This window comes from Apteryx rowi, unplaced genomic scaffold (genome assembly GCF_003343035.1).
Source record: "Apteryx rowi isolate R43461 unplaced genomic scaffold, aptRow1 scaffold_310, whole genome shotgun sequence".
NCBI classification, from domain to species: Eukaryota; Metazoa; Chordata; class Aves; order Apterygiformes; family Apterygidae; genus Apteryx; species Apteryx rowi.
This window is the reverse complement of record NW_020449531.1, coordinates 1-288,358: the sequence shown is the minus strand read 5'-3', so window position 1 is coordinate 288,358 and position 288,358 is coordinate 1. Positions and strand designations below refer to the sequence as shown.

Below are 288,358 nucleotides of genomic sequence, written 5' to 3'. Positions count from 1 at the left end.
ATAATGTGTATAACTGAGACTTTGTGAAATTATCATGAATTAGCTTTCAGTAGGAGGTGTAAATAAAAATTATGAGACTTAAATGAAATTATTCTTTGACTAAAAATGTACGGCAAGCACATGAAATATGAGATACTGGGGGTGATTCAGGTGCCTAAGCCTGGCTCTCCGATCCTGTTTTAGATACCTCTGAGACATTTGCTTGAGGCTGTCAAACATGTCAATGGACCTATGGGAGACCTACTCTCTTGGAACATAGCTGGAGGCCAGGTGGGGTTTTTGTGGCTATGTGTATACTTTAGAATATCTTTAAAATGGTGTTAGATGCCAACATTTAAGCATCTGAATCTACCCATTGTGTCACAGAAATGCAAAGGTTGGAAACACAAAAATGAAACCAACCTATTGCAGTCCAGGTAATGAGAAGTTGCCAGAACGTGTTGAGATGAGTGCTTAAAGCTCATAGCGTCTGTTGGTACAGGTCTTCTTGCTGATTATTCACCTGGAATCTTTCAGCCCAACTGCCTGTGCTTGGTTTTGGCTTACCAAAATGTAGCTCTGAATGTGATATACCAGAGGGGAGAATATGCAAAGGAAGAAAAAGTGTAAGTTCCATAGCAAAATGCTAAGAAGGAGATTTGAGGGAAAAAAAGGAGTGTGTGTATGTGTGTGTGTTTATATATGTATGTGTATATACATGTTATATATATGTTTTTTCCAATTAATTTCATAATACAGAATTATGAGAATCTATTAGTGTTCATTCATTAATAAATACAAACATTCATATTATACATTTTGTAATATGAAATAATGATCGCTATAATAATTACAAGACATTGTATATGCGTATTTTCTAATATGAAATAATGAACTATAATTTGTAACAGTTACTAAGATGTAATATTATGCATATTTCATATATATATATATATATGCATATTCAACTGAGAAAAAAAATGTGTGGGTAGGAGACAAAGAGAATTAGAAAAATCCTGTGAGAACCAATACTGTGGTTTTATCTTACACTGAAAGGGTTTTTTTTGGAGATGTACTTATAAATACGGTCACATACATACATACATATATATTTATATAAATGTATATAAATATGAGAAGTTCCACAGAGGCAGACCAAGAAGCGAATGGTAGGAAAAAGAAAGGTGGGGGAACCATTAATTAGTTGCGTGTACATAACAGTGATTCTGAACAGATCTTGCCTGGCACACAAGTCAGCATGGTAGGCATGTGATGAAGTCCAGAACTCGGAAAAGCTACTACTTACTACCTAAAAGGCAAGCATCCAGTACATATCTACAATAAAAAAAATATTGAGGTCAGAGGAGACTATAGTTAGTTTGTGGGCGTGTGTGTGTATGTAGTAATGAGTTCTATGAAGTGTTTGGTGTAGGAGTGGGAAGCTGGGTGTCTATGTCTGTTTTGGAATATTCACAGCTTGCCAGTCTATAGGGCTTTCAGCAGTGTCTTGCATGGCAAGSAAAAACTTTCAGCTAACTCTTCATGTGTCCCAGTACCATACCTGGCTACGAGCAATTATTCTGTAAGGCACTCCCATGGTAAAAGACTGTTCAGTTTACAACTTCTGCAGACTCTGTTTTAGGCTTCTGCCTTTTTTTGCAAGGGAATCTAATTTTTCCTTCTGATGTAGCATTGCATGGAAATTGTGATCTTGATCATTCACCTTTTCAGTGATGGGCTCAAAAGTGAATTTGTTTTATTGTTTCATCTCCAGGCCTTCCTGAGTCTTGACCTTTCCCAATAAATTATTTCAAAGAAATTCTGCAGAAAGTATTTCAGTTGTTCCTTGTAAGTTATGTTTTCTAAACCTTTAATTGTTCCTTTTCCTCTCCTCACCTCACTTTCCAGTTGAGTCACTTCTTGAAGGTCTGTGCCAAAAAATGGACACAAAAGTCCAGCTGAAGCTGTACCCATAGAGGAACAGAATTATTTCATTTGTTTTTCAGGCTGTAAGTCTTTTTCAGGTGTCCTAGGATAGCGTTAACCCTGTTTGTAACAACATGTTAAATTTGTGAGCCACCATCCATTCCCAAAGTCTTTTCTCTCTAACCAGTTACTCCCTATATATATTTGTTCAACTGATTATTCCCACCTGAGGAAAGTATAGCTCTTGGCCCTATATTTTATTTCAATATATCAAGTTCATTTTGAACATAATCCTTTTCAGCAGCAAGTACTTGCAGATTATTGTCTGCAAATTTAATATGCAAATTTAATATGCATACTTTATTCCTTTATCAAGTTTTTAAAATATTGGCAATCAGATTAATAAAGTATTGACGCATACTTATAAAATCTTGCCTGAGGCATTCTTCCAGTTACACAGGAGGAACTGATAACTACCTTCTGAGATCAGTGTCTCAGTTTTCAAGCAGTCCATAGTATTTTCTTTTCGAGTTTGCTTATAAGAATGTTGTATGAAGCAGTGTCAAAAGTCATAATTAAGTCATGATATCGCTATGCTTTTTCTAAGAATAACAAGCTTGGTAGAATCAGCATGAAAGATAATTTATTTAATTTGACTTAGTTTCTTCTAGACAAATCTATGTTGCCTGTTCATTAATATTTTTCTTGCCTCCACATGTTAAAAATAGTGTGGCTATTTGTTCCGGTTTATTTCCAGAAACTATAGTTAAGCTGATCAGCCTGTCTTTCCCTAGCTCATCCTCTTTACTTTCTAGAGTTACATTTGCTCTTTTCAGCTCTTTTGGTGCTTCACCCACAAACTGTGAGTTTTCTGAGAGCTGAAGATTCTGCAAGTTCCTCAGCTGATTTCCTAAATCGCCTAGAAAGATCATCAGACCCAGCCTACCTGAAACGATCAAATTACCTATATACCTTCCTACCTCTTTTCTTCTTACTGGAAGGTAATGTCTTGCCTTGCCGTCATATATGTTAATTATGATAGCCATCTGATCAGCGAGTACATTTTTACTGAAGATTGTTACAGAAAAAGCATTAAATTCACACTATTTAATGTGTCCATACAGTGAATTCATATCCATAGCTGAATCATGAGAAAGAAGATCATTTCAGGGTGCAGCACCAGAACACAGTAGAAAGGAACCTGCCCTTTGAAAATCACCTATTGGAACAATCCTATTAAAAACAAATTCCATTATCTTTATTGATTTCCTGGGTCCTGATTAGATGCAGATGTAATTAATGCTTTTCTATAAGCCTGTCAGGATGCTGATTGGTCCTCTGTTTAGCTATTTAAGCCACATATAAGTGAGACTAGTTTAATGTTAACAACAAATCCATTTTGTACGGGAGCACAAATAGTGTAGCACAAAAAACCTGTTTGTATGAAAAAAACTTAGTCCCTTGGTAGGACTTTCTTCTTTAAAGAAGGTTGTAAGAGGAACTTAAAAGACATTCGCATCTTAGGTTAATATTAATTGGTACTTTGATCAACACACCACAGAGTAAAGAGGAAAATCAAAAGCAAAAAGTTTAAGCTAAAGATTTAGGTGCTCATTGCCAGGCCAGCTGTTGGGAAGACAATCTTGACAGTATACACATAAAAACCATGACACAGGAGGATAAGCCAAAGCATATAGGGTTTCAGGTTTTGGTGATAAAGTCTAAGGAGTTTTTACCTGCAGATGAATAAAATGGTGGCCTCTATGACAGAACATCACACACGTTTGTTTGCCACATTCGGACGCAAGATGAAATGGGAGGATAGCAGAAGCTAGAGGTGTGGGACAGTACTCTGCTGAAATCTCTTATACATGGGTCTTATGAAACAGAGATTTTCCACCTCGGTGCATTGCAGGAGGGGATGAATTTGCATGGTTCTGAAACTCCTGCAAGGGGAATGGAGAAAGAACGCTGTAAAAAGAATACTGTATCTCACCAAGAGTAAATGACATAATTCATACACTGAATGGTACCATTGTATTTCTGAAGCTTGATTTCATCAAAGGGTGTCACCAGCTGCAACAAGCTTCTGTGTTCTATCTGCCAAGTGTTTCAACACTCATTGGTCTAAGATGGTATGAAAGGCAAATATCTGGAGTGTGTTCAGCTACAGAAGTTTTTCAAGATATGCTTTGAAGTATTATTGCAGTACACTTCCAGCATCTTCCATGGTATTGATGACATCATGGAACATGATATAATCCATAAAGTTATTTTTCACTGTCTTATTGTACATAAATTCCCCTCGGAGATGCTTCTGAATTAATGTCATCCTTTTTAATTTTTGTTCATATTTCGTCAACCAAGTTAATGCTGTTTAACCTGGAGAAGGCAACAGCAATGGACACAACAATAGCTACGATAGATGCTAGGGAAGATCAGTTTTTTCTTGTGGATAATCCACAGACGCTCAAGATTTTTCAACATTAAGGGCTTTTGTGGGGAACTTGCTATTCATGCATCTCTCTGTTATTTGCCCCCTTCAATTTTTTTGAACATGCCTAGCTCATAAACAAGGTTGTGATAACAAGAAGTACACTGAAAGAGGGACACTTGAAAAAAAAATTTAAATTTTTTATGATAGTATTTCTTCTTAAGGATTTGCCTGCATTTCACTTGGAGGCATATCTAAGTGAGTTTTAATTAATTTGCTTACCCTTTGCAGTGCAGCAGTGTAGCTATATAAGCACAGAGTAATAGCTAGAGCATTTATCCTGTGTCTCAAGTCCATTTTGCTACTTGTGCTAAGTAAGAACTGTGTTAATATGCTAAGAACAAAGACTATATAGTTATGCTGTTAGCTAACATAAAGCTGAAAATAAGGCAGTGCAAACTTTGTCTATTGTGTTGAGTCTGGACAGATAACAGTGCTTTTTGATCCAGATTTGTCTATGAAACTAGCCATTGTCAATGTCACAAAGAAGTTTCACTCAGCAGGAGCAAGGAACTGATACTCGAAGTTTGGTGGTATATGCAGGCCATGCGCAATATACGTAGAATAAAAAGATTTTTTAAAACTGGGACTGTTTACAAAAGAGAGAGCAGCAAGAAAAAGGCGTAATCATGAGAATAATTTGAGGTCTATAAAACAAATCTTACAATGAGAAATTTAAGGAGCTTCATCCATTTATCTCATCAAAGAGAAATTTAAAAGGCAATTTGCCTGTGTCCTATAATTAAGGTCTTTAAGCCCTTTTGTAAGCATTCAAGTGCATAACAATATCCCATAGTCAAGAGAAGAAGATAAAATTTTAAAATGAAAAGAATATGTAGACTTTAAGCCGAGACAGGTTTTTTTTGTGATGACTGATTTTCACCATTAGAATCGCTTATCATGGTTTTTTGGAAGATTCTGTCACTTGGAATGTTAAGCTTAGAGCGGATATTTTCCAAAAGATATTTGTTTAGTCTAACCACGTCACGTACTTTGTGCCTTAATCTAGGGGTTAGGCTTCAGTCACAAAAGCTTTGTGCATGTGCCTGTGTATATTGTTGATTGCATGAGAGAGAAAGAATGCTAGTGAAGTATTCAACTGCTGAACAGTTTTTGCTCTGAAAACTTAAAAATATGTAGGATGGCATTGTGACTTTGAAAGCTGGGACAAATACTTGAGCATCCACCCCTATCTGCAGTAATGCATGAGCTAAATAGAAGATATGCAGAAATCTTGTGTTTTGAAGGCTACAGCTGACATACAGACACATAGGATTGCCAGGGGCTATTATCAAGAGTACTTATCTTGTCACTTAATGTTCTTTTGATCATTTATTGTACTGAAGCTACAAACATCTGTGGTTCTTGCACAAGCATCAAAAGGTATCCAAGGACCAAGAGCAGTCTGTTACCAAAGGTTTAGAATTATTAGAATCAGTTGCCTATTGAAGACCGAAATTCTGTGAGGCTATTTAATTAAGAGGAGGATTTTCTGGCAATTGTACTGTTTTGCTTGTATTATCATACAGGGCTGCAGTAAGAACATTCTCTTAGACTTATGTGCATTGTCTATATTAATGTGGCTGTCTGTTCTTCATGTGTTTCATCTTTTAAGCTCCAAAGTGCTGATTTATGGTACTGCCAACTTTCTGCAATACACTCTCTTCTTCAAATTCTTGCCAAACTAGGAATTCCATGAAGACATCATTGTYAGAGCTACCTGAAACAACTGTGATGTTCCAGATCATACGTGTTTGCCAGGCTATGTTAGGATAGGGTCTGACTCAATACCTTCTGACAGTATAAGATGGATAAAGTAAAAATTCAAAAATACTACTTTCTTTTTTTGATCCGCATTGAGAGTAAACATTCTTTTTTTCAACAAATGCCTGCCTGCTTCTTCTCTTCCTGCGCTTGGTGTTTGGGGCTTTTGAGGGGGCATTCCAGAACCACAGGAAACATGGACGGAAGGAATCCAGGCAGCTCCTCTAGGGTTGTTCTCTGGTACTGATTTAATAAGGACTCCAGCAAATAGGATTGGTGAAGTAACCTTGAGAAGGAGGGCTGTAAAGACAGCAAATATCTGTTCTGAACACTCACAGCAGGCTTTTAGCCTATTCCCAGAGTAATCCAAGCTGAGAAGTCGTTCCATTCACTGAGCTGCTCTTTGTGCTGACCTTGTAAACAGGCTCTTTTCTTTTCCGTTGCACTTGTGGTTTTTGTGGTCTTCTTTTTATTTGAAAGTGTTAGAACACATTAAAGTCCAGCTCTGTCTTGACATCTAATTCCCACTGGAAACAGGATCTAGTAAATTATTACTGACCTGTTCTGTAAGGAGGATTGTAAAGACAATGTAATAAACCAAGGAAAGATCATATGGCAAACAGGCAATAGAGAGAGAAATAGACCCACAAGTTACTGAATACAAGTAGAGAATGAGGTTATTCTGTATGATCTGGTTTGTGACATTGCTCATTTCTTCAGATACAGCAGAGACTGCAGAAAGTGACCATATAACCACATTAGTCAATGACCTCTCTTTGTTCTTCAAAGTATGTTGTTCAGGGAATGAACAGGTAATACTTTTGAGCCCAAGAACCAAAAATTAAAATCTGAGACTTTTTTCTAAATATTCACCAAGGCCCTTTTCTTTTGGTATGCTTCTCTGTTTCCCATAAATGGGCAGGAGACAAACTTGAATATTCTTAATGTTGTATTTTTCCAGTGGTATCCTTCCTATTAACAATGATTCTTAAGTAATGGTTGGCTGTCTGGTAGGCATTTGCCATAATGTTTTATTATTTTATTTTTACATTTTCAGTTTAATCATCTCACAGTGACCCTCAGAGTTTAGGTTGACTTTTCACTACCTATCCACACATCAGAAAGCACTTCCTTGCCTAATTCCTGTGAGAGGAGTTCTCAGGCAAGCTAACACAGCTTTGATAGGGATATTTTCTTTTGTTCTTCTGAATCTCTGGAGAATATGTTCCCTGTGTCCAGCTGACTTGCCAGACATGCTTTTTGAACAGACTCTTTGACAGGGAAGCTGTTTTTCATGTACTTTCATCTCAGGTTGCATTCATTAGCAAGAATTTTTCAAATGCAATTTGGTGTAAGTAGCTTAAGCATGCTTCTTCCTCTGTTTCTTGCTTGTGTTTTTATGGACTTTCATAAGGACATTGTTTRTTTTATATGCTGTAAATAATTATAAACATATTTATACTGTGTGACATACAATGCATATATTACTGTATTTTTTGTATTATCTTGGCTTAAATTAATGATTACTTCAAGGCAACTGGTTAACAAGAAGTTAACCTCACCCAAAGATGCTGTAGATCATGAAATGGGGATACTGGGATATCTTAACAGTTATCCTGGGTCCCCAGCATATTCTCCAGAGTATCCAAAGACCAACAGACTATAGTCTGGGATCAGAAGTACTTCTCCATGAGGCATGGCTGCATGGAGAACACCTGAATGCTGAGGGTCTCAAGAGGTCTGTCACATCAGGAAAAAAGATCTCCCCTGGTATGAAGGTTTTTACTTGGTGTTTCAATTTTGTGTCCTGAGCTTGGATGCGTTCCATGTCTGTGGCTGTAATGCCTTTTCTTTCTTCGAGTGGGGATGAGTGAAAAATAGTGGACTGTTTTGTTCAGGAAGTTCTAGACATTCTTATAGGACTGGGGTCATTTTGGCTCTTTGGATCAAGCTTGTTACCTGTTCAGTTCCTTTGATTAAGGCTTTGAGGATCTAATCACTCTTCCTGTCCTGAATGGTGTGAAAAGTCAACTCCTGGCACTAGAAAAATATTACAAGTGACATTCTTCATTTTCAGTCATCTTTTGTGTGTTTGCTCTTACTGCTGCCTCCAAACCTCCTTAGCACTTACCTTCTTCTTTGATTTGTTTGTGACCCTGGAACTCATTTGAAGTCTTAGGAATAAATCTGAACACCAAAGTTGTATGAGAGAAAGAGGCAGCAGTTGAAAATACATCCTGTGATCTCTAGCATCCTCTTCTACCTTCTTTTATAATAAAAGGCATATTTTGCTCAGTGAAATGTGTTCTTATTGGCAACTGTGAATCTCAGCAGAGCAGAAAGGAAATGTTCTTGGTTTTGTGTGTGTAACTTTTTGCTCGTCTCAGGATATGCTGGCTATTTATAAAATGAAAAGTCGTACTGACTTAAAAATGTTCATGAATGTACAGTGCCAGGGAAAGAAATATAGTGAAAGAATATGATTTACTTTGAAGTTATACTATAATACAGGTATATGATTTTTAATTTTTCAGTAATAAAACAGTAGTCTAAGCAGGGCAGTCATATACAATTGGAATGACAGTGAGAGAAGATATACTCATTTTTATTAGCCCTATAAAGATAAGTGAAGTTGTTAAGATTTCTGTATAATCAAATGAAATAGATTATTACTCAGTACCTTTGCCCAAGCACACTACAGAAGATTTAAAGGACTCTACAGGTAGCATTTGTGTGTGTGTGCCAATTCTTAAATTAAATGACACTGTCCAAGATAATTCTTTGTGCTGGGGTGAAACACACTGGAGATTTAATTAATAGTCATTCTAATTATATTTTGTACAGTATGAATCCCATGCTAATGTTGCCTCATTGGGGACAGGATTTTAATGAAGGTATTGCCCAGAAACTCCGTATATTCTAATTAGACTATATGTAAATGAGAGATGAGAAAATGGAGATAATAATAGCCCATAAGATTAAGCATTGTTTATTAGGTTTGTGATTTTTGTTTCTATAATTGGATTTTCAGCTGTAGGAACTATCATTGTCATCTGTGCTGACGAGCAGGGCGAGGTGGTGGTGGGTGCCTTGAAGAGCTCTGTGTCAAGCTGACAGTTCTAACTGAATGACTGAATGGCTGAACTGGATGATTGCTTCCTTCTTTTTTCTGGTGCTCATCCTACTGATCTCTGCACAACTGCCACCCCAGCATCTGTGTGGATCTGGTATTCCTCCATTGATCCTGAATCAAACTATTTCAGTTTTTTACCACCTGCAGCTGAGAGTGACTGGTTCACCTTACCAATGGGCTTTCAGGTATGTTTTGCAAGTGGTCCCTCAGCAGAAATTATCCTGCTGACTTAAGTAATTGTCTTACTATTTTGATTGTGCCTAGCTGATCTAAAAGATAATTTCTTCAATTCTGACTAAGCAGAAATCAGACATGTTTCTATGGCGTGGAGCCCACAGAAGGTCACAGATTTGCCTGCTTGGACTAGCTGAGCTAACAGGAAGCTGTGCTGAACTGTAGAAACACTTGTGCTAATTTCTAGTCTGCAAAGGAGCAAAGACATATTTATAACCATGCCCTCCTTCCCTTTCTTCCCAGTTTCCTCATGCTGACAGAAATTCACCTAGTGTTGAATTCAAAGTTACTCTGGTTGGGCATTTTTGAGGGGCTTCAACTTAGAGGAGCATATGACTTTTTATAGCTCCTGGGTGGAAGTTTATCCATTAATATACATCTTAGATGTGTGCTCTAGCAGACCAATTTGTTAAGGTGATCTTGCATCTGCTAAGAGGCCAGCTGCAAGAAAGTAGTTATGCTACCTCCAGTAGACCTCTTGCTGTTACACATCTGCATAGTATTACTTAGGTCACACCAGGGAGAATCTGAAGGGCTTCATCTCCAGAACCTGTTCTGGAAGTCATACTATGTATCTATTTATATGAATATTTTATTTATTTCTATGCTTATTTATGGATAAAACAGTATTTTATCCCAAATGGCAATGAATGAAGTGGAGCAGAAAAATCTTGTTTTCCTGTGGAGACCCTTTGGTCAAAAATTGCGATTGAGCCCTGAGTAGCAGTACCTTATACTTGCTGTCTGTGGAAGGCTCCTTGATAGTTTGTGTGAAGTGATTGCAGTACATGGCATACGCCATGACAAAGAATCACTAGCAGCCATCTCACTGCCTGCATCAGCACATATGTAAAAACTGAAGGTCCAGGAGGTTGAAATGCCATCAGCCCTGTGATGACCCTTGCTAATGATTTGCACACTGCTGATGGGAAAAAGTACTGCCTTCTGCATCACAGCTATCAGTTCAAAATTAGAAAACTTTCTCTTTCTGCAGCTCTGAAAAAGCTCAAATCCTTACCCTAGACTGGGTAAGGCATTGGCACCTACAAGCACATCACAGTCTGTGTTTTAACTGTTTGTTATTGTTTCATCTATGATTGAGTTAGATAAAGGCCAAGGATAAGAAGCAATGGTTTAATAGAACATGTGGAGGCAGATGGAACTGATTACAGGTGCATGCTGGATAGGCCAGGACATGAGTCACTGCTGTGTTTACATGAGTGAAACTGGAGTACCAAGAGCAACATTTACAGAAATATCGAATAGATAAATCAGTGACTTTAGATGATACTAAATAGACATTTACAGGCTACACAATTGTTCCATTGTTAAAAACTTGAGTAAAAGGTATTTTAAGACTAAATGACCATATATGGCCATGTTAGATAGGGACTCCTATAGTCCCTGCTGAAGGAATGTGAAACCTAATGTGCATTTTATTTTGAGATTAAAAGGTCAGTTCTGCATCAAACCTGAGTAATTGGTTCGTGCAGAACGGATATTCACCTTTCCATCTAGAACTGCAAAATAGACCCTCCCCATCCGAGGGACACAGCTTCAGTCTTTGAGGTGAAGTAATGGCAGCAGTGGAAATCAAGTGTGAATTTAAGTCACAAAAGGTTAAACAGAATTCTCATTTCAGTCATCACAGACAAGTTTTATGGTCCAAGAARCAGGACCTTAAAGGCCTTTAGCTACATTTTTAAGAGACAGACAACTTTCCAAGTGTGTTTCTTTCACCAAATCCCAAACAGTGTAATGAAAACAGTCCTTATTAAAATAAAGCACTTGAAGTATGTTGTCAAAAACGATATGAATCAAAGTATAAGGCTTCGTGGAAGAACCTGGAATATATATGTTTTTTATATATATATATATATCTTAAATTTCCCTCAGCTGAAGTAGAGTAAGAGTGTATACAAAATAAAATCATGAATGGAGAAATTTGAAATTACATTCCTGGCCAAGTGGAAGTTAACTGAGGGTGATGTCCAATATGGGAAATGATGTATTTTTACAAATAATACCTTGGAGGTTGTTAAATTAATATATTCTTTTGCCAAAGGGTGCTTTGTGTATTGTTACAAGAAACATATTTTTTTGCTTACTATACCTCTCAAAGGGACTATTATTTATCACACATACATAAAGCATCTGCCTACATATATTGAATACACTCATTGGCATAAAATCCTTCAACATGTGGAAGAGTACCTATCTTAAAAGATTTGTGGCAAGATATCAGGCAATATATTTGTCTGAAGAAAAATGAAGAGTGGGTAGCAGGTTTCAATTCTATTATTTATAGTGCTACTTTGGTAAGTAGAAGGCGATTTTTAGGTTGTGCTGGGTCAGACTGAAGATGTATCTTGCCCAGGATCCTGTCTCCAACGGTAGCCAAAAATCTAGATAGAGCACTGTGGGCAAAGTCCACTGGCTCCTTGGATGCCTTTCAGGGAATAGTGAGCTCTGCCAGGGATGTTTTGTTTGATTCCTCTGCTGGTTCCCTGGTTTCTAACCATTTGATCCTCATCCCTAATTTGTTTTCATTTCTTGTTCTCTGTAGCCATGATTAAGCTCTGTTCTCACAGATGGGACTGTGAGGGACTGAGAGGGACTGGTGTCCACAGGGGGAACTGAGGCCAGTAGTAGATGTCCAGGGGAAAAAAAAAGCCCACATAGTGATATCCTTCCCAAGTGCTATCCCAGCCTTTTTGAGGCAGCACGGCCTCTTTTCACAGCCCAGATGTAGCACAGATTTCGCCCCTCTCTGCTACACCCCAGCTGCTGTCCTGGCTCTGTTCTGGCTAGCTCACCTTGTACTGCAGCATTTTGGCCTCCTGCCAGTCTCTCCCACTGCAGAAATGCCATTAGCAATAATCCATTCCCTTTTGCAGCACCTGAGCTTGCCCAGTACTGCCTTCTGCTCTGGCACCCTGCCCAGGGACACCAAGACAAATATCTATTGTTTGCTCCTCCAGCTATTTTATTGTCTTCTTGAAATAATTTCTGCCTTTGCATTCTTCCTAGCTCTTGCAGTGAAAAACATCTGATGGGTGTTTACTCAGGGAAATAGGGCTTCTGCTCATTTTTAAAGCAAATGCAGGAATTAACTCCATCTCAAACTCCATGTGTCACCTGACATCTTCTCAGATTTCTATTAATAGAAAAAGGGCTCCTAAGCCAGTACCCTTTCACATCATTCTTTTAATAATTAGTCATCATAATCCTTCCAATAGGACTTCCTTTTTTACTGGAGCTAGCTGGCTGTTAAGTGTTAGCACAGTGCTAATTGCTCTCTGGCCCCGGTTAATTTTCTTTATTAAGTAGGGTCTGTCATACGTAGATATTTGGAGCCAGTTCAGATGATTTACCTATCCACATTTGAATTACTCCCTGATTTATGCCAGTGTGAAAAAAGAGAAGCCACTGAAAATAGGACAAATGATTAAGCAAGTGGCCAACATGTCTGTCTGTAGAAAGCATGCCACCTTTGTTTAATTGATTTATCCGTGCTATTGAAGTGTCATCGCTACATAGTTGACATTAACTAATGAGGGATAACCAAGAAATGGTGCATCTTTTTGTTCCAAATGCTATGGAAAGCAAAGGACCTGATATATCCATGCACCAATAGCTTACCTTTTCATACCAGTTACTAAATTCCCAGTGTACAGATAACTTCTCTCAGTTAAGTGTAAATGTTCAGCTAGAAGAGACAGAACAATTAAGGGACACAAGATCTGAATAATTATTTGGCATGCTGAAGAAAATAAAAGATTTACAATTTCAAATAAATATGTCCTCAACATTTTGAATTTTGATAAAATAGTGAAACAAAAAAATGAAAGTTTTTATCCTGTGTTTTGACCTGCTCTAGAAATAATGAAATAAAGAAATAAAGAAGATGACTTGAAAGTTCACAGTACAATAAAATTTGGCTGAACTCACCATCTAAGAAAGCCTAAGAAATACTAACTTGTGCTAAGTAATATTAGTGATCAGTAAAGTGCTGCACTGCAGGAAGAACAGAGCTGATAAAAGTTTCATGAGAATTTGACTGGATTCACTTGTAATTCCCACACTCTGATTCAAGCTAGAATGTGGTCTTTGACAACTAAAACAATCCCGGAGAATAAATAGAATCTCTCACTGGAAGAGATGGACTTGACCATGGATATTTTAATGAGGGGTCACGCTTCTATACCAGAGATAATAATCCCCTTTCATGGGTGAGATATCTTTTATTTCATCATGAAAGCTATACTTGAGTATTACATTTGTTCACATTTAGTTATGGGATCTGAGTGTGCAATACTGCTTTGTTGTCCTCTGAGCTGTGCTTGGACTCACAATGTGAATGTCACACTGGGGATGGGTGACTTGACATTGACAAGTGATTTCTTGGCTTTTAGATAAAACCTTCTCAACATGACAGGTCCATCACACTATGAGGCAATTGTGCTCTTTATCTGTATGCCTTACATAGCAAGACACACCACAGATAAAATACTGTGTAGGGCAAGGATTGAAAGAATGATGCTTTCCCTGAAACACTGATAATCTTAATTTCTCCACTGTGAATTTATTTAATTTAATCACTCATCAATTAACAGATTTATGAATCACTTAGGGCAGTTTACCTGTTAAACATCACCATGTATATTGATAATGCCATGAGAATAATAAATGTAATAATTCATAATGTCATGCTGTGCAAGTTTTCTCAAGCAGTTTAAATCCCATTGGAATCAGAAAAATATACTTTGACTTTCATGGACTTTGGATCAGGCCTGGTTTACAGCACTTCAGGTATTCCAGTCCTGGTCTTTGCTTCTTTGGTTATAGGTGCCCTAGATGAAAATCTGCATTGTGAGAAGTAATTTCACCCAAGTGTTTACCCAGATGTGAGCACCATATTCGTAAGTCCACAGTGTGAGTTTATTGGACCACAGGACTCATTAATCTTAATCCAGTCAGAGCATATCAGAATTCCAAGTCCACTATGCAATCAGCTGGTCTATAAACTGGAAAGCATGAACAGAGAGGAACGTATACTGATTCTAATATTTTTAACTGAAACAACGAAGTCAGAGATGAATGCATTCATTTTTCAGCTCTGGTTCTTTTTTCATTTCAAACAAAATGACTGCATACAGTGGTCAGAAAGGCCTGCAGATGTGATCTGGTCCCAAATTGTTCTTACATTTGTTGGCTCTATGGATATCAGGGAATTTATTATTGATTTAACTTGGTGAATCAGGTCTAAATCACACCCTTTGTTTCTGATATCAAACCCACCTGAATACCATGAGCCAAAGGTTTAAAGCAGATTCTCTGGAATTTTTCTAGTTTCATAAATGTGGAAGTGAGAGAACATCTTAATATAGTTTATTAGTATGAATTCAGAACTTAGAGAGTTAGGGATCCAAATATGAGATGGCAGAGATTAGGTGGTAGAGGGATGAGAAGCAAGAAAGAGAAATTCAAATGCAAAAGAAACACTCATTGTAGAATCTGCCTCCTTTTTAATTTGTCTTTACAGTGTCTAATTCTAATAATATCATTATTCCAGGATCACATCACTATAATGATAGGCAAATCTAGTTTAAAATTAGTACTACTTACAGGCCATTCATCCATGCTACAAGTTCTGGAGAGTTTTCTGACTTTTGAAAGTGCTCTTACTTCCGTTTGATTAGGAATGTCGTAATTGAATTTTGGGGACAAAAAGATTTGAATTAGTAACAGCAATGTAATTAGAACACTAGTTAAAAGGCTTATTCTTCACAATATCCCTGCATGTTATATCTAGGACATTTCTTGTAAAATCCATTTCACGAGACTTAAAACTCCTTCCACTGAATACTTAATTAAGTGTTAAATGTACCTCTGTGCAATTATCTTAAAAAGAATTAAAAGAATCAGTGAAATATGGTTATCTCCTATTCATAAAGAGTAGAATGAGTTATTCCTCTTTCTTACATATATTTCGTTGCTGATCAATTCTACTATAAAAATCCTGCTGTTATCTATTGCTGAAATCTATAGAAACATCTCTTTTAAACAGACCTTTTATGCGAAAATACCTGCACTGGAGTAATGATAGGTGTGAACAGCATATTTTGGACAAGATGCTGATCTGCGTGTAACTGATGTATCTCAGGAAAAAATTCATTACTTTATAGTACTCCAATGAAACTGCAAGCATAGTTATTTGAAAGTGAATATTTTAAGGATTTGATGTGCATTGTGCATTGATTAACAACTAAACAACAGAAGTCCTCAGGGTGCTTCGAGTGGGATTCTAACGTTCATGTTCTGGGGCTTTGCTTTTGTCTACAGTACCTAGTAATGGCCATTACTGAAGTCAATCTCCTGGCCCAGAGGGAGGCCTCGTTCTTGGTTCATACATGTGTAAAAGAAGTTACACTGTGCTAATCTTTTCTGAAGCTTGCCTTTTCTTTTATGTTGCTATTCTATTCTGAATCCCAAAGCAATTTGAAATTTTCTCCTAATTTTCTTTACCACAGTCTTCATAATGTTCTGACAACAAAAAAATGGTGTAATGCTCTGGATTGAATGACGGTTGACTGCTAGGCTGTATGCCTAAATTGCTGTTGTTATTTGATCCAGAGTAAACCCTGATCCCTGGGCCAGCCGCTGTAGGGCCTGTGGAACCATCCTATGGTGTTACCTTCAAGTCTTCCTGCAGTGGGAGTGAATTGGATAGATGCAGACTGGACCTCAGAAGTGAACTGATATGTATCTGCTGCGTACAACCAGGGGACCAGGGCTGAAGTGACACAGTTTAGAGACCTCTGTGGCGCACAGGGAGGCTGTTAACATAATGCTTTGGCATCCCAGTCATACCTGTACAGAACATCAGTTTAATAATGTGCAGTGCCAGGGTCCTGCTTGTGTAATCAATATATTTCTAAATGAGAATACACAGTGCAAAGTAGATGAATAGAGCCCCAGATCTATACTGCTTTAATTTCACAGGTTTTGCTTTAGATGAAAACTTACAGATTCTCTGACAGGAATTAAGCACATTCTGAAATAATCTTGCCTAGATGTGTGAAGTTTATTAGCAGTCAAAATACCTCTTACTATGCTTGCAATACTTGCGTACAATATGATCATACACTTGTAAAATGTACCGGCAGCCAAACCATGCATTATCACGGTCGAAAACAAAAATGTCTCTGCTATGTATGACACATTATTGCAGGCAGTGGGAAAATATGGGACAATTCTTTCCTTGTTAGCACAAAATGGCTTCTTTCCAGATAAAAAGGTATTGTAATAGCATGTTTTCTTCATAGTGTTGTCATGGGTGACCTTTGGCACCACCTAAATATGAGAAAGTTTCTCATAATCCTGGAACTGTGTTTAAAATGCATAGGCACATTAACTGTTCATTCTAGATGAGGGTAAAAAAAACGTTAAATAGAAGCTCTGTGCAACATATGGATGATTTTGTGTGAACTACGGCTGCTGCACAGTCATGAGTAAATTGTGCAGTCTGTCTCCTGTGCGCTTGCCAGCACCCAGAGCATTATTATCTGCCCTAAGGTCTGGCCATTGCCGAGTCACTAATCAATTTCTTTTATTAGATTTATTACTAATGTATGAGGGCCTTTCATCTGAAAGCACAGGTTCTTGTTGTTTTCAATTAGGGTTGGAAGTGGTCCCTAGGAAGGCATATTCTGCTTAAAACAATGGTATCGTGTAACAGCATTTCACATGTTGGGAAGTGGGGAGTGAGTATTGCTGCCTAAATCCCAGCTATGCGGTGAGGTCTCAAGGCCAGAAGGGATCAGCAGGTCAGATCATGCGGACTGACCTCACAGGTTTTAAATTGCATCCAGAATCTCCTAAATAGAGTGCACTAACTTGGGCTGGACTAGAGTTTTTTAGCCTGATTACTAACACGAAGTCCTAAACTATTGTGTATTATGGGTGGGGAACAGGAGCCAACTAAGATATCCCCAAATCCCCAAAGCCTTTCCAAAGGAAGGAACTGATGGGTTGAGTGGTCCCTCATACCGCGGGGGGATATAAAAAGCATCAAACGCCCCTGCCACTTGGACTTTGGGGGAAATTCCTTTTGGCCCCCAAATCTAGCAACCCGTGCGACTCCGGGCACGGGTCCCCCTGCAGTAAAGGCGGGTACAGCCTGGGAGCGAGGCAAAGTGGGCTCACGCGTGCGGGGCGGCGGGCGGCCATGCTGCACCCTCCCCGGAGACCCGCCGGGCAGCAGCGGGCTGGGAGCAGCCCCGCCACGGGCACAGAGGGGCAGCCGCGACCCCCCCACGGCCGCGTGCGTTCCCCTTAACGCTGGATTAACACTGCATCGTGGAAAGAGACCTTCTTCAGGTTTTCAGCACGCCTAGCATCCCCCACCTTTCCCAGAAGACTGGTCACCCACCCTGAGGTTTACTAATGCTAATGCCTATCTCTTAGATCTCATCCGGCTGTTTGGGGGGTAAATGAGATTTGCCCCGGGTATCAGGAAGCTTTTCTCCAGGTATCGATCCACACTGAGTAAATACTGCATAGTCTTAATTTCGGTAAACTAAATGGTCTGATATCCTTAAGCTTCACATGGAAAGGTGTGTTTCCCTGCCCGTAGCCCTTTTTTGAAATTTGTTTAATGCTTCCTTTTTGAAATATGAACAAGAAAACTGGGTGCCATATTTTAGCGGAGTTTTCATGAACACTGTATTAGGGATGGGATCTTTACAATTGTCTTCTGATAGAGATAGCAAAAAAAAAATAGAGTTCTTTCAGAAATGGACTCTCAGTCAAATTTTTGGAAAAAGGCCAGAGAAAAATGTATCTTTTTTTTTATTTCTCTGTGACATTATTAAATGAAACTCTGAGTTTGAAAATGGTATTTTCATTCAAAATTGACTGCAAAAGAAAAGCATATTAAATAATTCTGAAAAAGCCCAAAATATTTCATTTCATTAGACTCTTCATTTTGCATTAAAAATGTTCCATTTATTCTGAGATTATTTTTAATTTATGTTTTGGGGCTTGGTTTTGAGGAAACCAAAAAATATTTAGTGCTAGCTCTGTTCTAATTCTTACTCCCTTTATGCTTTGGAAGCTATCATGAAGAGCCCTGGATAGCAGCTAGGTGGCATTACTATTGTTCTTAATGTTTTTACTTGCCATTCCTTTTGTTATCCAAAGATTGCCTTAGCTCTATTTGTATAGATGGATGCTTAGATCTCATTTTGAGGCAGTTATTTATGATGTTTCCTAATTTTTTCTCTGACTCACTGCTTTCTAAGAAAATCTTCTGTTTGCTAGGAACAGCCTTTATTTTTTGTTCTCAGGTGCCCCTTCTGTTTTTATTTGCAGTGTTTACAAACATGATTGTCAGAACTGTTAATGAAAGGTTTCTACTAAGATTTTTCTATCTTTCTTTGTTATTGTCATCTCAACAGTAAAATCCAGACACAAGATATTTTAATCAGCTATTTCTTCTGCAAACCTGAGGATTATTCATAATGCTCAATAATAAATAATCCCTATTTTTATTTGCACATGAACTCAATGCGTTCATACTTTTTAAATTAATTATATTCTCTGCCAAGGGGGAGTGATGATATGCAGTCTAATGGCTTCATGTTTCTATCTTTATTTAAAGATATACACAGCAATCCTGGAACTGAAACGATCAAAATGCATGTACACCCCTTCCTTTCTTTCAGGCACTAATTTCTCCTTGCTAAGAGTTACTTGCCCTAAGAGCTGATTCTAACTGCAGAGACAGTGAGTTCCCTTGCTGCCGACTAGTGCTCCCCCAGAAGAAACAGTACTGAAAACCAACATGGCCCTTTCCCCAGAGGCAAAAGTCTTCCTTCGATACAATAAAAAAGAAATTGTAAAACTGTGTATGAGTGCCACTTGGCAATCTCTGGTGTAAAAGTATCACATCTTTTAGTAAGGGTCCATAGAAGTAGTAAGCCCAGAGAGTGTTCCCTGAAGAAGTCCCTTTGGAAAGATAAGAAGGTTATAAAAAGATGATTCAGTTTTGGGCTAACATGAACTTTTGTCAAACCTGAAAGGGTGGCCTTGTCTCCAAGCAGGAGCAAGGATAGATAGAAAAGATGACTGGGAAACTCCTGTGCCACTCTGCATTGTAACAGACCTATAATAATAATAAATAGTAAAAGGATTGGTGAGGTGGGTGAGCAGGTGGTGTTTTCCAGGTGTTTTATAGGTGTCTTCATGTGCAGTGAATGGGCAAAAGCCTTGCTGAGCTAAAAGTTGTGTGGCTGAGATGGGTGCAAGAGCTACAGTAATTCAGTCTATCCTCAGATGGCGTTGAGTTTACAGAGTGAGTATGGTTAATGTGTGAAATGAGGTTATAGCAAGAAGATCCATCACCCAAAAGCATGAGACAAAGTGAGAAGGAGGAGTTCATGTACCGTGTAGCTCTCAGATCTCTCTTCTGGGTCCCCTCCTAGCTCGCAACAGCCCTGACTTGGCTCATTCGCTGAAGGAGACATGGGGACGATTCTCCCTCTTGGGAGGCTGACACTGAGAGCCAAATGCCCAGCAGAGGTGAATGATGAGAGAGAAATGCTGTGTGTCACCCCTGGTGCGGATGCTGGCAGGAGGAAGCTCAGAGGGGCCAAGGTAAGCTTGTTACAGCAGCGGCTGTGCTGCCGGCCCACCTCCTCCGCACTCCCCCCTGCCTCTCAGGGTGTTAGGCAAGAGCGGGACAGAGGGCAAGCCCTCACTGGGCTGCTTTTGAACCTGTTCTGGGCTTTGATCACTATTATGTATCACTGCAGAATTTTGCTCAAGCCTTCTGAGAAAGGAACACTTAGTCCCTGCTAAATTCCCTTTTCCGCCTCTTTCCCCTTGCTCCCAGCTGTGCCTTTGCCTTGCCCCTCGCTTTGCACTGGAGAGCACTCACCCAGCCCTCACCGGACAACACTACTACACAGATTGCACAGCATGCTTGACACAGTGCTGTTACCAAACCGCATGTTTGTAAATTGTGCTCTTGTGAGAGCTTTTTCAGAAATTACCGGTGGTCAGTTAAATGGAGCCCAGTGCAAACTGCTGCCTCGTGGGTCACTCTCTTTCCCCCCCTGCAGCTTGCACAAACAGTGAGGAATTGTTTCCAGGAAATGGCAGGAAAGTAAAAAGCTATTCTCACAATCAACACAGAATTGTGGGCTGTTCTTATGAAACGCTCATTTGGGTTCTTAGCGGTGTTGTATGCACTTAAGAGCTAATCGTTTCTGTTAGTAAAAATACCTCTCTACCTTCAGCACAAACCTCAAAATATTTTAAAGTAAACATGATTTGCCCCTCAGAGAAATAATTAAAGTCACGTGATGCCTGAATTGCCCCGGTGTCRTGTTATAGGCGTCCCTCTGGGTGTCAGACCAGTGCCTAGGAGAGAACCTCCTCTGGGGCCCAGGGCACTGCCCCGGCAGCACAGCAGAGAAACGCTCGCTAGCTCTCCCCAGGGCTGCTGCCAACATCTTCCAGATCCGTAGGGCATGGGAAAACTTTCCTTTTACTGTGCTCTAGGAAAGTCGTCAAGCTCAGGATTTTGTCTTGTACTAACCATATCTATCAATATTAGTCGATTTGTTAAAAATAACTTGCAATTATCCAGTATAATTTGCAACTAACAATCAATTATGCAGCTTGTGAATAAAGAACCACAGATACTGAAATGTACGTGTGCACTTCTGCCCCTTGCTGGTACAGAAACTGTGCTGGGAATTAATCGTAGGCCAGCCAGCCAGAACGAGTTATGGCAAGCAGCTCTTTCAAACCTGAAGATGGGCTTGGGTGTCCAAAAGCTTCTCTGTCCTTTCCAGCTATATCCTTTGGTCAAGTAAAACCCATACAGTCTTTGCAGCTCTCAGAGCACTCCTGAATCAGGGGGAGGGCTCTCACTGTGGCATGCCATTTGGCATAAGCTAAAGCAGCCATAAAGCTTCTTTAACTTATATCTGAGCAAAATTACCTCCAGAATTCCCCTGCTAGAAAGAAGGTTTGCAGAAGTCACTCATAAATCTGCTTCCTTATCTCTTTTGTCCATAAAATGACAAATGCACCAATTCTACAGACTTGCTTTATGCCTCAGAACAGATTATGGTATTTTAGGGTTGGTTTAATAGTTTGTTCTCATTTACATCAGTGTGAATCAGTAAAATCAATGAATATATTTACTAACTGTATGTCACTGAATGCAGAATTTAGATATACATAGCGGATATAATTTATGTTATTAAAGAAAAAGTATTAATGCTAAAGTGAACATTTATGGCAAGGATGTCATTATTTTACATTATTTTAGAAGAGGAATGAAAGAAACCAAATTTGGGTCCTGCAACACCAGCACCAGCTAGGATTGAGCTCTTCTGCACTGTCAAAGCAAAAAGATAACTGATTGACTGAAAGATATTGACTTTATCTAAGTTGTAACAGGTGAATAAGCTTGTATCAGTTTTGTATGAATTCATGACATCTGGTTGGATTCTGCAAAACAAGCAGCGAACTTGGGGTACATCTAAGTTCCGTGTTGTGCTCTAGTGCCTTCAGCAAAAATGTGGCAGAAGTTTAACTCCCCTGACATCTCTTACCATAGAGTACCAACATTATGAAAGTATGAGGGAGAGAGCTGTTGAAAAAAGTGTCCCCCACTGAACTGGGAAAGTTGATGGACAAACCAGAAGAACCTGAAGGAGATCTTCGATATTGTTAAGGCTAAACATCTTTCTTTTTTAAGGATGGAGAATATTCCTTTATGCCCAAACCAAAAGATACTGGAGAATCCATCAGAGTCTACAATAACAGCAAAAATGATGAAATTTAGATATTAGCTTTATAGAAGGGAACCATGAAAAGCAAACCAGCAAAAAGAAATTGAGCTTATTTGGATGTGCTCCTGGAAGTAACTTTTGAGCCAAAATGGATATAGTGTACTAAGTACACAGCACATACAGTACAAACTTAAGAGCTCACACTTACGTAAAACAGTATATCCCCTCCAAAACCAGCACCATGACAAATCTGATCTAAAACTGACATAAACTGAATATCTTCTACATCTTTTAAAAAATAAAGTCAACAAATATTTGAATTATTTGGATTTGTCTATCCATCTATTTTCTCATTTTTTCCAGAAAAAAAAAGTCTCGTTAACAAATCTGGATATGTTCAGATTCTGGGTAATACTTATCAAAATATACAGACTTTCCTGATAACTGATGTTTTCTACATACCAAAGATACCAGGTATGTCAAAAGAATTCTCACATCCAACATGACTGCAAGGTGAGAAACAAAAATGACAATTCTTGTATCCTCTGAAAAGCATTTTTAAAAATCCCCCTTTTAATACTTTTTATGTCTGTTATAGCTTACAGTTTTACTGTTTTCTTCTACTAGTAGAATTTTTTTGGCACTCACTATGAGACTGTCTTTCAGAAATTTATTGCATACATGTTCTCTGAAAAATAAGTCTTGTGTCGTTTTCAAAGATATTATCCTCATTAAACTAGTTCCAATTTGTCATTTAAGTTCTGTTTAGCAAAACTAGTCTTCTGTAATATAAATAGTACCATTCTTATTGAATGCTTTTCAGTATTTTGATAAAATTATGATTTTGGCTTGCATTTATATTAAAATAAGAAAAATGTCTGTGTTTTTGTTCCCTTTCTTTCAGGCAATATGTACTGAAAATGTTTTATTTTTCAGCCCAAATCTCAAGTCATAAAAATGTCCACAATGTAATTGACAGGCCAAAGTAAGTCATATTATAGACCAACCCTTATAGAACCACAGTCTATAGTTACGACATCTGTGAATTTTTTATGATCTCTCTGTTTCATAGATAAGGTAGGATTATTTAAGGGTATGGCTTTCAGAAACAGCTGAATAATTCAGGAGAGCAAGTCCATTGAAAGAAAGTGGTTCTCAAGTAAAGACTCCGAAAAACCCATAAGAAGGAGTTCATAAAGGTTAAGCTTCTTCTTGGCTGTTACAAGGTTTTGAACTTGAGACTGAAGTACTTTGAAATAAAGACAAATGAGCAATCTGAGGGAATACCTTCTCCTGATGGTGCGCTTGGGAGTGTGTATTCTGATGAAATATAATCTTGACTTGGCTGCTTGCCTGCATTTGATAGCTGCACTGATAACACTGAGTAGTAACACTTGGGAATACTCTGATTTAATGTAATCAAAGTATCTTCCAGGACTACAACTTCAGAGTAGTAGCAAAGGAAAACTGTTCTTAAAGAGGAGGAGAAGGACTAATATGAAGGACAGGAACCATGGAGAAGAGGAGAAATATGAGAAGGTAGAAAATGACAGAGAAAGGACATAGACTGTTAAATGTAGAAAAGAAGGATCACAGCAAGAGTGAAAAAGGGAAGAATATAAAAGGTCTCAGGGAGAAGAAAAAGGAGAAAATAGAGATGATGCAAATACTACATGAGAGCAAGACAAGAAAAGCTTTCCCCCCTTGAACATATTGAGAGTCAGTTGATGAGGCTGGGTGGGATGGCAATGAAGTGAATAAAGACAGGACATGAGTTTAGGTAGCAATAGAGGATGCAGCTGAGAGTTGACCAAGGAGAAATGGTTGTTCACCTAGAAGAACTGAGTGTTAATTTGTCAGGTACTCAAAGATGAAATGTGCTCTGAATGTCAACCTTTCAACTGATACTGGCTTCCCAGCAGTGTAAAAATTAATCTGAATGGCTATGTTCAGGCTGCAGAGGAGGAATCTTTATCAGTGATCTGGTGGAGATGACTTCTCTCTCCTCAGGTTTGAAGGTGATGCCAAGCTGGGGTGACCAGTTTGATACACTCAAGGGCCGGGCTGGCATCCAGAGGGACCTAGACAGGCTGGAGGAATGGGCCAACAGGAACCATGTGAAAGCCAGCAGGGACAAATACAAAGTCCCCTGTGATGGGACAGGCTGGGACTGGGGGCTGGGGAGCAGCTCTGCAGAAAAGACCCTGGGGATCCTGGTGGACAGTGAGCTGAGCATGAGCCTGCAGGGTGCTCTGGCACCAGCAAAGTCTAACAGCATCCTTGGCTGTATCAGCAGGAGCACAGCCAGCAGATTGGGGAAGGGACTGTCTCCCTCAAACTGGCTCTCATTAGACCTCATCTAGATACTGCATCCAGTTTTGGGCCCCCAGTACAGGAAAGACATCGATAAACTGGAGTGAGTTCAGCTGGGCACTTCATAGTGTGTATGGCAGGAGGATGAGAGACATCAGGATCAAGCTGAAACAAGAGATGTTCAGCCTGGAAATAAGGAGGAACTTTTTCCCCATGAAGAGAGCCAAGCGGTGGGGTAGGCTGCTCAGAGAAGCTGTGCCATCTCTATGCTTGGAGGTGTCCAAGACCTGACTGGATAAAGTCTGATCTCAGAGATGGCCCTGCTTTGGGCAGGAGGTTGGGCTAGAGACATCCTGAGGTCCATTGCAACTTGAAAAATTATCCTATGATCTTATGAATACTCCATACCCTGACCTGAAGTCCCAGTCTCCTGATTGCACCATACTGCAGCTCCCACCCTACCTGCATGCCCAGTTTTCCTTCCAAGGCAAGCTACACACCTATTAATCTAAGTTCTGATTTCATTTATGTATGTTTTAGTGAAGATAGCCCAGAACTGCCTGGGCAGCAACAAAGTCTATGTGAAACAATTTGGATCAGGACACTGAATCAAGTCACAACTTAAAATGCATTGTGGGAAATTTTTATCTGAGTAACTGGGATTTTAAGAGTTCAATAACTGAGTGAGAGATCACTATCTCCACACCTTGCAGAATAAAAATTTTCCCATGCCAGTGTCATTTGTTTTAAACACTAAGTTACACAGCTTGAAACTCTCATGAAAGTTACACAAGCACATTGACAGAAGATTAGTCTCTACCCTCTTTACATCAAATATAATTGCTGGCAGTTATAATTTGACTAGAGTGTGCTGTGTCTGTAATTTCATCAGATACTTAAAAATACATTATAGCAATTAGTTCTGTACTTGCCCATGAATTTCCAGGACATTCGGAACAGGATTTTCAGCTGTATGGCTAGCAAACAAAAAGATCTCATCTCCAAAGAGCTGCCACGTACATTTCGCAGTATAGGCTAGGCAGCGGTAAACAACAGCATATGGAAATCCTGCCTTTTATTATTTTCCTGGACATGTCATTAAAAGAAAAAGAAAAAAAGATTTTTATTAGCCACTCTGGTGAGTAAAGCAACACCGTGCACATGATATATGGCAGGAGAGACAGGCAGTCCTTTAGCTGTATGTTGCATAGCCTTTGCTGGGAGCACTACTATTTTCTATTAGTATCAGGATTTCTACCTCTGTGCTGATTCACTTCACTAAAACTAACAGAAGGAGAAGGACGGAGGAGTGACCTGCCTTACTTTTAATGGTGGATTATGCATTTTCACAAAGAGCCTTATGCAAGTCCCTTTGTCTAAAGTGAATTGACAGGCTTTTACCCTCTTTGATGGCAGTTGTATTGGTCCTAGGAAGAATAAAAGTCTTGTGAAAAGCTGCTGCTGCCGCTTTATTTAGAGAAGTAATTAATAGCAAGGTTAGAGGGAGATCAAAGGGTTATGGTGGGTAATTAGAAAAGTTGGGGAAATTGCTTTTTATAGAACAAAACCAATACAAAAAAGAAAAAATAAAGCTGCATGTTGCTGTCCTCCCAAATGAAAAATATGTTTCTTATTTCTGTTGCAAAACAGGCTAAAAAAATAGATTGTAATTTGTTTCTCTCTGCTACTTTAGCCAGTCATGGTAAAATTCAGTTATGCCAATAAGAAGCAATAAGTGCGACCTAGACAGATGACTGACTACTTGCTTTTTCATTAGGAGAGCAATAGTGAGAGCCCATTTCACTGCAGGCAGAGAATTAGAGGATTAGGTTCATTTGCTGCACTTTTACTTTGGCCTCCATGTGGTCCCCATCTGGAGCAGTAGGCAGAGGAGTGCTTGACAACACATGGTCTCCAGCTAGTTTCCACTAGTGCAGTGCTTTGTTTTCACTGACATGGATGTGCTGCTTGGGCCTGAAGTGGCCACAGTAACCGTGCTAGGGCTGCCCCAGGCTCTGCCCAGCCCAGCCCCTCAGTGGGTTGGTGCCTGCAGCCCACCTGGGAGCTCCTCCGCACACAGGTGCCCTTCTCACTGCAGGCATTTTTTCCCTCCTCAGACTTCCTGTTTTTCCTTCACAAGCTTTCTTCTTCATGTTAAAGTTGAAAGGAGAAGTATTCGGCAGCAGCACGGATCCTTTCCTTTGCAAAATCTTCTTTCATTTTGGATTCTGCACAGCAGGTAATTTCCAGGGGGGAGGTCTGCAATGGCAACATGACTGCCAGAGGGGACCACGAGAAGAAGTGGTCACAGCATCCCTTCCCCAGGCGCCCACGGGCTGTGCAGAAGCCCCACGCTACTTGGGTGTGGGGGGCAGGGGTGGGTGCCGCTGTATTCCTACGGCTACCTCCCTGGACAGCGACCCCAGGAACGGAAATTACAGCTGCCCTGCAATGGCAGAAACTCCCCATGGGGATTAACAGTTGAAACACCAGCTGCCATTGAGCGAGGGCCTCACTACGAAAGGAAGGACTATTGTCCTGCAGCAGGAAGGGGGATGAATGCAGTACAGTGTATGAAGATACTGTGAAGCCTAGCTAATAGGCAAGTTCTGGGGATGAGGCGCAGTCAATCACATGGGATTAGGCACATGGGATGTAGGAAAGACAACAGATGGCATGAAAAAAAAGCACTCTTCTTTCTTTCTTTCTTTCCAAAGGAGATCACACTGATGGGAAATATGCCAAAGTTTTCCAGAATCTCAAAGCCCAATGGAGTAAAGAGATATTACATTCCCATGATTCAGAAAGCAAGTATTTTCATGAAATATGGATCAATCTGTTTCAATCACAGTGGATCCCCCAGCTGCAGAGGACCCCCCACACTTGCTTTATAAGGTAACTTTGAAGCACAGAGAGACCTAGCACCTACAGGCAGGAGTGCCATTTCCCTGCTCCTAGAACCAAGACAGTGGAAATGCTGATGCCAGGGTGGTTTCACCCGTCTATTTCCTATTTCCCACTGGTACCAGGTAGCACACCCAGCAGGGCAGGTAAAATCTAGTCAGGCTTCCAATCTCTTACAGCTCGCTGGTTTCAACCACTTGTTTGTTCTCCCTTTAAAAAAAATTTTTGTTTTTCTCTGTTTATGAAATTTCCACTTGCTGCTGCGGTCTCAGCTGGTCTTGCTGTCTGCTTAGGCAGGTTCAGACTTGAGAACCAGCCAAGAAAAACCCAAACTCTGGACAAAAAGGTGTTGCTAATGCTGTAGGTGGCACTCTTTCATCTGACTCAGTCAGAGACCAAGGGCCAGCCTCTGTCAGCGATCACAGTGCAGCTGGAGGTGCCGTCTTTCTGCAGAGACATAAAACAGAGTTTCAGGCAAATTGCCATCATTAAAAATGTCACAGTACTTTCCCTGCAACAGTAGGACTGTCAGATCCCGTGATCAAGACAAATTTTAATTTGAATAATTTACATGCTACTTACCTAGAAATCTCCCTATGGTTTCAACTAGATAAGGCAATTTATGTACCTGGCCACTGCCATGTTCTGCGATGCTGCTCTGTGTTGTTACACAGCTGTTGCATTTCACCTCGAGGTGGCTGTACAGCAGCTGTTGACAAAGTGATTCTACATTCATAACATGTGTAAGTGTGTTGGTAAAGTCTGTAAACCATGTTGAGCTCTTTCTGGATTAAAAGCAAGACATGCGTGCAAATGTACCATAATTACCATTTTGCACATCTCCTTTCAAATATGCATTTGTAGAACAATTAGCCTTAATGGAAGCTGCAAACATGGATCCAGGAAAGACTCTTAATTCTTTAAAGACATAATAGCTGCATCAGTTAAAGATATGTTAATAGCGAATGGTTTTATTCATTTGATCTTATCAAAGAAAAGCTTCAACTACATTCTTCATACAGCAACTTCAAAGACTTCTTCATTCATTCATGTACTACCGACTCACCCTCACTAAAGATGAACTGTGAGTAAACACTAAAAGAGAAAATAAGATAAGGCACATGGGAGTTTTTACAAAGAGAGAACACATTTCCCTCTTCTCAGTGCCCTACATGGGTTTAAGTGTCTGACCGTGAGCTCCCAATTATGTTATTGTTGAAGTTCCTTTGAAGCACTGTGCTAGCTCTTATACTCCAAGGAGTCACAGGAAAGGATGTTGTCATTGTTTTTATGCACTTCACCAGTTCTTAATGGACTTCATATGGTCTCTGCTTTTTCAAAGCAGCCTTCCTTATCACAACTACAGCATGGTGCTCTCATCTTCTGTGCAAATTTTTAATAAAAGATTTATCATTTCTCCCTCTCCAAACCTATACACACATAAATCTCTCTCTCCTGCAAAGGAATGTGAAGCAGCATCCTTAGTTAATTACGAGTTCAAGCAGCAAAAGTATAAGCATAAAAATTAACTTCAGATCAAATGCATTAATGCCTGTCCTGGTGTATCGGGTCAGGACCAAACAGAATCCAAACCTTTTACTAGGGGAAATGGGAGGATCTTCAAGGACGTCATGGAAATATTGGTAGCTGACTGCAGTACGGCCATAATAATGCTTACTGGTGAAGATTATTCATACTGACTCTGGAAGGCAGTAAGAGAAAGTGCCAGTACCAGAGCCTGCGCCTGACTGGTGGAGTACCTGATTTTTGATGATCCCAGAGGAGCACAGAGGCTGAAAGTAGAACAGAGATGTTAAGCAATATAGTCTGATCTCTTGGAAGTATAGTTCGTTCTCTACGGTCATTTTTTTAAGTTCTGTACATGACTTAAGGGATGAATTAACTACTAACTTTGACTTCAGTGTGACTTGAAAAAAAAAGCCATGAATAGTCCTTGATGATTTCAAAGTATTTTATTGTTCATCTAATCCTATTGTGAAAGTGACAAAGCAACAGTCTTTCCTGCAGCTGTGTGTGTGACATGAGCCAATGACTCTCTTGGCTTCTTGCTGCTAGGCTTAAAAAAAAAAGAGAGAAAAATAATGGGCTTATTTTCTTGTTATCAGGCTCTTCCTCTAAAAGTAGCTACTCACTTTGTTTGAGCCAGATCAGTTTCCGCAATTCAAAATCTGAAACCTTCATCTGAACCTGATGCTACAGCTGGGAAGGTTTCACACCTGAGCATGCTGATGGCATTGTGCACAGAAGGTAGTAAAGCTTSTTTGACCAAGCACTGGTTAGACTTGGGAGTGAATATGCTTAGGAAGAAAATGAAAGTGTTATGACCAAGAAACTCATATACAAGGAACAAATGTATTAAAACAAGGATTCTTTTCTTGGGTGTTTTTTGTTGTTGCTGTTTCACAAAGCAGAGTTTCTGGCAATTGGAGGCTGTAGCCAACACAGTGTTGTCATATTAGTTTTACATACCATTTAAATATAAAATAATGCAATTAGTAAATACAAGCACTTAATGTCTCATTAAGGAGAACAATGCAAAAGTTATGAGACAAGTGCAAACTTGGCTTAAGAAGGTGAAAGCCGAGTTAGTCATAGTCGTGTTCACCAAATCTAAATATCACTGGCTGGCTTTGTTTTGCGCTGATCCATTTAGAACTAATTAAGTTGTGCATCATCAAACACTGGGCTTTTACAGTTCCAAACTACCTTCATCCTGACACCTGTCCCAAAAATACTGAGTAAACAGGTTTATCACAAGGACCATATGTTCATGTCAGGATTTTGGGTCAAAGCAGTGGTGTAGTTTTGAAGGAAATGCCCAGTTGCCTCCACTAACCACACACAGCTTTGTTCACCAGGCAGTACTGGTGCATGTGAACCAAGTCACTTTTGAGGGCACCTAAATGAGCAACTCTCTTGCAGGTGTGCTCCCAATGGGCACCAGACCCCATTGGACCAGTGACTGGTCCTTCAGGCAGCTTTCAGCCATGGGCTCAATGGTGACATTCAGCTTGGGAAACGAGGCTAAACTTTGACTGAAGTAAACCCCCCAATGCATAGCATGTAGATATGTGTTTGGCCTAAGGACCAACTGCTTTGATCTACTGATCTGCTCTTATGGAGCCAAATAACTTGTTAAGATAGACAGAGAACCTCTGTAGATACTGAAGAACAGGTCCTGGCTCTGTCTTTCCTGGGAGCRTAAAAGGAGGGCAAAGAAATCCTGAAGGACTTGGAGCAGGTAAGATTTTAAAGCTCTGCTAAGAAGGGTCACAGCTGCCTGAAACCCAGTATGTAATTCTTCAATGCAACCCTGAGAAAATACAAAAGGGGTCTGCCAAGGGGCTAAGATACCCTGAGAAACCTAAACATTTCTCAAGACATTCCCTAGGCAGAACCATTTACTGTTTATCCTTGAAACCCAGGCCATGGTGTACCCCTGCAGGGAGCATCGTGTGCTGACTGCTGAGCCCTGCCAACTTCACTGGCATTCTTCACCCAGGCAGCGTGCTGGGTATCCCAAACACCTGAAAGGTACTTTATTTTTTCAGTCTGTTCAAGCAGATTTAATTTCAGCCTGTGTTCTTCTGCATGTAAAACTTCTATCTCACTGAGCAAGCCTGATATATACATGATATTATAGGTATTTTATCTTCTTTAAGTCTTTTGTTTCACTGTTTGATTTCTCAAAACTTGTTAAAGGGGTGCTGTCTGGAGCTGTCTGTGTAGAGAAACACTGATTTCTTGGTTTGAAGCCAGCTTGGCTGCCTGCCCGTTTCTAAGTAGGGAGACTAAAGTGAATCTTTCAAACTTAAATTTAAATACTATTTTAGTTGTGGGGGAATGAGATCACTTCCTTAGTTAATAACTACCAGGGATGCTGGTTTACATCGCTCAGTAGAAACAAGAATAAAAATTATAGACCTTATTGACTGCACAGATTTCTGAGAATTTTCAATTTTATTCTGATGTGATTTAAAAAAAAGAAAAAAATGTTCCATGGCAAGCATGCTATTTTTTCAGGTGGATGAAATGTATACGGATAACTTACATTCTAAGGAGAAAGAAGTGTAAATGACACTGTGTATACTGTTAGTCACTGACTGTTTTCTTTTCTTTATGTTATTTTATTTGCCGAATGGTGCATCTGTATCTTTCTTCCAGGACTTGCAGATTAAGATTCACTTAAGCAACTGAAACTGGAATATATGAAGATAAATATTATTATGAAGTTGTGGACTTTTTAAGGTGAACTGTTACAGGAGAGCAGCCCACAAACAGAAATTTCTTTTCCCTTACAGCACTAGTTAGTGGCTTGGAGAAACTTTAGTATGTCCACCTTAAAAATAAAGAACTTACTTAAGCATGGTCTCTGACCAATAAGAGTCCTTTAATTGATTTCAGGCTATCGGGCCTTGTAGGTAGGAACCATTTCACTTTCATAATCTAAAAATTAGACGTTTAATCAAGGCAATCGCATGGCTTTTCCTCTAGTCAGCAGAGGGGACCAGCACCTCCTCTGGGCCTGTCCCACATGCCCAGAGCAAGCGCCCCGGAGCAGGGAAGGGGTCGCGCTGAAGGACCTGCTCATTGTGTGGTGCCCAGAGTGGGTGAGCGGCGTGGATGCGGCTGGCAGGGAGAGCCATCCTACGTCCTGCTCGTACGGTGGCACTGCGAGACAGCGAGAGGGCAGGCTGGGCAGATGGGACCTGCTGGCGTACTCCCCCGCTGTGTCATCTGGAGATAGCCCACAAGTGCTAAGGAAAGTTACTCAGGTCCTGGATGTGGTTTTGCTAATTTTGTGTGGCCATCTATTCCAGTTAGCAGTATTGAGGAGCAAGGTACAGTGGTCTAAGCAGAGCATTCGGGCAGATCACAAGGCTTCAGATATCAAAGATAACTTAAAATGAACTGACTTGGATACCTCCATGCAATGTTGTGTTGTACTGCTGAAACATACTGTTTCTTGTACTGTACTTATGCCTACCTGCTATATTGCATCATTTGAAAGCTAGGTCAGAAACATTTGATTTTTCAGCCATCATGTTATTTTAAAAGTTTGTCTGTTGTGTGAAACTAATTTATTTATTTATTTTTTAATAAGGAATGCTCACGGAGTTGCCTGCTAGTTTCATCCACATAAATAATACACAAAGCACATTTGTATGGCAGGGTTTCAATCAATGTTAAATTCTTCTTCCTTATCTTTTCAGTCAGATGTAATACAAAAAAAAGCTTGCTTACACAGAAAGGGAGAGTCAGTACATAGGATGAACAAAACACTTCAGAATTCAAAAAAACAACAAAGTTCTATAATATGAATTTTACCTATTGGTAAAACTGTTCTCTTTGATCATTTATTAAACAACACCCTGACTCTTCTTTTTTTCCTACCCCTATCTCTACAGGATAGTTTATTTTATTTGCAATTTGCAGAAAAGCTGTAATAGCAGCCAAGAAAGGAAGTCCGGTCTCTTACCAGCATTTCACTGTCTCTCACCTTCCTTACAGTATAATTTACTCCTGGCTTGGCAGGCCTGTGAAGCTTAGTTTGCCTTTAGAGGGAACTTTGAAGCTAACGTCCTTGCAAATTGGATAAGCTTTGCATTACAGTGGCTTGCAAGCCTTGATAGAGCCCTTATCTGCTTTGAACTTCAATAACAAGCTCAGAAAAATTCAGATGCTCTTAGTAGGCAAGAATTCGCTTTCTACACACAGGTTCAGATTTCCAAAGCATAAAAAGCCTCTTTTTTTGTTTTTGTTGCTGAAAGCAGGGCTAACGCAACCATAGCAAAATAAGAGCCCCCATCCTTCCAGCCGAGGTTCTCGTGAGGAGGCCTCACTAACACGGATGCTCTACTGATAGAGAAGAGCTCGCTTGTGTGAGTATGGATTGCTCACCGGAGTAGCAGTTGTACAATTAGGCCCTAAAGCATCGTTTCACTTGGGCAGAAACAGCTGAAACCTTTTGAAATTGTTTGGACTGTGCATGCCAGCAAGTTAAATCAAAAAGGTTTTCTTTTACCCAAAGTTGCGGTTTTTTTCCTCCTCCCAGAGTGATAATTACAAATGTAGTTAATCCAGCTCAGACTGTATTGGGAGATAGCTATAACTCATTCTGGCAATGCAGCTCTGCCAGCCATTTATAAACACTGTGAGAAAGAGCTCTGCTCTGCTCGTGTCCTCTGAGAAACATTGTCTAGATTGCTAGCCAGAATAGTATAAATGTATCAATATTATACATGCTGTTTGCAGCTTAAAGGAAACAACTGCTTCCAAAACTTTAGCAAACCAGTCCTTAGCACAGAGATATGCTGGTTGCTTCATTCACTGTAAAATACTATTTTTTATCTTAACTCTGATTTGTTCACAGTTAGTCTTCCACCCAGTGTTATATCCCTGTGGAGTGCTGGATTCTTTGAAGTTTGATGCAAGTGTTTTGAATCAGAGAAAGGGAATCTGGGCAAGACTCTGCCTTAGTTAAACTATATATTTTATGTCAGTAAAACATCCTAAACAATAGTTTGTAATATTGGTTTAGAACTACTTGTAAGGGTTTCGTAAGCACCATATCTGTAAATGGTCCCATAGAAGTAGGTAGGAGTCCCTGGGAAAAAAAAAAAAAAAATTGTGAGGTTCAGTCCTGGGATGAAATCTTGACTCTGATAAAGCCAAGAGAACTCTGCCATTGACTTCCTGGGGGATAAGGCTGTATCTCTGTTGTTTAGCACTGGCTTTATCTGATGTCAGCATGCATCTAGTGAGTCCAAATGGATTTTCGCTGCCTGTGTTTCCAATAATTGCCTATTTAGTTTTGTTTGGAGGATGCAATAGCTGCTCTAGGTTATTGCTTGCACTAACCAACATCATGCAGACCTTTATGAACCCGTTTGCCTCTGCTGTGGTACAGACATTTCATATAGTTACACTATTCAAAAGGTCCTTGAAAGTTCAGAAGTTCTATTTTTATTAGCTGTTAAAGTTCCAGTAAGTGAGAAGTGTATCCGTTCTGAGATAACACAAATATAGCACACTAGTGAGTGGTTAACAGGATTTTTACAATACTTGAAAAATGTCACCGCAAAACTTTTTGCAGTGCTCACTAAATCTCAAATAATTTTTCCCTCAGAGAAATTGGGACTGATCCTGGAAACACTTACCAGTGGCCCAGCAGGACTCTGGACTGTTTGCTTAGTGCAAGCCTAAGGAGACTACTGAATGCAGAAATATCGTTCCCAGGCTTAAAAGTTAACCAGCAGCCTGAGTGCTTTGCTGGAGAAGGGCCAGAGCAACCAGTGTCTTGGAGAATTAAGCTCCCAAGCTCAGTAGTAAGAATTTGAAGGGATAGACCTATAATTTGTAAAACTAAACCCTGAAAGCAGTCTAAACAAGTCTTCTATGGCCATTTTGTGTCCCTTTTAAATAAATTCCTGAATAAATGACTGGACAGCACAGTTTGATAGAGTGAAACTGAGCAACCATTATGTTCACAGATGAACAATTTGTTCACACAAGTACCTTCACTGAAGCTGAAGAGTCTATCTGAGTGAGTACAGATTTATTAGATTGACTTAAGACCTCCTGCATTTTCTCTTTAGTGAAAGAAATCAGGTCTTCAGCATCACCTGTTTTGCCCCGTGGATATACTTACATTGCTCCTCCCTACTTGCTAATCTAAGCACAGCCAAGGAGTCCAGCCCGCTGCTACTGCTGGCAATTAGGGCACGTAAGCCCTTTCATAGGAGTCTATGTGTCACAGCTCTTAAGAAGGGCGTTACACTGCTTGAGATCTCATGGCTTGCCTCATTCTCAGAGATCCTATAGGAATCTGGCATATTTTTATCAAACTTATTTCAGTTCTTTCAGCTCCCCTTAGCCACCTCATCATTAATTTTAAATTAAAATATTTTCATGAAGTATTACTTCAGGGCCTTTGCTGTTTTCTGAAGTTAATCCTATTACCTGAATTTTTTATTATTATATGGCACAAGCATTTCCTTTTGTTAGTATAGGTTCTTGCATGGAGTATAGGTTCTTCCATTACTGTGGAATGCAAGAGTAACTAACTAACCCTGCTACTCTATGCAAAAAAATATTATATTGATTGTTGCCCTCTAATTCCAATGGAAAGGAACACAATGCTTAAAGTAGATCGTTTTGGACTTTGGCACTCATACCTTCTCTATCAATGTTCAGTTGAATCTGCTCTCACCAGCCATGTCTCCATTGTAGTAGGGCTTCGTCTTTCACAGTATCTTTCACCAAAATTCACACTAAAATAGACTCAAATTCATTTGGACTCAGGCCAAAATCAGACTAACTTAGAGACAGCTCAGCCTTTAAATTCTGGTAGTTTCCTTTTTCTAGAAAGAATTACATATTTATATCTATAGCTAAATATTCTTCGGGGTACAAGGAGATAGCACCAGAAAAAGACTATGACGTTGCATAAGATAAATATATTATGGCCTTATGTATATAAGATGGTCAGAGAAAATTCAAACTAGCATATTTTAGCTGCAAAAGTGGATTTGGAACTGGACTTCCTGAACCAGAGGTGCTATTTTACAAACTCTAGGCTTTGAGGGGAAAAGACCAAATTGTGACTGCCGTCTGTAGTGGCACCATCTGGTGGCTCCCATGTGAGGCTACAAGGGGTTGCTGAAGTCCTCTGCACGTCTGGAGGCAGAAACGCTGCTGAGCAACGTGTCCTTCAGCTCACCCTTGAAACCCAATGCCTTTGTGCAGCATGTGTGACTCCCTGTATGCCCCTGTAGCTATGTGCTCAGTCTGTGTCTATTATGGAGAAGGAGGGACAGAATAACAATATGACTGTACAGTCAGATAATTACTGCCCTTGTCCCTAGCGAGGACCTTTGAGGCAAGTGGCAAACGGGTCGCTCTCCCAGGCCTCCGTGTGGAATGGAGCTAAAAAGCATCATCTAAATAGTTAAACAAAAATAAAGGCTATAAGTACAGCTTGTGGCAATTTATAATTGCCATTTCCACATGGCACTAAATGCTAATGCAAAAAATACTGAGGACTCCTTTCTAATACATTTTAAAACAAAATTGGAAACATATTTCTGTGTAACAAGTCACTAGGCATAACTTCTTGGGGAATAATGGTCAGTGTTTTATGGGATTGCTTGTTAAAGTTGTTTCTAAACGGGAAGGACCCCAGGGAAGCTGGCATGAACAGTAAACATTCAAAGGAGTAATTTGTGGTGACAAGCAATTCCTTCAGTATTTATTTAACATTTAAAATTTGTCTGCATGAAAAAGGAGGCCAAAGACTGCCTAGGTCTCTGATTTGTTCCTGACTGTCTGCTTCTGTTCATCACGGGTTTCTCCAGGTTAAGGAAACCCCTGGGATGCTGGCAGGAGATAGCCCAGCTGATTCCTGGAAGCCATAAAAATGATATGATTTGCTTATTGTCCTGTGCTGTTAGCTGTGCTTATGCAGAACTCATAACACACACCACATTTTGGGTTGTTTCCCTTCCCCTAGTGAAATACATAGGAACCAAGTTTGTTTCTTTAAACGCTTCATGAACTACTTTTTCTAAGTGCAACGATACCGTAGAGATGCAGGAAGGCGTGTTGCCCTTGGGAGAGTGTTTCTTCACCAAACGAAGCACAAGGAAAAGAGGCCGTGGTGCAGCCTGCCCCATTCTGCTGCTGAGGCTGCGTCGCTGCCCTGCATGGCTCCAGTGCTGCGGTCTCGGCAGAGGCAGCACCCTTGCAGATCAGCTCAGGACCAGTGTAAGAAGCTTGTAGTGAAACAAGCTGTTAATCAAAGATGAAAACTAGTTTAACCCCAGACTTCTATACTGAACTCATCAATTAATTTTACCATGAGGATTTTCAGCATGTTTATGAATTTCACATTCTCCTTCCCTTTTCAAATCTACACCATTCCCCCCATCTCTCATAAAACAGCTTTGGAGCTCTGATTCTGTAACTGCACAACTGTACAAAGAGGGAAGACTTTAGTACAGTCTTTCAAGTATATGATATTTCTTCTGCTAGTGCCAAACAGGATTTGACAGAAAGAGAAAATATGCATGACAAATATTATTTCTTCCTTGAATATACCCCCGGACTGATTAATGGTGACAGTCCTTACAGAAACTCAGAGCTTTGAATGGGTAAATTTTAATCAAATTAAGATAAATAAAAACCAGACGTAGAATGGAAAGCAAATGCAAAAAAGTTTCTACAAGGCCAAACAAGATCCATTTTGAGTTTATAATTAATAGTTAGAGAAGAGATTTTTCAGTATTCCCCAAGATAAACTCAGGAAAATAAACCCAAATAAATTGCTGTGTTCTAAAGCACTGGCAGATCTAGGAGTTTAACTAGCACATTTTTTTTTTTCTTTTTTCACGTGGCCAGCACTTTCCAAAACTTTTCTGGTTCCAGATACTTTAAATGAGATTTGTTGGGTGTTGACTTTCAAGTTTATTTGGCTATTTCCATCCCTCTTCCTGATTACTTGCCTATTTTCTCACTATTTATCTTCATAAACGCAACCAGTGTTAGCATTTGTAAGGGTTTAGGTTTTTTTGGKTTTTTTGTTTTTTTTTTTAAGAATAAAAGTATCACAGTGCACTTTTTGCAATTAATGCCTTCTCCCACCCGGGGAATAGGAAGGAAATTGGTATTTGCATCTTATTTCTGTTCTAATTGTTACAGCTTCTGAACTAAACCTTTAGGTTACTCATGTTAACTTCTGAGCATCTCATTGCATGTCTTCCTTGGTCAGGAAAAAAAAAAAAGTCAAAATGTAAAGATGTCTTTTCCTGTTGTAACAAAAGACATTTTACCCTCATTCCCATTGCTTGGCAATTCTTCTTGATTTCTGAATGAGCAAAAACCTGAGTCATGGTTGAAAGGTGTGTTCATATAGGCTATGTTTGTCCTCCGAGTAGGGCCCATACGTCTGCCCCATTGCTAAGGCACTTGTGGGAGAAAGTTTGAATCACTTCTTTTTTGAAGTATGCCAACATATGGCTGGTGTTTTGCAGGCAGACTGGTACAAGTTCCTCCCTGAATGTTTTCCAATCTGTGGTGGTATAACATACTCTGAACTCTCAATATGACTACTAGTAATGGGGATATTTCTACTCACAAATCAATATTCTTTCTCCCTTGCTTGAAATGGACTGTATTAATCTCATGTTTAAATTGTGTATTATGAAGTTGGAATTTATTAAAGATCCAGGTAAAAATCTCACTGCACTGATCTCAAAATTCTTCTTGGTTTTCATGAGACAAAATTTCTTTGCCAGGTAGCTTGACTTTGACAATAGAGGAAATACTGTGAAAATGTGATATGAATGTATCTGGATTGCATGGACACTGTGTATATGCAGAGAAACACTGAAGTCCCATTATAATTACAATTAGAGGATATTTATAGTTTTGTTCATAATATCAAAGAAATAGTAAAGATAATCTCAGCTCTTGGCTAGATGAAGAAAATGGACAAAGGAAAAAACATAGAGGGAAATGTTGAGGAGTGCGGCATTATCTATGTTATTGTTATAGTTATTGTGTGGGCACTGTAGGAAGTCTCTAGCAGGGATCTGGATAAGCAGAGGACAGACTGGCAAACTGGAAGGCTGTCCTTGGGCTCTCGAATCTGGCCCTTTTCAGGTCATTGAAGATACTAATCATTCACATCACTGTGCAAACCGTGCAGGTATCCATAATAACCACACACATTGTCATATGTTTTTGCTTCCCCTCAACGCAGAACTCATGGCAGCTCTCCAATATCCTCTTTGTGTGTTATTGTACTGCTGTATTCCCCCATAGCTGAGTGTGAGGTTCTTTCTTCTTTGAAATGATTTCCCATGCCATTCGTAGACCTTGGTCATGTTCCAAGTCTTCCCTAATCAATCTAGCATTGTAAGATGTCAGCTCTCATTTTCTTTCCTATGAGCTTATGTGACTATACATTTTATATTTGTGGCATAACAGTCTTCTTTTTGTTCCTGACTCTTGTTCGTTAGTTCCTTTCTTCCCCGAGAGATTTTCTTTTCTTACTCTTTGGCCTCTTACTGAATCATCACCACCTCCTTCTTCCTCTGTATTGTGTGGCTGTGAGAATATTTTCAAGTAAAGGCAAATCAGCAAAGTGTGTCTTTCCTGCTGTTACAGCACTTATCTCTGAGGTTCTGTGTTCTGTCTTGGGAAAAGGTATGTAACAAAAAGAGCAGTCTACAATTTTCCTTTAGGCCTGTTGGACTGAAGCCAAAACAGACATAAATCTAGAATAATACAGAACTTGTTAGGATTCCTCTGGTGAAAAGGCTGACACTAACTTCAGGGCCAGATCATACCTAGGTAAGTTAGTTCCATGAAAGCTTAAGAAAAGGCCTTGGTTTCGATTTACTTTTTTTTGCTTTCTTCCTTTCTTGTTTCCTTTCCTTTGGAAAGGTGTTTGTCCTTATGCAAGACTGGTTTGGGGTTTTAGCACAGGGAAGGCAACAGCACACCAAGGTCATCTCTTCCGAATCCCTGCCCTAGCACTAGCAGCCAGCTCTGCCAGGACGCTCCTGTGCTCTGAGGAGTGCAAGAGGATCGCCGCCACGAGCTCCTGCGTCCTGCGCTCCTGTCCAGCCAGCGGCTGTTCTCTGACCCACTGCACCGCACTTACTGCAGGGAGCAGCCACCCCGTGCCGCGCTGGCAGGGGGATATACAGTGCTCAGCTAAGCAGGGGTTAAACAAAGAAAAGGAAGATAAAGCAGAACTGAGAAAGACGTATTGTTCTCCCCTCCCAGACTTGTTGTGCAGTGATTGTACACACAGTGTAGTGACTGTGTGCTTCTACGTGTCTCGCTATGCTGTTGAGTGATGGAGTTAATTGGCTTTATATTGGGAGCGTCTCTGTTTCCGAGCTGATGTTGCAGGCTGAGGTGGAGCATTAGGTCAGATGGGTTAATTTTATAAAAGGGAATCATCAGCCAGCAAGAGCTGGGTACAGCATGTTCTTGCTGTGATCCCTTCTTGCTTCTTTCTTGGCTGAGTAAGACTGGCAAAAACAAATTTTTTCATTATTTTGTTTGTGTCCCCCTTCCCCCCCCCTTCGTTAATGTGTGTAAATAGTGGTTCTCAGGATGGCTGTCTCAGATCCAAAACTTGATTTTTGCAAGGGGAAAAAAAGACAAATTTGTTAGGATTCAAACAGCATAATGGAACAATGCTCTGTTTTTCTGGAACAAATTGTATTAGCAAACGTTTTCGGTTATCACAGAAGAGAAATAATTGCACCATCAGCATATATGGAATAATACATTCATCCTAGAGCATATATATATATTTTTTTAACTATTGCATTTCTTTTGATTTTAAGCCAACGTATACTTGCAGGGAATTAAGGGGAGGAAATGAGCACAAAGCAGGATGACTGGTCAATAAACACCATGGCGGTAAGGTTTCATGTTCTTCCTGACCTGGAATACTGCATCACTGAACCCTGTATGATATATTGTACCAAGGAGGACACAGCTCTCATTGTAGTCACAAGAGGACAAGTATTCTAAACAAAGCCGACATTTTGGCAGGAGGAGAGATGAAGGGAGACATACGCCAATACATGATGGTGTTTTGCATTAGACAGGAGTTTCCTGCTGTGATCCAAAAATAATAGTCATGAATTTTGTCCAAGAGAAAGGTAAGTCTCAAGAAGAGCTAAAAGGAAACGATGCAGGGGCTTTTGCACCCAGATTCAGATTGCGTACATCTTTCATGAGCAAATGTTGTAACAGTGAGAGCCATGGCAACAGTGAGAACTGTTTGCTGGCGTTGCTAGTGGGAGCTTGGTGCACTCCCAGAGTGACTCACTCTCTTCTGCGCACAAACTGAGCGAAAGCATCGCTCGGGCATGGCCACATGTACCTGCGTGAGAGGCAGGGGCCCCGTCCAGCAGATGGTTGTATCACCCTGGCGGGTTTCTGTGCCATGTACATCCAGCGTGGGCTCTCTGTTAGCTGGTAAAACGCACCAAAGGCCTGTGCAGCTGCTGAACGTGGCTGGTATGTGATGTGAGGTGGCTGCAGCTTCCCTCTGCCTGCCTGCTCTCCTTTGTTCACGTGGCCCCTATGCTTGGGCCAAGGCCATTACGATGGGCTGCCATGCCAAAAGGAAAATGTCCCTTTGATTATTTTGCTCTTATTTTCTAGCACAGAGAGTCCAAATGATTTTTCTTGTATAAAATAATTTATTTGTTTCTCCCTCTAAACAGTTGCTCTTATTTTTCCCACTTTCAGCTGGCAGCTTACTCCCTTTACTGTCATTCTGGTTTTTAATATCAGTAGCAATGGAGAGAGGAAAACAGCCCCGTGCTTGTGTAAAACACTGTACTAGATCCTGTCATCAAAGGAAGATGTGGATTTTTGCCTTCCTTTTACACCTGTTTCTAGGACAACCAGGTCCCAATGCTTTTTCATAGGAGATCTGAATTTCTTATGATATTTCAGGTAGTGGGAAAGCAATACCACCAGGCTATGCATATCTGTTTGGGGCCCTTGTAGCTGGGGATATAGAACAGTCCAACAAACTTATATGGAAGAATAAAGGGTTTGACAGTTCCTTGAAATCAAAAAAAAAAAAAAACACCTAACTCTTTCAAAGCAGATCCAGTGTTCATGCTATTAGCATTTTTGTTAAAAAATAAACTCATTCTTTATAAATAGTTGAGCATATGCATCACTGTCTGGAAATCTGTTTGAAAGCATTATATGATCTCTTCAAGTGAATCCTTTTTTTTTTTTTTTAGTTGCTGCCCTCCCATCTGCTTCCTTCAGTAAGACTGACAGAAGTATCATTTTTGTTCACAAGTAAAGTCACAATTCCTTGCAGACTCACATGTCTGACAGCAATTTCTGGGAATGTCCCATTTTTATAGACTGTGTCCTTTTTTTCAGTGGAGACAAGTTAGAAGTCTTACTCTAAATAGGATGATAAATCCGAAAATGACATAGGGTGTTGTATAAAAAAGGGAGTTTATAAAGTAAAGGCCCAGTGAAGTAAATGTTTCTATGCATCTGAATGAGATCAGGCCTTCATTTGCATGCGATGGCATATTATTTGTTCTAGAAACTTTGCTCCTAATGATGACCTTTTAAAACCCTTTTTTGGCTGATCTTGATTATGGACTTAGGGATCTTGCTCTCTATCATCAGGAATTCATTCTGTCTGTTGTTTCAGTTTCTTGGCAGGGTGGTTATACCTTTAATGAATTGCAAGATCCTACTGCATCTGTATCACTGTGTCGCAGCTTGTTGCAGAACTGGAGTCTGATTCACTTGAGACAGCACAACGCACTCTGGAGAGGTCCTGCAGCTGCAGTCCATTTATTTTGTCATGACAAATGCACGTCTAATATGTTATTAGATTTCACAAGGTTAAATAGCCCTCCAAAATAATAACTAGTTAAGCAAATCCAAAATATATCAATGTTGCGTAATGGAAAGGATGCAAGTGCAAGCCCCTGTTTCTCACTTTTTTTCTAATCCATATGGAATAATGTATTAATAGGTGTTGTAGTGTGAAGATATCTGGTTCAGCAGATTTTGATCACAAGACCTTAATTTCAGTTAGCGTGTAAAGCCTCAACAAACAGCAGGTCTGAGACATTCAGAATATTAATATCCACCTCCCAAATATTCTCTAGGAAAAGCTCCACATTTATCACAATAAAAATGAGAAATGTATTAAGCAAAAAACAATTTTGCAAGTGAACCCTAGTTTTATCTGTAATTTATTCCTCTTTCATGATGTGACGATTATCCAAGAAATGTGTCTGCAGGCCTGAAGTTATTAATATGAATAGAAGTATTTTAATAAAAACTTTCAATTGACCCCAGTCTTTCCCTTATGGCACACTTATAATCCTGATGGTGGACTTTCAACACTATCTATCTGTTGCATCGTGCACCCTGGAAATAGCACAGACATCGTATATGTAGGAGTGATCTAGTTTTAATAACATTTTTATTTATGTTCAGTATGACCTGAGTGGTAGTTCTCTGTATTCCCAAACTAAATGGAATATAACTCCTGTCTTCCTTTGCTGGGCTTTTCAATACAACTCTGTTGTTTGCAACCAAAATCTCCTAGAAACAAGGGCCTTTGTTCCTGCTCTTACTTGCATTCTTCTTTTCTTGACTAGTAAGTATTAACATGTTTGATGAAGGATGGACGTTCATGACATAATATACCATAAGTATGCATGCTAGTACACTGAAGAGATGTTCACAAAGATAGCTGTAGCTTAAAATATACACAAGCTTTCTTTTCATCTCATTTTCAGACTAGTAACATTTATATTTGTGGGTCCCTTGATTTAAATGTCACAGTAGGGACTCCTGAAATATCACGGAGCTGGAGCTGTGCATTTCAGCAGTGGTTCTTCAGGCGTTAGAGTGAATTAGGAGGGAACGTTGCACTTTTTGTCAGTTCTTGCAGTAATGCCACATTCCTTCTCTTCCAAAGCTTATTATTAAAATCATCCACGGTAGTTGTGGGGAATATTTTATATATATAAAAAGCAAGCAAAACAGGAAAATAGGGAGAAAAAATGAACAATCCTTTATGACATCTTATCAGAGTAGTGTTTTAAAGGAAGGTAAATCTAAGCTTTTATTATACTTACCTTAAGGACTCACTTGAAGGACCACAACTGAGCCTGTTTATCACAGGGGTTTGTTTTGGTTTGAGGAGAAAGGGTGGCTGTTGCTAACCCATATGCCTTACTATAAGCAAACCTCTCTGGGATGAGAAGCAATGAACTATATGTCTTGGATTTAACTGACCAGGTTTGCTGACAGTGGAAATGCACTTTTCTACTGGCTGATATATATGTAGAAGATAAAAGGATTCATGTATAAAGGAAGGCTGTGTTTCTAAAGCCTTAGTAATTACCAAGAATTTCAGCATAGAAAGTGGTTATTAGATCATTACTTCAACAGACCTTAGTACTATACTCTTTGATGTCTGCAGGCTTCTAGTGGTGTGTCTACAAAATAAGCTAAAAAGTGTGTTACCAAGCATAAAGAAAAGAATATTTCATATAAACTTAATTCAAAAGACTCCACACAAATTAGTGGAAGTGGTCAGGAGAAAAGGCACAGTGTAATCCATTTGTCACCTGGGCACACCATTGTTAGGCATCTGGGTGGCTTAGCTCATTACAAGCTGTGTACTGTGGCAGAAATTTTGGATTTTGAAAACTGAAAGTGAGACTGAGATCTGTACAGCTTCTGCCTGTATGTGTAGCCACAGAGTAGTTGTGTACAGACTCCCTGATTTAAAAGTGAGGTATCTCATGCTGCAATAAGCAGCAGAATTTGAGGCATGGTGAAAACTGATGTAACTTATTTTCTGTTTCATTTGAGATTTTGGGCTATTGCTTTCCCAAGATTTTTAAAACAGTAAAGTATGATTTATTATTATTTTTAGTAGTATCTGAGTTACAAAAATTAGGATTTCAGCCAGGACACAGCATGGATTAGACTGAATGACACTAGATTCTTGACCGAAAGGTTGAAAATAATCGGGGCTGAAGGTCATCTCTTAGCAAGACTTTTTCTTTAGGAAACCCCTGTTTCTAACTGGAACTAAGCCAGCTAATTGGGATCCTCTCTTTGAACCATCGGCTGATTCCCAGATAGTCTAATAAACATTAAAAGCATCACAGGCTAGAATAAATTTTTATTAAAATTATGCTGGTTCTTAACCAGAAAAAAAGAACACTTGAAAATATAAGGCAGAAAAATATTAACAATTCAAATCCTAAAAAGTGTTATTATTCAGAATGAGAAACATATTAATTGCCATTTGACTTTAAGTCCAACCAAAGTACTATGGTTTTGCTATCACATCTCCGCAGAGGCTATACCGTATCTCAGCAAATATTTCTCTGATTTTTGTTCTAGAGATTGTACCTTTATACAGAACCCCTCCAGCTCTTCCTAACTCATCCTATAAGACTTTTTTTTTTTAATGCTTAAATATTGCCTCTCAATCTTATTATAATAACAGAGCAGTATTTCAAAGGAAAATGGAATTACCTGCTTAAGTTGCAAATAGAATAAAATATCATTTGTTTTTATGTAGAGCCAGTTCTGGTTGAATTTGGTTTTGGGAGGCTTTGTACTACACAATGCAGCAGAAAAAGGAAATATGAAACAACAGGAGATAAGAAAAGTGCTTGAAGATTCCTAGAAGGAGAGAATGATTCCTGAAAGATATAACTATGTAACAGTCTAACAGTGGTAGTGAAAAGCATGAATACATTGGGGGAATATAAGCTTTTTAAGAACTTCTTGAGAAAAAGTTCAGTGCATTTGTTTGCTGCTCAATTTGGTGAGATGGTTTTGTGGAAAGATGTTCAGTTGCTGTATACACTGATGGTTACATGTGCTAATCCCCTGGAAATAAGCTGTGTTAGAAAACCAGTGCCTATAATAACTGTGAGTCTTTAATATGTTGAAGGTTGTGTATCAGTCATGTATGGAAGCTGGCTTTTTCTCCATGTCTGTCAGAGGACCCCCTATCTCTTCCCACTCCCAACAAAGATCATAAAATCCAAGGCAGTGGCAATGCAGTTACCATCCCATGCTGACTTTAGTGCTGATGCTGAGACTGACTCCAATGCTAGTGTGGATTTTATTTTGGCTTGAGACTACTTTGTCTGTTTCAATAGCTAGCTAGAAAATACATGCCTGTCTGTCAGGAGAAATTCAGTTGGTTTCTTCTGGGGCTGATGTAATTTGTGTTTACAGGTTACAGAGTATTCACTAAATTGAGTGTTTGCTCAAAATATGGGACTCTGCCAGGCAGAAATTGGAATTAGTTCATCCCAGGATGAGTAAGATCTGCCCTAACAGAGCCCGAAGAAAAGGTTTTAGTCTTTTTGCAGCTGGATCAGTCCATGCACTCAAAATAGGAGAATGGATATAATTCCAAAGTTTATCAGAAATGTTTGACACATTTTAACCCGGGTTAGTAAGTAACATGCTCTTTGCCTCCTGACTTGAAGACTGCTGTCAATGGTTGAAAGAAAGAACTGGTTTATGGCAGTGTAAAGAGTATGATGGAATCATGATCCAAGTGGATTTTTATTGTCAAGAAAAATTGACTTGTATGCGCATCAGTTACATTAACACCTATGGTGGGATCAGAGAAAAACTTTGTTACAGTTTAGTGCATAGCTCTTCTCAGACTTGAATTTTGCATTCTTCATTCTCTCTGCTTCACAGATACAGCAGAGGTGGACACTGTCCTTGAATGCGTGGCAGCTCCAGGATGAGGGCTGTTACAGAGAACTCAGCTTCCTTGGTCTCGGGGAACTGTCTCCTGGAAATAGAAAGCTCACCTGTATGGGGATGGGCTGCAGGTCGCTTCAGGAAAGATGCTAGTCATGTCACCTAACACATTTCTGGAGGGATATTTGAATTGATGGGTGACCTTAAACAGAATAAAAGGATAATCTAGTGTCTCTATTCCTTGTTGTGCCTGTCTAAAATCCTAATTTTTGTAACTAAGATACAAAGTTTGACATATTAAAAATTTAGGAAAAGCAAAAGTGCAAAACCTCAAATGACACAGAAAATAAGTTACAGCTATTGTAAAGTTTCCACCGCCCTTCAAATTTTGCTTCCTTGGCTGACAGCAGTATGAACCACCTGACCTGAATCTTCTTTGGAAATATAGAAATACAGTACAGCATGAGGTGGAGTACTAAGCTGTACTCTAGGATGTGCTACGCTTTCTGCTTAAGTATCAGCCCTGATTTCCCAACAGACAATGCAGCATGCCTTTCCTGGGCCACACTCAGACTTCTCAAAGAGTGTCTGAATTAGTCTTCCTGAATAATTTGTTAAAGTTAGATACATTGTTGATAAATGTCATTGATAAAATTCCTCAGAGATGGAAAGTATTAATTGTATAATATTCTAGTTCTACTCAGAGGAAAAAACATGCATCAAAACAGCTACCATAATTCCATAATTTTTTTTTCATGAAAAGTGGGTAAATAGCTGGAGCTATGAACCCTGTGAAGGAATGAAAAATAGTTCCTCAATTTTTGGTCTTCAAATGCTATCACAAAAATAAATTCCAAATCTCCAGCTTGAACAGAAACAGCATGGAGACCAGCTATTGTTCCACAGAAGACTCCATCCACCCTGTTCTGGGATCAGCAAAACTCTACATGTCAAAAGCAAATAATTCTGTGCTAAAAATCTGAGTTCATATGCAGACTTGCTAGCATCCTGAATCTCCCAGAAAAGGGAGATAGCAGGCATATTTTCTTTAGATATTAATTTCTTCAATTTTTTTCCATCCACAAAATTATTGTAATAGACTGTTTACAACAATAGTGTGAAATTCTGTCTGTATTTCTAAGTAGATACTATTAAGTTACAAGCTCCTTGTAAAAAGTCAAAGTTTTTCTGTGCTGGTTACGATGCTGCAATAGCCAGATGGTGTCATGGTTAGGCTACAAGGGGGCCGCAAATATCTAAAGTAGGGATCAAATGCAAAGACTGATTCCTTCATATGCTTGTTGCCCATGCGGGTACCCTTAGCCTGCAGAATACATTACTCCAAGCAGAGAGGAAAGAGCCTTACTCCAGCAAAAGGCAGGCTCTGACCCCACATTTTCAAGCATCTGACTATTCTCTAGGTTTATTACTGTTTTTTCTGTGTTCCAACTCCACACTGTCTTCTCTAATTTATTCCATATGTCTTAAATTGAAATACGTCATGGTATGGAGGGAACCTATAATCCCTCTCAGGTTTCTGTTGAGTACCGCCTCACTCTGCTGTCGGTTGCTTTATGCTACCCCCTGATAAAGGCTGTACTAAAATGGCCTAAAAGACCAGCTGCTTCCTTCTTTTCAACCCTAGCTTTACCTTTTGGTAGTCTACCTTTTAGTATCAAAAAATCATAAATCCACATTCTGGCTTATACTGTAATATTCAAGAGAGACAAGAAATGTCACCAAGTCTTTGTAGTTAAAGATGTATTTAGCATAGTGCTAATATCAGTGTTGCAATTATCTAACTGTGGTATTAGCTGCAAATGTGAAACTGTGCATTGGTTGCTACCCTGCTCTGTGCCACACCAGAACATTGCTCCTGGGATAGCAGTGGCAGAAAGGCCATGAGGCATCACACACTAGGTAGCTTGAGATGAAGTACTGATGTTGCAGTTTGCAAGCCTGCTGTTTGGCTACTGGGAATACAGACATATATACTGTTTCTGGGCTGTATAACTTTATTGTTATCCTGGTAGAAAAATAAACCTTTTCACCCTCTCTCATTTGAAATGGAAAATATCCACAGTTGCTCCCTACTTTCCTGTAAAGCCAAATCCATAGAGCTATCTTTATTTAAGAAATGGTCTTGATAATATATAGATTACTAAGTGTTAATTGGCTGCATAACAATGTACTTTTCCATCCTGGATATAACCTAGAGGGAATGTTAAGGTTGCCATAGCTTTGAATGTCCTGAAATGGTTTGTAAAGGTTTTTTTTTTTTTTTTTTTTTTTTAAGAAGGCCTATGGCTCTTGCATTAAAATGCTTGCAGAGCTGCATCCCTCTATTTGCATTCTCATTTATTCAGGCTGTATGTCCAGACTGACAGCTGGCAAGGGCAAAATGCAAGATACAGCTTTTTCTCAGGGACTAGCCCAAGAATGTGGAATGAATCAGGGACCTTTGTAAATCTCAACGCTTTCTGCTCTAAGTCTTAGAGCCATACCTTTGACTTTCCCTTTTCTAATAGAAACACTCTGCTACACACACTCTTCCCTGGGGACAAAATGAGGAAAAATTAAAACAGGACAGACACCACTCCTGTTGTTTAAAGCATAACTAGGCTTGCTCCCGGTGCTTTAGTAATGATAGTAGTAAGGTAATCTATTTAAAATAGAATTGACCAGAATAGAAACCACAAATGTATCTGTTCAAACTGCCCAGCATTAGAAAAATAACCCTCTTATTTAAACACAATTAAAAGCAGGTGATAACAATTCTCATCATTCAAACATTTTATTGAAACCTATACTAAACTAGGCTTTACTGTAGTAGGTTTCTGAATTTGTCTAAATAGGTATTTAATATAGACTCTCATATTATGTATGAATATTCTATATCTCTTCTTGGAAACAAATTCTTCTGAGTTCTTCTTTTGTCTCTTTTTAGGTATTTATAGATTTTGCTTTTCTTTTTTGTGTTGGTTTCTAGACTATTGATACCTATTATCATCACACATTTTTCACTTTTTCTCCTGAAATCCTTAAGAAACATATGACTAATAAAGATGACAATCAAAGTCACAAGTTGATGGGAAAGGTCTTTTAATCTGCCATTGAATATCAGATGGTCACAACACTTCTCTTAGTGCTCCATATTACATCTATTTTAAATGCAGTGCACATGCAGAAGCAATGAATGAAAGACTGTTCTAAACGGATTCATGAAAAACAAATGACTTTGGGGGAAAGCAAGAAACTCCTCAGTAACTTAGCATACATCATAAGAAATAAATCCAGACAAAATCTTCCAGCTATGGTTATTTTATTTTTCTTTTGTATTTTTTTATTTCAATAAATCATAAATGATGATCAGTTTATAAACATTTAGGAGTAGGTCAAACAATTGAAAAATGTGAGTTACACACTGATGCATACAAGTGAGTTTTGGCATTTTGCTTAAGGGTCCATAACTCATATATCAAACCTGGTTAATTTACACATCCTAAAATTCATCTCTACTTTCTGCAATTTCTTCTCAGTATGTGTGAATTGAACAGAAATCCACATGCAACTACACTCACACCCAAGCTTGATGTTTTATGTTATTGAACTGGATGTGGAGAGTAATTTGTTAGAAAAGGTGAAATTACAATAATTTTCAGCTATTGTTTCGTTCATCAGAAAGGGAAAATTTGGGATTTCGGAGTCTTTTTCATTGCAAGAAAAGAAGAAATCAGGAATGCAATTTTATATAGGAAGATAAAAATGGCTCTACTAGGTCAGATGAAAAGTCCTGCTTTAGGAGTCTTTTTTAGTCTCTGAGTATAGCTAGTAAGTGGAGAGAAGTTTTAAAAAAGCATATGAGACATTTTTAAGTACTCAGCAATCTCATGATGATTCTCACTTTGATTCTCTATTCCTTTTCTATCAATGCCTGCCATTCTATTTGCCTTTTGACTGCTGTTAGACACTGAATTGATGTCTTGAAAGAAGCATCCTCAGTGACTCCACAATCAATTTTCACTCCTGTTGGTAATGTGCATTATTTTGTACTCGTTTCCAAATTCCTCAGCTTTTTTTTTATCACCCTGTTTCTCAGTATCTTCAGAATTTCCTGTAACTCCTTTAAGAGGAGGCTTAGTTTCAACTGTCTTGACTAATTTTGTATCAGCTGACAACTGTTTTATTCAATGCTTACCTCTTTTCCAAATTATTTATAAATATTGATAGTAAAAACACTAAATATTTCCATCTATTTTATTTAAGTTGTATGGATTAACATTAATCATTTTATGCTATAATTCATAAATAATCACTATTTATCAAAAAAGAAATATAAATACAAAAGGTTGAATTCTATATATCAAATACCAGAATTCTTTGAGGATTTCTTCATGAAATATTTGTATAGCGCATAGTATCCTTTTCCTATGCATTGTTAACACTAGGGATAGGATCTTTCTACTTGATTTTATCAAAATGTTATGTACCATTTTAAGGTATGCCAGAGGTGGTGGTTAGAGGATATTTTTATAATTTAGGGTTTTACAGCTGACTGGCTTCATGCGAATTAGTTATTTAAAATTCTTCAATGTATATGATAGCTGACACATCATTCGTCAAAGTGGTTCTCCTCCTCCTTGCAAGAATATACAAAGACTGTGTAGCTCACAGAGAAAATTGCATTTGATATTGTGACAAAGCAAGGAAATAAAGGGGACTTAATATGTCCCTTCATTTGTAGGGCAACATTACCAAATTGCATGTGTGTGAGCTATTGAAAGACTGCTCTAATTCTTTACATTTATAAATTGTTGCCTGAGAGGTTGGCTGTAGATGGCTCTTGAAATGATGGCCCTTGTATGGTTCAGTTGTGAAGGATTAATAAAACCTCTTGTGTGCTGCAAGAGGCTTCCTCTCTGCTGCTTCTAAAATCAGCTTTTGGTATCTAGGAGAGGAGACTCCATTGCTGGTGAGAAAAAGGGAAGGAAGGAAAAGGGATTTATCTCCCCTCTCATCCTGAAGAATTCCAGCTATTTATGAAAGAAGGAATGTGAACATTCCTATTAATTATTACTACTACTACTGCTACTACTGCTGCTGCTGCTACTACTACTACTACTACTACTACAACAACTTAGAGTATGCAGTGGCAGTTTATCTTCTCCATAAAACAAGGAAAGAACAAAGAAAGTACTCACAAACCTGACAACTACAGTTTTTCTCTTGAGTGATGCCTTTTTCCTTTGGTTTGGAATAACCTTATTAGCCACCACCTTGATTTTCAGTGGAACTTCTAGTAAGGTTATGAGCGTCTCACTGTGTGTAGGAATTTCACAGTCTGGCTTTTGCTTTGCCTGATACTCTTGGACAATAGCATAGACTTAACTGTCAAGACATTCTTGAACATTTTTCTGATGTAGTCTAGACATTCTTGTGCATTTTTCTCAGACATTAATAATAAGTATTATTTAGTGTTATAATGTTCAACAGGTGTCTAGCATATGCTAATTCAGTAGCCCCTACTCTAAGAAACTAGTCCAATTCCAAAGCAGGCAAATGTAGGATATGGAAACAGACAGAAATGGGTAAAAGAGAACAGGAGATAAACATTCAGATAAGATTAAGTCAAATAAAATCATCATTGTTCAACAAGTAAATCATAAGGCACACTTTAGGTTTTTCAATGTTTTGAGTTAAACAGGCTAGAAAAACAGAGTTTGTTATAGTCTTTTGTCCACAGACTTGTACATAGGGAACAGCCATGCTGTTAAATGAAACTAATTAGCTTAAAAGCGTTAAGTAGAAAGAGCTTCCCAGTACACCATGGAAAGGCATAACACAGGAGCATTAGCATTGCCAGGACCCAGCACACTGCTGCTCAGTAGTACTGATGAGTTTTATTAGTTTACAGTATCTAGCTGTGTTTTTATGGTTTGTGAAATGAATGAATAGTATTTAAACTGCACTTTAACATAACAAGATACCACTGTTCTTCCAGTTTGCTTTCCAGGAATAATGTCTCAGATGTTCCCTAAAAGAAGTTTTGTTTGTTTTCTGTGGGCTGCATCCCAGTTTCTCGGACAGTGCTTCTTATCACTGCTTTAGAAGAAGCGTAATAAACGGGGTCACTCGCATTATTGTTAGGGATGGACAACGGTCCAAACCTCCAGAGGTTTGGATCAGCTTGGTCAAGCTCTGATAAATCTGGACTTTCTAAACTCAGGGAGGGTCCTTTGACCATCTCTTTAACACTCCACTTTATTGTAAGCTTCTAGCAAGGGGCTCTCAAAGTCTGTTTGTTTTTTTTACTCTTCGCCTCACTGGCCTCAACTTGTTTTCACTGTATGGCAGATATTTGGCTTTCAGTTGTTGGGCACTAGTATAAGGCAGCTCTGTTTCGGATTCATGAATCTCACTATTTAAGCAGTTACATTACCTTTACTCAGCATTAAGGCTCCAATACATGCCGATGGAAAGGCTAACTACACAGCAATGATGAAAACGTAGCTTTGCTCATCTAAAACAGACCAGCATGGGGAAAGCTGACACATTGTCCTCAGAGTACCAAGAAAGTACTGTGCAGTAAATTACACTTTGCACATGCAAAAAATGCTTTAAAAAAATCTTATTTTCAGTTCAGTGGCAAAGTGTTATATGTAGCATGTAGGGAAGCAGAAATATTTCCCGTTGTATTTTTTTTAATGTATTGGTAACTAATCTTAAAACAGTTGTTATTCTGGCTACATTTAACCTCTCTTACGCATGTTTAAGAACTTTTAAGAAGCTAAATCCCTTTTTCCCCAGAGTTGTGCTGGACACTTGCTTCTATTTAAGTCAACTTCGTATGACTTAGAGACAGAACAGAAAACTGTTCTTTCTGATTTAATCTTTCTGACTTAAAAATCATTAAACATATCCTAAAGATTATGTTTTATTTCATGTTTTTTGTTTAATCTCCTCCTGAGATTAAAAAAAAAAATCAAGTCGGAGACAACCTCCTTGACAACCTCCCCTCTTGCCGTATACTTTCATTAACTGTAAAATCCCTGCTTGTCTATGCATTCAGCAGATTTCAGCAGGGAGATCCATCTCCCTGATTTAGCAACAAATTACTTGTGGATGTCAGAAATTTAACTCACATCATTTCTTCATTGGGAAGGCATAACAAACTGTAACTATCACTTGGATTCCTGACTATATATTTAATGCTGGAATGCTGGACCTAGAAATAGCAGCACACTTGCATGCAAACACACTAGACTCCCAATAAAAATATTTTCAGAAGAAAACAGTATCAATGAAATCTGATGTGGCAATTTGTTGAGTTTAGATGAAGTGAATAACTAGAAGCCTTCTACTGAATATTCTACTTTGTGGAATTTCAAATTCATTGGCATTGTTAAAATTTTCCTCCCTTTTTTTTAATGTCACAGTTGAGAATCTAAGATTCTAACACAAAAAAACCCCAGTTATTATTTCATCAAAATTACCTGCCTTTCCTCTACTCCCCTACTTAGCTTCACTTGTTTGCTAAATCCTTTATCAGTAGAAAGTTCTTTGCATTCCAGATACATATTCTAGGCTAAATATCTGGTAAATTTTCCTTTCCTACAAAAAACCTACTATTTAAAATATGTCTGGAAAACAAAACTCATCAAAATATTTCTGGTATCAGCCATGGATTAACATCTGATTAACATCCAAAATGATCTATATTTTCAGGAAAAAGAAAAAAGAAATTGTTTTCAGTGTAGACGTTCCCCTATAATGCATTCTTCCTTTTCTTCTTGCAAATATGTTGACATTTACTGGGGCTAATAAGGCACAGAGTGGATACACAGGTTTATTCAGCATCATCCTTGGAGACACATACTTTCAAATCACTAGTTAAAAGGAAAACAATGAGAATGTAAATTCTCTGTTCCAGTGTAGTGTAATAGCTTTGCAAACCACCTGTATATAATTTTAGGTTTGTACCTAACCTAAGAACCAGGTAGTCTTAAGGAATGTATGGTCTATTAACAATCTACTGCCACCTTTTGGAAAACATTTAAACAAGTGTGTTTAGTGATAAGTCTATCTGTGCATAGCACAGCATCTGTTTGAAAGCAAGTCTTTTGCCATTAAGAACTAATCTGCCCTGCCCACTTATTGCTCAGCTGGGACGTGGCTCCTGCAAATCCTTGCAGTGCTTACTGTGGGAAGCATGAGTCTAGCAGCTCCCTCTGTAAGGGCTATAAATTTGTATCTAAACAAACAGTGTCATAGGCTTCAACTGCCTTGAGCTCAGGCCTCAGGTGAACCTACAGTCACACGTGAAAATGATGAAAAGATAAAATACAGAAGGGACCTTCTGCACAGAGAAGAGAGAAGCACGAGGCACTCTGCATCATCTTCATCACATGAAGCACTTAGTCATTTTGAAAGTGTGAAAGAAAAAGCCAGGGTGCTTAGACTACAAGGTGAGGCTGGAGAAACATGACCTGAGGCTAGTTTGAGCTAGTTGACAGGCAGCTCTGTGCTGAGCCTTTCTTATCCCATGGGGCAGGCAGCTGGCTAGCCACGGGACAGCACTCTCCTGCGTGCCCCGTGCCATGCTCCACACCTGCACTTCCCCATTCTTGACTCTCTCAGCACCTAATCATCGCCCCAGCAACCGACCGCAATGTTACAAACTCTGCATAATGATGAGTCCCTCATGGGGGCTGAGCAGCTGGAAGAGATGAAATCTTAACACAGTCATCTCAAATAGCCATAAAAATGCAGGATGAGAAAGAGAGAACACTTAAGATCAGTGTGTGTGATGTATTCCTCACCAGGGCAATCTCTCGAGCTGTCACATCCTATTTTCATGATGCATTGGGGAGAAGCAACTAATTAGGCATAGGCTGGATTTTGCTTATTAGTCACAGGTTTATATAAAACTTCTGGGGAGGCAGCTGCTCACCGTTTTAGGGTGCTCTCACTCAGCTCTGCTGGCTGATCTCTGTGGGAAAAGAATGAGATGGAGGGCAGACACTCATCTTGTTTTTCTGGGATCACTTTAATTGCAAGCACCCCCATGTTCAGAAGTAGAGACTAGAGACAGGAAATTGTAGCTGCACTGGTAGAAAGAGACACAGCCACATTCTGGCACCTTTTCTACACATGTGCTGGAGAAACGCTTACCTTTGAGGATGAACTCCATGTGCTATTTTAGAACGTTTATATATGAAAAAAAGCAGTTTCAACACCAGCATGGATACCTCTCTAAATGAGACAAGAAAGTAAAGCACCACTGTTTCAAAAGCTAACTAATCTGATCTTGATTCTAGGCACTGCAACATATTTATAATACTTCACAACATATGGTGCCTACAGGAAACATTACCTTCTTTCAACAGTCTGGTAAATGTGTTTCAAGATAGTCTAATGACAGGAATGATTCAAGGCTTTTCACTGGTTTGCTCTGGCACATGGGTAATTTGGACAGAAGTGATCTTTAAATGGCTTTTTCAGAACTTTCCATGAGATAATGGTACTTCCTACAGGATTTACTTCAAAGCAAAATAGACATATCTTTTTATTTTGATCATCTTTTATAGGTCCAAAGATGCCACACCTTTGAATAACACACTGTATTCTTTACTGTGGGCTCCATGCATCTGAGCAAGGCCGTATAATTCATCTTTCTAATTAAACAAATTGCAAATAAAACTCTATTCTGGAAAGTGGTGCTGCCCCCTTGAGAAATTTAAAGATTTTGAACAAATATGCAACACTTCCATCTAAACAAATGCAATATTTCTTTTTACTGATACCGCATGTGTTGGCTGCTGTGGGAAGTGACAATGTATTAGTACAAGAGAACAATCATCAGACATAGCTGGGTTGAACGTTGTTGTCATCTAACTTAAGTGAACTCATATAAAGGCATTATAGCCTGTAGTTCCTAACAGCTGGCCCCATTATAATTAGAATTTGTTAGCACAGTTGGTGGTGTACTGTCTATTTTTATGCCCCTGGTTTTCTCACTGGAATGTCTAAAAGGTGTTAGCATGTTGTACTGCTCCATCACTGCCTTGTGAAGGTGAGGCGTTGATGGATCATAAGCTGGGTGCCAGTCTTATAATAGGAATCATATGGTTTGGGAGGCCTAAGACCACTGCTGGGAAAAATAGATGGAGATGAGATGAGCATGGACTGTTTGGGATAGGAAAAGTACAGAAAGAATCGTTTACAGGAAATATTTTAAGCCTGCTAATTGCTTGGTGATCTGCAGCAGACTTCCATTGATTACGCATTTGGACTGCTTCAAGGCACATATTGTTTCAGTATCTCTGGCTCCCAGCAGAACCCCGTTGATGTTCTAATGTGTAGGGTGTTGGTTTATTAATGCACATGCCTTACACTTTCACTGAAAACGAAATAAGCTGGGAATGGAGGGGATGGGATTTGGTCCCCTGTGCAGCTGAGCTAATCCGTAGAGGCAACAGAGATGCACAGCATTAGCCAAGATGTTCAGATACACTGCACTTTTGAAAAGCACTCTGGGTGCCAGCGACAACAGGCTTGGAACAGTAGGTTCTCTAACAGTAGGTTCTTTAAAAACAGTATAACATCTAGATTTCTTTCACTCAGATTTACAGAAAAAGCTGATTGAGTTTGTGATGAAAACAGCAGATGAATTCAGGTTTATCCCTAATTTGTTAAATGACCTTTTGGAAGTCTCTTTCTCAGTTTTAGTTTCTGATTTGGTGTTGCTGTAGGATAAAGAACACATAGCTAAGGGGTGCAATTACTAAAGAACACAGAATGGTGAAGTATCTCCTGGTTATTGAATGCCCGGCTACCAAAGCAGTTATGCCATAGCATGCCTTTTGCAAACTCAGGATTAGTTGGAGCTTTGACCTTCAATGTTCTGACATTAAACTTGTCCTAGAAATTCACTCCTCTGAAAGACAGTGTTCCCAAATCACTATATATTATAGACAATCTTCCACAGACAAAACCACACAGAGCCTTGCTCAAATTAGCTATCAAAGATTTGAAATAATTCTATAGAACAAGGGTTGCTGAACTACGAAGGGCTAGGAAAGGGACAACTAACAAATCAGTAACATTAAGTACATTTTGTAAATCAGAAAGCTATCCTGAAGCTCATTTACTAAATCTTTGTCAAATGTCATTAGTAAAGTCATAACAACGATACATGCATAAAATCTTTTGGAGAAAATATTTTTAACGGTTTGAAGTTCTGTTTCCTAAAAGAATCAGCCTACCTCACTTCTTTAAATAATTATGAAGGATAATACTGCAGCATTATGAAGTGGCAATCTTTAAGATGTCAATGTATAATTCAGTATGCAGTCTCTATATTTCTATGTTTATGCATTACCTTGTCAAGATATTTGCCTGCTACTGTTCACTTCAGATCAGTTCTTAAATATGTTGAATATATATTTTTTTGAAGATAAAGTTCATTTGTTACAAATTAAATATTGCTTTGAAACTCAGATGAGGTAAGAAGCAAAAAATTGGTTGCTGAGAGGCAGAATATATTATTTTTCCCTTTAGATTTATTCAAGAAGTATATTATTTGCTCTCCTATTTGTTAATAAAGCAAACAAATACATCAAATCCAAAACAAAACTAATTAATTTGCAGAGGACAAATTAACTGAAAGACATTGACCACTTAAGCTTTTTTTTTTTTTTTTTTTTTTGGCCAGTAATATAGCATGTAGTAGATCCTTTATCATCATAGTTAATTGTTTATACTAGAAAGTCAACTGAAGCATTTCCTTGCTGGCATGGATAATCTTGCCAAGTGGAATTATTAGGTCTGGTCTCCTGCCAGAGTTTACTCCCAGACTTCATTATTTAACCGTTTCTTTGTATAGAGCTAGGTTGTCATTGAGGCTGACACAAATTACTATGCTACTTTTGTGCATACATTCACCAGAGCTGTGGGAACAAAATGAAGGATCTTGCATACACACAGATATATTACAATAAGAGGCCTCATTTCCTTTTGCAATAAATTAACAGCATGTGGAAGGGGAAGCATGGAAAAACATGTGTGAAGAGCACAAAGAACTCAGAACTTATTTTAAGAAAATGTGGATTTTACATTCATTTTCTTAATTGCCAGCAAATACTTCCTGACACAGTAGCTCTCTGTCACTTGAAACCTTGCTGCCTGACTGGTCCCCATTTCTTACACAGTATGATGTATATAGACAGACAAAACAATTTCTTGCTGTCTTGATTGCTTAAAACAAGTTGCTTTTTGAAGGACCCAGAGGTCTACAGCACACAGTCAAAACATTATTCTGGTAATGTTGATGCACTGCAGAAATCTCATAAAACTGCCATGTTGAGCCATGCTCTGTTTTGTGGTCTTCACTGTAAAGGTTATGCAAGTGCTGGAGGGCACATGGCTTATCACAGTATTGAGTAAATGAAAGCTGCTATATTCTCAGAGGAATCCTTTACAGTTTTAAACTGACAGAAAGGATGAAAACTCTGACAGAAGGAACATATCAGTCATCAGATGAATTTGACAAACCATTGCTCATTAAAAACACAAGCAAAGACCTACCAGAGACATCGTGGAGGTGGATATACAGAGTACAGTGGCAGAATGATTTCCCCTTCCTTTCCTGAACACCATTGACCTTTCAGAAACACAGAGCACAAATGTCCACCTGGAAAACACAAAGACAAGACTGCTTGCTTTTTTTTTTCCCCCCATCCTTGAATCCTTACGTTATCATCATCTTTTTTTATCTTCTTCTCTCTCTTCATACTTAAATGACCTTCATAAAACAGAATCTTCCATTGCTCAAATGAAAGTCAAATAAGGACTCAGCTACTCAGGCTGGAAGGAGAATCCCCACAGGCAATGTAAAAATGGAGGTACCAGAAGGCCCTGCTGGCCACCACTTTAACTGTGTTCCTCCTCCTCTCCTGCTGCCCACTAAGGCAGGCTGAGCTCGGAGGAACACAGGTGCTCCACTTTGGAAATGCGGTTTAGTAAAAGCAGCCCTGTGATCTCAGAATGTGTCCCTCTGCCACCTTTGAGGCTGAGCTCCTCTTTTTGGGCTTTCAAAACCTCATTATGGTCTTCGCATTTCTGGAGGTGCTATTTCAGGGACAGGAGGAAAATAGCATCTTTAAATTTAGTTTTGTCTTGCAAGGAAATAAGGGAGTCACTTAACACTTCAGCAGTTTCTTTTACTGGAGTTTCTAAATATAAAAGGAACGTTTTTATTTTTTGTAGAAACAAGAGGGAATGGCTGAGAAAGAAACACAGGGACTGAATGCAGCGATGGGAGCCAGGAATTCCTGCATTCTCAGCCTGCCTCTGAATCTCTGGGGTCTTTAGCACATAAGTTGGTTCCTGCCCCTCAGTGTCCTCTCTTTAAATAGTGATTTTCAGTTTAAGGAAAAGCTGTGCAAGGCAACTTGTTAGCTGATGAGGAATGATTCATTAGCAGATACTTTGAAAGCAGCATTATAATCACAGGGTAGGATGATTGATTTACCCCACCACAAGAAAGGCTATTACAGAACCTAACTTGAACTTTTTGCTTGCCACACTGAAAGTCTCCAGGTCTGAAAAGAGCTATGTAGTGATCTGAAGACTGATAACAGAGGTGCTCAAATTCGTGCAAACGTCAAGGCTCCATAAGTATGATAGGAGACTAAAGGAATAAGCCCCTTCTGCTGAATCCCCTCTTGTGAATCACTAAAGCTTCTCAGAAGAGAAATAATTGGCAACTGAAGATGTCCTCAGACATGGTGGTTTGGGGTCTGTCACACTGGGGAAAAAGCCAGTCCCTTGTGAATGTTGACTCTACTGAAATCTACTTGTTGCTTTGAGGCAAATATTTAAATTGTAAACAAGGATTTTGAACAACAAAATATACAAATTCACGCTAACTTATGACTGGCTGTGTTTTCCTGCATCATAACATAACATTGTAGCTGGAGCCCTCGGGACGTTGAAGCAATTCAACCTCAGGTTCTGTGGAAAGGGTGAAGGAAATAGAAGCAGAATGTCACAGATTTCAGAGCTCTGATATAGACACCAAGTGGAAATCTAACTTCTTCATGTCTCTGAACCACTGCATATCCTTTAAACAATTGGTCTTGCCACAAGTTTTCATAGTCTCGCTTCACAGCTGCCTGCCCCCATCACCCTTTCAGTGAGTGAGAAACATGATTACATGCTGCTGTTCTTTCTTCTATGGAAAGCTCCTTCTGAGAAAGAATTTATTTTAGAAAGAAAGACTTAAAATATTTCTTCTCCTTGCTTCATCTATTCTTCCCATCTTATACCACCTCTTCTCCTTTCTTCCTTTGCCCTCTTTCCCTTTCTAATTTTCATCATTTTCCAGCAACTCAGGCAACTCAGTTTCCCAGTGTCTGTTTTTCTGACCTCTTTCTTCTTTTCCTTCCACTCTTCCTCCCCTCCTCATGTCTTATATCAATACAGATAGGATGTAAAAGATCTTCCCAAGTATTTAGGACCAGACAAGAACCAGAGAGCAAAGGACCATGCCTTGCACCCAGTCCTCAGCTTACCCCCAAGGGGGAGAGAGTGTGTAATCACAGCTTCATGCCTCTCCCAGAAAGGTTTGTCATGTTTCAAAGCAAAATAAATTTGAGAGGTGGCAAGGCAGCCACAGTCTTTGCAAGACTTCCTTCCGTGGCCCCCGTGGAGGGTGCCGGGAGCCTAGAGAAGGCACTTTCTGGGCCTCATGTCTTGCCACGAGATGGCAGCCACCATTGGCGGAGGAGAGGACGATTTCCTTCTCTCTCCCTTGCCATTAATTTCTTCTGGAAGTTGTGGTTAGGGCTTGCTGCTGTAGCTGCTATCTCAGTTGTGAACTCAGGAAAAATGACAGCTGTTTCTTCAATGAGTTTTCATAACATCAAAGGAGCCTGGCAATCTGTTCCCAATTGTGGACTGGAAGAGGCTGCGCTCAACAACTTCACCACTCCCAGTTTTTGTTTTTTTTTCTCCCTTTTAGAAGAGGGAGGTATCAAATAACTTTCCATTTTAAACCATCAGGAAAATTACATATCCCCTGCTTCAAGCAAATAAGCTTGAAAATCATAGGGCACGAGGCCTCAGGAACTGCTCTTGTGGCTGTCTAAACATGATTACTCCCCGCCTTATCCAATGGCATTTTCACAATTTTGGGGCTTGTGTATGTGGCATGCAGCATTACAGCACCCCAACTGTCCTGCACCCAAAGACCTTCCACTGAAAGCCTAAGAGGCTCTAAACTCCAGCTTGGGCAAAGTCCTCCTAGGGTGCAGCCAGGCACTTGCAGGCACACACTAAATAAATTAAACTTGAATTTGGAACATTTCAGTGTTTTTTGTGTGTCTGCATTTAGACAAGTCAGGGCCTTTCTTTGATGTTGGCTCCCCAGAAAACTCCTGCTAACTTCAGCTTAGCTCCTACAATTGAGCTCTACAACACTGTGTTTTTGGAAATTTGAGCTTGTCAAGCAGTTTGTCTCTTCAGTTGTGGAAACAATTGACTGTTATATGCATCACTTTCTCTTATTTGCCCATGCTAAGGGACAGTTTCCAGTTGTTTTTTTGTTTCCCTTCTGTATATTGCCTCATTACTGTGTATTCACTGAGCCAGGGAAGCAGACGAAAACATTTGGGAATTATCTCTTCACTGAAAAGAAAAGGAACAACTCTATTCCATAGTTATGACAGATATGACAATGGTTCTACCCCAAAGGTTTCCATTATTTTTTTGAGTAAGATTTCTTGAGCTACTGTATTCACACAGTTCTACACAACCCAAACATATGAATGCAATTTGTGTGTTGCATTCAGTAATATCGTAATGTTATAATGTCACTAAAGCAAGCAAATGTTCCTGTAAAGGTTCAGGGCCTGATCCTTGAGCTGTTTAATTTGCAGTGACACTTTTGATCCTTCCAGATGGCTCCAGTACTCTACAGAAGCAGTACACTATTTTTTCCTAAGAATAATGAGTTGAAGTTTTTCTCTTGTATTTAGGAAGTCAGAGCTAGAAACCAAAACTTGTTTAGGCAAGCTTTAGAAAAATGAGGTTTGAACTGCAGAGAGAATAAATAGAACAAAAGTAACATGACAGAAAATCTGTTTCAGTGGATTTCCCATAGTATTTGTTTACTTTTTTTCAGTTATATGCTGTTGGTGATTTAAATATTTGTGGAAGTAGAGTGAAGCACTTATAGATGAGGCCTAAGTCAAATATATTGTGTGAGGCTGAGGGCTTGAGGCTGTAAAGTGAGATTTGGCTCCATGGTTATTTTTGACAATATAACAGGCTATTTGGTCAGTTAGCTTCAGAACTGGGGTTAAAGAAATGTAATTGTTCAGCTTTCTTTTTGTATTGCCTTTTGGAAGACGCTTCTCTTTGAATTTCCTAAGAAGATAGGAGAAAGGTCTCAAATGTTCTTGCATTTGTCAGGATAAGCCATCATTTCCTTCCTAGTCTATACATTAAAGAAGGGCTGATTTGAATGAGTTTGATCTTCTATGTTTTTATTATACATTTCTTTTCAGGGGCCGGATGTAGCATTTTCTATGTGTCTGCAAGCTAATACCTGAGCCTGGTGATACTGAAACAGAGGCCCAAGATCTAGTAACCTAACAAACGTATTTGAAGTAAAACTAAGTTTAATTTGGCTTAAACAGAAAAACTAATTCAAGGAAATTTCACAATTTAAAAAGTCTGGGAGACTGACTGTTTCTAGCGGAATTACTGAACTTTTACTAATGCTGACCTTGAATTCCACTTTTGCTAAACATGGATCTTATACAAGAATAGTCTCCTTGCCATTTTGGAACTGCAGATGGGTTTGTTAAATGAACACGTTAATGTTATGTGGGTGAAGGAGCATGTTTGTGCTCTTTCTTTCTTCTCTTTGGAGCAACACAGAATTTCTGAAAGATTATTTTAAATTTTCTGCTTGTTTGTTTGATTCTTTTTAATATAAATTCAGGTTTCACCTACAGCAACGGTATGGTGAATAAAGGTACATGGCATCTAAAACTGTTATGGTGCTAGGAAATGAGATTGAATAAAAAACTAAGATAGAATTTGTATTCAGATTTTTTTAATTCCTTAGGATGTTTTGCTCCCTTCTGTTAGTGCTTATTGACACAGATTTCTCTCTAAACATAGATCATCAGGCAGCATCCTGTTACTAAAATTTACTTCAGCCATTCACCCTGAAAACCAATTTAGCTGCAACATCTTTACAGAGCATAGCTTTTGTACCTCCTTATTCAACAGAGGTTATTTCTGTGATTTTTTTCCCCTATAGGAAGATATTGTGGTCTGCACAGAAAGCAGGGATCCAGGGCATAAACAAGGTCATAATCTTCCTGGCTGTGCTATTTGTGTGGTGTAGTATGTATATATATTTAGGGGCTGATATTTTTAATGATGTTTTCTATACCATGGCAGTTAAAGTGCTTTCTCTCTCTCTCTCTCTCCTTCTTTCTCTTTAATTTCTTTTTTTTCTTTCTCCATTCCCCAACCCCCCCTCCTCTTTCTCCCTTTCCATCTGTCCTTCTTTCTTTCAGTCTCTCTTTCACCTATCTGTTAGAATGTATAAAAAGTCACTGAAAAAAACAAAAAGCAAAATTCAAAGCACACTTTTAAAAAAAAGGGTTACAGCACAGCATGGTTGAAGTTTGAAACTTGTATCTGGTAAGGAGAATATATAAACTTTGCAAGTCAAATAAGAAACAGATTTTGGGGACTTTGTATTTAACAATTAGTAGGGAATTGAATGTAAAAAAAAATTTAAGCACAACATGAAGTTTTCAAAAGCAATGTTAACTTGCCCACATTTAAAAAACATTGTATGATATACTTTGATAAATATATTCTATTTCTTAATCATAATTAAATAAGTATTTCAAGTATGAGAATGCAATATCCTTATTCACTACACCTGCTTTATGGACCTTCATTTCTATTTCCATAGATTTCAGATGACTACTAATGGTAATAAAAAGAATGTAAGAGATGTTGATTATCTATTTCTAGTGTATTAAACTCAGATAAAAATTGCAGGGACTTTATGCTGTAAAATGGGGCTGAAACAAGGCCAAGTGAATGATGATGTGAGAACATTAAATTTTGCATTTCCTTTTAAATTCAAATGTTACATTGTCTTGTGATTTTTACCACACAGTCTTATTTTCACATTAGCACAACTCTTTGCTTTTACAAGTATCAGAGGAAAATTCTGGATTTGTTACAAAACATTTTTTAAGCAAAGCAATCAGGTGTCTAGGTACACCTTGAATCTGGAAGACGAAGGCAAGATTATTGTCCATATCAAGCAGCACAACAGAGAAGCAGGTAGACAAGCAATTGCCAGATTTATGAATAATGATCTTTATGAGTGCAGGCAATGATATATTTAAATATCTTTTATATATTCAGATATATTTTGCAAGTAGCTACACCAGTAAAAAGTTAGCATCACCTCTTTCATGCATTTACTCAAACCAAATGTATCTTAGCAAGTATATTCTCCCAACACAAAACCAAGGAATAAAACGGTAAATGAACCTTGTATGCCATACTACAGTAAGCAGTGCATTCGCTGCATCTCCCCTTTTTAGGATATGTGATGTGAGAATAATTGAACACCCAAACATTACTTCCCAAATACCTCAGCATTTGGAGGAGTCCACATTTCCTGTGATCAGCCTCTAAGAACATGACTGTGATTGCAAAATCAGCATCAAGAAGCTCTTCTTATACAAGTCTCCCCTCTCCCCCTGATTGTAGAGTCCCGGTTACTACAGCCTCGTAGTTACAGAGCAGATGAGGAGACACTTACTCAAATCCCATTACATCTCTTGGACTGCAAAAGGAGGCCAATATGACTGAGCGTTCATGATTCTACAGACAGAAAGTGGAAGTGGACTCTCAGTATTCCTCAAAAGGGAAATGAGACACTGTGAAAGGCTGAAGAGGATCAAAAGCAGCACTTTTAACTATGCTCCCAAATGGAAATTCCCACCCTGGTGATATCTATCCAGCTGCTACTGCTATGACTGTGGCAAATGGAGGGCAGCTACATAAATACTTAAAGGCCATAAAATATGGCGGTATCTGGAAAAGTAAAAAAAAAGAAAAATCTGATTTTCAGCATACAGTGGGAATGGTATTTCATTTTATTTACTTAGGCTATCTCCCTCTAAGAGTTACTGTATTATATGCTGATCAAACATGCTGTTCCTTAATCACTGTAATCCTCTTTGATCAAATCCTGCAAGGTGCTCAGCAATTCCCAAAGATGCTCAGCAGTTCTCTGTAGGATGGAAAGTCATGTTTAAAGTTCAAGAGTTAGTCTGTCCATTTAAATCTGCGCTGATTTAGCAGGGTAAGCCTGTGCTGGAGGCAATTTTAAAGCTTTTTAATCTTAAAATGCTTGATTTCTTAGACACAGGAAGAACTGCTGTTTGAAGCTGATCCGGGGAGGGGGAGGAGGAGAGACCTCGCAGATGTCAATTTGAGCCCCAGTAATAACAACCTCCTCTGAGCAGCCTTACCCATCAAACTAATAGTTATTCAGTCTGATCTTGCAGTGCTGTGTTTTTTATTTCTGTACAGTTCTTCCTGAGATAAGGTTCTAAAAGAAAAAAAAAATGTGGAAAGCAAAACACACATAATCAACTGTCTGCAACTTTCTGGCACAATCAAGCCCAGAGTGAAAAGTTTCTAATGTAAATGATCCCCTGATGTATATCATAAGATTATTTGGTGTCCAAGAACACTGTGATGTACTTCAATGTCTGACATTAGCCTATGGGACATAAGACAATATACCCACAAAAGCATAAGTTTGCACAGTAGCTCAGTAGCTGCAACTGGAGCAGATTTGTGGGCCAGTGGACAACAGGTAAAATGAATAGGTCAGTAAAATAAATTAGTCAAAAGGAATATTTAAAAGAAAAAAAAGTATTATAAGGACTATTTTCTGTAAAGTATGGAACCAACATCAGTGCATACTGTAGAGCATTTCCAAACTGCAACTATCTTGTAACGCTTACATTAGATATTCAAGGCTTAAGCAGAAAACGTTTCCTATGGAAGAGTCAGCTGGTCAACAGTCTATTCCCACTGACACATTGGCACAATCTCAGATCAGGAGGAATTTAGTATGGTTGTAATGTGTGCTGCTGAAACTAGAGTTTGGCTCTCAGAAGTCACTCTACTACCATAACTGATTTTGTTCCATTAGGTGGAAAACAGTCTTTTAAAATTTGGTRCTATTAAATACCCTGGTCCCCGAGTGCAGAGGGAAAAAGAGAGGGATGGTGCAAGGAACAATAGCTAACATCTAAAATAACTGGGAATTTGGCCATATAGCTTTGTATCCAGAACTTTGGTGTAACCTAGAGCCTGGCGGGTTATCATCTCCTCAGGTGGGGAGGGAACATGGAACAACATGAAAAATCATTAAAATACTGCTTTTCTCTCCCAGGTAGAAGATGGGGAAGTCCATGTTTTATCTTTCTAAATACAACTGCTGTGATTCCCCGGACAACAGCAAGCACAAAGCTGCTGGGAATTTTTGTTTGGGTGACGGCATAACCCAGATGGAGAATTATTCCCCATTTAACCCTTTATGGCAGAGATGCCCTAAAGCATTTGCAGGCAATTCTTACACCTTTAAGAATAAGGATTGAAAGAGACATATGTGTCCAGCAGTTGGTAAGCTACTGCTTGCCTGTCATAATGAAATACCATTCAAAAAATTGTTACAGTTATTTCATGCAAGTGCTTTTATGGCTTCTTCAGTGATACACATCAAGCATGATGTAGGATACAAAGACTAAAATCTATAACTTTATTCATAAATCTGTAAATGTAACTCAATTTTGTGGTGAATTCAAAAACTGAATGTATTTGCAGCTTCATTACAAGGTTTTCTCTTCCCAGATTTGACATATTCTGGGGGGAACAGACATTTGGACTCTTCCAGACAGTCATTTTTAAATTAATAAAGATTTTGTCATATTATTGAGAAATGAAACTTGTGGCTATTGAATTCTGGAGTCCTTCCAGATCTAAGTTAAAGCTAACATAAGTGTAATTGTCTCAAATTAATCCTTAGAAGTCACAACAAAGTCCACTAAGACTATCAGACAGTGCAAAAGGACTGGAAGAGCCAGTGCTGTGCCAACGTTGTGGAGGGAGGGATGAGCTAATTCACAGTGCCTATCTGCACTGATCCTAGTTTTTACCAAGAACATTTATGTTATGAAATCAGAAAGCAAGCATTCTCTATTTAGTAGCGTAATAAATTGGGTGGCACAGAACCCTATGACATACTTGACTGTAAGTTATTGCTCTTTTACAGCAATGTTCATTTCATGCACAGTTTGAATTTTAGACACAGAATGTACCATTAAAAAAGAAAAAAAGCTGACTTCAGCCTCTTCATTTTAAAACTGGGCACCCCTCAGGCACACAGTTTACTGGAATCCTGTTATGTAAGAGGGTGGAGGAGGGAAGGCAAACAGTGGGATAAAAGTGGTTTATGGAGTGTGTTTTTCTCATGTATTCTTCATAAAAACAGCACCATTTATAACCAAAAATCTTTATTATGGTCTTGCCCCCAAGTGTCCATCCACTGGCAAATTTCTCACAAGAAAAACAACAGTGGCAGTAACAAGACAAAAAAATACATAGGGCAGGGGCTTAGGAAAAACATGGCAATAAAGCTACAATATAGTGCTGCAGATGTATAGATAAAATCCTCATAAAGTGGGCCTTGTATAGTCTGGCAGACCCACCACAGGACCTGAATTTTAACTCACTAAACCTAGAAATGTATAACACTGGCAGTAGTTCTTTTACACTAGAAGAAAAGCTGTTTGAGATATTACTTCCACCCACTGGCAGGGAATACAGTTTATTTGTTTTTGATCTTATACATTAAAACAAAACAAAACTCTACAGACTTCTGGACAAGCAGAACTGGTGTTAAGGTTAAGCTAACGCTGTAGCTCTTTGGTCCAGGAATGAATTTCTTATTTGTACTCAAGCCAAGTTCATTCACTTATATTTTCACTAAAGCCACAGTCTTTTGAAGATGTTGCACTTGGACTTCCTCCCTGCCAAGTTTATAAATTACAGTGTGCTGTGTCCATGAGAAATCTGAAGAAGATTCATTAGAACAAGGTGCCAGAATGTTTCAGCCTCCCCCGCATCAGGCTCATGATAATAGACACCGTCAATCCATTTTTTCCCTCAGTTATGAGGATCTTTTTTTCCTTTCCCAACATTGGTTGAATAACATTGAAAATAACTCAAAAGACAATGCATACTGATCTCTCAGATCTTCTTGTGCACTTCAACTTAAAGGGGATAGCTGTCTATATCACACTTTTGTCACCACACTTTTGATAGTACACGATTGATGGCAGAAAGACCCATGAAATCAGTGAAATTTGAAATATTACTTATAGCTTTACTGATGAGAAATTTATTAACTTGGAATTGTCTAGATGGGTTAAACAAAATAGCAAGTCAAAGCCAAGCTTCATTTCAGTTTGATTAAAAAGAAAGATAATTCAGGATGTGAGGCATCTTAAAAAGGTCTACTGTGGTTTCCTCAGTTTTGAGGTGCTTTGAGGAATGGATGGAGTTATCAGAGGGTGAATGTCATCATTTAGACATCTAGTGCTTTCTTGTTTAAGCTGCTGTGCCTGACCTTCAGCCATCTACTCCTGTACATGCAGCTGCAATCCTCCCACTACATTATGTGATTTTACTGACCTATTTTGTCCATTGGACTAAATGCTGCCTTGGGTAGCAATTCTGCAGTTCAAATTATCATGGCGTTATATTGATGTAAGAAATCTTCAGTGCTTGGGGGAAGGTTTTTTCATTTCCCTCTTCTTCCTTTTTTTTTTTTTTTGATAATTAAGCTTTTGTAAAGATTTTAAAATATTGCATACAATATTGATATGGCACAATTATTAGATACATACCATGACTTATATTAAGGAATTAATAGCTGGTAATAATTGCCATTTCACAGTACCACTTGAGATAGCATATTTTTCCTTGTATGTGATGTAGGGAATAACAGTTGTATGCTGGGTATTATTGTGTGGTAATGTTGGATTTATTAGGGAGACCTTGGTTCATTACAGGATCTGATCGCTTTTTTAATAGAAACACTTTGCCTTTGTATTGAGCTGATTTAAACTTTATATGTGAGAAGTATCAAAAGAAAAAAGCTTGAGTGCAGAACACTGAGTGTGAGAAAGTGCTCGGGTTTTCAAGTGGGACACCAGTCAGGAATAGTATAGCATTGTACGTGATCCATGCAGTTTTTCCTTAAGGCATAGTGGCAGCACAAACTGAAACCCTCCTAGAAAGAACACAGAAGGGTCTTTGAGAAGCTTGAATTGTTAAACATTTGTTACTAATAAACCAAATGACTTTACCAATTTTCATAAACACAAATTGTGATTATCCTCTTCTAGTCAGACTAGGGGTTCACGATTTAATGCAAATTGGTCATGTCCCACAGGCACAGTTGGATTTTAAAGTATGAGGATTGAGTTGCTTTTCAAAACGTCAAAGTAGCTTCTCAAAATGTCAGCAGGTAAAATAAATCTGGCCAGGAAATTTATTAACAATTGCCACTTTTTCTCTCCTTCTTTCTGTGAAAGGCAGTTTTGACAGTGAGTGTGGTGAACACAGTGTCAGTATGTATGGTAGATGTGAATAGTTCCTTATTACCATATCAACATAATGTCAATAAAGAAGCTAGGAAAATCAATTTTCCTTTGAAACATTAGAACAAAAATGGGGGGTAAGGGGGGAGAGTGTAACATGGGGAGTTTTGCCAGTGACTTCAGTGAGGCCAGTACTTCACCCTAATTCTTCCAAAACTGAGTTCTGTTCTTGAGCTCTGAATTAGATACTCCTTTCCTTTTAATTCTTTTTCCTTTGATACATTTTTATGTTCTTTATTTTTTGACTGTTTAGACAGAATCCACAAGCTGTTGTCTAAACTGCCAGGAAAGCATTAGCTAGACTCTTCTCTCATGGAGAATTTGTTTCATTAGTATTAACATATAAAACAAGGCAAATGATAAAATTGCTGTTGCTGGAGTGTAAACTGTTGTGTATCAGCCCCCTGTTCCTTAAACAGGGTGTGCATGTGCGCATTGGGAAGGGGGGGGGGAATCCACTTTCAGAATGTCATTATTACTGTCCCTAAGCAGTACAAAGTAATAGCCAGTGCTCAACAGTGATGACTGTTTCATGAAAAGCTCTCAAAGTTCTCCTTTAGGCTAGGTAATGCCTGCTTGCCAAACTAGATCAGTATGCATGCTAGAGCACAGGGAGGCCAAGTAACTCAGGGCCACACTGAAACAGTGGCTGAACCCATGAGTAAATCCTAGATTGACTGCCATTCACCTACTGATCTAACAGCTGCTTCATCTGAACTTGTCATTCTATTGGGGAGGTGTCTCTTGCTCTTTGTGAACATGTTTTTGGAGTTCAGTTCCTGATGTCCACCAATTCAAAAAGAATCAACCACCTGATGGGACCACAGCTCTCCCCTTGTAGGATCCTCAGGACTAGTATGCCTAGAGATGTGTAGTTTTTCAGTGTGACCCTTTTAAGAGTGCACACAAAATATTCCTTCAAGTGTTTGTGCAGATTATTCAGTTGTGTACAAATACAATCCTAGAGGAGAAACACATGAAGTATACGCATGAAAGTACATCTCCAGGATCCATTTGGGCCAATTTCAGTTGTGACTTCTGGGCCTGTCAGGATCAGTGATGCATTTATCTGGCACTCACATCAGAAATCTGTCTCCAAGAGGGTCTTGAACAAGATCGAGAAGATACCTCACATACAGACTAGCAAACTGAGGTCCTTGAATGATGAAGGATTTTCAGACATTAGTAAGGTAGCAGTGACCAGGTTGGTTGTTTGAAATTTCTAAGGATTTGGGAAAGAAAGGTTGGAGTAGCGGAAAGAAAGCTTGGAATAGCAGAAAGAAGGAAAGAAGAAAAAGTCAACATCCTTCTGTCATTCAGACATCTATAATCTTATCTGGCACCACTGATATCAGTTAGAAATATTAAGTAAAACACTGGGTTCTGAATTCAGCAACAAAACCCCACTTTCTCAAAGATATTTCAGATCAGACAATTTTATCTTTTTATATCTAATTATTTTTTCCCCAAAATCTCTGTTGGAGTTAAGAAAGAAGTAAGAAAACTTTGTACAGATAGTCAAAAGCCAGTACAAATATCTTGAGAAGCCATGATACAGGCAACTGGGAATACATTTTGAACAAAATTATTATTTAAAAATATAATATATTGCATCTAATTTTATCTCCTGAGGTGGTTACATTTCAAGACAGATTTTTCTGATGTCAAAACAAATATCCAGAAGTTACTTGTATTGACCCTTGTTATTTATATATTTATTTTTCAGAAGAGGAGTATATTACAAAATAAAACACATTCTAAAATCACCAATATCTTTGTTATCCATGATTTCCTAATATTGCCAGGGTTGATTTGGATTACCAGTAGAATAAGCTTTCCACCTCTGAGTCACTTTGCATGAGTATTTGGTGTTCGTTCATGTGAATTCTAGCGCAGGGTTTGCACTGCAAAATTTATCTGTGGTTTTAAACTCCATCAAAATGTGAAAATGGCTTTGTTTCAAGATGAACAGGAACAAACAGATTTTGCATCTCTGCAAAACAGCAAGAGATGCTACCCTCCTAATGAACACAACACTGCTAAGATTTTACATTAAATGAATACCAACATCATGTCACCGCTCAGGAGTTTGTAATATGCAATCACAGTTAGGGGCACTACCTCTGCCCCACCTCAGGTTAAGGTGCTACCACAGTTTTCCTTCCTTTTTGTGGGTTTGGAAGCATATTTCCCTCTCCTATTCTGTAAAGAGTCGGCCAGATCCACACCGGAGGCACTAGCACAGGCTTCAGACGCAGTACAACCACACAAGCACTACTGGGAAGCTTGCCCCACCACTGGGCTCCACTGCCATGCCTGCTCCTGCAGAGCCAGCAAGGGATCAGATAAAATACACCCAGCGAGTTATACATAGAATGTCTTCAGCCAACGACACCTGATGCAGCACAGACACATCTTCCTCTTATCCACGTCAGCTGTGGTTATCTTCAGTTTTGTTGTAGTAGTAGGTCTGGACAGGCCAGCTATCTCTGGAAATGATGGCCATACTCAAATGGGTAGTTTCACAGTAATTGTTTTATGTCAATAAACACTCAGAATCTGAAAAGTAACTCACTTTATAGAGAAGAAAGATTTTAATTCACAGGTTACTGATGTGAGGGGTAAAGCTGAGTAGCCCTGTCAGGTGCTTTCTTACCCCAGGCAGACAACTGAAAGGTTAAAGAGCACCCCTGTCGCAGCTGCAAGACAGGTCAGGATTGATGGAAGGTTTTAAAAGGGGAAGACTGAGGTAGGAGGAAGAGAAATGTCTTGGTTTTCAGTTCTTTTGGATCTTGACAAAGCCTGTTCTGCTCCTAGAAACTAACTGAGACTCCTGATAAAAAGGTGAGCCTTACTGTAAGTGGATCCTTGAAAAGGTCCATTGGTATGCGACCACTTGCGTCTTAGCCAGATTTTGTACTGTCCACAGCCATTGGAGAAGACTGGAGAGCAGCTTCTCTGAGGGCTGCTTCTCATTTGCCATCTTTTCGGCTTAAATCTGACATTTCAGGGAGTTGGGAAGCTCAGCTCCCAGTGTGACCGGGGCAGGAGCCCTCCCACTGCCTGGACGGTGAGGCTGAAGCCTGCGACAGGCCAAAGGTGTATGATGCAGAATTTAAACCCCTGGTGGGATGGTGGGTGGATGTATTGTTATCCGCTTGTTTTGCTTAGTAGAAAGGGATGCAGCCGCTCTGTACAGAGTCTTTGGAGCTCACTTCCTTAGCCTCCTGGCACAGCAGTGACCTGACTGGGTTTGGGGTTACAGCATGTGAACGTATCAGAAAAACAACATACGCTGTCGCCGTTTCAACCATGAGGGAACGGCCCGAACTAAAGGGGAGAAAGGTTTGTTTCAGCCTGTGGTGAAAGCCGTGTTCCCAGGGAAAGCTTCTGGCACACTCCCAGCAGGGGATGTAGGTACCTCTGGGGTGAATTTTTACTACAGGCTTTTCAGATCTAATAGGTGTCATCATGATAGTTCTGGGTACTACAGTCTGCTGCTGTGTTAAACTGAAACAATAATTATCACCCACTTTTGACTTGTACTGAGTAATATTCTTGTTGGGAAGTGTAGGTTGCTACTGTGCAGGCTAGGAGTTTCAAACACAGACATGCTGGGGGTACCTGCATGCCTGAGTAATTCAGTTTATTTCTGAGCAGCACGTAACGCACGGGAAGGCCAGGGATCTGGTGCCCGCTAAAACAGGGCCAGGGAGGCTTCTCCTCCCCATAGCCAAGCGCGAGCCGCTGAGGAGCGGGCCGTTATCGCCATGGTAACGGAGGGGCGGCAGCGGCTGCCGTGCGGCCGCGCGGGGGCGCCTCGGCCGCGCCCTGCCCCGGCGCCGCCGGGGGTGCCCGGCCCTGGGGGCACCCGCACGCCCTGGGGCCCGTAGGCAGCGCTCGTCTGCCCACTTCTGAATGCTAGGTGTGCCTTTGCCTGAAATACGGCGCTTCGCCATTCCCTGGGAATCGTTAACAGAGCGGCGGGCCTCAGGGGGGATTTCTCTAACGTGTGCGTGCAGAGCCCGTGCAGATTCTGCCTTAAACCATCCCCTCTAATTCCCGGTTGTTCCTGTCGTGCCTAGGATGCAAAAATACAGCTGATGGGAAGAATGGGTGTGAAAGCCAGAAAGCGGCGCTGCAGGTGAAGCAGCCAGGCTGAGATGGTCACCTTGTGGGGCTGGGGCCAGGCAGAAACAGTTTCTGGCTGGACCTGTGTTGTTCAAAGGGTTACCTGTTTCTACCAGCTTACTCTTGTTGCCAAATGGAGGGGGCAATGAGTGTAGCTAGCCCCCCCATAGTTCAACTCCTGAAGCCTCATTATATATATTTAATTGATGTATGGAATACAGAGAGGGTAGGGCCTGTGTCCATAAGAGCATATAGAGGGTCAGGCCTCAGTATATCTGTGAACTCCTCTTCACTGCTGAAGTTTTCACCAGAGTCCTGTGGAGTGCTCCTGCTGCCAGAGCTCAGCACTGGGCTCGGCACCCCTGGACTCCTGCTGCTTGAAGTGTGTCGTGGAGACACAGGGAGAGAAGTGCTGGGTGCAAGGAGCTGGAAGGAGAACAGCACAGGATCTGACTCCAGCCTGGTAGTGCTGACATGAACAAGGGAGGAAGGGAGAGACCTTGGAGACCTTGATCTTCCCTCTTGCTCCTATTCCTCTATTGTTGTTGTTGTTTTTTTTTTTTTTAAAGTCATGCATGGGAAGGAGCACAGAACTGAATTCAGTTCTGCCTCACTGTAGCTGCGCTTGCTTTTATCCGTATGCTCTTTTCTCTGGCCACGTTTATGTGACCGTGTTTCAGCTGGGTGACTCAGGTTTCACAGGGAATGGATTAATCCTTATGCCTTATTTTATTTGGTGGCTGAGGCCCTCTTTAGGTGGAAAATGTGTCTTTGAGCCCCCTGGAACTGAGGAGTGCATTAAAACCAAGTGTTCAACTTTCTGGGCATGCATCTTAACCTGTGAGATATTGCATTAAATTTGGGCGCCATCACCTGAAAAAGCAGGCTATTTACCCATACTGAATGAAAGTTGAAAAGTACTGAAGTATCAAAATCTAGAAATGATATGTAAGCATTGATACAATGCATCAAAGAAAGAAGGATTCTGTGTTCACTGCTTCCTATTTGAAAAAAGTTAAGCTTGGTGTCTTCTTTCTTTCCCTTGTTTCTTCCTCCAATCCCCCCAACAGAATATGATGTTATAAATACCATTCATTGATGTTAACTCTTTCTCCCCTCATGCAGGGAACTTGGGGGTTGTGAATTGTACTGTGAGAAAGAGAAGTTAGATGTGGTAAGGCTTGGTATATGTTAATCTGGGCCACATGATGTGGTAAGCATCATGCAGGAAATCTGTGATGGAGCAGAAATTGAGCCTTGGTTTTCAGAATCCTAGAAGAAAGTTGAAATTACCAGACCCTTTTTCAAAGAGACTGTCCTAATATTAAAGACATGTGCTTTCCTCTAGTGGGGTTAAGATGGTTGCCTTGTCCACCAGGCCACCAAGACATCTCTTGCTGAAGGGCAAGAGGTAAGAGATAAATAAAAAGATTTCAACTTTGCTTTATGACTGTAGGTAACTTAGTCTCATAAGAATTCCTAGTGGGATTCTGCTTGGCCCCAGAAACACCCTGAGAATACAGTTGCATTCAAGCCATGGGATGAAAAAAATAAAGGTTCGTTTAAGTTACACATGTGCATTTCCACTTCTCTCTTGCTTGTCAAATGGTAGCTCACTTAATGATTGTGAAATTGGTAGTGAAGTCTTACATGACTGGACTACCAGTGGCACCCTGTCATGTAACTACGTATCTTAACACAGTGTTTTGGAGAGTGACCTGAATAAACTCTTCAAACTGGAAAGCTGATACCATATAAATGAGAGCAAAGGAGCAGAATCACCTCCCTTACCTTGAGATGCAGGTGGAACCATGAATAGGCCTAAAGGGCGAATGGGAACATCTGTTTTTAATAGTATAAAATGTTTTCTCCAAGTCTGTATATTTTCATTGGTTTTTTGACAGATGGGAGGTCTCATGCACAGCCTCTAATCCCTATTCTGCTGCAGGGTTTCTTTAAAATGATGCAACACTGTGAGAGACCTGAAAACTGGCCAGTTCCAGGCTCTCAGCCTTTGTCTGTTTCTTGGAAGCACAGCTCACCCATTAAGCATCACTGGATTTTGCCGGCAGTTGTGGCTGTCTGGACTGTATGTAAGAGAAGCAGATTCACCTTTCAGAGGACCGTACTCTAGAGAAAGAGAACAGACAAGCTTCTGGCAGGTTGCCCTATGTGGCTGTAAATGAATGTAGTATTTCCTGTTCATGTTACAGTTCCAGGAGCTGGAACAGAAAAACTGACTGCTTTGCCATGGAGAGCACGTTTGAGCAAGGCAACCCAATAAAACACGGGCCCAAACCCATATTTTTTAAATCATAAAGCCATGGTTAAAGTACAGTTAATGCAGTAAAACTCTAGCAGCTATACAGATGTTATCATACAAATCTAGTTTATTAAGTAAAAACTATAGTAAATCTGTCATGATTGCAAGAACACTAGATTCAAATTCTAGGTCCCATAGTAATAATGTGGTAAAACATGCTGAAGTGTCGTTTTATTCTGGCATTTACCTAAATTTATTAGACCAAGTATAGCTTGAGAACATTGCAATCACTAGAAGAGTATTATGATGACTGGGCATAATTTTTAATTAGCCTAATTTTCAGCAAGTGTTCCAGTACTGCTGGAGATGATGCTTACTGAGTTGAAGGCAAAAAAGTATAAAAGAATTGGAGCATAAATTTGCTCTGACATGTCATGGTGGCCACATTAAATTTATGTCCGTTTTGTCTGTTGGTTGACAGATGGTAACTGAGTCTACAAGACATGAAGCAATATTCAGAAATGGATAAAGAATTCTTTGTTCAGGGATATTGCCCCCAACCCTACCTATCAGTAGGTGTAAATCCTTTCTCTTGTGTAATTTGGACATGCTGTAATAGCAGATAGGAAAAAGAAAATATTTCAAGTGAAAAAATTAAGACAAATGAACTGAAGCACGTATTCATTCATTACTACTTTAATGCTTTTTTTTTTTTTAATTACCTTGCCTCTTACATAGGGCGTTAATCCCAAAAGTCTTGAATTGCTCTCCTTAAAATCTTGGCCATGATCCTGTGGGCCAAATGACAATTTCTCTGTGACAAGTCCAAGAAATTAGCTAAGAAGTTGCTGTGATAGAGAGAATAATGAATGAGTGGTGATAACAAAGAACGATGTGTATGTGTACAAGCATTAGTGCATATCTTATTCTTTTTACCTTTCTTTCTTAGGTTACTGATAATACTTAACGCACCAAGAAAAATATCTGGTGTCTAAAACTGAATATGAAGACAATTTTAAATTTATAAATTTAAACTTATTTGAATAATACATACATTTGCTCTCACCCTCATCATTTGGGGCCTGTTCAGGTTGTGTACACTTCTGTAGGTACTGTTAAAGTGTTTCCATTTGAAACTGACAGTAAAGTTATATGTGTGTCTGTAACAGAGGCTAAATAAAATAACTGAAAACATATTTTAAGTTAAAGCTTTAGGAGAATAATGTTAGCCTGAAGTCATGGGACAGTAACTGAAGTTAGCAGCGGATTGCTTATTGAACTCTGCGTCATAATACTCACTTTATAGCTTGCAGTTATTTTTTGGTGATTATAAAGCAGAAAGGGGCTGCAGGGATTATCTGCTCAGGATTTCTAAGCCTGTGAGAAAATCAGTTTTTGGGGAGTATCACAAGGTGTCTTTTCTAAGAACTCCTATCAATGAGCTAATTAGTGGTGAGGAGGGGGAAGGACAATCTGGTTCAATGCAGCTCAGCCTTTTCCTCCTTCCCCTCCTGTCTCTCCCAGGTTACTGCTTAGTTCTTCGTTTCTCTAGGGGGATAGTGAATCTTTTTTCTGGTGCCTACAGTTCCTTGTAGGTTGCTGTTTGGCACTAGCCTGGCAGTGCCAGTGCTTCACCATTGCAGCTTGTTTTTAGTACTGGTGTGTGTGTGTGTATTTATGTTTATAGGTATATATGTCTGTATATGTATGTATGTATAATATAATTAGGGTGCCTTGAGATGTCAGAGTAGCACTCTGCTTCTGTCCCTTTCTGCATCAGGATATATTGCGAACTGATGATGTGTTAGGGCCTTCTTCTACATCACTGAAAAAAGTACCTGGGGCAAGCCTCCTTATCTGCTCCTATTTCCTGTTCCCCTCCCTATCACCTCTTGACCAGCTGCACAAGATTGAGAAAGGAAGAGGTATGCATTAATGGCTTCACCTTTTGCTTCAAGGTATGGACTATGAAGCCCAGCCAGGATCCTCATTCCTTGGCTGCAAGTAATTTGATGCATTCTGGTAGTAATGCATAGTAGCAAACTGTCCCTCTTTGCCTGCTAAATTAAGATTAATGTGAGATGAAAATCTGAGATGTTGACTGTAGATGTTTTGATTGCAGCTTGCAAAAACAAGGATATTCTCTATAAAAGGGATTAGACGGTATTCTTTCAAATGTATATTCTAGTATTTGTGATAACAACAGGGCCTTTCTTTCCATAAAGTTGTGTTTTATTTTTCTCTTGTGAAGTTTAGGGTCAAAGTGAAGATAAAACATATCTTTTTTGAAGTGAACTTAGCAGAGGAGCTGTTAGAGCGGGGCAAAATGTTTTATTTTGAAACCTCAGATCAGGGACTTGACGAAAACACAGTGTATTAAGTTAAGGTTCTGTGGGTCTGTCTCTTCATCTGGTTCATGATTGTGCATGTATGCCGATCTTTGTTACTGACTCAGATCTGTTCTGCTGTCTCTTGTGATGTATTTGCCTACAGGAAAAACAAGACAGTCTCTCATGTAAATAGTAGTAAATTTACAGTCTAAAATGGATGTGTTTTCCTTTAGAAAGGCTTCTCTTTCTGGGTTAATCTGTGTCCAAAATTATTTTTCCTTGTGTGCATTTTGATAGACTTGTGTAAATGCACATTGCATTTGTATAAAAAAATCTCTTACTAGTTAAAAAAAAAAAAAAAAAAAAAAAAAAAAGAGAGAGAGAGAGAGAGATTCCTGTGTCAATTTACTTTTCCAGAAGACGATGAGTCCAGGCCTGGGTCTGGGAAGAACTGGGGGAGCCTAATTGTCAAGACTCTAAAAGAGCAATGATACTGCAAACCTGATCAAGAGTCTAGCTAACTTGAAAGAAGCAGTAATCTCATAAACTTCTTCAAATACATCAGGATCACTAATGCCAAAACTGCTAGGGAGTTTATAGGGCCAGTCAAAGTTTGATGTGTACTCAGATGCAAAAGAGATTGAGGGAATTTCCACACCCAGAACCCTTCTTTATGAGGATTATTTAGAGGGTCTATCTCAAATATGAAGTGTTGGTAGAAAGGTTGTAGTATGAATAGGTAAATAGTGTTCACTCAAGTAGACTGTGTTCTAACGTAGCTCAAGGATGAAATTGTTTCACCTATTAACTGTGGTGTGTAATCCCTTGCTTTAGACTGTGTTGGTGCCAGAGGACTAAAAAGTGGATGATGTAACCCTAGTTTTTTAAAAGGATTTCAGGGTAGATCCATACCAGTAAATCTGATGTCTTTATTTGCCCAGTAAAGAACAGAATTAATGAACACAGGATAAATCTGCCATTGAGGAAGATTGGACATGGTTTTTGTAATGAGAAAGAATAGAGCGCAAAGCCATTGGAGTCCTTTGAAGGAGTCAGCTAACATTTGGACAAAGGAGATTAAGTTGATATAATCTACTTGGATTAGCAATTGACATTGGCCAAAGGCTTTTGGTAGTATCATGTCACAGGCTCGTAAGGGAAGAATAGTGGAAAACACAACGTACTACTCCAGAACACTCTTCCAGCAGTTTGTGGTTCAGAATGTTCCTGAAGCAGATGTGATGCCTGTTTGCAATAGCTTTTGATGTTTTTTTTCCTTCCAGTAATCTGTCCAGTTACATTTCTGTGTCTGTGAAAACCTTTAGCCTGTGCTATGTCTTGTGGTAAGGAGTTCCACAGCTTTCTGCATGGTGCATGGATCTATCTCCTTTTAGTTTGCTGAAATTGAAATCTGGCTAGTTTCATTTGATGCCCTTTCATTCTTGTGCTGGAAGAGTCAATGACTCTTCATGATGCCATGAGTCAGTCATGATACCATGCATGTCAGTTGCCTTCCTGTCTCTTTAAATTGTCATTTTCCAATTTCAAGAATTGTAGTCTTTTTAGTTATTTCTCATGACAGTCATTTCAACTTAGCTCATGGTTGTCTTTCCCTGTAATTTTTCCAATTCTGCTATTCCTGTTGAAGACAGAGGGCCAGAAACCTGCAGTTTTAGACTTGGGATTACCATGGATTCATATAGAGGCAGAAGGAGGTTTTATTTTTTGTCCAACATTCCCTCCTGGTAATTTTGAATGTTCGGATTGCTTTTTGATTGGTCTTGAGTGTTGAAATGATGTTTTCACAGAGCTCTCAAACTCAAAGGTCCTGTCCAGGGTAGTAGTAATTAACTTGGAGCTTATCATTGTATAGGTGAAGCTAAGGTTGGTTTTCCCCATGTGCATCACATGTATCTGAATTGATGTTCACCTGCCTTTTAGTATTTCACTGCTGGGATCTTTCTGGAACTCTTCAGGACTGGACATGATCTTTACTACCCTCAATAATACTGCCAGCAGAGCTGCAAATGGGGCTCTAAAACTGTGGGTAGCTGGCTGTGATCATCAGAAGTCAGGTGGTATTATTTTGCTTCTTAACAGTTGGTGTATCTGAGGATTCCTCGCCTGGTGACTGTAAATTTCATGTTGTTAGAGGTTTGCAAATGCAATTTTGAAATGTAAACAAGTGTATACTGTCCACATTCAGCTTCATCACTGCTCCCAAATTAAATACTGAAATGATTGGAGTATAGCTCAAGTGACTGTAAAAAAAACATGCAGGTACATTTGTTGCAGTACTTCTTTCATAGAAGATTGGGTTTTAAGATTTGCTTTTCTAATGGTTATGATCAGCTTGTCTGGTCTTGAAAGACTTGTATGGGAATCGGGAAGCACAAAATACTAAATTGTTAGAAGTTATAGCTTACCTAACAAGTAACGCAAGCAATGGGTCAGTGCAGAGGTCCACCATATCTTGTTGCAACTTCTTTCTTTCAGTTCTCTGATATTGAGGCGTTGTATTACGTTATCTAGATTAAAATGCATTTTGTAGAGGCAAAGCTTGAGCATACTGTAGCATGTCTAATTTCCTTAAGCCTTTGCTGACATTTGTCTAGAGGAAAAAATTAAATCAACTGTAGCATTTGATAATCATTGGGCTGATTTGATGCTGCTATGATTAAGGCTGTGACAACATTTTCATCACAGTACTCTTTGGTAATTCAGTCATGGTTTTAAAGGTGAGCCATGACACTTTATCCTCAGCTGAAGTTAGCATCTAGAAACTTACTATGGTATAAAACAGATTTTTTTGTTTTCTTTTTCTTTTTTTTTTAACCATTTAAACAGAAATGGGACAGGTCACTTCTGAACTGGTCTGCTTCCACACTTTCCCAGTTGAGGATAACTTCTATATCTTGGATTTCAGGTTGATCAAAATAGTGTGAATATTTAAATGTTCAATGAGTTAAAAAAAATCTACCTAGAATCTCCTCTTGGTTGCAGAAATGAAATCTGTATAACTTATTGTTTCTATTATTAAAATCATTTGTGTAAATACTTTTCAAAAGGATGCCCCTTGGTAGTCTTTATGCAAATATGACAGCTGAGGAACACACACAGAAAGTGACATTAATTATCTGTTAAGTAGTTTTTCTGAGGAAAGCATGGGGGAAAACTAAATATGAAAACTGTGATCTAAAAACTTGTCTTGAGCACAGGAAATTCAGAAAGATTTTTAACACAGATATTTCAGTCCTTTATGTGCACATAAATTTCTGTTAATGAGAATTGTGTATGTGGATTCAAGATAATATTTAAATAGCTAGGTGAAGCTAACAATTAACCCCACAAACTGTTGAAGTCCTACAGGTAGAGCTTTTTTGTTTTGTTTCCAAGGAGCTGGGCACTGAGAAAGATTAAAATCAGACTCTTATGCAAGTTGTTTTAGTTTGATTTCCTGTGTTAGATTTCACTGTTGAAAAGCTACTCAGAACAGGTTTATATATGTAAATACTTTTTGTAACACACCTTAAAAATTTTTTTCCACAGCTGTTAGTACTGCACAGTAAGAAATAGACAGCATGGATATGTTACATTAAAGGTGAGCTGTGAATTTTATTACTATGCTAACAGTTTAGAGCAGGAGATCTGAGGAAGAAGACAGTGCCTGTGATGACATGCCAAGCTGCCGGTAGAAGCAAGTTCAGTGCTCTATCACTAGTCCATCACATTTACATTTACCAGGGAGGATTCTTTCAGTACTTTTCCCTGTCAATTTATCATCATGTAACATACTCTGAGGACAATGTTTATACCATCTCACTTTGGATAGTGCAACAAAGTGTCTAGCCTTCTTGAATTCTCCTCATTCCTCTAGGGGAGATTTTAAGAAAGCAATAATTTAGGCAGCTCTCTGGTCTTTGAACAAAGTCAAATTTTGCCTTAATCACTCTTATGCAAAGAACAAGCTCCAACACTCCAAGACACATCTAATTTCCAACATGGCAATTAAAACTGCCAAATAAGCTTGACTTGTTTCTGGAATTGGGTTTTCTGTCATTGCCTAATGTTGCTTTTTTTCTAATGTCAATATAAAATTTATTTAGAATTTGAAGTATTCAGCTGCTTATTGCCTAACTGTTGCCTTCTGCTTCCGAGTTGGAGAACATGTCTTCTACCACTAAATGAAAGCCAGTACTTGGGACCTGCAAGCTATCTTTAAAAGCATAGCTCTACATATCTGATTTATTCTGTCAAGACTTGATTTACTTAGGTGGAATGATACCTTTGCCAAATCACTTTTGGGATCCAAGCTAATGCTTCTTCAAAGGCAGGCTAATGTACTTCAAACTAGTTTGAGGACTTTTGCATTGTGCTTCAAATGTGTTTCATTGTGTTGTATAGACATGGCCAGTGTCTGTTTGAGGCTGACATATGCAACTCCTCCCTTCAAATACAAAGAGCATTTTTCAGTCCAAGGAAAACTGAATTTCTCAGGTTCTTTTAATTCAGTGGCTACTTGAATAGACGTGGGATCTAGTTCAAATTTTGCTGCTCTCCTAGTTCCTTAGCCTCTTTCAGCAGTTTATATAAGTAAATGAAGAGAAAGTTCCAATGTACCTGCCCTATATGTTCAGTAATTGAAAGTTGCTTTAAAGTCAAGCCACGTTAAAGTATGTAGGTTGTCCTTTGAAAACTGAATGCTGGTGTCAGTTTTGTGTTTTAAGGTTGGCTTTGACATGCTGCTGCCCCAGAGACTCTTTCAGATTACATCTTGTATGTCTGATATACCTCTGTTCACTAGAAAGTTCCAGCTTATATTATTGTATGCAGTGCGTTAACTTGCAAATGTCAGTGTGAGATTATCGTTAAAAACAGAATTATCTTTCAAATTTCTCCCTCTTTCTTTAACTTTTTCTCACATTTGGGTAGAAAAATTTTCAATCTTAACACTACAAATTTGTTCATAATTAACATGGATTCTATAAAAGGCAGAAAGGATATATATATGTGTATATATATATATATATAAATAAAAAGCAAGTAAGTTTTATTCTAGACTTCCAAAAAAAAGATGAACATTCCTTCATGCTGGACTTTTTATTTAAAAAAAAAAAAAAACTTAAAGCCTTGCTGCTTATTCACCTTTACTTGGCTTAATTTCCATAATCCTGAGCTGGATTCTGCCCTTTTTGGTGTGGTAGCTGAATTTCATCACTGGGTGCAGCGTATAATGGATCATATTCTCATCTCAGTTACACCCATACAATGCCAAGCACACGAGATCAGGGAAATTTCAGAGGTGTAACTAAGAATTTGTTTTGACCCATCATTACATTCTCTTTGGACAATAGATGGAGAGGCACAAGCTGGTGAGATAAATATGAAATACCAAGTAGTCAAAGGCATATTTGATCAAATTATGACTAGGCTTACCTGTTTGCACTTTAACCTCAGATCACATGATGAACTTTTGTCAGCTTATTAAGAAATACTTCTGCTTCTGATATGCATTTCTGAATTGACCTTTAATTATTCATTATTACTGGTTTATTTTTCTGTTGTAGCTCCTTGGAGTCATAGGGTGCAGATGGTTGCTATTGGAAGAGTTAGAACATGACCAGCTAAATAGATTGGTGTGGTTCTGTACTCAGTTGTGTTATGCAGCAGGGCTTACTTTGTCCTTTAATATCCTGGTGTGATAACAATGTCCTTAGACATAGTCCTTTTAAGCCATGATTTATTTGACGGTGATCTTGTTTAATTAGATATATATAGCAAGAATATCTGGATTCTTTTATCTTTAATTGAGCTGTACAATATGCCCCTCCCCCCGACTCCACTGATGCAACATTACTGAATTTGTTGGGGGAGTACAGGTGTAAACAGGGACTATATGAGGTCTTTAGTCTTTTTTTTTTTAATCTAAGTATGGCATTCAGATTTGTTTTATCTTTCCTGGCACTAGATTTTTTTATGATGTAGCTGAAAGCAGATGAGATTTGTGAAGATTAGCTTATCATGTAACAGAAACTTTCCAGCACAAGAAGATTGTGTGGGAACTACATTGTTTATGGCCACTATGCTTTACAGTCCTTCTACTATCTGTGAATTAGAGGCTCTCACTGCATCTCCATACGTATATATGCTTCATCTCAGATTTGTAATGCTAACTGTGAGCAGGGTACAGGAATTAAAATGCACTAACCACAGCTTATTATAAGGAAGTTCAGCATTCCCATCTCTGTTCTTCCACCATGAATCATCAGATACAGAAATTGACCTTTGGCCTTCTGTTAACATAGAGGGCATAGCTCATCAAGCCATCTCCTCTTCTACACAGAGGTCATTGCTTTCCCAGACTACACTGTAGGATGTGAGTTAAATCTATAGGTCTTCCTGAGAGAGTGAGGACTGATGTGCTGGAATGCCCTGATGCCATGCTGGTGTTCTAGTGAATGGGTAAGTTACTTTAGTGACCTAGTTCATATTTCATAGGAAAGGATGAAGCCTGACAGCTCCCTTTGCACCACTTTGCACTTCCTTTGTCATCTCAAATCACCTTCCTCCACTGATGACTTGTCAGTCCAAGTATGAAGATGTGAGATTAAAACATATATGATACTACTCAATTATATCATGAAATTAGTGTGAGTGGTTCCACACCACTTAATTTTATTCTTCAGATATTTTCTCTTCCCTGAATGATTTAAGAGACAAAATAATAGGTTGTGAAGGAGGAGGAGAAGATGACATTTGATTTTTGGTCAGATCAAAGATAGGTTCAAAATCAGTCAGGCCTTCCCCAAGCAAAGTATTCCACTGCTGGATCTGACATAAAGTTTCTTTGCTGCTGGTGTCCTGACTTTGCCTTTTCAAAAAGGTCACAATTTTATGTGTTGGGGTGTTTATGTCTGAAAATTTCTACAGGAAGTTGAGTTCTTTCCTCGGTCAGAGGCGTTCACCTTCCCTACCATTGGCTATTTTGGCTAGACATACTTCCCCATCTCTAGTGCTTTGGTGCTCTGCAGCAGAAAATGCAAGATCAGTGTTTCTCATTCTGCTCTCTGGGCACATAGCTTTGCAGCCCAATGGCCAGCACACTCCTGGAAAATGCTCTTGGTTCTGATCCCTCCTCCTGCCTCCCATCTCTGTTATCTCTAACCAAATGCTTACAGAGCTCTCCAAAAAGCTGAGAAATGCAGGACTAAATGTCTTCAGGCTAAAAAGAAAAAGCATTGAATGCTAGTCTATTTGCTAGCTTATGCCTTTCATGTAAATGTGGGTGCTATTTTCCCTTTCATTTTATACAACAAATGAATGTGTGTACATGTTATGAAGATCCTAATGCTTCAGGTAAGTCTCAGGTACCTTCAAAAACCTTCAGATACTTGAGTCTTCTGCATGGTCTCTACAGGTATGAGCCAGACACAGTATTGTTCAGACAGCTGCATGCAAAGAAGCAGAAATCTGTGTTATCTAGGGAAGGAAACTATCCAACACTAAGAGGTCAGGTAGCCTCGCCATAGCTATGGTTAGGCAACAGTCAGGAAGGAAGGATTGCTGTTTTGTATTTGAGTGCTTTACATCTGGCTAAGACTTGCCAAATTAGGCATGTTAAAATATGCAGGAAGACAAACTGTATTTTATGTCCATGAGTGTGGGCTGGTTTTTGTTGTGTGTCCCCCCCCCCGCAATGTGCATTTGGTGTTGTCAGTATAAATGGTTTAGCAGAAATGGCACTGATCCTAAAGACTATCTTGGGCTTTGGTAAAGGATGAAATGCTCTAGTATTGCAAATCCTACAAACACTTTCTTTCACCAACATTTTGGTTAGCATTCTCTTGGGTACACATGCTCATTACCTCAATGGGAGTCACAGATTACATACTGAAGAGTGGAATTTAGTCCATTATGAGTCATTAAAAAGTTTAAAAGATAATATATTTTTACAGTTAGGTTTTTAAAACATTTATGAGTTTGTTCATATTGTGGTTCACTCTGTCCCAGATACACTTCATTTGAAGTGTTTAGTTCAGACAGGGACATAGTTTCATATCCTGGGAGAATATTTCAGATTGAATCAGGATGAAAAGTTGACTTAAAAATTTACCAGAATTCCTCCCTCTCAGATTTTCGCATGGTGATTGTTTTTCAGTGAGTTTTTTTTTTTTTTTGAAAGGTGGGAGGAAGAAAGGTTGTTATTTTTGTTTGAATAATGACAAAATGCCCTCTTTAAAACAACACTGAAACTTTTTCCAAGTCACTCTTTTTTTTTAAAGTCTTTCCAAAATATTTTTTTCAGGGAAAGCTTTTGGCATGTTCAGTTTTGTTCTCCTGATATTTTGCAGAGAATATTTTCTGATGTGTAAGATAGCAACACTAGATGTTTCTCAAACCTATGTATCCTCCATATTCATATTCACTATCATCAGATTTAGCTTTACATGAGAATTGTCATTCCCTTCCTTCTAAAGTAATCTGGATATATTCAGCATGCTATAACCAGCCCTTGCTCTGTCTGACCAGTTGCAGTCGGTATCTCTTCTGAGATGTAGAATGTTTTGTTTCTCTCAATTGTTTATGCTAAACCAAGAAATTTAATGTAGATGTTGAAATCAAAATAGACAGAACCAATGTGATTATCTGTTAAAATGTGATTGTAGTTCACTTTTTAGAATCAGTTTGCAATCAGTTTTTAAACTTGGTGTTCTTATGGAATAAAAACCAATGGAGGACTTTTCAGCCGGAAGGAGGTACCTCCTTGAAATACAGTTCTGAACCAGTTGCTCTTATTGAGCTACTGAGTCTTAATAAAAGGCCAAGAAATGCTTTTCCTATGTTCCTGAATATGTTTTGATCCCTTTCCAGGAGCTACAGTCAACTGGAAAAATTTGTGTTTCCAAAAATAAATTTTGGAGCATCTGATATTATATACCAGAGTCTCCCTCATGAAGAGACTCAACATAAGACAAACTTTCAAAGAGCAAAGGAAGAAACTCTATTTTAGTARCTTTATTTCAGAATCTAGAACAAATGCAGTGAAATCTTTATAGAAGACTGCCAACTTAATCTGTCCTTGTAGCTCTACTCTCTAAAACTGGAAGTGAAAATGAAGTTGTGGTTTCTGTCTTTATCGTCTTTCAGTGCTGTTCATGAATGGTATGCTCAATTTGCAAGTAACCGAACAAGGCTTTCTTACCTTTTTTTCCTATCTGTGCACCTTGGAAACTTAGCCTGATGCCTGAAAATCAAGCTGTTTTATTCAGTTGCACTTGTTATCCCTAAACAGTAGGAGAAGTTACATAAACAAATCAGGCCCTTAGTTAACTGAAAATTTGAAGGTATGCTTTTTATTTCAGTGGGTTCGTGTACTAGTAATCAGTAGAGATTAGGGCATGAATCACAGCAGGGTAAAAGCATTGAGTTCAGCAGTCCATGGATAATACAAAAGAAACAATAGAATTCACTTTGCTTTGTCTTCTGTCCTTGAGGATTGGAAAATGAGGGGAAAATATAAGTTTGGGCACTTTTCTAAATGAGATGCCTAATTTTATAGTATATAGATGACTTAAAATAGTGTCTGTTAACAATATTGAGATTGCTGATTAATATCTCATGATAGACATATAAGCCTGAATACGCGTAAAGCTCAAAGCTGTTCTGTAAGACATTCATTCACCTGTCTATACCCCCAAGAATCACTTTTTAATAAAAGCTTAAACTGTATCTGAATTTTTCTCTATAATTCTGTCTAGTTCAAAAAAAATCACCTCAGATGAAAAAAATGATAATGCCAGTTTTGGTTGGTACCATATTTTAATGCTTTGACAAACAGAATAGATTGAAAATACAGTGAATTCTGTCTAAATTTGAGCAGCCTTTGCAGATACTTGTTGGCTATTATAGATTATCATAGTTGTAAAGAATGAAAATCCTTGGGACTGAGAAATAAACTTACTCAAGAAAAGTACTGTAAGAAGGGCTCTGGCCACGTTTATTTCATAGCCTTACAGGTATATGCTACAGGTTCTGAGCTTAACCTTTTGTTACTTTTGTCTATGTGTAGCTGTGCTGAAGTAGGCATAGTGACACATAAGTCATAAAAAGCCCAATGCTCAAGTTGATAGAGCATAGCTGATACAGTAATGTTTTTCCCATGAAGCAGCTTGAACCTCTCTTTGGAATAAAATCGACTATATTTTTCTGATATTTCCACAATTTTATAGTAGATTTAAAGATTCTTGGATAAGTGGTTCAAAAATTCATAGGATGTTACCTTTTGCAAAACTCTGTGGAAGATCAGAGTAACAGTATAGACCCTTGTTTTCTCCCTACTATGTTCTATGACATTTTCTTAGAGATGAGAAATCTTGCATTAACTATGTAGTTAATAGGATCTGCTTAATTTGAAGAATGCTGTATGGAATTAAGTGTTCCATTGTTTCCATTAGTGTGCAGAGTTCTGTTCTACTTCCGCAGGATCATAACCCAAAATATTTTTAGCAGCAGCATGGCATTTAGGTTTCTAGTTGATATGATACTATTCATAATTTGATTTGGGGAAAAAGTGGCAGAACTTGACTTCTAAATTTTCTGTAATTGCCACATCACCTGAAGGGAGACAGTATTTTCTTGAGATCAGAAATCTAAGACCATTTCAGTCCATGGGAGTTTTGTATTTAAACTGATCTTTGATAACTATTGCTTGCAATGAAAATAAAACCAGATACAACAAAGAGGTAACTTATATTTTGCATAGGTGAAAAATTCTTTCACTTCAGAAAATTATTCAGATTATTTCTCAGACTATATGGAGAAAGAGAGAAGCAGTAATTCTGAAATAATTCTTATATGTGATTCTGGGAAACTCCTTTAAATGATTACAAATAAACATAAGAATACTGAATACTGTGGAATACTGAAGCCATTAATAAAATTCCATTCATCTAGAAGTCACTATTTTGAAAAGCAATGACTTGTCTCTTATTCATTATGTACAGCTTTTGCATTGTCTAATTCTCCAACCTTAATTTTCTTTTGTTCTTTATTTCCATATTACCAAAGGAGCTTAGAACTATAGCTCTCATTTGTGTTAACATGAACTACTGTTTGATCCATTCTGAAAATCAGGCTGTTGTGTTATAATCTCAGCATATAATCTCGGGGAGAAACTGTCATTTGGAGGTTGATTTTGCTAAAAACTGAGAGCTCTGATTTCACACATAGTTTAAATATGTGCTTACATCTGGAGTTAATGGGAAAGTGATTTCCTTGATTGGGAGCAAAGCATGTAGTACCTTGTCAGGATCAAATCCTTGGAAAGGTAGGGAATCAGGTGCTCCCAGAGCATATTGCAAAATATAAGACAGATTTTCACTTTGTGTGGTTCTGTTTGCAAGAACTCTTTATTTTCAAGAATCCTTTTGCAAGATGATGTTTATCATAGATCATAGGAATGTAGTAGTGAAGGCCTTTTGCTTGACAAGCCATTCTCAAAGCAAATAGCCATGATGTATTAAACTTTCCAAGAGGCAGGCCTGATGGCAGGGATTTTAAATTAAGCTTACAGTCCTTAGTAATACAAAAGACTCATGATAACATCTCTTCCAGTAGCAACTGTTATGATAGTTTTTTCTGCTCTCCATGCTATAAATAGAATCTTAATACAATAATCCTGTTCCATTTCTCTGCTGCTGTGGTGCATCCTCTTGAACATGTTGTCAGAGATAAGGAACGAGACTGGGGAGGTAGGACTATTTTTTTCTCTTGTAAGGTTTTTAAAACACTCTGCTATTCCTTTTATTATATTTTGCAAGAGAATGCCAGAGCCTCAATTATTCTAAATAAGGCACCATTTGCCCTTGAGAGTTCAGTGACAGCTTCCGTTCATTTGAACGACAGAGGATGTAGCATAAAAGACACAAAGGACATCACCCTTACGTACTGTGCAAGAAAAACACAATTTGCAGACAAGCAAAATGTCTTCTGGAAAACTGAGCTACAGCACATTCAGGAGAGCAGATGGCATCTCTGCATGGCTTTTACAATGGATTCAGATGGTATGCTTGGATCTTGATAATTCTGTGAATGATGTTTTATTTCCAACATACAAAATCTTGCTCTAAAAGTTAAAAAGCAAAATACATAGTTAACATTGGAGGTGAGACTAGTTGCGCCAACTTACTAAGGGTGTCTGATATTTTCACTGTAAGAGCATGTTTTCAGTTCCTTGTTGCTTTAAACTTTGAGCATTAATCATTTGAACTTTAGCTTTCCAGGTGAGAGGTGTGCCTCAGGCTAACTGTAATTATGAGGATCTGGGTGCGGGTTTTTTTTTGTTTTTGTTTTGTTTTGTTTTCTCTCCAGAAAACAAGAAAGGACAAAAGTGCATTATTTTGTTCTTGTTAAAAGGAATTCTGGCAACTTTTCTCTGAGAAGTTGCAGGGACTTGAGAGCTGGCAGTACATGCCCCCTTTATGAAGTATATGATCTTGAAAATCTTTATTAATTATAAGCATGTTAAAGAGATTATTACTAGAACTCTGGAAACGGTGAAGATTCTTGTCCCTGCTGAACATGTTGAACTGTAGAACTTGGCAGGACTTCCCTTGCAATTTCATTTGTAGGCTGCAGCCTAGTTGGCTTTGGTTGGACACTGACTTTAGTAAAGGAGACTGTCTTCTGTTCTTCCCTGATGGACTCCAACAGTATGGAGGAGATTGCACTTTCGCTTCAACATCCAAATCAAGCAACAACAGGAACAGTGCAGCAAAGGAAACTAGGGAGGAGGGGTGAGATGGAAACTGGGCAGGGGGAAATGGTGACTGGGAAATAGGAGAAAATGGAAGTAGCTGAGAAAGGATTAGGTGATAAGGAGTAGAAAGGGGAAATGATGCTTGAACTGAAAAATGAGAAGACTGGGAGCCAATATGATATGGAAGAAGAGAAACAGAGCTGATAAGGATCTGAAGTATAGGGAAGGAGCTGGAGTTAGCTGAGGGAGTCAAACCATGAAGCACAGAGACATGGAAGAAGAGACAGTAAATGAGGGCTATTTGTGATGACTGCAGGTCAGAAAGAGAAAAAGAAGTAATGAGGACATGGGATAAATTGAGAGCAGCCTGGCAAAGTTGAAATGAGGAACAGTTGCATTTGGAAAGGAGATCTGGAAACTGGACAGGGATACTATGAAAACTAAATGAAATAAGTTGTCATGATAAAGAGGGCAGGAAGTCAGAGAATAAATTAGAGGGAAAAAAACAGAAGGGAATGAGAATGGGTAGAAAGTTCTGTGCTACGTGGAATATGCTCTTCTGTCAGTTTTGTTCTTAGTTCAAGTGGCTGGGAAGGGTGTTAAGTGATCTGAAAGACTAATTCTTGTAATGACTCAAGTCACCTGGAAGTACGATGTCATACTTCAAGCTTGCTTTTTTCCAAGATCTGAACTGGATCTGAAGAGTTTCTTTAAGACTGGAGATATACTGCAAAGCTAAGGAGTTCTGCTGTTATTAATTACAATACTACTTTTAATCATAGGCACAGACTACTTTAAATCCTGCTTTTCCTGACTTTTAAGCACATGACCTTGCAGTCTTATTGATGTACTTTTACTGCAGGTTTGTGTGTCCTTGTAGAATATGCAGGTGATCTGATGCTATCCAGGCTCTCCTAATAAAGTACCTGGTGACAAATTTTGCATAATAGTACTAGAATGCCTTTCTAATCACTTTAAGAAGAAAAACATTGGAAAGTCTCTAACATGGCAAGGGGAAGGGTGAGGGACTGCTGATTTCGGTGGGCTCTTAGCAGGAGCTGGCAGGGTGGCAATATATAATCACATACTGGTTATGGATGAAGTCTAATCCACTTAAAGGTAGAATTTAAAATAAATAATAGCAGAGAAGAGAGGAAAGGAATAATGGTGGAAAGAGGTTTGTATAAACAGCTTCCTTTGTAACTAATTTGTATTATTGTATTTCATCTGAATAATAGATAAAGTCCAGGTTTTTCTGTGTACAGAAACCAGACGGCTTTAAGGCAAAACATTAATCGTGCTTATTTACTTCTGCAATGACAGTGCATATTTAAACAACGCATCTTTGTTTTCATTTTCAAAGATTTATTGTAGTAGACAACTGTTAGTGACTCTAAGGAACCATTCAGAGAGTCAGATTCAGAGCCCAAACTCGGTGAGGAAAGGAAAGGTTTGTTCTGATAGATCCCCTGTGAATAGTAAATGATCCTACAAGGGTAGCACCAGTGAGGTAAGGAGAGGTCAGGGCAATTCCAAAAATAAGTAAATAAGCAAGGTCTTCTGGGAGTTTTTTTCTGAAATTAAATGTGCTTAACTGATCTGTGTCCCACCACAGTAAAAGGTTATTTCATGGTATTTTTACATAGTTCTGAAACGTTTTATGTTTGATTACTAATCTATTAGATAGCACACATGCACAAATACTATGCTAAAAGAATCTTGAATTTTTTTTAAACTTATTTATTTATTTTTAGGAGTAAAAGATTACACTCCTGTTCTTACTATAGAAAACATTTAATAGTTAGATTTAATTCCTTATGTCTAGTCTAGAAAGCCTGTCCAGCGACAATGTATCTCAAATTCTTGACTGTGCTGTGAGGATCCAATACTGGCAACAGCTATGAAGGAATGAAAGAGCTGGGACTGAGGTAGGAGGAAGCATGAAGAGTTTCATGTTGCAAGACTAAAAGCAAAGTTTAATCCCCTTACCCAGGCAAATGGGACTATTCATTCAACTATTCAGCTGTTACTGAGAATTATTCAAGCTTTTCTGACTGGTGTTTGCCTTTAGGGATACTGTACTCATCTTCTTCCTTCCCCTTCTGCCTTCCTTCCCCATGTTGCCGTGGACATGGAAGAAATGGGTGTTGTGCTTCCTCTAATGTGCACTAGTCTGCTAAGCGCCTCGTGAAGGATTTAGGAACTAGTACTTATCAATCTGGATAGATAGGTATAACTTTAGTGACGTGGGTGCTGTCAGGTTTCCAGAGGTGGTGCTGAAGTTCTGTCATCAGCTTAAGAAATATGCAGGGTGAGGAGTAGGTAAATTGGCAGAACTAGATTAATCTCCCTGGTAATATGCCTGTATTTTTGGCTTGTACGTATGCAATTTTGTCAATTTGTATTTGAATCGCCTACTGAGGCTATGTGCTCACATTTAAGCAAAAAAAAATCCCATTATGAATTAATCAGGGAAGCACTGTGTTATGTGACTGAACAATTGTCCTGCTTTGTTATTCCACTTGAAAATCATGCCCCTTGGCTGTAGAGGCTGTACTTACTCTAGTACTTGCTAGAGTAAGTACTTACTGGAGTAAGTACTGTTACTGAAAATTTACTACTTAAAATAAGCGTGGTGGGTGGCAAAAGTTTGACGTTAAAACCCGAGTGGGAAACTGCAAGCATTTGTTGTGCAAATAGATTTGGCTTCAGTTAAGCAAGCATAAGTTTGGCTCAACCAAAGTAATTTCCAGAATGAGATGTCTTTACGAAACAGTAAATTCCACTTTTTTTGCCTTACCTTTCTAGGAAAGATGCCTTTATTCTATAGCAAGAGCTCTGCTGAGCACCTCCCATGAAGCTAAGGATTGACTTCTGTAAAAAGCATAATGACTATGTGTCAGATAAGACAGTGATGAATTGTGTTTCTTCAAAGAGTAAGAAGGAAACTTGCTTTCCTTCCGTTGACATCAGAAGCAAATCCATAGCCCACAGGACATTTGAAAGTAGATTTTCTATTTTCAAAGGAGGATATTACTGCTAATACAATAATTGCCTCTGGCTAGCTTCCTTTGAATTCCTTTCAATTTCTTTGTTAGACAAGTTAATTATTTCATCATTCAAATCATAAAGTGGTAGCAATCTGCTCCATAATACATGAAATCTTTATTGTAACCCCCTAAAGTATGAATGTGCATGACTTTCCTTCTTTTATGATAAAACCATTCCATTCTGTTGACTTAGGTTCTGCGTTAGACAAATGGCTTGTTTAGAAATCTTGCAAGTCTGATTGTCTGATGCAAGATTCTGTTTAAAAATATATATATTTTTTTAACTTAAACTGCATTTTGGATGCTTATTTACATTTGTACAAAGTACACACAAAGTGCTACCAAAAAAGAATACTGATGTCTCTAAGCTTACTTTGCATAAGTGAAGTACCACAATAATAAATCATAACCATGTATATAAAAAGACCTTACTTAGGGTAACTTTGGCACTCAGCACTGGTCCTCATGCTTATTATCTGAAAATAAGTTTAGGCTTCAGATGATCTTCTGTAGAAAAACATTAAAAGCAAAGGGGAAGAAGGAAGTATTTAAAATATTTTAAACTGGAATCTTCCCTTCATTTTAAAGCGTATGGAAATGAAAGGAGGAAATTGTGTTTAATACTATAGTCAGTAGTATTGCTATTGCCTAAAGAGAGGACTTATACTCATTTGTCATACAGAAGAATAGTTGAGGTCCAGAATTTACAATTAATTTTATAACTTTGAAATTCTTGTGAGCCATGGTGAAATGTGTAATAGAGCTTATTGGTAGAACTGTAACCCTAGAAATATTTGGCTTCTTTTTCCCTTTAATCACATGTGGGGATGAGTTACTTTCACTCTCTTCCATGTTAGTCCTAGTAAACTTTTTATGGCTTCCTGTTCTGATGCAGTGAATTGTTGGACTTAGGCCTGAGTGATATTAATCTGTTTTAGAGGTTTTTTGGGTGGTTATTAAATGTTATGGCTTGGGTTTTATTCTATATATTTAATTTGAAGAGATTTCCTTTGTCTAAAGAAGCCTGCTGGCAGAATGTTTAGTCAGTCTAACAGTAATGAGGAACTGGGTCATGAAATCATGTTACTAATGTATCTCTTTCTCATCCGTTGCTTTTTTTCCTGTTCATGACAGTGCCTGTTTAACCGCATTTGAGTGATACCAAGTAACTTCTCAGTGTGTGTGTGGGGGGGGGGGGCTTGATAGTTTGAAATACAGGGATTTTGCAATACCCTTGAAGTCAGAAGATCGTGATACTTTTCATATTTCTCAGTAGATCCTCAATATTTTAGTGTTAGCACAATATTTGAATATTTTACCTGGAAGAGGCCTGTGTTCTGGTCCTGTTCTAAGGACTTTATTTGTATATTGCTGTTATTTGTTTATTTGTATATTGCTGTTATTAGATTAAACATACATAGTTCAAAGCCTATGTATTACAGTCTGGGTCCCATTCTTACATGTGTGTTGCTCACTTAACACCAAGTCCCGCTTGCTCTTTCGTGTATTTTTCATCCGATTCCGAAAATGGATTTAGCTGTAGTAGAAGATAGTCCTAGCTTCAGTATATTGAGCTGGTTGGAATACCTTCTTCAGAGGTGGAAATCTGAACCCAGATCACTGGAACTCTGGAAAAATGCCCTGTTGGAGGCAGCACACTAGCTAGGTTTGTGGAGAACTGATCCTACTAATGGTAGGTGAGCTCAGGTGAGACTAACAGAAACATCTAGTCTGAGGGTGCTCGTTAGGGTAAGATATGAAATACACCTGAGCTACTCAGCTCTGGAAAGCCTGGGCACTCCTGTTTCAGCACAGGTCCAGAACTTTAGGCAGCCGGGAAAGTTTCCTAACAAAAATATAAGGTCTGTGGGATTAGTTGGGGATACTGAGGGTTCAGTTTCAGTACCAAAATCCTCCTAACCAAGCCTTTTTATAGGTCTGGCCTTAAATATTTGCACAAGGGTGTAGATGTTTGGCCATGGACATGATGAAAATCTGCTGGATTTGCCATGCCTTTGGCAAAAATGCACAAAGCAGCCCACAGGATTACTTCCCCTTTAGGTAAAGTGGGTGGCACAAACAACAGACAGAGGAGGAATAGGAAGATACTGGGATTTGTTTTCTTAGCTGATTGAATTAGGTTAGAAAAACAAAGTGCTTGTGTCAGGACTAGAAGTTAGAAGGAAGGGAAGTGTGACTCAGAGGCTGTCTGAATCAATGGTCTCCTGGGGCTATAGCTAGTATGGTGACACTAGCCACCTCCCTTTTTGGGAGCTATGCTTACTGTCATGGTTTAGCTTGTATAAAATATTCATCATCTTTCCTATTCTGTTTCCCTGAATATATGAATTCATGCCAAATGTTGCAACATACCCACAGAAGTTCATACAAGTAAGATGGATAAAAAGTGTGCCATCTGTCAGTACATGATCTTGATTCAGGTGCAGTAATGAGACCCACAGTGCAGACTTATTAATTTTCTCAATTTAATTTATTCTGCTGGATATTTTTACAGTTGCTTGTGGGATTTAGTCTTTATTGTTTCATAATCTCTGAAGATCAGCAAGTTTTACAACTAATTGTTTTGTGTTTATTCATATAACCAATGTATGCAGAGAATTAAAACTCTCTAAAATCCATATCCAGTTCTTTCCCTTGATATGTGCATGGATGCCATTCTTAGCACAGGGCCAAAGTATACCACAGGGCCAAAAGTATAAATGGCTTAAAAAGAATTTAGACAAATTTGTAAGAGAAGTCTTTTGGTGGCTATTATTAAATAGGACAGTAAGCTCAGTGAGCCCCTTAAGTGCCATTGGGTGGGAACTGGGAAGAAGGGCTGTGTAATACTCATCCTCATCCTAATCTTCTCCCCTGAAGCACCTCTCCCTGATACAGGCATGTGTTGAATTTGGGGTTCCCTGGATCTTTGGCCAGGCACAGCATGGCTGCTCTTACATCCTGATTGTATCTGTGTTGTTTTGCCTCTTGAGATTTTCACTTTTTGTCTTATATTCATTCTATTCTCAGATCTCTAGCTTGTGTGTATGTGTGGGGGGGTGATCCTGCCAGTCCTATAGATGAAGATGACCATTAGTTTCCGGATAGTTCTATGTATTGCTTATTGCTTTCTATCTTTCTTCTCACAATCCCAATTCTGTTAGCCTTATTTGCGTTTATTATTTTATAGACGTGAGTTTAAGAGGAAGAATCTATCTTTTTTTAAAAATTTTTTTGTTTCATTTTGAAGTAATGGTATTCTCTACTTCAATAATGAACATCCACAGTAAACCAGAAATTTCTTAGAAAGATTTTATACTCCCTCAGATTAGTTCAGCACAATCTTGCAATTGAAGATTATGCCACCATTGGATGAAATAGCATAAATGATAAATTTCATAATGAAATGATTTTTGCCATAGTCCTAAAGGTAGGACTATGGTATTTATCTAACTGTCTGCTGCCAAAGTGGTTTCTTTGTATGAGGGACGTCAGTGTAACTGTTTGCAGAGGGATGCAAGGCAACGATGAGTGAAGCAACCTCCTATTCCACAAATATCAATAGAATTACCCAATGTCTCATAGGACTGAAGTGCATTATGTTGGTCAGTCTGACTTGCCTGACTGCTGTTTGTGGGATCAAATTTGTTTTCAGTTTGCCAAGGAGAATATACAGGAGTACATATGAATCAGCATCTCAGTTTATTAAGGCCAGAGTATTAATTGACCTAAAAGTGTACTTCCTGCAAAACATTTTCATTTAAATATGTTGGAAAGGACAAAAAATTTATTCACGTATTAAAAAAGAAGTGGGAGTTGTTTATTTTGCAAAAATTTGCATGACAGTGCAATTAGTTTAGGAAATGGTACTAATAAGGATTCAAATATGCCTCTGCTCGGACTTAGTACAGACAGAACATGCAAGAAATCTATAGGCTGAAGAGCCTTACTCCATATATGTCTTTACAGCTTGTTTTATATATGGAGGTGACACAGTGTAATGCTTTTCTTTCATAACGCATGCAAAAAGAAAAATGGAACAAATGCTATTGCTGATCTGATTAGTGTAGAACTGCAAAATAATTCTACTAAGCTTAGAACGTCCTCTGGCAAGTGTCAGCTCTCATGCTGTCATCAGTTGGAGGGCTGCTGAAAATTAAATGGATTAGGCAAAGCTAGCTGGTCCTCACCAGTGGGGCGTTTGATGCCTTTTCCTGTTCCATTGTTCAGTGTGAGGAGGTAGAGCTGGGGGTGGGGGTATGAGGGAAGGAAAAGATGTGCAGCAGGAGACTGATGTAAGTTGAGGAGATTGTTGGTGGTCTCTAGGACTTGCTTTGAATGTGCTTAGCCCAGGGGTCAGTGGGTCAATTATTATGCCCTGCTGCTGAATGGCAGATCAGCAGAGTGGGGTGGGGGGTGAGGGGACATGTTCGGGAAGGTTTCTCGCAGGGATGTTTACAGGGTGAGGCAATATGCAGTGAAGATGTGAGCTGCTTTACCAGAAGCAACATAGTCAGAACAGCCCAGCAGGACCTCTTCTCAAGAGGGTAAATTAGCTCGCTTAGAAATCCATGTCATACAGCTGGACTGCTTCCAGTTCCAGTTGGTTTAGAGCTAGATGTATTGCCTTATGTGGCGTATACATGTCAGTAGAGACCTACAAAGGAATTGGGAAACTGGAGAAAGTTATTTGGTCTGTGCCAAACAACGTTGAGAAATAAATTTACGAAGTAACAGGATACATGCAGTTTCCCCCTATGCTGGGGTCTCTGGCTTCTCAGACTTCCCTTCTGATATGCAGCTTTAACTCTTTGGAAACATGACCAGCACCAGTGTGTGTGCAAAGATTGACAGTTGTGTCTGTATCCCTTTCTTGGAGGTCTGATGTCAGGTATCTCAGCTGAGTGCAGACTCATGGGAGCACAAAGATTACTAATTTATATGGCCTTTTTACTGACTGCTTCCAGTAAAGAAAGTCTCCTAATAATCTCCCCCAGAGAGGGATTAGGAACACAATGTCCTTAGTTTACTTTGTCACCATTTCTGCTAATGTAGAAATGCACAGCATCAATAAAAGTGTTGGAGTGCTTTGGTGTCATGTAGTGACAGCCTTGCTGCCTGAGAACAGCTAGAGCACAACCACCACACTCAGGTTCCTGCCCATGTCACTTGTGTTCCTGGAGTTCTCAAGGTCTGCATTCCTATCTGCACATAAGGGTCTATCTGCATATAAAAGGTTACCACAAAGCAGATTGAGTATGGATTTAGAGTATATTAGCTATTCCAAGCAGATACCCACATGAACGCTCTTGCCACTATCCATCCAGTGTGGTATGGATATTCACGTAGGTGCTCCAGGCCTGGCATTCTGTATATTCACAGTTGACTTTGCCTTGTGCTAATTTGCTTGTGGAGCCATATTTTAGGAGAAAAAAAAAGCAGAGTATAGTCTGGTTAAGGACAGTATTCTCAAAGTAAAAACAAACAAAAACCCCCAAACACCTGCAGACTAAAGATCTGCTGAGTGACAAATAGTAGATGGTTAAGGAAAGAACTTAGACAGACATGTATCAAGTGATCCTTCCCCTGGTATGTCTTCCCACCTTTCAGTTATTTGTTGTTGCGGATTTCCTGAGCAGGAAGTTAAATGTGAGCCATGATTTTAATAGCTACTGATGACTGACCTCTATGAATTTGTCTAAACCCTTTTGAAACTACTCATGCTTTTCACAGAATGGTTGAGGTTGGAAGGGACCTCTGGAGATCATCTAGTCCAACCCCCCTGCTCAAGCAGGGTCACCTAGTGCATGTTGCCCAGCATCGTGTCCGGGTGGGTTTTGAACAGCTTAAGGATGGAGACTCTACAACCTTTCTGGGCAATTTGTTCCAGTGCTCAGTCACTCTTGCAGTTGAGAAGTTTTTCCTTATGTTCAGACAGAACTTCCTGTGTTTCAGTTTGTGCCTGTTGCCTCTCATCCTATCACTGGGCACCACTGAAAAGAGTCTGGCCCCATCCTCTTGACACCCACCCTTCAGATACTTACAAGGATTGATAAGATCCTCCCCCTGAGCCTTCTCTTCTCCAGGCTGAACAGGCCCAGTTCTCTCAGCCTTTCCTCATATGAGAGATGCTCTAGTCCCTTAATTATCTTAGTAGCCCTTTGCTGGACTCACTCAAGTAGCTCCATGTCTCTCTTGTACTGGGGAGCTCAGAACTGGGCACAATACTCCAGATGTGGCCTCACCAGGGCTGAGTAGAGAGGGAGGATGACCTCCCTTGACCTGCTGGCAACACTGCCTAATGCACCCCAGGATACCATTGGCCTTCTTGGCCACAAGGGCACATTGGTGTCTCATGGTCAATGTGTTGTCCACCAGGACTCCCAGGTCCTTCTCTGCAGAGCTGCTTTCCAGCAGGTCAACCCCCAACCTGTACTGGTGCAGGAGGTTATTCCTCCCTAGGTGCAGGACCCTGCACTTGCCTTTGTTGAACTTCATGAGGTTCCTCTCCGCCCACGTCTCCAGCCTGTCCAGGTCTCTCTGAATGGCAGCACAGCCCTCTGGCGTATCGGCCACTCCTCCCAGTTTTGTATCATTGGCAAACTTGCTGAGGGTGCACTCTGTCCCTTCATCCAGGTCATTGATGAAGAAATTGAACAAGACTGGACCCAGTACTGACCCCGGGGGAACACCGCTAGCTACAGGCCTCCAACTAGACTTTGCACCACTGATCACAACCTGCTAAGCTCTGCCATTCAGCCAGTTCTCAAGCTACCTCACTGTCCGCTCATCTAGCCCTCAATTCCTGACCTTGCCTGTGAGGATGTTATGGGAGACAGTGTCAAAAGCCTTGCTGAAGTCAAGGGAGACAACATCCACTGCTCTCCCCTCATCTACCCAGCCAGTCATTCCATCATAGAAGGCTATCAGATTGGTTAAGCATGATTTCCCCTCAGTGAATCCATGCTGATTACTCCTGATCACCTTCTTACCCTTCAGATGTATGAAGATGGTATCCAGGATGAGCTTTCCAGGGATTAAGGTGAGGCTGACTGGCCTGTAGTTTTGGTCTCCATAACCTTCTGTGGCTATGATCTCCACAAAAAAATTACACTGTGTAACAAAACCGGAACAAACGAAAACCTTGTCACTTCTTATGAAGGGTTTAAGGTTGTCACATGATTAATTCACTAGGTGCCCTCTAGCTCTTATGAAGAATAATGGACAGCTGTTTCTATTCATCTTCTCATACATTTCATGACTTCATAGACTTAGGAGATATCCTTCATCAGTCTTCACTTTCCCAAGAATTTTTGTGCATTTGAAGTTCAGTACCTGCCTTTAAAGCATTCCAGTCTGAAAATGTTAACCTAACTGCTTATGGTGGTAACACCAGCTTAAGATTCAGGATTGCTTGATTCCTACTCTATCTTGGTTGTTGTTTTGTTCTTGGTTTTTAGGGGGTTCATTTAAAAAGCTTTGATCTGGTGAACATTTCTCCATGAAACCTCATTGCTGTACCATGTTATCTTAGTGCAAGTACTAATGCTTGTGTCTACTGACATCCAATGTGCCATATAATTTGAGTTTGTGGAAAAAAATCACATTAATTTAAAAAAAAACCAAAACTATCAGATGTAACATAGCCATCATTAAATTAGCATCAATGACTGGATTAGCAATGCAAATATATAATTTTAAGTTTTGATCTTTATAATTGAAGGCTTTTAGCATGGCAATTTTTTCCACAAGGAGCTATCGATCTAGTTGTCAGGTTAAATAATTTATGAGCACTTAAAAATACACTTTTAAAATGCCAGTTTTGAGCTTTTCCAGGATTCATTCTGTGGCTTTCAAATATTTTGTCTTGCTTTCCAGCTTGTATTTCCATTGGAGTTTTAACAAGGAATAAGACATATCAAACCTTCCCATCACAAAGTTAGTATTAACACTGTACCTCCATAGTCATTGTTGCTCCTAGTTAACTCATAGATGATAAAAGGAAAGCATCTTTTTGGTGCGTTTCACTAAAATCTTTACGCTACTTTGAAGATACTATTTTTCTGATACAAGATGAGACTTGATTCATGAGTGTAATCCTAGGTCATGGAATGGTGAGAATATTGAGCTTGTGATTACATGTTCTTTCAGAAGTGGAGAGGAATCAATACAAACAAGTCCACCTAAAGAGATGTAGAGGCAGGTAAGCTGTTCTAGCCAGGTATTTTCTTTCATGCTTGTTCTTAGCTACTTTGCCCTTTCTTGTAGGACAGTCTGTGCATACAGTAAACTGAAAGCATAGCACAGTGGCAGGGTAGAGAAACTGGGAGTTTTATGTAATGGCACCTTGTATTCAACTTACTGGGACATGTGCCACAGGAGAGCTTTCTAAAAAGTAAGTGTTATTCATATTTAACTAAAAAATGGAAAGTGGAAACATCTAACATTTTTTCCTAGTCCCCCACCCCTTCCACCCCCAATGGGAGAGGAGTAAAAAACCCCTTCACTCTGTGCACTGAAGGAAAGTGGTGGGGTGAAAAATTTTCCAGGATTTTCCCCATAATCTTAAACAGAGGAACAATCATATGTGAACTTTTAAAATTAGTGCTTACTGTCTTTTTATGAAAGTGTCCACTTAAAACTGCTTTTGACAAATGTTCAAGGAGAAAAGTTCTGCAGCTCTACGTACAAGGAGAATCTGAGGTAAATACACCAAACAGCAGAACATAAGTCATAACGGCTTCATCTTTGCCTAAGTCAGTCCAGACCACTGATTCAGGCAATGCATGCATTTAGGTACAGAAAATAAAAATTTTTATTGTGTAAAGGGACACATGCTTTCTGTAATGAAGAAAACAGAAGAAATGCCATCATTTGGCATTAAAACTTGTTGCATTTTCCCTGGATCCCAAGACTGTTTCTTCCTGACATTCCCTTTGGCAATTTTTCCTTGGGCTGTGTTTCATAATTACATCACTAGGGAGAAAAGCAGCCTGGTAAGGTGTTTTTTTGTTTTTTTGGTTGTTTTTTTTTCCCAGCAGGAGGATCCCTTAAGGGATCATCTTTTGAAAATAGATTTTCTTTCTTTTAGAAAATGTGTTATGAATTGTTTAAGAAGTACAATTAAGAATATGAGAAACCATAGATTCTTATCTTCCTAACATCTGCATTTTTAACACTTATTCCTGTGCTGTTATGCAGAAGAAAAATTTAAGATTTCTGTAATTAGTAAGGCAGGGGGTGAATTGAGGAATCACTAAAGCTGTCTTCATTTGCCTGTTTCTGGTTTCAGTTTGGTCAAACATACTGCCATTCCTGCTGTTCATGAAAACTACTGATTTAATTAGTTTGGGAGTTCTCCCATGCTGTTCCCTGAGCTGTTTCAGATGATTTGACAGCTGACCCAGCATAGTTTTGTGTACACTCTTTGGGTCTTACATGTTAGTGGGAGTTTTGGACCTCTTAACTTCATAGTGACTGCTTTCTTTTGCAGTGTGAAGACTACATGACAAATGATGTAGTAAAAAAGTGCTTTATTTTTTTTTCTGGCTTCCTCTGTTCCCATCTTTCATCATGAAACAATGTGGCTACTAATGCTTTCTTTCTCTGTGCTCAAGTGTAGGGTCACTTTGAATTTTCCTTTTGCAGCATCTGAGGGGACTTCATTTGGAACGCTGAGAAAGATCTGAATATGTATATCTAAACTGAATTACCTGTCAACAGAGCCTCCAAACAGCTTTCAGTTTCCTTCTCACGAGAAAATGTCTACTTTCACTGAACTGGATAGTGTTTAAACCCAGAATGTGCTGAAGCATTGCATATAAATTATCTCCTGTGACCTGAGTTCATCTTTTCTTGGAATAGTTAATGACTGAAAATGCATTTGGCCATCTCCTTTTAGTCCCTGTTTATTTTCCTGAAAAGCTGCTCTGCAGACTGGCACAGCTGGCAATCTCTACTTGGCAGAGGCAGAAAAGAAGGGATGGAGGGTGAATTAACATTAAGGACATTAGCAAAAGTGTGGCAGAAAACATGCATGAGGCTTCCTTTGGTTATGCCTGCATCTCACAAATTATTCCCTCTAAATAGATGAGCTCAAGCTGTGAAATTGATATGGATCCATATTTCAACCCCTTAAAAGTCCAGAGGTCTTAACAGCTCCAGGGGGCTGATTCAGACTCAAAGATAGAGTACATCTGAAAAACTGTATATCTGGGCTAGAGTTTAAATCTAGACAGGCCCCAGAGTTGAAGAGCGTTTGGAGTTATAGTTGAAGCCAGTGTTCAGCAATAAATATGAACTTCACTCACAATACTACACAAAAATGTAAGATATAGATGAGAAAGAAGCTGCAGTTAAACGAGAAACAGATTTGTTGTTAGCTTAAATAAAATTAAAAGTATATGGGTGTAAGCCAACAAATGTATTCTGTTGTGAGAAAAATGTTTGATTTCCCATTTGTGATAACATTGAGAAACTAAACGGCCACAATATGAATGTTTCTTCATTGCAGCATTGTTGCTGAGAGCTGGCAATATATTAAACCTTCCTATTCTAGGCTGCTTGCCTAAAACCTCCTACCCCTCCTGGCCCTCTGACTTAATACTTCAACAACCCTTTTGAAGATTTGAAGATAAGCCTTAAAAATAAGTCTGTATGAAAGTTGCTAGGATTTTTGTCCTTACATTTAAGATTCCAGCCGCAACATGAGGCTTTCTTACAATAAAGACATATATCTATTTGGGCAATGGGTGCCCTATGGTAACAGCTCTTGAAGGCCAGATGCAGAAATTGTTGTTCTAAATATAACTGTCATTGGATTTAAATCAGTAATCTGGGAGTAGTGCAGATTTACCTAGGTAATTTATATGTAGAAGATTATTCATTTTCAAGCTAATACTTAACTGAGAGTGAAAGGTGAACTTTATCCCTATTTTCTTCCTCTTTTCTTCCTCCTATACTCCCCACCAACCTTTATTCCTTTTTTTTCCCAGTGATTATGTACTACTGGATTCATTGCTTAAACTCTGCAGGATTAAAAGTATAGCTTTCCTCATCTTTCTGAACTTTCTTCCATAAAAAGCTTAGGAAGATGATCTCTCATTTCCTCAGCATGAAAAGTAAAACATCTGCTTGTCTTAGTTTCCCACCCTAACAGCTGATTTACAAGAGAGCAAGTAAGTAATGATATGCTTGGGATTAAAAAGCAGAAATCTGCTATGTACATGCTGGCATGATGGAGAAAAGCATGCAAGTTTCTATAACACTTGTAATTACTGAGCACAGATAACAACCTGCAGTTGACACTTTAATATATCCTGCTCTATTTTTTCTGGCCATTGTCAATGGCAAGTTGACGGAAACAGCTGGTAGGGGATTCCCCTTATATGAATATAAGGAGAATATAACCAGCTGCTCATACTAGTTCTTGCTTCCCCCTTCCTCACATGCACATACTTTGAACATATGTTTGGGACGAGAAGATACTGTGACTGAGACACTCATAACCAGTAGAATAATCAATAGGGGCCTTTGGCAAGAATTATGTTAGAGCACTCTGGAAATAACTCATGTGTATCATCTTGCTTCAGTGCTGTCCATAGCTGTGTTAAGAACAGGGAAGTTGAGGAAGGTGAGAACCTGGTAATGTTTGAGCCCAGTAGAGGACCTGACTCTAATTTTCTGTATGCCTGCCTTCTCAAAGCACAGTGCCATGATATTCCAACACTGGAATTCAGCAGACCTTAACCTATTCCTTGCTAATTATGTTACTCCCTCTTCATCTGTTCCACTTGGGCACTCAAATAGGCAATTTTCCATTTCGTATTTATTTTCCAGTTTCCTTTCACTGACTGCAACTATTATGCTGACAGCTGTAAGGGGATATTCTGCTTCCTTCAGTTTATTCCTTCCTAATAGTGCTCAACCAGTGCACGAGCACAACCCATTCTTCACCTGTATGCAATACTTCTAAAGACAGAAATTAAGGGTAGTGGTGGAGGACAGGGAAAAATGCACCTACACACTTAATGCTTCCAGTTTTTTTCAGTGGCTGTAACTTTAAAAGTATTAAATCAGATTCCTCTCAGTAATCTCTTGTGACCTGTTCCTCACCGAACAATACCTTGAAATATGTTAAGGTGGGATTCTACTGTGTCTGGGTCTCCACAGATAGCTGGCTGCTCCAGGACCTTTCATTGTCTTTTTGTAATGAGGCCATTCTTCTTGTGAGGGCTGGAGAATTCATAATATAATTATTCAGGTTGAAAAGGACCTCAGGAGGTTTTTTGCACAAAGCAGGGCTATCTCTGAGGTCAGACCAGGTTGCTCAGGGCTTTTTATAGTCTGGTCTCAAAAAACTCCAGGGCTGGAGGTGGTACAGCTACTCTAGGCAGCCTGTTCCAATACCTGACTGTCCTCACAGGAAAGATGTTTCTAATTTCAGGCTGAATCTCTCTTGTTTCAATTTGCCTGTTGTCTCATCCTCTGAAGAGCCCAGCTCCATTTTCTCAGTAACCTCCTTGTAGGTATTGGGGGGGGAGGGAGGGGTTTCTATTAGGTCTCCTGAAGCAGTCTCTTCACCTGGCTGAACAAGACCAGCTCCCTCAGCCTCTGCAAGTGCTCTAGCCCCTGACCATCTTGCTGGCCCTCTGCTGGATTTGCTCCATCTGGTCAGCAGCTTTCTTGTGGTGGGGCTCCAAAACTATACACAATATTCTATTTACAGACTAACGCTAAATGGAGAAGGATAATCCCTTCCCCTGATCTGCTGGCTGTGCTCCTGCTGATATAGCTGAGGGTGCTGTTGACTTTTGTTGGTGCCCGGACACCCTGCGAACTCATGCTCAGCATGCTGCCTGCCTGGACCTCCAGGGCCTTTTCCACAGAGCTGCTCCCAGCCCCCCAGTCCCAGCCTGTCTGTTGCTCGTCCCTGCCAGCTTTCATATGGCTCCTGTCAGCACATTCCTCCACACTGTCTAGGTCCTATGGATGCCAACCCTGCCATTGACCATATTGACTGGTTACCCCAGTTTGTCATCTGCAGACTTGAGGAGAGAGCACTCAGTCGTCTCTGCCAGATCATTGACAAAGATGTTAAACAGGACAGGTTTCAGAATCCTCTGGATACCCTACTTGTTACCAGCATCCAGGCTGATACAACCCATTAGCCACTACCCTCTAAGTCCCATCATCCACCTGGTTTCTTGCACAAGTAATTGTCCACCCATAGAGACCATCACAGCCCAGCTTGGATACAAGAATACTGGCAGCATCAAAAGCCTTGCTTCACCCAAGTAAATGGCACCTGCTGCTGTCCCCTTGTCCACAAATCTAGTTATTTTGTCACGGAAGGCAATTGGATTGGTCAGGCATTGTTTTCCCCTAGTAAAGCCATGCTGAATGTTCCCAATCACCCCTTTTCCTCTGCCAAGAAGCATGCTCTAAGAGGACTTGCTTCAGGATTTTCCCGGGGACCAAAGTGAGGCTGACTGTCTTATAGTTTCCTGAATTGTTCTTCTGACCTTTTTTATAGATTCATGCAAGATTTGCCTTTCAGCACTCATTAGGGAACTTCCCCAATCTCTGCGACCTTTCAAATACGAGAGAGTGGCCTTGCAGGGGCATCATCCCATTCTTCGGCACCCTTGGATACAATCTGTCTGGTCCAATGGACTTGTATGGGTGGCATTTTCTTTCTGAAAAACCCTGACTTGATCTTCATTCACTACTGGTAGGTCTCATTCTTAAATTGGGATGCTGTACCTGGATTTCTAACACACTCCCCTCAGTCACAGTCCAAAGGGTTGATGTGTTTCTTATTTTTTTTCTATAAAATTACATGAATGTGTCCTCTATTACCTCTAGTTTTCCTCCATCATTACTAATGTAGTAGTGCAAGATTTAAAGAACATAGTATGGGGGGGGGGGGTCCAATCTTTCTCTTCTACAATATGGTCAGAACAGCATGCATTTATCCTTCATGAAACTCTTTAAAGAGTGTTGAGTGACACTAGGAATAAATTCATCTGCACCTCTCTGGCTTATTTCCTTATCTTGCTTATATGTGTGATATTTCAGTCACTGGCATTCTACTGGCTCTAAGAAATGCCAAGCAAATAATTTATTCATTGTTTTGATCTTCCTCCTTTTCTACGTGAATACTTTCTTAATTATAAAAATATAACTTGGAGGTTGCCTGCTTTGTAAGGATTTATCCAGGTTCTTACTATTAGGGCTGACAGTGTTTGCTGTAACAATAAGATTTTCAGTAGTGATTTGGTAGCTTTCTCAATATTCATCTTCTTCAATTTGTTAATACAGCCCAATTACCACCTCTGCTCTGAAGAAATAACCTGGAGTGTAGCCCAGATGTATTTTAATAATGGAACTTTTCTATTTATTTGTATATTTCCTTGGTTTTATTCAGAAACACAAGTTACCAGGTTCTGAAGGGGGACCAGCAATTAGTCATGCTTACAGCTAGTTGAAGTAGAAAGTTTTTCTTATCATTCCACAATTTTCAATGTACAGTGAATATGGTAACATAAATATTTTTCCCTTTCAGTCAAATACAAATGCCTGATTTATGCGGTCATGCAACAGATTCAATATAAAGCTGATATTTTAATAAATTCTCAGAATAACTTGTATTTAGCAAGAAAGGTGAATGTAGGAACAACTTTTGAGGGGTTATGTGAAGTGGGAATTTACAGCTTGTTCACTACACTCTGGTAACTGCTTTAGGCATGCTGTTGCCTTGAAGCAGTATATATTATGTATGAAATATCTTACTCTGCAGTAAAAGAAGGGTAAGCTATCCTTCCCATACTGTAGGATAGGAAGATGCATCCAGGCCTTTAGTTAGCATGCCAAAAAAGGATTGACCATCTTCTTTGTATGTATTCCCACATGTGCCATTCAGGGAATGTATTAGTCCAGGTATAATAGAGGAATGTCTGCTACACCATCTCTTGTTTCAATGTGCTACATTTGTCATTACATGAGAAATACCTACATACTTTCTCAATGACCTATATCTTGTATTAGAAGAACAAGAAGTAACAGCTTAGACCTCGTGAGAGAGCACTGAGAGAACACGCTGTATCTGACAGCTGTGACAGTCTGTACTGTAATGAAAATAAAATGGATTCACATTTCTGAAGACAGTAAATTCCTAAGGTAGATAATGTGGCTGTAGACAGAACACAAATGAAATACTAGTTACAGTTAAGTGCATCAGATGAAGTGTGACTCATCCCAAATCTCTGGCTGAAAAATAAGCTTTCCCAAAGCAGCAAATGTTTGATTCATATTTTATTTCTTTTCTTTTTTTTTTCTTTTTCCTTTTTTTTTCCTCTCTCCACTGCTGCATACCTCTAGCTTTCTGATTCAGGATGAAATCTCAGGCTAAGCACCAAAGCTCCCATAAGAAAAGCTGCTCTCTGAGTATTTTTTGCAAACCCAGAAACTAAAAGTCTGGTTTTATTATATTATTGCCTGGTAATACAGGCTAAAAGGCTTTGGTCACATGAATATTTTGGCTGAGTTTTCCTAGGCAACAAAACTTTCAGGACTGATCTAAGCCAGCCTTTCACTCCTATGGTAATTTGCCCATCTCTAATGATAATGTGAGTAGACAGACAAGGATAAAACAGGTTTAAATCCTTTTAAGCTAAAAAAGGAAGGGAACACAAGGATGTCTGGACTGGCTGTTTGGTCAGAGACTGAAAGTACACACCCATGATACAGTAAACATCTGGACTGCATCAAACTATCCGGGTGGAGAGGGCAAATATTTTTCACTGAAGTTTTTTACCAAAGATTATATGTCTGTCTGTTTTTTTCGAATATAGTTGTACGAGAGTGCCTTAATCTTATATCTGCAATTAGTTTGGAAGCTTAAGTTACTCATTTTTAGGGTTGGCTGTAAAACAAAGATTTTGTTTTGCAACAAAAAAATGAAGTTTCAATATTTCCTTTTCATTTTGAAGCAGAACAAATTTTAAATCTCTTGAATATCCTGTTGGAGAAAAGCAAGTCTGTGCACCACCCACAAACATGTGCAAACATCATGACCATTGTGCAGGTGGGGAAAAAAAGCAGGTAGAAAGAAACTGAGTGATTCGATTTCCATAAATAAGTGGTTTTTGACTATCCCCCTCCTGCCCTGAAAATTACACATTCTCACATTTCTTCTCAGCTCTGGTCACTTTTGTGATGTGATAAAAGCTTTCAACTGGTGCCATCTTAGTCTGAGTGACTGAGGTTAGAAGGCAGCTGCACAGGAGAAGGCACAGAGCAAGCCCTGAGGGGGTACAGCATGCAAGGGGGGAGAAAAGTCATGAGATGCCTTCTTGGCTTCACAGTTTCCTTCTGCATCAAGAACATTTTGAGGGCATAATCTGGGCCATCCCAAAGAATGAAACTGCTAATGCAGTACTGCTTTCTACTGATGATGAACATCACTGCCAAAATGAGGTGAGGCAAAATAAATGATCTGCCCAAGATTAGTCTGCTGGCGCCTGATGATCTTTTTTCTGACCTGAAGATGTCTGTGTCTGTGGCCTGTGCAGTGGAGGACAACACTGTCTCCCTGTTTTTGTTTTTATTTCAAATATTTCAACTATATATAATACTTATGTTAAAATCTCTACAGTACCGCCTGCTGCAGTGGGCACGTAAGCACTGAGTGTCAAACAGAATGAGTGTTTCTGAGCTGTGTGTAAGAAAGCAGCCGAGAGGAAGGATTGTCAGCTTCTTCAGGAGGGCCTAGAAACAAGAGAGCTGCCTAGCCATGCTTCCTGCGTAACCTTGTATTGAGATGCTTAATCTCAAAGAGTTTCCGTTCCCCCCGCAACCCCCACAGTAAAATGGGGATAATAATAGCTCCCCGTATCACAGGGGTGGTGTGAGGATTAATATGTTAATGTCTGTGAGGCTCCCTGGCACCCTGATGACAGGGGCTGCCCAAGTGCTGTGACAGAAGGCAGGAGCGTGGGAGCTCGCAGAACAGGCAGCGTTGTTCACTGCCTAGTGTTGATTAGGAAAACAACATGAGAGGAGCAGAGGGAAGACCAGCAGCCATAAAAGCTGAAGCAACTGTAGGAGGGTGAGATGCAGTGCCTAGGAAGACTAGCATATAGCTTGTTTGTCTCTGTTCTTATTCTCGCTGGTTGTGTGTGTCCATGTGCTGCACAAGTGCGTGTTATAAAATCGATCTCACATCTGTGAGAAAACCTGGGTGTCTTGCATGCTGACGTGGCATCTTGCATGAGACTGAAGTAGTTCAAAGCAGTTCATCCATCGTAGTGCAAAATGGAGGAGGAGAGATGCAGTAACAGGAGAGAGGGAATCCAGAACCAAGTGGTAAAAGGAGGGTTGTAGCAGGAAGTATGTAGTCCCCCAGGGCTTGTGCCCACATCCATCCAGCTAGGAAGGCATAGATGATAGCATATGTGGGTTTTGTGGATGCTGACGAGGTGTCAGCATAAGCTGATGTGAATTAGAGGCCAGGATTCCTAAAGGTCCACCTTCTGCAGACCTGTGCTGTTGTCCTTCTCTTTATTTCTTTTGATGATTAAATTGTTCTAGTTTTGATTTTTTCCTTCTTTTCTCCCCAACAACTGATCCTAAAGGGAAAACAATCTCTCCACCAATAACTTATTGGCAGCTATCAGTGACACAGCATAACAGTTCATGTTTTATAACAGGGTATTTATATAAAAAAATCTTAAATGTTAGAGTATTTGGTGGGAATTTCTGCTTTTGCAGAAGATTTGCATACCTCTATTCATACAGTTGCTAAAATGTTATTGCATCTGTGTGAGCACAGTCAGGACCTGGTGTGAGATTTCTCTTGATCTGAATCAAGACCTGTCAAATGTCAAAGTCTGATTTGGATCCTGATGCAAGTAATTTTTCTCCTAGATTTCACCATGACCCTAGGATGTGACATTTCCTTTATTCCTCTGATTGCTACTACCTGAGGGAGCAGCTGTAGTGTGTGACTGCAGTGTCCAGCTGCCAAGGCAGAGTGCCTGGCTGGCCTGGAGGAGACGCTATGCTGCTTGCAGCTGAGCAGAAAACATATATAGATGTGACAAAGAGCAGAGCAGTGCAATGGTGTGCCTTACTTCACACTGTATCTCAACAAAGCTGAGGACCTCTTATTCAAGGGTCTGATCACTGGATGAAGCATCATTTGAATGTGGAAAGAGACACCTGCTATTGTATATGAGAGCTGATGATGTTACCACCATTATGTAGATGCTACTGTTTTTCTTGAGAGAAATAAACACCTCTCACTACATTGAAGTTCTGATTAAAGTAGAAACGATGGTGGAATATTAGTAGCACTTCAGTGGATGGATCTAGAACCAGGCTTAAGGGTTTTGCAAATCCTCATGCCATTAGGCTCTCATTAATGTCCCTTTAACATGTAATTTTCCTGGTCCTTTAAAATGTTTTCTGTAGGCTGTTCAGTAGGATGGTGTCCTACTGTTTTTACTGGAATTAGTATAATACAGTCTGACTCAGCTGGGACTGCAAGGTTTTTTTTACTGCACTGCAATAAAAAACAAAAAAGAGAGATGCTTAAGCACTCAGCTTTCATGACAAATCACAATTAGTACAGCTTCGATCTTTTTCTAGCATGTGTAAAGCCTCTGCTCAGAGGATGACCAAACTTTAGTGAATCTCTCAGTGGTTGTTACTCAATATACTTTTGAAAAGCAATACCATTACCGGTCTGTATTGCGGCAAGGCGTGAGTAGGCTCTGCCCATGCTGTTGCTGGGGAAAAAAACTGTGACTGCGTATGATATAAAGTATGAGGATCTATAATTCAGCTAGAAGTCCTGCTTAGCGACTAAGCTTATTTCATTTTGGAGAGCAAGCAGAATGAGCCTGTGCCTGCCTAATACCATGTAGACCTGGTGAATCTGAGGGAAGTCTCCACTTTTCACACATTGTCTCAGAACTAGATCTTTCAAAATTACAGGTATTTGTGCATATATTTGACCAATAAGATGTGTGTCTTCACTATTTCATGTACCAACACCAAGTATATTTGTCCATTTATGGAACTTTCTGCATCTAATTTACAACCCCTATGATTCAGGGTTTGGGGAGTATTAATAAATTGTTTCTATGGCTAAGAAAGGAGCCATATGCATTTCAGGACTGTTAATTTCAAGGTCTGAATTTTGAAAATCCAGTTATTTTTCTGGTGACTTCATAGTCCAAATAACTAATCAACTTCCTGTGGGAGGTCTGGTGAGAAGTGATTCATTTTTATTCCTGCTTCTTGATTTAATTAAATCAAGATTTTATCTGAATGATACAGATCTTTTTCTGAAAGCCATTTGTTTTGCTTACACAGCATGGGAACATAAACATATTGTACAAACTAAAGAGCAGTATTTTCAAGTTGTGGGGGAAGGTGTCTGTCAGTAAGCTGTAATTTATTCAGTGGGATTCACTACATCATCCTTACAGAGACTGAGCTGACAGGAAGGTCAGTCCTAATTCACAATACATGCTACAACTGTATGTGAAAGAAAAACAGCAAAAGAAGTCGTCTTATCTGCTCACCTGTTTACGGTCTTGGAATCACCACCATCACAATGTGCAAAAGAGACTGATTTTGTGGTAGTGAGAATCCTGCACGCGCGCTCATTTCTATGGAAGGGAGGAGACTCACTGCCTGATAGGATACAGCTGTGAATGCATAAAAGGTGCTGGAAGTTAGGGCTGTCAGTAATGCTGATCTCTGAAAGAGTGTGAAAGAAAGGAGAAGAGTCATTGCTGGAGAAGGAGAGTTGGGACATCTGGTCCATGCTTTCCATATATACTCCTTGCTGCTCAAACAGGGCTCATGAATGACATTGAGATTAGTCAGTCCTGCTTTGCCATACTTGTAAGTTATGCCAGACGTGGAGAGGCAGAAAAAAGGAAAATACAATTTAATCAGCCAGGCAGGACCCCAGGCCTGGGGACTAAAGGTCTTCTGAAGGCTGGAACCTCTGGCTGCCGGCTGCCTAAGGGCACCCACTCTGCATCCTGGGGAAAGGAATTGTAAAGCAGATGTGCTGTGGTCCCAGACTGTCACCTGCTTCCTGGGATGAGGGTCTGATCCACAGTACAGTGACTTGCTTATAATTTTTCAATCATCTGGCCCATCCAACTCCTCCAAATTATTTGGACTTGGCTGGAGGCCTGAGTCTCCTACAACCTGATCTGTGTGAGAGCGGCTGCATGGTGCAGACCATTGGCTGGATGGGTGCCAGATCCTGCTATGCCTTTATGGGATACCCTGGGAGAGAGACCCAGTGACCCTTGGTCAGACACAGCGGCTCTAACAGCTGCCCTAGCCCCACCGAGGGCTAAGTTTGCTATGGCTTGCAACTGCAACCTTAACCCTCCTGTAAATCCCCTTTTGGCCACTGTAGCTGTCTTTGGCAGCATTACAGCTTTCAAATCCCTCTCAACGTTCTCTAACAACCATGATGAGGTGCCGAAACATGGAAGCTGAAATCCCTGCATTATTGTTCTCTAGCTAAGTAGACTTGCAAGGGAACACGCCTTGAAAACATCTGGTGTTGGGTTGGGAATTAGGACCAGATATGGCCTTACAATGACCAGATTATTGCACATGACACCATTGCCAAAAACAGGGAACTCCTTGTTTTAATTTCTCCAAAAACAAAACAAAACACACATTGTTTTTCTCTAATAAATGTATGCCTTTGTTTGAAAAGTATATCTTATACTGGATAAATAGAGGAAAGAATCAATTTTCTGTGATAAGCATGGAGTAAAAATAAGTATTTCCTATATCCTGCAGAAATTATATGGCTATGAATGTCACTGTAACAATTAACGTTTACAGTTAGCTCTTGTCCAAGCACTATGTCTCTTTGCATACCAACAGCTGAGAATGAGAGATGACATATACTCGTTTTCTATATTCCGCTTAGTAAAAGAGCCTCTAATGAGAACAAATAATCTAATGAGTAGAAATGCTGCCTATTAACACTTTCTGTAAGAAGGAACAGTACCGCTCCATCTTTGCTGTGTTGTAACTTTTAAAAGTAGATAAATAGTAATCCATATAACACTGGTGCATTTTCCCTAAAGAAAGGTAGAGATTAAGTTTTGTTAAATAAAGCCAACAAAACACTGTTGAGAATTGGTGATTTTTTTTTGATTTTTTTTTTTTGCAGACCTTATCAGTCTTGTTCTGTCAGAATACTGAATTTCTTAAGTATTGTCTTAACTGTTAAGAATTCATGTCCTTTTGGTGCTTGGAGCTTCTTCATGCCAATACTTCATGTGACATTAGTAAAGAGTCACTTTCTTCTAACTCTGAACAAGAAAATTTCCTTAGAATAAAGATGCTAACAGTTATCCCTGAAACTATTCTGTCTCTGCCTTGTGATTAGGTCATTTTCTTCAAACCTTCCCAGTTCCCCTGCTGCCTCATTTCTTGACAGCCTTGCTTACCCAGCAAGCCTTTCTCATTAAGAGCTCTTCCCAGAAAAGGAGTGCTAAGACAAGTATGGTGTCAGGAAACAGAGGCAAGTTGCCAAGGTAGCCTCTTGTCATGCAAGTGTGTTCAGTGATCCCCAAACTGGAAAACACCCTGGTACTGAGGAGTCCAAGAGTGACAGGGAAGGTCTGGAAAGAATTGTTTCTGATTTTAGTGGCCATTTGGACCTGCAAGAAATTAAGGATCACATTCTCTATTGAGGTAAATTGGCTGATGCTATCATACCTGGCTAGAAGTCTATAGGAGATGCTAGTGTCTGGGTAATGATCAGCAGAGGTCATATCTGCTGTGCTATGACGATTAACTGCAGCAGCGAAGAGTTATGTAGCCATGTTGAGCCTAGTTATAAACAGCAATATGAAAAGTTTAGCCCTTATAGTGGCAGAGCCAATACAATATTGAAAACACATTTTTGCTCATTTTTAATGACTGTGCCTCAATCATGCTACTCTCCCATTTATTCTTGGATTAACTAGCTCAAAATTCACCAATAGTGAATTCATGGAAAACAAATTTCTAGTTCTTACTCACAGCAATATTTGTGCCAGAAAGTGTTTGCATGCTAACTGAATCAGAACAAAATACCTTTTGTATTATCTCACTGATCATAATTAACTCGCAGTAGGCATATCTAATACCAAAACCAATGAACTGTTTGAAATCCACCTGAGCAGTTGAAAGGAGGAAGAAATGTCATAGAAAATTCCAAATAGTAAACTCCTTTGGAAAACTGARACGTGAACAGAGCTGACGCATTTTCGGTAAAATTCTAATACACATCTCCATGGAAAGAATCTTTCTGTCAGTCCAGGATTTTATACTTCATTTCTAAAGTGATGGTGCATGCTTCCTACAAACTTAAAAGGGCCTATTAATGTTTGAATGTTTAGAACAGTTTCTGCTCAGGCTCAGAGAAAATGGCAGACCCACAGGGATATTGTGGAGGATGAACTGTGGATCAGAAAGAAACTTATTTTGTCTGTCTTGACTGTCTACATATACAGGTACCCAGTGGGCACGTCACAGATCAGAATTTGATTTTTGGATGATGGTGCTGGAATGATTCTTCACAATCTGTGAAAGTAACTTTAAAATCATGGACATTTTACTGAAGATCAAAAAGCAGCTTGTCTTCTGGGACAATCAGGATTAGAGCTGGTCTCTTGGAAACCAATAAAAGCAGCCCTGCTAACTCATCTGTTTGTATTTCTACTGTATTCTAGTAAGAATAAATGGTCTAATAAGTTTTAATAATGAAGGCAGGGTTTTTCCAGAGACACAAAATTCATATGGCTGTGACTACTTTCTATCAAATTCCAGTGGGATTTAGGCCTCTAGTTCTTTTACAATCCTTAGAAAATCCCTTCTGAAGACAAAATATTTATTTTAAAATTTTTTAAATCTACTTTGAAGCTATTTTCTAGTTTAACTCTGTATTTCAATACAATACATAATAAAGATAAGGAAGGAATAATGTAATTATCACCCTATCTCTGTATGTGTAGCCCAGCATTATTTTGTTAAGGAAGAAAAAGCCTAAGGGAAGGATGCCCCCCACAAAGTTATTGTTAAAGGTTATCTAGAATAGCAAGAAAAAATGCAATAAAGTTTCTGTTCAGGATAATTTTTACAAATTAAAACTTATGTATTACATACTGTACAATATATTAGGAACCTCCCAGTTGAAATATTTCATGAGTTTTAGCTCACATGGCAGACCTGTTTGGGCAAAACTTCAACTGGCTGCAATGGGAAAAACTGTCATTTTCCTTCTGGTTCTTTTATGTCAATAAAATGTTTGAAGATCCAAACGGGGACTTGAGGGACTTGTTTTGGTGAAGGAAATTTCCTGGGCACAAGAAGCTTTGACTTCCAAGGTGTGGTACAAAGTATAGTTCAGCCTGAAGAAAAGATGATAAAAGCTTCTAGTTCTCAACCTTGTTACTTTTTGAGGAAAATTGTTCTTTAAAGACCAACATACTTCTAGATCATTCAGATGCTGACTTTTGGTACCCCTAATCTTAGGCTTATATTGCCTTAGGCTATTTAGAGATAAAATAGATTTAGATCTGTTGTTAACATTCTGCAGTGTCTTTTGTCAGAATTGCCTGTAAATGAAATCCTGAACTTATAGAAGCTTTTGTCATCCAGATTTATATACACATGCTGTTTAGATGAAAAACTGGCATAGTGCAAGTTTCCCATTTAATTTATATAAAATCTTTACTTGACCAGCTCAATTACTTTTGCTGAATGTTATAATACTCGCTAAGGGGAGAGCTAGAGCCAAGAATAAGAAAAATAGCTGGCCCAAATGAGCAAGCTATCAAGACTGGCAAAAGGAAAATGTAAATAGCTTCCACTGCTGGGTGAGATTCAAGCTAGAGTTTCTTAGGGTGGCTCAAACATACCATGAAAATGACTGCCAAAATGTAACCTCCTTTTACACTTGGGCATCACTTGGATGCAAATGTTCACTTACGTTTTGGGTTTGGTACTTATTAAGAGCTTGTGAGTAAGGGAAGGACTGGTGCTGTGGATGTTCTTCCAACATGGAGCAAGGAAGATCTGGGGAGAATTGATCTCTGACCCATATCATGAAAACTATCAGTGAGTTTATGAGTAGTCCGGAAGATGCCTCCCAGCACACCTTTTATTGCACATGCATTAGGGCCTTCTGAAATCTTTTGCGGATGTTACTAGACTTAACTAATGTAAATCTTTTTATTCTCTCTTCCACCTAGCCCATCTATCACAAAGCTTCTAAGAACCCTGCTGTTCATCTTATCACTTGTGGCTACAGATGCTCTCGGTTCTCCATCTCTCGGGCAGGCCCTGACCTACAAATGTACTACACCTTTCACCTTATGCCTGCTTCTTTTTTTTATCAATAACCTTGCACAGTAGATCTTGTGAAAGAGTTTTTAGAAATCCAGATAAAATGTCAGCTGAATCTTCTTTAGGACTTTTTCTGAAAACTAGAAATGCATTTTTGCCTCTCCGGGAGGCATTTGGGTTTGCTATTATGTCATGTTTGGAATATTTGACTGTTATATTTTACATCCTGTTTAAATTTATTTATAGTAATAGGATGAATCATTGCACACTGTGATTTAATTTGTCATTCAAAGGGGTCTAAGTTTGTTTAAGTGAAAAAAGTGTTGCGCTTACCTATGCTAGTATGAGTTAGTGGATCTTTGAACTGTTTGAGTAAAATGTCCTGTGACACCAACTTTTACTCTTTACAGTTTGACTTAAAGATATATATTAAATCTTGCCTTTCTGACTTAGGGAAAGCTTTCCTCAACCCCATCTCACACTAGCTGTGCAGTTGACAAGATAGCCACAATAATAATCGACATTGCTGAAACCCTCCTCCCATGTTAAAAAGTGTTAATATTTTGCTTGGAAAACATTCAGTAAGGACTTTGGTGCTGTTTCCACTAACACCTTATCATAAATTACTAACAATGCTTAATGCATGACTAAGAAAGCTGTGTCATTGCTGAGAAAACCAAGAACTTTCCTCTAATTTCATACCATTAACGTTTGACATTTTACTGTATATATTCAGCCAGCCAATTTAAATATTTTATACATAAATTGTTAGGCTTTTTTTTTTTTTTTTACCATTCACAGCCAACTGAGGAATTTTTTTCAGTCTCACATCTTCTATGATATTAAAAAGGAATTTATTCACTGACTCATAAATAATTGTGCAAATAATAAAAGCTGATATTAACAGCAGTTTCTCTATGGAAATGGTGATTAAAGTCTGGTACCTGGTTCTGCTTCCAAATTGTCTGTTAGAAGGAGGGGTCAGATATTTTCTTCATCAAGGAAAGAATACACTTCATAATAAATATCTTTAAAGTATCATAAGGCAGCTTCAGGCTCTAGGTACCTTTGCTTATGTTTTTTACCATTTTATGTTTGGTGCTGTTTGGGGAATATACTAATAAGACAGACATACAGAGGCAGCAAACATGCAAAAATCCCAACAGGTTCTTAAAGGAAGTAGTGATATGTTGCAGCTTTGGAAAGTGTATGGAAAAAAGTAAATACACCAGCCATCTTTTGTGATTTTAAAGCTGAAGTGGCTGGAAAACTAGACGTGATGAATAAAAAAGAGTGGGTACCTGTAACTATCCTGTTAGTTAAGAAAAACAGTCGAATCTGAACATAAAGAGTAAAGGTTCCTCCACACTGCAAATGGATTTGCACTGTTGGTATATGAGGCTGTTACCTTTGTTGTCTGACATTATTGTTGCCATGAACTTCTCCTCTTTCAGGAAAAGTCCTCCCCAAAATAAATCTGAAAAATTTTTAGATACAGGTATCTCTGGTCATATGAGGTTATGGTGGCATCATACAATTTCCACTTTAATGTGCATGGGTCTAAAAGCAACTCTTCAGACTTCTCACCACCCAACAGTCTATTTATGGACCCATCCTGAAGCATCCTGTCATCTTATAAGTGATACACTCTGCAGAAGAATATTTTTTCCTTGCATATCATGGGATTTGCTATAGGAAAAGAATTGTCATAAATAGCTTATTATTATAAAAAATGGCCAGGATAGCCTGGTAATGGAATTGTCTTAAAAAACTGTAGTTCTACTGTTTTTCAGGATTATCTGCAGGTTTGTTTTATTTAAGATTTTTCTCTCCGATCTTTGCTGTGTTGCTGTTTATAAATCAGTACAACATCCAGCTTATCTTGTGCAAGTCAGGTTTTAGAAAAAGTATTAAAGCATTTTGGATTTTTCTTCAAATACAGTACGATTCCAATCATACTTGTATATGCCTGCATCAGAAAAGCCTTTGCTAGAGTTATTGTATTAAAGAATCATATATGAAATCAGAATCAAACCTATGGTTCAACATCAAAATATTGGTGCATTTAGATTTAATATAATATGTTGGAAGTCCACTTATGAGCTTCCATTCTCGTATGCCAAAATCCCAACAAGATAAATCTGAGAGATTTTAGGATGCAGATATCCTAAAGTATCCTTAGATAAAGCACTTAAACTTCGCTGCTGTTTCTTCACAGAACTTCTGAATGGCAGCTTTCATTTCAGGAGTTYGACTTCTTGAGTAGCTGGAATTTCCTGCCAGTTTTGTGTTGCAGTTAGGAAGAGGGAGTTTGGCATTCTTACATGAAACCTTTTATGTCAGCAGTATTTGTGAAAGAGAGTCAGCAGTATAAATTAGTGCAGCTTTGTTTGTGGTCGAATACTGATTTGCTGTTCAAGAAAACCTGGCATTTTAGCTATCTTTTTCATTCCTGTTCTCCTTCTAAAATGCAGACCTGTGGATGTTAACTGGAATGAAATGCCTGACCTCAGTTTTCCTGCAATCCCTAGACTTCAGACGTTAGCATTTATGAAAAATTAGTTTCAAATATTTAACAGCTTTCTGGAGATTCCTTGTACTACTCACATTTTGGAAACCCGAAAACCGTTTCATGCTGCATTGTGTACTGAGGTATAGCACGAGAGGCCATGCTTGCTTTCTGCTGCTCTCCTTGTGCTTTGGACTTGGAACTTGTTTCTTGCCAGGTGCTGATCATCAAGGAACTTTTCCTTGGCTAATCAAAGTGAAACTAAGGTTTAATTGTAATGGGCTTATTTTTGCTCTTTGCTCACTATGACATAAGTGACCTTTCCACTAAAATTATCTTCCTTGCTTTTAACATTGACTCTCTGAAATTTCTCCGTTCCTATTCACTCTCTATCCATGTTTGCCAGTGTTCTGGCCTTGTTTTGCTTTTAGCTGCTCTAAATGTTTCAAATTGTTCTGTTACTAAAAACATGGAGGGGGTTATCCTTTCCTTTCCTTTCCTTTCCTTTCCTTTCCTTTCCTTTCCTTTCCTTTCCTTTCCTTTCCTTTCCTTTCCTTTCCTTTCCTTTCCTTTCCTTCTTTCTTTTTCTTTTAATCTGGTGTGTGCTGTTTCACTTTAGAACAAAATCCACTTCAGAAAGGCAATTTTTACAAGGGGGGAAGGGGAAGAGTTCTAGCTCCTTTCAGCTCTAATCATAATTTGTGTTCAGACACCTTGTGTGGTTTCAGTTGCCTAAACCTAAGTGTTTTGTCCTGGCTGCATTGTTTAAGAGTATTCCTGCCGATTGTTGCTCTGTAAAGGCCCAGAACTCCTGCAGATGCGGTGTGATACCCGCGAGCCCCGGGCAGATATCCCGGGTGCCCCAGAATTCCAAAGTGGCAGGAGATCTCTCTGCTGAGCAACTAAATTGCTCCCCTTGTATTTAACCCTGAAATGATGATCTCTGTTGTTGAAAACCTTCATAACACCTACTGCAGGTTATATTCATCTGTATTTTCTAACTGATTTTAGCTAGCTAGGATTTTCTGAAATCTTGAATCAACTGAAATTGCAAAAATGATAGTAATCTTTAAATATGTTCTGTGTGTAGCTGTTCCATGGAACTATAATCACCAGAAAAAAAGTGAACATTTATCAGTTTCACAGAGCTATATTAGTGGTTGGGGGAAAGTCTGAAAGCAGTCTTTTGGTCCAAAAGCTTGGAGCTGTAGAGTAGTCTGTCATAGTAGTACCTACCTGTATAGCAGTTTACTATTATTTTTTGTCAAATGGTCCAGAGTGAGAACACAGGTTGGGATTTTCAAAAGTGCTGTGACACATGAAAGCATGTCTGTGATGCTAATAGCTGTCTTTGCACAACCATCATAATATTGAGAATTAAACCCTGAATTTGCAGTGCTAAACACAATGCTGATGCAACTTAAGCTAAAAAGGCGGTTTTCTTTCCCGGCAGTGGATGCTATAGAGAAATGTCCTCTTATGAACAGTCTAGCAGCTGGGGAGACATGCTTTATTAGTGCACGTGAGAGAATATTTCCCTAAGGCATGGACTAATTGTTGAGAAAGAGGGCAACAAGGCTTCAGAGTTCTCAGTTTGGAGCTTTTTCCTTGGCATTAGGAGAGAATCTTGGAGCATAAAAAGTAATTATCTTCCTTCTGTAACAAGAATTATATGTTTGAATGGGTGCTCTCTTGTTTTTAGAGAACGAGCTCCAAAGATTAGACTTCCAAGTCTTACTGCCATCTTTCTCAATGACAAGTGCAGTTGGCCTTATTCTAGTATCTTAGAGAAACGTGTGCATTACTAATTCAAATATGAAACATTATTCAAGGTTATTTGCAGCACTAGCATTTCTGGGAGAAATGTTTAAGCTTTTAAAATATTTCCTAAATATATCATTTCCAGAGGAGTTATGCCAGTTGTACACTGCTGAGAAATCCTAATGAAGAGTAGAATCTTGGTTCTTCAGCAGTCAATGGGAGTTTGATAAAGCAGGCTAGTTTATCCGTGTTTCATAGTCTACAATGATATATAATTCCGAGAGCAGTCTGGGTATGGTTTTAACCAATGAAGCCCTAATGGTTTTAGGACCTGTGTACTTTGGAAAGCTGGGGATGCTCATTATTAAAATTTTTTGTTTTAATGCCCAGATTTCCAAATAAATGTCTATTATAAATAAATATGATATAAAATTTTCCATGACAAATTTACACTTTGTGTTGTGACAATGATATGGCACAGATACTATCTGACAAAGTTAAAATCAAACCGTTAGGCTGAGAATTGAAATAGCTTTACCATGGTCACACGGAATTATAAACCAGTGCATAGATCTGGTTCATTTGGCACATTAGTAACACATGTTTTAACTTTAAAATGTTAGAACTTGGGCTTCTTTACAGCTTCTCTAATATAATAATTCATATCCTTGTTTGCAAGTATTTCTCTGTGAGACAGCTGGGGGCTTGACTTTTGAGCTCTTTCTGGGAGTAGATTGGTGAGGTTACTCTGTACTTTGCATGTTCTTCATTATTCCAGCGCAAGCGGTGAAAGTTTCTAGTGACAAGGACATGGTAAACAAAGGCAGGGCTGACTTTGTGTGAAGAGCAGATCCACCTTTTTGTCCTAGTGATGCCCAATGTGGTAGCCAGCAAAAAGCGTGGGACTGATGAAGCAGAGAGAGTCATGCACTTTCTCAAGATGGTGGTTAAAAGCAGAGGGCAGCAGAAATGCCTGCTTACTGCTAAAAGTTAAAATCAATTGAGCTTTGGTGGGAATTAGAGATTTTTGGCCTGGAAAGAGGACTTTACACTCAAGTCTTGCTATCTAACTTGTTCACTGCTGCTTTACATGGATGGGTGTTTCTTCTGCCTGGTGCACTGGGAAGGCAGGGCTCGCAAATTCAGCCACAATGAAACAGAAGCTGGTCATTTGAGCTAGACAAATGTTATCAAGTTGTCTTCTGTCATCTGCTAACTCCCACAGGCCCTGATTAGATACAGGCAGCCCTGTATTTTTAATTTTACTTGATACTTTACTTGACTGAATTTTGACAATTAGTCATAACATTTATGCAGGTTGGCAGTAACTTTCTTGTTTGATATATTGCCTACCCCTTCCCTCATCATAAGCAAAAGTCTCATTTTTTACTGGAAATTTCCACCTTCATCTCTGTTTCTATGCTTGCTTAGAAAATGTACTCACTTTGATTTTAACCACCTGTAATAGGAAAGAGACATTTTCTCCCATTTCTAGCATCTTTAATTTTCTTATATTCAAGAAGGTGAAAAAAAGAGAGACCTACTTAACTTCTGAAGAATTCACTGGTGTTGTATTTAATCCCAGCACCTCAGTCATTCAATCCATTAGAAGTATAAAGGACCTGAGGAAGGAAAGACTTTCATTTCCTGTTTGTATCATTTATAATTATGCCGTTTGATTTTTGTACTGGCCTCCCAGTTTTCATTGGCTCTTTTCGTGCAGGCTGTTTGTGGAAAGGAGCCCACCATGCAGGAAACAAAAGAATGAGAGATAATGATCAAGGAAAACTAAGTCCTCCGAAACCAAAACCAATATTCTTTCTTCAGTGTTACAGTTAGCAAAGCAACAATATTAAATATCTATCTTGTTGACTTCAATAGCTGCCAGTTTTCCCTCAGAAGATTAACGTATTTGTTTGTACCTTGATATAAATTTAGGTGACTAGCTTTAGGTGTCTATCTTTGAAAATTTCAGCTGTGATGGCATCATGACAAGGGAAGTTTGAGTCTCATGTCAGTTTTTGGACAGCTTCACTGGGAAGTTGAACAGGATCACTACTGACCAGGCCAAAAAGGGGAAAAGAATGTGGCTTTCAGGAGAGGTTATGTGATTTCCTGGACAAAGAGGATCACCTTTGTGAAATTACTCTCACTTCCCATATGCACTGCTAGGTCTGTGGATGAACTGTCAAAAGAGGAGTTTTAAAATCATGAGCCTGTATAGAATAACCATGAAGATGTTCTCCTTTTAGTTACAGATTTGATAAGCTTGATGTAGTCTGATGTGATCAAGTGATAGCTAGAAAGTGACAAAGAACAGGTATGGGTATTTGTGAGTTACCTCAGTAACAAGGTCACCATTCTAATCTGAGAAGATATCCCTTATTGTTTTAAAATTAGAGCCACAGTGAAGAAACTTTGAAATTGCATCCCTTAGCCACTAAATTTCCCCACCTCTTTTCATGTTAAGCAGAAATCCAGTCATGTGTGAGAATGGAAAATTCAGTGTTATGTCAGAAAGGAACGAAAATACTGGGAAAATAACCTAGTAGGTGTAGCAATTTCAAGTGAGATGCTATGTCTATTAGAGTTAGGAGAAACAATGGTATGTGAATTATCCTGTAGTTATATATATTGTGTGATAATCGAACACCTGGGAAAAAAGGCACAAAAATGAAACTGAGAAAGAAGAGAAACTTCCAAAAATAAGCATAATAGAGTATTGTTATTACAAAATAGCAGAAATGGGGCTAAATGGATTCTGCAGGCTATATCTGTAGCTTTGACATGAATGATGCTGGGACAATTTTGTATCAACAGAAGAGATGACCTAAGATATGACTCAAAATCATTCTGGTCCTGTTTGGGTCCTGACAATATATTTCACATATCAACAGTTGTTAGATTAATTCTCAGCACAAGTGAATGTATTTTATATACTTGCTAAAGGATATCTAGAAACTTTTAAGAAGCAAATGAAGGAAAATCTGGGGACCAAAGTGTTTTAATTGTAATTGTGCATGTTTTATATTTACATGCATGCTTATCCCTTCAGTAAATGAATGCTTTTTTTCCTGTGTAGAATTTTTCTCTCTCTCCCTAATCCACAATACTTGCATGCCAGAGTGTTTTGCTATGCAACTTCCATTAATATTGTTGTAAATCACAGGAATAGCTGAGATTAATTAGCCCTTTGGGGAAGGGGATAGTAAGCAATTGGCTATTATTTTATTGTCCTATGCATATTATCTGGTAACATCTGATGCATTTTTGAGTGGCAATTTTTGTAGACATGCAATGAGAAATGTGTCTTTTCCAGCCAAAACAAGCATTTTTCTTATACTGTATTTTGAGATGGGGGATGATAATGCTTTTTCAAAGAATAAGTTCTTATTCTTGCAAGAATTTTGCTGAAGCAGTCTATGGATTACCAATATATATTCTATGTAACCTCAATAGGCCAGAGATACTTTTGAAGTATGGACCCTAAATATTATATGCTCTAAAAATTCCAACCAATATATAGTTATGACTTTGAGGAATTAATCCATTATTCAAAAATGATGAGATAAGAAGTTAATAAAGGTCATATTTCTAGTCTCAGAACTGATAATTTACATTTTTATTCCAAGAGAATAAAACAACAGATTGTTGGAATCAAACTATTTTGGAAGAAAGCTGAGTTAGACATTCCAAGCTTGTGACAGAAATTGTTCCAGGTGGACATTCAATATAGAATAATGGCTTAGAACGTGGTAATGGCCAACCTTTGCAGCAGCAGCATAATAGAATTGCAAAGTATCTCACAACTGTATTTATAATGTATGATAATATTAGAAAATGTCTTCTTAAAGGTATCCATCCCACTTTGAGTTATTATTGCTTAAATGGATAAGACCTGGAGCACAGTTTAAATCAGTTAGTACTTGCCTAGAAGGCCTATAAGTAGATCCCACTCCTTCAGCAACATATATGTGTGTGTGTGTGTGTATGTGTATGTGTGTATGCATGTATGTGTATACACACATAAGATTTTGAGAATAATTTTCACATTACTTATTGCCAACTAATGCTCTACCAATAGTCTTGGCTGTCCTAGAACTGCAGCTGGATAATATATATCTTTTCATTTCCTGTCCTGAGCTGCTAACTTTTCTTGTGCAGACTTAATGCTGGATACTACTCTCTATAAAACCAGTGAGAGTTTAGACATGGTTTCATGAGAGGAGGTCCATGTCCTCCTTTAAAAAAGGTCTAAAGGCTAGATTAGTGGATAGCTGAATTGTTCCACAATATATGCATGCATGCAGGATGCTGGGGTTGGGATATGGTGGCCTTCCAGATTCCCTGATTCTAAGAGGAGACTGAACAGGTGTTAACAATAAATAAAAGCAGCCTAAGGGCTGCCATCTGCTGGCTAAAGTGCCCTAACATTGTTTTGCACCAGGAACCTCCGGAGTGCACTCTCTTTGGATCAAATCCTTGGCACTGTCTGCCTCAACGTGCTGCCTAATCCTAGTGGAGAGATGGAGGGGGAAGTGGATGACCTAGAATTTTTAACCGGAGTTTTGGGCACTTCATTTTCTTGTTGGCACAATTTTGCCTGCTTTGTGCCTGTTTTGATGAAAAGAAATGGAGCAAGTGTAGAGAATCTGGTGCAGAGTTTACAAAGCATAAGAGTAGGCAAGGTTTTATGTTTAATTGTATGAATCCAATGCTGAAAGAGAACTCCAGAGATCATCTCAGACAACCTCCTAAATTGAGGTAAGATAATGCATAACTCGATGAGGGTTTTTTGCCCATGCCCAAAAAATTCATTAATAATTTTAAGACTTACTGGGTTTACTGTTTGCAAGGTATGCTGCACTAGCTAGGGGTCACAGAATTAGTGAACTAAAATGTGGAAAGTATGCCCTCTGTTCATACATACATATGTACCTTGCTTGCTCAAAAACTTAAAAGAAATATAAAGTTACAAAGCATGCAAATTTTAAATAGGCCCAGATATAAGGGTTACTTGGGAAGACTTAAACCAGCCCCTTTCCATTTAGGCTTATTGATGCAAATTTTATTAAGATGATTGTGTTCAGTTTTTTTGTTTTCTTAGAGGTCTTATGCTTCATTCAGTGTTCAGGGTAAAAACTGTTCTAGAAAAGAATTTGGGTTAAATATGGAAGGGACCGGCTGCAGTTACCAAGAAAGCTGGAAGGTATATAATGAAGGTGCTAAGGGCAAAGAGAAGATAGCCTGATGCTCAAGGCAGCTGAAGGAAAAGCATGGAATCAAATTTTCTTTCTGTGCTTAGTGAATGTTAGATTACCTAATCTTGTTTTTCCATATGTGTTCACTAATGTCACTTTCAAATATCTGTTTTTTTTCAAAAGTGTCGATTGACTTCAGGTATGGTTATAGATAATGGGAGTTGTACTTTAAACATACTAAATCTTATATAATGCTGAGAGTATTCAGAAATATCAGCACCCAGGTAAGTCAAACTGGGTACTAAAAACTAGTGCGCATGACTGATATTAAATCTTCTGAGCAATCTGGAGTTTACTGGCCTGACTAGAACAAGAAATGCATATGCTTAAGTCTAAGAAAGCAATCAAGAAGGGTCATGTTCCAATCTTTGCAAAATCTGTTTAGGACCTGCAGTTTGGTGCATAATGTTCCCTGAGCGCTGAAATCAGTCTAACATGGCTGTTCTGTGGTTTGGAGAACTAGATACTGAGCTCCAGTTGAACCTTTGGGGCAAGCCAGATTTAGAGCAGAGTGGCTCTGAAGTTTTGCCCAGGTCACCAGAAGACATGTTCATGTCAGGCCTCCTACAGCAGTAAGGCTAAAGCCAATACAAAGTATGTCTATGCTGATCACTTTTACTGAGAAATGCTGTTGGCATGCTAATTTACTGGTTCAAATGTTTACCCAGAAAGTAGAAGCCATGGGTTCTTCACTCTCAATTTTGGGYCTCTCATCTCCTCTCAGGAGACTACTCTCTCTAACCCTTGGCCATGCAGAGTCTGCAGGGAGACACCTTCCACTACTTGCCTTGGAGCTGGGCAGTTCCAAGGCAGCTGATGAAATTAATTTTAGGGACTCATCGTGCAACTGAAGCAGCAGAAATGGGGGATCTGACCCACACTGACTGTTTTTTTTCTGCTTGATCTCAGATCTGCTCCTTGGGTTGATTTTTGTTGGGCATTTTCTATTTTTCTCCATCTCTGCCACTTCTCTCTCCTCAGTGAACACTACTTGTGTTTTGTACTATTCATCTTGAATCAATGGTGTGGTGTCGAAAGGAGTTTGTCAGTCCCTAATTGAGCACAGATTTTCTGCTTGGGGAAGAGAGGCCAGGGAAAACATTGAAGTTAGGGAGGTCTGGAGCCTAATCAAACAAATGTCCTGCAAACACTGACCTAGCTAAGGACTGTAGTAGACATATGCACTGTATGGTCACTCATTGCTTATGATAGTGCCAAAACTAGTCTTAAAAGGTTCTTTGTTTTCCTACTACTCCATCTGGAGTCTGAACCCTGAGACTGATAAAGGGCAGGTGGTGGTGCTGGGCTTGTTAGGACACAAACTGCTGGCTCAGCAAGGAGTTGATAAATGACTTCCCAAGAATAGTGAATTATTCAGTAATGGAATTGAAGAGTACCAAGCTTCCATTCCTTACGCACAGGTCACAGCACTGTAGCATTTGTCTGTATATTATATTGTACATTATTATGACAAGGCGCGATGAGGACTGTTTGTATGTGTGCAATTCAAAGCCCCTCACCAAGGCCTACTAAATAAATATAATAAACTTGTCATGGAGGGCACTTTCATGATTTGTGACCTGTTTTTCCATTAAAATATATTTTCCAAATGTGAAATGAGTGGTCTGAATGAGTCTAGGTAATAGTCTATACTGTTAAGATTCTTGTGACCACATATTGAATCATTCTACCAGGTTGCAAAGTCTGCAAGCCACCAAGAGCATCACCTCACCATATGAAAGGGAAAAAGAGGGAAAAGGAAGAAATGCCTTGCTCTCCGTGATTGCTCCGTGTTTTGCTAGGAAGAAGCTGTATGAGTGTGGTAGTCTTGAAATCAAAAAAATAAAAGCAGGAATGGAAAATACAGGGTAGTTGGGAAGAAACGACTAAGGGATCTTAACCAGTTAGGCCTTTTGCACTCTTTAATTAGGTTCTGTCTTTCTCTTCTCAGATAAGACACTCTTCCTTGGCAGACCTGGGTTGAACAGCTCAGGTATGGGTGGGTAAATAGCTCTGCATTTTATATTCGGTTCCCCCAAGTTTGGGGGGCTTACCAGCTGAATCGTCGCATGATATCCTTTCTGTTTGTTTCTTGAAGAAACTTAGATCCAAAACTCAAGCTTCCAATATCAAAGGGCATGCACAGAGGAAGCCTTCAGCATATGCCTTTAGTTTTGCRTAGATTCTTGTGCCTTAACCTACCCTATGCTACAAACTGTGATAAACAAAGCTTTTTATTGCTTATATATGCATAATTTGATGCATCTACATAGTACCTTGTATCAAGTGAATGTAAACTGTTGTGCAACTTGGTTGCTCCCAGTCATTCCAAAATTTCCTGTTTTCTGTAAACAAATTGCAATGGGGCCTAAGTGCTGTCAGGTCCTTATGAGTTGGTTATCTAGTGTTCTGTAGGTGCAATTTCAAAAGTATTTATGGATGGATTTGAAATGAAGAACAGAATGGTAGATTATAGATCAGTATAAGCAGCTTTTGGTGCATAAAGTGCAGCAGACAAGAGAAGGGAGTTGTTTAGAAGTGAGCATTCAAACCAATATTACTGGTGGAGCAAGGGAGAAGGAAGAAACTTCTGTGTGTAAGTGGGGAAGAAAAGAGTTTAAAGGCCTATAAAAGCAAGAATGAAAATCTAAGGAAGAGGAATATGAAGAAGGTGGTGGCATAGTCAAACCAACAGATCAGGATATGGCCTGAAGCTGCTGGATTTGTGGCCAAATGGGAGTAGAGTAGCTGATGGGAAGCTGGGCAGCATGTGATTATTTTGATCAAGAAGCGAAGGGAGAGAGCCTGAAAATGAGCAGAGCACTTTTCTTGTCTCTCTGACTTGGAAATGTCCTGCAAGATAAGGAGGAAGGATTTGGAAGGCAATTTCTTGCAGCTCTGTGCTGCAGAGATGAATGTGCTAAGGATCCTGTGTTTATTTTGTTTGTTCTGTATGAGGAAAAAGGCCCATTTCTATTACTTCCACAAGTCACCATGAATCCAGAGGCCAGAGTCTTTTCCATGTCTCCAGTCTCTTAAGGAGCGGTATCATTAAACTAGCAGATTGATGTTAAAACTTGTTCTTCAGCAGGCAGATTCACATTCTGTGCAGAGAAGTCATTCGGGGAAGAATAAGCTGACTGTTGCATATTTATAAACCTTTTCTTAAACTGGGATCTCTTAATTCAAACCCTGTAGCCCCAGGCATGTTGCTGGTGCTGATGATAATTTTAAATACCATCTTGGTTTTATGTCTGTAGTAAATAACAAACAATTCACATGTCAAAAAAGGTTTATTATTAGGAAGGGATTTTTTTTCTCTCTTCTGAAGTTTTACCAGTGTGTGAGAACAATCATAAGAATTTGGAGTTAACATTTGTTCTAGAGACTCAGATCAGTGCATTCCCTTGGCTTCCTTTATTAGTTAAAAAGGGTGGAGGAAAGGAAAATAAGCATGTAGCTTAATAAGAAATCAAAACTGATTTGTGAATGTGTGTCTGGTCTGGCTTATTCATGACTGTGATACACATGTAAAATATGCTGGTGGTGCTACACAGTCAAAAAAGCAGCTTGCCAGTGCTGTTAAATTACTATTTATTTCCTTGTAATTCCACTGGGTGTGACATTTACATCCAAATACATCTATCATTTTGTTGGACTTTTCTTTAGCCCTACTACAGCCTTGAGAGGTTATTGAAGTTTCTGCATGGGGGAATGACTAGCTTTTATAAGCCTTTAGAACTGAAAAGAGTATTTTTATATTGTGACCTGACTTGACTTTGCTTTAAAACAGCAAAGCTTTTGTGTTTCAAAGCAAATCTTTTTACAGAATAAGTAAAAGTATTTATAATTTTGTGCTTAAAATTTAAAAAATGTGCTTGTCTTCCTTTAGGGGAAAGCACAGTATGTTTTAATAGCTGAAAATGCCGAAAGTAAATGCTGTCATCTGATATGAGTGACATGATAGGCTCTTCTGATTAGTTTGTATGTATGTGATGTAAATATATGACACTGAGAATGCCAAGGAGTGTAGTAAGGTGCATTTGGATTGTATGTATTTATATCATGTTGAAATAGAGATCAATGGAGTTCCACGGAATTTGCATTTGGTCCCCATATAACCTGAATTGGTCTACACAACCGCGACAATTTACTGAAATGAGTATGTGGCTGGATATGCTCACAGTTGCACTGGAGATGCCCCCGACCACTTCCCACTCTGAGTTTGAGGGAAAAGCCTCTTTTCTCAATGTAGTACAGTTTCCAAACAGTTCTTTCAAGTAACATTAAATAATTATCTTCTCTATAGACATACCATAAAATGGAAGGAATAATTTTGTCATTTGAAATGTTTATACCCAGGTTCTTGAGAAAATGTTGCCATTTCACTCTTATGTCAATGGGAATTATGTGAGTTAATATCGTACTCTTTTTGGAAAGTCTTTCAGATTTTGGTTAATGACGCATTTGATAACCTTCTTAAAGGCCACTGGCTTTTTTTTCAGTAGAAAGTAATGGGTGAGCTGTAGTGTCCGAGGCTATTTTGTTTCTGAAGTATCAGAAGCTTGATGAAAATGCAACGTGACTCATGTCTCATCGCAGGAGTTGAGACCTCGTTTGTCAAATAACAAAACGGCATGGTACACTGTGAACTGAGAGGTTACTTACTAGAGATTACCTGTGGTATATTAGCCAAAGAACAGGTTATGAAATTTAGGCAAAAGTTGTCAGGAAAGATGTTAGGTCTTGTCAGATATCAATCATTTGAAAAAAACAGATAGGCTTTTGAGCACACGAGCCCTTCAGATTTGAAACAGAAGTAGTGAACTTAAAGCTGAGTATAGGTTAGTTCTTTGTGTGAGATTTGCCATTTCAAACTTGAAGAAGACTCTTCCTGTCCAAAAGTATGTTTTTTTCCAGCTGTCAGCTGTTCTTACAAAATGACTATATTTCTCCGCATGCTTTGCTTGCTTATAACCTTAGGGCATCATGAAAAAAAAATTATTTCTAAAACTTAAGAACTGTAGTCAAGCAAGCAACATTTTAGGCCACCTTTTCAAAACTCCTTTTCAATGTCTGCATATATCTTCCATGCCCATCATGCTGATTACATTGCATTACACAAGCTGAAGGAAAAGTACTTTTCTCGCTAGTGAAATATCAACAAACACATGTGGAAACGTATATGAATCTCATAAAATATGCTATAAGCACTAGTGGCCTATGACTGGAATGACTAACAATTATGTTCAAGCAGAACAAGACAAAAGGCAGGAAAAAAACAGGCTGAAAAACCTTCCTTAACTGGGAATGTTCTAACTAGATAATGTAAAGAATTTGAGTGAGTATGAGATGAGGCAGGCTTAGATCAGACTTTCCTGGCTTCTGGTGGTGGTGATCATCCCTAGCATTTTAAACTATTAGGAAGATGTTACTTTTCTCCACAAAATAGTCACAGCATGAAAAGGAGAAGGGGGGAGAGAATGACTAGATTATAATGAGCCTTCTAAGCAGACTCCCCCCTTAGCATCCAAAAGCAAATTTCTTACTAATGTCGGTGGAACTGGAACCACAGTATCTATGTTGTAGTTCCTGACCTGCTGCTGAGACACTGGAAAGAAAGGAAAGGGTGGCTTTAACTGTACACAGTAATCAGAAATCCAGGCATGTTTGGGGTTTGGTAGTGGTAAAACACCAGTCATGCTCCTGAAAGTGACAATAATACTGGCTATATTTCTAATAAATTGTCAACTGCAAAATAATATGTTTAATGATTTTATAGCTGTGTTTTCTAAAATAACAGTCACAGAAGCATCACTGGACAGTTTTCAGGAGCTTTGCTTCTTGTGGCTTTAGAGTGACTGCAGGTTGTTATATTCACGAACAAAACGTCTTCACAGGCAACATGAATTGTTTGAGATTGTGAGCAGATTGAAAGAATAAATGCCTGAGAGCACTAACAGAGTAATTGTTTCCTCTGCCACACTGTAACTCACCTCCTGGCTACAGCATAATTCCATTGCTCACTACTTGTGGTTAATGAGGTAGAAAGGGCATTCATAAAACAATAACAATGTTCCAAGACCATGAAATCTTGGAGTCATCCTAGACTCAGCTTTGTGTTTCCTCCTATGCTACCTATGTCTGCCCTTTTGCTTATCAGTCCCTACAGAACGTCAGACCCTTACAGTGATCCCATCACTTACTCATACTTTACTTATTTCCCAGCATGGCTATTGCTGTTTTTCAATTTAGTCTTCCTAAATCCCTGCTTTGAATTTGAGGTCGTTTAGAGCGCAGATGTGGATGCAAGTTAATATACCACAAATCCATAATGGGCACAAAATTATCTCTATCCAAAGAACAACACATCATGTTTCAGGTTTTATCATATGAGTTGGTAATTAATGGCATCATTAAGCAGTTAAATTTGGATTTGCGCACAGCAAATACACTGTCACATTTTGTTCAAAGAGTGCAAATTTATAATTGTGGCAAAATTTAGCTTTATAAAACTTAACTGAAGCAATGGCAACACAGCTGTGGCAGTGCACAGCTCCATTCAGGCTAGGTGCCTGGGAACAGAGTGGTTTGTAGATGGACTCCTACTTTTCCCTTAACTCTATTAATCTTTAAGACTGCTTAGGTACGTCTATATGAGTGGCAATCACAAAGATAAAATGCTGCATAGTGAGATCCTCAGTCTTGCGCCAAGCGTAAGATCTAAGGTCCAAGCCTCTTCGTTCTGATCATGTAACACGTAATACCTAGAAGGTAGAGCACTTGATGTTTTTTCAGGTTACAAAATCTTGATCCAATTTGTGCTCTCTTAATGGGAAATGCCCTTTTCTGTTCCTGCATTCTGCTTGTTAGCATTAATTGCAGGGTTGAAAAGGTTACAGAGTTGCCAGCAAAATCTTTGGCTTCATATCCTTAGCCACTCACAGAAAAAAACGTAATTTTATTGCAGCATCTTGCACTTTTTATCCAACTGAATATATAGTTCAGCACAGTTTCTGAAACAGACCCAAGTCAAGCAAAATGACTGGTTTGGGACCTACCTGTTTTTTCAGGCCTCCGTAGAGATCTTCTGTTACAGCCATGTTCCTCTCTTTTTCACTGTCTTTGCCTTCTTTATTACCCCTTTCTTGAACAGAATGCTCCATCTTGGCCAACTATATGTGGAGTCTCTCATTTGCTCATTAGTAGAGAAAAAATGATGGGACCCAATGTTCTTGATCTAATTCTTTTTTCAATCTCACACCCTGAACTGCACTTACAACCACAGCCTACACCACTCTCACCCTTTGTGCAACGTGTGCAACAAGTATAGATAAGGAAGCTTGCTAACACTGATAGAGCCACCATCCATGATGTTTTGTCAGCTGTCTAGATAAGAGCAAAGTTCCCAATGTGAAGGTATTTTTCTATAGCAATAGGTGCTACTACAGTATAGTCATATGCAAACATTGCTCCATGCACAGATTCAAGGAACACCCACCTTCCAGCACCTCTATATAGGACAAGGTGTCCACAGACTTGCTGTGGTCATATGTTCCTGCACCTCCGCCAAAATTTTCTCCTACTGTCTTCTCATCCACCCGTAACAGACATTATTTGCTGTGTCAACTTATGTCAAATCCTACAATCTGTGTATCTGCCAGTCTAGTCTACTTTTGCACCTACATCATTTTATCATAAGCATTCACTTCCTTCTCCGCACAGTCTAGGACTCAGAGCAGAGAAGGTGAGTGCAAGAAAAGACAGTTTTCCGTGACATCTCTTCTAATATAACTCTGTTGGAGCCTATGCTATATTGCTGTCTGAAAATGGCACAGTTTAGTCTCAGAGTTTAAGGATGACTTGCTGTAAAAGCTTTGTTGAGCATGGTGTGTGTGTGCGCGCAATGTTATGCTCTCCCCTTCCTTCTCACAATATTTATACCTTGGTCAAATGTTGATGGGCTTGTATGAGAAGAGGGAAAGGCTCTAGAGCTTCTCTGCAAAATGACTTTAAGCTTTTAACACGGGAAAACAGTATTTTCTTCACAGTTAGTAAGAGAGATGAGGTATTTGGCCTAAATTGGTGAAAACCATTTTTCCTTGCTCCAGATTGGCAAACAATTTTGGACAACAGGAAACTCCTAGTGGTGATTTAGATATGCAGGTATACATGATGTAACACAAAGGTGATAACTAATAATCACTTTCTTTCCAAGTGCAGGGTAATTTAGGTCTGTGAAACAAATTTTTCAAATAAGCATGACAACTTTTACATACCTTTTAGTGTGTTTTATTGCCAGCTTAGCTCACTCTGATCACACACCTTTTCAGAATAACAGAAAATACTGTTGACAGACAACTCTCAAATGCAGTCAATATGAAGTTATACAATCATCTGGTGTAAACAATCCTGTTAGGCACTATCAAAATAAGTTACTAAATTACAAAAAGTTTGCAAAATTATAGCATAAACACTAAATGCCAGTCTTAAAGATAATCTAATCTTTATTAACAGTAAATGTAATCTAATTTAGTCATTTTCTTTAACCTTTAGAACACTAGGAGGTTGCTAAATCAGCTATGTGGACAAGATAGCTTCTTAGAAGTCTGCAGATCAAGAAATGGTATTACATGTATCAATAACAGCAGCAAAGCCATTAGAAACTTTGTGTCACAATATTGAAAAAAATTGGGGAATGCTTTACCTGAAATGTAGATCTCTAAAAATGAATACATATGATTTATACAAATCCAGATCAAGATTCTCAAATCCCAAATTTGTGCATTCTTAGCAGGTAGTTAGACATCACTACAATTATGGTCCCTACCTTTATTCATATTTTATCTTAATAATAAAAATATTATAGATTATTTGAGCAGTTATAAGCTTAAAAGACAGAAGCTGAGTGTAACTTAAGCCAGAAGTGATATTTTTAGTATGCAAATTTACCTGTCGCAAAATGACAGGAATTGTTTGGACTGTAAAGAACTGAAAATACTTCTGTAAACATATCCTACAATCACAATGTTCTTTATAAGAGTGGTCTTATTGCTATACAGAGTTGCCATTTTTAAGTTTCAGAAAATAGGTCTATCAAACAAAAAACTAGATGCTTTTTCAACTGCATGTTGTAAAAATACTTCCCTGGAACTCAGATATGCAACAGACAACTTTTAAAGAGTTACATCAGCAGTGTCAGTACTGACTTGACATTAATAAGTACACATCATACTGGAGTTAGTTACATTATGATCACTAATACTGTACACTATGGTCCGTTTGCAGGAGCTGGGGTTGTCCACTAAGAGACAGGCCATCCAACCTGTAAGAGAATAGTTGATGACGCTCTATCTTTTCTGCCAAAAGTTCTCTCCATTCTTTGATGTTTGATAGTAAGTTATAGGAGACGTTCCCCAAATGCTACTGTACGAACAGAATGCTGAAGGCCATCACTACACAGCATACAGCTACGTATGGACTCTTCCGTTCACCTGGGCAGGGGAAAAAAAAAAATCAAACAAAACAATTCAGGCATTACTAAACAATTCTAGGCTGATTCTAGCATAACATGGTAACTATCACACTTCAAAATAATATTCAATAGTTATAGCTGATTACAACTACAGTTGTATACTGGGGAAGAAGATGCATGGGAGTGGGAAAATTAAGATATAGGATAGGATATATTGCTTCATTAAAATTCTCCTTGGCACTGAGAGAGTCAGGAGGCAGGCATCAGAAAGCTGATCAAGTCACCAAATCTTTTCCTGGCTCTGTTCCCAGTTTTGGTTACAGGCAGAGGCTGTTCAAAAGCTGTTCCATGTCAGCTGAGATGTGTAACTCAACGCTGTCTGGCCATGATTGCTGCTATATGCAGCATGCGTCTTCTACGCATGGTAGGAGCCTGCTAACTGGCTGGGGACCTCACAGCTGCCCAGATGTCTGCTTTTTTTCATTGCTAGCGAGACATAACACTGTTAGCATGTGCAGAGAATCTGGTCCCCAGATTTTTAAGTTAGTGATAAAAATGAGCTACAGAATTGCAAAAGTTACACAGACGCATCATTTCTGACTCTTTCAAATTGCTTAGTGGTGTAGTTATCCACAGTAGATGATGGATAAAGGTAAATTTACTCAGTTAACAGACTTATGTTCTGCAGCAGAGGCGTTCAAGAAAGATCTGTTCCTGCCTGTTTGATCCAAAACAAAATATTACATAGGTCGCTTGCTCACCAAGTAAGCTATGAAAAGAATGAACCTTAGTTAGGGAACTGGAACACAATCGCAGCAACATAAGTTCTGTTAACCTGACTGCTACCTATTTACATGGGCATTTCCTCCATTCAACTAGCAGTTGTTTTTACCCCTCTAGTTAAGCATTACTCTTTGTGAATCCATAACTTCTGTCTCTTTAGAGAGCAGAAAGATAGCTTCCTCTACTGGATGGTAGTTCCAGCCTACAAAACTGTCAGGAAGCATTAACACAGCAATGATTCCCTGAAGTAAGCAAATCCCTGTTCTGAAGCATTCGAGGTATAAAGACAGCATCGGAGCTGTTTGCTTTAAACAAAGTTCCATTTCCTTTCTCTGTGCATGGCCTTCCATCTTACTATAAACTACCTTTTCCGAGATGCAGTTTCCAGAAAAGTATTACAGAAGAAAACCTGCCAAGGCTCCCAACTCCAGCATTAAGGTGTAATCCTCAGAAAAAGAGGCTCTTTCACTAGCAGCACTTTCAAATACAGGAGTAACAAACTTCCCACAGCAAAAGAAAAATAAAATACTTGTAGTGACACCTCCCATAAGTAGGGGTGCCTGTCGCAGTGACATTACAAGATGTTGTCATCATCTGGCATATATTTAATTAAACTTCAAATAACTGAATGAATTAATGTCTGTAGTTTCACATCTGTTTAAAATAAATTTTTGAGGAAGTCCACCTCCTACAGTTTAGAGTATTACAATTTTCATATGGGTTTTACTTTCCTGCTCTTAATTTTCTTGAAAGAAAAATCACCATGTGGCAGGATTAAACATGGTTTTGCACAACTTCGTAAATATGTAACCACTTGCTGGTTATTAAAGTCTTATGCGCATGTGAAAAGGTTGTTTAAACATACTGGGTAAGTTAAATGCGAAGGAAGCCAGTAGGCATTCTCATTTTAAAAAGCCAGCACTTTTCTGCATGTCTTTGTGACTCTAACCCAAATAAAATCACAGGGATCATCTTCAAAGCCCACTTCCTATACTGAAGATACTGTGCTGTTTTACAAGGAAATGCACAGTAGGAATGTTAAGATGCTACCTCAGTTCTCAGACAATCTAAAAGAAAATCAAATTAGATCACACCAAACAAGTTGAAACAAAATTAATAAAATGTTTTATATGAAGAAGGGACAAGAGAAGCTTAGTATGGGGCACAATAGTACATGCATTACCTTGGATCCAACAAACACACAACTTCTCAAACTTACTAGATTAGAAGACATTAAATCAGTTATTAGAAACAGACTGTATTATAGATTAACTGCAGTTTTAAACTATATCAAGTTGACAGGGACCTCATAAAACCTTGTCTACTCTTTTAAATAGCTTGTAAAATGGTTTGCTGTACACAGTAAAAAGAAAAGATATGCTTGCACTTTGCTAAGTAAAAAGAAGATGGTAAGGTAAGGTTTACTCTTCAACTTTGAACAAACTCAAATGCAGCTCAGAATTATTTCTGACAGCTGTCACCTTGCCAGAATATTTCAATTACAATATTAAGACTGAACTTTTGGTTCTGCTATGTGTATTATCTAGATTGGACAAAATGTCTGCAATCATTATAACAACAGGTCTTCACAAAAAACTGTTTTCTGCATCAGCATCTTCTGACATGCTGAAAAAAAAGCTCTTTCCTTTCAAAACTGGGAAGGCAGAAAAGGGAGCCATACATTTTCCTGCACATTCAATGACAAACACTAATATCAAAAATTACAAGTACCATATTTCTGCTGTTCATTAACAATGCAATTTGAAGAACAGTGTTTTGATGATAGACTTGTAATTAAAAAAATTTTTTTTATATTCCTTAATGATAAGGCTGAGCTTCATTGTATATTTCCTCTTCCATTTAAAAATAAATTCGGAATAAGGATGAAAATAAATATGACTGTTAATAATATTATGGGAAAATGCCTAAAATCAGATATAGCTGGTCAGACTCCATATAGATGCTGCTTGGCAGCAGCAGCTTTAAGTAATTTAAAAGTATGTAGAAGATAACTAAAGAAAGGAGAGAAAAAAGATTTGTGATTAAATAGAACTTATTCATGCAGTAAAAAGTGCAAAAGATCTTTGCAAATGTAGCTACACAGATGTGAATTAACATTAAAAAAATGCAGGCTTCTGCAATACTGATAACCCCCCCCCTTCTGTCTTCACCAGATTTCATGGATGTGAAACCTGCATTTTTTTAAAATGATGTGTGAGTATGGTTTCCATTGCTACATAGAAACATTATCCTAATAAATAAGTATGCAATAGAAAAAGTATTGGTCTTAAAGTTTTCAAAAAAAAAAAAAATTACCAATCCTGGCGCATTTCCAGAATATGCCCAATAGTCTGTAAAGATAAAGAAATTCGTTAGGCTGTTGATTTAAGAAAAAACGAAGTCAATTTTGACTGATTCATTTTCTTCCTTCCACTTTTAAGCAGTGCAAGTAAACAGAATTTTTTCAACGCTGACACTATTCTCAACATCAGAAAACACTAGATGCCTGCATGGGGTACAGGCTATGAACTAAAAAAACAAAGAAGTACTCTTTCTTTGTCTACCAATTTTTTTCATGCAAGAACAAAGGTACATTTAGGCAGTCAGTGTTCCAAATTTAAAAATTTCATCTGGAATATTATTTTAAAAATAGGAAATGGAAAAGAATTAATCTTTGGATAGGTAATGGACAGAAGACCCAGAATTTCATGTTCTACATTCAAGTGGCCCCAGACAAAAAATTACGCAAATAAAAGAAAGAGAACTGGTAAAAGAATGGAATGGGAAATAACCATTGACAATATTTATATAAGATTTTAAAGCAAGTCTTCCTGCATGTACAAGAGATGGTAAATCTGAGTATTTTAAATGTAATGCTTTTTAGTATCTCTGTTGCATTTCCCTTAGTAGATAAAAAGTGCATTTTCTAGCAAAGCACACTTGTAGGTATATCTGGTTTTATAAAATACTTGTGTTGAAATAAGTTACAAAACAGTTCTCCAGATTTGGTTTTACATTTTACTGAGGTTTACCTTGCTAAAGTCTCTCTAATCCTGCCCCCCACCCAAGAGGTTAATTCTCACAGGTAAAATAACTAAGGAGAAAAGCAGGATTCAAGTATTCAGGGAACATACAAAGGAAGGTTGAGCAAGTATGCCACACAATTTCTCTTTGTAAATAAAATAATCTCATATTGACAGCTCAATATGAACAACAAAAGTGGTAGAGAACACTTTAGAAAAGGGTGTGTGTGTGTGTGTGTGTGTCTGTGTGTGGGGGTGTTACCAAAGAATCCTGCATTAGAAGCTATTTTTTTCAGCTATTCAAATGGTGGTCAAAGCTGTGTTGAGAGCTTGTCTACAGGATGGTTTCTTTTGTAGCCTGGCTGGTTGCAATGCAGGAAAAACATCTGGATTCATATAATTCATCAACTAAATATAGATTTATGAACTGTAACATAACAAGTTGTTTTCTCCTTCTCCTGATATGTTGTGATCAGCAGTAACTTCACTCTGTGTTATTTGTGGAACTGTATCTACGACCTGTTGTGATGGCAGTTCTCGAGGTGCTTTCTCAAAATGCTTTGAACCCATCTCCACACTCGTTTGATTGTCTTCCCTCTGTTGTTCTAGGGCTTTGGCAATAGCATATTTTTTTCTGATTTAAAGGCAGACATGCAGGTTTGGGCTGTTTGCTTCTGTGTACTTCAGCAGTTTGCTTATCTTGCATTTTGTTTTCGAAATTCTGTGTTACTTAAATATGTTTCTAGCTGCAGCTCCTTTATGGTTTTAGCTCACTTCAGTGTCTACCTTTTTCCATCTAGTGATCTCCCTTTAGTYATGACAGTATCATTTTTCACTTACTGGGAAGGGCTCGGGGCTCTGGTGTTGAATAGACCAAGTTCCTACTGCAGAAGAGCAAGAACAGCAGCTTTTGTAAGCTATTCTTCATTTCTAAATTTTTGTTTCTGAAATAAGGAACTGGTGTCAGGCAGGTCAGAACCAAGATTTCCAAAAGGCAGCAAGTGACTGAGGTTTTCTGAAGTGAAAGTAAAATGTTTTTTGACCAAAATATCTCTTGTTGACCAATTCATACCTAAAGTGTTCTAGCACTTGCATTTTTAGAAAAAATGTTTCCTTTTGTGTTTTAGATCTTTTTACCTCAAGTCCAGAGTATTTCTATATAGTCAAAACTCATTTTTCTGCTTTTATATAGCTCCACAATATTTATATAGCTCCACATTAATTCCTGCATGTAGATGATCACACTTTTCCAGGCTGAGAAGTTATACAGTGAAATAACCTAAGGACATCTATGCACTTTTAGAAGATGCATGCAAGTAAAAGGGTATTCACATACAAATCTTACAGAGCAAAATACACAGCTCCATAGTTCTATGTAAATGGTACTCAAGTATTGAAATAGTTATTCTCTGTAAAATTAAGATTTACAGATCGCATTCAGCAAAACCATCACAAAACTTCTATACCCCAGCAGCTCATGTTGTCATCTGTCAAAAGCTTGCCTAGGAAATCAAAAGAAACAGAACATTCCTGTCCTTTTCTTATGCATACTTAAATAATTTTATTTGTGAGAAAGAATATTATCATCTCCTTAAAGCAGTCTACAAATTCATACAGTTTGCCTCACAGCCTCAGCAAAGCTTTTTCTTTGCCATTTTGGGTTTTTTTTTGCACTGTGTTATAATTGAAGTATTGCACATTGTTCCTAGCTCTCCAAAATCTTCCAAAAGTGCATTCTCTTGGTCTCTTGCAGCTGCTTAGGTGGAATTTAAAAAACAAACCCAGGGCTTTACTGCTTCATAAAAGCCAGTTAGCTTCATCAGCCATGGTAGGAGAGTCTCCAAATCTTGTGAGTTCAGGAATCAGAAGACAAGAGCTCTTTGCTGATGTCATTAAACCAACTAACTGAAGAGTCTTGGTGGAAATATTGACTTTTCCCCTTTTCATGTGGAAGGTACAAAACAGTGAGAATATGGGTTTCATCACCTGCCCTTACTGCAGTCAGCAACTTCAGATTTTAAAGTAATCATCGACACCGTGAGGTCTGACAGCCCTTCCTACACATAACAACAGCACCTTCTTAAGAGGCTTCACCTGCCATCAATATAGACCAGTAGATCTGTCTGTCCAAATTGTTAGCCTCTGAGCAATAGCGAACGGAGATCTGAAGCTTCTAAACAGCTATAAACACAACTTCTCGGTGCATCTGAAAGCTCACGTGGGTAGAATAGCCTGTGCAGGCCTTTTGCTCTCCTGACTTTTTCCATTACTGTTCATCTCAGGTCCACAGCATGTACCTATGCTCAAGTCTATAATGATCAAACCTGTTTGATCATTATAAAAATGCTGCTGCCTTGAATGAATCTGCTCCAAAATGACTCCTCCTGAAGCAACTACTCAAAGTAATTGTACTGTTCCTTATTCTTTCCTTTAATATTCATCCTCATCCTTGTTCTTCTGATGCAGGTGGAACATGTCAGTCTGGCTTGCAAACCTGAAATTTTCTGGCAGACACAACTCAAACGTGTGTGACTTGCCGTGTATTCCCAGTTTTCAGAACTAATTTAAAAGTGCTGATTGTGAAAGTGGCGTTGGTTATCTGGAGAAAAAAATAGCCCAAAAAAGGTGGGGGGGACCCAATAAAGCACGAAAGGATTAATAGGATTTTAATCTTTTTATGCAAGACTCAGAATGCTGCAAAATATAGCTGCCATGTGTTTACCAGGACAATCCCACTGCAATTGCTGCAGGGAGTGTGAGACATACCCTGCTGCAATGCTTAAGGCAAGTCAAAGGAAATGTCTGCTGCATAGAAGCTAACACATCTTTCTGGTTAGCAGTAAGGAGAAAGTTATGTTGTGGTATGCGTTCTCCTCTAGTGTTAGTATGAAACAGTAAATCTCCTCTTGCTTTGCTTAAATGCTGTTACTCAGGACAAAGCACATGGAAACACTCAAGACACTTCAGGACTTCAGGGAATATGAAGGTTTAAAATTCTGTTTGGCTTGGTAGGAAAATACATAATATTTTGGCAGAAGTCCTTGGGATGAAGTGCAACACTATGAGGATGTGTGACATCACTTTGCAACACAGCTTCTCAACCAACAGAAACATGTTTCTTTACTTACTGTCTCAACAGATTTAAGTTTTTACCAAGTGTACTATTTACTTAGTCAGAAATATAGCTAATAACTCTTAACATTTCTCCTTTCTGTTACTTTAATATTTTATTGCTACTTTTTATGCTATTAATTTAGAGCAGGAATAATAAAGTAAGATCTTCTCTGTGGTAAGATGAAATATCACTAGAATTTATTTTATCCAGTATGTCTAGACATTTCCCTTTAAGCATGGAATATGGTAGTGAAGAGGGACAGGGTTTTAACAGCGTATGAGTTCCATATAAATATCTACCATTCAGCAAACAAAGTTCATTGCTTCCATGCCAACGTTTTATTCTCCAGGACAAAGTAATCTATATCTATCTATCTAAAAAACAAAAATAAAAGAATATGTCCAACATCTAAATAAATACAAACGTACAGATCAAATGCCCAACTCCTACACTGTGTCAGCACACTTTGAAAACATTTTATGAAGAGACTTGAGACAGATTTGCCTCAAAAATAAACAGAGTAGCTCCAGATTAAAGGAAATATTTCTTGCCAAAAACAGCACTAAAATTTTAATCAGTAAAATAAATGTTCCTACTCCTTACTGTGTACACCTCATTGACTACTGTGTTATCTTCCATTAGCAAAAAAAAGCCAACCCCCAAAACCAAAAAAGCAAAAAACCCAGAAACAAAACCCCACAAACCCACAGTCCTTAATGAAATCATCCCTTCTTTCCATCTTCACTGTGATCAAAAGAAATCTCTCATGTCAATGGTAACCCTATAGCCTTATGAAAAAAGGACACAAACATTTTCATGTTAGTACTCCCAATGAAAAAAACTAGCGCCCTCTGGATATCTATATTGTAAGCCTCATGCTAAAAAAAAACCTTCCAAAAATGAATTACATGAAGATTTTTAGAAGACAAACCCTCAAAGTCCTTGCTATGGCAAGGATCGATTTAAAACTTGGTACTTTTTCTGAAACGCAAATGTAGAAGTGACAGGAGTTGCTGAGGGAGATAACATTTTATTTAACGGCAAATGATCTGGTAGAAAAAGAGGACAAGTTAAAGACTTAGAGGTCAAAAGCTTGTCCATCTTTTCCAGCTTTAATAAATTACCCCCTATTTTTATAAATATTATCTCCTTTACGTTGACCTCAGATGACTTTATTACTGAACTGCTACAGATGGCCTCAGTGGCTTCTAGGTCAAAATTGCCCAATCATTACTTTAAAAACAAAGCATTTAAATCACAGTCCTGCCTCCTGCTCATTGGATTCAATGCCAAGTCATATTCTTTTTAGCTCAAAGAAAACTGGTAAGCCAAGAAGTGAATGGGTATTAAAAGCGCAAGCGAGGCACAGATTTGGCCCTGTGGATCTTCCCATTCCCCATCACTCCCAAAATTCTGCTGCTGAGCAAGCTAGAGAAGAATCACTTTGCTGTTTTACAGCAGTATTGGTCCAACAACATTAACCATATTCCAAGGGAACTGGGAATGCAGAGGAGAAAAAGGTTGGTCATCTAGGGAAACAGACTTTAGGAATAAAAGTGAAAGATGTAGTTGCAGTGAAAAGAAACTTTCCAAAGCTTTTTACAAATTCCTGAATCTTGGAGAATGCAAAACAATGATTTTAAAAGAGACTATAGAGATAAGGATAGTGTTGCATATTTTTAAAAATATTTACCATTTTTTTTAGTTACAGATTATTGCTGAAATCCTGTTTCAAACTTGTGCATCCAGAACATGTAGTTAGTAGAATAAAATGGCCTTTACTGTTAATTTTTTATACTCCAGCCTTAAGAATCAAAAATAACTGTAGTCAGAGCTGTATGTAGGGAAAAACTGTTTCCTTTCTGTTACTCATTTTATATCTTTAAATAAGCATCTAAGGAGAAAGCGAGTTGCAAGTCTAGAGAAATAACTCTAATAAGGCAACATTAGCTGGCATGTTATTTAATAAATGCTTACCATAAAATTGCACTAATTGCTTGTAAATACCTTAATGACTTCTACAAGAAGGCACAAAAGGAAGATTTTATCTCTGAAGATCAGAGAAATACAGTATCATTGACTTAATTTTTCAAATCTTAGGATAGTCCTACATAAAGGATTATAAAGCTTGTAATATCACACATTCTTAAAAGATACTATGACTAAAACATTGTAATTACAACTGAACAGTTTACGTATTTTTAAAAGTATCAGACAACATACCCAGTTTTATTTTTGTCCAGTAAGCTGGGAGCCAAAGATCTGATATAGGCACAGGTACATATTAGCAGCAAGATTACAGTCAGTAGGCTCTGAAAGTTGAAAATGGCAGACTAAGGAAGAAAATCAGAAAAAAAAAAAATTACATCTTTGCAGTACAAAGTCTCCCTCACTGCATTAACTGGAGAAAATGATCCCTTAGACAATACCTATTAAAAGCAAAAGAAAGCCTATGCTGCCAATGAGCCAACATTAAACAGCCGTTATTTTGCCCACAACGGTGCAAGAATGAATTAGAGCTTTTCCTTCTGAATCCATCCCAAGAAGGGTAAAGAAATAGCAGGCAGAATGGTCACCTTACAACTCTGCTCCCAGGCACCTGTTCCAAGGCCAGTTTGTGGAAACCCATTATCAGCAGGCTGAGTTACAGAAAACAGATGTTCCTGCTCTGCCAAGAATAAGTGTAACTGCAAGCTGCATCAATAGAATATGGTAGTGGTGAACGTGGAGGGGAAGAATATTTGACAACTAAAGCAGTGGCAGCCAAGACCAAATAAATACGTAGAAGGACTGTTAGTATATTGCTTTATGAAGGTTACAGCCAAAATTCAACAGATCTGTAGGAATATATACAATTAACCCCCCCTTAACTATAGAAAGACAACCAATTAATTTTATTTTCAAATCATCTTTTGTTTTGAGATTTAAAATCCTCTTTGACATAAATACATTTTCTTCAAGCTGTTAATTATATGGAAAATGCTGGACAAATAGAGAAAAATGCTTAGGATAGAGAAGTAAAGAACTATTGTTTGAAAGCTAACTAATCTGCCTACTGGGTCTAAACAGGAACTGTTCTTGAGAATCTACTACTGTATCTGGCTATTTGCAGAATTTTAAAATATCAGTAAAATTCTGTGAATTATTTCATGGGATTATTTTACTTTACTAAAGCGTGAGATTTGTGTGGCCAAAGTGTTCTTTAGTCATCAAACTATAAACAACTACCACTGCTTACATGAAGCATATCTTTTCTAGAAATGTAAACGTTATAAGAGAGCAGGTGCTCACTTAAGAAAGGCTGTTATCTTCAAAACCCAATGCAAAATTTGGAAAAGTCAGCTGATGTTCATTTTCTGCAAGTGTCACATCACTACTCTAATTAATAATACAGGAGCAACCTCTGTGGTCTTTTTTTTTTTCAATAGGTTCACTGGAATTTTTAGAAGAAATATTTGTAAACTAGTCTTTGTGATTCGTAGTTTCTAATAACTAGTCCCAATCTGAGACTTAAGTTCCTTTTATAATGTGAAAATGATTCAGCCACACAAACTGTAGTTTTATTGTTTTTTACTTAGTGTTCCTCAACTGACATTTTGGTCAACTTAATAGCATCAGGTATTATGCTGAACATAATAGTACACTAGACAATTGCTTATTGGAAATTGCCTTATTTTCTCTTTGCACAGTTACCCTGATTTTCAGCTCCTACTTATTTTAACTCCAAAAAAGGCAAAGCAAATGGAATAAATTCACTGTTCATTCTGGGATTCTGCATTGCTGATGAATTCCTATCTAAATGCCTCATTTTTCATACTGCACAACCCAGATGGCTTTGTTATGTAGTACTAAGTGTAAATACTTCACACTTATGAAGGGATGTTACATTGCAGTTCCCTTCTTCAAGCAGAGAACTAAGTGGGATCTGTTAAGAGCACATCAGAGCTACCATTTCCAGAGCCAGAGGCACATCTCTGTTGAGCTGCTACATCGTGCACTTTCTTCCTATGCCACAAGATTCTAATCTTTTGAAGATCTAAGAATCAAAATTTTCTAAAAAATTAAGCAAAAAAATTTGATTCACAACATTGCACTAATAGCAAATTAGAAAGAAAACCAAACCCACCTTTGCTGACATGACAGTCTCCATGAGGCAATACTGGAACATGCATACAACTGCATGTATTAGGGCTAAGTACACAGAAAAATACATGCATACAACTGCATGTATTAGAGAGGGCTAAGTACACAGAAAAATTTAAATGTCTAGGTCAGTGTGGTCCAACAGGTCACCCTTGGGTGGGGAGCTAACCATTGAGAAGGAAGAGCTTGCAGAGGCTCATGGAGCAACTGAACAACTGTCTCTGCAGCCTGAACGAGAAACGTGAGCATCCTGATAGTGCATACAATCAAGCACAGTGGGGAAAAGCCTCCCTCCCGCAGGGTTAGCTGCCTCAGAATGGAGGCAGAGTTCTCCCCTTTACTTCTCTCTCCAGCAGGAACAGGTTCACATCAGCCTCCTCTCTGCAGAAGCCCAATTCTCAAACCAGTTCCCTCCCTCCTTGTGCCCCATGACAGTAGTCTGGGAAGCAGACAAAAAAAAGGGGGGAGGGGATGAAAGGCTGATTACTAGGATGTAAAGAGAGATGAGGTAGACAGTGGATAAAGGCAATGAATAGATGGCAAATACACATAGCAGCTGACATGCAAGAAGGTTTCTGCTCTGAGGGAGAACATGGAGGGGGGACAGTACACAAGTGGAGTGGTGATCCACTATTCAAAGCCAGCCCTCAGGTCACCAAGGTGAGGATACCTGCTTTTCTCCCAAAGACATTAGCTAAATCATTAGTTTACTATTTTAGTTTAGCTAGCTAAGTTGTTGCGTCTGCTCTAGTGCCCTAAGTAATGGACAGATTAATGGCAATGGACAAAACACTGTTCATCACTCCCAGTGGCCTCTTGCCTTTGCAACAGGCACAAGTTTTTGTGCCTTCAGAAACCAGGGAATGCTCAAATCCCTAACAAAGTTAAATCTTGCCACCTATAAGAGGCAGCATCTCCTGGCTCCTGCAGGTCTAGCAACTTAACAGGGCTGGAACCAAGAGTGGCTGCCTCTCAGCAAAGCAAGCTACTCCCTAACAACTGATTAATTTGATCTGTCCTCCGGGAGAGACAGCTGCTCTCAACATCACACAGCACAGTGCCTGCCAGAGCTCAGTTCCCATGAATTCCTGTAAGGCATCTACTGCAGCTGCTTCCCAAAAAGGCTTGCGGTATAGGGTACTTAAATACACAAAAATGGCAGAATGGCACACTGCCCCATTTACCTCATCTTAAGCACTGATTGTAAATGTATACTCATGAAATGTTTTATTAATCAATCAATAGGGGCAGTATATACTACAAAGTTCTTTGTTGGACTTTTTATGTGTTTCCCTGATACATAGCTTAGGGCATTACTATAATTATGTATGCCTAAGGATTCCACTGAAAAGTGCTTTGAATTACTCATATAGTCACTCTAAAAGGACAGTCATGCATATTTAAAATTTGTTTACAATTTTAACCTGGAAATTAAAATTTATTTCTAAATTGGATTGCCTTAAATTTTGCATCTGAAATAATTCTTACAGCCCAGCTAAATTTATAGAAAAAGGCACTTTACATCCAACTGCTTGAACAGATGTAATTAAAAGCTGCTGTAAGTGTCATACATTTCTTGGGATCCTTTTCACAAATAGCTTAATATGTTAATGCAGGATTTCTAAAATGTAGTTAGTAATGTAGGTGGGTTGCAATTCTTTTGGTTAAACTAGGCTCCTCTGATCTAGAAGYAATGTACTGGAATTTTTCAGAATGAGTTAACTGGCTTAATGTACATCCTGTGAACCTAAATCCTTTTATAAAAAAACTCTGGAACATGAAGAAGCTGATGCTGCCTTTTAGACTTTGTCTACATGCTGGTGAAAAGACAACTAACTTCCCAATGTTCTGACTGCAAATGCAGAAAACAATAAGCACTAGGATGTAATTCCGATTTTAGACAGTGAGTGTAAAGGGTGGCTTTCATTATATATGTTTGGATTTTCTACATCTGTATTTGGCACATTTCTGACATGGTGGAAACACCCTATTAGCTATATTCTATGTTACTTAAATAATTTTATATATATATATWTTTTTTTCATGTACTGTCTCCAATTATTTGGGGAACGCTATCACATCACCTTAAGCACTAAGGAGGTATTGTATTCAGCAGAGCTTGCAAGAGCAGGGGGTTTTTTTGTACATCTTTAGAAATTTAAGACCATGCATTCTGACATTAAGAGCTACATGGCCGAAGGCTCTTTTAAATCCTTCCCAAAATTATAACCTAAAAATGCCCCAATACTATTTCACTTGTCATATCATCCAGAACAGTCTTAGTAAAAATAATTCCATATAATACACAGAAACAAACACAGAATAAATATCCTCAAAAGTTCTTGAGTTCAGATTAGCAGTGATGGTATGTATTAGAAATACTTACGTTACTAGATGGTAGTTAAAAGAGCAACATTATAGCTTGAGACATTTGAATGTTTCCTACTTGATGCCTCACCTAAACCTTGTAGCAGTCTGCAAAGAGGACAATGAGGTGTATCAAAACCTCCAGACAAGACAGGGAATTCCAAGGAAGGAAATGGCCTCCAGATCACCAGTTGCTTCTGGAAGACTAGATCAGTGGGTCTGCTACAACATAGTAACAGGAAATGGTTTGACAGCCCCGTTTTTTGGAATGGGGAGAGGGGGAAGGAAGAGCTTGGAGATGGAGTATGAAAGAGTCTTATTATTTAAGTTTTTAACATACTTCAACCAGTTTTGGTTTAGAGTGAGAAATTTCCCATGTAGCAAAAAAGGGAACCCTGCTGGGCCATAACATTTGCACAGCCCCTGGAACCTGATTATAGGCAATGTTATTAGTCCTGCAATTTAGTCAGCACATGATTTACTACACTTAAAAGGCAGCTCAGAGTTCTGGTTCTCAAGGACTCTTGTACTTCAGGAGAGCATCTTAACTCAATGAGCATGTGCTGAAAAGAAGGGCACACTCAGATGAGTGTCTAAATTTTAATGACACTGGGAGATGGGTATTCAGCCTCAGCAGACATAGCAATAACAGATGCACTGGTCCTAAACTTTTTTTCTGCAATGAAAATACAGTATTAGATTTTGGATATGACGGTATCTATCTCTGCACTTTTTATTTACATCTGGAACTGCATTTGCTCAATCTCTCTCATACATTCTCTGACTCAGATACGGTTTTTTTCTGCGTGTTTGGAGAAAGCACAAAAAAATGTGAACCACTTAGTGAATTTAATGACGCAACACTTTGATAGTACTATAATAACTTGTAAGTTTTGATGCAACTCCACATGCAGGAAAGGCGTGTGGAATTTCCCCTTGCCTCATGTACTTTTGTTTAAAATAAACCACCTGTTTTCATGGTTCTAGGAAAAATGTATGGAAAATGTCTAGGAAAAAAAACCAAAAAACAAAGAGGAGCACATAAAGCCCCCACACTCTATTCTCATACTCTGCTGTCCTCCTGGGTTGGTAGAAGGCCTAAAACAAAAGCTTTGCCAGTTTATCTCAACAGACTTAACTCTGAAACCAAACCTTAATCTTCCCTAGATTGTCCATATTTACAAAACAATTATTCTATCACTGATAGCAGTGTGAGCATCATTTTGTCTGTTCTTGAAAAAAAGAGTCATTGCTGTGCCCAAGTTTTTAAACTTTGCCACACAGTTACTGTTGTAATCATTGATTTATTATGTGGGCAATATAGATAAAATATTGCGATATTCTAAAGAAACAATAAGCAAATGTATCTAACATGCTGCAGAATGTGGAGTCTTTCTAGAATAGCATTATTTTCTCTCCTCAATATTAGAAATTGATGGATGATTATGTTCTCTGGAGGCAAAGAAACAAAYGCTAATATCTGATTGTTTAGTTGTATCTCTCCTGTTAAAATATGAGCAAAAGCTCATGTTGTAGTTAAACTGTAGTTAAGCACGAGCTGATAAAAATGTAAAAGCCTATATTAAAATAGTACAGCTCAGAGGTACTGTTCAAACCCCATCATAAAAAAGTAAAATCAATCTATATGAAACTTTAATGAAGAGGCCCTTAAAAGGCTAAAAGAGAAAATGCATTTTATCAGGCTTTCCATTAGGTACCGCAGTTCTTAATTTTCCAGTATAAGTCAGTTTTGGGGACTATAAAGTTGGAAAATCTAATGGAAATAAAATACGTAGGACTACTCCCAAGCTGAAGGTCAAAGTAATTGCTAAAAATTAATTAAAACATGCACATAATTATACATTTTTCCAACATATTCTGAAATAATTTATTTTTCCTGTCCAGCAGAACAGAATCTCATGCAAATGATCAGAAAATAAGCATTTGTAAAAGGGGCATGCTAATTTGAACTATAAGAAAAATACAAAGCTTGCCAATCTATTAAATTTAATGGGATCACTTGGCAAAACTACACTGAAGAACTAAGTGAGGGTTGTTAAAACAATACTGGTTCGTGCTTAATAAAAAGTATCTAAATACTGGTCTAGTTAGCACATTGGGTTGCTCCAGTATGAATTTGGTTTAAGTTTATCGCACATTCATTGCAATATTTAGTTTCCAAGGAGTTTAACTACAATTTTTAACACTCATTCACATCTCTTCCAGTGTATAACGGTTCTGTCTAACATACATTTTTTGCATTCATAAACAATTAGGTTAAGGCTCTATTCGAAAAACAGTGCATCTTTCCTCTAGACATTTATTGAAGAAACATGTTGTCTAATTACAGTGGCAAATACTGTGCATAGGAACTAATGGGTATGCTTTTCAGTCAACTGAAGACTAATACATCTGTTTAAATTATAACCAATCTTTTTAAACAATAAGACAACTCATTAACAAAATTAAACAGCTGTTGTCTTCCACAAAAACTCTCAACTGTAAAACACAATCTTTTTACTGTAATTTAAATCCATAGAATAGCATTGAAATGACATCCAGGTGACAATGTTGAAAGTTCATGCTCCCTTGAATTCTTTATTTTTTGCCCTGATACCTAGACAATAGCTTCAAAACTGCACTTTTAGTGTGACAGCTAGCAGATGAAGCATTTCCCCTAAAAATTTAGAAGAAAAAACAACAAAGAAAGCTTAAGCTTTCACTTATCTGGGTTAACGTAACACTTGGGTTTGTATGTCCAGGTCTTTATTCAATAAATACGGATTTATGTTAGATGCAGTGGTAAAAACTTTCTTTTCTTCCAGCTCTTCTTCTCAGATTATATATGGTTTGCAATTTTACAGAGATTATTTTCCCTCTCTTCTCCCATTACATAATAGGAGCTATTTCTATAATTCTCTTTTTAAGAGACTGAAACTAAGTATGTTATCCAGAGTAACAGGAAACGAATAGTAATTTCTGGAACTATAAATAGAGCGGGTGCTATTCATCCATTGCCACAGAGCTCTCTAAATGGACATAAATCTTGACTTCTAGCACTTTTGCCACTCCTCTGTTAAAAATCTGTACATTAGAGATTTCTAGGTGTACTGAAATGGAAGGAAAAAAATTGTCCCTGTACAAGAAAAAGACATCTCCTGTGATAAGTTCTGGCTTTTCTTGCTGTTCAATGAGAAAATATGGCTAATTATAAACATTGACTATCTTTGTGCTTTCTATAATTGAGCTGCACAGTTCCTGTCAAATTAGATAACTCTTGTGTCTCAAGTTGCATACCATATTGCTTAGTTTCTTTTTATCTCAAAATTACCAGAGAATCTGGTAAAGGAGTAGTAAAAATTTACTTTGTGAATAAAAGAGTTAACATGCCAGCAGATTTAGAATCAGATCATACCCTTCTCTAAAAAAATTAGTGTCTGAAAAGTCTGAGACGAAGAGCTGATTTGTAACAGAAGTGCTAAAGGAATTTGAAGATGGACACAGGATAAAGTCAAAATTCTCAAACAGGAAGATACTGAAATATTTTTGCTTTGTCATATTGGATATTTTGACAGAGGATATAGCTAATATTCTGTCAGCAGGTGTTTGATACCTTTAAGAAAATAATGTTACAGTGAAAGTTTTACTATTGTACCAAAATTGCAAGCAAGAATCAAAACCTATCTGAAGGTTGGCTCCCTAACACAAAAGAAAAGAAGCACATGACCTCTATTTGTCTGAATGTCTCACATCCCCACAAAAAAACCCAAAAACCTTCCACAAAGCTGATTTGCAGTCCCACACATCCTTACAAAATGCCTAAGAAGTTGCAGCATGCAGTAATGGGATAATATCTATTTTCTGTTCTAAAGGCAGAGTAAAAGGTATCTCTTATAACTTATCTAAGAATTAGAAGAATAAAAACATGTATACCATAACATTTATTTCTTCTTGATATTAGAACAATCTCTTTAAAACATGAGAAAAAAAATTATTTCTTTTGTCAGGAAGAAACATATTTAGTTAGTCAAGAAATAAGGAAAAACTCTCTTAAGCCTCTGATGTCCCTGGCTCTGGGCAGGCACCTACAGTGCTTCTGCAGGTCTCTTGTTTGGCAGAGTTCAGGTGCATAGTTTGAATTTTTAGCATGTGTAAAACAGGTAACGTTATTTTGCAAGATGCCAGATGGTTCCACCATCTATCCACACTTACAGAACTGAAACTGAAAATTTTTCATGGGTTTGAACACCATGCTCTGTGCACCAGCTGGAAAACATATCCCTCACTTGCAATGCTAGCTACTTGCAATGGGTGCACATGTTAACTAATGCTGTAGCCAATCATCAAAAAATAGTCAACATGACAATATCATTTTTTGTTTAACTCGGTAGAAAATCTACAGTCCCTAATTAGCCCATTTTTATCAAATAGCCTGTGGCCATGTGATTTTTTTCCCCCCTCTTCATGTTACTATTGAATAAAATTTAGATGTTTAATAGTAGATTGCCAAAGATGTTTAGTAAGGCCTGTCTGGCACTCAGTGAGAACATGGTTTCTCACAACCGATTTCATTCCTGGACTGTACAGTTCTGTTGTAAAATTTGTGAAAGCAGACTGTTTGCATCCTACTCTTCCTACATCAGAGTAAGAGATGTATCTTGCAGTGATAAAAAAAAAAATCCTGTTTCATAATTATAGAAACAAAATATTGATAATACAAAATATTTTCATGTCTTCTCATACTGATACTATATACTGACACAGAAGTATCTATACTGAGTACATCAAGCAGTAATTCACAACATACTCATTCCCCAATAAGATTACTATTTAAATTTGTAGTTCCAGAATATCCCAGATTTATTAAGCACTAATACTAAAGTAGTAAACATCATACTTCTCTTCATCCCTACCTAGCCACACCGTCTCCTATTTCTCCTTTCATCTCTCCTTTTCAACACTCTGACAAGCTTGCTTTTCTGACAGCAGGAAAGGTAGATGGAAAGCAGATCCTCCTTACCTTCTCCTCAATTAGCAGTACTTCCTCCTATTCCTAGGGGCATGCCAGACCTGCCATGGGGTCAACAAATCTCCAAGTCCTGGGAAGCGAGTAACTTATTGTATGATAGGTGGCAAAGAAGCATCTAGTATATTCTTGTATTACAGCTTCTACTTAGGGTAAAATCCTCAGACCCTCAGCAAGATCAGATTAGCAAGGGCTTTATCAGATGAAAAGTTTGTTACCGCAGCTGTAATTCCCTGATATGGTAACTGCTTCTTGTTCAGAAAATCTAATGGCGGCTGGTATTATAATATTTACCAAAAAAAGTTTTTCATCGCTACTCCAAAATGAAATCATAATACAAAGACATATATATGCCCATACATTAATCACGCCATAAGACTGTAAAACATACTAGGAGATATTTTTAATCCTATTATCTCTTTAGTCTGTTATAAAAACAATACTATTAGCAAATCGGAATCAGGATTGATTCTTCCTTGTAACTTAGAGCAAGCAAGAAACAAAACTTCGTACTTGAAAACCACTGAAAGCTCCTTTGTGGAATACTGCCTCAGATTCTGGTGTGTTTATATCTGAGAGCTTGGTTTGGATCAATATTTACTAATGAATGTTTTTAGAATTGCTTATATGGGCAATTCTCCCTTCTTTTATAAACACCATTTTAAGACAGCAACAAAAGTTGTGACAGGAATGTTTCTCCTCATGGAAAGTTCCCAAGTCAATTTTTCTGCAGCGATGTAGGGTTTGAGGACAGGACTAGCCAGAGGAGGAAGGGGAAGAAGTCATCTTTGCAAAGTTTTCTGCAATTCTTTATTTTCCTTATCACCATATTGCAATTACAGATATGAAACACAGCTAAAAGAAGTTTTTCCTAGATCATTGCATGTTGTCCAGCTGCAATTGCATGTTTTTGTTACAAAGGAAAGTGAAGACTTCCTTTCAGCGGGTGAAAGGCTTGTCATGTTTAATTTTAATGTAAAGTTAGTTTAGTCTTCTTCCCATCCACCATACCATGTGTGGTACATTTTTCAATGCCAGCAGGAAAAGTTCTGTAGCATTTTCAGATAAAAAATTTCAAAAGTTAACAGATTAAACTGACACAGCAATTTATGGAAGCTAGTAAACAAGACATTTTCTGCTTCTAAATTGCTGTTTTTTTTGCCACGTTTCCCAAGTAAAAGCAGCTATGTTATTATACTGCATCCATTCCATTTCCAGTAAATTTTTGATCCATTGAGCAGCTTCTACCCCCTTTCAAAGTTAGTTTAAGTTAAAATAGTTCTTTGTTTTTTTATCCACTAGCAGTGGACATAAAAAACATAAAAAGCTGTGCCTTCCATCTGTCTTTCCTTTTGTGAAGGCACAGCTTCTATATATTCTGTTTGGAAGCAGCTGACCATCCAACTAGCACAAGTTTTAGCTTTAGTAAGGATGTGGTGAGAAAGACTGGGTAACAGTGGGAAGAAAAGCACCAAATCCTTTGGAAATTATCGTACAAAAATTATGCTATTCATAGAATAATTAGTTTGTCATGATTGCAGCTTATTTTCTTTGGACAAAAAGAACATACTAGAGGTGCACTTCTACTCTCTTTCTATTCAATGATAAAGACAGCAGAGGAAGTTTCCTATCTCAGAGTCAAGTATGGACTCAAAAGAAAGTGGGAAATGACTTCAGGATACATTTATTCTCCATACAGAATTCCTCTAGAATGCAGCAAGCAAAGTGGCATACCTGTATTTTGGTCCCTATTTCAGCAGATCAATTAGTGCTTCTCATACCTTTCATTAACTACAGTTCATGACTATTAACCTCACGAGTTAGTAACTTATTTTCTGCAGAACCATGGCACCAGAGGTAGCACCATGGACGGTCCAAGGTCCAGTATATAGCATTAGGATCAGGGTTTCTCTGAAGAAAACTGAACTCCATAAGACTGCCAGGTCTCATTTTCATCTACCCTTCTTCTGCAAGTCTAGAAACTTTTTGGAACTGAACCATCAGACAGTTCAAGACATACATATCTTTTAATACATATGCGGTAAGTATAAAAGGATTCAGTGGAAGTACATCACTGGTGATGAATAACCTGTCAAAGACAACGAGAATGCTAATCTTAAAATGAATTCTGTGGTGAAGAGCAAACTAAGTAAAAACCTTTATTCGTACAGAGAAAGGCTTTCTTAACTTATCTTAACTATTTATTTGTTTTCCTTTTTAACCTTAACATTATGAACCTGCACTGTTCATATAAGGATCTCAGCCTTAATTGAAAGATTATTTCATAACACAGCTTTAACTGTGACCCAAATACAAACCCTTCATTTGTCTTCTCAGGATGTAGGAGGGGAAAAAAGGGAGAAGTCACAGAGAACAAATGACAACACGAGTAGGCCAAATCCATGTACATCATTCATACTTTTTCATTGGGAAATGTACCCAGACCTCTGATGCTACTCTCCAAAAAAACAATGACAGGTGTTAAAGTCAGGATCTAGCTTACTGGTTAAGAAGCAAGATGCTAGTTAACTATGTAAAATAACATGCCCATTAAATGAGGAGGTAAGAAAAGACAGAAATACTATTCTGACAGAATAGGACACACCACAGGTCAGAGCTAAGGCTACTGTCCCACGGAAAACCCAGATTACATTGGCTGAGATAGAAAACGGGGTAAGTTAGGAATGGAAAAAAGGGGTAAAGGGAGTGTAGGTATGTCCGGTTACGTTCACTGCTGAACAAGCTTGGTGAAGGTTTTTTGGCCAGGCCGGGGCCGCCTCCTTCTCCCGGGCGGGCCGCGGGGCCGGTGCTCCCCTCCCGCCGCGGCAAGGTCCTCCGCTCCCCGCGCGCTCAGCGCGGCCCGGCGGCTCCCGCGCCTCACGGGCGGCCGCAGGGCCCGGGAAGCGCCGTCGGGCAGAAGAACGGCGGCTCCCAGCCCTGGGGCCGGCAGGGCCCGCAGGGAAGGGGCCGAAGCGCGCCCCGCCACCGCCCCGTAGGTACCAGAGAGAAGGGCCGGGCCCCCCGCCCAACGGCCGCTCGCAGGCTTACCATTGCGACCCGCTCCCGGCCACATCACACTTCCGGAGCGCGGCGGGCGGGCGGAAGCGCGCCTGCAGCGCGCCGTCCTATTGGTAGGGGAGGGGCCAGCGCGGGATTGACAGCCGCCCGAGGCAGCGCCGCGCGCCCTGATTGGGCGGAGCGGCCGGAGGGAGGCGGGACGACGAGGCGGAAGCGTACTAATGGCGGCGGGCCGCGCCTGCTTCTCATTGGCTGCTGCGCGGCCTCCGGGGAGCACGGCATTTCGGGAAGGCGGAAGCAGCGCGCGGTGAGGGGGGCCGGGAGCGCGCCCCGCCCCAGTGGCGGCGGGCAGCGGGAGGGGCAGAAGGGCGAGGGACGTGACCGTCCCGCCGTGGGGGGCGGGGGAGCAGTGCCGTTCCCTGGGCTGGGGGGAGCGGCCCCCCTGCCGTGCGGCCTAGCGCTGCACCGGGAGCCGCCGAGCCCGTGGGGTGCCGGGAGGCACACGGTTAAAGCTGCCTCTGCTCGAAAACAGGAGTTCTGTTTTCTTTAATTAATTAGTGTTTTCGGTTCGCAAAGGGCCGCGGCTAAGGCCGGGGCTGTCGCGGCCCAGGCTTCCTGCCTGGCCGTGGCAGCGGTCGGCCTCGGGGGAGCTGGCTGGCAGAGCCGTTCAAGCGTTGAGGAGCCGCGGCGGGTGCTGCCTCGCCTCGCGGCCGGGAGGTGCGAAGCAGCCCGCCAGTCCCCAAGGCACTTAGCCTCGGCCTAGGTGCTAGGCCTCGGTCATCGTGTGGGGCTGCGTGGTGTGCCATGACCTTTGCTTCTTGGTTTTATGTTGTGGGTTTTTTTGTTTGTTTGTTTGTTTTTAAAGCTACTTAACAGTGAAATGTGAAGGGCATAAACAATCTCTCATGCTTAACCCCCTTCAGGAAATAGTTTAGCCAAGGCAGAAAGGGAGTGGGATGAGTAGTTTGCTTCTTGGTCTTCTTTCAGCTCAAGTTTGGTCTCCTGTATTTTTGTTCCGTTTCCTTATTCTCCCTTTATAGAGGTTTTCTTTCTTCTTTCCTGTTCTATACTGCACTTACCACATAAAGCCAAGTTGAAAATGCTTGGATAAAGGTAATATATTTCCTTGTTATGGCTGCAATATATTTCTATGTGTAATTGTTAAAGATGCAAAATTATTAAAATTGCCAAATGTTCTATGTTGTTGGCCCCATATGCTCACACATAAGAGAAAAAAGCCTGTTAAACTGTAAAGCCTGTGATGACTCTTGCATCTGGCTTTTTTAGCAGTAGGTTTAGTCAGGACTACATGTGTTATGATCAATTCTGGGGAAGTTTAGGAACATTAGAATTATTTTATATTTACAATAATGTGCCTAAGTCTTGCTGTCATGACCAATTTTTGTTCAGAAGTTTTATGAACGACTTGTTTCTCCTTTTTAAAGTATACTTTATCTTACAGATCTTGAAAAGCATCACCCCTTTCAAAAATGATGGCTTTGTTTGGGATCTCTTTGTCATTACATACCTTTCAACACTAGGGTCAAATTGTTTGTTTTGGTCTATTGAGTACAGTGCAGATTTTGCTTTTTTTCTTGGCAAGGGGAAATAAAACTTTTTCATCCTACCAGAAGAAGTGGGAATAGCTCTTGATGCATTTCCAGAAGTTGCTGTAGGAGGTTGCAGGGCAATAAGGGTATATATGTAAAACACGTTTGCGTAGGGGAGTCAAGGTAATACTGTATTACAGCTTCCTATTTTGTTAGTGAATTACATTCACCAGATCGGTTTCTTTTATTCATGTGTCATGGTGATTTTGGATAAAAAGTGGAATTTAATTAAAATAGTCTTAATAACCTTATTTAGTATAATGTGTATAACAATTTAATTGTGTTTTATTCATTTTATGTTGATAGATTTATAAAATAAGTTAACTATAACCAACAAACAGTCAAATCTCTAATGGTTACCATGTCCTTAGATTTTTAGATGGAACAATATTTTTGAACTTGTTTATATGTTTCTGGGTTAGAAGAAGCAGCAAATTTGGTTTTCCTTTTTGATTTCGCTGTTGACTCTGCAGCTTGAATTAGTTTCTAAAATGGAATAATTATTTCTGCATCTGTAGAGAAGACTGGAACTATCGGTTTTTGGTTACGTGCTACCCAAATCTGCTTCCAGGTGGTCAGCTAGTCACTTTCTCTAGTTCAGTAGTTTGATTGCAAATGTGCTGATTATAAGTATTTTTTTGTAATGTTGTCTGCTTTAATAGCCTATAATGGAGTTGCATGCAAAATCCCTTGCCTATTTTTAAATGCTTTTTATTTTCCCTAATGATTTTATTTAAGTGAAGATTCCAACAGCCTGAACTTCTAGGAGAAGAATTTTTATCAGTTATATGCTGTAGTAAAATGCCTTTAGCTGTGTATTTTGTCATGGAAAAAAGTCACTTGCTCTTTAGTGATCTCCCTAGTGGGAGCCTTGGTGCGTTATGTGATTTGAAAGATGGTGTATTCAGCATAACAATGTCTTTTGGGATGCTGCTATGGTGTATRTATAGGGTATTGACTGGAATATAAGACATGAGTTTAGATGGTGATACTCTGGTTCTCCTTGAAATTTTTCTCTCAATTAATTTGTTTTCATAGAGGCCTGATTACAAGTGACTGACATAGACAGTATCAGCTGAGCTACAGGAATTAGCTGGCTATGCATTCTTCTCTGTTCAGATTTCAAAATTGTAAGTTTAAGCAATTATATTGGGATATATATCAATATTCAAATAACCAAATAAAGCCATACTAGGAGTACTGGTTTTCTGTTGGGGGGGGTTGTTTCTTTATTTTTTTAATGTTTGTTTATTTTAAATGTTTTTTTGTTTGTTTTAAGGGTGTTTAATGGTATTTGCTGTGCTGCTTAATAAGCAGGTGGACAATAGAAATGTTTTATTGGTGTGATTTGTTAGTGAAAAGCTTGCCTAACATTCAACTGAATGTTTAAGCAGGGAAGCATACCAAGGGATTTTTGTGTGCATTGAAAGGAAAAAAGTGGCTTCGGAGCATAAGCTTCTAGGTCATCTTCAAATACAAGCAAAATCCTGACAAAACAATGTCAGCTTGCATGTGAGAGGCTACATTTTTAGCTTCTCATGTTTCTTTTAGCTTTCATAAAAATAGGATTGTATGAGATGGTTAAAAGTATTACAGGCCAGTGACTGACATGACAGGTACATCTCTATAAACAAGTTTGTGCATAACGAATGAGCAAATGGATTTTTTTGCCTCATATGTACACATGCATGTAAGATATAAACAGCCTTCCCCCTCCTCCCCCCTACTCCGGCCCCAGTGTGCTAGTTTGAATGCATTGGTAAAGCTGATACTACTCTTTTTTAGCTTCTATGACATCTCTACTTCTATTGTTCTTAGTGTCTTGAACTACAAGCATGAATGCCTAAAAACTTTTTTGTATAGTTGCTACAGCTACAAGTTCATTTAGTTTTCCCACTGAAATAAGGAAGGAGAGGAACATGAGGGGTTACATGTTATTCAGCAAACATGGAGTAAGTAGGTGGTATTATGCATGCTGGCAATGGTATTAGAATGTGGTCTTTAGTTTACTAATACCATTTAGTAAAAAACTTATCTACACTTAAATATAGCTCCTCTTTCTTTCTCTTTTGCTCCTTTGCCTCCCTCTCTTACCTAACAAGAATGCAGAGTAGAATTTGCAGTGATGCTGGGAAGTGGTTGTTGGACACTGTGGGATAACCAGAAAATGGGCACTTGTTATAATAGGGTAAACCATGATAGCTGTAAAACGTTTGGAGGTTGCAGCTACTCTGAGGTAGAATGAATACTCAGAAGTCACTTCAGAAATGCTTGGAAGGACTGTGCTAACCTTGTAACTATATGTTTTATAAGAACTTACTGTATGAAATTACTTATGATAGGGAATGTTCATACAATAATTTGAATTCTTATACCTTAAAATTTTTGCTTTTCATGATAGAGAATAGGAATTCATATGAAATCTATCAGTATGATAAAATTCAGTGATTAACGTAGACAGTTGTTATATAGGGTTTAACCAAATTCTTGAAAGATTGTGATGAATGGATCTGCCAGTGACTATACTAAACATCTTGTGCGGAGACTGATACTGAATTACTACTTTGGGATATCTTCAGTTGCTGGATGAGAAGACTGTAGTTATGTCATATTGTCCAGACTGTAGAAAGCATTTGTCTTTTACTTCCTATATTCGAACTTTTTGATTGTTGGGTGGACTATTACATATATTGTCATATAGAGTGGTTAGAAAGACTGGTTATATGAAGCTATGGCATTACAGGCACTTCATAAGTTATTTTGACACTGGCTGTGAAATGAGCAGAACAGCAGCATCTTGGATTAGAATCATCTACACAATGATTCTAATGTATCCATTACTGTAGCATTTAAGAATGAAACTTAAGAAATCAGACCTTAAGTATTGTTATGCTATACGAAGCTGCAGAAAGGATTTTTGGAATTGCTTTAGCACTTACATTCTATTCAAGCACCTATGTACCTTAAAATATTTAGACTGAAAAAAGTACATCTACTTCATTGCTTATAACTTGCAAAACAAAGCTTTTCCTTTAAGTATTATAAAAAAAAATTGTAAAGATTGATACACAACTGATGGATTGATGCCAGGGTTACTGGTAGCACAATTTAGCAAGGCACTGCACCTTGTGGTAAAACTGGTGTCACGACCTTGCTTTAGACCTGCTTCCCCTGTGCATCTGATGCAGGTGTCCTGCCCCCTTGCCTGGTGGCTGCTGCTGCTCCTTGTGGCTTGCCTTGCCAGAAGGCTTGTAAGAACCCAGTGACTTAATCACTGAACTGATTTGACCAATGAGCTTCTACTCTAGTAAGTGAGACCACCTGAAATTGCGTATGGCTTCACTAGGCTATGTTATGTGTATGTGAGGTGAGCCTCACTGGGTTGCTTACTGTTTTGTCTCAATGTCTGTTTTTGGTGTGCTTTTTATCTTTTGTTGCTACTTGAAGAGGAGAAATTTTAATCCTTACCTTGTGTCTCCTAGAGGGTAACAGTAGCTGGAGAATGTTGTTAAGGTGTTATGTTGGCACTCAGGAGCCAAAAATAAAAACATGCCTTGCATCCTTGAAGAGTAGGTGGAATCTGCAGAAGTTTAGACTGAGATTTTCAAGGTCTCAAACCACTATTTATGTCTTCGAGGTTAATGGGATGCAGCTTGTGATTTCTTCAATGTTATATTTGGCAAAATGTGTACAGTGCTTGTTGTAATTATGTGTGGGGGGGAAGTGAAATAATATGTATACACATTCAAATTATGACCTGGACTAATATTCATTAAATATCAAAGTTAAAATACATTTTAGAAAGCTATTATAAAATACTATTTCTAATCATTAAATGTTACTGAAGTAGTACCTTGCTTAAATTCCTTCAGCCTGCCCTTATTGAACCCCAGTTTAGATGGGATTTGAGAACAGGATACCAGAAAAGAAAGAAAAGAGAATTACCAGGCCTTTTAATAAACTTTAAATATTAGGCTTTGTTAATTTCCACCTAAGAGTTGTTGTAAGAGTGAGGTATCATCAAATGAAAAGTAGGGTTTGGTCAAGTTCCATTCATGGCTTTTCTGCTGACTTGAGTTGTGTACCTTACCTAGGTTCAGAAACAGTGTCCTTCAGCTTCTGTGATTGCAGGCAGGGTGTCTTTGTGRATCTTTCTCTTTCGCATGGTTTATGCATCTCTATATGTGAGATTATAAAAAGGAAGGTAGTGAAAGGCATCTGTGAACGCAAAGATTTTTAGTGGAATTTAATAGTGGATAATGGAATCAAAGACTGCTGTCCTCTTGTCAAGATATAAAAGACCTAGCAGATTATTTATGGTACCACATTGACACAAGCTAAAGCAAAGTTTAGGAGAAAATTACTGAGCAAGTTACTGTTGCTTACTAATCTGACAGTCTAATCAAAGCAAGCTGTGTATCTTAAAGGAAAAGTTCCAAATTGGAAGTATTTTTGTTATGTGTATGCCTAACCAAAGGGCTCTGGTGCTACTCTCTTCCAAGACATACTAGCAATTTTACATAAGATTATTTGACCAAAAAGTACTGAGATACCTAAAATTTGAAAAGTTATTGGCATAATAAAAGCAATTGTGCATCTGCTTTACAGACTTTTAGATGAGTTTTCAGGCTAGCCTTGTGGGAAGGAATGTCTTCCAACAGAGCAGGCAGATAAATCAGATTGTAAAATAAAAAGGGAGTCTGATCTTATGTGAATTGTAAGGGTGCAGAGACTGAGAACTTTTGTGTTCTTGATCTAGACATCAGCCAAATTGCTTGCTATCTTGGGATGGAAAAATTAATGCAATTAGAGGAAGAGTGAGACTATATATCAAATCACAGACTGCATTTGTTTTTACGAATGAGGCTAATGATTATGAAAGAGATTTTGTTTACTGGCCTACAAAAGGATCTTAGAGGCCATCCTTTTCAGCACAGTAGTTGGACAGGAAAGAGGGAGCATAGGGCTTTCCAAATACAGTCAGCTGTGTCAAACTTATGGTGGAAGACTCACAAAAACCTGAGGAGAGATTTGTGTTGACTGAGCAAATGAGGGAAGCTTAGACAGGAGTTGGAGGCAGCAAACTGTATTGTGTGGGTTTAGATTAAATTTCACCAGCTGCAAAACTTAGTATAAAAATTAAACTACAGCATACGGTGGCAATAGGCATAATAGGGATTGGGCTGAAATGTTAGTTTCAATTAAAGCTATGCATCTTCATTGTAAAGGATAACTATTTTTGGAGATATGGGGCAAAGAACCAGCTGAAATATTTTTGTGTGTATTGGTAATAGACCTTACTTGACTTACCTCTCAGAACCTCCTGAAGGCTCTGGTAGGAGGATTCCCCCCCCAGGTCAGGGAATTACATAGATGAAAACAGTGCTTTAAATTTTATGGTCCTTCTTGGATCCTGTTTATACCAGGGATTTGATTTTTTTTTCTTTCTTTTACTTTACTTTTATTTCTTTTTTACCTTGTCTGTGTTTAAAAAATAGATGCCCTTTTTTCTTTAAATCATGAGACAGAGGTGGTGTTTTTCCATTTTCATTTTTTTGAATGATATACTTGTTAATTCAGGCTTTGTGGGTGTTTTTATGGTGGTGGGTTTTTGGGGGGGTATTTGATGATGTGAAACAAGTGTATGTGTAACTGCGAAAGGGAAGAAAATGCAGTGGGGGAAGGGATACTTAAAACTATACTGAAACAGTGTATATGAGCTGTGAACAGCTAACTCTTCTGTACTACAGGCTTTTTTTTATGTTCCTGTACATACATTAGTTTAGATTCATTGTGTTTGTTCACTTTCATTTCACACAGTGATCTGCAGTAGTGGTTCTGTCCAGCTTTCCCAGTTGGGAGCCAGAAAGCGCTAAGGTGAAATGCAACCCAACATGCAGTGTAGCCTGAACTTAGCGGAGACTTACTTTTATAATACTTTCCACTCTTGTCCTGTTTTACTTTTTTTTTTTTTCTTCAGGTAACTTTTCCTGTGCCATCATTATATTAGAATTGATTTAATTTATATGGGAAAGCAATGACTTAAAGTCTTAACACTTTTGAGACCTGGATACCAATGCTCTGCATGTTTGTCTTGTTGCAATTTACACTTTAAAATCTCAAAACTGTTTCTAACTGATGGACTATTAAAGCACTTTTATGCTATATTTTTCTAATGAGTACCTAATTACCTCTTCAAGTCCCAGTGGCACTTTTCCACCCCTGCTGTGTCTTCACATTAGACTGCAGATTTCTTTTTCACGCCAGTGTTCTTTAGTACTTGTGAAGGAAAACAGATATTGAAGATCTGGCTTCCTTAAGTAGATGCCCTGCTTGGTATCAAGTGTCTGGGGGACAGTTTAATTTTTTTGTGTGTTTTGTTTCGTCTTTTTTTTTTTGCCTAGCCCATAGTAAGAAAAATGTACCATATGGAAGTGCCAGGAAAACTACTCATAAAACCAATGAGCTTATAGGTCCTGAAAAGCATTATGTTTTTACATATAGAATGTAAGATGCAAAAAATACAAGTAACTCTTTGAAGCCTTTATTTCCCCCTTTGAAACAGAGTTTCTAGACATAACACTGAACACAAGGTAATAGCTGTATAACTGATTAGGGGCTAGAGGAGGTGGTCAGTGAACTTACTTCCAATATACTGGCAACTGTATTATTAAAAAAAAAAAAAATAGTGAGCTTTGTGAAGGTGTGGGACATGTGGACTGGATTCCCTCCAAGCTAAAATATCAGCATGTCAGTCATTTGTAGATCTGAACTCTCGTGTTTTGGATTGTTCCATGTGTATTATCACAAAGCCTAAGCTAAACTGGTGCCACACTTTTTCTGTTGGTTTCTTTGCCTCTTTTGAAGGTGCATAGCATACCTCACTTCATGACTAGCAATACCTTGGGGCACTGGCATCATGTAACCCTATGCATAGGTATCTGTCCTGTTATCTGATATATTGAATCTCATGGGTTGGCATTGAAGGTAGGTTAACAAACCAAAGGTGGACCTGTGCCCATCTGTAGAATCGGATGAAATCAATGCTCATTATCCCTTGATGTCTCTTTGCCTTATCTTCAAACCCTGATTGCTCAGTCTGATCTCTCTCAAAAGAGGTTTCTGCCAGACAGATAATTTAAATTTCAGTTTTGCAGCTCATTATTCAGCCATGGTTATCACTTTACATTGAAAATGAATATACTGGTCCATTGAAAATGTCTTTTGAATTGTTTTTCTGTGTGGGCAAGATGAAGACAAATGAATTACAATGTTTAATTTATTAGAATAGTGTATGCTTTTTGTTTTATAGAGAAATTGATGTAGTCTAATTGCAATTTATAACTAGAAAATAGAAAGAAAAACATATTAAAATTTAAGTGAAGACAGGGTAATGCAGGAATCTTCTTCAAAGAAAATGCCTTAGGAAACTGTTTAGTAAGATAGGCAATTTGGAGTCTAGGCCTATTTTTTTGTTGTTAATTTGACAGACAGATGTGAAATTAGAATAATCCATCTCTCTGAAAAGCTCTGGGTGTAGAGATAGGAGGAGAGGAGTATATGTAAGCCATGATATTTATATCTTTGCTTGTCCCACTGAACTGGTTACATATGGCCAAACTTGTTTTTCCAGGTTTCTGGCTCAGTTTTTCAAAGCACTTCAGAACAGTTACATGGATATAGAATTAGGTCCATCAATATCTATCTATCATTGATTTTTTTTATTTATCCTTGATGCAGATTTGTTACTCTTGCCTATAGAAGCTATTGTGGATTTGACAACACTGAATTTATTTGACTTTCTTTTTTTTTAAAAAAAGGCAGACTGTAGGCTTATGGTAGAAGGCATATAGGGGGACTAAACAATAAAAGACAAAGGAAATCTGTAGGACAGATTTGTTTTCTGTCTTGAATATACTGATAACATTTAATCCTCAAGAAGGCAGTGTTTTGGAAAACAGATGATACCTCAACCACTCTACTGTATTATCCAAACATACATCAAAAGGGCATATGTATGTGAGTATTTTTGGATCTGCAACGGGTGGTTAAAATACACGGATTCTTCCTCCCTCTTCTCCCCCCAATACTCAAATGGATGATACTAACTTAGTGAACACTGCAGAGAGACTCTTGGAAACGTGGCGAAGATACCAGGAGTTCCTGGCTCTTAGTTCTTACCTATCTTATACTGCATTATCTGCAGGCTCAGAAGTTGCATGCAGCAGAGATTTCCCTTGATCTGTCTTCTCTGACCACACAGTACAGAATTGTTTCCTTTTTCTTTTCTTACCTGCAAAAACATTTTTTTTTCCTGTGTTGTCTTTTCAGAGCAATTATGGGGGCGTATTTTAATTCTTTAAAGTTTGGGGGGAGGAGGGTGGCTTTCTTTGTTTTGAGAAAGTGAATTTTGCTCCTTAACAAATGACCTAGGGCAGCAGTTTTCAAGGGAAGGCAAAATAGTTATGGCTCCTTGCCACCATCAGCTATTAGGGACTTGGAAAGCCAGGCTGACCTACTGCCAAACTAGGGTTGCAGGAATGTGTCGGGGCTTGCATCTCGCAGAGGCAATGAGGRCAGGGAGCCTGGCTCTCCTAGGCATGTCTGCTGACTTTGCATCCCACATTTGGCTACTTGGGGCTGGCCTGGCCTGCTTTGATCCTTGCTCAATTCTCTGTGCACTCTTTAACTTCAGTGCTAAAATTAACTTTTTCATCAGGAAAGTTTCAGTTACATCATCTAATTTTACTACTTACAGCTTGGTAACACTCACATAGTGTATTGTGATCTCTATGAAAACCTTAAGGTTTTTCTGGTATGGATTTTGAAAAGTTAGGATTTGACGGTGTGCGCATACTGAACTGTTAGTGTTGGAATGAATTCTCTGAGAAGGGTGAAAAATAAAGGCTTTACCTTTTTGGAAATGTATCTGGTTATTTTACTATTTGCTTGTATGTACTGGTATAATTCCCCACTTAGGTGTTTGTTTTAAAATATGAAGGCCTTTTTTAAAACCTGTTATAGCTTAAACTGTCTCTCAATATAGGTGCTTGTAAGTAAGCTTGGCAAGTCTGGATGCCTGAGTTGATAGTGGGTTAGGTCTGAGATTTCAAGGGGATGAAAGACACCAGGGTGGGCTTTGCCTCCAGGCTACAATTAAGATCAAAGCCTCTTGGTAAAATTCCTACTATAAAGGTTGTTGACTGTCAGCTTCCTTCTGTTTCTCCTCGTTTTTCAGCTGGTAACTGTAGTAAATAAGTCTGACATGGCTTGTTCCTTATCATAAACTCCAGATCTTTTGTGCCAACTCTTGCATAGCCTGTTGGCCCCTGGAGTCTGACAAACCAGAGAGCTTTTTTTGGACAAATGCACAGAAAGTACGTGCATGTTTCCAATCCTTTTGTGACTGCCACAAGACACTGGGAAACGAGGAGTGAGGATGTTAGCCCTGTGAGGCTCTTGTTCCTGCAGTTGGGTCTGTGACAACCAAGTACTGACTGGAGCTTCCTTGATGTCAATCTCTTGATCAAATGTTGTCATGCATGACTGCGGTTTTATAATGGGCCATCCCAAGGTCTGCATGAAGCTGTGAAGTCATTCAGTCACTTCTTTATATCCAGCACCAAGTTTTGATTAATTTCCTTCATTTCCAAAACAAAATTGTATTATTGACAAAATTGTGGTCCTTGTGCTTTTAATATAGAGCAAGGTTTTTCTTTAAAAAAAAAACCTAGAAAAAATTTTGGTTGTATGTAATATAAAATGTGTTAGGCTCCTAAATTTCATTAGAAAATCAGAACCCTTAATTTTTGTCCTCTTTGGTGTTCAAAGGTATGTTTAAATTACAGCTGAAGGTTTGTTAATGTATTTTCAGCTTCAAACATATATTGTGGCTAAAGGGCATGAGAGACTTACTATGAGATATGATACAAAGGATGCTGTAATGTTTTCTTGATGTTTCTCAGCCCAGACATTTTTTAAGATTTTTTTTTTAAAAAAAGGAAGTCCTTAGATAATAGACCTGGGATAAACTGAGTCATAATTAAAGGGTTTAGAAGATATTTTAATGTTCTTCCTCTTGAAGTAGTAGAGGTAATGGAATTTTAAATTATCATGAGAGAAAATCAGTTTGTATGTTGAATATGTCTCTAGAAATATTCCTAAATATAGGTATTATATTCTTGCCTTCTGTTAGAAAATGCAATAATAACCAGTTTGAATCTTTAAAAGCAATCTAACTTTTTCTTTACTGGTCTAAACTTCAAATAATCTATTTGTAAATGCGTATAATAGCTCATGAGTTGTATGAATTATCTGTCTAGGTTAACCATTCGCTTTCTCCTGATTCTTAGATCCAGATTTGTATTGTATGCCCTGGTCAAACCCATGACTCTAGGGGTCAAATTATGGACTTAAATAGCAGGGTGCTCTGTGTGCTAGTCTTCTATTCTGAAATCACTGGGGATAGCACCCTATTTTTCTCAACAAGAAAGCACTTAAGTTAATTGCCCCATTAGAGAGATACAGTAGCTCTTTCTGATCTGTAAGTAGCCTTCCATGCATAGCTGCTGAAGTTGGAAACACCTGCAGCCAAAGCAGTTTTGGAAAAAAAAGCTATTACTCTGCATGAAGAAAAATAAAATGCTCAAGTTCAAAATATCAATGATGCTGTGTTGGATCAGCCCTAAAAGATTTGGCTTTTGGTCTATGCCTAGTGCTATCCAAAACAACATACAAAATTCTTTGTAAACTAATTTTAAGTGTCTTGTTTATTCAGAAGCAACTGTGTACGGTGTTTGTTCAGAGAGCAGGCTCCAGTCAATTGCAAACCAGCCAACAGCTGATTTCTCCTTAGAAAGAAACATTGCCTAATATAGATCAGAAATGCCAAACACCCAAGGGACAAAGTGCTAAAGATAAAGAGTTCAATCCTCAACTGTTCAAAGTCCTCAATAAAGCCTCTGGTTTACAAATTTTGGGTAGGACTCAACTGTTCCCACCTGCAAGCTTGTCTCAGGTTCCTGGCTCAAACATGGTAAGGTGCTGATATGTAGTGTGACCTTCTGTGCCCTTAAGGAAAAAAAATACTGGCTTTCTTATAACTCTAATCAATCAGTTCCTCTGAAGCTTTTCTTTATAGTAATTGAATGGAAAAAAATACTGGCTGCTCTCATTTTGTTGAGATGGTGAATGCAAAGAGACTACAGAGACAGTGTTACTGAATCTTGAAAGGCACTCCAAGGTACTCCTCTAATTGACTCATAGATAATAATTACACTGCTATAATGAGGGTCTGATTTCAGTAATTGAACTTGATGGATGGCTGTAAAAATAGGCTGTTTTTTATTCAGTAAGCCTTGATAACTTCAGTAGCCACTGGACTGCTAAACAGTGAGAGTGCCAAAGTTCAGGTGACTGTTTTAAGCATTTGGAGCACTGCTACAGTTCTCACCTGTGTCTCTTCCTTTCCACTCAAAGATCTGAAACTAGATTTTTAGAGTTGCAGCTCTCCCTCATCCTTCTTCATATTTTTGGCCCTTTCATAGTGAAACTACCACTTGGTGGTGGTGGTAGGGAGAATGTTAATAAAAACCTTAAAAAGCAATAACAGCTTCTACAAGCTTGTCTGACCAGTTCTGTGAAAGTTCAGGTCCTGAGTTGGCAGTATTATTCAGGCCACTTTGAGTGCTTAAAGCTCGGACAAACTGTTCTGTCATGTGTTCATGCTTCTGTTTTAGGTATAGTAATGATAGCCTCTGTGAGACACGAGCCAGAGCAGAGGAACTTTGGCATTCCTTTATTCAGCAGTCATAGTTCTAGTGGAACTACTTTTTGAATGTGTAAAGCTAAATTCTTGGAGAAGCACATCCTGGCATTTTGTGTGTTCACTGGTCATGGCAAGGAAAATTCTGTCAAATAATTTGACTTCTAAAGTGTAACCAGATGCTGAAATGAAAGGCACACAAACTTTTTCACTTCTATAATCTTGCCCTTAGTGTTTGGGAGGCAATATGGCAACAGTAACAATGGGAAACAACTTTCTGGAGGCCTGATCCTACAATAGTCTCCTTTTTGTGTATATGTAGTACCTTTTCTTGTGGAGCTGACAAAAAACAAATGTAGATTCAATCGGACAGAAGTTCTTGGAGGTGTTATCTGACTTTTGCCTTCTTGGAGGAAAAAAAACACATTGGCAGCCACACTGAAATATAAGGGTTTTTTTGAGTGTCAATTTGGGGCCAGAGGCTGGTGAATCCCTTGGCAAATGTCTTCGTGTGCCCCTCAGACTTTGGCAATACACTGCTTTTTGTTGTTGTTTTTTTTTTTCCCCCCACCAGTGAAAGTCCTGGGACAAACTCCAGTGGGAACATAATCACCTTTTACAAACAAGTATGCTTAGCATATTGAAAGCTGATGGGTGAGGACAGAATATAGTAAGAAGGCAGGTGAATTGAGATATCTTAATTAGAAAGGAGATGTCTTTATTTTTTTGAAGTATAGTGCGATATATACCTTTTAAAGATGTTGGGCAAAATGACTTATGAATCTGTGAATATATAGCTGATTTCTGGAATTCAAGCAGGATGTACAGCTTCCTCTCCCTGAAATTCTTTTCCAGTAATGTACTGCTGTACATATGTTAAGTTGTGTCTTCTAGAATGGATGAGATACATACATTCATCTGATAGTAAAGGAGTAAGGAAGATCTTTTGATTTCCTTCCTGCATTTTTTCTTTTGTTAATGGAACTATTAGTTGCTAAATAGTTAGTGATAACTACTTTGCTTTATTTAGCTGTATTCGTGCTTTACCTGTTTGTAGCGCATCAATAAACTTGATTCATTCTCACTTCACTAATGTGCAAATTTAACTTAAAAGAAAAAAAGCTGTGTACTTCTACTAATGCAGCACATCATAATAAAGCCTTGCAAGTAGCTAGATCTTATTATGTAAAAGAAAATTTTCCAAGTCTTAATATATTGCAGTACATCAGTTAATGTGCTAGGAAGTACTGCATTGTATATAATTGAGAACAAACTCTCAAATTAAGCAAGGAAATAGTACTTTGTAATTTATCCTTGATGTCTTTAAATCAGTGAAGTTCTATTATGGGAGGAGGGCTTTGGGAATAAAATTCTCATTTCAGGCAGTTCACGGCAATATTTGTGCCTTAAACCAGGAGTCGGCATCCTCTTTGTATATGAAAGATGGCGAGGGCCTGATAGTAGTGGGTGTTTTGAGAGGGGCGACTCGCTCAGTTGGAGCTGGGAACTTTTGTTTTCCACAGCAATTCTGGCTCTTGATGTGTTTTGAGGTATATGTGGCCTGTGAATTAGGAAGTAGAAGTATGTTCCTCAAAGGGCACAAAGGTAGTGCTCTTCTGCAGAGTGCGTTCTGCTGCCTTTGGTTTCTGAGGTTTGGACGATGCCCCCCATTGCAACACTGTGGTAAATCCTCTCTGTGGTAGAGCAGTTTTCTTTTGTGAATATTCATATAAAAAAGCAGTAAGGGACAATAGTTTTTCCTTGAAGCAATGTTTGTATATGCGGTATAGGACAGATTAATGTTTATGAATCCATTATGGTCGTCTTGGAGAGGAGCAATAGCCATTACGTACAGTCGAGAAATCCTTGAGCTTTTGCTGATGATTTGAAACCATTGAGTGCTTAGAGATCTCAGCTAAGACAGAGGTCTGCTTTGTTAGGCAGTTTCTAAACGTAGTTATAGATAATACTAGTCTTGGAAGGTCAGTGAGCAAAATGGAGAAGACGAAGGCTGGGTGAAAAAGATACTACTTTCATTTTATGCTATGTTGTAAAATTAAATTGCTTGTTCAAAGATGCACAATAAAATGTGGCAAAACTTAGAGACTGCGTTTTGTGTTCTGTCAGTGAAATAACATTCTTCTGCACTGTGTACTCCTTAGTGTTCGTTTTTATTTAAGTAGTATTTAGTAACAGGTCAGAAAATCCTATGGAAGCTTTCTCAGTTCTGCTACTGTGCTCCTTCCCTACTCTTAACAGTAGGTAGCTTCTGTCTCCATTGTTTTAGCCATTAATATCTAAAGAGAATCTCCATTTTTAGCTCTTACATGCCACTAGTGTGCAATACTGCTATGTGAAAGCGGATGCATGAGAAGCGTGCGAGTATGACGACACAGGGATTCAATTTCAGGTTTTTAAATTCAGACCTTGTTAGTGCATCTTTAAAAAGATTGTTTTTCTGTATAGTGAGGCCCAGAAATATACTCTTGATACTACTTTTTCTGACTGAGGGCTGATGCTTCATCCTGGTTATCTTCATATAAATAGAAAACCCAAATCTCTAACCTTGCTTTCTGTTATGAGTGCTCTGCATTAAAAAGAGCCTCTGGGGCAGGTGGCTTTTACTGACTGCTGGTTTGCTTTGTGACAAGAATTGAGTGCAATGAAGAAAAGCTCTCTATTCAGATGTATAAAAATATGCATCAGTACCTTTGTACTGTCTCTCTGGGTTTCATGCAACTATTTACTGCCTTTAAGTAAAAAAATAATTAAAGTCATCTTGAAAACAGTGTATTTCAGAGAGGGACTTCTATCAAAATACTTCATAAGAGGTTCTGTATTGTTCCAGAGCAAGCAAAAACAAGAGTCTGGCAGGCAAAAGAAAATACATGGCTATATGCTTAAGCACATTACATGCATTGACTTGTTTCCTGGCATGTGTTCTTTATGTCCTGACCCCTATCCAGGCGATTTTTGCACTACAAATCTTTAAATGGCTTTCATTCCCTAAACAGTAATTTCATTGACCTTGCTCCAGGCCTCCATGCCCCAAATGTTTCTTTCTCTGTTCTTCTTGCAGTTCTGTTCTTGCTATGCAGTTATATTGTAGGTGTTCAGAAATGGCTAGCTGATTGGCTATGGAAATAGAAGAAAACTTTTTCAACTTGAACTATTTATTTATTTTAGTTGTTATTCTTCACTGAAACAATACAAGAAATCAAGACGTTAATTGACCTGCAGATTATGACATTTCCAATAGTATGATTGGTAGTAGTTTATGGATAAAAATATTAATGTTATCCTTGTTACTTCTGTTGGTGAGAATTTGATGCCTAGTTTTGTGTGTGTCTTATCTCCTCTATTCTTACCATAGTTTCCATGTTCTAAACTTTTGGGGAAAAACTTTTAAATAGAGAAATGTTATAGTGCTTATGTGTATATATTTGAGCTTTAAGCTGAAAAAGAAAGTTAGCTCTTTGTATAATTGATGATGAAAACATAATGCATATTCAGGAATGCTGGAAGTAGCTAGTTATGTGTTTTAACAAAATCATGGAAGTCAACAGTCATTACATGATGTTCCTCTTGCTGTTTAGAGATGCTATTTGTTAGTCCAAATACGTATGTATTGTGGTTTAGTTAGCTATTAGATGTAATTAACTTAAGACTAGTTATTCAAGCATAAAGCCACATTAACAGCAATAAAACTGCATTGTCAATAATGCAAACTTTTAATCAATTTTAAACTCTAATTAGGTTAATGCAATAAAAAGTTAATGTTTTTTTGTTGCTTTTGAATACTGTATACTTGTTCAGACAAGGGAAAGGCATTTTCAAATGTTATTAGATATGTAGCTGAGCACAGGTGAGACACAGTGTAGGCAACTGGGGTTAAAACTGCTCTTCCTGACCTGAAAAGGTCAACTTTTTGGGAGGCCAAAGTAGTTAAATCTCTAAATAGATTTGGCTCTTGATATCCGGTGAGCAAAGAGCTTCTTGCTATTACTGTTTTTAAAGAGGAACGGAGTCCCCTCAGGGCCTGTACTGAAGCTAACCAGGATGACTTATTACTATGCTTTAAATGGAAATCTTGATAGAGCTTTTAGTACCTACACCTGCCCAAGCATCTGCGTGCTCAGTGCGTGTTGTTTCTTCCTCAGGCAGAGCAATCACTTGAACCTTCTTGGACCACTAGCATCTGTGATATGGATCTATGCAAATCTTGGGTTTCGTTGTGCTAAGCACAGACATGTCATGGCAAGACCAGTAAGGCCTGACTCTGCTCCCTTCTGTAGGGGGCTTCTTATGACCTTTGTGAAAGACTATCTAGGGGAAATTACTGAAGAACTTAAAATATCAGACAACTGAGGAATAATACAAAAAAAAATGTAAAATTTTAACAAAATTTAACTTTCTTATAACGAGTCCTACTTTATAACAATTATGAGGGGAAGGCAGCTTTTCATTGGCGATAGATAGATGTCTGGAATATGCTTAAATCCTTAAGCTGTATTTTTCTTGCTGTTATTAATACTATATTTAGTGTGTGAGTGAATGTGTACCTCATCTTCATTCACTTTTCTTAAAAAGGGGGGGGGGGGAACAACTGAGCACCCCAAGCCAAACTCTTAAATACTGGGCAGCATTGAAGTACGCTCTATGAAAATACTATGTCAATGTTAACTTCAGAATTGGCTGTTTCTTCATTATTCTATGGAACAGATTGCCAAATGCAGTTATAACAATCTTGGGAACCATGAGGATTCATTATTGTGAGGCTAGACCATATATAAACATGTGATTCTTTAAAAGGTCTTATGTCAAGTACAGATTGCCAGGTTGCTTTGAGCTGTAAAATCCACTTTGGTATAAATTTAGTTTTCTGCAACTGCAGCATCTAGTTTTCTAATAAGTTCTTTTGCTGTTGCTGGCACCCACTGCTCTCTGTTTTGCAGTGGAACTTAGTAGCATGCTTTCAAGTGGCAGGCATCCAGCTGAACACTGCCTATTTCAATTTATATTCCATGTGCTGTGCGTTGGGTGATAGAGGATGGTGAGCTACAAAATGGCCACTGCTTGTGTATACTAACTTTGCATTGCCCAGTCTCCTGACATTTAGTTTCTTATTCTGGGAATATTCAAATATATTTGGTTGTTGGCACTGTTCTTAATTAACCTTAATTGTTTTTTTCCAGTTTTCTGTTTGGAAATGTTGTCAGTTTTCTGAGGGGGGGGGGGAGAAAGAATTTGTGGAGGGGGAAAACAATACAATTCTAAGCTGTATAAACAAGCATGCTTATACTTGTACCAATGTTTATTTAAAGCTAGTTATATGAACCAATGGTTTATTTTCAGAGGTGCTTAGCAGTTTTAAGTGGCTAATATTAAGGACCAGGGTGTGGCAAACCTTTATTTCAGTGTATGTGTGAACTGAGCAATTTGAGGTACCTCCTGCAGGCTCTTGCGTACCTAGAAGGTGATGGGGTTTAGGTTAATTGAACTGGAAGCTGATGACTTTACTGATGAGTTATAAACAAGCTTGAAGCAAAAAGTATTTAGCTGGTGAGATGACAAGCTGAGCCTTGGTTTCTTGCAGGCTTTTATAGTCATGTTCTGTGAAGGCCATTTAGGGTTTTCTAGTCTTGCTCTGTAAAGAATATAGTCAGAGGATCAAGTCAAATATCCTTTTAGGCTACTGCTAGAAACAGGTTACTGAACTGTGGCTCAGAATTATAAAGAACATAGTGTGAGTTCAGAAAGACTGATCTTTCTCAACTGTGTATTCCATGTTTTCATTAGTTGATAGGGAGCCATATTTAATTTTTTGTCCTGTTTTCTGTTCCAGTCTTCTGCTTCTTGCTTGTTGTGCTCCAAATCCAGGTTTTTCCCCCAACAATATGGAATCTAATCCAAAGCAAGTACAGAGCTAGAACTAAGTATACTTCTGAATTACTGTAGTAGAAGATTGAATTTTGGAATTCAGTTGGTTTGGGAAAATCTGTTTGGGTGTAAAACAGGAATATCTGCTTCTGTATCATCACTGCCATGATCCTGCCATAGGAGGATGCTGCTGCTGGAGCTCAATGAGCAACAGTCTATGGAGGAAGGGCAAGCAGGAGGCAAGCCTCCACTGTCTGAGCAAAAGGGAGAAGGATTGGGACTAGAAGACCCTTAGAAAATCTGTCTGAGTAGAGAAGACAGAGGAGAACGTTATTCCTTTATACTTTGTGAAGATATTCAGTGACCCACCAGCTTTAGAACAAATGTTTTCTTTCTGAAGATTGCTCCTTTCCCAGCCTGTTACAGATTGCATCTCAATGTTATACTTGTTAGATTGTTGGTTTATTATGCTGATTCACTTGACTGTTTTAACTGCAGTCATATTTTGCTTTAGATCGATACTAGGACTTACTTTTTCATATTGCTATTGCATGCTTTCTTGTGTGCATTAGACTTTTAAGATGGAGATTTGCCTCTGTCTCCAATATAAGGAGTAAGTTTTGTCAAATCTTGCCTCAGTAAGAAGTTTCTCTTGTCCCCCCCCGTCCCCCCCGTCCTCTTCCCCCCTCCCCGGATTTTCCCGGAAAGAAGGTGCATTATGCAAATTTTCGTCACTGCTTTAAAGCATTTAAGTGTTGCTGATGGTGTAAATGATAAATACTGAATGAAATGCTGATATGGTGTTACTCTTGTGGGATAGTAAGCTGAGCATATCTAATAAACTGTTCTGAATGTATTCCTTTTCATTAATTTAGAAATTAAATAAGTAAAAGATTATTTTATTTCCAAAACAGGTGCCTGGAAAATGGAGAAGACTTTGAATAGAATTCATCCAATTTCTGATCCAGAAGCAACATATTTTCTACAAGTATCATGGGAAAAAGATTTAGGCACTGGCTTTGTTATAATGCTTAGTGATGCTCAGTGTGCATGGACTGGGACAGGTAATAATGGAAAGAAAATTTTTTTTTAATTACTACTCTTTATTATTATTATATTTTGGGCAGTGTCTTTTAGCATTTTCTAAACTGTGACCTTCAACTTGCATCAAAAAGTGTTTTTTTGGAAATCACCTCTACTCAGTGACGGAGGAGGTATGATTCGAGATCACCTGGGATGTGTTCAGATCTCTCTGGAATCTATGGAAAGTTTGCATGTCAAAACTAATACTAATTCATTTAACATAAGGATATGCCATGTCTTGTTCTTTCTCACTAATGTAATTTCCTGCAATGTACTGCATCTGTCATCTTCAGATCCTTGAACAAATATACCATGCAAGTATTGCTTATGAATTACATAGTTCATGAAGCATTTAATTGCAGATGGCTTTTAAGCCATGGCTTAATAAGATATTACTATTTAAATGTAGATGTATTCAATGTAATGGGCAGCTGTTTTTTTGAGAGGGGGTGTGTGTGTGTGTGTATTTTTCTTCCTGGGGATAAATTACTGGAAGAAAAAAAGAATGGCCTGTGGGTTTTTTCTCCACAAAGAAACCTGAATAAGAGGTTGGATCTCCTAATGTGTGCATGTTTCTCTTTCCTGCCTAATGAAAGACGAGATTTGTGTCCTTTAGAAATGTATGTCAGATACTTCATCAAAAGCACTTCTCTCAAGGGCAATAATATTTCAAAGGGAGGAAAAACCTATGTATTAAACAGCCTATCACAGGCAAAAATATTTTCCTGACCCTTTTTCTGAATTACAAGAACAGATATCCCTGGTTTCTTCCTTTCTTTTCCCCCTGCCCAGTGGAAGTTAAGATGTTTCTTCCCAGTCCCTCTATAAGCCATCCTTTCAAATAAAACTCTTGTTTTTGTAATGCTTTATACATTTTCTTTTCTAAGAAGCTTAATTCATTAGCTTTCTTTTGAGTACGATTTTTATCATTTTTTTCTTTTGAACACAGGAAAAGGGACTAATTTAAAAGGTATCTATGTATGTATTAAGTTTGCTCTTTCATATTCCTTTTAACATTTCAAACATTCTGTTGAATAGGAGTTCCTGCACAAAGGGTGTGCACACACCCACACTCCCTGCAGGCAGATATGAATATCCTACTGTCAAATCAAAAAGCTTTATAAGTGTATATTTTCAACATAACAAAAAAGGTGTTGATGTTAAATGCTTAACTAATGAGTATTCCATTATTTTTGTCTAAAAGCTTTTGATTTTGTTGTTATAACAAGAGAAGGTGTTACTTTTAAAATCAGAGGTTAAAATTGGCAAAAACCTGTTACTTTTTCATCTGTTAGTTTTCCAAAACCTAATGTTACTATAACTGAAAGAGTATAGGGAAAAAATACGTACATGCAGTTTTTATGTTAACTTCCTGCATCTGACAGAACTGCTAGATGGTCATTTCATAAAACAGAGGACCAGTGAGAGCAAGATGACCTCACTCTATTAAAAGGAGAAAAGTCTCCCCACAGTTTAGCATGAACACTGGGTACTCGTCCAAAGGATGGAGCTTTATTCCTTTTGTAAGAAGCTGATCCACTTCCAAGGAATTCCTGTCAAATTTGTAATCCTTTCAATAACTTCATTAGGAGTCAAAGTCCTTGTGCCTAAGATTTTTCTACTGTATAGGTCTTAGTTCTCATAAATTCATAATTGCTTTTGATCTTTTTTCCTAACTCAGTACATCTTATTTAAGACTACTTAAATCCCAACTTTGAAACCTGGAAGGGGAGAAAGCAGTAGTCAGAATATTTTTGCTGTGGGAAATCCCTTTTAGGTTTCTCATGCTGTGGATAATTTTGCTTGGCAAGACCTACCAGGAAGTAAATGAGAGCTGCTGATGGAGTTGTCTTTTTTGAGTTTTGTATATTTAATGTGATGATGAAGTGTTGGAGTCTTACTATTTAAACAAAATTAAACAAAAATGCATAATCTTGGGGCAGGGAGGGAAAACATATAGGAATATTGAGTATAATCTAACATATTCATTTGATATAGGATTAAAGAACTACAGATACATGCATTTAGGAATGTCATTTCTTCAAAGATTGGTTCTTCTGTTAGTTCTGTAAGATACAGAACTACACAGCGTATACAAACACAACAGAAGAAGAATCCCAGTGCTCTGTTACAGCATACTGACTTTATATTTTTTGAGATTGAGTTTATCTGATTTCCTCAGTGTTCATTTTTGTTTCTTCAGTGCTCATTGCTTTTTAAACACTTTCATGCTCTAACATTTCTGACTTATTTTTTCAGCCCCCTGCCTTGCCTCACAGTGCAAGGGATACCACACTTCTGTCTGCATGGTTTTGTTTGTTTTAAAACGAATGCTAACATACTGGCAGCCTTTCCTCCCTCAACTCTGTCTACTGTCCTGTACAAGAAATAAGTTAGCTAATGAGGAGTAGGAAATGATTGGTGGCTGTAGCTTAAAGTAAGAGAAATGTTCTGAGGGTAAGTTTCATGCCTTCCTTTCCCCTCTGTATTCTTGCTGCTTGCAGTGGATCGCTAGTTTCTCAAGATGAGCGCTGACCAACACTATAACCACAATCTTTCACTGACTTGTATGCTTAACTTTATTCCTGTCAGTATGTCCACTTATTTCACTAGCATTTTTTGCCTGTGCCAAACTAACAGTTTCAAGAATGCACTTCAGTTTGCACATTGTGTTAGGAATTATGGGTTTGACTTTAGTATCAATAACAAAGAAATTGGGGGGGGCGGGGAACAAAAAACCTAAGGATCTATGAAAACAGAAAATGAAGATAGAATTCCATGGGTTAAGTGCAGCATTATTTGTATGAATATTAAAAATTCTTTCAGTTTCTGYTGGGGGAAGGGACATAAGATGCAGCTGGCAATTAAGGTCTTGTTTCTGATGTCTGTTTCATGCTTAAAATAGTTTAAAACAAACTTGGAAAATGCCTTTATCTCTTTATCTGAAATATTTAAGAGGTGGGTCTGAGGTTGAACATGGTTGACTTGGATTAGAATGAGATAGGGAAGACCTGATAGCATAAATCTACAGCCCCCTGCTTTAACTGCAGCATGAGAGAGCTTAGACAAGCATCACTTGTCTAAGGCTGTAGTGGTACCAATTGCATTATGAAATTGATGCCTGTCAGTCTTAATGCATGAGTATTGATACACAACTGATTCTGATTTCACAGCTGTCTGGTAGGTCTTTTTGTGTTTGCAGGGCTGCATCCTGGCATCTCTGGCTCATGTTCCTATTCACCAGCTGCAGCAATGTTTGGCACTTAAGGAAAAAAGCTATAGTGCAGCATTGCAGTTGAACATTTATACTGGGGCTTTGCACTTAAGGTCCTGTTTGTAGGACGTGTACCAGATAGCAATAAATGTAGCCTTCTGTCTTAGCCTCTCTCCCCTCACATATCAGAAAAGGCTTTCATATATTAGAAAAAAAGAAATTTGAGGTGTCCATGTAGTGAAAGAAGGATGCTGTTGCTTTTTATCAACTTTTTTCTTCTCTAAAATGTAGATCCTTGCCAAAGATCTTTTAAACCCTAACTTAGTGAAGAGGGCAGCTGCTTGCTTTTTGCTCTGTTTCCATTTATCTTCTTGGGTTGAAGAAATAACTTGAAGTGTAATGGTAAAACAAGTAAAATCATGTTCTCAAAAGGATAATACTAAAATCTAAATGTCTTGAATCTTTAGTTTATTAGCCATCTCAGAGTATTTAGATGTGCTATAGCTCACCAGTATTGGGGCATGCAAAAACATTGATGTATGATTATCTGTCTATAACATCTCCTCTAATAGATGGCATGATACAGTTTCCATTTCAGGATTTCTTTAATGAAGAACATATATAGGGTTTACAAATCTATAGGTATATGCAGCTATAATATGGTTTTCTTTTCCCTGACCTCTTTTCCCCAACCTGCTCCCCCCCGTAAATAATGCAGTTTAAAATCTAAGGATGAAAGCCTCTCTTGCAATTCAGAAATATTGAATATAAAGTTATTTTATTTCTGGCTTATTATAATGTGCAGGAGTGCTGTGGAACATACTTTCTTTAACTGTAAAGGCATTTTTGTAATGCTTTTAATATCCGCTGAATATTTGTGGTGTTCAGACCTTGACCTTTACTATAATGTTCAACTAGTCTGTGTGATAGGTTTCCTCTTGTGTGTTGTGTGGTTTTTTGGGGGGGGGAAGGGAGGGGGGAATTCTCAATTTTGAGCCTTGTCCAATTAAAGAAGGAGGGGAGCTCTGTGAAAGACTTCAGACTGTCATGGGTCTGATACTTTACATATTTACATGACAAAGTGATTGACATATATTAATTCAGCCTAACTTCATCCATGTTTATATTCTTTTATCATGAACAAATTCAAAGCAGTCCAGTTCCCTTGCATCCACTTGGTTTCTAGCTCTGGTTTCTAGCCTTAAATATTTGAAACTGTCTAGGGAAAAGTTCCTTGTGCTAAAGGATAGTTAATACGATTTTGACACTAAAATCTAACCTTTTAACTGAGTGATCTGCATGTTCAGATTTTCCACAGAAGGCGCTGGTTTGTCCTTGTGTTGGCTGTTATTCTTTTTGCCTGCAGTGGTAATATCTGTGCACTCTGTCTTGTCACCTGCATCTCCTTTTTCTCCCAGCTATTAGCCTGTGTCTTGCAAACAAAATAAGAGTGGGGCATTAGTGACTGACCTGCCTTATCAGATTTTACAGATATATGGTAATCACTTAGGGTAATTAGTAAGGTAGTAATTATGTTTTTGTGTGTGGAAACAGTTGATGTATTTGTGAATGGATGACCTCTAACTGATAAATCAGGTCACAATGCATCAGGATTAAAAAAAAAAGTCTAAGATCTGTAAAGCTGAAGATCAGTGAAGTCTTACATATTTTCCAAATTTTACTAAAGCGTGTGGAAGACAAAACTACAGAAGCTGATACTGACAAACAAGGAAGAATTGGTTGAGGATGTGAAAACTGGGGGCAGCCTTGGCTGCAGTGACCATGAGATAGTGGAGCTCAGGATCCTGAATGGAGGGAACAAGGTAATAAACAGGATCACAACCCTAGACTTCAGGAGAGCATGCTTTGGCCCATTAGGGATCTGCTTGAAAGAATCACATGGGATATGACGCTGGATGGAAGAGGGCCCCAGGAGAGCTGGTTGATCCCCCCCCCCCCCGAGATCACCACCTCCATGCCCTCAAAAAYGGTCCATTTCAATGAGCAGGAAATCGAGCAAAGGTGGCAGGAGGATCTGCATGGATGAACAAGGAGGTCCCGCCTAAACTCAAACATAAAAAGGACACCTGCAAGAGGTGGAAGCTCGGATAGGTGACCCAGAAGGAATATAGAGATGCTGTTTAAGCATGCAGGGGTGGGGTTAGGAAAGCCAACATCCATCTGAAGACGGACCTGGCAAGGGATGTGAAGGGCAACAGGAAGGGCTCCTACTGGTGTATCAGCAGCAAAAGGAAGATGAGGGAAAATGTGGGCCCACTGCTGAATGGGGTAGGGGACCTGGTGACAAAAGACATAGAAAAGGTTGAGGTACTCAATGCCTTCCTCACCTCAGTCTTTACTGGTTAAGATTTGCCTTCAGAAATCCCAGCTCCTGAGACCAGTGGGAAAGTCTGGAGAAATGAAGACTGACTCCTTGTAGGAGGATCAAGTTAGAGAACACCTAACACTTATAAGCAAGTTGCTGGGACTTGATGGAATAAGCCCCATGAGTATGGAGGAAGCTGACCGATTTCATTGTGAGGCCACTCTTGATTATATCTGAAAGGTCATGGTGRTCGGGGAGGTTTCTGAGGACTGGAAGAAAGTAAATCTTCCCTACCTTCAGGAAGGGCAAGGAGGTGGATCTGGGTAACTAGAGGTCTTACCTTGATCCTTGGGTATGTGATGGAGCAATAATCCTGGAAACCATTTCTAGACATATTAAGGAAAAGAAGGTGATTGGAGGTAGTCAGCATGGTTTATGAAGTAGAAATCAGGCCTGACCAACCTGATAGCTGACTACAATGAAATGACAAGCTAGGTGAATGAGGAGATAGCAGCAGATGTTGTTTCTTTGACTTTAGCGAGGCTTTCAATACAGTCTTCTGTAACATCGTCATAGGCAATCTGATGAAGCACATACTATGTAAGTGGAGAGCGCAGTGGGTTGAAAACTGATTGAACTGGGCTGAAAGAGTTGTGATCAGCAGCATGAGGCCAGTCACTAATGGGTCCCCTGAAGTTGACACTGGGGCCTATACTGTTTAATTTCTTCATTAATGACTTGGATAATGTGACAGTGCACCCTCAGCAAGTTTGCAGATCATACAGATTTGGGAGAAATGACTGATGCACCAGATTGTTGTGCTGTCATCAAGAGGGACCTTGACAGGCTGGAGAGATGGGCTGGCAGGCATCCCATGGAGTTCAGTGAAGAAAAATGTGAAGTCCTGCACCTGGGGAGGATTAACCCTTCACCAGTACAGGCTGGTGGTCAATGCCCTGGGAAGCAGCTTGGCAGAGAAGGACCTGTGGGTTTTGGTGGACACCAGTTTGGCCATGGGACATCAGTGTGCCCTTGCAGCAAAGGTGGCCAACAGCATCCTGGGCCATATTAGGCACAGCGTCACCAGCAGGTCGAGAGAAGTGATTCTCTAGCAGGCCCTGGTGAGGCCTCATCCAGAGTGCTGTCTCCAGTTCTGGGCTCCCTGGAGTAAGAAAGACATGGACCTACTGGGGCAAATCCAGCAAAGGGCTGCTAAGATGATTATGGGACTGGAGCATCTCTCATATGAAAAGAGGCTGAGAGAGCTGGGACTCTTCAGCCTGGAGAAGGCTCAGGGAGAGATCTCATCAGTGTGTATAAATACCTGATGGGAGGGAGTTTGATGGTGACAAACTCTTYTCAGTGGTATCCAGTGAAAGGTCAAGAGGCAACAGGCACAAATTGAAATACAGAAAACCATTTAAGCATAAGAAGAAACCTTTCTACAGTAAGGGTGGTTGAACACTGGAGCAGGTTGCTTAAGGAGATTGTAAAGTCTCCATCCTTGGAGATGCTCAAAACTGCACTGGACACAGCCCTGAGCAACCTGCTCTAACTGACCCTGCTTTGAGCAGGGGGTTGAACTAGATAATCTCCATAGGTCCCTTCCAACCTCAGCTGTTCTGTGAATCTGTGAAAATAAGTTGAACTTACTGAAGATGCAGAGTTATTTCAGAAGTCTTGAAGTGTGTGAGGAGATAACTATCCATAGCAAATAATTATTCATTTACCCCACTGCTGTATTTTTGTGTGACGGATAGATTTGATAAATAGCACCTCCTCTGCAATATCAGGTTAGCTACTGTGTCAAGGGAAAGGATAGGAGAAGAGTCAGTTTAAACAGGCTTGTGTTTGCTTAAAATGCTATTCTATTTCCATTGGTACAAACACAATACATTTGCAGGTTTACGTCTCAGTATGAAACAATCTTCAAAGTAAGACACTTGTGTAAAGAAGAAATATAGTTATAGTTTTCTGAGGTGGTTACACTTTTATTTATTTATTTTTATAGGGTCACTTGCAGCTGTGTGGAGGATTCTCCCTTGCCCCTCCCTTCCAGGCTGTCACAATCTAATTTCCTTTTCCGCATTTTGCTTTCTCAGATGCTGGGCAAATCTTCAGAAAAATGCTGAAAGTGTCTGTTATCTAACAGGGATAAGTGACAATCTAGAGCAATCTTCCTCAGAAGATTGGTCACATAACTAGAAAAGGAAATACTTTTGTGAACCAAGTAGAGAATCTGAAATACTGTACTGTACTAGTAGGCTATACATTAAAGCCTGGATTGTGTTACACACACTACATGACCTTTTTTAGAGTCTTTGTTTAAATCTGCCTGTGCAAGAGACCTGGCACTCCCAGTAGTGTCATTTGTGTTCATTTCCAAAGGAATGGAATAAGTTTCTTAATAGACCTGATCTAATGCAAATTGGACACATCGCCCATTTAGTGGGCCTTGAATTTTAAACAGTAAAACATGGATTCATGCGTCTCTGGGTATACCCTTTGTTTTTGATTTGATGATCTTATTTTGTTTTAAGATTGCAAGTTAAGAGATTAGAGAAGCGGATCAGGAATATGTGAGTGTGTTGCATGTCTGCTGTCTGGGGTTAGATTACTCACTTTCAAAGAAAACAGGGGGGACAGCAGACTATTAGTTAAAACAGTCCTCTTTTTCCGTTGTAAGGTTAGTGTTATAGAATAACTTCAGGCAAGCAAAATTCTGGGGTGGTAGTAATAAACCACTTTCAGGCAGGAAAGGGCACAGAACTTAATTATTATGAAGAATCTGTATTCAGCAGCTTGAATGAAGCATCTCCATTAGTATCTGGCACATAGATATGTCAAGAAAAGAAGAGACTCCTTTAGTCTATCCCTTGAAGAGTGTGTGTGTATGTACACACATGTACATGAGTATTTCTCAATTTTTTTTTCTTAGTGTCTGAAGCTGAAATTTCTAGGGAAGCTGCTGACATGGAAATGGATAGAGAAAAGTATGTTGAGGAACTGAAGAACGCACTGATACTTGGAGAAGAATCAGCTGGCAAATATAACTTTGCTGTTTCTAGAGGTGAAGAAAATACAGAGTGTCATTTCTGCTATGAAAAAAATCTGAAGGATGTTTCTGTAAGTATAGTTAAATGTTTAAATTTGAGTGTTAAACTTTAAGTGTAAGAATGACCTTCTGAGTATGCTTCTATATTTTATGATGTTCTCTAAAATCAAATAGACATGGGATATGCCTTTCAGTTGAATGAATATTGTGAACTCCAGTATGGGCCAAAGTAAAAACAAGTTTTGGGGTTTTCTAATAAAACCTGAAATCAACAGAACTATTTTTGTTACCTTTTTAATGACGTTGAATAGGAGTATTACTTCCATAACTTTAATTTTGGGTTATGTTTTCTGTAAGCAAGGTATGCCTAAATGGTGGAGTTGCAGTTTAGTATTAAACTGAAATGTTCCATAAGCTGTAACTTTCATCTTTTTAACTCCTACCTTGAGATGAATTTTCCCTTTTCTAATCCTCACCATCAACATATACATTTTTGATTTGCTTGGTTTTTTTCCTTTCTCCCTATTCATCTAAAAAAAGAAATTTAGAAATAAGATTACTTTCAAATGCCAAAACAAAATTTTAAAATCTGTTTTTCTATTACTTTAATGTGAAAGGTAACACTAGAAAGGTTTCATTCTTGAAATGGCATTAATTCTTGACTGGGAATGAAGTTCTATGGTGGTTTCTTGGCTGCAAAGGAAAGGAGCTGCTTTTAAAGCAAGAGAGAAGGTAGTATAGTTTGTAGACACCTTTGGCTGCCACCGGTTGTGGTTTAGTGTTATGGCTTTTTGGGGGGAGAAACTAGTTTAAGGAAACTCTGTTTGTTCCTACTCTTTCTTCCCCCCAAAACTGAAGATGTGCTTGCGCCAAGGTTTGTCACTGCTTCAGTTGTGCTAGGGCAGCTGTTGGGGTGACTGACCTCTCAGCCACATCAATGAAATAATCTGGGCTTAAAAAGGAATAGCTCTTTTAGCTGAATCTTTGCACAGATCTAGTTCATAGCACAGTTTTGCAATCAGTTGCATTGGCACCATTGAGGGGAAGTAAACTGTGGTGGTGAGATAATGGAAACAAGAGACTGAAGACAAAGGAGGGTAGGAATATCTTTTTCCTGGAAGAAAAAAATCTAGCATGGAGCTGTGCCTGGAGGCAGTCAAAGGTGCCTAAGGATTGCACTACCTGTTAAAGTTTGCTACTTCAGACCACTGTTGAAACAAGCTTTGCTCCTCCTGTGCCAGGTTATTTTTGGGAAAACAAGGAGAGTATCACCTTTCAAGTACCTAACAGAGGTGTCTGACTTAAAACAAAAACCAAATCAAAAAAACTCTCACCTTCTCTGGGATACTTCTGTTGAAGTGAAAGGTGAAATTACTCTTTTCTCTAAACTGGAAATAGACAAAGAATGCAATATATGTATGGATAGAAATTGAAATGAAAGTATGTGGGTTTTTTTATGCATATGTATCTTTTAAAAGGGATGAGGAAAAATTATTTTAGATTACTTTAAAACAGCATTCATACTACATAATTTTGAAGCAGCTCACTTGGATGTTATGTTAAGAGTTTGCTTCCCTTTAGCCAGTGGAGAAAGATTCACTGGACTTGAGTTAGGCTTCTTAAAAGGTTACTTCAGTATAGGCATGTCTTTTTCCTTGTGCTGTATAGGAAACAGCAGGACAACTTGGCTCTTAATTAAGTTGCCAAGCGTTAGGTGATATGAGTCTTCCAATCTGCATTATCAAATTTTCTGTGCATTTACCCAAGGCCTTTTGGGCTCTATGCCTGCTGCTCCATGCTTCCTGGGAGCACACAGGGCTGAGTCCTGTTTGCAATGAGTCATGGTCAAAGTGCTATATTACAGTAGTATCACAAGGTTAGGACCAAATTTTACTTAACAAATATGAACAGTAATTCTAACAGTCCTGGTTTTCTTGTCTGTGTAACACATAATATAGTCTAAATACCAGACAGATGAAATACATACTGTATTTTATTAAGGGAAAATATCTTCATATATGTAGCTCCGCCTAATATGTTTCCATCAATTAAGACTTACCAGAAACTTAATTCTTATGAAAACCTCTTTATGTCAATTTAGGAAAATTATAATCTGGCCAAAGTAGTTTAAAAAACAAAATGTGCTGATTTAAAAACAAAATGTCCTAATTGCTAGGCATGCTTTCCGCATTGGGTGTCAAAAGAGCGCTTTTAGGAAAGATAACTTTTCTTGGGTGAAAGCACACCTTCCTTCCCTCTGCTAGTACTGAATTAATGCCTACAAATAAATGGCCAGAGCCTTTGTCAGAATTACAAATAGCTTTCAGGTATATGATGGAATGTGTTTCAAACTTTTGTAAGGTCTCTGTGAAGGTACTCATGCTGTATATCTTCTGGCATCAGATTAGGAAACTAATCCTGAGCTCTGAACATCCAGAGGGCTGAAATTCAGCTAAACGCACATTTCTTTTCATTTACTGCAGATGAAACCTAGAGAGACTATTGTGCAACTTAAACTGAGTATTTAAGTCGTGTATCCCTTACTAGTACTTACTATTCTGAATGGATATTTGTCTTTACATCTTGTTTAGCCTGTATGGATGTTCTTTTTCTCTTTTCATACTTCAAAAAGTGTGTATATGCATAAATTAAAACCTAATGTTATTTCCAGTCTTGGGAAGAGCACTTTTTTGAGTGTTTAAAATGTACTGCATTTCTTTTGTTAGATGTACTACTTATAGTCAGAGGGAGATGTGTGAGTCTTCATGTTCGTATTTTAAAATGTGGGCGTAAAGGAAAAGGAAGCAATCAGTTCCAATTTTGACAGTAATGCGCATCATACTTCTTGTAAATTCCCTGCTTCTCCTCTTCTACCCCCATTATGCCATCAATCATCGCTGTGAGAAAAGACCATTAAATTATCAGGAACAATTAGAAGATTGCTATCCTTAAACCAATGTAGTTTTATCACTTGGTGTATAACAAAGGGAGAGATTATGGAGAAGGATGCATGAAGATGTGGCTGATTGGGAGTTTGAATACTGAATGTTTTGGTTTGTCTTAAATAATCTGGTTAACGGTTATAAAATCTTCTGAAATGGATTGGTATACTTTGAGCTATAAAATGGGTATTTAGCTGTGCAGCTACCCATTATTGCAAATGCACATTTTGGTCACTAATGAATACATAGGATTTCACGCGTTCTTGGGGGCAGGGGATCATACGTCTTTTGTTAGAAGCGTATGCATAGTTGTATGCACAAACTTGGTGGTGGTTGTTCTTGTTTTTAATTAGCATTATTGAAACCTACTTAGAGCATGGGTGTTGAATTAAACTGTGGGTAACAGTCACCTATGCCCATCTGCTTGGCCAGTAATTTCCAGTGCAATGCTCTGACATACTTCTCCATCCAGTCCAGATAAACCTCTAATTCCTATCAAAAGTAAATTATAGATTTCCAACAAAATCATTTGCCTTTGTTCTTCTGAATATATCACTTTCTTGTGAGTTATGTCCTGGTTTTCTTACTGACAAGTGGTACTTCCTGGTCTCTTATTTACAAATGATATGTACACACCTTCTTGGCCAGCAGTTATATACATAGTATACCTGTGAGGTATAGCTTATCACAAAAGATCTGATGTGTATGACCCAACTGGAATAAGCATAGTAAAAGCACCTCAAAGAATTTACGGTTACCGTAGAACAAGTTGCTTTTTATTCTGTCTGGCTGTTAAGAAAATCCATATGATGCTTATTTTTAGATACTATAGTTTATTTAAATACTTTCTTTGTGTATTTTTAATTACCAGTAGTTAATGACAGTAAAGTGTTTATTTTTGTTACTTCAATTTGCAAAGTGAAAGTCAGTGAGAAACTTAGCATAATAATAGCAACAAAATTCCAACTTTTATATAATATATCCTTGTGGGAGAAGCATACTGCTACAGTGCTGCACCATCTTGGTGGATCTGTTGATCCCTGTTCTCCAAATATCTACACCTATGAAATACCCTCTGTAGGTGCTTAGTGTGCTTTATATATAAACTAGGCTAAGTTCCTATTCTAGCAAATAACAAAAGCTTTCATATATTAAGTGGTAAATTGTCATGATTTCCACTATGTTAAGAACTTGGTGCTTAAAATTTTAAGCATAAAAATGCTACTCTTATAATTTAATAATTATCAACTGATGTGAAGTAAAGTTAGTTATGTCACCACTGTCATCTGACTTCCTGTTGATGAGGATATTTTTCAGTTTGGTAATTATCAATATTCAAATATATATATTTTCAGGAAATTGGTGAACACATAGACTTGAAATACTGTAATTGCTTTCAAGGTCTTTTTTTTAACTGTGTGCTTGCATATTTGTTTTCCAATTTACTGGTAGCGAATTTCTGTTGGTGACTTGGATTAGTGACTGATAATAGTCATTTAATAATGATAAAATAAGATACTGAAATTTGTTTTCTATAAGTGTACTAAAGAAGATGATATTCTGAAATGATTTTTACCTTCTTTGATAGCAACTTGCTAAAAAAAGTTTACTTAATCTACTTTCCTAAAATATAAAGCTGTACCCAAAACTGTACTGTGTGGTCTGCAGGAGTGCAAATAAGAATAAAGGAGTGACTTTAAGCAAAGGAAAATATAGGCATATTATTAAGAAATATTTTCTAATGTCAAAATCTGTTCTACTGTTGAAGTGTTTGCCAGAGGATATGGTAGCAGCCCCATTGCTTCAATTACTTAGAACCAGATTGGACAAGAGTGGAAAATACACTATAAGTAACTATCCTGTTTGGCAGTATGGTACATTAGATGACCTAATAGGTGACTTCTATCCCCAAAATCTCTGATTGCCTGCCCAGTTTACCATTGGCATGAGCTCCCTCAGACTGTGGTGCAATGAATATCTTCATCAAAGAAGTAATATGCACATCATAACTGCCCCCCCCCACCAAGTTAGTGGTTGAAGAACCATAGGATAGAGGATGTAGTCTCTGCAAGTTGCCTCGTGCAAGCAGGTTCATCCTTCCTCCAAGTGCCACAGGTTGTGTGTTCAAGGCTTGTTCTGTCTGTCGCTGTCTGGGTGGGATGTTTGGCAGTGGTAAATCTGACAGGTGATTCCACACTATAACAATAAACACTGGCATTGTAAACATCTTCTTGGTGAAGTAAACTTAAAAACAGGTCCTTTAAGTTTGGTTTGGTATTCCTTCCTAGCTGACAGGGAAGAATAATTGTCCTTTATTTGCTTATGGAAGTAAATAAATTTAGAGATTAAAAACTTGTCTGTGGTTCTCAAAAATCGCTTCCCCTTCTTTTGTACTGGATCACTAAAGCTAGAATTAGCTTTGTTAGCCACAGCCCTACCTTTAAGACCTTGGACACCTGAAGCAATTCAGGAGGTCTAAGAAGGCAAGCTGCAGTCAAATGTGAAATCCCTATGACAGTTTTTGTATAGCTTTTGCCATTGGCATAAACAGGGATCAGGAGAGTCATTTACAGCATCTGTGTGCATGTCATTCAGAAGACTAGAGCTGACAATCTAATTCACCTGTTTAATTGATGGAGAGGAAGGTTCCTCACAATAACTGATGTCTACTACCAAAGCTAAATGCTTAAAACAAATGCTGCGACTACCTCAGCACTGTTCAGACTGGATGATGCTAAAGCTGTATTTCCAAATTACTGTAAAGGTGTTAGATTTAGGTAGTGAATGGGGCTGCTTATGTCCTGATGTTTCTTTGAATGGATGACAAACTTCCCCAGATAACAAATAGTTCAAACCTGATTTAGAGGAAATATCTATCTACTATAGATGTTTGTTTTGCAGTGTCATCATTGCTTTTTTCTAAAAAGTACCAGAGTAAGAATCATAATTTAACATAAGGGAAAGCCATAGAATTTTAATACTTTCATACTTAGTCTTTTGAAACAGTGATCAAAAGATATATTGGTGTCTCAAACTTCTGGAAGTATTTGTTCTAGCTGCATCTGAGCCTGATATAGGTGAGCCTGAAAATCATACCTTAAAATATTTTTAATTTGTTTTATGATTTATCTTCCTTATGACAGGTGGCTTTGCCATAGGGCATTCAACACTCTGCCCTTAGGAACTGTTTTTAGGGTGGCGAGGGCAAAGTAGACTGTGAGTCCCATTAAAATAACAATGGGTTTGGTATACAGTGGGACTTGTGTGTCAAGCCAGCTGCAATGCAAAATGGGCCACACACACAGAGATCTCAGTAAGGGGCCATTGAGGCTCGGCCAGCTAACCTGCTGCCACCTAAACAAACACCATCACAGAGTCAGTGATTTAGCGCTTGATCTAAGTAGGTGACCACTTGGAAGTAAATCTTTCCAAGTACTTTAGTGAGTAAGTCCTCATATAATAAATAATGGAAATCCGGCAAGATTTTTTGTACTGGCAATTAAATTGATTAAATGGCCTTTGATACTCAATTATTTGAGTGCTAGCAGTCATCTTTTTTACAGTAATGTGACAGGCATTGTGTTTCTTTTCCTTTCCTTTTTGTAAGAAAACTTGTAAAATGGGGAGATACTAGCTTAAGAAATTCCACTGTAGATGCACTACTCTCTTACTAATTAAGTTGATGGAAGAGATGCAGCTATTTTTCTTCAGTTTCCTGTGGCTGCTTTTCCATAGTGAGTTGAGTGAGATCATTGTAGGTTTACTACAATTTAAAAATACTCTGACAAATTCATGTTAACCAAACTTTATCACAGCATACTGCATGAGTAAAGTAGAATCGTAGAGCTCTCTTTGCTTTTCAAACTGTTTTAGTTCAGTTTGAATAGTTACTTTGCTCCAAACTACTTGGGATATGTTGTTTGGATAACAAAGGTCACTGAGAGTTCAGGTTGTTTCCCAGGCTATTTAACTAACTGCTCAATTAAAAAGGAAAGAAGAAAACCTTGCAGGAAGATGGAATGATTAATTTGTAGGTCAGTGTAAAGGCAATGATTCTTATATATCATTTATATTTGCATACTTCAGAATGTAAGACAGTACAGTTGAATGAGTTTCTCAGATGCTCAGTTTAAGAATAGCTTGTTAATGTGCTGAACATAACAGAAACATAAGTATATTTTTTACGTAATCTTAGACTTCTCCCCATCTTGCTTTACACTTATCTTTACTGACTCCTCAGATCTTATAGGTGCATTTTAAATGTAATGGGTCACTTAGTAGCCCTGATGTAAGAAAAGCTTTAAAAAAAATTATGAATTTCTTTCTTGCACTATTAATATGTATACAATATTTTATAAAAGTTCTGTAAAATTAGACTATGCTATTTTACTTGTTTGGTATTTGATTGTAAATTTTTTTCCTGGTTTTGGGTGGTGTTGGGGGAAAGTACATTTAAAAGTATTAGTAGTGTATATCTTTTAAAATGGGGGATTGTTGAAAAAGGAAGAATCAGGTGCTGCATACTCCTTGAGTTTCTCCCTACCTGTTTTGACTTCTGGAATTCACTGGAACTATACTGTCTGACAGTTATCCTTTTTCTCACTAGTGATGTTATTGTACTGTTTCCTCTCCCCACTCTGAATCCCTTCAGATTGTCCCATTTTGGAATACTTGCTGTGCATTTCAAATCTCTGTGTAGACATCAAGGCTTTTTTTACTTGCACAGCTGAGTAAAAATGCTTTCATTTTAGGAGGAAAATCTTTAAATCATTGCATATTGACAAGTCTTGGTTTCCCAAGAAAAATATAGAGGACAGTAGATACTCTGGAAAAGAAATTGCTCAGTGTGTTGGGTTTTAAAACTTCACTACAAGACTAGCCCTGTTTTCACTGTAAGGAAGAACAACAGTCAAAGCCTGAAAAACAGCAAGCATCTTATCTGCATTTCTCTGCAGACATGCTTCTGCAGCTCCAAGGGAGGCATTTATCTTTCTACCCTAACAGGCACAGGAAAGCCCTTAAGCTCAGGATAATAATGTTTTGTTAAATTTTGCATTCACTAAAATAGAGCATTTACCTGTATGAAATGTTGAATGGATATGTTTTAACCCTCAAAGCTTAAGTAAATGTTTCAATTTAATTTCAGCACATATGTATTAGCTCTGCTACAGGTACATACCTGAAATTTTCTTGAATAAAAACAAAAGAATAAATTGCCTTTCACTGGGATGTAGAGTATTTTTAAAAATACTTGGAGATTAAAAAATATGTTCATATAATTTGATGAGGAAATAAGGTAGCAATAATACTTGTAGTGAGGAAGGTGTTATGCTTCTTACCTTAACTTGCAGTGAAGTCAAATACCTTGTCTTTGCTTGCTCACTTGCTTCATGAGGTCTCTGTACATTAGTAACCGACATAAAAATAAGGCTTGTTTAGAGCACTGATAGCAGGGTCCTAACTTCACTGCCCAGTAAACAGAGGCCAACTGTATTCTGGGGGCATAATACTGTTCTTATTTTGCCACCTCATTTTAAACCCTCAGCTGTCTTGTCTGACCTTATTTCAAATATTAACTACTGCCCAGTAGATATCAGAGACCATGTGAGGTGAGTATATTTTTCATCAGTGAAGACAAAGTTCATGGCTTTTTTGACTGAGATGTAAAATTTTAAGCCAAATTGTATAGGTATCTTTTTAAAAAAATGTTGGTGACTCAAAACACCAAACACCAACTGACTCTGAGTTCAAACAGTGTCCTCAAGTGGAACTCTTAACTACAAAACTGCTGTTTTTATTTTGCTTTATTTGCATCAAAGTAGCCCTTAGGAATGTGGTGCCATGTGGCACTGAACAGTGGCTGTGGGAGAGCAGCAAGGGCAGGCTGCTTGGTAAGAGAAGGCGAGCTGGGAGCTGAGGGGCACAGCAAGGCTGCTGGGGGCAGTCCCACAGTACCCCCGCAAGAAGAGCAGAGGAGGACCAGGAACTGCAGCCCAGTGCAGCCAGGAGTCCAGACCACCAGAGCTGAAGCTTGGAAGTCAAGCCCATGGGTTGAGGTCTGGATCAGCGAGCCTGTGGCTGGGCACAGGCATGACAGTGATGCAGCTCAGGCAGCAGCTGAAGGAGAGAGCCTGAGCTCAAAGGCAGCTCCTGAGCAGAAGTGGGGAAGCCTCTGCTGAGGCTGCTCCAGCTTGCTCTTGAGCAATGCTTCCTTTGCAGCCATTTGAACCAAGAGACTTGGACAGCTGTATAACATCAGAGCTGGCCTTGGGCACAGGCAGCTGACTCCTAGGAAAGAAGGGGGCCCTGATAGTACCTGCCAACAATAGAAAAGACAGTCTGAATAATTGTCTAAAATATTCAGTTCTGCAGAGAGCCTTGTATGTTAATTGTAGACTTCATTTATTGAAACCAATAGGTTTTTTTGTATGCTCAAAACTTAGCACATGAGTAAGTCTAGATTCAGGATGCAGGCTTACTGTTCTGGAAGAAGATACGGAACTAAAAATATTTGTAGGCTTAATGCTAACAGCAGCAAGCCTGAGATTTCTGGAAGTGTAGGTACCATATTTTGGAAACTGTGATAACTTGCAAGTGGTTCAGAAGCAGTACTTAAACCTAAGATTGCCTGACACTTTCTCTTTTAACACCCTATTTCTTATAACTTCACTGAACCGTCTGCTTTCAAGGATGAAGTTTTCAAAATGTCCCTGAAAAATAGTCCCCTGTTTTGTGAAGAAGAACTCCTCTTTTCTATGTTAACAAACTGGTATTTTTTTTACAAGCTGTAGTAATTCTGTGCTTTGAAGCAGAGATGTGAAATTGTTTTTTTGTATCAATGATGTACCCCCTTCTTTCATTAATCATGAAAAGCCATGTACATTTGGGTATGTTTCTAAGCCTTTCACATGTTCTCTGTAATGTTCTGGTTTGACTACTTCATTAACATACGATTCTGTGTATTTACTGGTTCCATACATCCTGATTCTGTGTATTTACAATGTTTTTCTGACTCTTCAAGTTCTCTAAATGATGAGACTGAGTGTAGGCTGAGACCATAGGTAGAGCATTATTTTAACTTTTTAACCTGACTTAAACATTTGGGGGGGAAAGGGGGAGATGGAAGGGGAAAGAAAAAATATTGAGATATCAGAAGGGAAAGAAAAATTACATGAATCCGTCCTCCACTCCTCCAATAACTAACTGCATGCTCCCATCCAAGAATTGTTGTTATGGCCTTTATTTGCAAATAGCATGCATTACATTGAAATTTAGAAATATAAATTTCATCAGACTTAGTCTGCTATATGCTAGCCTCTTACGTGAGAGAAAGTCCTATGGTGTGCAAAGTGATGCTTTTCAGTAATGTTTTCAATCGATAAGTAGACTTTTATTTTAGTTTTGCTTATCTATTTTTTAGATATTTTCTTAACAGAAGCTGTTTGAGTGGCTGGCATAATTAAGTACAAGCTATACTGCAGTTTATATATATGCGTACACACAATAAACACACATACACAGATAATAAGTATGGGTTAATGTGCCATTACTCTGAACCTATTTTGTTTTTCATATAAGAAAATAGTGAATAAAACATTCTTTATATACTGAGTGATGCTTAAATTGTATTTCCAGTTTAGCTACTTTTGGATGAAATTCTAATTTAGCTGAAATGACAAAATACAGAACTTTACTGTTCCCCCGAAATTTCTAAGTTGTCCTAACATTTTATACCAGTTCTCTGTGCAGTTAGTTGATTGCTATACAACTCAGTAAGGCAATAGGAAATTGGGGTTCATGACTTCATTACACTAATGTTGCCTTGCAGTTTTATTTTGTAGCTTTTCAGCTGTAATTAGAATGGGATTTTTGTTATCTGATGTGTAGATAGCCTATCATGCAAACAGTGTATGAATGGATTTCACTATTTATCTGGAATAAATCTAACCGTACTCTTTCACTCTAGCCTAGTTCTATACTTTCCTGGGAATTATTCAGTCTAGAGGAGGAAAGTGTTTATGAATTATCTGTAGCATTTACAGACTTAGTTAACTTGAGCTATTGATTACCAGCTACAGCCAGAGTAAAAATTCTGGTCTAAGTAAGGTCTTCGGAGATTAACCCTAAAGTAATGTGGAGGACTTGGAAGTCCCTTGGTCTATAGTTGGAGGAAAAACTGTGAGCTAATCTGGCCTTTACAAATACTATTTAATTATTTAGGATTTAAAGTATTAGGCCAAATAAAATCCTCTTGATCAGGCATATCATGAGAGCATGTTTTGTTTTAAGTAGCCCAGAGACAGCTGATTATTTTTAAAAGGTTTTCTTGGGCTGACAATTAAAAATAGATGTTACTGTCCTCTTGTGCTTTTCTGGGCTCACAAAGGAGTTAAAGCAGTGTAGTCTTGCTGCATGCTTTGAGAAACTGATTGTGAAAACATGAGCAGCCATTCACCATTTCAATTTTTTGCTTTTGTCAGTGTTACTCAGATTTTACACTGAAATACATAAAGCAATGAAGTTTTGAGTCACGCTCATGAATAACAAAATGTTGTTTAGAACATAGTTCAAAACAGAATGTTAAACAGGAGTGTGAATTATAGCAAATCACAAGTTGAAAGATTTTTTTGAAGAGAAATTTCAGGAATATACATGTATAATTAAATATGAAAGTTTTGTCCTGTGCAATTTGTGGCTATAGAGTCAATGGAAATCATCAAACTCACTGAAAAGCTGACTTCCTTGGTCTGTTTAAACAATGAAGATTTTCTGAAGTAAATTAGCTCTGTCATCCAAAAAAAAAGCCTCAAACAAAAAACAAACAAACCAACCACCAAAACAGTTGAAGGAATCAAGTTTGCAGAATTGTGTATTAATAATGACAGTTGTCTACAAATTATCTAGAACAGTTTACTAAGAGGTAATATTGAGGAAAAGAGACTGCAAAGACATGTCATTCACTAGTATTTATTGTGAAGCAGCTTTCTGAACTGACTGTCCTCTGGGCCTTGTTCCTGGTAAGTTAGCTTGACTCTGTTCTGTGTCATCCATGTGCACTGGGACTTTACTTACTCTCTTTCAGTGAGTGCACTGGAAAGAAATCCATGGCTAAAAGTAAAGAAATAGGAACCATCCATCTGCTCCCATCCCTATTTGACCTAGTGTGGAGATTTCCATATGACTGTTTTCTTTCCAAACATCACTGTCACGGTATGTCAACAATAAAATATCAGTTTTTAAATACACCCCAACCACGTCCAAAATCTCTTTTAGTAACGAAAAGTTAAGTTTGTCTCAGCTTTTTTTTGCTATACAAGCATACAATATTTCTTGTAATAGCTTTAACAATTTTCATGTGACTGAGACCCATTTAAACAGTTTATCTTAATTTCTGTCATCTTTTATGTTTTGTTGTTAGAAAATCAATTTTCCTTATGTCCATCTCTAACAACATATTTTATTTCTGTTCAGTAACAGGTATACTTCATTTTAACTTTGCAGCACCTTCCTGGCAATTCAGGATAAACCTCTACTGTCAAGTAATTGGAATATTCTTTTGTAGTTTAAAAGTTTAGTTGTTCTTCATGTTATGTTCGATAGTATTTACCATAGGTAAGACTGAGACCATTCACTATGACAAAGTATCTTTTTCCATGAAAGAATCTGAGTAGTTACTAGTATATTTTTCTTACCACTATAATCTTTGGTCCCAGTAGTGGATCTCCATAGCTACTATGGCATGAACATAAAGTGGGTGCTACCCCACCCAAAGACATGAACACGATGGGGAAAAATGATACATACTGACATTTGGTTTCTGGCTTTCTCATGGGGTGGAGGGAAAACCCAGTTATTTAGAGGAGGAGGAAAACAGCAGGATGTTGCCTCCATTAGTAGTGAAACTAGAATGTGAAGGTTTAGAGAGATTTGAGTTGAAGCTGTTGCCTGGTTTACAGGCCTTAATGGCAGATATGATACTGGTATCTGTGTTAATCCAGAGATTAAATAGTTGGCAGCATCTGGAGGAGGAAGGATAAGGAACTGTGTTTTTAGCTATGTTGAGCTTGAGCAGACAACTAGGTGTTCAGGAGATGGGCTGAGAGAGATGAATTTTTGCAATAGAAATGGGACTGTGAGTCATCAATTTAAGGAGCTGAGTTTGTTTGTAAATAACATAAAAATTTAAGGTATAGGAAAATAAAGAGATCAGGCTAAACAGGAAGCAAATAATAGAATAGTGAGCTAACAGTTTTTGATCAGAAAAGAGCTCATCTTGTTTTGGTTGTAACTTCTGTTGTACAAGGTGGTATCTTAAACTGACCCTATTTCTATACTTTGTTTTACCTTTATTGCTGTGTGTTTTTATGATTTGGAGCCAGCAGTTATATCCCTAGATTTAACCCATCCTAATCCAGCTGTGCAGTTTAACTCAAGTTTTTCAGACACTACTTATAATAAATGCAGTGGTTTTTCTGGTGTACTGCCAGTGCTGCGTGTTCATCGAATGTTTAGCAACTGCAGCATATTTATGCCATCTGGGAATGCATGTGCTTCCCTTCCTGAACAATGCTCTTTAATCAAGACCGTTATTATGGAAAGGCTAGAAAGAGCAGTATACATAATCAGTAGAATGCCAAAATTAGAATTACACATACATTTTTCCAAACGCTATCATGTTCCACTTGGAGCAACAAGTTTCCAGAATGTATCACTTTTCTGGAACAAGTACCTTTATCCATATTCTCTCTTATTTCTGTGTGTATTAGTCTAAGTCTAAATCATTTAAAGAATTTCAGGGTAATAAAAAGGAGTCAAGAGTCATCATGGAGAATTATAAGCCTATAGGAATTGTGTCCTCTTTTCTTAGGAAATTCCATTTCTTCCAGGCCTGTCTAAAAAGCAGTGTCAGTGCAACTATTTCGCTGCTGTTGTACCCCTTCATATTAAAAAAGCATAAGCTTTTTCTTCCATGCTTCTTCTAACAATTTCTTGATTCTGTTAAAGCATCACTAGCTTTTTTGTTTATACAGTTGATTTCAAAAAGAATGTGTAGAGAATGCAAATACATTTGAGATGGCATTAGTTCAGTTAGTAAGAGCCAGAAACGGAAGTGATCCTGGTGGCATTCTAAAAGTGTGTGTTCCCAGATGAAATTCAAGAAGCAGGAATACATATTCAGTCACAGGTGTGAAACTGAGCTTGTATGTATTGAATAATATAATTTCTTATGTTTCAGATGCAGAGAGGGCAGAGATCTTCTGCAGTTAGGATGCTTAGTGTATTTCTGTTGGTAAACAGCAGGTGCATGTGAGAGAAAATAAAGTTGCAATAAACTTTTATGCAAAATAAAGATATTCTGTTTTAACAGTGCTGCTTAAGTTGACAGGTTAACCTTTTTTTTCCTTTGAAACTCATCTATCTATCGATAGTGTGTGAGGGGGAAAAGGTTGTTTTCAGGATTTCTGGTGGTGCTGGATACAGCTGTGCTGATTAATGAATATTCCTGGAGATGGCTGAGAGCACTATACTGGGTCTTTTTTTCCTTCTTGGAAACTGATTTTTTTGCTCCTGATTGCAATTTTAAGGCTTTAGACTCTGGTCGAAATCTAGCACTCTCATCATGGATCACTCCAGATACATATTAACATTTCTCTTACTGCTCTTTCAGGAGTCTCATAGTTCCCTTGTTGAGAGAGACGCTTGGCAGCAGGCCTGTCTGACTATTCGGGGAACTTCTGGACATAACTGTGTGCATTTGAGTTCCTCTAGCGTTCGGAGCTAGTTTAACTGGTGGGTAGGCTTAATGTTTCCCAATTCCACCACACTTTAGTGAGTGGAAGCTCTCTATTTGATTGCACTGCTAATTCAGAGGTTGACAGAGCGTACTTCTGTGGTATATACTTCCTCTTGTATTTACAAAAGCTGTCTTAGTTTCTGATGCATCTTAGAACTTGTTGAAAATGTGGGTATGATCAAATATTTATCAGTCTGGGATTTTCAAATGTTAACTAGTTCTGTTACCCATAAAGAAACACTTGTATTTTGTGGAGTATGAGTGATGTGACTTGGTAGGTTCTGTATGTAAGGCTCAGTATCAACTTGGCATTATATGCAGCAGCCAGTCTTGGTCCTGACCTCAGTTCTATCATTTTCAAAATAAGTTAATGGACTTCCCCTTTTTCTGGTGTAGCAGCCTGTGCAGAGAAGCAAGGACAAGTTTCATCCTCTGGCAGAGCTTTCCTAGTACTGCATATGTCAGTCCTTGGAGCACATGCTTCAAAGTTGTTTGTGTTCCTTCAGCATAGGCTGAGGTTAGAATCCACAATTAAGTCCTTAATTTTTTTTTCTAGATATGTTAAATGTCTCTCCAGTTGTGTTTTTTTTCCTTTCTGAAGTGATATCTGAACTATTAGAAGAGCTAGCCTACCCCACAATTTAGTTTAGGACTTGAAGAGTAACTGCCATAGACCTTTCACAGTGGAATATTAATTCCCCAAATGTAGATCTGTAACCTAACAAAAAAGAATACAAAAGAAAGCATAACAAAATGGTGAAGTGGGTAAGTTGTGCACTTGAGCAGGAGAAATGTTTTTATTCAATAAGGGGCAGCTACTTTAAAAAACAAAACAAAGAAATCCACTAGATCTCAGGTCATGTGCCTTAAGAAAATATCACATAGATTCCACAATGTGTAAGCATTTCCTTTCAGTTACAACTTTTACCTTAATCTGGATCACAAGTTTGGAAATAAATGTTTTTTTCATATGGTAAAGAATTTATTCATATTTGTAAAAACATTTATATTTTATGGGTTATTCAAAAACTAAGGCATAAAATTATTAACACTTCAGTAGTCTTGTGAGCAACAAACAGCCTTGGTGTCTTATTTTCGGCGTCTTTGCAGGGAAAATTGTTAGTAAGAGAAAATTGTCTTTATCATATACAGTTTTTTTCTTCTGATAGCCAGAATGGTACAGCATATTAGTACATGATGGAAAGCCCAGATGTACCAGGCTGTACTGAGCTTTCTCTAGACTTATTTCAGGAGGGTAGTGATGTGCATTGGTTTTTGAGAAGTAAATTTATTTTGCCCTAAGTTTCAATTAAGAATTGACAAAATGTACAAGATGCTGAAGGTTGTTGTGTTTTTTTTTTGAAGTGTTGGGATAGATAGTGGAAAATAGTTTTATTGAATAGACAAGTAGTATTGATGTAACTAAGGCTCCGAGTATAGGTTTTCCATTTCACTGATATATATGAGCACTTATTCATTATTATTACTGTAACTTATAAAATTTTAGTAGCATTATCCTGGATGGGSAATAAAACTTTTTGTGGCTTGTTTAAGAGAAACTGACTCCTAATGAGTCAAATTGTTTTGTCTTAGTTCCAGGTTAGTAGTCCTTTTGAATGTAGTGGGATTACTCACATAAGTTTTTAAAAGTTTTGACCCATTGTGGAAATAGGATAGTCTATGGAAAAATAAGTGCTTTTTCTACTTCTTAGCATTCAGAAAAATAAACCTGTAGCAGAAAGCTAACATTTTTATGGGAACAAGTCCAACATTAAGGATATGCAAAGTAGACAGTTATTTAGAGTGGAAGACCAGTAGTCAGTGAAGCAGTCCCACTAACATACAGACTCGACCACATAGCTGGTGAATTCTTTGTTTGTTTCTTAGAGTTGCTCTTCCTTGCTGCTAGGACAGATGGTCAAAGTATAGTAATGTGCTTGCTTTTCACAAGTCAGGGCAAGATTCTTCTACACTGTTCTTATTGAACAGCTAGAATTTCCTAGCTTTGCCATGCTCTTTCGGAGAAAAAGGAAAAAAGGCTTTGGTTAGGGAAGAGTAAAAAGCACCAAATTATCATCCTCCTTTAGGATGACTGTTCTTTTCCCCTCATTGATTGCTGAGAAACTCTTATGTGACTCTGCTTGAATCTTTAATGGATGTTGTGCATTTATGGTTTTCAAAATACTATGCAACACAAGGAGACCCACTTCATTCTTGTACTAATTCTTGGAGTTTTTGGGTAGTGCCCAAAAGCAGCTTGTATTTGACAACTACCACAAAGTGACCAGTGTTAACACCCAAGCTAGGCAGCTGCTGGTTTAGAAACTAATCCTGTAGAATCTAATGCAGCTTGGATTATACAATGGCGTTTTTAGTGAAATGTTTTGGCATTTCTGCAGAAGCTCTACTGGAAGCTTGCACAAGTTGTATTTAGTTTTTGAAAGCTACCTTTTTTAATGTTTCCTGATAAATAATCTCAACTTAAGTTTATGTGATATTCTCTTGAGGGACCATACCTTTTAAGAACTGAACATATATTTTTAGTTCAACAAAACAAGAAAGTGAGAGGTGTTACTTTAAGACCACAAAAAAAAAAAAAAATTGAGAAAGGAGTATTCGATTTGGCCATGGTATAATTGCCATCTTTAAAAATGCTGGGTAGCTTCCATTCTTTTTCATGCATCTGCTGAAGCACTTTGGGATATGTTGTCTTTATTCTAGTAATATTTCTTGAGGGACAGTCTAGCAATAACCTCACAAGGGGGAGAAAAAATTAAAATGGTGAAAAATAATGTTGGGAAGATTTCTTTGAAGTATGGCAAGTGGTTAAACCATATGAATATCAAGCAATTTCATAAATGTTTATTACAAGAGACTTTTTTAAATGTATTGTAATCTAGTTCTTTCTCAGCTGTTCTTTCTTACCGCATTATTGGACTGAAAGTGGGTGGAATCCTGAGAGGCATGACACACCACTTTTTTTGGAATGAGGATATAATGCTTTGTCTATTGCAGTGAATACAGCTTTGTCATTGCTCATTGGCCAGGGTGAAGATGTTACACCAATGCAAGTGCTCAACAGAGCACTGGAACAGATTGCCCAGAGAGGTTGTGGAGTCTCCATCCTTGAGATATTCAAAAGTCACCTGGACAGGGTTCCGCTCTAGGTGACCCTGCTTGAGCAGGGGGGTTGGACTAGATGATCCCCAGAGGTCCCTTCCAACCTCAACCATTCTGTGATTCTGTGACACCTGGGGCAGTTGTCTGTATTTGAAAGACACAAGCATTTGATGATCTTTGCAGAGAAATCTGTGAGGGCATAGACTAAGTCAGTATGTCTTTTGAGGGTAGGTTAGTAAATAAACTGGTGCAGAGGTATTTGTGGGGTTTTTATCCACTTGAGTGACTGGTATCTTTTAACCAGCATTGTTGCAATCTTCCTGCTTTGGTCAAATTTATGAAGCAACTGCATTATTTTGCTTTTTCTTTGACTTGGCCATGTATAAAACCTTGTGGAGCTATTCCAAATGAGGATATATAACTAAGGGAATATGTTTTAAAAAGTTACCTTGGATAATCCAATCTTTCATCTAATTTATAATCCCTCTGTGTAATCAGACAGTTTAAAATACCGATGGAAGAGTATATAAGTGAAGAAAGAGTAAACACTTGATAATATCATCCCAATACACACCTTCTGTTCTCAGTTCCCCTCTTTCCCTTCCTGTGAAAGTCTCTTCACCCCACCACCAGCCCCCACTTCCCCTGATAGGTATACTTAGTACTTAAATATCTGCATATATTAAGGTTTCAGTGTCCATTTTGTATTGCAGATTAAAGTGAAGGCTAGGTAACAGGGATGCTTGCCTTGGATACTTCCTTTAAGCAGAGATAATGAGCAAGGCTAAATTTTTGTTGATTAAATCAAGACCTTCTAATGAGTTCAGAAATAAGAGAGAAGAGATTCTCTGTATAATCTTCTGTTGAGTGTAATCTTTTCCTTAAGGTAAGGAGAGGAGAAGATGGGATTATTACCTGTATAATCCTCTCCAATCCACTAAAATGTCTTTTTTTGTGTGTGTGGTGGCCTTTCTTTTCTTCCTTCCCTCTCCCTTGTTAGCCTCCTATGTTAAAATGCAGAGATATTTTTGCTTTATCAAGAGACTTATAAAATCTGAAGTTATAAATAAGACATGGTCAGGCTCACAGTGCTTTTTTGCAGCTCTGACTGATTTCCCAAGTACTGTCTATAATGAATGAGCTCTGTGTCCGCTTGAGTTGATTATTTAAGTTAGTAGATCGTTCTGTTACATATCCCACTTGCTGTCTTCAGTGAAGAAAAGTATTGATAGCTATGGAGAGTTGTTTAAGAGAGTTTTTTTTCAGTGTTTGTTTTCAAGGATTATCTTTTGATTGCAGTAGATGCACAGCCACTTCATGGGTCCTAAATTTTCCATTCGTTATCGACTTGACACCTCTGGAAGATAGGCCAGATCTTTACTTTCCGTCAGTTCTTTCCCATGGGCATGGAAACTAATTTTAGAACACTGAGTAGAAAAACAGTTGTGTCTTAAAGTTTGAACTGATTTCTTATTTCAGACCATTTTAAGTTACTTGTCAGAATTCTCTTATTTCATTCTATTTCATGCAGTACTGTAAGTGCTAGAGATGGCAGTATTTACAGGCAATGAAATACTATGACACCAAGTTGTTTTAAAGTAGCACTATTATGTATAGGCATGTCAGTCTGGGCTTTTTTGTCTAAGAATAAAATCTCTTTTCACTCAGATCAGTTTTTGCTGAGATCAGTTTCTGTTAATCCCTTGCATGAAGATTTAAAAAAAATCTTACTAGCTGCACATTGTCCTTTCAGTCTTCATGGAGGCTTTGTGAACATATTCTCTCTTAAAAAAAAATCTCCATATGTGTGGTTTTGTTTTTTTTTATTGCTTATTTCAGACTTTACATGAGAACTTTCACTTAAATGCCAGAGGTTGCTGTACAACAGGTAAGCGAACAGTAGAACAAATAGCAAAGAGAAACATCATGGAGCTTTTAGCTTATTTGCAAGATACAATTACATTTGAGCTTAGGTTTGATTTAGGTTTAGGTGGAAATATTTCTTAAGGCCTTTAGTTGTATCCTGCTGAAACATGCAAACTCAGCTGAAGGGGCAGTTTTTCAGCTGAAGCTTCTACTTTTATCCCTTCAGATTTTTGGAGTCTTTGTCAAATGAAAATTTTGTTTCAGTGTGAATCTAATTCAACTGAAGAGTTTGGTTTGTTGAAAGGTGAAAATGCAAGCTATCAAGGGAGAACTTGGTTCTTGTTTCTGTTGTGCTAAGCATTAAAAAAACTGGCCACTAGGTCAGCCATCTTGCATCCCAATAGTTTTGGACTTGAGTAATAATCATGCTTTACTACATCTTCACAATGACTTGCCAAGCAGATTTCCATTGCCTTTTCCACTGCGCGCTCTCAAATTAGTCACGTGAAACTCAGCAGTACTAGAGAAGCTATTTCTTGGCTCTGTCTACAGATAGTTTCTTAAGATTCTACAATCAAAAGGCAAAAGGGCTTCATTCGCATATAATTTATAACTCGGTGACTTTATTCTGAATTTGTACTGGAGTGACACAATAGAAAGCCAGTCTCTATTCCTTTCCCTTCTAAAATTTTACTGCAATAGAATTAGTCTGTGGATTTAGTAAAGAAATATTTAGTTACTTTTTTGTGCTTTTATTCAGCTGAAAGCCAATTCTTTCTTTCCCATAATCCATTTATATTTTTGTCTTTTCTGCTTTGTTGTCACTTGCTAGTTTTCTGTCATCTTTCTGTCATCTTGCTTTTGAGTTCCTCCCATAGCATRAACTTTCTTGAATAGAAGTTTCTTTGTTAAAATATCTACAAAGTTACCAAGCTGAAAAACAAAATAACTAAAATACAGAGCAGATGTATGTTAACACCTTAGAATCACATGGATATATATTATAAACAAAGGATTTTCATTGCTTCCCATCGGGATCACAGTTTAAGCTGCTCATGTGGTATACATCTGTGGCCTTTTGGCAGTGTGCTTGGCTGCTGCGTGGGAGTTTGAGCTAACCTCGGGTCTGTCTTCCCATCACTCTAGAAGTTATGAAACTGTTGTGCTGCTTTTCATGGCAGCCATGAAGTAAGCCACTAAAGTGTTAGAGAAGCAGGGAGATGCAGCTAATGATACTGCGCAGTTGGAATGCAGGGGTGGGTTTGCTAGTACTGTGGAATTCTCCTCTGCACTTCCCTTTTCGACGTCCTTTCTGCCTGCCTGTCCCAGGCTGTGACTGCAACAGTAATATTCATGTCACGCTGTCATGCTATGAAGGTTCGATAGCAACGACTGAGACAGTAATATAATAATAATAAAAAAGATGTTTATTTCCTCACACAAGTTCTTGGATTAGTAACATCCATTAAAATAATGCGATTACTAATTTAGGAAGGATAACCTGAAACCGTCGATTACTGCGTTATTAATTGGAAGGACTGCTTATCCCTACTTGAAAGCTTTCTTGTTCACTCTCCTAGTGAGAGGACTCTCAACCTCGAGGAGTTACCTTAACCCAGCGTCCCAGGAAAACGGGAGGGGGGGGATACTCACGGTCCAGCCGGAGAGGATGGTCAGGTCACGTTCCCGTCCCTGCTCAAACTCTCCTAGCTCCCAAGTCTCTTTTTATACGGCTGGGGCTCTGGGCAAACACTGCTTTTGCTGACTTTTAGCAAGTTTCACAATTGCAGGACTGTGCCTGCTTGGGAGGACCCTGCTAGCGAGGCAAGACCCCAACACCTCCGTATTGCTTCTCCCCTCCCCGGGGGTCCGTGCAGATTCCAGGTGGCAGACCTCTTCAGTCYTGTTAATGCTGCCATTCCGCAGCCTKGCACATATCAGTCCTTGCGCATATYGGTTGGTAGACGACTTTAGTCCTGTTAAGYCCTCTGTTCAGCAGCTTTGTGCACGTCAGCTCTTGTGCTATCAGTTCTTCTGCATATCAATTGACAAACTTCAGTCCTGTTAACTCTTCACTCGCCTGTCAATTCATAATACTGTTAGCTGTATGTTTTGTATGAACAGATTACAATAGATTTTTTTAAACGCTGATACACTGGCTGAGTGACTTGATTCGTAATACTGTGCTGCTTTCAGGAAAAGGAAGTAATGACTGTACAGGTAGTTGAATGAAATGTATAGATCTGTATCAACACATTTGTTTCTTTTTTAAGAAAATGCATTTAAATATGAGGCTCTTCCTGGTTAAGTGGGAGTTTGGAAATGCAAAAGAATAGATGGGCAAAAATGAAGTTACAAAAAATCATGGGAAGAATCTACAAATGCTAGAAATAAGAACAGAAAGGATTTTTTTTCTTTTTTGTGAATTGTATTTGGTTTATACTCTTTTTAGGCTTGTTTTTCTAGTACTGAATAATGATGAAAAGCTATTACCATGGCTTCAGAAAAGGCTAAAATGTTCCATTAGAATTTCTCTTCTGAATTGGAAAAACAAAATAATATTTGTATATCAAAGACAATCCATTAGTTACTAAGGAAGATATTACATGGATAAGCACATTTAAATGATCTTCAAATAACTTGTGTCCAAAAGAGCCAGAAGAATTGGCTGAACCGATTTCTGGCTTGCTGAAGTAAGCTTTTAATCTTATCCATACAAAGTTACTGAAGACTTGAAAGTGTGCTTACTGTTCTGTCAGCATACAATGGATATCCCACTTGTCCATTTTGAAATCTGAGGCCATTGAGCCAGCAATCGGTTTCAAATACAAGTAATAGGCAAGTTTGCTAAAATATTTAGGGATTACAGAATGAAAATGCAGTTGTTGCCAGTAAACATAGATCCTATTTTACTTCCTAAAAAAAAAAAAAAAAAAAATCTCGGCATGCCTTGGGAAAAGATCAAATTTTACTTTCCCATAGTTTGTCATTTAAAAAGAAAGTCAAGATCACTTAGACTGATGTAAAAGTGAGGAAGGGAGAGTTAATGAAATATGTGGATGAGGAATTGCAGAAGATTTGTTTTTGAGGAACTGATCAGACATTTCCATATTGTATATGAAAACTGATTTTTTAATTACCTCCCAAGAAATATTGAATGATTTAAGACTCAGTGGCATAAGTAGTAGCTGTAATTCTTTCTTTTGTCCCATGCAGCATATGTAACATAAATATCTTTGTGTATTTGTAGATCGGAAATCTACAACTATGAGCATTGTATAAGGCTTTTCATTTAGTGCTGTACAGTGGCAATAAATCACATGTTCAGCACACTGAAATTCTTTTGCTAACCAGCTGTTAATTACTGGTACAGAATCATCATTAAATGGGCAAACTCAGGAATATCTTAGGGGATGCTTGACACTGCGTTCTGAAATAAATTTGACTTTCTTCCAGCTCATGTAATTTTTGCAGATGATACAAAAATTGATGAAGTGGTAATTAGGGGGACAAGCAGTCATGCAGATTAATTCTGGTTGCTTGGTGCAGTAGGACCTTTCACACACAATGCAATTTTATATAGCTAAGTACAACAAAGAATGCAGGAACAAGAAATGGAAGACTATGCTAAAAGTAGCAACTCTAAAAAGGATTTGAGGATCTTGGGGGCAAAACACCTTAAAATAACCTCCTGGTCTGATCCTGTGGTAAAAAGATCCATCTTTTCCTTAGTTGTCTAAGAGTAGTGAGTAGGATATAATTTTATTATATATAGTGCTGAAGACTTATGTTGGCATATCGCACTCTATTTTGCTGCCTCAGTTTTTTTGACATAATTCTAAAAACGCATTTATGGCAAGGAGCCACAAAAGTCACTCAACAGTTGAACAAATTCCTTAATTTATTTGTTCTAAAGCAGACTGAGAGTTCAGTAACTGCCTTTTACCCTTAAAGGCATTTTCGATAAACTGTGGAAAGCCATAGTGAGGAATAATGGCTAGAAGCTGTATGTAGGTAAACTTAAGCAGAGCAAGTGCTAGAACGAGTAGCTGATCCTCTTGACATAGACCTTTCCTGAAGATAAGCTTCTGAAAAATGCCTTAGTTCAGAACGAATTCTTGGACTATGTACAAGAATAAACGGGTAATATTTATTTGCCTGTCAGCTGAAGGAGGTTAGATATGTTAATTTAATATTTTTTTCCTCTCTTGAAATTTTGGTTCTGTTTCTTTAAATCCTCTGAAGGCATGCTTGTTGTTTCCTATTTTTGGTGCATCACTTCAATGTTTTAAAATTCAGAGAATAAAATTTTGAATTTCTGTAGTATTTTCTCACAACTTGTATTATTCTGTCTTCATTTTGTGTTGCTTTGGAATTTAGGAGGATCTAAGTAACATGATAGTTCTACATTTCAATCCCCTTATTTATTGCCTATTTCATTTCATCTTAAGCCACTTGCAGTAGTTTAGGCTGGAGATCTGTAGAACTGCAGTATAATAATACTTTTTCCACAAACAACATACCTTAAAGTGATAGCCTTGTGGATTTTCTTTTTCTTTTTTTAAACAGCCTAAAACCTGCAATCTTTAGGTGAATTAGATAAGGCAGACTAAAATCAAGAAACAAAAATTAGATCAGAAACCAAACATTTTAAAACGTGCTCGGAAGTGATCTGACTCTTCATATGTCTGCTTTAAGGCTTATCTGCATAGTGAAGAAATGTGGTATCACTTAGACTGACTTGGAGGACAGGAGTGTGTAAGTGCAGTTTGTGAAAGGTAAGAAATATCATGAGGAAACTAGTCAGTCTTTTATGTTAAAATGAAAGCAAACTGAATGGTCTGACCTCTTTGAGAGCAGAAGAAACCAAAACACCTGAGCACTTTTAGAACTTCACACAAAGATGTGCAATATAAAATAATTTAAGGTTTCTTTAGAATAGTCTTGAAGGTGTTTGGGGGGGGGGGGTGCTTTTTGCCAAGGAATCTTCCTGTGGGAGAGAACATCTCATAGTGATTTGAGCTAGAGACAAAACTTAGACCTTGGAAGTGGAATTCAGATGCTTTCTGGTTTGATACTCTCATTTTGTGGATGCTTTTTGATACTTGATTGCTTTCTTCCAGTAAACTTTTGGTGGTGGCAGTATTACTACTGCCACCTACTTACTATGAATATGTGCATTTAAAGTAGTTGTGTGGTTGTAGCTATGATGCATTAGAACACAAATGATTTAAGGCTTATAGGGAAAAATAATCTTTTGCTAGATAAGTTCTGTACAGTTTGGAACTCTGCAACATAGCCTTTCGGGTGCATGGCTCTTCATCTCCAAAGGTCGTTTGTGCCTTTTTTCTCCCGGTAAGCAATAGTATTTCTCCCCATAAACTTTGCATTGGCTTTTACAAACACCTTTAACAAAAATAAGAAATCAAAGGCTGTGCTTTGTGTGCGTGTGCAATAATGTGACAGAGGACTGCTTTATCAAAGTTGTGTGGTGTTTTAAATGTTTAGCTTCCAGGGCTATTAGTGGGGATTGCTGTCTAAAACTTATGCATCATTATGGTTTGCATCTATTTTTTATTGTCCTTAAAAGAAGTCATGCTATTCATGGCTTTACTAGAATGACAGTGAATTTTATGGAGTTGTTACTTTGAAGATTTTTAGTGAGTGTATATGAGTAACTTCTGCTATGTGGAAGTCCTGCTCTTGTAGAGTTCAAAGAAATGCATTTAAAAAATAAGTTTATGGTTTAATCCATTAAAGAATTAAAAAGCATTGTAGTATAGATAATATTTTAGTATATTTTTGTCTTGGAAATTCTGAGCTTAAAATAGTATATTTTGTTAAGAAAAGGAAGGTCAATTTATCTAAGCATTCTGGACAATTTTGTGATGAAGAGGGATTGCAGTGGGAATGCAGTTGTGAAATCTTTGTTCTTTATGGAACTTAAAGTATAGCTCAAAGACTGCTTTCCATGCTCCAAAAATTGTGTGAGGACATAGTGATGTATTCCCATTAAATATGAGAAAGCAGGTACTTGAAAAGTTTAAATTTTTGTCCTGTAAAATTACATTAATGTCAAAAGACCAAATGTGAAATTCTCTAGCACACAGGTAGCACTGTTTAAATGAATCTAAGATTTGTGAAAAAGGGCAGTAGCTAAAGTCAGTTGCAGCATGCTTGTTTGGCTTTAAAATTTTTTTGCATGAGAAATTGCATGCTGCATTTCCTTCAAAAGAAGAACAAGAGCAGATGCTCTTTTGATCTATTTCATTTTAACATCATCTTTTAAATTTCTGAAGTACTTTTATTGCTCAGTGACATCAGGTTTTTTAAATGACACCTAATAATGTTTATATTCAAGAAACTATCTTTTACTTCCTATAGTGAGTGCTTTGACTTTTTTAAAATACATTACTTTTCTAGGCTGTCAGGTTTCCATGTACTTTACATTCTGAAACAATAAATATGTTTTTCAAAGTCTTTTAAGTATTGTGTAAAATGCTTTTTTTCCAAAATGGATTGTCATGTATATTTGTATGTAAGCCAGAGATGCAAATGAAAAAAGGAGGACATAAAGCAGGATACTTTTTGTTGAGATATATAAATTAGTGAGGTAAACCAACATTAGGTCATCAATTTCTTTTCCCTCTAGGGAAAATAGAGAGAAACGGGGATAAACTAGGCATTAAGTCTTCATTAAGTCAAAACAGCTGTGCTCTGAAATTTTGGTGCTCTAAAACTGGGATTGGCTAAAATTCATTTTGGATTCTACTGGGTTTTCTGCATTCGAACTCTGGTGTCCTCTTTGGCCTGAAATCATCAGTGCATGTACAGTATAAAGCTCAGAAAACAGTGCCTTTAACAAATGTACCCTGCATTTAATGTTTAAAACAAACAGGCTGTACATTGCTGTGGAAACCAGACAGTAAACAATTGAAAAAATACAATCTCCTAAACTTGTATGTGAGCAGTTCATTTAATAAGATTGTCTTCTGCAGAGTAAGATCACTGTTTTGTAGCAGCACTAAATCTTTGTGTAAGGTCTCTGATAGTTCTGAACTTTTGTCTTTTATTCATACAAGTGAATCTTTATCAAACTTACTGGAATATAATGTGAAGATTTAAGAAGATTGCATAGCTTTAAAAAAAGTGAGCTTTTATGATTTTAGAACCTAACAAAACCCGACTTTTTTTCTTAAACTCCAGACTTCAAGTTAAAAAAAGATAAATAAACTAGGGTTTTAATCTGTGCATATGTACCTTAAAAGTTTTTTTTGCGCAGTTGCTTGTTATGGCTGAAAAGCAGCCGGCAGTGGCTGGCAGGGAGGCGAGCGCGTGGTCCGAGACAGGGGTGGTTCCCACTGGTTACTCACAGACTGGCCCATAGCAGTGGAAAAGCTTGCAGCACTGCTCTCTCCACCAAGGTTTTGAATTATGAAGGACTTCTGTTTAGCTCTGGTTATAGGCTATCAAACACTAAAGGATTGTTCTTTCCATATTTTTATTGTATATTATCAAATTTGTTGTTGAAAAGCTTTTTAAAACTTTTATTACTAGATTACAGTATTTGCATCTTTTTAATGTGGACTTCTTTGGAAATACTCTGATAACCTTTAAATAGGATTTCTTCAGTTTTTGTAATTTTCCTAGAAAATACTTACACAGTTCAGATACCACATTCATTTCTCTTTTCATGGAGTGTTTTAGTAGCTAAATCCAGACCACAGTTGACCTGAATGCATCTAGATCTTGCTGATCTGGGTAATAAAGAGGAGAACCTTGTGCACTTTTTGGGTCATCCCTACATCAGCTCCATTATTATTTATTATTTTATGTTTGTAACAACAATACCTGTTGTAACCGTCCATTATAGATGGTCAGATGTTGTTTTTTCTCAAAAAAGTAGTAGCTACAGATGGAGCTTGCCTTGTTGTTTCTTATACCCCTCACTGTAAACATGCAGTTATTTTAGCAGAAGCTGGATGCTGAATAATTCAAAGGTAATCTTGTCTCCCGTTCCTAGGCCATATTCTGCCTCCCGACTTCTGTGACAGTAGAAGGTACACAATCTATTGATCTGAAGAAAAGATGCTATTTTAAATCTTAATGCTATATCTAGGATATTGCATTTGTAACATAGTCTTAAATGTTGAACAATTTTTAGTTGCTTTAAGGGCTTTGTCTGTACATCTGCGGACTGGCCATCTTACTGATGAAAAGTTTCAGTTACTACTGAAAGAGATTTCATTCAACTTTGTTACTAAAGCTCCTCTCAACTTTCATTTTATTTTTGTTGAATTGACTGAACCACCGTAGAGAGGCTCCTGTCCTCTAAGCTTCAGTGGGACTGAATTATAGCGCAACTGCTTCTCAAATTGGACTACTGTAAATAAAAGCTCCAATTTAAACCAGTTTCTGTTTCTGAATGGAGAATGGAAGTGTCATGTATTTACAGCAATAAAAGAAAACCCCCTGTATTAAGTGCAAGACATTTGTAAGAGACAGAAACGTGACTGTTGTATATAGCTTGATATAAGGAATAGACATCCTCTGAGCACACTTCAGTTGTGTAGGGTAAGACTGTGTCTTTCATTCAGAATGGTTTCATAGCAATGCTAATTCAAGGCTTGTCTGCATTCGAATGCCGTCTCTGATGTTAACCTATCTCAGTGAAAGTGGCTGTACAGTGCAAAGCTGCTCTCCTGCTTATTTCTGTGAAGCACTAATTCTGAGGGGCAGTCTTGTGGTTCTTCTGTTGCATCAGCTGCATTACTGAAGACAATATTAAATATTTTTTCAGTGGATCTTGGAGAAATCTTCTCTGTTCTTCAGGCGTGTGATGGGATAGTGAGAACACTTTGGTTTAGTGGCCCTCGAGTGGAGTGATTTGATACCTTCTTTGTGGCAAATACTTCTATTAGCATATGAGCTGTTATCATTCATGCTTTGTCATATACCCCTTGATAGGAGGGGCAATCCAGTTTTAAAAAAAAATCCAACACATTTGAATTAAGAATTTTTTATATATGTGCAGAACTTTAGGTCAGCATTTATTGTGTAACTCATTAACCTTGCAGTGAGAACAATCTTAGTAGCTATAAGGAAATGGAAAGATGGGCATTGCAGAGTAAGATAACAGATGCCTGCTGACTAATTAGGAAGCTGGATCTACATAGGTCAAGACTTCTGCCACTGTCCTGTTGGCAGAAGATAGTTTCTGAGAACAGTGTTTTTGCCTTGTCAGGGAGGAGTGACCTACTGGGAGTGGCGGAAAAACCTGCGGAAAAAGTCTCAGTCGCACTATGAAAGTTCCACTGAAAATGCAGTGATTTGCTGGTACTACCCAATGCCTTGAGTCACTGCACTGGGTGGTGTAACATGTAGTGATATATGCCAGCCCTATAAAAGACCATAAGTTAATGATCGCTCTAATTTTTTTTCCACACTACTAATCCTGAAAAATATTGCAAGCTGAGAAGTAATACTAAAGAGAAATAGTTACTTTTTTTTACTCATATCCATCACAGATTAGATTAAACGCTCTGTCTGCTACCATTTTGTGATGCTTCCCAGAAAACTGAAGTGCAAAGTCTAATATAGTTAGGACTAGCTTTCTAATGTTGATAATTGGATGATTATGCATGAAAAATAGATTCAAACTATATTAGGGAGCACAGAGATGATGAACTTTGGAGTACATATCATCCTGGGCATTGTAAACTGTTATATAATCTACAGGGAGAAAAAGCAAATTGGGGTGTGTTTGGGGGGGGAGAACTAGGCTTAGCTTCTTCTGCTTCGTAGTCTGGTTCATATATCTGTTGGTCCTGGAATAAAGTTGGTGTTTAATTATGCTACAGTTTTGATTTCTTTCTGCGGAGTTTGTGTTACTGTGGCTTCTAGACCCCCTCTTCTAGGCTGCGTCTTAAAGAAAAATAACTCTTGGCATGAGAAACATCCAATCTAAACAACAATACGGAGGACTGAAGGGAAAGCATATACATTTTTATCGATTTTGTTTGTCTGTTTAGAGCCCAGCTCCTAGAGTTGTCTACTGGAGTAAGAGTTTTAACTTACATTTATTTATTGAGAGTCCTCATCCTGACAGTTACAGGAAAAAGCTTGAAAAATATGAACTGTATGTATATGAAAATATGAATTGTTCAAAACCCAGAGAAATGTAAAAGTTATCTTTTTAAACTGACTTTTATAGTTTGGGGACCATGAGGGGGATAGGAGTCTGTCTCATGAATGTTTTGATGGATTATCAGTGCTGAATTGTAATGTACAAGCAAAGTGAACAGCATTTTGGCCTGCCAGTGGCATTGCTCTTTTCTTTGTCATGTCTCTTTCTGAATTTGGATCATTTTAAATTAATAAAGAGAAGAAAGAAAGGATAAAAATCTCAAAGGAGAAATATGAATAGACAATGGAACACATGTCTGAGTCCAAACCAAAGTGAATGTGAGGAAAGGCCAGTGAGGAATTTGAAAACACAGCCAAAGAGCAACAAGAAACGAATGTTGTGGTTCACTGATAAGACTTCTGGTGACTTTTAAGAATCTCTAATTGAAATTGATATTGTTGGAGGGAAGTGTGGAACTTGGGCCCTCCTCTCATGGAAGATGCTTGTTCAGATAGATTTAGGGTGAATAATCATGATTTCTAACACCAGAAATATAAAATAGTGTGAATAATTCACTTTAAATTTGTTGGAAACTGTAAGAATTCTTTTCAGTTTCAGGTTGACATGAAACCAGAATGTCATTTCCCCTATTTTGCCACCTTCTTTTCTGAAAAGGTTAAGAACATGCAAGAAGTTGAGCACAGTATTTGGCTTTGAATGCAATTTCTATTTTTAAGTTTCTAAAACTCGAGTGAAACTGCAAAAATTCTTAAGTAATTTTGAGTCAAAAAAAGTCAGTTTAGAAATTACTGAAACTTGACATTTAAACTTCTTTTCAACATGGACAACCAGTGAAATAGGTTTGTAAATACTTTGTATTGTTGCTGAATATCAATTTTTGTTTAACTTTGGACTGAAAAAGACACTCGTCTGGACTGATAAATAAACTTGCAAAAATAGTGGGAGGAAGATGTCTATGTCAAAAGCAGTGCTTCAATCAATGTGTGTTAGAAAGGAAAAAAAGATTAGTGGAAAGAAGGGACTGGAAAAAAAAAAAAGACGCTTCTAGCTTTTATATCTTGTAGTTAAGTATTTTATGGAAAATAAGACACAATGAAGGTTGTCCTTGCAGGATGGTAGCTATATTTTCTAATGCTTTATGAGGTCTGAGGAAACAGTTCAAAGATTTTAACTTTCCTAGAGTTTTAACTTTCACATGATAATTATGCTCCTTGGAATTGTATTGGAATCCTCCTTTGCTCTAATAGGAGAGTGTGCATGTGTGTGGGGGGGGATTTTCTGCTTTTGCTGAAGACAAAAGTTGGCAGCTTAGAATACGAAAGCAATAGGTTTGCAACAGGTCCTATGATGATGAAATTGGAGTATTTCAGCAGCCAGACAAAATGCATTGTAATACTCTGACTTTTGTTTCTGCTCCATCATGTTTCCGGTTAACACCCTAATAGCTGAAACACCATGTAACAAAGCATGATAATGACCAGTAATGTCTAATCAGATAGTCTTATGATCATAAATTCAAAAACAGATGAGCCAAAAAAGTGAAAAGCTAAAATTTCCACAGACTGGATATGTAAAGGTCCCTTTGGACTGAGATGGTACTGCTTTTCTCTAGGCATTGATTGATACACATATTAAAATGTCATTTGAGTCTTAAAATAAGTGTTTTAAAAAAATTTTTTTTGAAACACTTTGCATTTTTGGCCTCCATGCTTCTAGGTTACACTGTAATCAAATTTCAGGTTTTCACCTTTTACAAGGAAATTTCCCCACACACTCATTTCTGCGAGCTTTAAATAAAATATAGCCAGCTGCAGTGTTCTTTATCTGTTTCTTCAGCCACTGTCTTATTCCTTTGGATAATATGTAAGTGAAAAGGGAAGGCACTTTTTTGATTTTTCTTTCTTTGTTTTCAAAGAACACTTTATATCAAGGTCCAGCAAGAATAAAATAATTTAAGTTGGAGTGGAGAACTACATTACCAAAATAAGAAAATTAATGCTATGTGGCCTTTTAAGTACTGTAGAACTTCTGTTTATAACTTTTGCTCAACTCAAGTGTCTCAAAGCAAAATACAAGCCTCCAAATAATTTGTGTTTCTAATACATATTAGAGGGACAAGTGAAAGACAAAACCGGAAAATACTTCTCTAAGTAGAATGAATGCTACACTGAAACAGCTGGGTTTTTCTAGCATTCTTTTTTAATCATATTAAAATATAGTAAGAATATATAAAATGTTAAAAATACTCTGATCAAAATCTAGAATCACCTTGGATTTTAATARTTTACTTCAAGTCCACTGCAAATGCACACTTATTGCTGCTACTTCTTATTTTCTTTTAATGGAGAACAGTAATATTATATCCTATATATATAATATTATATCCTATATTTAGATTAAAAAAAAGCCATGCATAGTTGATGGTACTATGCTTTAAGATGTCTTTGAATTGGAGTAGTGGTTGAAATAATATTCCTTTATGCTATGTCCGTAGTAACCATGATAGGTTAGCCCAAAACATTCAGTCAGTGGAGAACATAAATCTTTCTTTTCTAACCTTTTGCTGTATGCAATTAAAACAAACAGTTTTATTTCCTGTAAGTCCTCATGAAATAGTCATTATGAATCAAACATTGAGAGTTTCACTGTCAAGCATGAAAGTCTCTGAACAATGTATGTTTTGGTACATATTGAACATTTTCTGTAAGCCCCCTATAAATAAATCCAGGAAAAGTCTGTCCCTTGAGTACCACCTTTATTAAATTTGGAGCAGCTGTTGTCGTTGAACTCACACCCAAACACATAATGGAGTCCTTGAGATCAAAACTCTTCCATGACTGGCATATTATTATAAGTCATTGTAAACATGCATTTGTTCTAAAAGAATCAGTCCTATTTCAGAACTATAAACTGGTTGATGTTATGGAAAATGGAACTCTAAACCCATACGCTCTGGAGTATGATTAATATTAAACAAACTTGCATTAGTCTTTTGGGCTTTTTTGCCTGTGGCTAGCAGTCTCTACAAGGTGATGGAGTGACTGAGTAATGTAAGCATTTCACAGAAGTTATATGGTGCCCTCCCTGAAATCATGGTGATACTGTGACTTGAAACATAAATACTACAAGATTGTAATCGTCTTATTTTCTCACAAGCTGAATAGGGTTAAATAACATTAGTAAGTTAGTATTTGGACGGAAAATATCTAGGGAATTCCTGTGTACTCCACAAAGTAATGTTAGTGGTAAGTTGTAGATAGGTGTTGGAATTTGGACCAGATGACCTTCAGAGGTTTCTGCAACCTATATTGCTCTGTGATAGGTAAAATGACTTCTCCATTTTTAGCTACTGAAACCATGAAGAGACAGATTTTTAAATGGCTGCTGGTTTTGGTGCCTGATTTAAGACAGCAATAATTCAGTTGTCAGACACTAGGCAGTCATGAATCTAACTCGAAGAAGAAGACCCAGAGCTCAAGCTATGGATCAAGACTTCCAGAAAGTTAGATTTTGTTTATTCATATGGTTCCTGACTTTAATTTAAAAGCCTTCTTATGTAAAGACCAATAAAATTATAAGTAGGCCATTATGAAGTGTGAAGAAGTTTCAAAGAGGATGATGAGCAAGCTCAGAACAAGTTTTAATTACACAATACAAAAATGTAGTACATGAAGTACAAAATGCAGTATGACTGTATATAAGGAATGAAGTTGACCCTTACTTTTGTGTATCATCACTTTTTAATGTTTGACTTATTTTAAATAACATTTCATTATTTTCTTCTAATGTTAAAGAAATATTTCTGGGTAAATGTATTCCTAATCGGATATGGCGGTTATTTGCTTTATTTTTAAATAGTCTTCTGATTTAAGCATTTCATTGAAGGAAAACTTTAATTTCATTTTTTGAGTGCATCACATCAGATGCAACAGATCTATCTGATGCAGTGCTTCAGGCTTATGCTTTCTTGCTCATGGCGCTGGATTCCTGCTTTCCTTCATCCAGTTGGCCCAGCATTCAAATGGGAACTGCTACTACTGAGTTGACGTGACTTGCAAGGAGACCTAAAACTCTTATCTTGTCCCAGTTTATTTACTTTTTTTACTCAGTAAGAATCTATTTAACATCTGATTTTCCAACATATTCTACATCGGCAGACACCCATCTGTTCCGAAGAGCACTAAAGATTGTTGGTTTTCTACATTCCAACCATCCAAGCATAGTTGGATCCAAGAGTACTTTGCAAAATCACACTCTTAAATAGTGCGAATCCAATTTTGAAAAAAAAAAAAAAAAAATTGTAGCAGTAGCAAATCTTTCTTTGTACCGGGACATACTTCCTTTTTCCATAGAATTATAGGTGTAGAGCTCAAACATATTTTTGCTGGAAGTGTAGGGTGATATGCAGTGTGCTGTGAAATTCTTGAATCAGCAGCCTAGATTCAGCCTAAATGCTGTGCCTGCTGCCTGGTCCTAGATCTGAGATGTTGGACTGAAAGAATCCGTAGGCACAAGGACTTATGCTGTCTGAATCTGGCCCAAGTTTTCTGACAAGTTTCTTGGATATTTATCCTTCCTACTTGTCTGTGGCACAGTTCTAGCAGCTCTGTAGGGCTTGTTCTTTTTCTCACAGTCCTCATGATACAGGCTTTCCAGAATGGGGAAGGATTGTTTTATGTACTTTTGTAACTTCCTAACTAGTCCTCAATTTTTCTTATATGTCACAAAGCAACTGCTTTCTAGACAAAATGACTATTACAGTTAATTTCATTCATGATACTGTTTATTTTAAATGTAACTTATTTAAATATATCATTTTATTAAAATATTGCTTCTCATCAAAGAGAAAAGTGAGAAGAGTTGTCCTGTTTGGATTTTAATTTTCAATTACTATTTTTAACTTTATAAGAACCAGTGGAAGGCAAAAGAAAGCACATATATAAAACTCATATGACTTTTATAAAAGAAAAAGGGACTTACCTCATTTTTATAAATAAATTGATCCTTAGCTGTAATTCATGAACTTAAGTAGGCAAACACTAACTTTTCTGACCTCTTGCTCAACAGGATCCTCCCAGTGGGTTTTGAGATGCAGTATTTGTTTTCATAGTAGCTATGACTTTTTTTTTCTAGTTTTGACATTGAAGTATCTTCCAGTTCTTCTGCAAAGAGTTGTCTTTCCTCCTGGGAGGATTATGACAAAACTGTTTTGTTCTCTATTGATGAGAGCTGCCTGATAATGTAGAGGAAAGAGATTTATGTCTCTGAAAACAGTTTTGTAACTGCACATTTTTAGGTGGCTATTTTATGGCTTTCAGAGAATGGTACTCTAGAGTATTAGTCTGTGTGACTTACATATATAATTTATTAGTAACTTCCTCAAACTAAAACCTTTATTTAGTTGAAAACAACAACTTTGATTGCTGTCCTGATTGCATCTCATTGCATGTGCATTCTTTGCGACCACAGAGGCTGCTCTTTATTCAGTTGGGATTGTGACTTCTCCCTTGGAAGTGGCTGTGTAACTCTTGTTGAGACACAGTACAGATGCTTATGACTACGATGTTTTGGGGGTAGCTAGCTCTAACCTCAGTTTTAAGGAGGGGAAAAAAAAAAATCTGTACACAGTCTAGATGTATAGGTTCTGGAGAGGGCCGATACTGTAAGATCCTGTTCAGATTTATCTTAATAGCAATTATTCTTCTATTGCAGATGATATTAATTTAAAATTGAACATAGTTCAAGATATTATACATGGTTAGAAGCAGTGATGCATACTGAGGTGTTGGAATCTTAAAAAATGCCAGAGAGTTGGTCAATGCTGCTACCATGAATGGAAGATCATTTTCTGTTGTGGAGGTATAACTACAACACTGGAATAACAAAATACTTTAAAATGTTTGTAAAGATTCAGAAAGGCCCAGACTATTGTCTGCTTAAAAAAAAAAAACAACAAACAGAAAAGCAAAAAACAAAACAACTCCCTGTGTTTAGGGAGGTGGAGTATATAGGTAGATTATGTACAAATATTTATATATGTATATATATATGTGTATATAAATAAAATATGACTAGCTTAATGACATTGCTTAGTTACGGTCTTCTAAATCATATAATGCAATTTAGTCTTTTGCACATTTACAGTTGTTCCACTGTCCATTATAGAAATATTGCCAATGGTTTTATTTGCTCTCTGGAGGTGTTTCATTTTTCTTGGCACTTTATGAAGATTTTATGAAGTCTTCCAAATTAAGTGTTTAGATTCATTGGATATGACCATGCTGATAAGAGTATGAAAACCTAGAGAGAAAATATTCATTTTGCACTTCTGCTTCAATTTTTGGTAACCTTTTAATACCTTTCTTTGTATGTGTGCTTGTTTTGCAAGTAATTAGAATTGTAGTTCTTGGTTTTTGTGACCTGTTATTTTGGGAAATTATAAAATGTGGGTATTTGGTATTTTGGGCTAGTTTACTTGTTGTCTTTGTAGAAGATGAGTATGCTGGAAATTAGAATTGGCAGATGGTATATAGAGAAATGCATTCACTTCTCAAGTTTTACTTATAGATTGTGAAGACTGAAAGATTTCCAACATATTTTTAAAGCTTAAACAATGAAGTTTCCTTCACTTACTGTAGAAGACTGCTTCACAGGAGGATTTCATCTCTAGGAAGCTCTTCATGATTATCAATTGTTTTCCTCTTGGAAATTTCATCTGCACTTTCAGTTACTATGATCCCGTTCTCGCTTTGATTTCCAACATTTTCAAATGATTGTAGTTAAGCAGATAAAAATTAATATAAAAAGAATAAGCATGCTACATATGTGAGTCTTAATGTGCTCTGACGCATAAATAATATTACACCAGAAATGTGGAAGGCGGCTACCTATTTTTCTGTTTTCTTTGATATTCTTATTAAGTAAGTTTGGCTGTAGTTTGTACCATCACTTTCAGCTGGCTTAAAATAGGGGAAAAGATATTTGTATAGAAAAGTTGAGCGTCTTTATTGAAGCTTTATTTATTTTAATGATTGTTTAAATCTTTTTCTGCCAAGAAATCTGGAGAGCTCTGAGGTTGGTCTGAGTGAAATTGGCTACTGAGTACAGGGTGGTAATCTTGCAAAATGTGAAATAATATTCCTCACTTCGGAAATCAAGAGCAGGATATTGACAATCTCACTCTGAGGATTTTTATGTGAGCTAATTAAATATATTTAATCTTCTGGGTCTTTTTTTTTTTTAAATATTGAGTTCTTGTACTTTGGGGTTTGGCAGAGGAGAGCCATTTCAGTCTGCTATGTTGCTGCTCTGGTTCATCTCTCACTTGTATTTGTGTGGGCTGGTATAGTCACTTTACACTTTTTGCTTTGCAATCTGGACTATTTCACACTACTAGTCATTCCAGTTCATAAAGGTTCCAGCTATGTAGAGCTTGAAAGCAGTGCTTCCTTAAGCTTACAGCTCAAAATAAATAATCACATCTTATGTGTTTAAACTAACTGTCCAAGAACTAGATATGGCTTCTCTTCAGGAGTTTGTTCACGTGTGTCTATATATTCAGTGTGCACAAAACTGGACTTGCTTAAAATAGAAGTTTCATGAGTTTTGCATGTATATGCAGAAGACAACCATTGCATTGTTCTAAAGGGAAACAGCTTTGGTGATCAGTTTGAGAGCTTCAGAAATAATGGTGGATCCTTTCTTTGCCTTTTCCTCAGTTAGGAATAGATCTAATTTTAATTTGGGGTAAATCAGTTTGTTCAGATCTTTAGGTAACCAGTGCTGTGTACCAGACTGTTGAGAACCTTAGTGAAGTTATATTTGGCAATTGGAGGTAACTGCTTATCCAGTGAGAGTTCAGACCGTGTAAGTACTTGCTGTATCCTAGTCAGAAAGGACCTGCATGAACATGTGAGATCCTGTTTAGCTCGAGACTATTCTGTTGCCTTACTGAACAATGTCCCTGTCACAGTGGAATAGTGATATAAATTAAACTCAAACTTTTTACTCTTCTCTATGTACAGGTCTCTAGGTTAGGCACTTGTCTGTGTGGGGTAGTCAAGTTATTCTATCTCAACTTCCTGGACAAGGTACAGATACTAAAAATGGACCTCTGCAGTGACAGTGACTGGAGAAAATGGTCAAGTTCACAGTAGTATTGTGGTTTTTTGGAGATGTCTCAGTAGAACTTGTTCCCTATCCATTGACATGCTGATTTTTAATGCTGATAATTGTATGTTGACACCTGGTATTAAGAGACATTTTGAGCTTTTAAAAAAATTGCCTGTCTATTGCTTGCTTTTTCTGCTTTTTTCTTCCTTCTTTTCCAGTCACTTCTAACTGAAATACATATGTGTTAACTTTACTGTTTGCTGCCTCATTGTATGCCCTTTTTTTTCCCCTTGATCATATTAAACAGTACTGGTCCAATTACAGTTTCTTTAAGGTGTTCCACTGCTAGCATTTTGTTATTAATATGGTAATGTGTTTATTTATATTATATTTATATTAAAAAAGCAAACCTCTTAGGTACCTGTATTTTGTTTTATTTATTTTTGCAAGTCAGCAAAACAGTGCAAAAGGGAGAATCTATTTATATCAATTTTCTGAAATTCCGAAGTCTAGAATGTCAATGGTAGAAGAACTTTCTCCTGAATTGGAAATTGGTCTAAAAGGCTTGAGAAATGCTGTTTTCCTCTACTGAAGTTATGGTAAAAATGAAATGGAATTCTTGTGTTCTTTCCCAAATTGAGCCTTTCTTGCTGGCTGATGCATGCTGGTGTTGTCTTCTCAAATGCCTGACATGCTACTGGGGCTGTCTTGAGGGAGTCTGTCCATGTTCCCAAGTTTGAAAGCTTAGAGCTGGTGCTATCTGATTATGCTGCAGTATAGCGGAGTCTTAACTCTTTTCCCTGGGTCTCTGAAACTTTGTGCCTCCGTTCTGTTTCACAAATAATTCTATGTGACTCTGACCCACGGGTCCAGGAGGTATGGCTTTATGATGCTTAAGCTCTTAGTCTAACGAGCAGCTGTAACATGTCCTATAATATAGCTGAGAAAGTTCAGAGAGAAAGCAACACCCCAAGGGAAAGCAGTGCATGAATCTAACAATGCAGAGAACTGTAAGGAGGGGAGACTAGATGGTCTGCCATGGTACTGCACGGCACTGCACTGAAACCCTGGCACCTGGCTTGCCTTCTCTTACAACTGGCATATAGTTTTAATGGTTTGTAACTATACTAGTGACTATATATATCAGTTTAGGCATGAAATATGTGCACCCTACCTTTTGCTACAAGTGTAAGAAACTTATTTCACTGACTCATTTGAAAAATAAAAACAACTTTCCAGGGCAAATGGTACATAGAACTGATGCAGGACTGATCCAGAAGTTCAGATAGAAGTGAATTAAGATTCTGTAACTTCAGCAGGCTGTATATTAACATGTTATAACATGTCTTGAAACTATCAGTCATGCTCTGTAGATTTCTAACTGTGAGAAACAAGCACATTCCTTCTTCATGGATTCTCTTGGCTTTAGCAAACAATAATTCACTAAATACTTTATAACAGAAGCTTTTGGAAGTATGTGGGGAAAAAAGTAAATGTTTTGTTTGTGTTCCTAGCAACCATTTTTAGTCTAAAAATGTTTTTATCTGTTAACCGTATTTCTTTTGCAGATGAGAATTTATAAAATTTCAAGGAAAATATTTTCAATTGAACCCAATCCAACTTCTGATTTCTTAGTGAAGGCTTCCTTTCTGAAAAGGCACACACTGTAATTGCATCTCTTAAAACCATTAGGTTGTTTGTAGGTATGTCTTTTCTGTCTTTTAAAAAAACTTCTGCAACTAGGCTCTGTGAGTTTGAATTTTCAGAAAAAAGTATTAATTTTTAATTTTTAGTGGAAATACAAGTATATGATAGAAGTTTCTTATAAGCATACCTCTTCCATGTATTATCCTAATAATCTACATGGAAAGATTCTGTGTTAGAACAGGGGATAAGCTGAGCTTGTAGGAGCAGTGAATGAGCCTGACATTGCAGTTTAGCAATCACTTTGAATCAGTCCATGCACGGCTTTCTCTGGAAAGAGAGGTCATTCTCTCCTCTGTCCTCCACCTCTTGCTGTGTTTGTCGGTTGCCTCCCTGCTGCTGACACTACAAAATTATGCTGCTTTGGAAAACTTCTTGAAACCTGCTCCTTCCCTCAGAGTTTTAGTCAAATACACTTCTTTTTAGTGGAGAAATTAATGTAATAAATTGATTAATTTACGAATAAATTGACTGGAATAATTTATGCTATTTCAAAGCAGGTTTATTTTTAAACTTTAGAATATACATTTATATGTAAATATGTACTTTGGATAAAGAGAGAATGAACGTACTTTTGGGCCTCAACAAAATGATATTTAATTAGGTGACATTTGAAAGTGGAAAGTTTCCTAAATGTTACTTTACATTGTGTGGTATCTCATTTGTTGTATGGTGCATGCAATTATTTAAAAGGCAGAATTCCAAGCAACACAATAATGAATGATCTCAAGGTATAAAAAATAGAAAGTTTAAGAGTTCAAAACTTTCTAATGCGAAAGGCTTCATAGTTGGATACTTTCTAAAATGTTTATTTTACATGAATTGCTTACATTAATTGTTCTCAGAAGTAATTGAACTGAATTCTTTTCCTAGCTGAAGTTTAATTCAAAGCAGGCTAATGATTCTATGTTTAGCTACTTGTTTGATGTATGCTAACGAATGTTTGAAAAAATCATGTCCTGCAGAAATAACGTCTTATCACTGAAATCTAAGTCTTAGTTTCTAGAACCTATACCCCCTACATTTGTGAGGGGTTGAGGAGGTCCTACTGCTTTATAAAATGTTGTATTTCCATCCATCTTTGGACTGCATTTCAAAGCAACCTTAAAGTTAAAATTGTACAGCATTTACTGTAATGTTGAAGACTGCAAGTACTCTGAAATGACCTATGCCTGTCGAATAAAAATGTCCGTATTTTAATTATTCTTGCATGGCAGAGTATAACATGTTATTTTTAGCAGTAACATTTAGACCTAGATCCTCCTATCGTAATGAGTCTGGGTACTGCAGGATTAAAGAGTGAAACTTTAATTTCATGCCCGAAGTATGCCTAGAGCATAAACAAAACGCTGCCTCAGAAGCGTGCCTCACTCCTCACTTGGAGAGGCAAGTGGTGAACAGGCTGTATTCATTCCCTTTTATTCTGACTGTAGGGTAACCTCTGAGAAACAAACTATTGTTATTTTCTGTGCCCTTGTTTTCCCACCCAAGTAAACTATATAATTCATTCCTTTAAAGAGCCCTGGAGCAAACTAACATAGATGTAGTACGAAGAGTAGAATACTAGGATCCTGAAATGTACTGGAGTGATGCTGTAGATGCTCCGCTGAAGACCAGAAATATTCAGTGAGCTGCTGGTTAGTCCTGACAATGTGGAGTACGATACTTTCGATATTAAGTCATTCCTATACTGGAATACTACATGCTGAGCTGCTACTGGCCTGGATTACTTTTTAAAAAATGGCTTTTAATAATGGGTTTTTAATTCCTTGACTTTCCAGTTTGTTTGTAGCTTCCATTTCATCATATCCAGAGAAGAATGGGTAGGAGGCTGGGAATTTTCTGCCAGATTAATTCTGAGTGGAATCGTAATGTGGTTCCTGCAGCCATTTTGAAAAATGCAGGGATGATATGCCGTCCACTTATTTTGGGTTAATGGGGATTAAAAAATATGCAGTTGCTGCTGCTGAACCTGTAAATCTTTCAAGCTTGCCTATCTTCCTTGTGCTATAACTAATTTAATGTGGGGGTGTTGGGTTTGCTTAGCAGGTTCCTTGTAGATTAGTATCATCAAGCACTGTGGTCACAAACACTTCTATCTTTGGAGGGGGTTTTCTTGTGTCAAAAATGCAAGCCTTTTAAACAAAAGTGAGAATCTCTGTCATCTGTAGGAAATTTTTATACTAGTGTCACCCTGGAGGATTTTAGCTTTTGTATAGTCTAGAGCAAAGCTTGGTTCTGTCACATTTCTACATCTCTCTCTGACAAGGAAATGGAGGAGAATACTCCTTGATTTCACTGTCTGATGTAGAGATGTCACGACAATTATGATACTCTAAATTCTTGCATGAAGAAAGACAGAACAGATGGTTATTTAGGTTAAAAGAGCCTATGTTTGGGTGTCCAAGACCTCTCTCTGTGCGTATCTGTGGAGAACTTTGAGCCTTAAAGTGGTTGGGGGGAGTCTTTCACAGATGATCAAACATATTGAACAATAAGAACAGGGACGCAGTAAGAGTAGATAGACATAACTCAGTAAAGTCTATTTTGCCTTATTCCACTGCATTCCTGAATCTGCATTGGTGCTTCTTTCTCTCTACATGAAAATAGGAGCTTGACTTTCTTCTGTTCAACACTGAGGTGGAAAGAAATATTCTATTCATATCTTGATATTTTATATAAATGTTTGTATCCTTCTATGTAGTTTTGAATTTCAGATTTATTGGGTATTTGTCCTATTCACTGCATCTTTTGATGCATTGAGTAGTTCCATGTTTGTGAGTAGGACACAATATACGCAGATGTGCACCGTGTAGCTTGCTTACATGAGTTTAGTACTAGAGAGAAAAATCTTTAATCCCTCATCTCAAGTGTGATGAAATAACTTTATTGAATGGAGTTTTTATTAGTAGCCAGGCATTCAGATCTTCAATGTTTTAGCAAGTGGCTGTCAGCATTCTAAAAGGATGTTGTAAACAAAGGGGGAAAAGCCACCCTGAAAACAGGCTATGGTTGTTCTAAATGAGTCCTGTGTTATTACTCATACTGGAAAATTGTTTGTAGTACTTAGTTGGGAACACTTTTATATTTTGCCTTGGTCTAGGCATTATCTCATGCTTATTCACATGGTTATACATTTACTTTCCAAGTGAGAAAATTGAGTGCACTCATCGAGATGTTAACCCTCAGAGTACAGCAGATCCAGGGGGAGTCAGGCTTAAATTACTGCAGACGCTTGGCATGTTAGTTCCAAGGGTGTATTCAAGAAGCACTTTATAGTTTCCATTACTTCCCAAACCTAAAGGTCAACACTTGAAGGGAAGTAGCTCCCAAGACAAGTTGTCTTCATATCTGACACTTATTGCTCTAGACATTTCAGTTATGTTTTATTAAAGTTTTTAAAGAGCGTTTCAGTCTGGGTTTTGCATGTAGGAATATGATCAGTTGACAGGTAGTTTTAAAATACTCCCATTATGCAGCAGCTAACATGTAATATGGTGGGGTTTTTTTAATCTTGAAAGTTTTAATCATTCATATTTTGTTACCTTGTAACTTTTACTGACAGTAATATCACCAGCACTCTTGCAGGCCTTGCTTTTATTTTGGAAATCTATGCTAAAAGCACATTTATCTGGATCTAGATTTCATAATGTTTGTAGAAACTTTTCTGGGGGTCAGCAAAAGAGTTGCATGCTTTTTTCAGTGTTATATGTTCAAGCTATATATTCTTTGGGATTAACTGTTCAGCAAAAGAGCTTCATGCTTTTAGTTTAAGGAATTCCCTTCAGTGATCTTGGTTCTAGAATAATATTTGAGAGTTGGAAATCTGAACATAAATGCAGAATATTTGACAAAAAAATGCCAGCAGATTAAATGGAAAATCCTTGGTAGGAATCTTTTCATTGCTTGGGAGACTGAAGCCTCAGAAACAAAGTAAGTTGCTATGTGATAAGTTTATCTGTCAGCTGATTTATGGTAATTGCCCATGTTCTGTTCTTAGCCCATTGCAAATGCAGTCTGATTTAAGTTGTCTTGTTAGGCTTTCCTTCTGAAATCTTAAATTAACACAGCTGTGAACTGCTTGTGAATTTAAGCCCTGGGACCTGAATCCAAATATTATATCTAGAGTCTGTTGTATGATTGCCACACTGTAAGTCTTGTGTAACAAAGAAGAAAAGTTTAGGAGATCTCCAAGTGAAGCTGTTTCCTAATTCATTTAGAGCAGTTTTAAAAATAATAAAATGTGCAAGTGCTTTGCCCTGCTTCCTAGGGAAACAAAGCTTATGTGATCAAGCTGTGTGTGCCTCTGCTGACTGCTGGTCATCTTACCTCCTCCCCCTTCCCCCCATAACTTTTGAAACTACTGGCCAATTTCAAACAGATTTGACAGGAGTAGAGGTCTCAAAGATATCAAGTTCCTGCTAGTTTCATGGAAATAGGTGGATGGATGGAGAAGAGAGACCCTATTCATGTGTCTGCTGAGGAAAAAGCTGCAGAATGAGATCAGCTGTATTATTAGACACTAGCAAATCCTCATGGGAAAGAGAAGTTATGAATGCCCCAAATAAGGGAAAAGCCTTGACTGCATTTTGCACCTTCTTAGACATCAGGGGATCCAGCACAAGAGTCATAACTATAGGAAACCAGGCTTCAGTAGTTCCATTGCTCACAGACCTGCTTGTCACTAAAGGAGGTAGGAAAGTATCTGACTATTCCTGGAGACATTGAATTACTGAGGGAAAAGATGAAAAAGTTTCTTTTGAGGATGGCCTACTTCACTTGTCTGTGTAAACTTGTTACAGAGGCAATCTGGTAACAGAGAGAGTTACATGGAGAGTATTCGCCTGAAGTATAGAAGAGAACAATAAAGGAGGAGAAGTATAAAATAAGTTATAATCATTGGATGTATGAATAAAATACAAACCAGCCAAATTTTTCATGATGAGGTTGTAATTTCATTCACCATTCCAGTGACTGCTTGAGTTGTTTGTTCTTTACATAATCATTATTTTTATTACTGTTTGTGGAACCATGATCTATAGTTGTCTGCTTCATATTTTTCTAATTTACAGCTAATACACCTGATCTTTCTACAACTTTCTTTCACTTATTTACTCCAATTGCTCAGATCTTTATTAGTGAAATTGAATATTGTATCTAATTAGGCAAAGAATTGGAAGAAATGCTTAATATTCAGATGCTGAGTATTGTTGCTCTGCATTTTAGTATTTGGTAGATTTTTAATCTCAAAGAATTCAGCTGTATAGTGGTGATTAAAATCGATGAAAAATAGTAGTGGTTTTCTATAGCTTAGCAGCTTGAAAGGTGAACATTGCTTTACTGCAAGTTTTCTGTAACTGAGTTCATTCTATGTTTGAAATGCATCTCATTTATATAAAGACATGATTTGGGCCTTTGAGATACATGGGTGCCAAGTTAATGGAAGCATTTGAAGATTGTATTATATATAGCCTTTCACAGGAGATCAGTTCATCTTGCTGTTAATGGAAAAAAAAAAAGTTCTCATGAGCATGGTTTTTTAGAGCAAGTTTGGAAAAATGATTACAGAGCACTTTAAGCTAATGAATCATAGCCTGGCTAGATCTTGACCAGACCATGTCACAGCTGTCAAAAATCAGTAGCTAAAGACCCTCTCAGCACTGGTGGGATTAAGCTTCACAGAAGTAGTCGATTCTATAGAGATTTGAAATGTGATGTTTCTGATGAGTTTAAAGATGAAACAGACACTTTCAGAAGACTTTAAAGGAAGATCCATAGATATAATGTAAGTGATGAAAGAGAACAAATAGTTTGTTGCTAGGGAAGTGTCTTATTGGCACACACAATTATTCTTACCTATCAACATAGCACAGTATAAAAAAATATATCTAAGGTGTATCCAACGTGCTTTTTATTTACCTTTTTTTATTCCAGAACTATCTGAAGGAATGAGCCCCCTGAAATACCGATAAACTCCATACCCTGGTGATTCTTATACATTGAGTAAATGTGATGGAGTTGGAGAAAGAAATGAAATATGAAAGTAGAATGAATATTGATGATCTGCAAAGTCATATAAGTTCCATGTATACTTACATGCATTTGTATGGTTTACTGGTTCATGGTATATACTGAGAATTATGTGTACAATTTTGCTCATCCACAGTCAAGAAATGCAAATTCAGTTTGGGACATAGCTTTATATGATATGAGAAATGAAGAGCCTACCATATAAGTAGTCAAAGCTACTGCTTTTAGCTATAGTTCAACAGAATGAAGATCAACAGAGAAAAATAATTATCTATAAATAACCATGGCTCTGAGCACTCGGGAGCTAAAGAACAGTGTTGCTGCAAGAGCAAATGGATACAAATTGGGCATGTGTTTGTTTAGGAAGCAAATTAGAAAAAATGTTCTGAACAGCTTTCCAACTGGACTAACAATATCAAGAAACTAGTTTTTTCTGGAAACTTCTGTCTGTTTATAAAAGGGCTTATGCGATGTTTTTTCCTGTGATTGCAAAGAATTGGTCTGAGTGGAGGTCTCAGGAAAATGATCAGATTTTGGTACAATATCTAAATCTTCAGAGAAGTTCTCTTCTTCCCCTTGAACAGGGCAGTGGGAATTTGTTAAGATGGTTAATTCTTGCTCAAGTGATCTCAAATATGGGGTGTCAAAATGCAGTGCTTCTGTGGAGCTTACAGAATTTCAGGGAAATCCAAGTAAGAATAAGAAGTTTAAACTGCTGAGCAGAGCTGATTTTTCAGCAGGAGGCAGGCGGTTTCTTCAGCATAAGAACCCATTCAAGTCCACTGAACCAGACAGGCTGCATTCAAGCGTGCTGAGAGGACTGGTCTTTGTAACAGTATTTTTCATATTTGAAAAGTTATGGAGATTGGGGAAGGTCCCCAACAACTAGAGAATGGCAAATCCTGCACCCATCTTCAGAAAAGGCTAGAACACTCTCTGGGAAACTACAGGCTGGTCAACCTCATTTTGGTTTCTGGGAAAATCATGGAGGGACTGCTCTCGGAGCACATTTCTGGCTACATGAAGGAGAATGTGATTGGGAGCTGTCATCATGGATTTACCAAAAGTGAATCACACTGGACCAACCTGTTTGCCTTCTGTGATAAAATGACTAGATTTGTGGACAAGGGGAGAATGGTCGATATTGCTTACCTGGACTGTAGCAAGGCTTTCAACGCTGTCTCCCACCGTATTCTGGTACTCAAGTAGAGCCATTATGATCTGGATGGGTGAACAACTGGCCTAGGCCTTGGCAGCCTAGAATCTGCTTCCAGTCTGGCTTGCACTGTAGTATGCACAGGACGATGAGGGGCAGAGGGGAGGACTTGGAATTGGCAGAGAATTTTCAGCCGTATTTCTGCCTCTTTCCCTAGAAATCCAGACATTCCCTCAAGAGGAAAATTTGAAAGCTCCTTCTACAGTGTGCCTTGGTCCTTCTTAATCTAGTAAAATGCAGTGACTTCTGCTGTAAACCTGAGAGAGAGCTACTCCAGTGACTGCTGCGGTTGTGTCTACACTAGTAAATTACATTTTCCTGGGTATGTTCCCCAGCACAGAGGCCAGCTGTCACGGAACAGTCTGTGTCCATATGGTTAAACTCTCTTAGTCTCCGGAACAGGGTGGCAGTGTGCAAACTGCCTGATGGGAATGGTCCCTAGGGTCTTCTGACCCCTGAGATGTGCCTGGGAATGGCTTAGGAAGGTGCTAGCTGACACAGGCCAAAGGTGTGCTGGGGCTATTCTCACGTTATAGACAGTCGTCTTCCAGTACCTGATAATGTTCCCAAGCTCTGCTGAGTTTACTGTACAGATGTAGCTGGCGTGTACTGCAATCGTAAGGGGGCCATGGTGCCGTGAATGTGTGGGTTTGAGGGTGTGAGAAGCAGTGAGGCACTCTCCAAAATATTTGGGAATACAAAATAATGAAACCAGATGGAATTTCATCAGTTGAGGTGGAGCAAGTATGAAGGCAATTTATGTGGAAGACTTCTGCAGTTTGTAGTAAAATTCTGAGAAAAAGAGCAATTGCTTATATCAGATTTTCTCCAGTATAGGTGGATGTCATGCCTTCGTCAAGAAGGGAGATGTATTTTTCTTGAGGATGAAGTAATGCATTTCTCATAAATAACATTATAGGAGGGAAAGGCAAGAATGGACAAAGGCAGAATTTTTATCTTAAACTTGATTTTTATAACTGGTGATTGTATTCTTATACTGACTGATGTAACTGGCAGGATTTCTTGGCTATTATAGGTACTCTGTAACTTTTCCAGCTTCCTCAAGTTTGCTGTTACAAAAGCAACTTCTGCTTTCATGTATTGTCATCATTGTCACGTATTGTCATCACTGTATTGTGCAAGTCTAGTGTAGTCGGTTTTTTACCACACCCAGGGATGTCATGGTTACTGTTGAATGATTTCCCTGGAGGTAATGGTGGCATAGCTTTAAAAAATCAAGACCACTTACTGATTGACTTAAGAAATAAAAATGGTATAATGCTTTCCAGATTCAAGTTTGTAACAATACTTTCTTTGTATAAGCAGCTAAGTATCAGCATCATTCATTTGTAGGTCATATTCTTTAACCCTGTACATGAATTTTCATTAACGTTTTCTTCTTTTAAATGCCTATAAATTTTCACAGTGAAAAACTTATTTTTATCAAAGTCTTGATTCCATCTTAGATCAGAGTATGTCCTTGTAGAGAGTAGACCAGGTTGTTGGTATTTAACCAGTATTGACAAGGATAAGTCTGGAAATCACAATCTAAATCTTATTTGCAAGAAATCCAAGTCTCCACTGGGGAGAGAAAGCTGCTGTCCCTTACACAGCCTAATTTAATGCAACAGTATAAGGGACATCTTACTTTTAAGTTACCATAGCATTGGCAATGATTCAATCTTGTTCTGTTTGGTATGGCTAATCTCTAAGTGTCTGGTAAAGAATTTACTTTCAGTACTAATCATATGCAAGGTCATCATTAGGTCACTTCAGGATAGTTTGGCTGATAGTTTTTAATACCTTATCCTAGCAAAACTTTCTAGGTATAAATTTATGCAAGAGTTGAAAAATAAATGAGTAAAACATTGCTTTAGACAACTGTAAAATTACTTTCAAATTTTGCTGGATTTTTTGTGTATTTTCTGGTAAATATAGATCGTTTGAATTCCTACAGGTACAACATAAGTTTGGGTGCAAGTAAGTGCTATTCTAAGGATTTTTGTGCATGTTTTGGTTTGGCTTTAGAGATTTATTAAGGGTTTTTTTTGTTTTTTTTTGTTTTGTTTTGTTTTTTGATGATCAAAAACATACTGTTTCAGGCTATGGGCTTTGTATGATGAAAATAACCTGATTCCTCCTCCATAATTCCCGGAGCCCACTGAATGGGCATACCTAGGTAGCATGGAAAGACCATGTTTTAGTAAGAGGCTCTGTCTTAGAAATATCCCTCCATAGTAGCTCCCTCCTAGTGTAAGAAAGGTGCCAAGAGATGCTTGGGACAGAGAAATGGCAAAAGGATCTGTGTTACATCGGTCTGTAGGGCTTTACTGCCTCAATGCAGGGGTCACATCTGCTCTTAACAGACTGCAGGTCGTGATGAAGATAGTGGAGAGACTACGCAGCTACTCCGTGCTGGTGGGCTGATGTGGACGTTTTTTTCCCCTCACATCCTTCATTGATATTTCCCTAGTGAAAGGACATTTGCTTAGACACTACATTGCGGGAGGCAGCATCTGTCTGCAAGTATGTAAAAGTTATTAGCTCTGCTAACCCAGCTGATTGTTAACAAAGTTTGAAATACTGTGATTATAAGCAGAGTTCAGGGATCTCTGAGTCCCAGTCCAAAGGTGTAAGAAAGTGGAAAATAAGTGAGTTTGAGCAAATTTTGTTATAGGCTATAGGTGAATTCATACAGTTAAAACTCCATGAATTAGTTTACACAATAGAATATTTGTTTCAAAATCAGATCTAGAGTAACTGTGAATATACCATCTGTGAAAATGATTCATAAAATCATTTTCAAAACAGAGAGGAGCAAAAGCAAAATATTATGGGTGAGGATTTAACTATATAAAATAAATAGAAAAGAGAGAGCACTATACAGCTGCTACAGCCTACCAGGATGAGAAAGAACAAAATACGGCTGTCTAAACCAAGTGTCAGAGTGCTTTTTATGACATAACATCAAGTTTGTAGAAAGTATATGATTCCCTAAATAAATTTTGGATAACAAATATTGTCAAAAAGGATTGTCAGGATACTTGAGTAGTATAGGGAGAAATCATGGCCAGCCATACAGATGCAATGAGAAGTTTCAACATTTTTTTTTTTCCTTATAGACTAATATGTCAGGATGAAAATTTGTTGTTGTTGGAAATTAGCCCACAGTGTTAATGTCTAGCTTCAGATTCTGCCTTGGAAGAGAGAGTTCACAGAAGTAGCTGCTTAAACGTTGTCTTTCTGTGCCTGACCTCTAATACTTACTGCTATAGCTAGGGTACTCTCAATGCTAGGGAATATAACAAGGCCAAGGCTATATAGCTTATATATGCATATTTATATATTCTGTTTGGAAAATGAAAATTAATTCCACCACTCTATAGAATCAAGTAATTCTCATGTATTTTAAAACTTCCCATGAAAAAATGTGTTGGCTCACATTTTAATGACTTATATTTTTTCCTGAGTGAAACATCTTCTTATAAACATTGTTAATTAGAAATAAAAATATTTCAGAGAAGTTTTCTATTTGGCTTCAAAAAAACCTTTGTCTTATAGTTAAAATTGCTGCTTCTTCCTCTGAAAATTATAAGGCAATCAGTATTTGGGTGGGAGGACAAGTTTCATCATAAGCTTCTAATTTTCATTTTTATTTCTAACTTAAAATATTGGTGTAATGGATAAGTTCTGAGTGTGATTTCTGATGAAGGTAACAACTTGTTTTAATGGCTCTTTATTCATCTCCATACATCTTAAAAAAAAAAAAAAACTTAAAAATTATTAAAGGGGAGCAGTTTATCAGTTACAGTCAGTCTGTTGTCCACTGGGACCTCTGGCAGATCTGGTCGTTCTCTGTATGAATAAAGTGTTTAGTGCTGCACTGTTTTACATCGTGTTTTCATCCGTGATCTGAAAGAGTAAGAAGAAAGTACATTAATTACATCTGCAGGTCATCCACAGCTAGAGAGAGCTGCAACAGCTGGTGAATGGCAAGAAGTATAAATTGATCTAGGGAGACTTTAGTAATGTGCAGGAATTAACAAAATGAGATTCAGCTTGCAAAAATGGATAGTTAATACAGTTAAGAGGTAAAAAGATCCCATTCACAGATATGCTATATGTAAAATTAGTTTAGTATAGTGTTGAAGTTGAGTTTTCACTCATGCAGTAAGGAAGACCTATTTATCTTGAGTTCCTACTTAGTTAACTGTGTGGTGTTTTTTTTTTGTTTGTTTGTTTTTTAAACTCTATCTTGACCTTTAATCATGTCTGTTGGGTCTTGCTAGAATTCTTTCCAAATTCATTACAGCTGTTTTGGCAATGAAGAACAAATATCTATTCCTCATTTTAGCTGCATGCAAGAAGAGAAATATGCGAAAAAACCTAATGCCTTCTTTTCTTTTTGTGACTTCTTTTCAAACACTCTATTTTAATAGATTTCTATCGTAGTCAGTGCTGCAAATTACAAGTCTATCCTAAACTCAAAATCCTTAGATCTGAAATTTTGTTATGTTGTCTGTCTGCTTCTTCACCAGTTTGCTTTCCAATTTGGGATCTCAGTAGGACTTCAGAGCAGAGTAGTCCAAAGACTTCATTTTTCTTTATATTGTTTTATGAATGGTTAGTACTTTGCCTTGATACTTTTGAAATGAAATGAATTTGGCTGCTTTTATGGCTTATCAGTCTCTCAGCACCAGGCACTTTAGGGGAGGGAATGCCAACCAGTTATAATTTGCTCAGATAACAGTGTTACTATTGTTAGCAGTTAGTATTTCTGTTTGTTAAATTGGCAGTATAATAGCTCATTGTAACAAATAGTTTCACATTGAACAAATAGAGTAAAAACGCTTTTCAGTGTACTTTGTATAAGATTCTGTATGGAGAGGGCAAAGCAGAAAAACACATATCCAATATCATGTTACTTTTGGGTTAATTAGGGCCTTATAACCCAATAAACCTTGGGTGTTTTTCTGCACTGACCTGCTGGTGGTAGCTGCAAGGTAACTGGAGTAATATGCTTCTACAACTGTATTGTGTTAACATTAGATGATGGAAAAAAGATACAGAAGAATAATTATTTTGCAGAAGTGTCATGAATTTTTTTCAGCTGACATGTGAGCACCTGCCTAAGGAAAGGCTTGCTTTGCTTACCTTTTGTGGACCTGCTAGAAACAGTCCACAGGTCATAATATATGAGACATGGAAATCATTACAGTTAACAGTTTCATGTAAGAAAGTATAAAATAGTCTTTGCTTTATGAAGACTAAATTCTACCTGTTACTGTGTTGGTTGGTATGCAAGCAGTATAAAGAGTTGCTTTCAGTTCCAGCATTTTCACAGTAAGATTGGACTTTGAAATGAGCACCTAGAAAGACAGCCAGCAAACTCAACGTGTCTCTCTAGGGGGCCAGGAAATCTGGCCAGTGCCTCCTCTCTGGCTGGCACAGCAGCAGTAGCAGCTAATCAGGCTGGAATGTGTTTCTTGCCTCTATCTGCAGTGTGACCTCTCCCCCTCCTCTGTTTTGAGAATTCACCAAAGAAGATAGCGTGCCCAAAAGCCTGATTTGATTTCTTCCTTTTATAATAAAGGATGCTCTTTTTCCACACAGGTCTTCAGAAGTCTTTTCATGAGAGAGTTCCTGGAGGATGTATTTTGCTGTTTCAAAGCTCCGCTTTACACTAGCAGAGTTGACTTATAAAATTTCTTTAAATAAGAGACTGAAATGGTGTTTGTTTATAATCACATGTTTTTGAAATGTCTGGCTGTGTATTTGATATGGTTTTGATTGTGAGTAGAACCAAGCTTTCAGTTGAAATGTGTTGTCATTCTCTCTAACTTGTTTTAGAAGGAGTATTGATATTTTATTGTCTTGTGCTGTGTAAACTGTAAGTTGGACAATGTGACTTTGTCCTGATTATTTGCCTTTGCCTTATCTCAATTGATTATATTAAAAGTACAAGAAGAAAATGTTTAACTCTTCTTCCTGTTGCCTCTGCAATATAAGAATGTCAAAGATTGCGTTTCTATTTATCTGTGCTAGTGTGCTTCTCTATCTCTGTGGCTAGTATTTAAGTGTGGCATGAATTCTTTATCCATATAGCATGGTGGCTTGCAAGTGATGAAAAAGTTTCCTTTACACAAACGTCCATCTTTGTTTATGCTGTCAGACAGCAAGCGTGATATCCAGGGAATACACGTCACTGGGTTACTGATAATGTAATCTTATTTCCAAAAATAAATCAAATGCATCTTTTATCTATTACAGTTAACTGTAGTCATCAAATGTACATAAGGTAAACAGTATGTTACAGACTGTACGCATGAATTTAGAAAAAGTTAGTGGCTAATATGAAATTAAACTTTTGGTTTTGCCATATGTTCTGATAAACTCACCTTACCGAAGAAGCTCATGATGATTTCATGGGTTGTTACAGAGCCTCCCACAGATAAATTATCTAATCTAGTTTTAAGAACTGTTATTTGTTTCAAATAGTACCTTTAAAATCCTTGTGAGTAGTTTTTACACAGCCTTTTTCAGCAAAACATTATGTATAGCGGTACTTAACTGTACTTTTTAAAAAGTGCTAACAAATGCTACTTTTTTTTTTTGTGGATGACTTTTATTTAATTACTTGCCATATGTTTCTGAGTAAAACAGACTAATGTGAGGAGAAAAGTGAATGAAATTGGATTTTTTTATTTTAGTAGGTGAGATGCAGCAACACAGGTTGAATTCTTCCCTAGCATGTACCACTTGTGTTTTTCTAAGATGTTATTGCCTTGTCTCTTCAAGTCAAAAAGAGGAATATGATTAATTTCATAGAGAAATACCACAACAGTTCTGTGAATCCTTTAAAAATCTCCCAGATGTGAGAGGACCCAGGCTCCCTCCAAGTGCCCCTCACTAACTCTACATTCCAGCAGGCATTTTCAATCAAAGTCAAGTCATTTGACACCTCTGTTCCTGAAAATTCTGGTTCCATAGTAGTTTAAGCTGACCAAAATCCAGATCATGTGGTCTAGCCCAAACTGCTTGTCTCTAGATCAGCTCCCTGAACAAGCTTTTTTCCCCAAGTCAGGCAAATAAATGGTGGTGCTGCCTTTAATGAAGGAGTGAGCATGTGCTGCTAGTCTTGGAGAGAGGTGTCAGAAGTGTGTTGTATGGCTTCTGTAGGCTTAAACAGCTGTGGAAGTGCACCTTAAGATAGTTTATATTCCCCTTCGTCTACCCTCTTGAGAGCACCAAACTCAGGTCCTTCATCTCTGGTTTGCTTTTCTTCAGATAACTTTTGTGACCCTGTTCAAGCAAGCCTAATATCCTCCTCCTTCAGTTGCCTCAAACAGTCACCATGAACATTGTTGTCATTCATCACGAACATCTTATCTTCATTGTGCTTTGAGTGTTCATAGCTTAGCTGATACTAATTTGTGCATATGGTTGAGCTGTTACTCCCCCAGCATTGTAGAAACAACAGTCTTCTGCCTGCCAGAAAAGGCAGAAGAAATCTGTTCAGAGTACTTCTACGTTCTGTATATCATCTTCATCGTTCAAGAAATACAACTATTGATTCAAGATCCTATCCTTAAATCTCATTGAAAATATTGGCATTATCTGTTTCATTGGATTTAGGTATTAAGAACTTGTGACTGAGTCCTTAAGGGGGAAACCTGTGGGCTAGATTTCCTTTCTCAGGTATATGTAAAGATCATAGATAGGCATTTATAATGTTACTTTAAATCAAAGACAGTTAATATTTATTTGATTTATCAGTAGTATTTATGTGGTTGAGTTGCTGCTGTGGTTACTGGGATAAGCAGTAAGCTAGATATTTCTTTGAGCAGGTGGCAAGAACAATGTTTACAGTATAAGGTTTTCAGTTCGTGTGGTTCTGCATTCCATCAGAAATGCCACTTGGGTAAAACGTTTGGTTGCACCTTTGTACCGCTGACTGCATCCTGTTCTGTAACAGACCAGGTTGTTGCCAAAGCGTGTTACTTTGTGTTGTATCTTTTCCTACCCCTCAGAGGGTACATCAGCGCTTGCATCCTGTGCTTATTGTAGGGCAAGTATCCATTAACACACATCAGGTGCATAGAAAATTGGCATGTAGCTTATTCCACATGCTTCTTTTTATGACAAATTAATTATGATAACATTTTGAACTGAAAGACCGTAAAATATTCCTTATGTCTATCCTTGTTAAGCTTGTGTGTGTGTTTTTTGGAAGCAGGATTTTGTGACCTTTCTATTACTGGTGGAGTAACTCCCTTTTTCCTTCTGTTCTAGTTTAGACTTGGATCTCTGAAGCTACAAAAAGTTTCGAGGCCAGTTGAAGTGATTAAAGAGTTGATCGGTCGTTGCCTGGACCGCTTAGGAAGGCTACAGGCCGAAAATGAGCACCTGCAAAAAGAAAATGAAAGGCTCTTCAATGATTGCAGTGACATGGAGAAACGGTAAGTTTAAAGTGTATTCATAGGTTATTCTTTAAAAACTCACTAGTACATATGCGGCTGGTGCAGGCTTTACTGATGGGCACTGTTCAAGTTATATGCCCAATGAAGCGCACACATTTTTCTTCTCTTGAAAAAGTATTTTGAGCCCAGTTATTTACAGTGTCTGTGTAGTTGTGGTTGTCCTCCCTATTTCAAGGAGGTAAGTGGTAACTAGACTATTCAAATAAAGATGTTTTTAGCTTTATGCAGTGAAAAAATTTGACCTTTTTGTGTGGAATCCTCTCTTTCTTCAGCAAGAGGGCCCTTTTCTGCCTCTTAATCTCTAATTCTCATGGCTAACACTTTCCATTATTTTCATTTTTGTGTGGGAAATAAGTTGCCAGTACTTAAATCTGTCTTGTCAAAGCAGCCAGAATTGAAGAACAGGTATGTTGTTATAGGAAAAAGTTCCATTATTTTGTGAGAGACTAATTTTTTTAACTAATCCCATTGCATTTATGTTTTAAATTGTCTGCTGCTGCACTCTGTTATAAAGTTATCTATGCTTATTTTAATCAGTTAGCATAAAATGGACAGCATATGCAAGTTGGAGATTTATCTTCTTCTTGTTGTAAAGCTTTGTTATCACATTTACAAAGATGGATGAAAGAAAGTAGCTAATTGGTGTTAATTTACCGTGAAAAAGAGGAGCTAACTTTTGGGAGGAGTTAGTTTTGTTTCTCCCTCATTAAAATAAATAACAGTTTTTCCTGACAGTCTCCCTGACAAGCATGTAGCTGTCCTAAATAGTGTGTTACTGCCTACAGTGTGATGAACAATGGTGTATTGTGTAACCAGTAGGCTGTACTGCATTACATGCTAATGTGTAACATAGGCATTAGTGCTTGTATCAATTTCCATGGTGTTGTGGCCCTTCTAAAGGGTACCCCCAAAGAAAAATTCACAGTTGCCTGACAACCTGTGCTCTGTGAGGCAGTCTGTTCTAAGGCTTCTGAAAGTGGTGGTGTTCTGCAGTATGTTTATATTTTGAGTTGTTGAAATATGACTCTTCAAAATAAGTGCTGAATGTTGTACAGTCACCAAGCTTTCTCCATGTCCCCTAAATGGAGAATAAAAATAATCTGCATCTAAACAGTGGATGACTTCTTTCTTCTTGTCACAGCCCAATCTACCCTGCTGTATCTCTTTGCTCTTTTAGCTCAAATGCTGGGCCCAGGTGGTTGTGAGCTTCTTAGGGAGAGGTTTTGTTCGGTTCCATCTTTGGTCACTAGCCATGGTTTCAGGCTGCAGCTTCTATATCGCACCCAGCGTTGAGAGGTGAAACACCAGAGCGTAATCAAGCATAATCAGCCCCAGAGGTTCAAGTTTTTAAGTCCATGTAAAGGCAAAAAACAGGAGAAGGCCAAAAATCCCTTTGAAGGCAAATTCCATGCATCCTCAAACTGCTAAATTACTTAAGTGTCTAGTCTAAACTGTGCGCTTTCTGATGTGTTGAGAGTGTTTCTGGCAGAAGCAATATCTCCCTTAATCTTCATTGTTCCGCTCATCATGAGGGCCTAAATGTAGGATTTTACCTGGACAAGCATCTCTCTGTTTTTAGGAGGTGATCCATGCATGGATGGCATCAGTATGAGACTTACTGGCTAATTAGACTGCATAGCACCAGATCTAAAGTAAAAATCCCTAAAACACTAACTGGCAAGATCTAAATAGAGAGGGATTTCACTGAAGTTACATCACTGTTGTCATTAATTAGGAGCTGAAGTGAATAGGGTTCTTGATGTCCAGCTACTTTCTGCTACGTAGAATGCTAATGTATTCAGGCTCCTTGTGTGGTATGTATATATAGAAATTTTTGAAAGAACTATGCTGAAAATGCTGCAAGTGTGTGCCAGTATGTGTGTGCATGCATGCCTTGGGTGGATGAGTTGAAGTTTCAAAGCAGGATAGCCAACACTTTTGTATAGATAAGAATACTCTTTAGCAAAATAATTCCTTGGCCATTAAAATAGAAGTTAAATTTCTGATTTGTGTGTGGTTTGTATCAAATGTCTAAAATTAATATAGACAAACTGTAATCAAAACAGCTAACCACAACACAAGCTGACAGCTATAGTGACTGTATACCTGATCCACAAGCAACTTATGAAAAGGCAGGCCAGGTATTTTGGTACTTGAAATCCACTCTTCAACATTAGCTCCTTGAGATACAATACTGTTACCAATGGTGGTGGGGGAAGGGAGGACCTAAAATGGGATAGAGTGGTGACATAAGAGTGATAATTACTATATAGCACTGAGGACAAACATAGGAAGCAGAGATGTTGATCTTCTTTTCCCCCTAGTATGTGAAGGGGGGAAAACGTGTAAATGCTGATAAGTTATGTAGGTCATGTTCACTCTGAAGCACGTGCAATCTCTACACGTTTGGGCAGAGCTTAAGAACTGGACAATTGCCTTATTTTCTTAATTACAAATCCTAACCATTCTTAATACTAGCTGTTTTCAGTAGGCTGTGCAAGCATTTTGACTGGTATCAACTTGAGCTTATCTGACACATTAAAAGCATAAATAATCTAAGAAAATAGAAACTGGAAAGCATATGCAAACCAGACTTGTAACACACTAGCCATTAACTTTCTTTATTTGAAAGTTAATTTATTTGCCTTATATTTGAAAGATGTCTTTGAGATGAGCAGCAGCTTTATTTGGCCTGGGGAGCTGATATTTCAGTGAGACAAATCAAATACAGGCACAAGCATGTGACAAATTGCAGTGAAAGGTTGTTTTTGTAACTGATGAGGTATTGGAATGAAGCCCAGCCAGCTTTGCTTTGTGGTCATGTAATACAGGTAACACATTCCTGAGTGACTTCTAAAGACTATGCAGCCTTACAGCCAGAGCCGCCCCATGCTCCTGCTACTGTATAATTAATGCATCCCTGCTTCCATGCAGCAGAGGACTGTTGCTTTTTACCATTCTGTTTTTATGTAGCATCATGTGCTGCATAGTAAGTTATAATTTGCAAGTATAACATTAATTTAGTATTATTTCACAATAATCCTTCTGTTGACTGTTTTGCTAAATTAATGTCACATCTCTATCTGAAGAATGTATTTATCTTTATATATGAATTTCTTTAAACAACAGGAAATCCCAAAAAGGTGTTGGAGTAAATGAAAGCAACCGTATAAAATTAACTCGTGTCATAGTACTAATTCATTTTGCCTGTAGTGTCCTCCTATGTAATATTTAATTAAAAAAAACTCCTTTTATTCTATGCACATATTCTGTGTTTATATTTCCAGATACTAACATTTTACAGAGGATCTAACATTCCCAGAGGATCACAAAGTTGGCCTGGTCATGCAATACTCTCTACTGTAGTTCTTAATGTCCGTGTAGCATCAGCTTTACTTCAGTGTGTATCTACAGAGTTCTATGAATTTTCATCAGTGGTTATCTTTGCAGGATTCAAAGGCCTCATTGATATTGTCTTATGCGACATCTTCTTGGCCAAGTTAGGCAAATGTCTCTATTAATGTAACTGTTTAAACTAGCCTCAGCTGCTCTGGCACTAACCAGCTCATTAGGCAAAACAAAAAGAACAGTAGTAAGCATTTTATTCAATTAGTATTGTTTTGTATGTTGGAGAAGGGCATTTTCTGAATGATTTGATAAAGCCAGACACACATTTTGCACAAAAATGTTGTTTCCTATTTTTCTATATACAGCAAGAATTAATTTCAACCATGCAAATGACAATTTAATCAATAGTCGTATTTTCTTTTTAAAAAAATCATGTTTTCATGCCAGAATTCTGCTTGATAAGTGGCAATTCCTGTCCTTTCATTTGTCCCTCCATGAGTTGGCCAAGGGGCTTTTGGGCTCTGTGTTAGGGTTTATGGTTTTTTTGTCTGTCACTTTGGTGTTTTGTCTGTTTGTTTCCCACTAAACAGTTAAATTTTTCCATTTATAGGTGGAAAGTCTCCTGGTAGTTAATTAGTACATATGATCTTTCATTTAGGAACTATTGAACCGATCTATATGGTAATGATGTTCTGCTATTTGCATTTAAATTAGATGAATTATTTATCAACTATCAAACATATCCCTAAAGCATAGCACAGTAGGCTTAATACTTCATAAAATTATTTTCTATTGTCTTTTTCCTTATATATGTTTTTGATCTCCAAACAAAATAATCAGTATTTATATAGGAAATCTGTTGAAATTTCTTATTTTATAAATTAATATTTTAAAATTTGTTATACATATGCCTTTTACACCAAAGGCATGCCTTCTAAACTTTTTTTATCACTCTTGCATAGGTTGGTGAAAAGAATCTTGTTTGTAAGTTACTACTATTTGCTATAATAATGTAATTACTATGATCAGTAAGATTACCAAGATGTATATTTGATTCCTTGTTATTTCCTGGCTTTGAACATAGCTCTTAAAATGTTTGGATTGCAACCCAAGCACTAAAAAGTTGTGAAATACAAGAAATAACTCTATGATCATAAGTCACTTGTTTCATTTAGTGTTTTAGCTTTTAGTGTTAGCATGTTTGTTTATATTCCATGCTTGCTTTGTTTATGAAACAGTATATAGATATATTCTTATTTTTGTGTTTTCATTATGTTTAATTTTTTTTGAAATTGACCTGCCTACAGATGCACACTAAGATGTTAAAAACCTGAAGAAGTTTTTGTCCTGAAGATATTAATCAAGAGCTTTAAAATATATATTTTTTATTTGTATTGTAAAAATTTAGTCCTTTATCAAGTAATTTCTGATCAGGTAACAAAAACAAGATGTTTTTATCTAGTGGTGGACTACAAGTGTCCTAGGATCTCAGCTGTTTCTCTATTTAATTCAAAACGAAATCCACAGCATTGGATTTGTTAATATTACATTTGTTTAAATGCCAGTAAGGGATTACGGTTGCCTTTGAGTTCTGCTTCAGTGGTCTGTTGAGCTTTGCCAAGAACTGGTTTCTGTATCTTGCCTGCTCACCGGAACAGGATGCGCAAGGTTGTTGATGGAAAATGATTGGGCAAAAGTCCATATATCACTCATATCTGCCTCTGGAGTCCTGACACGGGCAAGAGCTCTGGAATTGTCCGAGTTGCCCAAAGTATTTGCTGGGCATGTCAGCCTGTGTTGGCGTGCTTTCAACTCTTTCTTTTCTTTTTTTCCTTTTTTCTTTTTTTCCTGTTCAAATATATTTAAAGTGCGTATCAGAGTGTGTAGGCCAGATCTGGGGCCTGTCAAGCTTAATCGTATCTATTGTAATCTCATTATGTGTATCCTGCAAAGCTATACGCACTGCGGTGTATTCAGCATTGAAACTAAAGAACACTTGCTATTTAACTTCTAGTTGCCTGAAAAGCATGTGTGTAAGAACCCTTAATAAAAAGCATGAAGAGAGCGTTTTGGACGTATTTTTTCATAGCTAAGTTCATTGCACATTTCTCTAAATAAAGCTGTTTCTGGCCTGTTTCAGATACAAGATTCTAGACTAGTTGTACAGTTGTGCATGATGTGGTACAGGGATTCCTTTAATAGGAAGACTGGCCTCACTATGGAACTTTCTTCCAGAAAACACACACAGTTTTAAAAAGAAATGATGTGACGTGTGAAGTAAATGACAGTTAATTTTGCATCGTAGACTGGAAAAATGTGTGGAAGCTAAAGAAGAACTAGAAGCAGATCTTTATAACCGGTTTATTCTAGTGCTGAATGAAAAGAAGGCAAAGATAAGGAACTTACAGAAGCTGTTGAATGAAGCTAAAGAATCTGCAGCAGATGCACCATGTACAAGGTATTTGTTAATTCCCAGAGTTACCTGGTATCATATCTGATGCATGTGTTGGGTTAGTTTCCATTTCCTAGGCTGTAAGGGTGAGTGGTGTAACAGTTCTTTCATGCGTAAATGCTTCGTTATCCAAACCAATCAATTTAGTCTTGAAAGCAAAGGATTCTTTGGAGTGTCACTTCAAATAGCAGCCTATTGTTTTGGGTGCTGTAGCCAGGAGCTAAATATTCGCTGAATTTCTCCTCTCCTGTTGTTTTCTCTTAGGATGCAGTTGACTTTCCCAACACAGTGTGCCTCTGCTGTTTCCATAGGTGGCACTTAAATGCCCTCTCCCTCAATTCTTTGATTCCTTTTGTCCTTTGGTAAAAGTAAATATCCAAATCTGAATTTGTACTTGTAATTTATGTATCTGTATTTATGGACTTTTTAATTAAAAAATATCCAAAGAAGATATATCATTTCAATGATATGATACACCTTAATTTGTCTGCTATTTTTATCCCACTTTTTATCTTCTGCTTAATTTATCTGTTATTGTCTATCTTTGTATCTGAATATTGTAAGCTGTTCAGCATATACTATATTGACTTGTGTTTATCGTCTCTAAGACAGTGCAGAAATAATCATAAATTTGTTGTAGGAATACTAGATGGAAAAACTTTTTTTTTTGTCTAGAGATAGCATTGCTACAGTTCAGATGGCTACAGAGAGAGAAAAGGAGTATGATGGCAGCACTGATGAGGAAAGTGAAAATTTAACACAGTCCTCATTACCAGCAGGTAAGAGAGAATGTATTGTCTTGGGGAATATCACGGACAGGTGAATTACTTTACATGAATAAACTTTAATGAAGACAAAATACTACCTGACAAGTTGCTCTGTGACAAGCCAACCTGCAAGCCTTAAAAATATCTTTTTGAAGCAGAGTATAATACTGACATTTTCAAATTAAAGAAAGGAAGTTTAAAAGCATGTTGCACAAGTGAAGGTACTGTCATTTCTTTCAAAATGATAAATTACATACTTTGCAGAACTAATGACAGTCTAACAGTATCGGAACTATCAACAATTCCATTTTAAATTCTAGGAGTCATGTGTACACAGGGAACTGCTAAAATGTAAAATACAGTTCCTGACAGTTTAGGTAGTGTTTAAAAAAGGGGAAAGATGGAAGGTTTAACTGCAATAAAAAGAGCTGTGCACTCATTCTGCATTACATAAATGGAACAAAAATATATTTATAGCAGAATTAATTTTAATTTGCCAATGAATTTTTGGCTTTATGAAGGTGCTCATAAAAGTTAATCTGACTTAATTTTTCCAGGACTGGAGAAAAGTGAAATAAATGGGGTACAGCAACTGCTCATTCTACAGTGTAATCTATATATAAAAAAAAGCTTGTGCATCACATAACGTTTTGGCATATTGTGCCAAGTACTTGGAATATGCAGGATGAATGCCACCAAAGTTTTAAATGTGATGACAGTTGCCATGTAGTTATTATGAACTTCCTTTCAAGTTTGCTGATTTTGCTATGGGTTCTCTCACTGGAGCTTTCCATTTCTACTATAGGTAAAGGCAACTACTACTAACCATGCATATTGGGAACCAGAGATGTTCAAAACCTTAATATAAGTGGTATTCAACTTTGTAGTTTATAGGAGCAGGTTTCTTGAAAGTTTTCTAATATAATATGCAGCAGACAGAGCTTCAGACAGATTTAGAAAAATGCTTGCACAAAAAAATCTGCAAATATCTGAAGAAACTATTTTCTGTTATAGTGTGCTCTTCAGCTCTGAAATCTTTGCTTTAAAGCAACATTTGTTCTGTTCAGATAATGCAGTGAAAAATACTTTATATTTAGTTAAAAGGCACAGGAAAATGGAAGGTATTGATTCTTTTGCTAGATTCAGTAAGCCTTAATTACCCTGACAGAAGTTTTGAGACAGATGTGTAAATAAAAAAAAAAAAAACAAAAAAAAACCCTCAAGCAATCATGAGGGACTGGACTGAGCGATCTTCAAGATCATAGGGAGAAATAGCAACTGTGCTTTCGAGTTGAGAGAAATGTGCCTTCTGTTGCCTTTAAGAGATAAAATGTTCAGCATTTTGATTGCAACCAAAGAGTTCTTTTAACTGCAAAATTTGAATATAATATTGAGGCTGTAAACTTAATCCTTTGGGTAACGTAGCCAAGTTTTTCACAGAAACAATACTGTCATGAACCTGTATAGTGGATATCACTCTAGATCAGATGTTACTCCATGACATTACTGCTGTAAATCTTTCTCTTTCCATATGTGTTAAAATGAGATGGTGTTCAAGAATGTTTTAATAGGTATTGGTGAAAGCCACAATCAAGAAAAAGGTCATAGTTTAAAAACTACTTAGGAGGAAAAAGAAAGCAAGTATATATGTGTGTGTACAGATAGATATAAATCAAAAACGTTAACAAGTCTTTGTATGCGTGCATGTCCAAAAGATGAAAAAGGAGGAAGCTGATGTTAGTTAGCATAAAAGAAAAGTAGCAACTGAGGAAATGGCTAAAGAAAGTCAAAGAATATAAAGGCAAAGATCTCAGGCCGGGAGATAGAAGACCAATGGCTAATCTTCAGGTAAGTTGAGAACATATATGTAGCTGTTACTGGCCTCTTAGTGCAATGATAAAAATTCACTAGTAATTTTGAAAAAGCAGGCATGTTCAGCAAATATTTTTGTTCTATATTTGGGGGGAAAAAACAGATGTAGTTTGTCATGACTTGCTTCCATTCTCATAGCAAATAAGGGGCACATGCAACAGCAGCTGCAAAATCTAGATATTTTAAAATTAGCAAGTCAGGATACTTTGAGCTCCAGAATTTAAAAAGTTGGCTAAGGATTTAACTTGGCTACCAGTGTCAATTCTTCTAGAATTTCCAGGGCACTGAGGGCATTGCAGTGGATTTGCAAAAAGCTGCCAATATTAACAACACAGAAAAGTGAATGGTTCATTCAAATATGGGTGTGTCAGCATGATGTTAATCTGAGTCAAATGGTGGAGAGGGACTTTGAAGAAAAGTATAAAGAAAAAGAGTAAGAATGATTAACTGCAATTGTTGTAATGATGTAGAAACTAGAGGTTGCAAACTAGGTGCTCAAAATGAGTTTACCAGCTGTTTGATGAAAATAATATTAGTGAAGTAATAGGCTTAGACTTCTGTATGGCATTGAGCTGCACCACATCTTATTTAAGAAATTGGAATAGGAAAATTAACATAGTACATGATAAATGGATTTTGAAATGAGGTAGTTTATCTCAAAATGTAATTGTAAATGGAAAGCTTTCAGTCGTCATATTTGGTGAGTGTGAGATTGAAGGTAATTTATATAAACCTATTCAGGTTTCATGATACACTGGCTACAAACAAATGGTATTCATTCTAATACTGTGTAATACAGTGATCTCCAGTCCTTTAATAGCTAAGCTTCACTTGAAAAAGCTGACAACATCCCAATCTGTCCTCATTCTAGCCCCTTCTTCCATGTAGAGGTGGGTACCTCGGGGGATTGCCATCACCTTCCCTGTGCAGACCCATCTGGCCAAGCCAAGAGCCACTTGGGTGACTTCTGCGCTCTGCTCCGTGTTGCAGCCTGCTCTGGGAGTGCAGCACTGTCCTGTCTGGCCTTGCAGGGAGCCAACTTAGGCTTAGTCAAGTTAGTTCGGTTGGTCTCTCTGCCTGACCTATTATGAGTCTATCTTCCCAGTGATACCTGCCTCACTTGGCAGGCAACCACTGGTCTAATGTGAGGCTACTTCGGGCAGAAAAAGAATATAGACTCTACCCTAAAGAAGCAGCAATTCTAAAAAAAAGACATTGGCAGTCAAAATAAAGCTGATTTGCAAAGTTATGGCAAAAGGGACCATGTGGCTTTGAGTAGAAGGTAGGATTTGACCTTCTGTTGCAGTGCTGCATCAAGTTTGGACATCCACATTTGAAGAAAGATGTTAATAAGTAGGAGAGGATAACATGATAACAATGAAGGAATTGGTAAATATGTTTTGAACGAAACACTATGAAATACCAAGAAGGATCTTAGATCATGATGTGCATTGTCTTAAGCTATATAGCAAGAAGACGCAAGAGTAGATGGTCTTTCAGTCTAGCAGATAAAGGTGTTTAGTGAACTTGAATATCTGACACTTGAAATTAGACAAAGACAAAAAATACACATTACTTCTGACAGAATAATTAACTATTGGAACAGTTTGGGGCAGGTTACGGTAGGTAAGATGTTTTTATAAAAAGACAATATCTGGTAGATATGAGAATTAATTTAAAGAAATCCACAGCCTCTATTATGTCGTGCATTGGAATTGGCCATTACTATGCTAGCTTTATTATCTATAACATCAGATGAATTGCATAATAGAACCATTTTGTGTGTCTTCTACAAAAATGAGGTATTTTACTTGTGTGTGAATTCTCAGCAAGACTGTCAAATAGGCTTTCAACCTCTCCATCACAACAGGCTGCATTTATCTGTTCACCTTCAGATAAATTTTATGTCAGAATCTTTTCCTTACTGTAGTAGTTAACATGTAACCTAAAAGTTTACCTAAAAATTTTGTTCTTTTTGCTGCTTACAGTACCATTAGTAGATATGATTTATGGTTTGCTGTTTGACTGCAATGTCTGCTTCATGGCTTAAAGCCCAAATCAACTGAAACATGGAGGTTTTTGTCTGACCTACACACTGTTGTTGTTAATGCTTTTTGTGCTATAAAAGAAGCAATTAAAATTGAATTAGTAAGTATTTTAGTATAAAACACAAGAAAACTACTGATACATGTGAGAAGAGCAACTTTCCTAATTAATGCTATATGGCTTTCTGTACAGCAGCTTTGTCCATCATGCCGTGGGGGGGGGGGGATTTATTTGGCATATTGGTTAGTACTGTCAGTGCGAGACTGAAAATGAGACAAAACTCTCACTGCAGTTTAATAAATTTCTAAGCAGCAGCTGTATGTTGTGTGCCAGTGTCTTGTAAATGGCTGCGAGTTGTTGTTTGAGAGAGAAAGTTTCTGCTATGGAGGGGAGGACAAGAAGGAAGTCACCTGTTAAGGAGTTTTTCAGAAGTGGGGAGGTATGAACATTTCTGGGAGGGAGGAGCGGGTGGGTTTTTTGTTTTGTTTTGCTTCCCTCAAGGGTTTATAAAATTCCAGCTATACCACAAAAAAGCCACAGATATAGTTGTCTCTTTTGCTACTGCTATTTTGACTAAATTCCAGTAGCTTTGTGGATGCCTCATGTTTGAGGCTGCTGATGCACTGTTTAGTGCTGTCATACCTGTTTACCTCCTCCACCACATGCTGCACCACATCTAGTCTTGTATTTCAAGTCTTAATCAAAGGTCCGGTATTTTGTTGTGCTTGTCTGGTGCCTAGCATTTTAGGGTCATCGTTCTTGATGAAGACTGCTAGGTTCTATGATAGTAGAAGTAATTATATGTACATGGATGAGAAGCAGCTGGAGTAGGCTTGGAGAAGATTACATAGAGATGTTGGCTGGAATAAGGAAAGACTTTGAAAGGTGTAGTTCCTTTCATGTTCTGTTGTTAACAGGAACTATATTGAAAAAACAAACATACCTCAGAGTGTTTGAAAGAATACCAGAGAAGGGAAAGTTGCTTCTCCTTCCAGGAACATAAAGAGACTGTGGGGATAGATGTTGTATACTGTACTCCATTATAGTTGTGAAGAATAATCTAGCAGGTAGAAGGCAAGCAATGGAAGAAATCAAGGAAGAATAACTTCCTGATTTATCATGGTTATCATCAGGACCAACATGAGAGTTGAAAACTGGGTCTCAAAGACTAGAGAACATGTTCTAATCATCACTGACACTGGGGTAAAGCAATACCCTAGATTTGAGAAAAACATTTACGGTGGGTCACTTTTTTTTTTGTATTGCTTTCTAGGTAGTTTGTTTTCTAGTCAAAGACAGAGTATTTGAATGGTCTCTGCTGTGCTCTGTATTCTCTAGCTTTTCATGTTAGCATCAGAATGTGTTTTAGATTGCTATGCCATTAAACAGAAAGGGAATGCTCACTCCTATGTTCAGTGCTATTATATGTGGCTGCCTGTTGACAAAATGAGGCTGCTGGGCACCAATTTACAGTCAGCTTTCTCTCTTTTTTATTTTCTCTTGCTCATGAATTCCTTTGTTATATTTCATATTGAAATCAATGGAAGTTACTGCTCTTTGGGGTAAGGAAGAACCTCATGATCTAGTCTGTTGGGTTAAATGAAATTTTATGTTCTGTGTTAGCTGCCAGATGTAAGGAAATAGTCTATATTAAGTGAATCCTCAGACTTCCTACACTCATACATTTCTACATGTTTGCTTAGGAGCACAGATTCAGAACACGTTCTAATAAACTTGCTGTAATGCCCCAAATAAAGAGCGAGCACCTTGCCATTTCCCACTGTTTTAATGTGTAAATGTTCTCATCCCCTTCATTCAAGTTCCTACCTTGGGGATTACATGTTGTGCCTTCAGGAGTTTATGGCCCTTTAAATTTAATTAGTTCTCTTGTGTAGTCCAAGCCACCGATGGCTCGGTGCTGCTGGTTAATAAGCTTCGATCAAAGTTATTTAAAAAAAAAAAAAAGCCTATTATAACAGCACCCAACTGCGCTATTGCAGCTAAAGTTCCATCTGTCAAGGCTTCTTCTTTAAAGTCTATTTTAAGGAGTTCCAGAACTTGACTATTTTAATTGACTTTGGGCTTAAATTATTATTTTATTTTTTTGTCAAGGTATAATTAGAATTGGTTCATCCCAAGGAATAATCTCCCCCCTCCCTTTCCCTTAAAGTTGTAGATATATTTTTTCTGAAGTTCTGATACAAATCCTTTTTTTTTCTGTGACCTGATGATTTAATGCCTGTAAAACACTTGACCTTGCAGAACTACTTTCCATCTCTATTATACCAAATGTCACGGTCCACATACAGTCACAGCACAATTTCCATATATTAGTATTTTCCTCTAAAAATCCCATTGTTATGAATATTGCACTAGGAGAGGAATTAATAAGGTATTCATTTAAAATATTGATATAAAAATTAACAGAACTGCATACATCAATGCTTCTCAGTGTACATGCTTCAGTATATGAAGTGAAGTAGTTAAATGTGGTATCCTCTGAGCAGGTCAGTATTATTTCTGTTGAATGAAAAGATATAATCTCAGTGATATAATTTTAATAGATTTATGCTCTGAAAAGACTGTTGCAGATTACTGAATTTTGTGATTTATCAAAAAAGTTAAATACTTCATCACTACACTATAGTTTAAGTGCAACTACATCAATTAATATCACATCAATAAATGTTCCTTGGTGTATTATCCACATATTACCAAATGTTAGGTATGAAAGAACTTCATTTCAATAACAAGCTGTAAAATTTTTATAGCATAGATAAAGCTTTGCATAATAAATCATTTTCAAAGTGTCTTTATCAGATTTAAGTTAAATCATAAGACTGTGTTTTTAGACTCTTTATCAGATTTAAATTCCAAGCTTAATGCACTTCCATGAATTTTCTGCACTTACGAAGAAAACTGATGTACATAATGCAGCAATATATATTTGGAACAGAGGTGGAATTATTTCATATTTTTTTCTTTGGGTTTAATATATTCTTGCATATAACAATGCCAATGCCTCTCCTAGAGATAAACTATTTTTTTTTCAGGTTTGATGTAGAAAAACATTGCCAGAAAGATCTGTTTGCCAAATCCCCTGTTTTGCAAAGAACTCTTATTTTAACATATGCTTCCAGACTTCCTTCAATTATAACACTAATCCTTAAGGAAAGACACATGGGTTTTTTTGAAATAGCTAATGTGCTATTTTCAGTCCCAGTTTGGTACTGCCAGATTTGGGGAGTGATTTTTAGGGTGACAGGCATGCATTATTCTCTCTCTTCTTCTGTTTAAATAAGCAGAAAATTCCAAAACTTACAGAAGAATACAGGAGACTACTTCTCTCTCTTCTTGAATATATGGTTTAATAAAGCCTGTAAGAAGGCATAAAGGAAGTATTTTCCTTTCCAAGAGGCAAAGTGAGGAAATGGAGCTATTTACAAAGTTTAGACTTTGGTGAAGAGTAGTTTGAGACTGGCAAAAACCCATAATTTTGTGAAGATTTGGGCAATTTGAAAAATAAGTAATTTTTTTAATGAGCAGTTAGAATATCTAATGAGTTATTAATGAGAGGAGAGAAAAGAGGAACAGATGACAAAGTTCCACTCATTCCAAAAAATCAAAATCAAATCCATTAATAGTATCAAAGGTACTTCTTCATTATCTTCTTTCGTGGAAAAACATTCCCCCCGCCAAGGAAGCAAATGAGTTGTACCTGGCTTGCTGGTGTTATGTTCCCTCTACTTCTCTTCAAAATCTGTTGTACTTTGCTATGGCTTGAGATCCTAAAAGTTTTAAGCAGCATTGGGAGGGGCGGGGGGGAGAAGAGATAAATCATCTTTGTATCTATATATAGTACCAATATATTCCTATGGGGCATGCAAAGGAAATGTGGAGTGTCCTTTTCTTCCTTGTATTTCATACTAGTTTAACATGTCCCTAGCAGGCTGCAATTAGTGTAGAGCTGGATGTAAATTCTGTGAATCAAGGCACTTTTGCACGAGACATGCAGCATTCCAGTACTTTGCTTCCTTTGCAAAAATCTTACAGCCTGACCATATACCAGGCAGCACAAATTGAGTGGGATCCTTTCTTTGTTTTCTCTTCTTCATTGAATACAGAAGACTTATTTCAACACCCACTGAAGTCATTGGCTGACACAGTAGTACATCAGTTGTAAAACTATTGCATTAATAGTGCTAGAGCAGTTCCACTATCACCCCTGCTCTGTTTCATCCTCCTTTAATAAATAAAGAGCAAGTGCTTTCCAGGTAAATAAGAAACTTTTGCCAGTCATCAACAAACTGCCTGAAGTAATCCACATTCTGAAACTTTTGTTTGTTCTTGTGCTTTTAGGGCAAGGACTCTGTGCTTGTTTAGTACTCAGCACGGTGGTCCTTTATTACTGGTTGGAACCTTTGGGATTTGCTGTAATAAAAAAAATTAGTTACTCTTATACCAAAATATGCTTCAATACATATATTATGCAACATGGACATTATAGAATGCAATCTCTGGTAACAACACTGGTTTCGAACTTGCTGCTGAAACCACTCTATTGCGCAGTTTCGTTATGCACTTTGTGCCACATGCCAGCTCTAAACAATTAATTGAGTTGCAGGTCATAAATTGGTTCACCAGAAGGTACAGTCAGAAGTTTACTTTCTTTGGAGGTAATTTTGGAAAGGTAAAACCGAGCCAGATTTTTTGGTGATGGACATTTTACTTTATTGTGAGTGTTATGGATTAAATGCCTTTAGCGTAAGTACTCATCAGGTCTAATTTAATGCACATTTTTTATTTTATGTTCAGTTCCCACCTTTCATTTATTCATGATAGTTTTCATAGGCACGTTTGCAAAGGTATTTACTTTTGGTGTCTGAGTAGTTTTACATAGACGTGTAATTCAGAGAGAAAGGCAAGACAACATATTTAAGTATACTTCATGTCAAACTGAAGTAAAATAGAACAATACAAATGAAAATAACACAGTGCATTTGTATTCCCTTTCCTCACAGAAATATGGACATATATGAAAYGAGTTGATCTGGGTTTAGCAGTATCAGCTGATAGAGAAGTATCCTTTCATCAAAGGGAAGTATTGGTCCTTGAGAAAAATAGCTCCTGCAGTGGTACTGATAGCAAGTTTCTATAATCCTGAACATTTGAATAAAAGGCCTTACCTTGAGCTGTTGAAGAGACTACATATCAGTGGCAACCAACAAAAGCCGGATGCTGTTGATTCTTGCAGACTAGAGAATCTTGTGTTCAATGAGCAGCACACTGAAGCCAAATTTCCTGGAATGACTTGAAACCTGTGACTATGTGCACATTTTACAACAGCAGTTCTCATTTTAAGATGATTATTCTGTCTTCATAAACGTCATGTTTTGTGCATGTTTTGTTGTGGCTGACAGCGACTGAAGCAATCAAAAGCTTTCTCTGCTTTTTACTTGCACTGATTTTATGCAGTGACAAGCTTCCCTTTCTGAATTTTGAATGTTGCTTTCTTTCTAACAAAAATGCTGGAAGAGAAGCAATGTCATCGTTTGCTCTGGCAACCTGTGTAACAATGACTGTAATAATTCTCTGAATTATTTCCAATTGGTATTACAATGTTTCTTTGGAGCAAACAGCCTATCTTCATTAAAAAGCTAAGCTGATGAAGATTGCACCATTACCTATGGTCATTTCCTCGATTTATTACTTTTCCAAGTTAAAATATGCATCCTTATTATTAACCTGAATTTTTCTTAACTAAACTTTGTTCTGTGGATCAATTAGGTCTTTGCTTGATTGAAAAGTTGATTTCCCTATTTGGTTTTCCTTCCTGTAGCCCTTTTTGTTGTCTTTTAAAGTCCTGTGAACACTTGATTGGAAACATAATTCAGATCTACAGAAACATAAAAATCTTCATTCTATATAAAATAAGAATAGAGAAGGATTTTAAAAGAACTTTTAAAAAGCCATTGATTAAGGGGAAGGAAATTCCTTCACTCCATGGGCTAAAAGTCCCGAATGTAATACTTTTCAAGTTTTTGTGGGTTTGTTTTTTTCCCTTCTTCCCTTCCTCTCTCCTCTTCCATCCTGCTTATTTTACTCAGTATTTTTTTTGGTTTTATTTATTTCCATCTTGAGTGATATGTTCTCTTGTAAAATCACTTCCCTCTCTCTTCTTTAGCTTTTATCGTCAACGAAGTGGCATGTATATCAATCTAAAGGATACTGAGAGTAAGATGACATAAGGACATAAAAATATATTTTAAAAGGTTGTTTTAATTAATGGAAATCCTAAAAGATGAACAATTTCCACAGAAATAATTTGGCATGATGCCAAATTTATTGGAAAGCTGTTTTGATGAGCATCACACTAGAAAGCTGGGAAGCTCTTTTTCATCTTCATGATGAAAAGCTCTCCTCAGGACCCTTTTCCTCAGTCGTGTATGCAATGTATGTAGTATTATACAAAGTTCCATGCAGAAGATAAGGCTTCTGCAAAACTTAGTGAGAAGGGAAAAAATGGCTCTACAATAAATCAGTGGCAATAGGCAAAAAAGGCCTGTATAATTATTACTCTAATTTAGCTATATTTAGTGTTTAGCTATACTTGGCTTGTTTTTAAAGATTAACATTAGCCTGTTGACTTACGCTCATTTATTTATACAATAGGCAAAAGCATCTCATGAAGAAGGTATTAGTTAAAAAGTCTGTGTTCAGGGTGATCAAACGTTATGTTACAGACCCTCTGAAAGATGGCTTGCTCATGTGCGACCTGATGGGGGGGAGAGGCATTCTCAAAATTGAAACTGTCAGGAGCATCTTATTAGTGCTTTGACTTACTGTATAAATTAAAGGGAACAAAAGATATAAAGCCAAATCAAGAGAATCATAAACTCTGTATTCTGCTTTTGAAAGGGGAGGGGGGAGACTAGAACCCAATATATATGAAACAGAGATAATGTATTTCCACATGCCTACAAATGCAGGCATTTGTTTTATATAAATGCTTAAATGTCCTGTTTATTTTACTCTGGTATGACACATTTATTGTGACAACTCCCAACCCTCTATAGCTAGCTAAATGTCAATTCATGAGATTCAGAGCTTTATGTATAGGAAGACAGGTGCAAAACAAATCTCTAATATTTGCCATATATGTTCTAAAACAGGATAGTTTTTACTGTGGATAGATTAAATCTCTGACAGCTGTATCTTCAGATAGAATGATAATATAGGTCTGTGTATCCTGCATGTAACTCCTCTGTCTTAGAAACTAAAGACCTAACTTTACTTGGAAAATGATGGATTTAAAGAAAATTGTGATCAGAGAGATGAATTAGTCTTTCTGCACTTTTCATCCCCAATTCACAGGTCTTAACTATTGACATCTTTTCTGTTATTCCCCTGAGACAGCTGTTAGTAGGTATGATCCTGATCACCTGGGACTAATCATAATACTGAAATCACTGGGCCTTATTTTGTATTCCTCACAAATTCAAATGCAGTAATTCACCTTTGCCCAGGCAGGTATCTCTGGAGTCAAGATGCTAACCTTTTCTTTCTTTAGAGCTTATAAAAAGTATCATTAACTATTCATTAATAACTCATGATCATTCCAAATTCTGTCAGCTTATAAAAAGCCACACTGTCACTCCCTTCTTACAAACAGAAGTTGGGTGCCCAATGCGCTGCTGGATACCCATTGCTTCTGGAGACTCGTGCATATGTTTGAATATGTAAATATAAATTAAAATAAGTGTTCATTTGTAAATGTCCTTTCTAAGGAATGTGGATTAAAATATAGGATTTACCCCTTTATAGTAGATATCAACTGCATTTAGAATTAGACAGCATAGTTAAAATGAAAAAGGATATGTTAATGTATGTTTATACGATCCAATATTTTGGAGTATATTGAGAATATAGTATAAATTAAAAATTGCCACAGTTGTTCCATAACAGTATTTCTCAGCCTCTTTTAACCAAATAACTGCCTTAATCTTTTGAAAAACAAAAGCAAATTAGTCCACAGCCTTGCTGTCCATGGCAGAAAATCAATTTACTATGCCTGTTTCAGGTGTCCCCCATTTTACTTCAGGGGGCATTCCTTTGTTTTGTTTGAGTAGAGTTTTTATTTTTTATTTAGTAAAAATATTAAACTTCTTTAGTAAGCACAAAAGTGAAAATAGGAGAGCCCGAACACTTTCCTCGCTGGTGACTGTGCTGATAACTAGTAATCTCAAGTTTCAAGAATGACCAAGCGACTTCCATGATTTCATAAATTCATCAGTCAATAAGCTTGAAAAATTATTGCATGTAACCAATTGCAGTTAGACCAAAAATCTCAAATCTCTCATGCTCAGACTTGTACAGAGTAGGCTATTGTATTCAGTTTTAGCTGTGTTCAGAAAGCAGCAGGGCCTGAATGGGGAAAACAGTAAATGCAAGTTGAGGAGGGAGGGACTGGGTGGGTAAAATGTGGGAGGTAGGAATATAAGGAGAGACTAAAYTAATATAAAGCTCACTTTAGCACCAGTCTTTTGTGTTGATGTAATTTTCTTCCTCACATCTGAGGTCCATAGACTACTAGTTAAAACTGCTGATACTGCACAAATCCCATAGGCACAAAGCCCATAGGCTTTCATGATAAAAATATTGGTTCATATTCCCACCACCTTTTTGCAAATCAGAGGAAGATTATGTGTAATTTTGACACTACTCCACTTCCTTCCTTCCTTTGCGTTTTCTTCATTCTCCTCTCACCATGTACTTTCTGCCTACAGCCGAGTCTTTTTTTTTTTTAACTCATTCACAGCTGTAAATTAATTTTTGGCTCTATAAAGAACCTGTTTGTTTAAAAAAGAGAAAGTAGAGTTAGGACTTATAGGAGAGTAGCTTGCAGTAGTGCTCTGGCTGCTGAGCCCAGCTCTGTTGCGGTAGCTGAGACCTTTGGTCTGCTTGGGCTGTTTACCTGGCTAAACTATTGCTTCTGCTTTCACAGTGGAGTCCCTAGTTTTCCATCTGCTGATCCTGCAGACTGCAACCATCTCAATAGGGCAAGAGCAATGTTTGTCTGAGATGTAGCCATACTGAGATCTGTTGTCTTAGTCGGAAAAAATTTGTTCTTTAATCTATAGGCGTGGGTTGAATTCTCACAGGGATACTCATTACCGAGGTTCCTGGGAGAGAAGGGTCAGGTCATGAGTATCTGACTGCTAGCAATTTCCTTAAGTCCTTCACTGGGAAACGTGCTATGCAAGTCATCAGAAATCTTTAGAGTACAAGTTGAGCAGTGCTAAGTGAAGCAAGGTAGTTAAGCTATTTGTAACCTTCAGTAGTTCTTGCATATGTGTGATACAGGATTCTGGCTCAGTTTCCTAAAGCTCTTGTACCTTAGTTCCAGCGTTTCCATGTTGTTTAAATGCACCTTAGTTGTTGAAGATTTTAAAGTAATTTAAAACAAAATGTGCTAAATTTAAACATAAGTTAAAGCTGTTGTCTTTTCCCTACTAGAGAGCAGTTTACTCCATTACACCTCAACAAATATTAACTTCTTTAGTTGCATGTAAAGCTTCCACTGTTTTAGAAAATGGTATAATTAACTAAATGATTCACTAGTAGCTCATCACATCTACTTTAAGCATCACAACATTTTATATGCTATCTTTTAATTTAAACAAAACTTTCAGAATTTTGATGAAAGCGAAAGCTTCCTTGCTTTTTTTTTTTTTTTTTTTTTTTGAAGAGCTAAAGAGGGAAAACACATGCTAAAAACACTTAGTCGTTTCCCTGAAGGTGCCTCATGGCCTAAGAGGCATGGAGGGAATATGTCTCGGAACAGAAGGGAGAAGATTTGGGACACCTCCCTGAGAACTGAGACACTGGCTTCTTGCATCATTGATCAGTGAGTGCTAAAGGAAATGTAAATGAAGCAGATAACATCATGTATGCCTTTGTATTTGAAAGAGCACATGTAGAATAAATTATATGAGAGAGAATCTAATTGCAAGATTGTGTGCAGTAAGAAGGGGAATTCAAAGGAGAGGGCTCCACAGGCAACCTTAGAAAAATCTCGCAACCTTAGAAAAATCTTGCAACCTTAGAAAAATCTCACTGAAATATTGTTTTGCTGAGGCAGTTACTTTTTGTGAACCATTAGATGTCCTTTGTTAATTAAGGTAATTTGTCCTCTGCTTCCAATGGCTTCTGTTGTTCTAAATATTTAAATTTTGCAGCATTTTTTCTTGTGATTTCTAGAAACACCATATTGATTCAGGAAAGAAAAAATGGATGTACAGTATGAACAGAATTCTTGGTAGCAAATCATTTTGTTTGCCAGTTTTTTTTAAAAAAAAGATCACCCCCAAACCCACAAAGCAGAACTGTGTATAGATCTCCATTGTTTATAGTTATTACCTGGCTGCTTTTCTTGGGATATCATTGCAACACAGCATAACAGTTCATTTTATGTTCAGTCGTGGTGCTGAACAAAGCTTAATGACAAAGGGCTTTCATTTGACAAATCACCTGCCTATCTGTTTACTATGAAATGTCGTTTATACAGGCTGCTTGGCTTCGGCTTTCATCTGTATTCAAAGATGAACCCTTATCTGCTGCTTATTCAAACATTGCTCCTTAGTTCAAATTAGCATTAAAGGCATTCTATTCATTGCTTGTTCCCTGGCTAAAATCTGTCACTTATTCACAGATTTCTTTAACTAAAACTGATTGTAGGCTGCCTGAAAACTTGGTTCCTTCACTTCTGCATTTGACAACAGCAAATCTGAGTCGTGGTTTGCAGTGCTTACTTGTTTTAAGCTGTGTAGCAAGGTGTGCTTAACAAGCCTCCCTACAAAACAGTGCTACTTATTTGTACAGCAGCTCAGTGAGACATGATCCTTTATGTAGAAGATTAAAAATATATTGATACCTGTCCTCCAGTTGAAGCTATTTATAACTTATTTCTGATTTGAATTTTGTTCTATTCAGCAAAAAGGTCAACTCAAATATTGTCACCTACCTTGGTTTCGAGCAGAAAATTCTTTCTGGCCTAACTTGTCTCTATTCCTTAAAAGAAGTTTAGACTGTTAACAGGTGAGTTGTCATGGCTTTAGAGCACCCAATTTAGCTGTCAACTTTAGGATTCCGGCTGAATTATTGCAGTCAGATGCTGAGGTAATTGAGTGGTGATTTATTGCTGACTTATACCAGTTGAGACTCTTGTTGTCAGTCTTCTGTGTGTTGAGAGATAGCATGTAAGAACTATGTGGTGGATTTTCAGGACTCTTACTGAAGTGGTGAGTTGGCTTACTGAAAAGCAATTATATGCAACCACTGGGGTCAAAGGAGATATAATACAAACAGAGGAGAAAACATTACTGAAAAGTATTCTCCATGCAAGAAAGTTCAAAGATTTGAGGGAAAATGAGGAGAAAGGAGGGAGGGGTAAATGATGAATGCTCATCAGAACCAGGGAGATTCTTGAGAAGAAGGTACAGAAACAGAAATAACTTCACTGCTGATCTGAGTGCCATTGGCTGTTGACTTAATGGCAGCTGGAGGATGATGATAAGTTAGGCTTTTGTTTGCTTAGCTTTTTGGTAAGTGTAACTGTTGAAATACAGTCACTTTGGATGAATATAGCTATAGTTGCTCTTGTATTGGACTGTTTGATAGCCAAGACTTTGGGCCTGTGTAGAAATCTGGATCTACACTTAGTGACAAAATAGCTTGGCTTCTGATGTTGAATTGTATAGTAGATTAGAAACTCGGGAACTTTTGGATAGATGTAAAATGTGGATGGACTTTTAGATTAAATGAATTTTTAATTACTATAATGTTTCATGTCATTCGTTTCCTTATCATGTGCCTTAACAACAATAAGTAAAATGAAGCTATGCTCGTGTTTCAAAAATATATAATTAAATTGTGGAAATTGTCAGGGAACTTATTCTGCCAAGTGTTTGTCAGCAGTGAAACTATTAACAAATCACTAAATGAGCTCAAGCTGCCTCCAAGATACTGAGGAAAATTAAATACACATCCTCTCCAGATGCCCTGGAGGCATAAGCGGCTATTGTGCACTTAGCTTGTGCAGATGAGGTTCTTTGTATGAGAATGTTTTATCTTTTTGTCAAAGTAGGGAATAGAGAGCTGTTTCCGTTCTGAAATTTCTAGTTAATATATGTACGGCTGAAGCTTTTAGTTCCCAGAGAGATGTAAATAGTGCTTCTGGCCACCAAGAACCAGATACAGATTTTTGGCAATGGTGACATGAATACATTTGCCTTCTCCCTGTAGTAAGAGATGGAGATGAGTCATAAATGATGGAAATGTTCTCTTTGATTTCCTACCTGCATGCATCTAAACTGATTTTTCTGAGGAAGAAATGAAGGGCGGTGCTGCACAGCTAACAGTTAAACTGAGTAGCTAACCCTAAGTGTTGCAACTCGATGACATAAGTATGTCAGACCAAAGGTGAAATCAGACCTCTGTCATGAGTCATGTTGAATCAGGTGTCTCCTGCCTGTTAAACATGGCAAGGATTAGAAGATTCTCACTGGAGAATTTTCAAGGACTGTCAGTGCTTGCAAGCTTTTATTAAAATATCTGGACCATGAGATTGATGTCAGTAATCTTCACAAAGCATTCAGCAAGGTCAAAACCATAATCGGCCTTTTGTGTGTACTCTCATGTGGGTGAATTATATTACTTTTCGAGGCTATTGAACTGCTTACTGATGGTTTCTTCCTTACTTGGTTTAGGACCTGCCTAGTCAAAGAAAACCCTGATTCTAGTCGTGTGAATATGAGAAAGCTGCTTAAATGTCTAAGGACTTTCTGATCAGCTCTGTGGCATTGTTATATTTTGATAATCTAGCAAAGCGATAGGTAGAAAATCATACATTTCTTCAGGGACAAGCATCATTTCCATCACATCTGGATAGGAGGAGGGGTTGTCCATCTCATGCTGGACCATTGAAGAAGGAGTTGTAAAACCTTGGAGGGCTGAGGAGAGGAGCTGATTGTATAGCTTCCCCTGCTACTACCCCAAGACAGGGTAGCTAAGGCTGGAGCTAAATGGCAACAAGACACTAATCCAACTCTTAGTGTATCATCTCTCAGTGTACTCTTTGTTTTGTGGGGTTGGGTTGATGTTTAGGGGATTAAAATGTCTTACATATACATGCAAAGAAAGGCCAGCTCTGTAAATGTCACTGAGTTTGCTGGAGTGGCCTAAAAATTAAAAAGAGCTATACTGAGCATCCAGATAAACCGTCACTTTCAGGAGTTGTTGATATTTTATTGTTTAAATGTATTAATTTAAATAGTTTTGTAAGGCTGTAGCCCTAGTAGGGCTGTATGCTCTTGCCTACTGAGGAGAATCCTCTCTGCATAAACAATGCAAAGTTGCTTTAAAAATAACTTGCTGGCAAATTCCCTTGGGGCAGGAAGCTATCTGTCAGCAGGAATCTGCTCAGCCAGCATGAATCGAGCGGGCCCAGGGGAGATCCCAGTATGTGTCTGGGGGAAGACGGGCCTTAGCCAAACTGAGGGAGAGCCCCTAGTTCCCAGGCTTCTTCTGGTGCAGGGGGAGATAGTATATTTGTGGTACTCTTTTGCAGCTCTTTTATGAGCTTGTGTGAAGGAACCAAAGCTGTTTCCAGTCATTTGCAGGAGCAAGAGACCATGCTTCATGGGTTTTGTTGGTTTATGGGTTGGGTTTCTTTTGTTTTTACTGAGATGACAGGAAAAAGTGGCACCACGGTTTGGTGAGTGTAAACTGCTTTGCTGTTCCTTCCCCTCTCTTTAATGTGGCTTGCTAGAATACTGTAGTATAGAAGAAAAGTGAAATCACATTTGTAACAGTAGTCAGTCTTGACCCTTATCTTTGTGCCAGTGTATTAACTTCTGTAACCCTGACCTATGTCATATATCTAAATCCTGTATCTGGGGTAGGAAACTAGAAGGCAAAACAAAAAGCAGACCCTTCCTTCCAGCTGTTAGTGTGTCACAGTTGAACTGCCTGCGTATCCTGATTACTCGAGCTGAATTTGTTCTGCCGTTGCTGCCCTTCAGAGGTATATTACTGCTTTAATTTGTGGCAGCATTTCAGAATAAATCATGGTCTCATTGAATAGGAATCTGAGAAACTTTAAAATAATTTTCTGAGACAAAGCAGCATTTTAACCTGCTGAGCTCACCTGGTGATTTATGGTTTGGAAAGATTCTGATCATAGTTTCTGGTAAAGAGGGGATGGTTTTGTTTTCTCTAGATATCCTTGGGTAACAAGATCAACACAGTTGGTGTTATTAGTAAAAATAGTTTTAGAGAAAATGGCAGGTGTTTTAGTAGTAAAGGCTACTGAAAGTAAATCATCAAGGTACATAGTATTTTCTCTTTTATACCACTGAAACCATTCTGAAATGGCGGTGTTGATGTACGGCTGTGCAGGCTGGCGAGACTCCGGAGATCAGTTGCACAAAGCGCTCCGCAGCAGCAGGGAACGTCCGCCTCAAGCCGATCTGACCAAGCAACCGTGACTTTTTCGAGGTTGGAAAAGATTCATTGTATGAAATGGAATTTCTTTACTGGACTTTGACAAATATCCAGTGATGGGTAGGGTGTGTTAAGAAATTAAAGTGGCATGATTGACAGAATAGTCAAGGTGATGCTTGTTTCCTTGCTAATTCAGAGCTTGGGGAAAAAATGAGGAATAGGCTATAAACCTTTTGGTTTACGTTTTTGAAAATAATTATTATGTGTAGCTTCTAAGAGGAAAAAATGGTCAAGAAAGATTCCAAATACTACCCAGGTAATCAGATTATTCAGCTGCGTTTTCAGGAAATATAATTTAAAATGACTGTGTGTCATGGACAACGTGCAGTTAGTCATTTGCTTTGTGTTGTGCCTATCGCCAGCAGGCTGTCCTGCAGCGATACCCTGGATTCCCAATCAGTTTATTTCATGATAGCTCTCCTAACTTCCAGAAGGGCTATTCTGATTTATTCTGGCTCAGTTTTTGGCCAGAGTGTTTAACACTGAATATGTAATAAGTGTTAGTCATCTTGACAGCCATTATTCACATTAGTGTTTTGTACTCAGTCCTGGATGTTTTAATGCATTTTTGTTAATCAGCAGAGAGGATATTATACACAAGAGGTATATGCTGGTGAAGATCTATCTTTCTCTGCTTTTGAACCTTATTCTGATATTCTTGATCTTATGCGTAGTATTCTACAATGTGAGGAGTCCAGTCAAAGCTGATTTTCCTGGGAGGCATGCTGCCAAAATATTGCTACCAGTGAGCATGGGACTGAGGGCACTACTGTGAGGATTATATTGGTTAAACTTGAGCAGACAAGGAAAGAAACTGGGTACTGGGTGTGATTTTATTATTATTTTTTCTTTAGGTCAACTATACTGATATAATAATGATTAATCCATTCCACATGAAGAAAACTATAGGTTCTCAAACATCCTTTTAGGCAAGTATGATGATGGTTAGAAATAATATTATTTAAAGGCAAAAATTCTAACATTAGAGGATATCAACATTATTATGACATCTTGATCCTTAGAAATAAGAGTACAGTTTAGGATAGCTGGAGTACTTGTAGGATGTAGTCTGTAATGTAAGAAGATATGATACCAAGGTTCTCTGTTTTAGGTTTATTTTTTTTCTTAGAAGCTAAGATCAAATGATACAGTGTTGTTCTAATATAGAACCTTGTCATGGCTTTGTGTCAACCCACACATCAGCCATCAAAGCTAATGATTTTATTCTTCTCACTGTTACTGAACTTAATTTTCTACATCTTTGTAGCCTGAAACACATTTTTTTCTTAGTTCTTCAGAAAATGTCATTATAAAATTATGTATGCTTTCTAACTATTCTTCTGCAAAATTTCCTAGAAAATAACCCACTAATATTCTCATTGAAATCATTAAGTCTTATGATATTCTTTCACTAGAGTTTAGTATCTGCTTTACCTCAGTGATTCATCCCTTCATTCTCCCTGCAGCAAGGTGCCAAAGGAAAAATTTTCTCACTCTGAAGGAGTCTGTTAAACTAAATTGTCTGCTGGTTCTAACATTCTGTTTTTCTTAATCTGAAGCAGTGTATATGCTATTTATTCCTGTTTTTTGTTTTTTTTAACTAGAAGTTGTTCTTGGAGTCATCAGTTAAACAAGTGTTCAATTTGCCATGGCTAATTGCTGAATTGATTTGGATGCCTTCACAGTTCTCTCTTAAAGTGAACACTCCCCTACCTCTTATTTCAGATACTCAAAAATAACTCAAAGTTATTTTTGGTCTTGTAAACAAAATAATCAATCTGAATGCATTTCCTCTCCCTTACATGGGATGATCTGCACATATATTCCTGTCCTTTCCTGTGGAAAGGAGGTTTATTTGGCTCCCGACTTTTGGAGTACTATTCTGGTAACCTTGATGTCTGTAAATTAAGCTTGAGCTGAGCAGTTGTGGGGAAAGGAGTGTGCATTTACATTGTTTTCTCCAGGCTCTCTTTACTTAGAGACTGCATTACCTTTTTTAATGATCCCCTATTAGCATTACAGTGCCAACATATTATAATAATATTACATGCCAACAAAATATTACGTGCCAACATATTATCCCTGTATATAATTTCCTCATTTATTAGAATCACTGCTTACTGAGGGAGGGGCAGAGAAATTGAATGAAGCTTTGCTGGTCCAAGCTATGTTCTACTGTAAATAATTTCTCAGATTGCTGCACTCTGCAAAAGACTGATTTGAACATCAGAAAGACTAGGTACTAAGATTGTTTATCAGGAGAAGACAGTATGCTTCCTAGGCTTGAATAAACATTGTTTTGTGTTTTTTGGTAACAAAAACATTGTCTTTTCCATTTTAATAAGAGATTTGCWTAGCGTCTTTTGGCATTAGTGACTTGTAGGGACTTTGGCCAAGGAAGGATATATGGAACATTAGCGCAGCTCAGGGCATGATCCTGTTTTTTTGTCATCGAAAAGTGGAGTTTTCACCATATGGGAAGACTATCTTGGAGTTAGCAGATCCCAGGGGAACAAAGTCTGTTCTGTATAACAACTCCGGCTGTGACTTCTACCCCTACACCACACAGTAACTTCATCTTCCTCCCTGGCTCTATATCTCTATGGTCTGATTAACTTGGGGCCAGGCAATTTACCATATTCTCTTGTCATTCATTTTTACCATTGTGAAGTAAAACAGTAACAATGTGTTTCATAGATAATTTCATAATGTGGGGTAAAGCTTCTGGAGTTGAACTCCTTTCTAACTGTGTCTTCAGCTGTGACCTGTGTAGTTGTGATGTTGCATGCATGTGAAGTCCAGGCAGATTGGTAGAACTCTGCAGGTGGCCAGGGACCTGGTGAAGAATCACAGTGCAGGTCAGAATGTAAACTCAGGTCTCGGCTCCAATAAGAAGTTTTATGATCCATTTATGATGGATTAATAAATGTTGAATAAATGTTTAAATTGTGCAACATATGTATCATATGGCCTATCTTTATCCATTTCTATGTGCATTGCTCAGTAAGTGTTATAATAAATATTAATGCATTGCTGTTCTTGAAGTATTCTTTGAGATCTTTGAATTTCTTTAAATGCCTGTATTCTCAGGAAGAAAAACCTCTTAGAATAACCCAAATTACCTGTAGCATTTTCCACAGCAAAATTATCCTGTGATGTTGATTGAAATTGTGCCAGTGCATCTGCCATAAAAACGTTAGTGTTAATGTCATGTCTGACTGAGACACATGCACCTTCTATGTTCATCATTTCTGAATCCATTATGAAGACCCTAATGGCAGCAGTATATAAAGACATGCCATAATGACATCTTAAATGCTGTCTTTAAATTCACAGCATGAAAAGCCTTTTAGAAGTCACTGCATATGAAAAAAGCAGGTAGCTAACAGTTATTTCTGGATACTATTCATGGTATGTCTTTGATTTTGTAGAGGTTTTCTGTTACTTTCAATAGAAATAGATGGGTCCAGAAAGTTAATCATGTAAATAGAACTTTGTTCCTGGCAAATGACCTTAGAGACCTCAGGCAAACTTTCTTGGTTGGTATATAGCAAACATTAGAAAATGCATGCCAGAGTTTGGAAGAGCTGGTGGTACAACGTAAAAAGAATATACAATAAAAATAAAGAATTTATAACATATTAAATTTGGAAAGATAGGTATATACATACAAAAAGCATGAGATATATTTCAGAAATCCCTTCTGTAGGAAGGTTATCAGGTAGGGCACCAGCTTTTCTGAGCCAGTCTTTCAGAAGGAATGGGTTAGGTCTCATTTTAAAGTTCTGTCAGGGACCTCATGTAGTCACTTTCTGGGCAGTGAGCTCCTTTTATCGGTCATCTCAGTGCACTAACTTTATCTCAAGGCTAGTTAAAGGCAGAAAGAAAGAGGAGAGGGGAAAAGATGAAAAAGACAACCATGAGAAAAGAAGGCAGTACCAAATCTTTTGTGCTTCACCCAAAATTTTTGGTAGTCATCGCTGAAACTCGCAGGACTCTGGAGCAAAGCACAGGCTTTTCCAAGGATGTATCATGGAGTCAAGTCTCATTTCCTGTTTTTCACTTTAGTATTCAAGAGAAACACTTGGGACTTAGGTTTACTTTTCAAAAAAAAAAAAAACCAATGCAGAGTTTTGATCCATTAGTATCTAAATTTATTTCCTTGATTTTTACTGCTTATAATACTGACATGACTTTGATCCTGTTTGATTTGCATTGGACTTTACCTTTTCAGGCTCTTTCTATCACATTGACTAGTAGATTATAACATTTTATGATCTTTCAGCTGCTCAAGAGTCATGTTGACCATTGGAACGGCTCATTAGGCCATTAGATCCCAACCTTATTTGTGACCAAGCCTCACCTGACCAAACCGGCTATTTCCTCATGCCTACCTGCCCCAAGACTCACTGTTTACTCCATGCAGGATTAGCCTACTGGCCTCCTTGCCCTCTTGGTCCTCCAGAGGCCCTGCATACATGCAGATATTGGGCTGCTGTTGTTGCCTTCTCCTGCTTGTCACCCCGCCACTGCCTGTGGGGTCAGTGCTGGTGTGCAGCGTGGGCTGATGCCTCTGAACCACGTGTCGCAGCAGTCCCAGCTCCAGGAGTGCTGGGCAGAGATGAACCAAACCAACCCTGCACAGCAGGCCTGCTTGCCTACCTGCCTCATCTGCCATGTGTTTGTGCTTTACCACAATTACCAGAAAGTGTCTACGGGAATAATACTTAGCTCTTCTGGGGTTAACAGGGATGCCTGTGTTCTTTGGACCAGGCTTGCATGGTCCTCAGCATAAAGATATTTTACAAAATAAACATTGCTTTTGCTTCACACATAAGGAACTGAAGCATGAATTTTTCTTCAAGGTCATTAGTAGAATCAGGGGTAGAAACCTCGTCCTGATGAGCACCCTGTCCATTAGCTAACTTTGATCCTTACAAAGTTATTCACAGCGCGGAATGCTAGAGTACGAGTGTTGGGAATAAATGATTAAGCTTAATTTCTAGTTACAGATTCTAGGAGATTTTATCCATGTTTAGGTACTTAAGTATCATTTGAGCAACAGCAAGTAACCAGTAATTAAATATTCCCTGGGAGCTTGACCAAACTGTATAGTTTCACATGAACTACAGAACAGCTGTTAGTGAAGATGACTTTTAGTCACCACAACCATACACAGAATTAGAATTGGGAAACTCGAGTTAAAAAACATTAGTAGTTTTCTGAGTAACTACCCACTCTTGACTACTTCCGCTAACATTGTTAGTGATACAGAACCACTGTGTAAACTGCAGGAGACGTTCCATTTTCTTTGTACTCCTTTAAGGCTTTCTCAACATTTTTCCTCTGATGATGAAATTTTGAATGATTCAGCTTTATTCAATCATTAATTATGTACATTCACATGTAAGGTCAGTTTTAATGTAGCTGATTTGTGTTCCAAGGTTAAAATTGCATATCCTTATGAAGGGATAAGGACATCATTAGTGTCATTAACTTTTAGAGTAAGTGGTTTTTAAGCTTGAAATCTGTGTCTTTCTGTCTCTCATAGAAAACAGATAGGATCACACATTATATGAGTATATTTTGCCATATAAATGCATGTAATGCATGTAATATCTGTTTAAATTTTATTGTACTGTTACTAGTATCTAGTAAAACATGGACAGGCATAGTTCCTGTTTAAATACAGATTCTTATTTTAGAATTTTTTACCTGAAACATTTGTTCAACCTAAAGTGAAAATATTCATACCAAAAAATGGTAATCTATAATATATTTGAAAACATCTTCAGGTACCTTAGCAGATATCATACAATGAAGTTATTAGGAAAGGTTAATAATTTATTCACTATAAAATGCCAGCAGGATGATAATGTCCATTTTCAAGAGTTATTGCAGTTTGTGCCTTTCCTTGAATTGCATTGATTTCCTCAAAATTTATTTAATAGTATAAGAAATCATTCTTGTGGCAGAAGAATCTAAGCTCCAGCTATTTCAAAGCACTGTGGAGCAACTTTGGGGCATTAGGTAGGCTATGGTCTGAATGCAGCTTGCACCCCCCCCCCTCCTCCCCCCGGAGGCAAACTGTTCAATCTAAAGACTATTGAAGCACAAGAGCAACCTAATACTTCATCTAAAAGGAAGAAAAAAGTCAAAAGGCTTTACTGTTCACAAATCCTTTCAGTTTGTTATATATTTCATTGTCCAAGAGATACTGATTTTAAGTGAAGAAGTTAGCACAGGAGTAGATATACTTCTCCTTACTTCTGGGGTTTAAATATTGTTATTCTAGGAGCATAAGGTTTTCCATTAATTAATATTAATCCAGAAACTCAGTTTCAAAGTGCTCATAAACAGCTATACTACTTTATCTTCCCTTCCTAAATAGCATTATAAATGATCATTTTACACAAAGGTTAACAAAGCAATCTCTCACTGGTTTGCAATCAGTAAATAATTAATATAATTACCAGTGTTCAAACTCTTCTTTAGGACTGGCTTTCAAATGTCAGGTTCCACACAGCTAGAGGTTAGACATATGAGAAATACTACCTGACATATGAGGTAACCTTAGAGCTGATCTTTGGAAACCCAACACTGTCAGTGCCAGGGCCTGGGTCAACAGGGTGGGCTCAGCAATATAAACTACAGACATCAGAACAATTCACTGGAGGAAAAATGATGCCAATTTTAGCTGGAATTCCAGTCACAAGGTATCTATGTTATATGGTTAGTGAAAAATGACTTTAGGCTCCATTACCTCAACATGGATTGAAAGATCATGGCCCAGAAGTTTTTTTTCAAAGCTTTTCTGAGCTTCATTTTTWAAATTCTTTTATCTGCCTGTTTTGTTGTTTTGGTTACTTGACCTGCATGTTGTTTAATGTCTCCTGGGGACACCATTCAGAAACTTCCTACCTCCACCCTTGGTGGTACAGATGATCCAAATAGAACATCAAGGGAGTCCAGAGAATGACTAGCAAATAGGCACACCCGGAACAGTGAGCTCATCTAAACCTTTTCACATGAAGACTGCTTAAATGCTTTTGTCTGAACTTGTACGTGCTGGTGTGCTAGCTGACCATGTATCCATCCAAGCATGGTACACAAATTAGCTTCATCAGGCTGTTATTAGTACAGAATTTCAAAAAGGTTCAACAGTTGGAAATGGAAAAGGATTTCTAAGACTACGTGTAATAAATTTGGCCTTTCAGTAGACTATCGAAAGGCTGCAGCACGCTGTTACTGCACAGCCTAACTCTTCATTGAACGGCCTTTGGCTAGTCAAAAGACACAAACAGCATCTGAGTCACCAACGTTTTCATTGGTTCTGTCAAGCGCACACAAAAAATGAAGCAGGGAAAGCAACTTTAATCTTTAGGTTTCAGATATCAAAATTACAATCTCTTAGCTTTCCCCACTTCATAACGGAGCCTCTACCTGCGACCCATGTCAGGAAAGATTTGAGCACCTTATAAAGCTTTCATTGTTATATTGCAAGGCAGGTACTAATTTGTAGGGACTGGAGAAATTTTTGTATGCTACATACAAGGAGGATTTTCAAAATTACTAGGATACTTACAAATCATTACCTTTGAAAATGTTTAAAACCAATGACTTTGTTAGATTTATGGTGTTACTAAAATATTTTAGCAACATACATTATTCTGGGTTACTGAAAATTAATATCTAATGAAATATGCGTTGCTCAGTGAAATATCCCGTATCAAAGTATTTTTAAAAGGTGGGTTTCTGTAAGAGATCATGGTTATTATGATTAAAATTAATGTGCTCCTTCAGAGTCTCTGCAGATATTTGTGAAAACACATTTCCTTTCTCCTCCCGATATTCTGATATATGAAAAGATACTTTTTCATGCTTCTTTACCAAACTTCTTATTTGCTTGTCAAACTTGGCCTGAATTTTTTTGCCATCTAATTTCAAGACAATATGAACTGGTAACAGATGAGGACTGAGTTGTCTCATATAAATAAGCGTTGAGGAGGAAACTTTATTTTAACTAAATTTTTATTTTAACTTGAATTTTCCCTGCAGGTTTGAAATAAGCTTTCTTTAATTAAAGAAAAGAATTGTATTTAAAATGTCTTTGAAAAAAGGTGATATCATAAAATGAATTGGCTTTGCAAACAGAAGAGTCTACATGTTAAGGCTTAGGACATGTTGTCAGTGATACTGTGGTAATGCAGTCTAGCAGGGTGAAATGTAAACTTCCTTACTGAACTGGATACAATTTATAAATTTTGTATAGCTAGATCTAAACTTTTTGCTGGAGTTGTTTTAAAATGTGTCATCATAAACACTTACCATGGAGATATTCTTTATAAAAATAAACATTAATAACTAACTGACAGAGAATTTATAGAACTGCAGTCTCGACTGCCTTCAGGCCCCAGGGAATTATGGTACAGTATATCCAATTTTATACAAAGAGTGAAATATAAAGTAGAACAGAACAAAAGGAGTGGAGTATGGTTCTTACTGTTTTCCTAAAATTGAAGTAGTGACGCATTCCTGTTATTTTCACTGAAGAATATGCATGAGCCATGAATATATATGTTTAATTTTGGATCTCTGAATGATCTAAATAGATCTATTTCTTGGAAGAAGAAAATGCCCGATTATGGCCAGAATGTGTGTATCTAGGATAATTTTAGTGTGGTTAGAAGTGGTGTTTCCTGAATTGCCTGTCAAATATGACTTAATCCTAATTTATAGGAATTGCCTACATCAGTGAGATACATGGTCATTTCCATACCCATTCATTTAGGAGACTCTCTGCTGAGAATGTCAGAGATGCTAATTATTATCAGCTATGGCTATGGTGATCCCTCAGGAATTAGGCTGAGATGGAGAAACTGCATAATTACTGAAGTTACACTATAGTCAAGGATTAAAGTGATGAGTTCTGTTCCCTTGCTTTTTTTTCATGGCTTGGGGAGCAGCTGTCCTAGTGCTCTTTAGGTGATGGGTTTGTGAGCACTTTGTCCCCTTTCACTCTACTTTATCAGCACCAATGCTGTGCTAAGGCAGAAGCAGAGGCGGCAGTAATTGTTTTATATGCAACTTGGTGATTTCTAAAACTAAATAAAATGAACCTTGAGCAAGGGACTTTAAGTTAAATCATCTGCTTCATTAAAGTGGGATAGTAGAGCTTAGAAGTTCAGTAGAATAACTTTATTGAGCAACAGATGCTGCCTGGATTTAAACAGAATCAAGTTCAGCTGGAAAATGCAGTAAACAGTGGGCCTCAGAGGAATTTAGTAGACCTATGATAGCATAAATATCTGATAATACGAACAAATTTTCATAACACTTTTTACAAGTCCTTTATTACTCTGAAGAGAATGGAATCAAGTAAATTTTCATTTAGAACAGAAAATAATACTGACAGATTTTTGTAGTATTCTCTAAAAAAAAAATCTCCGGGATAGAAGATTTAAATACAGAGCAGTGTCATCTTGAGGATGAAGTGTCCATGTCCTATGTAAATCTTCCTTGTTCTGTTCTAATCCAAAGACAAAACATTTCTTTTTCTAAATGCAAATTCCTTTTTGTCAGCAAAGCAATTTTAGAATGATAAATGCATTTTATTTGTGGTTCACACAAGGAATTTAAATGTTGTTGAATCCATTTGATAGTGATGATTATTTTAAAAATTATCATTGTCTTTTTGTCCTGATAATTTAATAGCATAGATCTGATAGCGATACATTGTTCAAACATGCTTCCCTTTGCAGCATCTCTTTTTTGGCGGTGAGTGAATAAGCTAGAATTAATATTATGTATTATAAACAGTCAGACTAACCCCATGAGAGCTATAACTATATGGCTGTATTTGCAAAGGAAAAAAATTCTGACCACCAATAAATAATTATGTGCAAACATACGCGTGTACACACACGCACACACTTCCCAATCTAATGTAACTTAGCATGATGAGCAATATAAACGCTGAGAGAGAGAAAACCATTGAATCAAGTGAGACAAATGTATCTGAAAAAATCGTATGGCATATTTGATGCTAATTACCAACAGGATAGAAGTGTAAGCAAATCAGCACACTAAGATGTTGTTTCAACTGTAAATAGCAGGGCCCAGATTCTGCCTTCACCTATGTTGTGTTAAAAGTTGGCCACAGAGTGCAAAGTATTATTGGAATACGTGGTTTCAAACTGGGCCTACAAGGGACAGTTTAGCTAAGCAAATGTGACAGCTTTACTAGATATTCTGCACAACGTGAATTCGTTAAATTTAATTATCAGATTTGAATGACCTTAGTTACGTCTTAATGTTCTACATTTTAGCAGGATGAAGGGAAGGAAAGAGTTGTCTGTGACTGTTTCCAATATGTAAAATCTCATCAAATACTAGTTTTTTTGTTGGCACTACAGCTTTTAGGAGTACAGATGTTCAGAGTACATTTTCTACATGTGTGAAGTTAGGTCATTGTAGGAAAATGAATTGTTTAAATTTGGAATGTTTCTACTCAAATTTTGTTTGCTTTATGCCCTATACATGTTTTATGGCAAAGCTAAGCTTTTAGTACAGTTTTTTAGTCCTTTTATGACAATAGAGCCTTAGTCAGAGAAGGATCTAGATTCTATTCTCTCATGTAACGGCAGCACTGTTGTTAACAATTATATAAGTTGTAGCTGTAGAATTCTCATTACAGGTGATGATGTACAAGGAATGAAGTTTTATTTTTTTCCAACTGCAAGGTGAGTCTGAGGGATTCAAAGTTTTTTGTTTTGTTTCATTTTTTTAACAATTGACTTTTGTAAACTAAAATAAAGTAATGCAAAAGTCTGAGAGAGAATAAATATTTTAAAATACAACTGGACTGTCCATCTACAACCAAGTTACAAAAATTAATTTTTAAATGTCTGTATTTTTCAGGGATCACAGTGTCTCCACAGCCTGTGCTTTGACATTTCACATTCTCTTCCTTCAAGGTCTGTCTAGATTTGGCAGAGCTAGACTATTCTTAATTCAAACATCTTTTTTACAGCAAAAAAGTACAAGCTTAATCTGTCTTAAAGCACATTATAGCAGAGTGTTTATATATATATATATATATATGAAAACACATGTATATGAATATGTATATGAGTGTTATAAAGATCTCGTTCTGATGTCAGATATGCGCTCTTTTCTCTTAGTCTCTCAATAATGCAAAAATAATAAATTAAACCTTGTTCTAATTCTTTTAGTAAACTGGGAAAAGTTGGAAGGTGTCCCTCACTTCAGATTCTTTGTTCTTTAGGTTCTTTGCTGTTTTCTCTGAATGTTGAAGATCACTGACATTTTGTTACTGAACATAAATTTACTGACAGAGCTTCTGTTAAGCATCTATCTTAGCAAACCAGGCAGCCGGGCAAAGGCCGGCGAGTGAGTGCCCGTGTGTGCCTTGTCCCCTCGCCTCACTCGTCCCCCATCTTGCTCATATCATGGAGTGACTAGATTTCGAAAGGACAGCGCGCCTGGCTATGGCCTGTAAACCAAGTAATGCCAGGGCACGGGCCTCGGAGCTGGCACTCGAGCACAGTTGTCCCCACCGTTTCACCGTTAGCACGTCCCTGGCGTGACCTTGCTCTGCACCAGCTACAGCCAGGCAGCTCCTCAGGCAGAACCTGGCTGCCCGGAGACTCAACAAACTGTTTGGAAGAGGTGGCACTGTTTTGGGAAGGAGGAGGATTTTACTGTGTGGCTGCAAGGTGGTGTATACCGACTGTCCTCAGACTCGGAGAATGGGTCCTGGCATTTTTTCTGTGTTGGTGGAGAGATGTCTTCTATTTCCCTTTCCCAACTTTATAGGACTATTGATTTAATTTAATTCTGATTCTTCGAAAGCAAAGAAAGATATTTAAGTTTTCACTTTAAAATCTTCTCTACACTATCCTGTGTTTTTAATTTAATTTTAATTTAGTCTGTCCACCAAACAATATCATGTTTCCCTTTCTTACTCTCTTATCAGTCTTATTACTTGCAGCTATTCACCTGCAGAAGGTATGTTGTATATTGGGAACGCTTCCTTTATGTGATCAGCACTTGTTGTTTTATGGGATTTATTAACTGGCTTTCTTCATACAGCACCCTTTTTTATACTTAAATTGCTACTATTTTTCTAAAAAGCATAATGGTCATTCATATTGTAGTAAATAATATAAAAGCAAGAAACATTTTAGTGATAGGTAAAGAAAACTTCTTGAAATGTTCATTAAATTTAGAGGGAAAGGAAGGAATTTTCAGAATGAAAAACAAGTTTTATATTCAAGACTATCTCCCATTATTGCATGTGCTTTTGTGTCAAGCAATGAATATTATTTTGCTTAAGCTTTGTTTGACTTTTAGTCAAAAACTATAAGTAAATCCATTATTGGGATTCATTTCTGAGCAGCAGTAGTGGGTGATGCTTGATACTCCGAGCTTCAAACATATGTCATCTTTTCATTCGCAGGTCTAACCTTAGACGTAGCATGGCTAAAAAAAACAGTCTGTGGCGATCTACTATTATACATGAAACAGTCTACTACTATGCATCATAAGATCACATTTTGTACTACCTGAATGAGAAGCTGCCTTCTTGGTATCATTAAAAGAAAGAAATTTTCTCACAATAGAAATTCTCAGTTTTACTGCAGAGGTTAGTTAACTTGAATCATTTAGGTGAATATCTTTTATTCTGCTTTGCTTTAACAGATCRTAAGACCAAAATTTGTTTTCATGGGAAAGATTAAACTGAGATGTTTAGTACAGAACTGACACCCTTTCCCAGCCTGAGGTTAGGCATAAATGCAGTATGCTGCAAAGGTTAACATTTCTTTTTTGTTTTCTCACATGAGCATCAATGGGACCGTTGTGGAAGACAAACAGGATTTACATCTAAACATTAAGCTATGCTGAGCATGAGCTGCTGTCTAAGGAGAACCATTAAATGTTACACAAGTAGAAACACAGAGACATTATTTAACAGCAGCATTGCGTTATTGTTGTATATGTAGTTAACCTTTGGATCTACTTTTTGGCAAGAGCAGACAGTGTGAGAGGAGAATGGCAGCAAGGAAGATAAGAACTATGATAATCAAATTACTTAAGTTTGTTGCTGTGTTGGTTCCTGACAATAAATTATTTTGTGCATTAATTAAGAAAGCGTTACCTTTAGGAAGTGATGTTGAAATATATATACTGAACAGTATTCATATAAGCGTTAGGTATACTACTTTGAATATGTCATCAATAAACAGTAATTAACAATAATTGACATGTTTTCAACATTTAGCACTGGGACAGTATACAGAGCTAGTTAAAGTTTAGTATGGAAGGTTAGGCTGTAACTTAACCCTTTTCAACATTTATTACAGGCAGTGTACCTTGTCTGTGTTGGACTTTGAAACCTGTTAATTAGCTTCTGACTTAGAAACGTATCAGCTAATACCTGTTGTCACTCTGCAAAGATCTGTAAATCTCTGATGTAGTGTAGTGCAATGTTGTTATAAGCTAGGAGGGTTCTGATAATTAAGTATATGCTTAACTTCAAGCAGTAGTTGGCTGTCAGGAGCCTGTGTTTGTAGGTTTAATTTAATGGCTTTCTGAATCAGAAACACCTTTTTTGAGAAAAAATTAAAATATTACTTGTGGGTTGCATATTTTCTTCCTGTTTCCGTTCTGTAAAGATGGATAACAAATTTGAAAGGAATGAAGAAATAGGACCCATTATTTACTTTCATGTGAAAATCTTTGGTATTGAATCTCAAATTATACTGTCTTTCATCCATGTACAGGTTAAACCTTCCTAAAATGCACAGAAAGAAGTAGTCAGGGAAGTTACCATAATAGCATCAGCCTCAGTCACCACATCATTATTTAATATATTTCAGTTGAAATGTGTGCTATTCTGGATATCATTATCTTAAATATTCAAAGTGATTAAAGATTTTATTTTTAAAGCAGGCACATCAAATAAAAGCATACTACAGAATGTTGATAGCTGGCATAAAAATATCTACATATCTTCTGTATGTATAACAGTAGTAAGGAACAGAGGATTTTAGCTTAAGGAAGGATCTGACCATCTTGACATGCAAGCTTCGAATAATCAGATAACTGTCAAAAAAGACAGAGGATTGTTTTTTAAATTTAGACAATGCATCTTTTATGAATTTTCGTGATGAATTACTGTTTATGCAGTAATAATGGAAGTGAAAATTGTAGGTGAATGAATCTGGATACAGCTTACTTTACGTATCATAAGCAGAGGAGTGAGTAGAAGCCTACACTTGCTATCCAGTTTGAGGTTGCAAGGAGTTAGGGATTCTCTACATCTGCCTTTTGGGACTGCAGCTACTTTTCAGCATTTGAAAGATTTGCTGTTGAGTAAGAAAGCTGCCATGGAAGCAGGGTCGTCTGTTCCGCGGGCAGAACAGGGAGCTGACATTCTCCCTTTCAATACTGCGGTTTGCTCCAGCCAGAGGATGCTTTGCCTCTGTGAACAGGCACGGGGTTGCCCATCCTTCTCTGGCCAATGTCTTCAGGGAGTCTCCAGCAGAACTCTTGAGGTTTTATGGCCCAGTGGTAGCAGGATAACTTCTGCATGACAAAATCCTGTACCTGACCACAGCAAATAAGCTTCTCACAAAGGTTTTTCCTTACAACTATTGAAAATCATACAACTCCCTTTTGTTTTGGATTTATATTGTTGCTCATAACTACAGACTGAGGGTCTGAATAAAGCCATGCTGTGAGCAGAATTGCTAGTCCTGAGCTCCTTTTTCCTGTGCTATGTGCCCATCTTTGTCAATTATTTTGTAGATTACAAAGACTAACTTCAGCTAGGTGAAACTAGACTTTGTAGGCTGCCTCTCTAGTTACTAGAGAGTCTACAAGGAGGGATCAGGAGACCTTCAGGAAATTTCTGGTCCTTCACAGAACATTTAAAAATCCTTCTTACTCTCATCTGACTACATATAGAGGTCAAGGGAAGCTGTTTTTCTAGTTTAAATTTGGTCTGTTTGAATTTCACTTTGTATCATCCTTCTGTTTGTTTTACTGCAAGATAGCAATTGCTATCAAGTCTGAATCCATCCTACCAGCATAGAGGGAGATTTTATAAGAATAAGCAAAAATATTTGAAGAATTATCTTGTAATGCTTCCATGTTCTCTTCAACTTTGGTCTTTTTCCTTTTGGCAGCAGCTGAACGAAGAGACTCCATGCTGAGTAGCCCAGACGTCGTTGATGCCGCTCCGACACGAAAGCGAAGGCAAAGGGTAGTAAAGCCTGCTGGGACAGGAGCTAAAGTGGCAGCTTATGAGGCAGAACTACCAGCGAAGGAAAAGTAAGTAATTTTCAAATATATTTGAGTGTTATTATACCTACAAATGTTGGAAGGTTATGTATTTGTTTCTTTTTTGTGTTTTCTTGTGCAACTTCGTAGTATTTCGGAGTATCTGAGTTCTGTTGTGGTGCCTTTCATATATAGTGATTTACAGGAATTTTACCCAACTTTGAACAGGTGTGAATGATTACATAAAGTCAGGCCCAAGGAGTTACTGATGCTAATACATCTCTAAAATGATAGTAGTAAAAGTCTTTCCTTTAAGTGACTTGAACTAGTTTAAGCATTCATAGCAAGTATCAAACTAAGATGCAGAGCATGAATTAAGTTGTTGTCACAAAAAGTGATAATATTAGGAGTATCTTTATAATTTCTGAAGATTTGGGTGAATTAGGGTTCAGAAAAAAAAACAAAAAACAATAGCTAAAAATGTCCTATTTCCCATGTGTTACTGTCGCGTGAAGGGAGGACAAGGGGTAATCAACTTTGCCTGCCAGAGCCCTTCTAAAAGGGCTTTCACTGAGTCAGGTTCACAAAGTTGAACAATACTTTGGTAATCAGCGTTTGCCTGCCAGAGCCCTCCTCAAAAGGGCTTTCACTGAGTCAGGTTCACAAAGCTGAACAATAATTTGGTAATCAACATTTGCCTGCCAGAGCCCTCCTCAAAAGGGCTTTCACTGAGTCAGGTTCACAAAGTTGATCAAAATAGGCAATTTATTGAAGCGGCAGATCAACAGGTTCAGGATTGACGGTGACAAATGCACTTACTGCAACAAATTCTACTTTTTCTGAGCTCAAAACGATAATTAAGTGCTTTCAACAATGGTATTTTTCCCGGGGTAACATCCGATGTTGTCAGAGGCGCAAACCTTACCAAAAAGGCGTCCCTGTTTTGGGGAGGAGAGAGGTCCAGGCCCATCGACCCGTCTGTAGGTTGGTGTTCTCGTCCTCGAAGTGGAGGATCGTTTATGCACTGAATTTATACTCTTGGCAAGGTGGGGCTGAGTCAAACACTGTGGGATGTTTGGTCCTTGTCGAGCTCAGCGAGGGTGTCAATGGCTGCTGGCCTTTTTTTTCTTTTGCCCCTATCAACAACAGCAGGCTGCAAGACTCCCGCCTCACCCCAGGTGTCATTTTGGGTAGAGCAGTGGCAAGTTGCAAGACCTCCACCTCGCCCTGGGCGTTATCTCACCCCTCACCGGCATGGGCATCAGACCGCAAATCACCCTTGTATTCACTGTTTACCCCACAGCAGGGAGGATCACAGATAATCACAGACCATTATCCCACACCATGATAACTGTTCATGTATTTCTGTGTTGATCTCTTTCTCTCTCTCTCTCTCTCTCTCTCTCTGCACTCTTTCTTAGCTCAATTGAAAAATATGTTTTGGAAGGCATAATGGCATCACTTAATGCCTTTTTTGATGAACGTTATTCATAAGAGGAGTCACTGCTTATTTACTTTTCACTCTGGATGTTGTATTCGTTTGCCCTATGATGTGAGACTTAAAACTTTTCTCTAGATGTGGGGAGAAGTTAGGGCATCTTGTGCTACTTCTGAAATAAAATTTCAAATTCACAATACCATTTTCAATAGACCAAGGATGGATTATAGCTCATACAGATTTCCTTCAAAATATGATCACTGGGGAGAAAAAAGAATTTACCCTTTAAAAACAAGGAGTCAAAATTTATAACACTTAATAAAAGTCTTCTTTTTTGGGGGGGGGCAAAAGTGTCTCTCTCTTGACTTTTGGATATTTTCACATGATCTTTGAGGGGTTGAACAATAAACAGAATTACCTCAGGGCTGCAATATGATTGGTGGCATTTTCTTCAAAACCTAATCTTTTTTCAAAGTCTGTGGTAAGTTAGTTTTGAAAATACTAATTTCCACCTTTTATCTGTGATATTCAATAGATAATAAACTATCTAAACAGCTGCAGACACAAGTAGACTGCAAAGACATTTCATGTGATTATCAAGGATTTCTGTTTAACTCAGTAAGAAAAATATCTTATTTTGACATAGAAGATTGTGGCTTGATGGCATCATGAATTTTTAAATTTACAATCCTGTTTTATTAGTAAAAGAAATAACTATTTTTGAGAACTCTCTACAACAAAGTCACATTCTACTTCTCTGCTCTTATAGAGTCCAGTATGCTACAATAAACAATCCCATTGCCAATTGTATGTAGTCAGACAGTTTTATTTTGAGACAGTCTGGCAATATTTGCCTGAAATATAATTTCACTGCCTTTAGTATTGATCATGCAAGAAAAACTTACGTGGGCAAGCGATTGAATTGGAGTAAGAAAGCGTTTCTCTGGAAACGGGAATGTAACAGGGCTTAGGCTTCGTCATTCTCAGTGTATGAACCTCTGAGTCCTGTCCTAGGCCTGGGATGATCTTGATGTTTTTGTTTTAATTCCTGTGAGTGAGGCAAATTCTAGAAAAACACAGAAACATTAGATTTTTTTCATACTGTGCGAAGTGTTTCTAATATAGCTAAGAAACCAAGTCAGAGCTCTAGTATCCCTGAATCTGAAGACTGATTCTTTTTCTTGGCTTTATCATAGTTAGTAGTATTCTAATACCTACCATACCAAACTTTCATTCTGTCTGTCTTTATCCCTGTTCTTCTCTTGCATCAAGTATATATGAATTGTATTGTAAACAACTGCTTTGCAGTACAGGTCACAGTGTTTGACATGTCACCTGCCTTCCAGTAGTGTGATGGTGTACCTGATCATGAAAGATCCATATCCTTCTCTGTGATCCCAAAATGAGTGTAGAAATCAAAGTGATATCCCGTGATGCTGGAATATGTTTTTGAGTCCCCTATTTAATTAAAAATACAGTGGCAGTGCTAATTGCTTGATCAGAGAGGAAGATCCTAGATCTTCCTAGTAACCTGAAAAATTACAAAAACAAAACAAATGATTTCCATTTCACTGATGATTTTTCTCAGTTGTCCCTGCTCCCTTCTTGTCTTTCTGAACTTCATCTGGAGACTTTTGCCAGCTGTTAATCAAGCTTTCAGTCAAGTTTCTTGGCTAATAATTTTTATTTCTGTTCAGTCTGTCAATCATAGATAGGAAAATATAAAATCAGTATTACAAGTCTTTTTTTATGAAATTTCTTCAGTAACTTATGCTGACTGAAGGCTAGATCCTACACGGTGCAAAAGGCTTTATCTCAAGCAGACGGTATATTGGGTGTCCTGCCCAAAATATTTTCCAGTATTGTGTCTCCTAACAAAAGGAAATAAGTAATCAGAGCGCAGCGAACAGAGACAGCAGTTTGCGCAACAGTGTTTGGGCTCTGACTAGAACTTGAGGATCTTGTTGGAAGTTGTGGGCTTTCTGAGGACCCCCGAGGAACTAGCAGGTGATTGCTGTGAACAGGAAAGGGGAAGCTAGGCAAGGACAACTGCAGGAGGCCTTGACTTCTCCTGGGAAAAGCTCTAGCTAGGAGTGGCTGCTGCTAATGAGCTCTCTTGGTTGCCCCTGGCCAGAGGGAGTTGGGGCCTTTGATCCTGGTGGCCCTTGATTAGGG

At 38.0% G+C, this 288,358-nt stretch overlaps 2 protein-coding genes across 11 annotated transcripts; one reads left to right on the top strand and one right to left on the bottom strand.

The window, feature by feature from the left end:
• Positions 1-137,368: 137,368 nt before the first annotated feature.
• Positions 137,369-160,170, bottom strand: TMEM167A (transmembrane protein 167A). The gene is made up of 4 exons (XM_026070480.1): positions 160,080-160,170; positions 147,719-147,828; positions 141,674-141,708; positions 137,369-138,593 (listed from the first exon to the last, which is right to left on the bottom strand). The coding sequence occupies exons 1-4, from the start codon at positions 160,080-160,082 to the stop codon at positions 138,523-138,525; spliced, it is 219 nt and encodes a 72-aa protein (XP_025926265.1). The 5' UTR covers positions 160,083-160,170; the 3' UTR covers positions 137,369-138,522.
• A 134-nt stretch (positions 160,171-160,304) lies between these two features.
• XRCC4 (X-ray repair cross complementing 4) lies at positions 160,305-284,917 on the top strand. Of its 10 annotated transcripts, none has more exons than XM_026070470.1 (8): positions 160,305-160,356; positions 162,698-162,789; positions 180,218-180,367; positions 188,865-189,052; positions 244,205-244,371; positions 250,046-250,198; positions 250,868-250,971; positions 284,652-284,917. In XM_026070470.1, exons 2-8 carry the CDS (start codon positions 162,759-162,761, stop codon positions 284,798-284,800), a joined length of 942 nt encoding a protein of 313 aa, XP_025926255.1. In that variant the 5' UTR covers positions 160,305-160,356; positions 162,698-162,758; the 3' UTR covers positions 284,801-284,917. The 10 variants fall into 10 exon arrangements, with proteins under 10 accessions (XP_025926255.1, XP_025926260.1, XP_025926261.1 ...); XM_026070473.1 differs by lacking the exon at positions 160,305-160,356 and adding an exon at positions 160,794-160,812; XM_026070471.1 differs by lacking the exon at positions 160,305-160,356 and adding an exon at positions 160,845-161,162.
• The last annotated feature ends 3,441 nt before the right edge of the window (positions 284,918-288,358 follow it).

What these genes read in the sequence shown, in the direction of transcription:
- TMEM167A (XM_026070480.1), bottom strand. An exon ending in CTGGACAAAAATAAAACTGG is followed by an intron (nt 141,709 to 147,718) that starts GTATGTTGTCTG and finishes TTATCTTTACAG; the next exon opens with ACTATTGGGCATATTCTGGA. An exon ending in CTGGAAATGCGCCAGGATTG is followed by an intron (nt 138,594 to 141,673) that starts GTAATTTTTTTT and finishes TCCCCTGCCCAG; the next exon opens with GTGAACGGAAGAGTCCATAC.
- XRCC4 (XM_026070470.1), top strand. Translation starts at nt 162,759, where the DNA reads ATGCATTCTTCTCTGTTCAGATTTCAAAATT. An exon ending in GTGTGCATGGACTGGGACAG is followed by an intron (nt 180,368 to 188,864) that starts GTAATAATGGAA and finishes TTTTTTTCTTAG; the next exon opens with TGTCTGAAGCTGAAATTTCT. An exon ending in ACAGTCCTCATTACCAGCAG is followed by an intron (nt 250,972 to 284,651) that starts GTAAGAGAGAAT and finishes TCCTTTTGGCAG; the next exon opens with CAGCTGAACGAAGAGACTCC.